The 243793-nt window shown below is 45.9% G+C and overlaps 1 protein-coding gene across 1 annotated transcript; it reads left to right on the top strand.

The window, feature by feature from the left end:
• Positions 1-1191: 1191 nt before the first annotated feature.
• On the top strand, positions 1192-206533 carry LOC122925553 (chromaffin granule amine transporter-like; the record flags this gene model as incomplete). The annotated part of the gene is made up of 13 exons (XM_044276911.1): positions 1192-1301; positions 1394-1452; positions 33710-33793; positions 62493-62585; positions 62662-62751; positions 125054-125097; positions 125181-125241; positions 125874-125969; positions 185061-185139; positions 185225-185276; positions 185516-185699; positions 200259-200392; positions 206504-206533. Coding segments are annotated over exons 1-13 (1116 nt in total), but the record flags the coding sequence as incomplete, so codon positions are not given.
• Between the last annotated feature and the right edge of the window lie 37260 nt (positions 206534-243793).

Below are 243793 nucleotides of genomic sequence, written 5' to 3'. Positions count from 1 at the left end.
GTGAGGAAATTCAGATTTGGTGCAAATCGAATTTTTCCTGAAATTTGGATCAAATTCCACTTTGTCAACTTCGATTCGCTCATCTCTAGTAATTACTCCATTGGTGACAGGGAATTGTTGGCAATCAAGTTGGCCCTTGAAGAATGGTGTTATCTGCTGGAGAGTGTCTGCCATTATTAACAGTTATTACAAATAGTGATGAGCAAAGTGAGCTCCGGATGCTAGATCTGAAATCGCTTCACTCAAAACTTCGGATTAGTGCTGTACGGAAATCTGACTCTGTACAGCATTAAAATGTATGGCCTCCTATGAGGGAAGTCAGTTACTCACAAAGTCGTGCGAGACTTAGTTGAATAACTTTGGTATTTGATTTTTAAAGTGGAAAATCACTTTAAAACTTGGACCCAAACTCGGCTTCTACTCGCAGCCTCTACCTAGGCCATGTGATGTCACTGTACATCGGTCATCAGGCCTAGTTGCAGCTTAGCCCTAAGTCAATGGGGCTGAGATACATGATCTAGAACAACCACTATATGATGTACGGCGCTCTGTTTGGTAAGCACCCGGGAGGCCTTTGCTCTCACCAGAGCTCTGGTGAGCGCTGCAGCTTCCTGAAACAGCTGATCAGCGTGGGTGCTGGGATTTGGACCCCTACTGATGTGATAATGCTGATCTATCCGGTGGATAGGATATCAATAGTATTTCCCGTATAACCCCTTTAAGTTCATTACTGTCCATACATCATATTAAAGTACAGGGGGTGTCTTAAACGTTGGGTGGCCGGAGCTTCTAGTTATGCCACCACTGGCACTTACTGTGACTGTATGGAGAACAGGTATACTTTCATTTGTCCATGGTTAATAAGAAGTCCAAGTGTTTGGGGACTCATAGGCCACATCATTCTACATAATAATTTTATGATGTTCATCTTTGCATTGACCACTCAATGTTTATTCACATATTTATTTCTAATACATTACTCATTTCTGTCTAGTTCCCATCATTCCAAGCTTACTCTATGGGATAGAACATAATAATGGAAACACATCTCTGGACCTGATGGCCTCATCTTCTTCTTCCAAAGCATCCATTTACTCTTTGTATGGCAATGCTACCATCTTAAGTGACCAATCAAATCATCAAGGGATTGATAATAAGACCCAAGGGCCCCCCCAATATTCCAGCTGCAACATGGAAACGAGTGTCCTGCAACAAGAGAATGTCCAAGGTGGCCTTCTGTTGGCATCCAAAGCAATAGTACAACTTCTAGCCAGCTCCATAGTAGGACTCATTACCAACAGGTACATGGTAGTACAAGATTCACAAAGCTCTACTATAATACATTTGCTTTCCATTTCTAGTTCATGTTCTAAATTGCTTCTTATTTTCCTAGGTTTGGATATGATATACCAATGTTCTTTGGATTTATCATCATGTTCTTGTCTACTTTACGTGAGTTATGTCTACTTCTATTCCATTTCCACAACCCTCCTAAAAATAGAAATATTATTAATCATTTTAGCACAATGATATAAACAGGACTTGCGTAATACATAATTTCACCTTTAGGAGTGCTGCAGGAAAATTGAACACTTGCTGCTGGATTCTGTTATAGTGGGAAACCTTTTAAAGGGGTTTGCCGATCTGGGACATTAATGGCATCAAATCACCTTTGTAACAAAATCTGCACCAAATATATGCCAAAAAGTGGTGCATATTTCGTCATAAATAACCCCTTATGTAGGTATTCTCCCTGGTGCTGCATGACCCCTCCTCAGACCTGCGGATCTCCTTGCCCTTAATTTACATGCACCAATTCTCACAATTTAGGGGAAGGCTCTCTAGCAATAACACCCAGTTAGCAGGCTCAGCAGTATCTCTGCACTCCTGAGGGTTAACCACTCTCCATCAACTTGTTAGTGCCATGCAGGGTGACACCCTGGTAACTCATAATAAGATGGCTTCTGCTCCATGGCAATGCTTCTCTAGCACAATGCATTGTATACAGTGAAATGCTTTTAGGTGTATGCCCAACACTTCTTCCATTGGTGAAATGGACAGTTCCTCTTAAAGGAGTTATCCCATGATTAATGTAAAAAAATGAAAATCAGACATCATATGGACATTACAACCTTTTTCTAACAACGCTAGACCCAGCCCTGTACTTTACATGGATCCAGAGATCTCCACATTGAATTGTTCTTCTAGATTTGTTTCAAGCTGGCAGCTCAGGGGACATGTCATTTTTCAAGACGCATGTTTTTTTTGCTGCAGTTCTTTCTGTAACTGTCACAGTTTGTAATTGTAGATTTGGCTGGTTGGAGAATGGAGCAGAGTAATTGTGTTCACCTCAGCGAGGTGGACAGAGAAATTGGAAAAGGAACAGGCAGCAGGTGGCACCATAGTTCTAACAGTAGGTTTGGTTGGTGGCAGTTGAAGAATGGAGCTGGAGCTGAGTAATTGCGTCCACCTCAGTGAGGCAGACAGAAAAATTTGGCACCATACCGCTGCTTCCGTGAACCCGTGCATCACTACTTCTTACTGGACAGGTAGGCTCCTGCATAGCAGACGGTCTACCCTGGGCACATTTGGCTACAGATCTCACACTGCTGCCACACTTCTGACTCAGTCACACTACCACCCTGGTGGCTCAGTCTCTGCCTCACGCACAAGCTTCAACCCTCTTCTCCTGATGATGATATAAGCCGTGTAGCGGGATGGGATCCACAGTGAAGTCACAAACGAGGAAAGCAACCCCAACTTTTGCCAAAACAGAATTTTACTTAAATGTGGCAATAAACAAAACCAAAAATGCTGGGAACATACAATCAATGTACATACACCCAGCCCGAAAGCTGAGGCCTTTGTGCTGCACAGCATGGCGCCCCCTGATGGATGCAGGGAGAAAGTGCAGTAATTTACCTACTGGCGGGCACAACTAAACTGCCACACCTTACCTGTTATTACCCTAAAAACAAAAAACACTGTATGGGTGTGTGGTATGGGCTAGCCTGCGGTGTAACACAACAGCTTACAATTAGGGTTGAGCAAACCAGAACGTAAGGATTTTTGGACCCTGGACCCGAACCCGAACATTTCAGTAAAAGTTTGGGTTCGGGTTCGGTGTTCGGCTATTTTATGGCACTTTTTAAAGTGCAGGGCAGCCAATCAACAAGCGTTTAACTCGTGTGCCCTTAGAAGCCATCACAGCCATGCCTATTAATGCTGCATGTCACTCTGCTGTGCTTAGTGTAGGGAGAGGATGATGCTGCTGTGAGGGAAAGAATAGGACAGAATCTTTAATCAGAAGTGCTTGTTAACTCAGCGATCTACATAGATTTAGTTGTGTGGGTGCAGTGCACAATCTTTTCACCCTGCCCTGAGCCAAGTGACAGAGAAAAATAACTTGTATCCGTCTGTTAGTTAGGTGGATGGCAGCCATTTTATGCAAGCTCAGTGCACCAGCACTGCATCTGTGCTTTTGTGACATTCAAATCCAAACTTGAAATACTGCAATAATCTGTTTGTTTGTTTTTAAACACCCTTTTTTGGCAATATCCTACATCTGGTGCCTTTGCAGCATTAGTAATTGTGCATTTTAAGCTAGAAAAACAGCTATAATTTTCTGGGTTTTAAAAAACACCCTTTTTGGGCAAAATAAAAAATTTTACAGCCCGTGCTGCATCTGCACGTGTGCAATTCAAGCGTTATATACAGCTGTCGTATTCTGTTAGTAAACAAACACCCTTTTTGGGCAAAATACTTAATATTGCAGCACTTGGTGCATCTGTTATTGTTAAAAACAAGTTTGAAATACTTCAATAATTTTCTGGCTTTGAAAAAACACCCATTTTTGGCAATAACCTTCCTTTTGGGCCTCTGCCGCATTAGTCAGTGTGCAATTTAAGCTAGAAATACAGCTATAATTGTCTTGGTTTTAAAAAACACCCATTTTGGGCAAAATATAACATTTTACAGCCTTTGCTGCATCTGTGAAAAAAAAAAAACATTTTGGGCCAAAAAAATAATTTTGCAGCCTTTGCTGCATCTGTGATTGTTAAAAACAATTTTGAAATACTTCAATAATTTTCGGGCTTTGATAAAACTTTAGGGCTTTAAAAATCTTTAATTGCAGCTTAATCTGCATCTGTACGTGTGAGATGCACACTTTAGATACTGTGGTTCTATTCTGCAATTAATAAAACACCCTTTTTGGGCAAAATACACACTTTTACAGCCCTTAGTGCATCTGCACTTGTGAAATTCAAGCTTTATATACTGCTCTCATATTCTGTGATTTAAAAAAAACACCCATTTAGGGCAAGATCCTAAATTTGACCTATATTTGATCCTAAATTTTGCCAGAAACACCACCATCTTGGTCACAAAGCATCTCCACAATGTCCCACGGAAGTGTTCAGCTCTCCATCTCCCAAACACTGGAGCGGAAGAGGAAGTACCCACCTACCCACCCGCGATCCCTGGCCCTGAATGCCAGCATTTCAAAATTACTGTCCTTTGAAATGCTGTCATTCCGTCTGGTGGAGACGGAAAGTTTTAAAAGCCTTATGGTGGTGGCTGTCCCACAGTATGTCGTGCCCAGTCGCCACTACTTTTCCAGGCATGCCATCCCTTCCCCGCACAACCAAGTGGGGGACAAAATCAGGTGTGCACTGCACAACGCCATCTGTGGCAAGGTGCACCTCACTACGGATACATGGACCAGTAAGCTCGGTCAGGGACGTTATATCTCCATAATAGCACACTGGGTAAATGCAGTGGCGGCTGGGCATGAGGCGGATAGCAGTTTGGTGCATGTCCTTCCACCACCGAGGACCGCAGGGCGCTTCAGTTTGCCTCCTGTTGCTTCCTCCTCCTACTCTGCTTTCTCATCCTCTACCGGCTCCTCATCCGGTCAGCGTAACACCTTCACCACCAACTTCAGCACAGCCAGGGGTAAACGACAGCAGGCAGTTTTAAAACGTATCTGTTTGGGGGAAAAACCCTACACCGCGCAGGAGCTGTGGATGGGCCTTGAACAACAGACAGATGAGTGTTTGGTGCCAGTGAGCCTCAAGCCCGGTCTGGTGGTGTGCGATAATGGGCGAAATCTCGTAGCAGCTCTGGGACTAGCCAGTTTGACGCACATCCCTTGCCTGGGGCATGTGCTGAATTTGGTGGTGCAGAGGTTCCTTAAAAATTACCCCGATATGTCAGAGCTGCTGCATAAAGTGTGGGCCGTCTGTGCGCGCTTTCAGCTATCTTACCCTGTTGCTGCTTACCCTGTTGCATAACTTCAGCCTTCCTGCTCACCGTCTCATATGCGACGTGCCCACAAGGTGGAACTCCACCTTGCAAATGCTGGCCAGACTGTGCGAGCAGCAGCAGGCAATAGTGGAGTTTCAGCTGCAGCACGCACGGGTGAGTCGCTCTGCGGAACAGCACCACTTCACCACCAATTACTGGGCCTCCATGCGAGACCTGTGTTTCGAGTACTCCACCAACATGGCCAGTGCCAATAACGCTGTTCACAGCGTTACTATTCCACTTCTATGCCTCCTTGAAAAAACTCTGCTATCAAAGATGGAAGAGGATGTGGCACAGGAGGAAGAGGGATCATTTCGTAGGGTTTTTGGCCAGTCATTCACAAGTGGCTCCGAGGGTGGGTTTCTGCACTCACAAAGGTACACAATTGTCCAGCCAAGGCACAGTTCTGGAGGATGATGAGGTGGAGGATGAGGAGGAGAAGGAACCTTGTTCACAGCTGGGTAGCACCCAGACCAGCTCATGGTCATCACTGGTGCGTGGCTGGGGGGATACAGAGGACACAGACGATACACCTCCCACAGAGGACAGCTTTTCGTTGCCTCTGGGCAGCCTGGCACACATGAGCTATTACATGCTTCAGTATCTCCGCAATGACCGCCGAGTTGCCCACATTCTAACTTGTGCTGATTACTGGGTGGCCATGCTGCTGGATCCCCGTTACAAAGACAACGTACCATCCTTAATTCCCTCACTGGAGCGTGATCGTAAGATGCACAAGTACAATCGCACGCTTGTAGATGCGCTGCTGGTGGCATTCCCACCTGGCAGCGGGGGCACAGTGAAAGCACAAAGCGAAGGCAGAGAAGGAGGAAGAGGTCGCCAACGCACTTGGGGCACAGCCAGCACCTCAGAAGGCAGGGTTAGCATGGCCGAAATGTGGAAAAGCTTTGTCAGCACGCCACAACAACCAGCACCACCAGCTGACGGAACGTCTTAGCAGGAGGCAGCATTTCAGCAACATGGCTGCCCCCTTCAACTCCAGGGTCCCCAAATTGGGCACATGGCCTGAGCTTGCCCTTTATGCCTTGGAGGTGCTCATCTGCCCTGTAGCCAGTGTATTATCTGAACGTGTGTTTAGCATGGCAGGGCGCATTATCACAGACAAGCGCATGGATCCCACAGGACTTGTCCGTACCTTGTGCAGAATAGATATGTATACATGCCTTACCCAGCCATTGTTATACTATAGTGCAATTGCTCATTGTTGTATTTTTGATATTTCCAACTCTTTTGGGGTGTACCCTAATAAAAAATAAATAAATACAAATTTAAACCAAAAACCAGTGTTGGCTACCTTATCCTCCTCCACCACTGCTTCCACCTACGGCGCTATGTCCACCGCCTCCTCAAACTCCTACTCCATATGGACCTCAACCTCATAAAACTATTTTTTTTTATTTGTACGTATTTTATTTAATTTTATGTTGTTTCACTAATTTGTCTGCTACATTTTAGGGCGAAATTCTAAATTTTTTGGGTGTGATATACCACTGCTATACCTAGTAGACAGGTTAAAAAAATTCACTAAATTGTCTGTTCCATTCTCTGGTGAAATTCAACAATTTTTGGGTGTGATATACCACTCCTATACCTAGTAGACAGGTAAAAAAAAAAAACACTAATTTGTCTGTTACATTTTCGGGTGACATTCAACAATTTTTAGCTATGATAGACCCCTGCTCTACCTAATAGACAGGTTAATAAATTTAACAAATTTTTCGGTTACATTCTTGGGTGGAGATTATACCATTTTTGACGTGAATAAACCCCTGCTCTGCAAAGGTGACAGGGACCGAATTTTTTAAAAATAATCTGTTCTATTGGTCGTGAAAGTAACCCATTTCTGGCGATGAAAAACTTCTACTCTGCATAGGTGACAGGGACTTAAATTTCTAAAATTCATCTTTAATTGACCCTTTCCTACGATCCTTCTGTTTAATAACATGTCCCATATTTCCGCTCAATTAAAATTTAGTTTCATCCAATGTCATCGCCGATAACTGTGATCAACATGGTAGGCTCAGAAAAGAACATCGAAAGTTGATAGAGAAGATATCCAAATGGATGGTGGACGTTACAGGGACGTGCGATCAGGCAGAAGTTATCTAGGGTCAACAAAGCGGCAGCAGGGCCTCTTCTGTCTAATGTTTCCTAATCCAAAATACTGCAGTGACATTCCCTGTAATTTTTAATTACTCATTCAAATAACAGGGCATCTTAAGAGTCCTGTATTGTTATTTATCGTCACTACCTCCCCGAGTCGGGAGTGGGTAATTGCAGTGCACCACTGCTATACATAGTATAGCTTTAGTACTGCTTTAATAATTTGTCCCACATTTTCGCTCGATCACAATAAAATTTCATCCATTGATCTCCCTTGGATGTGGTCTCTCTTTCTCACGCTCCCTTTCCGGCGTGGAACCCTGATTCGTCGATAACCGTGATCAACATGGTAGGCGCAGAAAAGAACATCGAAAGTTGATAGAGCAGTAGAGTTGAGCGAACCCGAACTGTAAAGTTCGGGTTCGTACCGAACTTTAGGGTTTTCGGCACCCGGACCCGAACCCGAACTTTGACGTAAAATTTCGGGTTCGGTTTTCGGCGATTTTTATGGCGCTTTTTGAAAGGCTGCAAAGCAGCCAATCAACAAGCATCATACTACTTGCCCCAAAAGGCCATCACAGCCATGCCTACTATTGGCATGGCTGTGATTGGCCAACTGCAGCATGTGACCCAGCCTCTATTTAAGCTGGAGTCACATAGCGCCGCCCGTCACTCTGCTGGGATTAGTGTAGGGAGAGGCTGCAGCTGCTGTGAGGGAGAGATCAGGGAGAAATCTTATCAAGAACTGGGTTATGTACTCAGCGATCTACAGAAAAAGTGTTTTGTGGGTGCAGTGCACAATTTTTTTAAGCCTGCCCTGAGAAACAAACTTTTTTTTTTTCAGTTAGTCAATATCAATACATGATCGCGCAGCCATTTTATGCAACGATAGTGCACCAGCATAGGCTATATCATCCGGTCAGCGATAGACCTTCACCACCAACTTCAGCACAGCCAGGGGAAAACGACAGCAGGCAGATTTAAAACGTATCTGTTTGGGGGACAAACCCCACACCGCGCAGGAGCTGTGGACAGGCAAGGAACAACAGACGGATGAGTGGTTGATGCCAGTGAGCCACAAGCCTGGCCTGGTGGTGTGCGATAATGGGCAAAATCTCGTAGCAGCTCTGGGACTAGCCAGTTTGACGCACATCCCTTGCCTGGCGCATGTGCTAAATTTTGGTGGAGCAGAGGTTCCTTAAAAATTACCCCGATATGTCAGAGCTGCTGCAGAAAGTGCGGGCCGTGCTTTCGGCGTTCTCACCCTGCTGCTGCTAGCCTGTCAGCGCTGCAGAGTAACTTCGGCCTTCCCGCTCACCACCTCATATGCGATGCGCCCACAAGGTGGAACTCTGCCTTGCACATGCTGGCCAGACTGTGCGAGCAGCTGCAGGCGATAGTGGAGTTTCAGCTGCAGCACACACGGGTGAGTCACTCAGCAGAACAGCACAAATTCACCACCAATAAGTGGGCCTCCATGCGAGATCTGTGTGCCTTGTTGCGCTGTTTTCGAGTACTCCACCAACATGGCCAGTGCCGATGACACAGCGTTACTATCCCACTTCTATGCCTCCTTGAAAAAACGCTTCGGGCGATGATGGAACAGCATGTGGCACAGGAAGAGGAGGAGGAAGAGGGATTATTTTATAGGGTTTCCAGCCAGTCATTTCCAAGTGGCTCCGAGAGTGGGTTCCTGCACCCACAAACGCCAGGTACACAATTGTCCAGCCAGAGCACATTTCTGGAGGATGACGAGATGGAGGATGAGGAGGAGGAGATGGAGGAGGCGGAACAGTGTGGCACCCAGACCAGCTCATGGCCATCAGTGGTGCATGGCTGGGGGAATACAGAGGACACAGACGATACACCTCCCACAGAGGACAGCTTGTCGTTGCCTCTGGGCAGCCTGGCACACATGAGCGATTACATGCTTTAGTGTCTCCGCAATGACCGCCGAGTTGCCCACATTCTAACTTGTGTTGATTACTGGGTGGCCACACTGCTGCATTCCTGTTACAAGGACAACGTACCGTCCTTAATTCTGTCACTGGAGTGTGATTGTAAGATGTGCGAGTACAAGCGCATGCTAGTAGATGCGCTGCTGGTGGCATTCCCACCTGACAGCAGGGGCACAGTGGAAGCACAAGGCGAAGGCAGAGGAGGAGGAAGAGGTCGCCAACACAGCTGGGACACCACCAGCTCCTCAGAAGGCAGGGTTAGCATGGCCGAAATGTGGAAAAGCTTTGTCAGCACGCCACAACAACCAGCACCACCAGCTGATATGGAACGTCTTAGCAGGAGGCAGCATTTCAGCAACATGGTGGAGCAGTATGTGTGTACACGTCTACACGTACTGAATGATGAGTCTTCCCCCTTCAACTTCTGGGTCTCCAAATTGGGCACATGGCCTGAGCTTGCCCTTTATGCCTTGGAGGTGCTGTCCTGCCCTGTAGCCAGTGTATTATCTGAATGTGTGTTTAGCACGGCAGGAGGTGTTATCACAGACAAGCACAACCGCCTGTCCACAGCCAATGTGGACAAGCTCACATTCATTAAAATGAACCAGGCATGGATCCCACAGGACTTGTCCGCACCTTGTGCAGAACAGACATGTATACCGGCCTTACCCAGCCATTGTTATACTACAGCGCAATTGCTCATTGTTGTATTTTTGATATTTCCCACTCTTTTCGGGTGTACCCTAATTTAAAAAAAATATTCAAAAATTAAAACCAAAAACTATTATTGGCTACCTCGTCCTCCTCCACCGCCGCTTCCACCTACACCGCTACGTCCACCGCCTCCTCAACCTCCTACTCCATATGGACCTCCACCTCATACATCAAGATTATTTTATTTTATTTGTACGTATTTTATTTATGTCATTTCACTAATTTGTCTGTTACATTGTCGGGTGACATTCACCAATTTTTGGCTGTGATATACCCCTGCTCTACCTAGTGGACAGGGTAATAAATTTCACTAAATTGTCTGTTACATTGTCGGATGACATTCACCAATTTTGGGCTGTGATATACCCCTGCTCTACCTAGTAGACAGGTTAATAAATTTCACTAATTTGTATGTTACATTGTCGGGTGTTATTCACCCATTTTTAACTGTGATATACCCCTGCTCTACCTAGTGGACAGGTTAATAAATTTCACAAAATTGTCTGTTACATTGTCGGATGACAATCGCCAATTTTTGGCTGTGATATACCCCTGCTCTACCTAGTGGACAGGGTAATAAATTTCACAAAATTGTCTGTTACATTGTCGGATGGCATTCACCAATTTTTGGCTGTGATATACCCCTGCTCTACCTAGTGGACAGGTTAATAAATTTCACAAAATTTTCTGTTACATTGTCTGATGACATTCACCCATTTTTGGCTGTGATACACCCCTGCTCTACCTAGTGGACAGGTTAATAAATTTCACAAAATTGTCTGTTACATTGTCGGATGGCATTCACCAATTTTTGGCTGTGATATACCCCTGCTCTACCTAGTGGACAGGTTAATAAATTTCACAAAATTTTCTGTTACATTGTCTGATGACATTCACCAATTTTTGGCTGTGATACACCCCTGCTCTACCTAGTGGACAGGTTAATAAATTTCATTAATTTTTCTGTTACATAGTTGGGTGACATTCACAAATTTTTGGCTGTGATATACCCCTGCTCTACCTAGTGGATAGGTTAATACATTTCACTAATTTTTCTGTTACATTGTCGGGTGACATTCACCAATTTTTGGCTGTGATATACCCCTGCTCTATCTAGTGGACAGGTTAATAAATTTCACTAATTTTTCTGTTATATTGTCGGGTGAAATTCACAAATTTTTGGCTGTGATATACCCCTGCTCTACCTAGTGGACAATGAAATACATTTCACTAATTTGTCTGTTACATTCTTGGGTGACATTTTACAATTTTTGCAGTAAATAAAATCCTTCTCTGCATAGGTGACAGAGACTGAAATTTTTAAAAATCGTCTGTTCCATTGATGGAAGACATTAGCCCATTTTTGGCGATACATAGGTGACAGGGAATTAAATTTCAAAAATGCGTCTTTAATTGACGTGCGCCCCCTTCTTTCATTCAATGCTTCAAATTTAACAACTTGTCCCACATTTCCGCTCGATCACATTGGAGCCATTGACCTCCCTTGGATGTGGTATCTCTTTCTCACGCTCCCTCTCCGGCGTGGAACCCTGATTCGCCGTTAACTGTGATCAATATGTTAGCCGCAGAAAAGAACATCGAAAGTTAATAGAGAAGATATACAAATGGATCGTGGACGTCACGGGGACGTGCAATCAGGCAGAAGTTATCTAGAGTCAACAAAGCGGCAGCAGGGCCTCTCCTGTCTAACCTTTCCAAATCCAAGAGTGACATTCTCTATAATTTTTTTATAATGATTCCAATAACAGGGCATCTTAAGAGTCCTGTATTGCTATTTATCGTCACTACCTCCCCCAGTCGGAAGTGGGTAATTGCCGCGCGCCCCCTCTTTTACTTGGAAGCTTCGGCTTCAATAATTTGTCCCACATTTCCGCTCGATCACATTTAATTTCATACATTGACCTCCCTTGGATGTGATCTCCCTTTCTCACGCTCCTTCTCCGATGTGGAACCCTGATTTGCCGCTAACCGTGATCAAAATGGTAGGCGCAGAAAAGAACATCGAAAGTTGATAGAGCAGATATCCAATTGGATCGTGGACATCACGGGGACGTGCGACATGGTGGAGCAGTATGTGTGCACACGCCTACACGTACTAACTGATGGGTCTGTCCCCTTCAACTTCTGGGTCTCCAAATTGGGCACATGGCCTGAGCTTGCCCTTTACGCCTTGGAGGTGCTGGTCTTCCCTTCTGTCATTGTATTGTCTGAATGTTTGTTTAGCACGGCTGGAGGGGGTTATCACAGGTTAAATTTCCCAATGTTTTGGGGGTGTACCCTAATTTAAACAAAATAATAAAATTTAAATTAAAACCAACCTCAACCTTCTACTACATATGGACCTCATCCTCCTAAATCAAGATTATTATTTTTTATTGTAATGTATTTAATGTAATTTTAAGTCATTTCTCTATCCACATTTGTTTGCAGAGCACTTGCCATGCTCTTAACTACATTATGATGCCATTTGCAGCCCTCTAGCCCTTTCCAAGACCTTTTTTAGAGCCATTTTACTGCTCCAAATTTAGGGTCCCCGTTGACTTCAATGGGGTTTGGGGTCAAGTTCGGGTCCCGAACTCAAACTTTTTTGTGAAGTTCGGCCGAACCCGTACATCCAGGTGTCCGCTCAACTCTACTCCCTATCCTTTCCCTACACTATGAATAATCTTTCCCCGAACAGCTCAATTTTTTTATTTTTTTTATAAAGTATTTTTTAAACACTGTCCCTAGTGCCTGTAACGTCTCTCCCTGCACTGTTCACTGGAAAATGGTGGAGACCAAGCAGGAGGAGGCTTTTTATAGGGCCATGACATTATAGGGGCTGGCTGGCTGCTTATTGGCTGTCTGCATGGTATTATAGGGGCTAAATCACTAAAATAAAGTGGTCTAAATGGGAGGAAATGCTAAATAACCGGGGGAGTAATGTGATCCGTTGCTAGCGGCAATCCCCAGCAAAAAATGCAATCAATGGAGGATGTCAGCAGAGGACCACATGTACCACAAGGGCATCCTACACAATATGGAGTAGTGTGTGGATGAAAATATACAAATACATAAATCAATGCAAACGGTGCACCACAATGATATGCAACTAACAACACTGGCTAATCCCTCAGGTTGATGTTAAAAACTAAGACTTTAGCCAATGTATTCCAGTCAGGAACTCAACAGAGCCTTTTTGCACGACAGTCAAGGTATCTCAGTCAGGCTACTAGAATGTTACCATCATTGTGTTCCTGACTGGAATACATTGGCTAAAGTCTTAGTTTTTAACATCAGCCTGAGGGATTAGCTAGTGTTGTTAGTTGCATATCATTGTGGTGCACCTTTTGCAGTATTATAGGGGCTCCCTCGTTCCCGGGCTTCTTACTTTCACTTGGTAACATGTGCAGCAGCCATTTTAGAAAAAAAATGGAATTCGTTGCCACAAAGCACGAGGAAATTCAACTTTGGGACAAATCAAATTTTTCCTGAAATTCGGATCGAATTCCATTTCATCAACTTCGATTCGCTCATCTCTAATAATAATGTCCCTCATTTTCCCCCAGAAGAAATAATGTCCCCATAGTGCCCATATTAGCAATCATGTTCTCCGTAGTCTCCCAGCATTAACTAATTCCACCATAGTGTTCCCAGTAGTAATAACTCTCCCTATAACAGTGGTGGCGAACCTAAGGCACGGGTGTCAGAGGCGGCACTGAGAGACCTCTCTGTGTGCACCCGCACCCTGGAAAAAGTCTATGGTGTACAAATATGCCTTAGACTTTTTTCCTGCCATTCATCAGCGCAGGGTGCAATATGAAGAGCATAGGCAGCACATGGAATGTAAGCAGGTTATTATAGCTAAATGATAAAGTACATGGAAGATATACTATATTGGACTGTAGTATTCAGGTTAAATTGTTGTGTTGCCACTTTGCGATAAATAAGTGAGTTTTGGGTTGCAGTTTGGGCACTTAGTCTCTAAAAGGTTCGACATCACTGCCCTATAATATGTGCCCCTATATAGTGTCCCCATTATATAATTTGGGCCAGTACAAAACTGCCCCTTTTTAGAGCCCCCAATTTCCCCATAGGTCTTCCCCCAAGATACAAAATAATGACCCATTGTGGCCAAACAGCATGCTGCAAAATGGAAATACTTACTGAAATACGTACCTCTATTCTATCAGCAATGCTTTGCAGGACATAGACCTCTAATGGTCTGTGCCGGAAGCTGTATGCAGCCCTAAGGCAGTGCAATGATGATGATGATGACACCGGCCCCTGATAGGCTACATGCACTAGCACTAAAGCCTATTAGAAGGAATGGTGGGGCAGGGAAACATCACTCCAATGCCCCGCCATATCATTCAGTTGTATCGCTGTCCTGAGAACAGTAATCTGGTTAAATATGCAGAGATGAGCACTTCCACAATGGAAGCGCTCATTGACCATGGTTCTTCCACTGCCTCCCACTTGGCCCTACCTGGTGCTGCCTGAGGCAATTGCCTCACCTCGCCTCATTGGTGGTGCACCTCTGGTGACGTCACAGGTCGCATGTTGCTGATGGTCAGATAGTAAGAGGTATAATAGATGCAGTGTATACAGATATATAGTATATCCAGCAGTGTACTGGTACCGTATGTGAGGTATATTAGACGTAGGGGCTACAGACATGTAGTATACAGTACAGACCAAAAGTTTGGACACACCTTCTCATTCAAAGAGTTTTCTTTATTTTCATGACTATGAAAATTGTAGATTCACACTGAAGGCATCAAAACTATGAATTAACACATGTGGAATTATATACATAACAAAAAAACTGAAAATATGTCATATTCTAGGTTCTTCAAAGTAGCCACCTTTTGCTTTGATTACTGCTTTGCACACTCTTGGCATTCTCTTGATGAGCTTCAAGAGGTAGTCACCTGAAATGGTCTTCCAACAGTCTTGAAGGAGTTCCTTTTGCCTTCACTCTGCGGTCCAGCTCACCCCAAACCATCTCGATTGGGCTCAGGTCTGGTGACTGTGGAGGCCAGGTCATCTGGTGCAGCACCCCATCACTCTCCTTCATGGTCAAATAGCCCTTACACAGCCTGGAGATGTGTTTAAGGTCATTGTCCTGTTGTAAAATAAATGATGGTCCAACTAAACGCAAACCGGATGGAACAGCATGCCGCTGCAAGATGCTGTGGTAGCCATGCTGGTTCAGTATGCCTTCAATTTTTAATAAATCCCCAACAGTGTCACCAGCAAAGCACCCCCACACCATCACACCTCCTCCTCCATGTAGAGTCCATCCGTTCACCTTTTCTGCATCGCACAAAGACACGGTGGTTGGAACCAAAAATCTCAAATTTGGACTCATCAGACCAAACCACAGATTTCCACTGGTCTAATGTCCATTCCTTGTGTTCTTTAGCCCAAACAAGTCTCTTCTGCTTGTTGCCTGTCCTTAGCAGTGGTTTCCTAGCAGATATTCTACCATGAAGGCCTGATTCACACAGTCTCCTCTTAACAGTTGTTCAAGAGATGTGTCTGCTGCTAGAACTCTGTGTGGCATTGACCTGGTCTCTAATCTGAGCTGCTGTTAACCTGTGATTTCTGAGGCTGGTGACTCGGATAAACTTATCCTCCGCAGCAGAGGTGACTCTTGGTCTTCCTTTCCTGGGGCGGTCCGCATGTGAGCCAGTTTCTTTGTAGCGCTTGATGGTTTTTGTGACTGCACTTGGGGACACTTTCAAAGTTTTCCCAATTTTTCAGACTGACTGACCTTCATTTCTTAAAGTAATGATGGCCACTTGTTTTTCTCTACTTAGCTGTTTTTTTCTTGCCATAATACAAATTCTAGCAGTTTATTCAGTAGGACTATCAGCTGTGTATCCACCTGACTTCTCCACAACGCAACTGATGGTCCCAACCCCATTTATAAGGCAAGAAATCCCACTTATTAAATCTGACAGGGCACACCTGTGAAGTCAAAACTATTTCAGGTGACTACCTCTTGAAGCACATCAAAAGAATGCCAAGAGTGTGCAAAGCAGTAATCAAAGCAAAAGGTGGCTACTTTGAAGAACCTAGAATATGACATATTTTCAGTTGTTTCACACTTTTTTGTTATGTATATAATTCCACATGTGTTAATTCATAGTTTTGATGCCTTCAGTGTGAATCTACAATTTTCATAGTCATGAAAATAAAGAAAACTCTTTGAATGAGAAGGTGTGTCCAAACTTTTGGTCTGTACTGTATATACAGCAGTGCACTGAGTACAGAGTGGTGACATCATATGTCACCGTGCACGAGATTTCGCACGGGATCTTTAATCAAAATGGCTGCTGATGAGTACTGCCGGTTTTTACCGCCATTTTAGGGATAATTGATTCGTTACCACAAAGCACGAGGAAATTCGGCTTCATAGCGAATCAAATTTTCCCTGAAATCTGCTGTACATAGGCATATTGGTGGTCACTAAGGGGTAATAAGGTGCAGACCAAGAATAATAAGATATTTTATCCAGCCATCCACAATTGTTGCTGTTCTGACTGGTGTCATTCCCTTTTTCTTTCTTCTTCACCATTTCTCCATCATGAAAAATTCTCCCAATGACTGCATTCTCTTTGACCAGTGGGGATAAGAGGTAGCAGTCACATCTGGGCCTGTGGGCCCAAAGACCTTTCTGCCATATACAGTATAATAGTACCTTGAGTAGTGTTGATCGAGCACCATAGTGCTCGGGTGCTCGGGCCAAACACATCGGGATGCTCAGGTGCTCTACCGAGCACCCGAGTATAATGGAAGTCAATGGGAGAACCTGAGCATTAAACCAGACACCCCCTGCTCTGAAGAGGGGAGGGTGTCTGGTTCATAGGAAAAGGTCAGAAATTTATCGAAACACCACTGACATGGTTTGGGAACAGCATGGGGAGGAGGTGCTGGCGCTGACACAGCTGCGTTGGAAACCTCTTACTCCTCCCCTGCCTTCGCCTATGCTCTCAGGAGCGCGTCTACCAGCGTGCGCCTGTAGTCGCGCATCTTCCGATCACGCTCCAGAGAGGGAATTAAGGACGGCACATTGTCTTTGTAACAGGGATCCAGCAGGGTGGCCACCCAGTAGTCAGCACACGTTAAAATGTGGGCAACTCTGCAGTCGTTGCGCAGGCACTGCAGCATGTAGTCGCTCATGTGTGCCAGGCTGCCCAGAGGTAAGGACAAGCTGTCCTCTCTGGAGGCGTATCGTCTGCGTCCTCCCTATCCCCCCAGCCACGCACCAGCGATGGGTCCGAGCTGCATTGGATGCCACCCCGCTGTGAACATGCTTCATCCCCATCCTCCTCCTCATCCTCCTCCTCCTTGTCCTCCAGTAGTGGGCCCTGGCTGGCCAAATTTGTACCTGGCCTCTGATGTTGCAAAAATCCTCTTTCTGAGCCACCTCTAAAAGACTGTCCTGAAAGTGTTAGAGATGACTCATCTTCCTCCTCCTCGTCCTGGGCCACATCCTCTTCCATCATCGCCCTAAGTGTTTTCTCAAGGAGACATAAAAGTGGTATTGTAATGCTGATAATGGTGTCATCACCACTGGCCATGTTGGTGGGGTACTCGAAACAGCGCAACAGGGCACACAGGTCTCGCATGGAGGCCCAGTCATTGGTGGTGAAGTGGTGCTGTTCCGTAGTGCGACTCACCCGTGCGTGCTGCAGCTGAAAATCCACTATGGCCTGCTGCTGCTCACACAGTCTCTCCAGCATGTGCAAGGTGGAGTTACACCTGGTGGGCACATCGCATATGAGGCGGTGAGCGGAAAGGCCGAAGTTACGCGGTAGAGCAGACAGCCGAGCGGCGGCAGGGTGAGAACACCGGAAGCGCGCACAGACGGCCCGCACTTTAAGCAGCAGCTCAGACATGTCGGGGTAGTTGTGAAGGAATTTCTGCACCACCAAATTAAGCACATCTGCCAGGCAAGGGATGTGCGTCAAACCAGCTAGTCCCAGAGCTGCAACGAGATTTTGCCCATTATCGCACACCACCAGGCCAGGCTTGAGGCTCACTGGCAGCATCCACTCGTCGGTCTATTGTTCTATACCCCCCCACAACTCCTGCCCGGTGTGGGGCCTGTCCCCCAAACACATTCGTTTCAGAACGGCCTGCTGACGTTTACCCCTGGCTGTGCTGAAGTTGGTGGTGAAGGTCTGTCGCTGACCGGAAGAGGAGGTGGTAGAAGAGGAGGAGGAAGCCGAGTAGGAAGAGGAGGCAACAGGAGGCAAAGAATGATGCCCTGCGATCCTTGGCGGCAGAAGGACGTGCGCCAAACAGCTCTCCGCCTGGGGCCCAGCCGCTAACTACATTTACCCAGCGTGCAGTTAGGGAGATATAGCGTCCCTGGCCGTGCTTACTGGTCCACGTATCTGTGGTTAGGTGGACCTTGCCACAGATGGCGTTGCACAGTGCAAACTTGATTTTATCCGATACTTGGTTGTGCAGGGAGGGCACAGCTCTCCTGGTGAAGTAGTGGTGGCTGGGAACGACGTACTGTGGGACAGCAAGCGACATGAGCTGTTTGAAGCTGTCCATCTCCACCAGCCTGAATGACAGCATTTCAAAGGCCAGCAGTTTAGAAATTCTGGCATTCAGGGCCAGGGATCGAGGGTGGCTAGGTGGGAATTTATGCTTTCTCTCAAAGGTTTGTGAGACGGAGAGCTGAACGCTTCCGTGTGACATGGTGGAGATGCTTGGTGATGGAGGTGGGGTTGTTGGTGGCACTATAACAAAACAATAACAAATACAGGTGCACTCTGCAGTCTCACTAAACCCTCAAACTAATTTTAAAATTGAAAGATTAGTCAACATGTCCTACGGTGTAGAACATGTCTAAGCCCGGGCACCACGTCAAGGTTTCTCAAGTAGCCCGAGACCTAACACTCTCCTACCTGAGCCGTATGGGCGATACCAGGAGCCAGTGGGCAAATTACAGGAGCATGAGGCCGACTCACAAACAGCTCACCAGTTACCTCCAGCATGTAACCATGCTTACAATGGGAGGAGGGAGGAGTCTGCGAGTCTGGCCTGTAGATGGAAAACAGGCACATTTAAATTGGAGTTTATACACCTCCAGGAATCTATATATACAAACTAAAAAGACAGGGTGGCATTAGCAGGAGATGCTCAAACCCACATGTAGTCGTGCATATATACAGGGGAGCAAATCCTGCACTTGTGGCCCGTTGCTAATTGCAGAGTGCACCTGTATTTGTTATTGTTTTGTTATATTGTTATATTGATTATGACATACGCACTTGTTACCTTGTGTGAGATGTCTATTGTGGTACTTGTGGTTCGCCGCGGGCATCCTCCACCGTATGCATTTTGCGGGGGATCGCCATTAGCAACGGGCCACAAGTGCAGGATTTGCTCCCCTGTATATATGCACGACTGCATGTGGGTTTGAGCATCTCCTGCTAATGCCACCTTGTCTTTTTAGTTTGTATATATAGATTCCTGGAGGTGTATAAACTCCAATTTAAATGTGCCTGTTTTCCATCTACAGGCCACATTTAGGTGCACCTGTGAGGCCTGGGCCATATCAGTCAGTCTTGAGTGGGACTCGCAGACTCCTCCCTCCTCCCATTGTAAGCATGGTTACATGCTGGAGGTAACTGGTGAGCTGTTTGTGAGTCGGCCTCATGCTCCTGTAATTTGCCCACTGGCTCCTGGTATCGCCCATACGGCTCAGGTAGGAGAGTGTTAGGTCTCGGGCTACTTGAGAAACCTTGACGTGGTGCCCGGGCTTAGACATGTTCTACACCGTAGGACATGTTGACTAATCTCTCAATTTTAAAATCAGTTTGAGGGTTTAGTGAGACTGCAGAGTGCACCTGTATTTGTTATTGTTTTGTTATATTGTTATATTGATTATGACATACGCACTTGTTACCTTGTGTGAGATGTCTATTGTGGTACTCTTGGTTCGCCGCGGGCATCCTCCACCGTATGCATTTTGCTGGGGATCGCCATTAGCAACGGGCCACAAGTGCAGGATTTGCTCCCCTGTATATATGCACGACTGCATGTGGGTTTGAGCATCTCCTGCTAATGCCACCCTGTCTTTTTAGGTTGTTGGTGGCACATCTTCTATTTTCTGGGCGGCAGGTGCCAACGTTCCTCCAGAGGCAGAGGCAGAGGCAGCAGCAGAAGAGGGAGCAGGAGGGGCCTGAGTCCTTTCTTGGTTTTGAAGGTGCTTACTCCACTGCAGCTCGTGTCTCGCATGTAGATGCCTGGTCATGCAGGTTGTGCTAAGGTTCAGAACGTTAATGCCTCGCTTCAGGCTCTGATGGCACAGCGTGCAAACCACTCGGGTCTTTTCGTCTGCACATTGTGTGAAGAAGTGCCATGCCAGGGAACTCCTTGAAGCTGCCTTTGGTGTGCTCGGTCCCTGGTGACGGTGGCCAGTAGCAGGCAAACTGTTTTGGCGATGGCTGCTCTGCTTTTGCACCCGGCTCCCGCTTTTGCTATGCTGTTGGCTCGGTCTCACCACTGCCTCTTCCTCCGAACTCTGAAAGTTAGTGGCACAACCTTCATTCCATGTGGGGTCTAGGACCTTATCGTCCCCTGCTTCGTCTTCCACCCAGTCTTCCTCCAGGACCTCCTTTTTGGTCTTCACACTGCAAAAAGACCCAGCAGTTGGCACCTGTGTTTCATCATCATCAGAGACGTGCTGCGGTGGTATTCCCATGTCCTCATCAGGAAACATAAGTGGTTGTGCGTTAGTGCATTCTATGTCTTCCACCCCTGGGGAAGGGCTAGGTGGATGCCCTTGGGAAACCCTGCCAGCAGAGTCTTCAAACAGCATAAGAGACTTATGCTGCATGACTTGAGGCTCAGACACGGGGGTGATGTGACAGACTGATGGGCATGGGTTTCAGGCGCCACCTGTGCGCTTTCTGCAGAAGACTGGGTGGGAGATAATGTGAACGTGCTGGATCCACTGTCGGCCACCCATCTGACTAGCGCCTGTACTTGCTCAGGCCTTACCATCCTTAGAACGGCATTAGGTCCGACCAAATATCGCTGTAGATTCTGGCGACTACTGGGACCTGAGGTAGTAGGTTCAGTAGGACGTGTAGCTGTGGCAGAACGGGCCACGTCCTCTCCCTGCACCAGAGGCTCCACCAACACCACCACCACGACCATGATCGCTTCCCTTATTAGATGTCTGCCTTAAAGTTGGCGTTCACCAAGCAAAGTAAAAAGTGGTTAAGTCTGTTAAAAATAATTAACCGCCAATAAAAACCCTGAAGTAGGGTATTGCACGCAATTGTTTTTTTTTTTACTCTATATGACAGCGGTATTTGTGGCCTAAATGTGACACCCACTTATGCACGTATAATCCCAGATGTGCAGTATATTAGAGGGTTTTTTCACCCCAGTAACCAAAAAGCCGTATTTCTGGCCTAAATGTGACACTTACTTATGCATGTGTAATCCCAGATGTGCACTATATCAGAGGCTTTTTTCACCCCAGTATGCCAAAGCCGTATTTCTGGCCTAAATGTGACAGTCACTTATGCACGTGTAATCCCAGATGTGCACTATATTTAACACATGCATTTTTTTAACCCCAGTAAGCAAAAAGCTGTATTTCTGGAATTGCAGACATGCAGATAGCCTGTGCTGGTGCACTATCGTTGCATAAAATGGCTGCCGATTATGTAATGATATTGATAACTGAAGAAAAAAAAAATTGTTTTCAGTAGTAGTTGGCTCAGGGCAGGCTTAAAAAAATTGTGCACTGCACCCACAAAACACATTTGCTGTAGATCGCTGAGTACAAAAAACAGTTCTTGATAAGATTTCTCCCTGATCTCTCCCTCACAGCAGCTGCAGCCTCCCCCTACACTGTGATGGCCTTTTGAGGCAAGTAGTATGACGCTTGTTGATTGGCTTTCTAAAAGCGCCATAAAAATCACTGAACACCGAACCCGAACTTTTACATAAATGTTCGGGTTCGGGTCCGGGTGCCGAAAACCCTAAAGTTTGGTACGAACCCGAACTTTACAGTTCGGGTTCGCTCAACTCTACTCACAGACAATTCCATTATATGTCCAGGAATAGATCAAGAGCTCCTCTGCATGCAGTCTGCTAGATCCAGGAGTAGTCATGAAATGGAGGAAATACAGTTCCAGGTTAAGGCTGGGTTCACACTTGAGCGTTGCGCAAACGCGCGTTTTACGCGCGTTTTTGACGCGCATTTTTATGCGCGTTTTTGTAATAGTAAACGCGCGTTTGACGCGCGTTTGTGTGATTCACTACAGTGTCCTATGGCCACAAACACCCCAAAAGTCGCTCATGTACTTTTTGGAGCGTCGGGCGTTTTACAGCGCGATCGTACGCGCTGTAAAACGCCCAAGTGTGAACCATTCCCATAGGGAATCATTGGTTTCTCCTTGTTGAGCGTTTTACAGCGCGTAGGAACGCGCTGTAAAACGCTCAGGTGTGAACCCAGCCTTAAGGTTACTGCCTCTGACGCTGAGAAAAATACACTTCCTGTAACGTTCTGGCAAGGTAGTAACTAACTTTAACCACTAGATGGCAGCAACGTCAAACATAACATTGCAGTATAATCATTACAGCACATTACATACATTTACTATGCATAATATGGGCAGAACACTCCCTGTCTGGCATAATTTATTATGTCAATACCTAAATAACTACTGCTATGCAGAAAAAACATATAAACAGGAAAATGGAATCCTAACTAGTCTGAGATCAAAACTGTAATATCAGTTATAGGTCTGAGATAAATTCTGGCTGTCCTTCAACAGAACAACATCACCCACTTTTACATTTGGGCAATCCTCAGTCAATTTTCTATGGCGTTGCAGATTTGACAGATACCCCCCTCTTCCTTTTTTTCCAAAAGGTGTCTGCCGAACATTTTACTTGCTTCCATTATTTGGCCTGAACTTGTGTTGTACTTATGGTTCAGAGTTCACATTTTGAGTCAACAAAATTGCTGGGGTAAGGATCATAGGTGTATCTGGGTCTGAGGACACAGGAACTATAGGCCTGGCATTCATAATAGCTGTAACCTCTGCCATAAAGGTGCTTAAAGTCTCATGGGTCAAGTGAGCAGGTTTGGTTTGTAGCAACACAGCATCCAAGATTCCCCTGGCAATACCTATAAGTCTCTGCCAGACACCACCCATGTGTGAGGAGTGTGGAGGATTAAAGACCCATGTACATCCTCTGTCTTGGAGAAAGTCTTGCAATTGTGATTCGCTGGCACAAATGGTAAGGTCCTTGCAGACTCCTACAAAGTTTGTTCCTCTGTCAGAACGGAGCAGTTTTGATGGGCCACAAATTGAAAAGAATCTCCTCAAGGCATTAATAAAGCTTGATGTTGACATGGCTTCAAGTAGCTCTATGTGTACAGCTCGGGTGGACAAACAAGTGAAAAGGACTGCCCATCGCTTACTGTCCGCGCTGCCTCTTCTAGTGTGACGGGTTAAAACAGACCACGGACCAAATACATCTAAGCCCACATTGGTGAAAGGTGGTTGAGCAATTACTCTGTCCTCTGGTAGCTCTGCCATCTTTTGACTTTGTAATCTTCCTCGCAGCTTGCGACAGATGACACATTTGTGTATAATAGCTGATACCAAGCGTTTGCCACCAAGAATCCAGAATCCTGCGAATCTAATTGCACCCTCTGTGATGTGTCGCCCTTGGTGAACTACTTGTTCATGATAGTACCTAACAAGCAGTGTCGCAATGTGGTGATCATAAGGTATAATGACAGGCTGTTTCTCTTCCTCTGAAAGTTCAGCAAGAGACAAACGTCGACCTACTCTAAACAACCCATTCTTGTCTAAAAAGGGGCTAAGCCTCCTAAGACGGCTTTGTTTTGGGAATGTCTTTTGTTTTTTGATGCAGTCAATTTCCTTCTGGAAATGTTTGTTTTGAACAGAAGAAATTATAACAGACTTTGCCTGAGCAAGTTCTTCTAGATTGACCTGTTCATGGAAACTTTCCCACCTTCTGACCTGATTACTGCTGGTTTTCCTCCAGAAGGTTTTAGAGACATGAATGAGTCTGGCTAGGGTCTTAACTAATATCTTCCAGCAAGAAAATCTATCAAGGCAATGTGAGTGAAGTGTAGCTTCAGAAGCTTTGGTACTGAAACTTGTAATTTCCGATCTGATATTGGGGTCAGTTTTGGGCTCTATGAGTGGATAAACATTAGCAGTGTCTATCTGCTCACAGTATGGTTGGTACAGAAAGGATGGGCATGAGAACCATATAGAGTCCTGATGGCAAGCTGCTTGAGTAGGCCTAGTGGCATTATCTGCAGGGTTTTGCTCTGTAGATACATAGAACCACTGATCTGGGTGTGTAGATTGTCTGATTCTATTCACTCTGTTGGAGACATACAAATAGAACCTCCTAGTGGTGTTGCAAATGTAATCTAGGACAGCCTTGCTATCAGTGAAGAATTTCACAGCATCAAAGTCAGTGTCTAGTTCAGGCATCCTCAAACTGCTGCCCTCCAGCTGTTGCAAAACTAAAACTCCCACAATGCCCTGCTGTAGGCTGTTCAGGCATGCTGGGAGCTGTAGTTTTGCAACAGCTGGAGGGCCATAGTTTGAGGATCCCTAGTCTAGTTCATCTGTGATTAGCTCAGACATTTCCACTGCAAGTACAGCAGCACACAACTCTAAACGAGGAATAGTGTGGGCTGGTTTAGGGCTTAATTTGGACTTTCCCATGACAAATCCAACATGACACACATTTTCTGCATTCATTATTTTCAAGTAAGCTACTGCACCTATAGGTGTGGTGGATGCGCCTGAGAAGATGCACAGTTCTTTTCTGCAAGCTGATGATACAGATACAGGCACATAGCATCTGTCTATCTTTTGGTGCGCTAATGGTTGCAAGGATTCTGTCCATTTAACCCACTCACTTAGTCTCACCTGTGGAAGCAATGCATCCCATTCACTTTTCCCAGATGACAGTTCACGAACTAAGGCCTTACCTCTTATAGTAACAGGTGATACAAACCCTAGGGTATCATAGAGGCTATTCACGGTGGATAGAATGCCTCTGAGTGTAAAAGCCTTTTCATCTGAGGAAACTCTGAAAACAAAACTATCATTTTCTAGATCCCAACTTAGGCCTAGGCTTTTCTGCACGGGAAAGGTGTCTGTAACTAGGCAAAGATCTTTAAGGTCCTTAGCTCTGTCTGCTACAGGGAAGGCTTCCATTACTTTTTGGCTGTTGGAAGCAATTTTATGAAGACGCAGATTGGATTCTGCCAGCACTTGCTTTGCTTTACTGAGGATGGAAATTGCCTCTTCGGGTGTTCTAGCAGAAAAGAGTCCATCATCTACATAGAAATGTCTCAATACAAAGTGTTTGGCTTCTTGTCCATAGCGTTTTTCTGGGCAGCCTTTTGCATGCAGTATATAGCGAAAGCAGGAGAGGGGCTATTGCCAAATACGTGCACTTTCATTCTCTAGTCGACAATTTCTTTGTCTATGTCATTGTCTTTGTACCAGAGAAAACGTAGAAAGTCTCTGTGGTCTTCTCTGACAAGAAAGCAATAAACCATTTGTTGCACATCTGCTGTGAAAGCAACGGGCTCTTTTCTGAAGCGCATGAGGACACCTAGCAAAGTATTGTTTAGGTCAGGGCCACTCAACAGTACGTCATTTAAAGAGACTCCTTTATACTCTGCGCTGGAATCAAAAACTATTCTGATTTGGTTAGGTTTGTGTGGATGGTAAACATCAAACATTGGTAGATACCAGTGTTCCCTGTCTGTCTCAAGTGGTCCTGCAACTTCAGCGTGATCATTGTCTAGCATCCTCTTAATGAATTCAGTGAAATCTCTTCTTACTTCTGGCTTTCTCTGCAGTGTTTTGCTGAGTGAATGCAAACTCTTCATGGCTTGCTCCCTGTTACTAGGCAAAACACGTCTGGATGTGCGAAAGGGGAGAGGGGCCACCCAACTGTGATTGTCATCTTGGTAGGCCTCTCTATCCATAATCTGCAAGAAGGTCTGATCCTCTATAGAGAGGGCCTGTTTATCATCATCTTTAGTTTTTGGAACACTGTAATCCCTAGATTGTCTGTCTCAATGTTGGAATTGACTTCTTCTTTACCATATAGTGTAGAAGAGTCACAGTGTTGTGTTGACCTGCCAAAGCTTTCCTTGACAACAAAGCTGTTGTGACAGGGACTGAGAAGGGATGTGCGTCCATTTGTTAACGCAGATGTCTTCAAAGTGTTGATGTTGTCAGGCTGGTGCACTGTCCCCAGGTAAACTTCTCCTACAATGACCCACCCCAGGTCCAGTCTTTGTGCATAGGGGGCATTATAAGGTCCATTGATTTGCTGGCGCACCTTGTGCACCTGAAGGATGTCTCTCCCAAGAAGTAGAAGGATAGAAACATCTGGCTCAACAGCTGGGATAAGGTGAGCAATTGAGCGGAGGTGAGGGTGGTGATGAGCTACTTCTGGAGAGGGAATCTCAGTTTTGTCGTCAGGTATCATGCCACACTCTATTAGGATAGGAAGTGGGAAATGCACTTTCTTATTGAAGCATTCAATGGTAAAGTCAGTAGCTCTTCACCCTGTGGTTTCAATTGTCTTTAATATTGATTGGACCCTGGGCAAAAATTTAGTTGGGCCCCCTGGATCCCGCCTTCCCACACCTTATCAGGCAATCACGCCCTCCACCACAACACACACACAAAAAATCCACACATCAGGTAGAGTACAGTGAATGACTGAAAATACTTCCAGTTCTGAAGACTCCAGCGGTTCAGGATCAGTGCTCTGGGCAGCTGGGCTCAGGCTGGAAGTGGGCACCGCTCTGCAGGAAGGAGACCAGGGCTCGACTCACCCTAGTGTTACAGTGCACCCCAGCACCCCACAGTATGCAGTATAGCACCCTATAGTATATAGCAACCCACAGTATGCAGTATAGCACCCCACACTATACAGTACCCCACAGTATATAGTAGAGCAGTATAGCAGCCCACAGTATACAGCACCCCACAGTATACAATACCTCACAGTATACAACACCTCACTGTATACAGCACCCCAAACTATATACGATACAGCCCCCCACACTATACAGTACAGCAGTATAGCACTCCACACTATACCGCACCCACAGTATACAGACCCCACAGTATACAGTACAGCAGTATAGCACTCCACAATATACAGCCCCCCACACTATACAGGCCCCCCACACTATACAGGCCCCCACACTATACAGCCCCCCACAGTATACAGGCCCCCACAGTATACAGGCCCCCACACAGTATACAGGCCCCCACACAGTATACAGCCCTCCACACAGTATACAGACCCCCACACAGTATACAGCCCCCCATGCAGTATACAGCCCACCACACAGTATAAGCCCCCCCCCCCACAGTATACAGGCCCCCACACAATATACAGCCCACCACACAGTATACAGGCCCCCACACAGTATACAGGCCCCCACACAGTATACAGCCCCCCACACAGTATACAGCCCCCCCACACAATATACAGCCCACCACACAGTATAAGGCCCCCACAGTATACAGGCCCCCACACAGTATACAGCCCACCACACAGTATACAGCCCCCACAGTATACAGGCCCCCCACAGTATACAGCCCCACACAGTATACAGCCCACCACACAGTATACAGTTCCACACAATATACAGCCCCCCACAGTATACAGGCCCCCACACAGTATACAGCACCCCACTATACAGTAGTTTACAGTATATTAACATAACAGCCCCTGTCACCTTTTTCTGATGTAATCTTCACACAAAAAATCTCCACAGTTAACGTCTGCAGCACTCCTGCTAGGACCTGTGATGACCTCATAGCCATGTGACCAGTAATTGCTAGGTTACTGGTCACATGGTGATGATGTCATTAAGGTCTTAGATCACAACTTTAACACAGTACGATGCCTGTGTAGCTGACAGCTTGACACCCGGGGCAGTAGCTAGCAGGGCTCAAGAGGCAGCTGCCTTGGGCCCCCCAGGAGCAACCGGGCCCGGGGCAGCTACCCCTTTTGCCCCTTGGTAAAGACGGCCCTGATTACAAGGAAGAGGTGGTACAATTGTTCAGGTAGTGGGACTCCTACACTCATAAAGCCTATGCACTAAGTGAAAGCGCTGCCAAAAATTCAAAGGAACCGGCACTCCAATACATCCTTTGTTACACATAAAGGAGGGCATCATACACAGCCTTATTATGATTGATGGCCTGCTGGTGACCCTAAAAAACATTTGGAGCAAGCGCCTGCTGATCTGACCATCTAAAACATTATGGACGAGGGCCTGCTTCCGCTTTGGTGACTCTAGATAACCTGGCCCCGATCACACGTCCCCATGACAGCAACGATTCATTCGGTTGTCTGCCCTATCAACTTTCAATGTTATTTTCAGAGCCAACCACGTTGACCACGGGTAAGGGGGAATCAGTGTTCGATTTCGGAGAGGGGGCCTGAGAAACGGCTATGGCTACCACATCCAATCAAGGCAGCATGTGCGCAAATTACCTATTAGGTATAACTAAGTGAGGGCCTGCTGGTGAGCTGACCCTGTAAAAGATTGTAGGTGAGGGCCTGCAGGTGATCTGACCCTCTAAAAAATTATATGCGAGAGCCTGCTGCTGAGCTGACCCTCTAAAACATTATGGTTGAGGGCCTACTACTGAGCTGACCATTTAAAAAATTATGGGAGAGTGCCTGCTGCTTAGCTGACCATTGAAAAAATTTAGTGTTCATAGCAGGCAAGGTCGCCTGAATACTTCAGCTAGGAATAATGGAATAGGACTCCGGTTCTGTTTTGTTGTTTTTAAGAACTGGGGCTATGATTAAGAGGGATGGCCAGGAGCATCCGTATTGCGCCGCTAGAGGTGAAATTCTTGGACCGGCGCAAGACGAACCAAAGCGAAAGCATTTGCCAAGAATGTTTTCATTAATCGAAAACAAAAGTCGGAGGTTCGAAGATTATCAGATACCGTCGTAGTTCCGACCATAAACGATGATGACCTGCGATCAGGCGGCGTTATCCCATAACCCGCCGAGCAGCTTCCGGGTAACCAAAGTCCTTGGGTTCCGAGGGGAGCATGGTTTGAAAGCTGACAAAGTACACTGTATCAATTCAACAAGAATGGACGGCACTGTGCTTACGTTAAGGTCCGGGTGCACGGTCAGCAGGTCGGATCCCCATCAAATATATAATAAATAGACCGGCACTCCGTGGTTTCTTTGCAAAAAAGAAGACTTCTTTATTTGTCACCCATATGTGACGCGCGTTTCGGCACAGATATGTGCCTTTATCAAACAACAGGTGATAGTAGCTCATTCCCACATGTACAACACACCTTTTAAATAACCCGCCCCCTAATCACATGACTAGTCAAATAATTGTGACTGAGGGCACCCGCCCCCTATCAACTGGTACAGCGTGATATTTCTATGCTAATCACAAAGTTTAAAAAGGGAGATTATTATATACATCATAATTTATCCGCTGAGGAGAGACAGGTAGTCAATCACTTGACAGATGATGACTCCCTGGTCTTTAAACCCGCGGATAAAGGGGGAGCCCTTGTCATATTAGACAAGGAATATTATATTAAGGAAATACTGGGGCAATTGTCTGATCATAACGTCTATGAAATTGCAGGGGGACCCGGTCTGGGCAATTAAGCGGGAGCTACAGGATTTGGTTGATAACAATTTAAAACAACATGTCATCGATAAAAAAGTTTGCTGAATTCCTAATCAACCAACACCCTGTGACACCCGTATTTTACACACTCCCCAAGGTGCATAAATCCTTGGAGCACCCACCTGGACGCCCAATTGTTGCAGCCACGGACTCAGTCCTTTCTCCCCCTGCAATATTTCTTGATAAAGTGTTGACCCCACTCACAAAAAAGGCCCCGTCATACCTTAGGGATACACAACATTTTTTAGAGACAATAAGGGAGATTGAGCTGTCACAAGATTGCATCCTAGTCACCCTAGATGTGTGCAGCTTATATACTAGCATAACTCATGAAAAAGGCCTAAAGGCAATTCAAGCATTATTAGATGAGAGCACACACACAGAGGCTGAGAAGGATATTTTTCTGTCTCTACTTTCCATTGTTCTGCAACGTAACTACTTCTTATTCCAGGATACATTCTTCCAGCAGCGGTGTGGGACCGCAATGGGGTCCAATGCCGCACCGCCGTATGCAAATTGTTATATGGCACATTTTGAGAGAGAGTTCATCTACCCAAATGTGCTATATCAAAACCACTGTATATTTTGGAAACGTTTTATCAACGATATTTTTTGCATATGGCGGTGCGGCATTGAGACCCTTATGTCCTTTATGGATTACATTAACAGCATAAGACCTGAATTAAAATTCACCCTGCACCAAGATTCACAACGTGTGTCTTTCCTAGTTACATGGGTGATCAGGGGAGTGAACAACAGGATTACAACCGACTTATATGTCAAAGAAACAGACAGAAATAGCCTGTTGTCATTCCACAGTAATCATCCTCCAGCCGTAAAAAAATCGCTACCATATTCGCAATTTAAAAGAGTGGCTAAAATTGTAATGGATTCAGACACACGTAATATTAGGATGCAGGAAATGACACAAAAATTTACTGATAGAGGTTACCCCTCCCAGCTGTTACAGGAACAGAGGAATAAGGTAGAAAATCCTACAGAACAACAAAAAAAGATAGAGAAAGGACAGAGAGTACCACTGATTGTGAAATACCATCCCTGGATGGATCGAGTAAAAGCAGTGGTTAACAAACATTGGAATATCCTACAAAGATCATATCCTACAATTCAGGAATTTAGGGAACTACCTATGATGTGCTACAAACGTAATAAGAACATTAGAGATAAGATCATCCGGGCTGACATAGGTAGTGACAGGACATCTTTACGAAAGCTCACTCTCTCTGCAGTCAGGAAGGGAACATTTCCCTGTCTGAACTGCGTCCATTGTTCAAGCGTTATTAAGGGCTCCAACATATCACACCCACACACAGGACAACAAATCCCAGTCCGGGGTCACTTTACATGTGACAGTAGTTTCGTCATTTACTTATTAAAATGTCCGTGTGGGTTGTGTTATGTTGGAGAGACCACAATGCGCATAAAAGACCGAGTGGGGAAACACAAATCCACAATTAGGAAAGAGAATACTTTGTTACCCATCCCTCAACATTTTATTGAGAAAAATCATCGCATCTCACAATTGCGTTTCCAAATTATAGAGGAAGTGACCTTACCTCGACGTGGAGGGAATCGGATCCAGATGCTCCACCAACGTGAAGCATATTGGATCCACCGGCTTGAGACGCTTGCCCCCAAGGGTCTAAACAAGGAATATACACTGAACAGATTCATCTGAAATCAACCTGTGGAACGTATGGTGATTAAATATGTATATTGTAATATATTGTGCATTTGGTTTATACAATAGATGGCTGACTTAACTACTCAGGCTCCATAGTAATGTAAAAAATTTAGATACATACTCTGCCTTGTTCTATTTCTATTTATATCGAGTTCTGTTTGTATTGGTGTCACGTAGTAATATGATGTCATAATCATGTGAGTAGTCATGTGACTAGGGGGCGGGTGCCCTCAGTCACAATTATATGACTAGTCATGTGATTAGGGGGCAGGTTATTTAAAAGGTGTTTTGTACATGTGGGAATGAGCTACTATCACCTGTTGTTTGATAAAGGCACATATCTGTGCCGAAACGCGCGTCATATATGGGTGACGAATAAAGAAGTCTTCTTTTTTGCAAAGAAACCACGGAGTACCGGTCTATTTATTATATAAAGTACACTGTATGTCACAGATACATTTTTGAAGCGCACATATTACACTGCAGATGTGGCCCTGATAATGTCACTGTCAGAAGCGGACACCGTCTATGGAAAAATTACATTGTATGTCACAGATACATTTTTGAAGCACACATATTACACTGCAGATGTGGCCCTGGTAATGTCACTTTCAGAAGCGGACACCGTCTATGGAAAAATTACATTGTATGTCACAGATACATTTTTGAAGCGCACACGTTACACTGCAGATGTGGCCCTGGTAATGTCACTGTCAGAAGCGGACATGTCTATGGAAAAACTACATTGTATGTTACAGATAAATTTTTGAAGCCCACACGTTACACTGCAGATGTTGCCCTAGTAAGGTGGTCACTGTCGGAAGTGGACAGTCTACGGAAAAAGTACAACGTATGTCACTGAATTTTTTTTGAAGCGCACACAGGAGATGTGGCACAGATAATTTAACTGTCCGCAGCGGACACCGTCTACGGAAAAAGTACACTGGATGTCACTGATATTTTAGGGATGCGCACACTTTAAACAGAAGATGTGGCGTCAATAAATTAACTGTCCGCAGCGGCCTACACGATATTTAGCGCAGGATGCGCTAAAAATATATATTGCTACTGTCACACACAATAGTCCTTAAAAGGACTTTTGGGTCTCTGAAAAGTTTTTTATATAAAAATCTTCCTATTACACTCCCTACACTCCTGTCCCTTCCTAGGCACAGCTCTCCCTAACACTGAGCAATATAGCGCAGGTTGTGCTACAAACATATATTGCTGCTGTCACACACAATAGTCCTTACAAGGACTTTGGGGTCTCTGAAACTTTTTGTACAAAAAAAAAAATATTAAATTACACTCCCTGCACTCTCAGTTTTTTCCTATGCTCAGCTCTCCCTTACTACGAATGAGCTGAACATGTGTCATCGGGTGCTATATAGCACCCGATGACGCGTTCCGGCGAGCCAATCACTGTAATGCCAGTAGCCAACATGGCTATGGCATTACAGTGAGGGCAGTCCTTACCAGCACGTTTATTGGCTGCGTAACAGCCAAGAAAGGTGAGGGGAGGAGACTTGAGCATGGCGCTCGAGCACATGCAGTACTCGGCTGAGTACCGTCATGTGCCGAGCATCGAGATGCTCGAGCCGAACAGGTGTTCAGCCGGGCATGCTCGATCATCACTAACCTTGAGGCCTGTTACAGATTACACCTCAGCTGCTGCAGAACATCATGATACACACACCTCAGCTGCTGTGGAACCTCATAATGCACACCTCAGCTGCTACCCTTATAATACACATGCCTGCCAACCAAAGTCAGTCAATTCATAGATTCTATTCCTCTTATTTTGCGACAAGTGGTGATAACTGCCAGGTCGACGAACAGCAAGCATCACACAATCATCCCACATGATGATCAAATTTTGGAGGTTTCATGTAGCTAAAAGACTTTGCTTTCAATCTGGCTTTTATGCCTCTTCCACATACAACAGATTTAAACCATGTGCTTAAAAAGGTAGATCTTAGCGAAACCTGCCACCTTTCCGATTTGCCTAATCTTACTGCTTGTCCTTCTTACTGTTGCAATTTCAATGTTGAGTATATAACCTGAAACTGCACTCATCTCATCTACCATTCATGAATATCTGTAACCTGTTTCCTCTTCTGTTTCTGACAGTTTTTGCCTTCGCTGACTCGTATTGGCTGATGCTCTTTTCTCGATCGATTCAGGGAGTTGGATCCTCATTATCCACTGTTGCAGGTGAACGTTGTGTCCTTATTGGCGATTAATAACCTCTATTCTAATGTATATCTTTTATACTGTGCTCCTCAAGGTTTTCTTTTACAGTATGGAGTATTCAGGGGGTAAATGATGAACTATCCTTTCCTAAAATGGTTCTCCAACACATAAATTGACATCACAGGCTCACATGGGAAAATCCATTTATCCATTGTAAAAGAAGAATTACTGAGCTTATTCTCTGATTGCACCTAAGTAGGGTTCCTTCTTAAGGAGAAGCACAGGCAAGAGGCCCCTATCCCTTAGGAAGAAAGGCGAACCACAACAGCTCCAGTAGCTTAGCTAGCGTGACATCACCGGCGCTCCGATTTGGAGTGCAAGCTTTTTTGAATAGGAAACGTGCTGCCGGCCGGGGCACGTTTTCCAAGTACACAGACTGACTGCTTCCACCGGACTGGAGGATCTGTTCTGGTGTTGAGCGAAGCAAGCTTCGGATGCTTTATCTGAAGTCGTTTTGTTCAAAAATTCTGAATAATACTGCACGGAGATCCGTCTCCCTACAGTATTAGAATGTATGGGCTCCGATGAGCCTAAGTTAGTTATTGACAAAGTCGCTTGTGACTTAGTTGAATAACTTTGGTAGTTGATTTTTAAAGTGGAAAACCACTTTAAAACTTGGGACCGAACTCTGAACAAAGCAAATTCATTTGTAGCATTAGAAGCCCACTTCGCTTAAGGCCTCATGCACACGGCAGTTGTTTTGGTCCACATCTGAGCTGCAGTTTTGGCGGCTAGGATGCGGACCCATTCACTTCAATAGGCCGCAAAAGATGCAGGCAGCACTCCATGTGCTGTACGCATCCAATGCTCCGTTCCGTGGTCCGCCAAAAAAATATAACCTGTCCTATTCTTGTCCGCGTTTTGCGGACAAGAATAGGCAGTTATATTAATGGCTGTCTGTGCTGTTCCGCAAATTGTGGAATGCACATAGACATCATACATGTTTTGAGGATTCGCAATAATCGTACCGCAAAACACACAACGGTTGTGTGCATGAGGCCTAACACTAATCGGGACTACATTCAAGTATTCACCACAACACATCAACATCGTGGACTTTCGTCTACCAGTACAGGAAGGCGTGACGGTGTCTCATATAGATACTACTTAGAGGACAGCAGACATGTCGGTCGGTTCGCGGCGAACTTTACGCGTTCGAGATCCGCCGAACTTGCAAACATATGGCGATGTCCGCCCCCCATTTTTTTGCATTGCACCAAACTTTGACCCATGACACATCCATTAGGTGAGACAGGACAGCCAATTGAGATGTTTCAGCACATGGACACACCCCCAACCCTATAACAGAACCCGAACTGGCAGCCATTTTACATTGTGTTTTGCCAGTGTAGGGAGAGGTTGCATTTTGGAGCATGTACAGGCTGTTAGAAACTTAGGGACACCAAATGCTAGCTAATAGGGCCACAAAAGTCCTTTTAAGGACTGGTAACGTTGTGCTATCGATAGGTGTGATACAAAGAGGGGAGTGATGTTCTAACATGGAAAGTATATTATAGTGCGATCTAGCAGCTTCCACAAAATAGTGATTGAGGTTTTCCATATACCTGCGTCTACAAAGTTACTGCTTGAGGGTTATATACCAGCTTCAACTAATAACTGATTAAAGCCTGCCATATATCAGCTTCCACAAAATAGTGATAGAGGTTTTCCATATACCTGCGTCCACAAAATTACTGCTTGAGGGTGATATACTAGCTTCAACTAATAACTAATTAAAGCCTGCCATATATCAGCTTCCACTAAATAGTGATAGAGGTTTTCCATATACCATGCTCCACAAAATTACTGCTTGAGTGTGATATACCAGCTTCAACTAACAACATATTGAGACTTGCCATATATCAGCTTCCGCAAAATAGTGATAGAGGTTTTCCATATACCTGCGTCCACAAAATTACTTCTTGTGGATGATATACTAGCTTTAACTAACAAGTGATTGAGGCCTGCCATATATCAGCTTTTACAAAATAGTGATCGAGGTTTTCTATATAACTACGTCCACAAAATTTCTGCTTAAGGGTGATATACTAGCTTTAACAACTTATTGAGGCCTGCCATATATCAGCTTCCACAAAACTATGATAAAGGTTTTCCATATATCTGCGTCCACAAAATTACTGTTTGTGGGTGATATACCTGCTTGAACTAACAACTGATTGAAGCCTTCCATATATCAGCTTCTACAAAATAATGATAGAGGTTTTACTTATACCTATGTCTACAAAATACAGATTGCGGGTTTTGATAAACCTGCTTCAACTAACAACTGATTGACGCCTGCCATATATTAGCTTCCACAAAATAGTGATAGAGGTTTTCCAGATACCTGCATCCACAAAGTTACTTCTTGAGGGTGATATACTAGCTATGACTAACAACTGATTGAGGCCTGTTATATATCAGCTTCCACAAAATAGTGATAGAGGTTTTCCATATACCTGGGTCCACAAAATTACTGCTTGAGAGTGATATACCAGCTACAACTTACAACTGATTGAGGCCTTCTATATATCAGCTTCCACAACATAGTGATAGAGGTTTTCCATATACCTGCGTCCACAAAGTACAGATTGCGGGTTTTGACATACCAGCTTCAACTAACAACTAATTGAGGCCTGCCATATATCAGCTTCCACAAAATAGTGATAGAGGTTTTTCTTATACCTGCGTCTACAAAATACAGATTGCCGGTTTTGATATACCTGCTTCAACTAAAAACTGATTGAGGCCTGTGATATATCAGCTTCCACAAAATAGTGATAAAGGTTTTACATATACCTGGGTCCACAAAATTACTGCTTGAAGGTGATATACCAGCTTCAACTAACAACTGATTTAGACCTTCTATATATCAACTTCCACAAAATAGTAATAGAGGTTTTCCATATATCTTGCTCCACAAAATTACTGTTTGAGGGTGATATACCAGCTTCAATTAAAAACTGATGGAGGCCTTCCATATATCAGCTTCCACAAAATAGTGATAGAGAATTTCCATATACCTGCATCCACAAAATTACTTCTTGAGAGTGATAAACTAGCTTCAACTAACAACTGATTGAGGCCTGCCATATATCATCTTCCACAACATAGTGATAGAGGTTTTCCATATAACTTGTGTCTACAAAATTACTGCTTCAGAGTGATATACCAGCTTCAACTAACAACGGATTAAGTACTGCCATATATCAGCTTCCACAAAATAGTGATAGAGGTTTTCCATATACCTACATCCACAAAATTAGTGCTTGAGGGTGATATGCCAGCTTCAACTAACAACTGATTGAGGCCTGCCATATATCAGCTTCCACAAAATAGTGATAGAGGTTTTCCATATACCTGCGTCCACAAAATACAGATTGCGGGTGTTGACGTACCAGCTTCAACTAACAACTAATTGAGGCCTGCCATATATCAGCTTTCACAAAATAGTGATAGAGGTTTTCTATATACCTGCGTCCACAAAATACAGATTCCGGGTTTTGATATACCTGTTTCAACTAAAATCTGATTGAGACCTGCCATATATCAGCTTCCACAAAATAATGATACAGGTTTTCTATATACCTGCATCCACAAAATTACTGCTTGAGGTTTATATACCAGCTACAACTAATAACTGATTGAAGCCCGCCATATATCAGCTTCCACAAAATAGTGATAGAGGTTTTCCATATTCCTGCGTCCACAAAATTACTGCTTGAGGGTGATATACAAGCTTCAACTAACAACTGATTGAGGCCTGCCATATATCAGCTTCCATTAAATAGCGATAGAGGTTTTCAATATACCTGCATTCACAAAATTACTGCTTGAGGGTGATATACCAGCTTCAACTAACAACTCATTAAGGCCTGCCATATATCAGCTTCCACAAAATAGTGATAGAGGTTTTCCATATACCCGCGTCCACAAAATTACTTCTTGAGGGTGATATACTAGTTTCAACTAACAACTGATTTAGGCCTACTATATTTCAGCTTCCACAAAATAGTAATAGAGGTTTTCCATATACCTGCATCCACAAAATACAGATTGCTGGTTTTGATATACCTGCTTTAACTAACAACTGATTGAGGCCTGCCATATATCATCTTCTACAAAATAATTATAAAGGTATTCCACAAAATTCCTGCGTCCACAAAATGACTGCTTGAGGGTGATATACCAGCTTCAACTAACTGATTGAAGCCTTCCATATATTAGCTTCCACAAAATAGTGATAGAGGTTTTTCTTATACCTGCATCGACAAAATACAGATTGCTTGTTTTGATATACCTGTTTTAACTAACAATTGATTGAGGCCTGCCATATATCAGCTTTTACAAAATAGTGATAGAGGTTTTCCATATACCTGCGTCCACAAAATTACTTCTTGAGGGTGATATACTAGATTGAACTAGCAACTGATTGAGGCCTTCCATATATCAGCTTCCACAAAATAATGATAGAGATTTTCCACATACACACATCCACAAAATACAGATTGTGGATTTTGACATACCTGCTTCAACTAACAACTGATTGAGACATGCCATATATCAGCTTCCACAAAATAGTGATAGAGGATTTCCATATACCTGTGTCCACAAAATTACTTTGTGAGGGTAATATACTTGCTTAAACTAACAACTGATTGAGGCCTACCATATACTAGCTTCCACAAAATAGTGATAGAGGTTTTCCATATACCTGCATCCACAAAATACAGATTGTAGGTTTTGATATACCTGCTTCAACTAACAACTGATTGAAGCCTTCCATATATTAGCATCCACAAAATAGTGATAGAGGTTTCCCTTATACCTGCGTCCACAAAATACAGATTGTGGGTTTTGATATACCTGCTTCAACTAACAACTGATTGAGGCCTGCCATATATCAGCTTCCCTTCCACAAAATAGTGATAGATAGGATTTCCATATACCTTCGTCCACAAAATTACTTCTTGAGGGTGACATACCAGCTTCAACTAACAACTGATTAAGGCCTTCTATATATCAGCTTCCACAAAATAGTGATAGAGGTTTTTCATATACCTGCATCCACAAAATACAGATTGCGGGTTTTGATATACCTGCTTCAAGTAACAACTGATTGAAGCTTGCCATATATCAGCTTGCAAAAAATTATGATAGCGGTTTACCATATACCTGCATACACAAAAATGACTGCTTGAGGGTGATATACCAGCTTTAACTAACAACTGATTGAGGCCTGCAAGAAATCAGCTTCCACAAAATAGTGACATAGGTTTTTCATATACCTGCATTTTAGAAAATTAGTGCTTGAGGGTGATATACTAGCTTCTACTAACAACTGATTGAGGCCTGCCATATATCAGCTTCCGCAAAATAGTGATAGAGGTTTTCCATATACCTGCATCCACAAAATACAGATTGCGGGTTTTGATATACCTGCTTTAACTAACAATTGATTGAGGCCTGCCTCATATCAGCTTCCATAAAACAATGATAGAGGTTTTCCATATATCTGCATCCACAAAATTACTGCTTGAGGGTGATATACCAGCTTTAACAAACTGATTGAAGCCTTCCATATATCAGTTTTCACAAAATAGTGATAGAGGTTTTTCTTATACCTGCGTCGACAAAAAACAGATTGCTTGTTTTGATATACCTGCTTCAACTAGCAACTGATTGAGGCCTGCCATACATCAGCTTCCACAACATAGTGATAGAGGTTTTCCATATACCTGTGTTCACAAAATTATTTTGTGAGGGTAATATACTAGCTTTAACTAACAACTGATAGAGGCCTTTTTATATATCAGCTTCCACAAAATAGTGATAGAGGTTTTTCATATACCTGCATCCACAAAATACAGATTGTGGGTTTTGATATACCTGCTTCAACTAACAATTGCTTAAGGTTTGCCATATATCAGCTTTCACAAAATAGTGATAGAGGTTTTCCATATACCTGCATACACAAAAATGACTGCTTAAGGGTGATATACCAGCTTTAACTAACAACTGATTGAGGCCTTCCATATATCAGCTTCCACAAAATAATGATAGAGGTTTTCCATATACCTGCGTCCACATAATTACTGCTTGAGGGTAATATACCAGCTTCAACTAACAACTGATTGAAGCCTTCCATATATCAGCTTCCACAAAATAGTGATAGAGGTTTTCCATATACCTGCGTCCACAAAATTACTTCTTGAGGGTGATATACTAGCTTTAACTAGCAACTGATTGAGGCCTTCCATATATCAGCTTCCACAAAATAGTGATAGAGGTTTTCCATATACCTGCGTCCACAAAATACAGATTGCAGATTTTGACATACATGCTTTAACTAATAACTGATTGAGGCCTGTCTTATATCAGCTTCCACACAATAGTGATAGAGGTTTTCCATATACCTGCATCCACAAAATTACTGCTTGAGGGTGATATACCAGCTTCAATTAACAACCGATTGAGGCCTGCCATCTATCAGCTTCTACAAAATAGTAATAGAGGTTTTCTATATACTAGTGTCCAGAAAATTACTTCTTGAGGGTGATATACCAGCTTCCACTAACAACTGATTGAGGCCTTCCATATATATCAGCTTCCACAAAATAGTGATAGAGGTTTTCCATATACCTGCGTCCACAAAATACAGATTGCGGGTTTTGATAAACCTGCTTCAACTAACAACTGATTGAGGCCTGCCATATATCATCTTTCAGATAATAGTGATAGAAGTTTTCCATTCACCTGCGTCCACAAAATTACTGCTTGAGGGTGATATGCCAGCTTTAACTAACAATTGATTAAGGCCTGCCATATATCATCTTCCAAAAAATAGTGATAGAGGTTTTCCATATACCTGCGTCCACAAAATACAGATTGTTGGTTTTAATATACCTGCTTTAACTAATAACTGATTGAGACCTGGCCGATTATCAGCTTCCACAAAATAGTGATAGAGGTTTTCCATATAGTACCTGCATGCACAAAGTAACTGCTTGATGTTGATATTCCTGCTTCAACTAACAACTGATTGAGGCCTTCCATATATCAGCTTCCATAAAATAGTGATAGAGGTTTTCCATATACCTGCGACCACAAATTAGTGCTTAAGGGTGATATACCAGCTTCAACTAACAGCTGATTGAGGGCTATTATATAACAGCTTTCACATATACTGCTCTACTGTAGGGACTGTGGCACAGGGCTATTTTGAAAATGACAGGCACAGGAAGAGGCAGGCCGTTCTGCAGGGGTGGTAGGGGTCGGGCAGCTGCACCATGCCAGAGCCTTATTGTTAAGTTGGAGAAGTTACGTGTGATTATGTCAAAGGACACACCAGAGTTGGTTGAGTGGCTCACTCAGCCTTCCACTTCTGCTCTCTCCTCATCCTCTGTATCTGCACCCTCCTCACTTTGTGCTGTGTGAACCCCCAAAGATACCACACCACCACCACCACCAGCATGGTCCCTCCACTCGAGTCAGAGAAATTATTTTCCCATCCATTTCCAGATCTTACCGATGAGCAGCCATTCTTGACATTGGATAAGGAAGAGGAAGTAGCAACGGACGCCACCCAGCGGTCTGACGACAATACCCAGATCAGCCTAAGGAGGGTGGTCCCCGCTGTTGCTGCCTACTCCGACATCTCTAATGTCAGTGGTGGAGAAGTTGACGATGATGACGTGTCGATGGACGTCACGTGGGTTCCTACAAGAGAGATAGAGGAGGGGAGTTCAGAGGGAAAGACAGAGCAGAGGAGATAGGTCGGAGAAGGAGGAGAAGCAGACAAAACTAGCAGTGCACAGGAGGCAAAAAGCAGACTGCAAATGTATCTGAAGCGAGCCATCCACCATGCACGGTCACATCTTGCACTCCCAGGACGCTGGCACATGGCTCCCCAGTGTGGGCTTTTTTTAACGTGTCAGCTGCTGACAATAGTGTTGCCATGTGCAGCCTGTGCTGTCAACGCATAAGTCACGGTAAGCCCAACACTCACCTAAGTCCGCCTTAAGAAGGCACCTGGCCTCCCATCATTGAGCCCAGTGGGAGCAACGTCGTCAGAAACTACAAAGCCACACTCCTGGCGCTCCATGTCCTGCCTCTTCTCCTTCTCCTCTCTCCTCCCATTTGTCCTCCACTCCACCTTCCACCGTGCAGTTTTTGCATTCATCTGGCACGAGGCTGGCTTCCATGGCCCAAATGTTTGAGCGTAAAAAAATTATGACGCCGGATAATCTCCTGTCTAGTCGGAACTGCTTGCCTGCCAACTACTGCCATATAAATTGGTGAACTTGGAGGCTTTTAGCAATGGAAGGTCCCCGGAAGGAAAATATTTCTCCCAGAAGAGCATCCCTGAACTATATGCCCACGTTCAGTGGCAAGTTAATATATCTCTGCCACACAGAGTTGGTGCCAAGATACATCTGACCACAGACACGTGGTCTAGCAAACACGGACACTGAATGTAACATAGTAACATAGTACATAAGGCCAAAAAAAGACATTTGTCCATCCAGTTCGGCCTGTTATCCTGCAAGTTGATCCAGAGGAAGCCAATTTCCCCCACTTTAGGGGAATAAAAAATTCCTTCCCGACTCCAATCAGGCAATCAGAATAACTCCCTGGATCAACGACCCCTCTCTAGAAGCTATAGCCTGTAATATTATTACACTCCAGAAATACATCCAGGCCCCTCTTGAATTCCTTTATTGTACTCACCATCACCACCTCCTCAGGCAGAGAGTTCCATAGTCTCACTGCTCTTACCGTAAAGAATCCTTTTCTATGTCTGTGTACAAAACTTCTTTCCTCCAGACGCAGAGGATGTCCCCTCGTCAGAGTCACCCGTGTAACCCGTGGCACCTGTGTGGATTTGGTGTTACCGCCACAGATTGCATGCAGGCCGGCCTCTTCTTCTCCTCCTCCTACTCCATCCTCCGTCTCCTCCTCGGCTAACTCCTCCTTTTCTACTGCTACCGCCTCTTCCACTGCACCCCCAAGCTCCCCTGAACCTATTTGACATGCCAGGTGAGACGTGGCAAACTGTGCTGCAGCTGTTGTGCCTGGAAGCAAAGAGCCACACCGGTCCTGCACTGCTTTCAGCTCTGCATTAACAGGCCGATCAGTGGCTAACCCCCTCAATTTGACAGTTGGTAAAGTGGTGTCCGACAACGGTGCCATTCTTACACGGCCATGGCTCGCCTTGCTGACGTTCAGTGGGGACACCACTTGCCCATCAGATGTCTGATTTGTGACAGCCTGACATGCTGGAACTCCACCTTGTATATGCTTGATAGGCTGCTCCAGCAGAAACGTGCCATTAACGACTACCTGTACGAACTCTGCAGTAGGACCGGTTCTGGGGATCTTGGGTTTGTTTCACCGCGCCAGTGGCTGTTCATGCGTGATGCATGCAGACTTCTGCGGCCATTTGATGAGATCACCAAACTGGTCAGTCACAGCCAGGTCGCCATTAGTGACATCGTACCTTACGCCTTCTTTCTGGAGCATGCATTCCGTTGTGTCATTGATCAAACCGTCGAGAAGCAGGAGCTGGAACATGAGGAAGTCGCAATGCTGAATAAATTCCCAGGGGGGGCTACTCCATCTGAGACAAGTCAGCAGGAATCTGAAGAGGAGTCAGAGGAGGATGGTGGCTGGGGGGAGGAGGAGATGGAGAAGAAGTGCAGGCTTTACACTTTTCAGGGATCCCTGGTGTTGTCCATGGCTGGGGGGAGGATACCGAGGGCTGACACTCTCCTGGGCGATGAGCAGGAGCCAGGACGCTCCACCGCTTCCATTTTAGTGCAAATGGGGGCCTTCGTGATCCAGTGTTTAAAGAGGGACCCCCGTATAAAAGCATACAGTCAAGAACTTGTACTGGGTGGCATCGTACTTAGACCCCCGGTAGAAACACAAAATAGCGGACATGTAACCAGCATCACAGAGGGCTGTCAGAATGCAGCATTTCCAGGCCTTGCTGCAAGAGATTCTGCATTCTGCTGTTGTGGGCACTGGCAGAAGAATTTCCACTCACAGTGAAAGAGAAACAGGTGCAGGTACCAATCCTACCGTGCCTGCAAAAAGAGGGCGGTTTGAAGATGTGTTGGTCATTTCGAATATGAGATAATTCTTGCAGCCACTCTCCGGATCCAGCCTCAGGAAACGCCTAGACCGACAGGTGTCCGACTACGTCGGGTTTACGGCCGATGTTGACGCTCTGAGAAGTGAGGAACCCCTTGACTACTGGGTGTGCAGGCTTGACCTGTGGCCAGAGCTAGCACAATTTGCGATGGAACTCTTGGCTTGCCCCTCGTCAAGTGTCCTGTCCGAAAGGACGTTCAGTGCAGTAGGGGGATCGTGACTGATAAGCACACTCGCCTAGCTCACGACAGTGTGGACTACGACACATTTTTTAAAATTAATGAGGCATGGATCTCGAAGGAATTCAACACCTGTGATGACCACGTGTAATTGAATTTCCTTATGCCAGACCACAAGTATCTGCCACCACCCAGAACATAGAATGGTCCTTTCCTTATGTATATTTAGCGGCATAAAAGGCTTTTTATGTCAGGTGAATGCCTAATTTTTTGGGCCTGTACTGGCCGACCGTTACATGTTTATCCTGTGACCGTCTAATGTACCTCCAGCCACAGAATCCAAAGTTCTTTGCTGTCAGGTGAATTCCTATTTCCTAATTTTTGGGGCCTGTACTGGCTGACATTTACATATTTATCCTGTGACCGCCTAATGTAACTCCAGCCACAAAATCCAAAGTTCTTTGCTGTCAGGTGAATGCCTATTGGCTAATTTTTGGTGCCTGTACTGGCCGACAGTTACATTTTTAATCTCTGGCCACATAATCTCACCCTTGTCTCACTCCTCTGCCTCTCATTATGGTGGCGTATGAACCGCATTCACCATAAGGACCTTCTAATGTCACAGGGTCATGTGACTGTGCCCCCTACCCCGTACTGTGCCCCTCACCACATACTGTGCCTCCTTATATCCTGCATTGTGCCCACTTACCACATCCTGTGCAGCTCCCCTAGTCAATCCCTGTACTGTGCCCTCTTATACCTTTTTATCCGGTCACGGTATGGCAGTGTTTTCCGGTCACTGTACAGAGGTGTTATGCAGTCAATGTTTGACGGTGGTATCCAATAACAGGATGGACATAACTGTATCCCTTTCCCTGCCCATGCTATCCTTATTTAGACCTGGCATGAGCGGGAAAAATATGCAGATTGCGGTGCTAAGGACCTTTGCGCCACAATCAGAAAAACGCCTAACATAGACGTATTTTTTATATAATAAATTACCTAATTGTATTATTATTCGGGGGTAGGGCTAATATGTTTATATTATATAGATTCTAGTGTATTATACTGTGCCCTGTATTTCCCAGTAGAAAATGATCCTTTGGAATCACAGTCCTCATCCCTGAATACCAGGACCAGGTAGCGCTCTGTCAGTACATGGCGGCCTCCCCTCTCCGCCACGCTGCTCTGCTGTGTACTGGTGATTATTCTGACACTAGTACTGGGTTCACATCCGATTTTTGCTATCCATTTAATGCATACCAAAAATGTATGCGTTAACAGATGCCGTACAGTGGCGTCCGTTCACCATACAGTTCCATGGTAGAAAAAAAAAATTACATTAACGTATGCATTTTTTTATGGACTCTGCAGCATAAAAATGTGGAGTGCTGCACATTTGTATACATCAAACCAATAGGAAATTAAAATATTCTAGGCTCCAGCAGGGCATATTTTTGAGAATTTCCCTTTAAGAAGCATAAAAATGGCCCCTGAGTAAAATACATATTTTTTGTGGGAATTTTTGCTAATGATCCCCCTCTGGTATATCACTGTCCATGTTGTGGGACTATTTGTATACTTCCAGTAAGTGTTTGCTGGCTGCAAATATGACCTGAAGGAACAGGAATTCTTCTTTTACTTCTTTACTTTGTCATTCCTTGCAGCATACTCACAACATTTTTAAATAAGAGCGCCAGTAAAGTTGTTCTATTTTCATTTATCCATTGTATGGACAAATTGATATTTTTTTTCTAAAAACTGTTTAAAATGTCTTTTTTGGCCACTAAAAATTGATGAAAAAGGTCTTCAAGTTCCAGGTCTTCACTAGCAGGGGTGCACCGCCAATGAGGAGAGGTGAGGCGATTGTCTCAGGTGGCACCAGGCAGGGACAAGTGGGAGGTAGCGGAAAGGCCATGGACAATGAGCGCTTCTATTGTGGAAGCGCTCATCTTTGCATATTCAACTGTATTGCTGTTCTCAGTGTGAGATGGGGAAACATTGTTTGAACACAGTTTGTGTGGATTAAATTAAATGTTCTGGACTGACATTCTGCTGTTTGGCCATAATATGCTGCTGTTTCCTAAACACAGCTATAGACTGCATGTATATCGCCATACTGAATTCATGAGAGAGGTGGGGTTTTACACAGAGAAGGAGATAGAGCAGCCATCTTAGAGGGAGGTGAGACAAAGGAACAGTATGAGCAGAGAATCTGACTGCATCCAGGTGTGAGAGCATCCCTCAGTGACCAAAGCTGCATCTATGTGAAGCTGATCGTGTCCAAGACCCTGATCCTGTCCAGAAGAAGGAAGATTGCTGTCAGGAATGCTGATGAGAGCAGAGGAACAAAGCAACATACAATGTGGTACCGCATGCTTGTTGGAGAGACATTTGTTCTGTTCAGAGTCACCAGCGGATGCAAAGCAGACCCGGGTCGGTAAGATCGTGCATGCACCTCATTACAGTATTGGCGCCTAGAGACTGAGACCAGGCCTGTAGTTAGTAACATAGCAACATACTATATAAGGCCTAAAAAAGACATTTGTCCATCCAGTACGGCCTGTTATACTGCAAGTTGATAGAGAGGAAGGCAAAAGAAAAACTTGAGGTACAAGCCAATTTTCCCACTTAAGGGGGAAAAAATTCCTTCTCGACTCCAATCAGGCAATCAGAATAACTCCCTGGATCAACGACCCCTCTCTAGTGGCTATAGCCTGTAATATTATTACACTCCAGAAATTCATCCAAGCCCCTCTTGAATAATTTTATTGTACTCACCATCACCACCTCCTCAGGCAGAGAGTTCCGCAGTCTCGCTGCTCTTACCGTAAAGAATCCTTTTCTATTTTTGTGTACAAACCTTCTTTCTTCCAGACGCAGAGGGCATCCCCTTGTCACATTCACAGTCCTGGGGATAAATAGATGATGGGAGAGATCTCTGTACTGTCCCCTGATATAATTAGATCTCTCCTCAGTCATCTATTTTCTAAAGTGAATAACCCTATTGTTGTTAAATTTTTCAGGGTACTTTAGTTGCCCCATTCCAGTAATTACTTTAGTTGCCCTCCTCTGAACCGTCTCCAGCTCTGCTATGTCTGCCTTGTTCACAGGAGCCCAGAACTGTACCCAGTATTCCATGTGTGGTTTGACTAGTGATTTGTAAAGTGGTCGGACTATGTTCTCATCACAGGCATCTATGCCCCTTTTAATGCAATCCATTATCTTATTGGCCTTGGCAGCAGCTGCCTGACACTGATTTTTATTGCTTTGTTTGCTGTTTATTAAAATCCCTAGGCCCTTTTCCATGTCAGTGTTACCAAGTGTTAGTTAGGGTTTCTGTTAGGGTTAGGTTTTCTGTTTGTGTCAGGCCACAAGGGTTACTATTGTTCATTTCAAGGACTCCAGAACTGAAAGTGACATTTTACATTGGATAGCTAATAAAATTCTCACAAACTCAAGCCAGGCTGGCGTTTTTGCTCAGGAGGAATACTCAGGCACGTGCTACAGGAGCAGTTATGGAAGGCGGAATAATGCAGAACTTGGTAAGATTGTAAGCTGTTGTGCTGCACCGCAGGCTAGCCTGTACCACCCACCCATAGAGTGGTTCTTGTTTTTGGGGTAATAACAGGTAAGCTGTGGCAGTTTAGTTGTGCCTACCAGTAGGTAATTGACTGCACTTTCTCCCTGCATCCATCAGAGGGCGCTGGCTTGTGCAGCACGGGGACCTAAACCTTCGGGCTGGGTGTACAGTACAGACCAAAGTGTCCCCAGGTGCAGTCACAAAAACCATCAAGCGCTACAAAGAAACTGACTCACATGCAGATCGCCCCAGGAAAGGAAGACCAAGAGTCACCTCTGCTGCGGAGGATAAGTTGATCCGAGTCACCAGCCTCAGAAATCGCAGGTTAACAGCAGCTCAGATTAGAGACCAGGTCAATGCCACACAGAGTTCTAGCAGCAGACACATCTCTTGAACAACTGTTAAGAGGAGACTGTGTGAATCAGGCCTTCATGGTAGAATATCTGCTAGGAAACCACTGCTAAGGACAGGCAACAAGCAGAAGAGACTTGTTTGGGCTAAAGAACACAAGGAATAGACATTAGACCAGTGGAAATCTGGGCTTTGGTCTGATGAGTCCAAATTTGAGATCTTTGGTTCCAACCACCGTGCCTTTGTGCGATGCAGAAAAGGTGAACGGATGGACTCTACATGCCTGGTTCCCACCGTGAAGCATGGAGGAGGAGTTGTGATGGTGTGGGGGTGCTTCGCTGGTGACACTGTTGGGGATTTATTCAAAATTGAAGGCATACTGAACCAGCATGGCTACCACAGCATCTTTCTTTTTTTTCTTTTTAAAATCTGTTTATTGATTTTATCACACAGAAAAGGTTACAAACAAGGGATACAATACCCCAATGGGACAGTGCAAAAAGTAAATACAATGTTGAGAAAAGGAGTCATCCAAGTAGATGAATCATACACAAGAGCAGTGCGAGTCACATCAAAGGAGAAATACTACAAGAAGCATTAGATGTTAAAAGCATTAGATGTTAAGAGTGACACTATTGGACCAATCCTGTAGCAGATCCTGTAGCAGCGCACCAATAGAGACTGAAGTCTCAGATAGGCCCTATGAAAGAAGCAGCTCTCACAATGGAGGAGTACTATGAGGTAACAAGCTCATATACAAGGTAGGTAATAGTTAATATAAATCTGCCTCATATTCCAATGGTGAGTATATTCCCATATAAAACATATAAACAAGTAACAACCAGAAACAATGAGAAACAATGACAAGGTAAGGGGAGGAGGGGAGGAGGGTAGGGGATGGAAGGGGTAAGGAAAGTAAGGAAGAGAAGGGGTATGTAGGGAAGGTTGTGTATAAAGGTTCCCCTCCTTTGGACCGATGATATTACCATTGGATAGTTAGGATTCAAATAGGGGATCGGAGGGTTACATGACCAGTGAAAGTGCCAGTTAGATCATAAGAAAGTGAGGGTGCAATTTCCGTCTTTTGAAGGATAGTATGTAAATTAAGCTGAAGTAAACTCTAACTTGAATAATCAGGGAGTCAGGGGGGGGTCTAGGTCGCTAAGCTGGTGTGGGGATATGAGATCCTTCCTGGCTTTCCATGGGAGCCAAATTTTTGTATATTTGTGGTGGAATCGGAGTTCCCAATGAGATAGTTCCTCCAATCTTGCTATAGTTTCTACTTTCCCTTTCCAATGAGAGATTGTTGGAGGGACTGTTGATTTCCAATTAGAGGCAATCAGAATCCTCGCTGCTGCCAACAAAATTCTCAAAAGAGATAATTTCGAGGCCATAATAGTGTTGGGTAGTAAAGTCAACAAAGCTATTTCAGGCTTGCCAGGAAGTATATCTTCTTTTAGTTCAAGGATATCCCTCACCAGACTAAAAATCTTATCCCAAAAGGTTTTTATCTTGGGGCATTGCCACCAGATATGTAGGAAAGAGCCTTTTTCCTTGTGACATCTCCAACAACTGTTTGGTGTGTCTCCATACATCTGACTTAACCTTACTGGGGTTAAGTACCACCTTGTGAGAACTTTATATGCATTTTCTTTAACAATTACACATCTAGAGGTAAGTTTCGGTGCACTTAGAATGATCTGAGTTTCTTTTTCCGAGAACTTCTTCTCTAAGTCTCTCTCCCATTCCTTCAAAAAGTATAGGGAGGAGGGGGCTTCTAAAGACAACAAATTACTACTCGTAATTGAAATGATCTTTGACGGATATTGAGTTTGAGAAACAAGTCTCTCAAACCAGTTAAGAGTCGAATTTGTTTGGACCTTTTTGAGAATGGAGCTGGTGGCAGACTTTAGACATGTATATTGTAACTGACTAAGATTAGTGAGGCCAAATTTACCTTTTATGGCGGTGGGGTCTAGAAAGGTACCTTCGTCGTCTAGTAGCTCCTGTATTGGTAAGGTAGAGTTACGTACTTGGGAGGGTAAAATATTAAAACTATCAGAGTTGAGGCTAATACAGTCACTGATGTTTGTGAGTAGCGATGGATATGTTAAGCAGGTTCCTCTTATATCTGGATTATTCCACAAGGACAATGTAACTGATGTCAATGGGACACCTGAGATTGAAAGAGGAGGTTTCCCAGATTCTGACAGCAACAGGGGTCTAATAGAACAGCCCATCATTCTTTCTTCCAAGGGGATCCACATTTTATGATCCGGTCTCCTTAACAAATCAATGACTCTGTTAAGATGAACGGCTCTGTGGTACCTTTTGATGGAAGGGAGACCAATTCCACCTTTTAAAAAAGGGAGAAGCAGAATCTTATTGGAAATTCTAGGTTTTATATTACCCCAGACGTACGCAGAACATAACTTTCTGAATGACTCAAAGAAACTATTTGGTAATTTTACTGGTAGAACTTGTAGTAAGTAGGTAAACTTAGGGACTATTAGAGAGTTGAAGATGTTACACCTACCTATCCACGAAATGAAAGAAGGGGACCAGGAATTCAGTATTGCAGGTATGGATTTTAGTAGAGGGAGGAAATTAGCCTCATATAATTTATTTAAGTCTGGTGTTATATTAATTCCCAAAAATTTTATGGAGGTGTTCGTCCATACAAATGGGGAGTTTTCTTTAAGTTTCTGAAGGAGTCTGGGAGGTAGAGTTAAATTCATAGCCTCTGATTTAGCCAAATTTATTTTAAAGTTTGAAATGAAGCCAAAGGTAGTAAAGGTCCTGATTATAGCAGGGAATGCTATTGATGGGTTAGAGATCATTAAGAGTAGGTCATCGGCATACGCCGCTTGTTTGATCTCCAATGTCCCACAGGTCAAGCCTTTTATTTCGTTAGATTGCCTAATGTGTTGTAAAAGAGGTTCAATCGTTAGAATAAAAAGTATCGGTGACAGGGGACATCCTTGTCTAGTTCCGTTGTTTATTTGCACCGGTTGGGAGAGAATGTCATTGACTTTAATATTAGCGTTAGGAAATATATACATAGCGAAGATGGCATTTATAAAGGGGGTAGGGAAACCCAGCTTGTTCAAGGTACCTTTAATGAAGGACCAGGCCACTCTGTCGAATGCCTTCTCAGCATCCGTCCCCAATAGCACAAAAGGAGACCCAGTCTTTTTAGCATAAGCAATCGCATTTATGACTTTATATGTATTGTCTTTTCCCTCACGTCCAGGAATGAATCCCGTCTGGTCGGGATGGATAAGATCCTTTAGTAGAGGTTTAATTCTGTTGGCCAGTATCTTAGCGTATATTTTGATATCTAAGTTCAACAAAGATATAGGTCTATAACTGGAGCATAAAGAAGGGTCCTTTTGCGCCTTGGGGATCAGAGTGATGTGAGCACCGACAGTTTGTGACGGAAAGGCTTTGCCTGCAAGTGCTTCATTAAAGGAGTTAAGTAAGTGGGGCAATAGTGTTTCTTTGAAAGACAGGTAGTACAACATGGGTAGGCCATCGGGTCCAGGGGACTTCCCTTTTGCCATCTTTTTTAATGTGTCTGATAGTTCTGAAGGCTTAATTGGAGTGCATAGATTAATGGCTTGTTCCGAGGATAACTTTGGAAGATGAATATTACTAAGGAAATCTTTCATTATGGCTGCTTTATCCTCCTTAAGGGCTTCAGTGTCAGATTTATCTATATTGTACAACTCTGAATAGAACTTGTGAAAGGCTTTTGCTATTTCTAAGTCGCTTTTGACTAATGTTTTGTCATCCACACGAATGGCTGAAATCCTAGATTTCCTCTTCCGTTGTTTTAATAGCGCCAACATAAATTTAGTGGGTTTATTACCATGTGCATAAAATTTATGATTAGTGGCTAGGTATAATTTTGCTGATTGTTTATTGAGCAGTTCTTTAAGCTCTTCCCTAGCTGAGGAGAGTTTCAGAAGTTGCTGTTTATTGTGGGAGTTTTTGTGTGAGGATTCCAGAGTGGAGATTTTTTTGTATAAATCAGCCACTTTGGCTCGTCTTTGTTTGTTAACATGGGATGCAATTGAGATCAATTCGCCTCTGATAACTGATTTATGCGCTACCCATAATATATGTGGGGACACTGTATCTGAATTATTAAGTACGAAAAATTCTTTGAGTTTATCCTCAACTTTGTCTTTAATCCGTGTATTGTCTAGCAACGTTTCGTTGAGTCTCCAGACGTATGTTTTGGGAAGTGTATCAGGCATTTTAAAGGTGAGAAATACCGGAGCGTGATCCGAATGTAGTATATTCCCAATATGAGTCTCCACACAGCAATGTATCTGGGTTGTAGGAATTAAAATATAGTCTATTCTGTGATACGTGTCATGCGGATGGGAGTAAAAGGAGAAATCTCTTCCACCTGGGTTATTCGCTCTCCATGCATCAATAAGGCTGCTATTGTGTATCAACTTTTTAATTGCATTAAGCGTTTTTAAAGGGACTGAAGACTTACCGGATGAAGTATCTAGGCTAGGATTAAGTGCTATATTGAAGTCTCCCGCTACGACGGCAATTCCCTCTCTGAATTCCTCAAAAATCTGCCAAATATTTTTGAACCAGATTTTTTGACCTACATTAGGTGCATAAAAGTTAGCAAAGGTATATGTTTGGGCGTTTATGGTTCCTTTTACTAACAAATATCTACCGTTAGGGTCGGATTTTACTCCTAACATACTAAAGTCTGTTTGTTTGTGGAAGCCAATACTCACGCCGAGTTTATTAGAGTGTTCTGAGGAACTGTGGTACCAGAGATTAAAGTAGGATCTCGTCATGTTAGGAACCTTGTTGTTTTTAAAATGAGTTTCCTGCAGAAAGATTACATTAGATTTCTCTTTGTGCAGGAAATGGAGGATCTGGCTCCTTTTTGCAGGGATTTTAAATCCTCTGACATTATATGTGGTAATATGTATATCTGTCATGGTGTAACGTAATGGTGTAAAGCACTGTACTTACATAACCCTTGGCACAAGAGTAAGTTATAGAGATTACTTGTCACAGAACAAGATGGTTGAATCGCTGGCACGTAGAGTTTTCGGGTTAGGAGGAGGGGTGGGTTGGGGCTAAAAGGTAAGAAGGATAACATTAACATCAAAAAAGGAACCAACAAAAACATTCCTCTGGGGATATTAAAGACCAGGGATACATTTATCCCTACGAGGGACCTCATTCGGTCAGAACCTCTATCTGAGGTAGAGGATGCAGAGGTGTCTAGCCTCGGATCCCGTTCCGGGCTGACGTATGTATGGAATATCGTGGATCTTAACTGAAAGATCTAGGACTGTAAAAGTGAGTGATATATGCAGCAGACAAACATCATAGACCAGTCTCACCTACTAAACATTACTTCAAAATAGATTAAGGCGAAATACTTAAATCTATTCGGGCGTATGCTGTTGGCCACACGGTCCCTCCGACCCATACTGATAAAATCGGGAATTACTCAATGGAGTTGACATACAGCACTGGAGGTAACTAGGGGGACCTTATCACCAACAGCCACCCTCTCTACCAGTTAAGACTGACGTGTAGACAAGTAATGTAAACAGTTCAGTAGATTATAGATGTAGTCAGTCCTCTTCTGTAATAATGCGTCTGGGGGTGAGTTTACCCGTTTTTTTCTTAGATTTTTGCGACCTGCCACCTCCAACGGTCTCCCAGGAGGTAGGAGGTGTGATGTCATGTGGGATCAGAATGTCATTGGTAGCCGACCAATCTGGAATGTTTACATCTTGTATATCCAAAGCAGCGAGGATATCTGGGAGATCCCTATGAGATCTCAAGACGTATTTCTTCTCCTTGCTTGTGATCAACATTCCAAATGGAAATAGCCACCTGAAAGCAATGTGTTTTTGTCTAAGGTGGTCTGTGAGAGGTTTTAGGGCACGTCTCTTATTGAGGGTGGCAGGGGCCAGATCTTGGAACAAGAGGATTAGAGAACCTTCGTATTCAATGCTCCCACTTTCTCTAGCTCTCTTCATCACCAGGTCTTTTTGAGCAAAATTTAGGAACTTGCATATAATGTCCCTTGGAGGGTCACCTGGTTTAGGTTTCGGCCGTAGGGCACGATGAGCTCTTTCTATTATGATAGGATCAGAGTAGTCTTCTCCCAGCAGGGATAAGCATATTTCTTTTGTTGCGGAGGGAACAGCTTCTAAAGCGACGGTTTCCGGTACACCTCTGATGCGGATATTGTTCCTCCTCCCTCTGTTGTCCTGGTCTTCTATATAGTCGTACAAATAGTTGATGTGCTGTTGGTAGCCGGAAAGAGCAGTAGAATTCTTGCATGTATATTCGGCAATAGCAGTCTGATTGGACTCTAAGGCTTCAACCCTATGGCCTATATGCTTCACTTCTCTTTTTATTTCAGAGAGTTCTTCCAAAACAGGTTTAAAGCCTTAGATAAAGCTAGGGAGATGAAAGATCTGGATATTGGGAGATCTGAAGCCACATCCATTTGTTCCTCATCGGCACTTTCTCTGTCTTGATGTGAAGTAGTTTGTCTTTGAGAGCTTTTGGGGGTGTTCAGACTAGCCCCCTGGTTGTCCAAGTTTTTCTTCAACATGAACCTATCTAGGTCAGATTGTGCAAGAGAAGGCGCTTTAGGCTGTCTGTAAGAGTCCTGATCCGCCCCCTTATATCTTCCAACCTTCACCATAGATGCGTGTGTTCTGGCCCCTGTAGCTAATTACTCACTTCTACATCCAGCGAATAAGTAAATTATCACTTCATTTATATATATAGCTGTATTTTATTCCATCTCTGCAACCTCTTACGAATAAAGGTTAGACATTTTCTGCCATTTGCACTTGCCGCCCAAATATGTTACTGTCTCTTTAAATGAGCATATTCAATGAAGGCAATCTTTAGACAGCAGATGATCATCTAGTTTTGGCACTGATCTTCTGGAGGATCTGTTGAGCAGTAAGCTTACTCAGGTCCAACACTTAACAAAGATCTCTGGGCTTTGAGAAACTGCTATATGTAGGAAAGACCGCAGCAGCTTGCGATCAAACAGCTATTTGCCCAGCAGCGCTTATGACAGACAGGCCTCTTCAGTAGTGATCTACACTGGCTGGCAGGTATGAGGAATATAGCTATCGCTGGCGACAGTTCATATAATCGCTATGGCCGGGTATCTAAGATGGCGCCCGCTCAGTAGGACAGCCTTCAGTATGATGTTATAATCTGTATGAAGCCGGACTGGGGTGGTACAGTATGTCTTTATGTTACCTTGCCCCAGGCGTGCATTGCTGGTTGTTCTTGTCGTTGGCGCCGCTGATGAGCTCTGTAGGAGACCACGCTTCACTACAAATCCAGGCCGAGGATTTCACTCCGCTAGGCCTCAATCCTTCCGTGTCGGTGCGGTCTTTAGATCCTAGGCAGCTCTTAAAGCGGGGTAGATGTTATCCGGCAACACCTGTGGGCATACTCCAGGCTTGCGGCGGAGTTGTTCTAGCCAACTGGAGTGGCGGAAAGCTCTGTGTGCGGCCTCACTCCACTTCAAATCTAGGCCGGGGATTCCTTCCCCGCTAGGCCTCTTACAAAGCCCCGGATCGGAGCGGTCTTTTGGCCCCAGGAAGGTCTCAAAATGGGGAAGATGTTAGGCCTAGTCTTCTGAGAACCAAGATAAGGTTCATAAACTATATATATATGACAGATGGGGTTAGATTAGTTCTGCTCTGACAGCGCTGATGAGATGGACGTCCTTCCCGGTCAGCAGCTAGCCACGCCCCCGGCTACCACAGCATCTTGCAGTGGCATGCTATTCCATCCGGTTTGCGTTTAGTTGGACCATCATTTATTTTTCAGCAGGACAATGACCCCAAACACACCTCCAGGCTGTGTAAGGGCTATTTGACCATGAAGGAGAGTGATGGGGTGCTGCGCCAGGTGACCTGGCCTCCACAGTCACAGGACCTGAACCCAATTGAGATGGTTTGGGGTGAGCTGGACCGCAGAGTGAAGGCAAAAGGGCCAACAAGTGCTAAGCATCTCTGGGAACTCCTTCAAGACTGTTGGAAGACCATTTCAGGTGACTACCTCTTGAAGCTCATCAAGAGAATGCCAAGAGTGTGCAAAGCAGTAATCAAAGCAAAAGGTGGCTACTTTGAAGAACCTAGAATATGACATATTTTCAGTTGTTTAAATTTTTTTTGTTATGTATATAATTCCACATGTGTTAATTCATAGTTTTGAATCTACAATTTTCATAGTCATGAAATTAAAAAAAACTTTTTGAATGAGAAGGTGTGTCCAAAATTTTGGTCTGTACTGTATGTAAATTTATTGTATGTTCCCAGCATTTGTGGTTGTGTCTATTGCCACATTTAAGTAAAATTCTGTTTTGGCAAAAGCTAGTGTTGGGGTTGCTGTCCTCTTTCTTGACTTCACTGTATCCTGGGGAGCCCATCCCGGTTCATGGCTTACACCTTGGTGTAGTCGGCAGGATACAGCGACCGTTATGGACGGGAACGCGGCAGGAGATCTTCCCCCGGCACCAATGGTGCCAGTCCAGGACCCAGCTCAAGGTGCACCAGTGCAATACCTACTTGCCCCAACACCGCTGATATAGCTTTCCCCCGCCATGCCCATACCAGTAGGGTACATCCCTGTGGGGGTTCTGTTGCGTCATCTGCCAAAATTTGACGGTAAAAATATAAAGTGTCAGTACTGGACTGAAATGGTGCCAAGTGCGGTTAGAATGTGTATGTGTGTGTTAGAATGTGATGGTAAGGCCTGAGTATGTGTTAGAATGTGATGGTAAGGCCTGAATCCGAGAGAGACACCCTAGAGAAAATATTCTCCCTACTGGAGAGGCATGCTAAAGTAGTGCAGCTGCGGAGCCACTTCTTCATCCAACCACAGCAAGAGGGCGAGACCCTAATGCAGTACCCTGCAGTCTGCCCTACATAAGACGCTAAATGAGATACAGTGGCGAGATCCAGAAGGCATGGGAGCTTTACCTGAGGTGGACAGGCTACTACGAGACCAGTTCATAGAGGGGCTCTCCAATAAATTCTTACAGGACAAATTGCAAGAGATGACCCGGGCGACGGCCAACATGACATTCTACAGCGTCTACCTACTGTAGCTGCCGTGGAGAGAGAGGAAGAGTACATGCATGTGGCAGCGAAAGTAATGAGTAGTACCCATGCTAAAAGTGGTCGGTCTGCATCTGAAGACTCAGAGTCCTTAAAGGATGAGGTCCAGGCCCTGCGGACAGAATTGAGAGAACTTCAGCTGGAAGTGTCCCATATAAAGGCAGAATCTCCCCGGCCTCCGGGAATGGCCCCAACACCCCGAGCCACTTCACCCAGGATAACTCAGGCGCAGAGGCACATCAAAAGGGGACCCCCTCTGTTAGGCTTGTCAACAGTATAGCTATATGGCCAGAGAGTGCCCAGAACAGATGAAGTCCGAGACAACGTTAAACTTCCGACCGCTGCAGTAGCTGGGCGTCCTGCGGCGGTACACCAGAAGCTAAGCCCGATGCGTGAGGAACACGACCTGTATGCCAGGAGCCCCATTATGGAAGCCGAGTTGAAAGGCCAGAAGGTACACTCTTATGTCTCTGGAGTTCTTCGAAAGACACTTTGGACATATGATGGAGCTGTAAGACGGGTGCATCATCAGGCTGACGGCTGCCAATAACAGACAGATGGACGCCCGAGGGATAATCTTAATGCGGGTCCGGCTGTTTGGGCAAGACGTCAGCAAGAAAGGGGTCGTGCTGGTGGACCATTTGTCCCCGAGAGGGATGGACATGATGCTAGGTATAAACGTGCTGAGAGACCTAGACCATAAATTCTATGCCAAAGAACGGCCGAAGTATTGGCAATGGGCCATCACACACTGGCCAACCCAGAAGGTTCTACAGCAGATGGTGAGGAGCTGTAGTCTGCAAAAGGGCAACATGCCCGGTCGGCCCATTGGACACATGAGGGTACCGCAGAGGACCGCGATGAAGGTCCCAACTCGACAAGAACAAATATTGATGCTGCCAGTGGGGGCTGGATGACAACTGACTGTAGGTCCTGATCGAGCCCGCTTACCAAAAGGAAACACAGACTCACCCACTGGTAGCCCGGGCCCTCGCTATTGTGAAGGATAGATGTGTGCCTGTATGCTGCCTCAATGTTGAAGACTGCGAGTTTAACCTTGCTGGCCAAAGTTTATGTGTCCGAAGGGGATATTCCTCGACGAAGGAGCTTCACACTACAGCCAGATAGGAGATCAGCCTGGACCTATGCCGTAGAGGTCCATCAAAGGGAGACCCCAACAGCGAAGTGGAGTGGTCGAGTGATTATGGCCCAGATGGGGTTGGACTACAAGACCCTGACTTCAGGACAACAGAAGTTGCTGGAAGACACCCTTTGGGAATTTCAGGAGGCATTCTAAAGACATAATGAGGACTTCGGGTGTGCTTCCTCCATTGAACACAAAATCCCCACTGGCGATGCTGCACCGATCAGGGAACGTTACCAGCAAATCCCACCTAAAATGTACCAGGAGGTGAAGGATATGGTGGCCAGCATATTGGAAAACCAGGTGATCAAGGAGAGTCAAAGTCCTTGGGCTGCTCCAGTAGTCTTGGTGCGGAAGAAAGATGGGAGTCTCCAGCTGTATGCCGATTATCGGAAGCTGAATGGCCAGACCGTCTGGGATGCCTACCCCCTTCCGCGGATTGAGGAGTCGTTGTCCACCCTGAGTCATGCAAAGTTCTTCTCCACTCTTGACCTGGACAGTGGGTATTGGCAGGTACCAGTGGCCAAGAAGGACAAAGCAAAGACAGCCTTCATCCTACCTATGGAACTCTACGAGTTCAACCAGATGCCATTTGGCCTGTCCAATGCCCCGGGAACATTCCAGAGGTTGATGGAGCACTGTCTGGGAGATCTCAACTTTGATATATCTGGACGGCATAGTAGTGTTTGGGACCTCCTTTGAGGATCACCTCCAGAAGCTGCGACAGGTCCTATAATGGCTGCGAGACCATGGGCTCAAGATCAAGCCCAAGAAGTGCCAACTGTTTAGACAGCAGAGTATTTGGGACATTTGGTCACCCAGGAGCGGGTAAAGCCAGCCCCCAGCAAGGTGGTGGCTATCCAGAAGTGGCCCCAGCCTAGTACACTACGAGAGGTGCGGGCGATCGTTGGACTGGCTGGCTACTACAGGAGGTTTATACCCAAATTTGCTCATTTGGTGGGCCCATTAAACGAGTTATTATGGGGCACTGCGGGGGGCCTGAAGAATTGTCCCATCGAGTGGGGACCCTGGAAACAAGAGGCCTTTGAAGCAGTGAAGGAGGTACTGACTAGTGCCCCAATTCTGGCTTGCCGTATGTGCAGTTTGACACGCCATTCCTGCTGTACACTGACAGAAGTTTACATGGTCTGGGGGCCGTGTTATCCCAAGTCCAGGATGGACGTGAGTCATTGCCTATGGCAGACAGTCTCTGAGGGAGTCAGAGCGCAATCCTGACAACTATAGCTCCTTGAAATTGGAACTACTGGCACTGGTCTGGGCCATGACCGAAAGGTTCGCAGAGTGCCTGACAGGTGCAGAGGTGACCGTGATGATGGATAACAACCTGTTAGCACATCTGGAGAATGCTAAGCTCGGTGCGCTTCAGCAGAGGTGGTTTGCTCGCCTTTCTAAGTACCAATACCGCACCAAGTTCCAGTCAGGTAGGGAGAACGGCAACGCCAACGCACTCTCCCGAGTCCCTGTGGGGTTGTTGGCTCAGAGTGCCGATGAGGAGCTAGAGGACACTGAAATTCCTGACCTTGGTCAATTACCAATCTTCCAGGAGGTGGCACATTCAAGTGGGGTGGCATCCGGGGTGGCAATGCTGCTGGAAAAGATGTTAGCTGATTGGGAGAGGGTCCAGAATGGCTTCCCGGACCTGTGGGAAGTAAAAGAATGGCTCCGGACCAAGAACTGGCCTTGGCCAGAAGAGCGGGCTCGTCTGACTTCAGAGGGCCAAAAGTTTTTGATGCAGTGGGATAAGCTGCCTGTTACTCAGGGCGTCCTGTGTCGGACCATATATTTACAGTCAGAGATGCAGTATCGGCAACAGATTTTCATCCCCATGTCATTGGGACCGGAGTCCGCCTAGGAAGCCCATGAGAGGGGCGCCCATTTCGGGAGTGACAAACCGTTCAAGTGGCTCCAACGGCTGGTATACTGTCCAGATCTGGCAGACATGGTGGCCGAGGCATGTCTTAAGTGTCGGCCCTGTGGGCTGAGTAATAGTACTGAACAGCGGGCTCCTGTCCAGGCCATCTGGACCTCAGCGCCCCTAGATCTCCTTATGATCAATTACATTGATTGGGTACTCTACCTCGGGACACATTAATACTGTTTAGTCATAACAGATCATTTCACAGAGACGCTGTACCCACCAGAGACCAGACGGCAGAGTGGGCCGCTGAAGCCGTCTGCAAACACTTTATACAGGTGTTTGGGTGTCCATGGAGGATACATTCGGACCAGGGGGAATATTTTCAGGGTACTCTAATGAATGAGTTGTACCAACTATATGGGATTAAACGTTTCTGCACCATCCCGCATCACCACGAGGAAAATGGGGCATGCGAGCAGTTCAACCGCACCTTGCTCCAGATGCTGCGGATTCTGGAGGACCGCCAAAAGGCTTGGTGGCCCAAGGACCTACCTGAACTTATGAGGGCCTATAACAACAGGGTACACAGTACCACCAGATACTCCCCACATATGCTCATGTTTGGGAGATTGAAGCTCTCCACATGCCCGATCCGATGGAGCCAACACTGAGAAATACCACCGCATGGGTGCAAGAGCACCGCCACTGGCTGAGAGTGATCCACAAGGTTGTGGGGGAGCGCCTGGGACAAGTGGTGCACCCTTAAACCAAGATCAGTGCAGAGGGATGGGTATGCCCCGGGTGATCGGGTGATGGTCAAAGCCAAGCGGCCTTCTGGGAAGTTGGATAGGTGGTGGGAGGTGGTCTCATACACGGTGAAGAGGAGGGTAGACCCTGCTATCCCGGTTTATGAGATAGAGCCAATAGGGACTGGGGGCCCTCACGAAACTTGTACTGTAACATGTTGAGGCGTTGTCATTTTGATGAGCCAGTGTGCATGGAGGAGATGCCTCCTCCTGCTCAGAGTACAGAGGAAATCCCCTTAGAGGAGGAGGAGAAATGACGGGTTGTCCCTGTCCCGATACCCACAGAAGCTCCAGCCGTGGCAAGTTTGCCACCTAGGGAAAGGGTTGGGTGGTTATCAGCGCCTCTCCCTTTAAATGTGCCATTTAAGTTTTTGCCTCAGGCAGCAGAAAGGCTAGGAACACCTCTATTCACTAGTAGTTTAAAATTGTCTTTCTAGTCCTCCTAAAATTTATAAAAGGTAGGTTCACCTGTGACTGATTAGCTGTAGAATTTCTGCAGCAGAAAATATGCAGCATTTCTAGATTGCAATTAGACACAGACTTCAATCTTTCCTATTGGAAAGGGTGAAATCCGCTATTAAAATCCTAGGTATAAATTGACATGTTTCAGATTTACAATCCAGCCACCCAAGCTCTCCTGATGGCCGCAGATCAGGTACATAATGATCTGATGCTCAACGGCCGAGGTTGCCCTCATGAACTCAACTGTGTTACTATGCTAAGGACCATGATACAGCTGAATACTGTGGAGAGGACTGCAGTATTATGTTCTGCACTGTAGTATTAGATTCTGCTGCTGCGGTACTTTGTGCTGGCCCTGCCTACTTGTGTTGCCCTGTCTTCTATCAATTTACTCCTGCCTACAACATGGGGCCACTTTTAGTTTTTTTTTTCCAGGGCCACTTTAAGTTCCCAATCCGCCCCTGAAGCCACCATGAACATGTGGAGCAGCTGTTATGGCCAGGGACAGTACTTGTCTTTGATGGCCCACTGGGGCCATGCCACACCACAGCAATGAGGCCAGGTCCTATTGACACCTCCAGGTTTGTGTTGGTACATACGCTTAGCCACCTCCTCCATGTCCTCCCCAATGGATAACCTCCAGTCCCCCACAGAAGTAGGGCAGAGCGTTACTTCCACTTTACTTCCCCCAAAGAATACAGTAATGTACATACTGTTCAGATTATGTTTGGATACAGCAGTGGCCTCTTCTTATGGATGAATTGTGGTTGTTCTGAAAGTTGAAGTCCTACAAGCTAAAGAGTCTGACCATTTTATTTTCAAAGTTCAGGGGCTAACTGCGACCCCTTGGACCGTCCAATAATAATGAGGAGTAGCAGCCCATTTCCTCTGATTGCACTGTGTATTTTCTGCCTTTTAATGATCTGAATGCATGTATCTACAGGTTTGGGAATGATGGCACAAGTATACCCTGACAACTATGAAAGAGGAAAGACCATGGGCATTGCACTAGGAGGCCAGGGACTGGGTGCGCTTGGTAAGTACTATGGTCATAAAGATTTATCAGTCAGTTGATAGGTTTTAGACATCTTCAAATTTCTCTCTCTTTGCAGCTGGTGCCCCCTTCGGTTCGTTCATGTTTCAATTTGTTGGGAAATCTTCTCCGTTCTTAGTGCTGGCAGCTCTCATTCTGCTAGATGGAGGTAAAATGCTATTTTGTCTGACTGTCCGCACATCAGTGGTGGGCACTTGGCAGTGCTCCACATTGTATCATATACTAGCAGAAAGACCCGGCTTTGCACGGGTATATTTCATCTATTTCATTACATGTTTGTGTATGTCATTAAAAGATATCAACAGTATCGACTATAACAGTGACATCTACAGTACCCACACCCTTAACAGTGACCTCTACAGAGCAAATTTTTATCGCGAATATTGGCACTTCGATAATTTGCGATTATCTAGAATATAGTGCTATATCTTCGTAAACGCAAATATTCTAGATTTTTTTTCCATCAGTACCCATGATCCCTCACTGCTTCTTGCTTGTGGGCAAATGAGAAGGCTGCAATATCTTTGACTTTAGGAGTAGTGTTGATTGAAAATTTTCATAACGCTAATTTTCTGGTAGCCGCTTTTTGCAATCAAGAAAATAATAACTGGAGAACCACGAATTGTCGAATTTGCGAATTTATGGCAAATATCCAGCCAAAAATTTGCGAAATATTCGAATATTGCCTAAGCCGCTCATCACCAATCCTCATCTCACACTAGGTGGTGTGAGTGGGAAATCTGAGAATTTACTTTGGTCATTTACCGGTAGTACCCGATTTCTCCTGTCTGCCAAGGTGGCGCTAGACTCCAAAACTGTGGGAATTGAGGTGTTTATTGACAGTGGGGCAGGGGTTAACCTAGTTGATGGTCAGTTTGTTCGTATACATGGTTTGACAGCAAGTGCATTAGACAAAAATATTTTGGTGTTTGCAATTGATTCCGCTCCACTCACTCAAAAATGTTTAGCACAAATTGTGCAGGACATCCGTTTAAGGCCTCTTGCACACTGCCGTGTTTCACGGCCGTATGCGGGCCGTGGAACCGCGGCCTGGATCCCTCCTGAGAGCAGGAGCGCACGGCGTCACTGGTTGCTATGACGCCGTGCGCTCCCTGCTGCCGGCACAGTACAGTAATACACTGGTATAGATCATACCAGTGTATTACTGTATTGCGGCGGCAGCAGGGAGCGCACGGCGTCATAGCAACTAGTGACGCCGTGCGCTCCTGCTCTCAGGAGGGATCCAGGCCGCGGTTCCACGGCCCGCATACGGCCGTGAAACACGGCAGTGTGCAAGAGGCCTAAAAGTGAGTGATTTTCATCAAGAATCCATCTAGTGTTTTGTGCTGGAGGGTCTGCCTGCTCTGTTGGTGCTAGGTTTACCATGGTTAAGTAAACATAATACTACCATCGATTGGCAAGCAAGACAGATTCTTGATTAGAGTGATTATTGCATAGACAACTGTCTTAGCACATAGCTTTCTGTTGTAACCACAACCAAAGTTGTACCTTCGTTTATTTCTGATTTTGCTGATGTATTCTCTGAAAGTGGAGACCAGAAGTTACCCCCACATTTTGAGTATGATTGCCCCATCAACCTTATTCCAGGAGCTAAATTGCCCAAATCGCGGTTGTATAATCTTTCTGAACACGAAAGAGCAGCCATGCGAGATTAGATCACCGAGAGTTTGGCTAAGGGACATATTAGACAGTCCAAATCCCCAGTTGAAGCAGGGTTTTTCTTTGTTAAGAAAAAAGACAGAACTCTTAGGCCATGCCTGGATTTCCATGAGCTTAGGCCCCATGCACACGGCCGTGTTTCACGGCCGTGTGCGGGCCGTGGAACCGCGGCCTGGATCCCTCCTGAGAGCAGGAGCGCACGGCGTCACTGGTTGCTATGACGCCGTGCGCTCCCTGCTGCCGGCACAGTACAGTAATACACTGGTATAGATCATACCAGTGTATTACTGTATTGCGGCGGCAGCAGGGAGCGCACGGCGTCATAGCAACCAGTGACGCCGTGCGCTCCTGCTCTCAGGAGAGATCCAGGCCGCGGTTCCACGGCACGCACACGGCCGTGAAACACGGCCGTGTGCATGGGGCCTTAATCGTATTACTGTCCGTGACCCTTACCCCCTTCCTTTGATCCCAGATTTGTTCAATCAGATTGTCTGAGCCAAGGTGTTCTCTAAGCCAGATTTGAGGGGGGCATATAATCTGTAAGGATCAAGGAGGGGGACGAATGGAAGACGGCCTGTAATACCCCTGAGGGTCATTTTGAAAATATGGTCATGCTTTTTGGGTTAACCAATGCCCCTGCGGTTTTTCAACATTTCATTAATGACATGTCACGACCATGTTTATGGCCGTGACTCCTTGGGAGCCGCATACAGTTGCCCGCGGTTTGGGTTGTAGTGTCAACCGCAGCTGGAGGCATAATGTTGTTAGCCTCAAGTGCGGTTGCCACGGACAACAGTTATGTGTGCGGTCCCCTTGGAGTTGTGTGCGTGTTTGTATACACTTTCGTATGTCTGTGTGCACTTTGTTTGATGTTTGGTGTGCACTGACATCTTCCCTTCACTGTCGCTGTCCGTGGCAACGTTTGGTTGATGTGTACATGTGGTGGCAGTGTCCCGGCCTTCGGGCTGACTCCCAGGACATGGTTGCCACCCATGTCGTTGCCTGCGGCAGCAGCCACAGTGTGTTCTGGGATTTTGACACTTGCCCTTTAAGTTGTGTTTTCCCTTCTGTGGTATTGGAAGGGTTAACTCCCTTTCTGTGTGTGTGAGTCACGGGGTGTGTCTGATTGTTGGGTGTGGCCTCTTGGCCCTATAAAGCCTCAGTTGTAGGCAGTAGTCAGAGAGGGTGCTTCAGCCATGCTTGCTGGAGACATCCTCCTGGTTACTTACCAATAGGGATGAGCGAACCCGAACTGTATAGTTCGGGTTCGTACCGAATTTTGGGGTGTCCGTGACACGGACCCGAACCCGGACATTTTCGTAAAAGTCCGGGTTCGGGTTCGGTGTTCGTCGCTTTCTTCGCGCTTTTGTGACGCTTTCTTGGCGCTTTTTGAAAGGCTGCAAAGCAGCCAATCAACAAGCGTCATACTACTTGCCCCAAGAGGCCATCACAGCCATGCCTACTATTGGCATGGCTGTGATTGGCCAGAGCACCATGTGACCCAGCCTCTATTTAAGCTGGAGTCACATAGCGCCGCCCGTCACTCTGCTCTGATTAGCGTAGGGAGAGGTTGCGGCTGCGACAGTAGGGCGAGATTAGGCAGATTAACTCCTCCAAAGGACTTGATTAACTGATCGATCTGCAGCTGTGGATCATTGAGCTGCTGATCCTCAATTGCTCACTGTTTTTAGGCTGCACAGACCGTTTGTCAGTCTCATTTTTCTGGGGTGATCGGCGGCCATTTTGTGTCTTGTGGTGCGCCAGCACAAGCTGCGACCAAGTGCATTTAACCCTCAATGGTGTGGTTGTTTTTTGGCTAAAGCCTACATCAGGGTGAAGCTGTGACACCAAGTGCATTTAACCAGCAATAGTCTGTTCATTTTTTGGCCATATACAAAATCAGGGGCAAGCTGCGCCTGTCACCAAGTGCATTTAACCCTCAATGGTGTGGTTGTTTTTTGGCTAAAGCCTACATCAGGGTGAAGCTGTCACACCAAGTGCATTTAACCAGCAATAGTCTGTTCATTTTTTGGCCATATACAAAATCAGGGGCAAGCTGCGCCTGTCACCAAGTGCATTTAACCCTCAATGGTGTGGTTGTTTTTTGGCTAAAGCCTACATCAGGGTGAAGCTGTCACACCAAGTGCATTTAACCAGCAATAGTCTGTTCATTTTTTGGCCATATACAAAATCAGGGGCAAGCTGCGCCTGTCACCAAGTGCATTTAACCCTCAATGGTGTGGTTGTTTTTTGGCTAAAGCCTACATCAGGGTGAAGCTGTCACACCAAGTGCATTTAACCAGCAATAGTCTGTTCATTTTTTGGCCATATCCCAGTCTAATTCTGTCACTAAATCCATACCGGTCACCCAGCGCCTAAATACTAGGCCTCAAATTTATATCCAGCTAAATCTGTCCCTAGTGCTGTAGCTGGGCGAGTTATTTAGTGTCCGTTCAAGCACATTTCTTGTTCTGGGTTGAAATACAATTCCCAATTTAGCAATTTCATAATTTAGTGGTTCCTGCTATATCAGAGCTCTTTGAAATCTATCCCAAAAAGGGTATATAATATTGAAGGTGCACATAGGGTCATTCAGAGTAACTTCACACACACCCGCTACTGTGTATTTCCAAGTCTAATTCTGTCACTAAATCCATACCGGTGACCCAGCGCCTAAATACTAGGCCTCAAATTTAATTCCCTCTAAATCTCTCGTTACCCACCGCTGTACTGTTGTTGCTGGGCAAGATATTTAGTGTCCGTCAAAGCACATTTTTTGTTCTGGGTTGAAGTACAATTCCCAATTTAGCAATTTCATAATTTAGTGGTTTCTGCTATATCAGAGCTATTTGAAATCTATCCCTAAAAGGGTATATAATATTGAAGGTGCACATAGGGTCATTCAGAATAACTTCACACACACCCGCTACTGTGTATTTCCAAGTCTAATTCTGTCACTAAACCCATACCTGTCACCCAGCGCCTAAATACTAGGCCTCAAATTTAAATCCCTCTAAATCTCTCGTTACCGTTGTCCTGTTGTAGCTGGGAAAGTTATTTAGTGCCCGTCAAAGCACATTTTTTGTTCTGGGTTGAAGTACAATTCCCAATTTAGCAATTTCATAATTTAGTGGTTCCTGCTATATCAGAGCTATTTGAAATCTATCCCAAAAAGGGTATATAATATTGAAGGTGCACATAGGGTCATTCAGAATAACTTCACACACACCCGCTACTGTGTATTTCCAAGTCTAATTCTGTCACTAAATCCATACCGGTGACCCAGCGCCTAAATACTAGGCCTCAAATTTAATTCCCTCTAAATCTCTCGTTACCCACCGCTGTACTGTTGTTGCTGGGCAAGATATTTAGTGTCCGTCAAAGCACATTTTTTGTTCTGGGTTGAAGTACAATTCCCAATTTAGCAATTTCATAATTTAGTGGTTTCTGCTATATCAGAGCTATTTGAAATCTATCCCAAAAAGGGTATATAATATTGAAGGTGCACATAGGGTCATTCAGAATAACTTCACACACACCCGCTACTGTGTATTTCCAAGTCTAATTCTGTCACTAAACCCATACCTGTCACCCAGCGCCTAAATACTAGGCCTCAAATTTAAATCCCTCTAAATCTCTCGTTACCGTTGTCCTGTTGTAGCTGGGAAAGTTATTTAGTGCCCGTCAAAGCACATTTTTTGTTCTGGGTTGAAGTACAATTCCCAATTTAGCAATTTCATAATTTAGTGGTTCCTGCTATATCAGAGCTATTTGAAATCTATCCCAAAAAGGGTATATAATATTGAAGGTGCACATAGGGTCATTCAGAATAACTTCACACACACCCGCTACTGTGTATTTCCAAGTCTAATTCTGTCACTAAATCCATACCGGTGACCCAGCGCCTAAATACTAGGCCTCAAATTTAATTCCCTCTAAATCTCTCGTTACCCACCGCTGTACTGTTGTTGCTGGGCAAGATATTTAGTGTCCGTCAAAGCACATTTTTTGTTCTGGGTTGAAGTACAATTCCCAATTTAGCAATTTCATAATTTAGTGGTTTCTGCTATATCAGAGCTATTTGAAATCTATCCCTAAAAGGGTATATAATATTGAAGGTGCACATAGGGTCATTCAGAATAACTTCACACACACCCGCTACTGTGTATTTCCAAGTCTAATTCTGTCACTAAACCCATACCTGTCACCCAGCGCCTAAATACTAGGCCTCAAATTTATATCCAGCTAAATCTGTCCCTAGTGCTGTAGCTGGGCGAGTTATTTAGTGTCCGTTCAAGCACATTTCTTGTTCTGGGTTGAAATACAATTCCCAATTTAGCAATTTCATAATTTAGTGGTTCCTGCTATATCAGAGCTCTTTGAAATCTATCCCAAAAAGGGTATATAATATTGAAGGTGCACATAGGGTCATTCAGAGTAACTTCACACACACCCGCTACTGTGTATTTCCAAGTCTAATTCTGTCACTAAATCCATACCGGTGACCCAGCGCCTAAATACTAGGCCTCAAATTTAATTCCCTCTAAATCTCTCGTTACCCACCGCTGTACTGTTGTTGCTGGGCAAGATATTTAGTGTCCGTCAAAGCACATTTTTTGTTCTGGGTTGAAGTACAATTCCCAATTTAGCAATTTCATAATTTAGTGGTTTCTGCTATATCAGAGCTATTTGAAATCTATCCCAAAAAGGGTATATAATATTGAAGGTGCACATAGGGTCATTCAGAATAACTTCACACACACCCGCTACTGTGTATTTCCAAGTCTAATTCTGTCACTAAACCCATACCTGTCACCCAGCGCCTAAATACTAGGCCTCAAATTTAAATCCCTCTAAATCTCTCGTTACCGTTGTCCTGTTGTAGCTGGGAAAGTTATTTAGTGCCCGTCAAAGCACATTTTTGTTCTGGGTTGAAGTACAATTCCCAATTTAGCAATTTCATAATTTAGTGGTTCCTGCTATATCAGAGCTATTTGAAATCTATCCCAAAAAGGGTATATAATATTGAAGGTGCACATAGGGTCATTCAGAATAACTTCACACACACCCGCTACTGTGTATTTCCAAGTCTAATTCTGTCACTAAATCCATACCGGTGACCCAGCGCCTAAATACTAGGCCTCAAATTTAATTCCCTCTAAATCTCTCGTTACCCACCGCTGTACTGTTGTTGCTGGGCAAGATATTTAGTGTCCGTCAAAGCACATTTTTTGTTCTGGGTTGAAGTACAATTCCCAATTTAGCAATTTCATAATTTAGTGGTTTCTGCTATATCAGAGCTATTTGAAATCTATCCCAAAAAGGGTATATAATATTGAAGGTGCACATAGGGTCATTCAGAATAACTTCACACACACCCGCTACTGTGTATTTCCAAGTCTAATTCTGTCACTAAACCCATACCTGTCACCCAGCGCCTAAATACTAGGCCTCAAATTTAAATCCCTCTAAATCTCTCGTTACCGTTGTCCTGTTGTAGCTGGGAAAGTTATTTAGTGCCCGTCAAAGCACATTTTTTGTTCTGGGTTGAAGTACAATTCCCAATTTAGCAATTTCATAATTTAGTGGTTCCTGCTATATCAGAGCTATTTGAAATCTATCCCAAAAAGGGTATATAATATTGAAGGTGCACATAGGGTCATTCAGAATAACTTCACACACACCCGCTACTGTGTATTTCCAAGTCTAATTCTGTCACTAAATCCATACCGGTGACCCAGCGCCTAAATACTAGGCCTCAAATTTAATTCCCTCTAAATCTCTCGTTACCCACCGCTGTACTGTTGTTGCTGGGCAAGATATTTAGTGTCCGTCAAAGCACATTTTTTGTTCTGGGTTGAAGTACAATTCCCAATTTAGCAATTTCATAATTTAGTGGTTTCTGCTATATCAGAGCTATTTGAAATCTATCCCTAAAAGGGTATATAATATTGAAGGTGCACATAGGGTCATTCAGAATAACTTCACACACACCCGCTACTGTGTATTTCCAAGTCTAATTCTGTCACTAAATCCATACCGGTGACCCAGCGCCTAAATACTAGGCCTCAAATTTAATTCCCTCTAAATCTCTCGTTACCCACCGTTGTACTGTTGTTGCTGGGCAAGATATTTAGTGTCCGTCAAAGCACATTTTTTGTTCTGGGTTGAAGTACAATTCCCAATTTAGCAATTTCATAATTTAGTGGTTTCTGCTATATCAGAGCTATTTGAAATCTATCCCTAAAAGGGTATATAATATTCAAGGTGCACATTGGGTCATTCAGAATAACTTCACACACACACGCTTCTGTGCATTTCCAAGTCTAATTCTGTCACTAAATCCATACCGGTCACCCAGCGCCTAAATACTAGGCCTCAAATTTATATCCCGCTGAATTTGAATACAATACATTGGGCCAAATAATATATTTGTTGTTGTGGTGAACCATAACAATGAGAAAAACATCTAGTAAGGGACGCGGACGTGGACATGGTCGTGGTGGTGTTAGTGGACCCTCTGGTGCTGGGAGAGGACGTGGCCGTTCTGCCACATCCACACGTCCTAGTGTACCAACTACCTCAGGTCCCAGTAGCCGCCAGAATTTACAGCGATATATGGTGGGGCCCAATGCCGTTCTAAGGATGGTAAGGCCTGAGCAGGTACAGGCATTAGTCAATTGGGTGGCCGACAGTGGATCCAGCACGTTCACATTATCTCCCACCCAGTCTTCTGCAGAAAGCGCACAGATGGCGCCTGAAAACCAACCCCATCAGTCTGTCACATCACCCCCATGCATACCAGGGAAACTGTCTCAGCCTCAAGTTATGCAGCAGTCTCTTATGCTGTTTGAAGACTCCGCTGGCAGGGTTTCCCAAGGGCATCCACCTAGCCCTTCCCCAGCGGTGAAAGACATAGAATGCACTGACGCACAACCACTTATGTTTCCTGATGATGAGGACATGGGAATACCACCTCAGCATGTCTCTGATGATGACGAAACACAGGTGCCAACTGCTGCGTCTTTCTGCAGTGTGCAGACTGAACAGGAGGTCAGGGATCAAGACTGGGTGGAAGACGATGCAGGGGACGATGAGGTCCTAGACCCCACATGGAATGAAGGTCGTGCCACTGACTTTCACAGTTCGGAGGAAGAGGCAGTGGTGAGACCGAGCCAACAGCGTAGCAAAAGAGGGAGCAGTGGGCAAAAGCAGAACACCCGCCGCCAAGAGACTCCGCCTGCTACTGACCGCCGCCATCTGGGACCGAGCACCCCAAAGGCAGCTTCAAGGAGTTCCCTGGCATGGCACTTCTTCAAACAATGTGCTGACGACAAGACCCGAGTGGTTTGCACGCTGTGCCATCAGAGCCTGAAGCGAGGCATTAACGTTCTGAACCTGAGCACAACCTGCATGACCAGGCACCTGCATGCAAAGCATGAACTGCAGTGGAGTAAACACCTTAAAACCAAGGAAGTCACTCAGGCTCCCCCTGCTACCTCTTCTGCTGCTGCCGCCTCGGCCTATTCTGCTGCTGCCGCCTCGGCCTCTTCCTCCGCCTCTGGAGGAACGTTGGCACCTGCCGCCCAGCAAACAGGGGATGTACCACCAACACCACCACCACCACCTCCGTCACCAAGCGTCTCAACCATGTCACACGCCAGCGTTCAGCTCTCCATCTCACAAACATTTGATAGAAAGCGTAAATTCCCACCTAGCCACCCTCGATCCCTGGCCCTGAATGCCAGCATTTCTAAACTACTGGCCTATGAAATGCTGTCATTTAGGCTGGTGGACACAGACAGCTTCAAACAGCTCATGTCGCTTGCTGTCCCACAGTATGTTGTTCCCAGCCGGCACTACTTCTCCAAGAGAGCCGTGCCTTCCCTGCACAACCAAGTATCCGATAAAATCAAGTGTGCACTGCGCAACGCCATCTGTAGCAAGGTCCACCTAACCACAGATACGTGGACCAGTAAGCACGGCCAGGGACGCTATATCTCCCTAACTGCACACTGGGTAAATGTAGTGGCAGCTGGGCCCCAGGCGGAGAGCTGTTTGGCGCACGTCCTTCCGCCGCCAAGGATCGCAGGGCAACATTCTTTGCCTCCTGTTGCCACCTCCTCCTTCTCGGCTTCCTCCTCCTCTTCTTCCACCTGCTCATCCAGTCAGCCACACACCTTCACCACCAACTTCAGCACAGCCCGGGGTAAACGTCAGCAGGCCATTCTGAAACTCATATGTTTGGGGGACAGGCCCCACACCGCACAGGAGTTGTGGCGGGGTATAGAACAACAGACCGACGAGTGGTTGCTGCCGGTGAGCCTCAAGCCCGGCCTGGTGGTGTGTGATAATGGGCGAAATCTCGTTGCAGCTCTGGGACTAGCCAATTTGACGCACATCCCTTGCTTGGCGCATGTGCTGAATTTGGTGGTGCAGAAGTTCATTCACAACTACCCCGACATGTCAGAGCTGCTGCATAAAGTGCGGGCCGTCTGTTCGCGCTTCCGGCGTTCACATCCTGCTGCTGCTCGCCTGTCTGCGCTACAGCGTAACTTCGGCCTTCCCGCTCACCGCCTCATATGCGACGTGCCCACCAGGTGGAACTCCACCTTGCACATGCTGGACAGACTGTGCGAGCAGCAGCAGGCCATAGTGGAGTTTCAGCTGCAGCACGCACGGGTCAGTCGCACTACAGAACAGCACCACTTCACCACCAATGACTGGGCCTCCATGCGAGACCTGTGTGCCCTGTTGCGCTGTTTCGAGTACTCCACCAACATGGCCAGTGGCGATGACACCGTTATCAGCGTTACAATACCACTTCTATGTCTCCTTGAGAAAACACTTAGGGCGATGATGGAAGAGGAGGTGGCCCAGGAGGAGGAGGAGGAGGAGGAGGAAGAGGGGTCATTTTTAGCACTTTCAGGCCAGTCTCTTCGAAGTGACTCAGAGGGAGGTTTTTGGCAACAGCAGAGGCCAGGTACAAATGTGGCCAGCCAGGGCCCACTACTGGAGGACGAGGAGGACGAGGATGAGGAGGAGGTGGAGGAGGATGAGGATGAAGCATGGTCACAGCGGGGTGGCACCCAACGCAGCTCGGGTCCATCACTGGTGCGTGGCTGGGGGGAAAGGCAGGACGATGACGATACGCCTCCCACAGAGGACAGCTTGTCCTTATCCCTGGGCAGCCTGGCACACATGAGCGACTACATGCTGCAGTGCCTGCGCAACGACAGCAGAGTTGCCCACATTTTAACCTGTGCGGACTACTGGGTTGCCACCCTGCTGGATCCACGCTACAAAGACAATGTGCCCACCTTACTTCCTGCACTGGAGCGTGATAGGAAGATGCGCGAGTACAAGCGCACGTTGGTAGACACGCTACTGAGAGCATTCCCAAATGTCACAGGGGAACAAGTGGAAGCCCAAGGCCAAGGCAGAGGAGGAGCAAGAGGTCGCCAAGGCAGCTGTGTCACGGCCAGCTCCTCTGAGGGCAGGGTTAGCATGGCAGAGATGTGGAAAACTTTTGTCAACACGCCACAGCTAACTGCACCACCACCTGATACGCAACGTGTTAGCAGGAGGCAACATTTCACTAACATGGTGGAACAGTACGTGTGCACACCCCTCCACGTACTGACTGATGGTTCGGCCCCATTCAACTTCTGGGTCTCTAAATTGTCCACGTGGCCAGAGCTAGCCTTTTATGCCTTGGAGGTGCTGGCCTGCCCGGCAGCCAGCGTTTTGTCTGAACGTGTATTCAGCACGGCAGGGGGCGTCATTACAGACAAACGCAGCCGCCTGTCTACAGCCAATGTGGACAAGCTGACGTTCATAAAAATGAACCAGGCATGGATCCCACAGGACCTGTCCGTCCCTTGTCCAGATTAGACATTAACTACCTCCCCATAACCATATATTATTGGACTCCAGGGCACTTCCTCATTCAATCCTATTTTTATTTTCATTTTACCATTATATTGCGAGGCTACCCAAAGTTGAATGAACCTCTCCTCTGCCTGTGTGCTAGGCCTAAATATATGCCAATGGACTGTTGCAGTGGTGGGTGACGTGAAGCCTGATTCTCTGCTATGATATGAAGACTGATTCTCTGCTGACATGAAGCCAGATTGTCTGTTACGGGACCTTTCTCCTCTGCCTGGGTTCTGGGCCTAAATTTATGAAAATTGACTCTTACAGTGGTGGGTGACGTGAAGCCTGATTCTCTGCTATGATATGAAGACTGATTCTCTGCTGACATGAAGCCAGATTCTCTGTTACGGGACCTCTCTCCTCTGCCTGGGTGCTGGGCCTAAATTTATGACAATGGACTGTTGCAGTGGTGGCTGACGTGAAGCCTGATTCTCTGCTATGACATGCAGACTGATTCTCTGCTGTCATGAAGCCAGATTGTCTGTTACGGGACCTCTCTGCTCTGCCTGTGTGCTAGGCCTAAATATATGCCAATGGACTGTTGCAGTGGTGGCTGACGTGAAGCCTCATTCTCTGCTATGACATGCAGACTGATTCTCTGCTGTCATGAAGCCAGATTGTCTGTTACGGGACCTCTCTGCTCTGCCTGTGTGCTAGGCCTAAATATATGCCAATGGACTGTTGCAGTGGTGGGTGACGTGAAGCCTCATTCTCTGCTATGACATGCAGACTGATTCTCTGCTGACATGAAGCCAGATTGTCTGTTACGGGACCTCTCTGCTCTGCCTGTGTGCTAGGCCTAAATATATGCCAATGGACTGTTGCAGTGGTGGGTGACGTGAAGCCTCATTCTCTGCTATGACATGCAGACTGATTCTCTGCTGACATGAAGCCAGATTGTCTGTTACGGGACCTCTCTGCTCTGCCTGTGTGCTAGGCCTAAATATATGCCAATGGACTGTTGCAGTGGTGGGTGACGTGAAGCCTCATTCTCTGCTATGACATGCAGACTGATTCTCTGCTGACATGAAGCCAGATTGTCTGTTACGGGACCTCTCTGCTCTGCCTGTGTGCTAGGCCTAAATATATGCCAATGGACTGTTGCAGTGGTGGGTGACGTGAAGCCTCATTCTCTGCTATGACATGCAGACTGATTCTCTGCTGACATGAAGCCAGATTGTCTGTTACGGGACCTCTCTGCTCTGCCTGTGTGCTAGGCCTAAATATATGCCAATGGACTGTTGCAGTGGTGGGTGACGTGAAGCCTCATTCTCTGCTATGACATGCAGACTGATTCTCTGCTGACATGAAGCCAGATCCTCTGTTACGGGAGCTCTCTCCTCTGCCTGGGTGCTGGGCCTAAATTTATGACAATTGACTGTTGCAGTGGTGGGTGACGTGAAGCCTGATTCTCTGCTATGATATGAAGACTGATTCTCTGCTGACATGAAGCCAGATTGTCTGTTACGGGACCTTTCTCCTCTGCCTGGGTTCTGGGCCTAAATTTATGAAAATTGACTCTTACAGTGGTGGGTGACGTGAAGCCTGATTCTCTGCTATGATATGAAGACTGATTCTCTGCTGACATGAAGCCAGATTCTCTGTTACGGGACCTCTCTCCTCTGCCTGGGTGCTGGGTAGTGTTGAGCGCGAATATTCGAAAAGCAAATTTTTTCGCGAATATCGCAACTTCGCGATTTCGCGAATATTTCGAATATAGTGCTATATATTCGTAAAAACGAATATTCGTTTTTTGTTTCCCCCCCCCCCCCACAAAATTACAGTACACATATAATTGATTGTTTCCCAAAGGTCCAACAGCTCAGATCTTACTCACATTGCCTAGAAAGTGATTGAGGCGCGAATCTTCGTAAGGCGATTTTATTAGCGCACATGCGAATATCGGCACGTCCCAGAACAGAGGCAAAGGGCTTTGCATTCATACATTAGTGAATTGAGTTGCGAATCTTCGTAAGGCGATTTTATTAGCGCACATGCGAATATCTACACTTGTCCCAGAACAGAGGCAAAGGGCTTTGCATTCATACATTAGTGATTGAATTGAGCTGCGAATCTTCGTAAGGCGATTTTATTAACGCAAATGCAAATATCTACACTTGTCCCCAGAACAGAGAGGCAAAGGCCTGTGCATTCATATAGTATAGCACCATATTCGCGAATACGTAGAACTTCGTAAAAGTCGATTTACGAATATTCGTATTTTTTATTTTACTTTCCACCTTACAGATTACATTGATCTGTACTCTGTCAACTACTGTCATCACCCCCCACTGTATCTCGATTGATTCCCAAAAGTCTCACATTCCCTAGAAAGTGATTGAGGTGCGAATCTTCGTAAGGCGATTTTATTAGCGCACATGCGAATATCTACACTTGTCCCAGAACAGAGGCAAAGGGCATTGCATTCATACATTAGTGATTGAATTGAGTTGCGAATCTTCGTAAGGCGATTTCATTAGCGCACATGTGAATTTTGCATAGCATATGTATTATGCGATAATTCGAATTATCGCATATGCGAAATAATAACGAATTTGAATAATCGCGAATATTTTACGAATATTCTTTCGAATATTCACAAAATTTCGCGAATTCGAATATGGGACATGCCGCTCAACACTAGTGCTGGGCCTAAATTTATGACAATGGACTGTTGCAGTGGTGGGTGACGTGAAGCCTGATTCTCTGCTATGACATGCAGACTGATTCTCTGCTGACATGAAGCCAGATTGTCTGTTACGGGACCTCTCTCCTCTGCCTGGGTGCTGGGCCTAAATATATGCCAATGGACTGTTGCAGTGGTGGCTGACGTGAAGCCTCATTCTCTGCTATGACATGCAGACTAATTCTCTGCTGACATGAAGACAGATTCTCTGTTACGGGACCTCTCTCCTCTGCCTGGGTGCCGGGGCCTAAATATCTGAGAATGGACTGTTCCAGTGGTGGCTGACGTGAAGCCTCATTCTCTGCTATGACATGCAGACTAATTCTCTGCTGACATGAAGACAGATTCTCTGTTACGGGACCTCCCTCCTCTGCCTGGGTGCTGGGCCTAAATATATGCCAATGGACTGTTGCAGTGGTGGCTGACGTGAAGCCTCATTCTCTGCTATGACATGCAGACTAATTCTCTGCTGACATGAAGACAGATTCTCTGTTACGGGACCTCCCTCCTCTGCCTGGGTGCTGGGCCTAAATATATGCCAATGGACTGTTGCAGTGGTGGCTGACGTGAAGCCTCATTCTCTGCTATGACATGCAGACTGATTCTCTGCTGACATGAAGCCAGATTCTCTGTTACGGGACCTCTCTCCTCTGCCTGTGTGTGTGCTGGGCCTAAATATATGCCAATGGACTGTTGCAGTGGTGGCTGACGTGAAGCCTCATTCTCTGCTATGACATGCAGACTGATTCTCTGCTGACATGAAGCCAGATTCTCTGTTACGGGACCTCTCTCCTCTGCCTGTGTGTGTGCTGGGCCTAAATATATGCCAATGGACTGTTGCAGTGGTGGCTGACGTGAAGCCTCATTCTCTGCTATGACATGCAGACTAATTCTCTGCTGACATGAAGACAGATTCTCTGTTACGGGACCTCCCTCCTCTGCCTGGGTGCTGGGCCTAAATATATGCCAATGGACTGTTGCAGTGGTGGCTGACGTGAAGCCTCATTCTCTGCTATGACATGCAGACTGATTCTCTGCTGACATGAAGCCAGATTCTCTGTTACGGGACCTCTCTCCTCTGCCTGTGTGTGTGCTGGGCCTAAATATATGCCAATGGACTGTTGCAGTGGTGGCTGACGTGAAGCCTCATTCTCTGCTATGACATGCAGACTGATTCTCTGCTGACATGAAGCCAGATTCTCTGTTACGGGACCTCTCTCCTCTGCCTGTGTGTGTGCTGGGCCTAAATATATGCCAATGGACTGTTGCAGTGGTGGCTGACGTGAAGCCTCATTCTCTGCTATGACATGCAGACTAATTCTCTGCTGACATGAAGACAGATTCTCTGTTACGGGACCTCCCTCCTCTGCCTGGGTGCTGGGCCTAAATATATGCCAATGGACTGTTGCAGTGGTGGCTGACGTGAAGCCTCATTCTCTGCTATGACATGCAGACTAATTCTCTGCTGACATGAAGACAGATTCTCTGTTACGGGACCTCTCTCCTCTGCCTGGGTGCCGGGGCCTAAATATCTGAGAATGGACTGTTCCAGTGGTGGGTGACGGGAAGCCAGATTCTCTGCTATGGAACCTCTCTCCAATTGATTTTGGTTAATTTTTATTTATTTAATTTTTATTTTAATTCATTTCCCTATCCACATTTGTTTGCAGGGGATTTACCTACATGTTGCTGCCTTTTGCAGCCCTCTAGCTCTTTCCTGGGCTGTTTTACAGCCTTTTTAGTGCCGAAAAGTTCGGGTCCCCATTGACTTCAATGGGGTTCGGGTTCGGGACGAAGTTCGGATCGGGTTCGGATCCCGAACCCGAACATTTCCGGGATGTTCGGCCGAACTTCTCGAACCCGAACATCCAGGTGTTCGCTCAACTCTACTTACCAACTGCCAGTGGGGGCCATCCTTCTGGTCATAGCAAATATAATGTCGTTTGGTGTCTAGAAGATGTGTTTGATTTTATGCTTCTTTATTGCACCTATGGTCCTGGGTTCCCGTGTGATGTGTGTTGTGTGCTGAGTCCTTTTGTTTGTGGATAGCAGTACTTCCACATGGGTTCCAGGCTTTGTGTCTGTGGCAGGTGAGTGTTATGTTTGTGGCAAGTACCTGCCATTGCCATAGGTTGTATTTGTTTCTCCCTTCCTTGCAGCTTGGCCAGTGAGACTCCTGTTCCTCCGTATCCAGAAGGAACAGGGTGTCTTACCCTGACTCCTAGTCCAGGGACCGGTCGGAGGGTGAGTTAGGGCTCCGAGGTTCCTGAGCATGGGTCCACCTACCTTAAAGGTCAGCCCATGCAGCTAGGAGTTAGGGTCAGGTTAGGGACACGATAGGAGGTGACCTGCTCCCTAATCCTGTAGTCCTGGTCGAGCAGCGACCATCTTCCTCAACGCACGGCTGAGGATTTTCCCCATCCTCAGCTGTGACATGACATCTTTCATCATCTGGTGGGCAGGTTTGTTGTGGTGTATCTGGATGATATACTAATTTATTCTCCAGACATGGAAACTCATAAGGATCATGTGAGACAAGTCTTACAGATCCTAAGAGAGAATAAATTGTATGCTAAGATGGAGAAGTGTGTATTTGGAGTTCCGGAAGTACAATTCCAGGGTTACCTACTCTCATCTTCAGGTTTTCGTATGGATCTTAAAAGGGACGGTGCGGTGTTGAACTGGGATCGACCCGAAAATCTGAAAGCACTTATGTGATTTTTGGGGTTTACCAACTACTACCGTAAATTTATTTTGAACAACTCGACTGTGGGTAAACCTTTAATAGACATGACTAGGGAAGGTTTGGATGTCTCAGTTTGGTTTGCAAGCCTTTTCAGCAGTGAAGAAGTGTTTTTGCTTCTGCTCCTATTCTGGTGCAGCTGGATGTGTCACAACTAGGGATGAGCGAACCCGAACTGTATAGTTCGGGTTCGTACCGAATTTTGGGGTGTCCGTGACACGGACCCGAACCCGGACATTTTCGTAAAAGTCTGGGTTCGGGTTCGGTGTTCGTCGCTTTCTTGGCGCTTTTTGAAAGGCTGCAAAGCAGCCAATCAACAAGCGTCATACTACTTGCCCCAAGAGGCCGTCACAGCCATGCCTACTATTGGCATGGCTGTGATTGGCCAGAGCACCATGTGACCCAGCCTCTATTTAAGCTGGAGTCACATAGCGCCGCCCGTCACTCTGCTCTGATCAGCATAGGGAGAGGTTGCAGCTGCGACGTTAGGGCGAGATTAGGCAGTGATTAACTCCTCCAAAAGACTTCATTCAGAGATCGATCTGCAGCTGTGGATGATTGAACTGCTGCTATTGAATTGCTCACTGTTTTTAGGCTGCCCAGAGCGTTTTTCAGTCACTTTTTTCTGGGGTGATCGGTGGCCATTTTGTGTCTTGTGGTGTGCCAGCACAAGCTGCCACCAAGTGCATTTAACCCTCAATGGTGTGGTTGTTTTTTGGCTAAATCCTACATCAGGGTCAAGCTGTCACACCAAGTGCATTTAACCAGAAATAGTGTGGTTATTTTTTGGCCATATACTACATCAGGGGCAAGCTGTCACCAAGTGCATTTAACCCTCAATGGTGTGGTTGTTTTTTGGCTAAATCCTACATCAGGGTCAAGCTGTCACACCAAGTGCATTTAACCATCAATAGTCTGGTTATTTTTTGGTCATATACTACATCAGGGGCAAGCTGTCACCAAGTGCATTTAACCCTCAATGGTGTGGTTGTTTTTTGGCTAAATCCTACAGTACAGACCAAAAGTTTGGACACACCTTCTCATTCAAAGAGTTTTCTTTATTTTCATGACTATGAAAATTGTAGATTCACACTGAAGGCATCAAAACTATGAATTAACACATGTGGAATTATATACATAACAAAAAAGTGTGAAACAACTGAAAATATGTCATATTCTAGGTTCTTCAAAGTAGCTACCTTTTGCTTTGTTTAGCATTCTCTTGATGAGCTTCAAGAGGTATTCGCCTGAAATGGTCTTACAACAGTCTTGAAGGAGTTCCCAGAGATACTTAGCACTTGTTGGCCCTTTTGCCTTCACTCTGCGGTCGAGCTCACCACAAACCATCTCGATTGGGTTCAGGTCCGGTGACTGTGGAGGCCAGGTTATCTGGCGCAGCACCCCATCACTCTCCTTCATGGTCAAATAGCCCTTACACAGCCTGGAGATGTGTTTGGGGTCATTGTCCTGTTGAAAAATAAATGATGGTCCAAATAAACGCAAACCGGATGGAATAGCATGCCGCTGCAAGATGCTGTGGTAGCCATGCTGGTTCAGTATGCCTTCAATTTTGAATAAATCCCCAACAGTGTCACCAGGAAAGCACCCCCACACCATCACACCTCCTCCTCCATGCTTCACAGTGGGAACCAGGCATGTAGAATCCATCCGTTCACCTTTTCTGCGTCGCACAAAGATCTTAAATTTGGACTCATCAGACCAAAGCACAGATTTCCACTGGTCTAATGTCTATTCCGTTCTTTAGCCCAAACAAGTCTCTTCTGCTTGTTGCCTGTCCTTAGCAGTGGTTTCCTAGCAGATATTCTACCATGAGGGCCTGATTCACACAATCTCCTCTTAACCGATGTTCTAGAGATGTGTCTGCTGCTAGAACTCTGTGTGGCATTGACCTGGTCTCTAATCTGAGCTGCTGTTAACCTGCGATTTCTGAGGCTGGTGACTCGGATGAACTTATCCTCCGCAGCAGAGGTGACTCTTGGTCTTCCTTTCCTGGGGTGGTCCGCATGTGAGCCAGTTTCTTTGTAGTGCTTGATGGTTTTTGTGACTGCACTTGGGGACACTTTCAAAGTTTTCCCAATTTTTCGGACTGACTGACCTTCATTTCTTAAAGTAATGATGGCCACTAGTTTTTCTTTACTTAGCTGCTTTTTTCTTGCCATAATACAAATTCTAACAGTCTATTCAGTAGGACTATCAGCTGTGTATCCACCTGACTTCTCCACAACGCAACTGATGGTCCCAACCCCATTTATAAGGCAAAAAATACCACTTATTAAACCTGACAGGGCATACCTGTGAAGTGAAAACCATTTCAGGTGACTAACTCTTGAGGCTCATCAAGAGAATGCCAAGAGTGTGCAAAGCAGTAATCAAAGCAAAAGGTGGCTACGTTGAAGAACCTAGAATATGACATATTTTCAGTTGTTTCACACTTTTTTGTTATGTATATAATTCCACATGTGTTAATTCATAGTTTTGATGCCTTCAGTGTAAATCTACAATTTTCATAGTCATGAAAATAATGAAAACTCTTTGAATGAGAAAGTGTGTCCAAACTTTTGGTCTGTACTGTACATCAGGGTCAAGCTGTCACACCAAGTGAATTTAACCAGCAAAAGTGTGGTTATTTTTTGGCCATATACTACATCAGGGGCAAGCTGAGCCTGTCACCAAGTGCATTTAACCCTCAATGGTGTAGTTGTTTTTTGGCTAAATCCTACATCAGGGTCAAGCTGTCACACCAAGTGCATTTAACCAGAAATAGTGTGGTTATTTTTTGGCCATATACTACATCAGGGGCAAGCTGTCACCAAGTGCATTTAACCCTCAATGGTGTGGTTGTTTTTTGGCTAAATCCTACATCAGGGTCAAGCTGTCACACCAAGTGGATTTAACCATCAATAGTCTGGTTATTTTTTGGCCATATACTACATCAGGGGCAAGCTGTCACCAAGTGCATTTATCCCTCAATGGTGTGGTTGTTTTTTGGCTAGATCCTACATCAGGGTCAAGCTGTCACACCAAGTGCATTTAACCATCAATAGTCTGGTTATTTTTTGGTCATATACTACATCAGGGGCAAGCTGTCACCAAGTGCATTTAACCCTCAATGGTGTGGTTGTTTTTTGGCTAAATCCTACATCAGGGTCAAGCTATCACACCAAGTGCATTTAACCATCAATAGTCTGGTTATTTTTTGGCCATATACTATATCAGGGGCAAGCTGAGCCTGTCACCAAGTGCATTTAACCCTCAATAGTGTGGTTGGTCAAGCTGTCACACCAAGTGCATTTAACCATCAATAGTGTGGTTATTTTTTGGCCATATCCCAGTCTAATTCCTTTAAGTAAACGTATACCTGTCACCCAGCGCCTAAATAATAGGCCTCAAATTTATATCCAGCTAAATCTGTTGTTACTGCTGTGGCTGGTCAAGTTATTTAGTGTCCATCAAAGCACAGTTTTTGTTCTGGGTTGAAATACAATTCCCAATTTAGCAATTTCCTAATTTAGTGGTTTCTGCTGTATCAGAGCTATTTTAAATCTATCCCTAAAAGGGTATATAAGATTCAAGGTGCACATAGGGTCATTCTGAATAACTTCACACACACGCTACTGTGCATTTCCAAGTCTAATTCTGTCAGTAAACCTATACCTGTCACTCAGCGCCTAAATACTAGGCCTCAAATTTATATCCAGCTAAATCTGTCGTTACTGCTGTGGCTGGTCAAGTTATTTAGTGTCCGTCAAAGCACATTTTTTGTTCTGGGTTGAAATACAATTCCCAATTTAGCAATTTCCTAATTTAGTGGTTTCTGCTGTATCAGAGCTATTTTAAATCTATCCCTAAAAGGGTATATTAGATTCAAGGTGCACATAGTGTGATTCTGAATAACTTCACACACACGCTACTGTGCATTTCCAAGTCTAATTCTGTCAGTAAACCTATAACTATCACCCAGCGCCTAAATACTAGGCCTCAAATTTATATCCAGCTAAATCTGTCGTTACGGCTGTGGCTGGTCAAGTTATTTAGTGTCCGTCAAAGCACAGTTTTTGTTCTGGGTTGAAATACAATTCCCAATTTAGCAATTCTCTAAATTAGTGGTTTCTGCTGTATCAGGCCTACTTTAAATTTATCCCTAAAAGGGTATATTAGATTCAAGGTGCAGATAGGGTCATTCTCAATAACTTCACACACACGCTACTGTGCATATCCCAGTCTAATTCTTTCTGTAAACGTATACCTGTCATCCAGCGCCTAAATAATAGGCCTCAAATTTATAGTCAGCTAAATCTGTGGTTACTGCTGTGCCTGTATTAGTGTAATACGGTACCTAAATAGATAGCCAGATAGTGTTAGTTGTCTTTAAAAAAAGGCCTGAATTTGAATTCAATACATTGGGTCAAATAATATTTTTGTTGTTGTGGTGAACGATAACAATGAGGAAAACATCTAGTAAAAGACGCGGACGCGGACATGGTCGTGGTGGTGTTAGTGGACCCTCTGGTGCTGGGAGAGGACGTGGCCGTTCTGCCACAGCCACATGTCCTAGTGTACCAACTACCTCAGGTCCCAGTAGCCGCCAGAATTTACAGCGATATTTGGTGGGGCCCAATGCCGTTCTAAGGATGGTAAGGCCTGAGCAGGTACAGGCATTAGTCAATTGGGTGGCCGACAGTGGATCCAGCACGTTCACATTATCTCCCACCCAGTCTTCTGCAGAAAGCGCACAGATGGCGCCTGAAAACCAAACCCATCAGTCTGTCACATCACCCCCATGCATACCAGGGAAACTGTCTGAGCCTCAAGTTATGCAGCAGTCTCTTATGCTGTTTGAAGACTCCGCTGGCAGGGTTTCCCAAGGGCATCCACCTAGCCCTTCCCCAGCGGTGGAAGACATAGAATGCACTGACGCACAACCACTTATGTTTCCTGATGATGAGGACATGGGAATACCACCTCAGCATGTCTCTGATGACGAAACACAGCGCCAACTGCTGCGTCTTTCTGCAGTGTGCAGACTGAAGAGGAGGTCAGGGATCAAGACTGGGTGGAAGACGATGCAGGGGACGATGAGGTCCTAGACCCCACATGGAAGGAAGGTCGTGCCACTGACTTTCACAGTTCGGAGGAAGAGGCAGTGGTGAGACCGAGCCAACAGCGTAGCAAAAGAGGGAGCAGTGGGCAAAAGCAGAACACCCGCCGCCAAGAGACTCCGCCTGCTACTGACCGCCGCCATCTGGGACCGAGCACCCCAAAGGCAGCTTCAAGGAGTTCCCTGGCATGGCACTTCTTCAAACAATGTGCTGACGACAAGACTCGAGTGGTTTGCACGCTGTGCCATCAGAGCCTGAAGCGAGGCATTAACGTTCTGAATCTTAGCACAACCTGCATGACCAGGCACCTGCATGCAAAGCATGAACTGCAGTGGAGTAAACACCTTAAAACCAAAGAAGTCACTCAGGCTCCCCCGCACATCCCTTGCTTGGCGCATGTGCTGAATTTGGTGGTGCAGAAGTTCATTCACAACTACCCCGACATGTCAGAGCTGCTGCATAAAGTGCGGGCCGTCTGTTTGCGCTTCCGGCGTTCACATCCTGCCGCTGCTCGCCTGTCTGCGCTACAGTGTAACTTCGGCCTTCCCGCTCACCGCCTCATATGCGACGTGCTCACCAGGTGGAACTCCACCTTGCACATGCTGGACAGACTGTGCGAGCAGCAGCAGCCATAGTGGAGTTTCAGCTGCAGCACGCACGGGTCAGTCGCACTACGGAACAGCACCACTTCACCACCAATGACTGGGCCTCCATGCGAGACCTGTGTGCCCTGTTGCGCTGTTTCGAGTACTCCACCAACATGGCCAGTGGCGATGACGCCGTTATCAGCGTCACAATACCACTTCTATGTCTCCTTGAGAAAACACTTAGGGCGATGATGGAAGAGGAGGTGGCCCAGGAGGAGGAGGAGGAGGAGGAAGAGGGGTCATTTTTAGCACTTTCAGGCCAGTCTCTTCGAAGTGACTCAGAGGGAGGTTTTTTGCAACAGCAGAGGCCAGGTACAAATGTGGCCAGCCAGGGCCCACTACTGGAGGACGAGGAGGACGAGGATGAGGAGGAGGTGGAGGAGGATGAGGATGAAGCATGGTCACAGCGGGGTGGCACCCAACGCAGCTCGGGCCCATCACTGGTGCGTGGCTGAGGGGAAAGGCAGGACGATGATGATACGCCTCCCACAGAGGACAGCTTGTCCTTACCTCTGGGCAGCCTGGCACACATGAGCGACTACTTGCTGCAGTGCAACGACAGCAGAGTTGCCCACATTTTAACGTGTGCGGACTACTGGGTTGCCACCCTGCTGGATCCACGCTACAAAGACAATGTGCCCACCTTACTTCCTGCACTGGAGCGTGATAGGAAGATGCGCGAGTACAAGCGCACGTTGGTAGACGCGCTACTGAGAGCATTCCCAAATGTCACAGGGGAACAAGTGGAAGCCCAAGGGCAAGGCAGAGGAGGAGCAAGAGGTCGCCAAGGCAGCTGTGTCACGGCCAGCTCCACTGAGGGCAGGGTTAGCATGGCAGAGATGTGGAAAAGTTTTGTCAACACGCCACAGCTAACTGCACCACCACCTGATACGCAACGTGTTAGCAGGAGGCAACATTTCACTAACATGGTGGAACAGTACGTGTGCACACCCCTCCACGTACTGACTGATGGTTCGGCCCCATTCAACTTCTGGGTCTCTAAATTGTCCACGTGGCCAGAGCTAGCCTTTTATGCCTTGGAGGTGCTGGCCTGCCCGGCGGCCAGCGTTTTGTCTGAACGTGTATTCAGCACGGCAGGAGGCGTCATTACAGACAAACGCAACCGCCTGTCTACAGCCAATGTGGACAAGCTGACGTTCATAAAAATGAACCAGGCATGGATTCCACAGGACCTGTCCATCCCTTGTGCAGATTAGACATTAACTACCCCCCCTTAACCATATATTATTGTACTCCAGGGCACTTCCTCATTCAATCCTCTTTTTATTTTCATTTTACCATTATATTGCGGGGCAACCCAAAGTTGAATGAACATCTCCTCTGTCTGGGTGCCGGGGCCTAAATATATGACAATGGACTGTTCCAATGTTGGGTGACGTGAAGCCTGATTCTCTGCTATGACATGCAGACTGATTCTCTGCTGACATGAAGCCAGATTCTCTGTTACGGGACCTCTCTCCTCTGCCTGGGTGCCTGGGCCTAAATATCTGACAATGGACTGTTACAGTGGTGGCTGACGTGAAGCCTGATTCTCTTCTATGACATGCAGACTGATTCTCTGCTGACATGAAGCCAGATTCTCTGTTACGGGACCTCTCTCCTCTGCCTGGGTGCCTGGGCCTAAATATATGCTAATAGACTGTTGCAGTGGTGGCTGACGTGAAGCCTGATTCTCTGCTATGACATGCAGACTGATTCTCTGCTGACATGAAGCCAGATTCTCTGTTACGGGACCTCTCTCCTCTGCCTGGGTGCCTGGGCCTAAATATCTGACAATGGACTGTTACAGTGGTGGCTGAGGTGAAGCCTGATTCTCTTCTATGACATGCAGACTGATTCTCTGCTGACATGAAGCCAGATTCTCTGTTACGGGACCTCTCTCCTCTGGCTGGGTACCTGGGCCTAAATATATGACAATGGACTGTTACAGTGGTGGCTGACGTGAAGCCTGATTCTCTGCTATGACATGCAGACTGATTCTCTGCTGACATGAAGCCAGATTCTCTGTTACGGGACCTCTCTCCTCTGCCTGGCTGCCTGGGCCTAAATATATGACAATGGACTGTTGCAGTGGTGGGTAACGTGAAGCCTGATTCTCTTCTATGACATGCAGACTGATTCTCTGCTGACATGAAGCCAGATTCTCTGTTACGGGACCACTCTCCTCTGCCTGGGTGCCGGGCCTAAATATATGCCAATGGACTGTTGCAGTGGTGGCTGACGTGAAGCCTGATTCTCTTCTATGACATGCAGACTGATTCTCTGCTGACATGAAGCCAGATTCTCTGTTACGGGACCTCTCTCCTCTGCCTGGGTGCCTTGGCCTAAATATATGACAATGGACTGTTCCAATGTTGGGTGACGTGAAGCCTGATTCTCTGCTATGACATGCAGACTGATTCTCTGCTGACATGAAGCCAGATTCTCTGTTACGGGACCTCTCTCCTCTGGCTGGGTGCCTGGGCCTAAATATATGACAATGGACTGTTGCAGTGGTGGCTGACGTGAAGCCTGATACTCTTCTATGACATGCAGACTGATTCTCTGCTGACATGAAGCCAGATTCTCTGTTACGGGACCTCTCTCTTCTGCCTGGGTGCCTGGGCCTAAATATATGACAATGGAATGTTACAGTGGTGGCTGACGTGAAGCCTGATTCTCTTCTATGACATGCAGACTGATTCTCTGCTGACATGAAGCCAGATTCTCTGTTACGGGACCTCTCTCCTCTGCCTGGGTGCCTGGGCCTAAATATCTGACAATGGACTGTTACAGTGGTGGGTGACGTGAAGCCAGATTCTCTGCTATGGGACCTCTCTCCAATTGATATTGGTTCATTTTTATTTATTTTATTTTTATTTTTATTCATTTCCCTATCCACATTTGTTTGCAGGGGGTTTACCTACATGTTGCTGCCTTTTGCAGCCTTCTAGCTCTTTCCTGGGCTGTTTTACAGCCTTTTTAGTGCCGAAAAGTTCGGGTCCCCATTGACTTCAATGGGGTTCAGGACGAAGTTGGGGTCGGGTTCGGATCCCGAACCCGAACATTTCCGGGAAGTTCGGCCGAACTACTCGAACCCGAACATCCAGGTGTCCGCTCAACTCTAGTCACAACCATTTTTGTGGAGGTTGACACATCCGAGGTAGGGGTAGGAGCAGTCTTGTTACAAGGTCCTTAATCTAGTAAATGGCGCCTATGTGCTTTCTTCTCTAAGAAACTCTTGGATGCTGAAAGAAATTATGATGTAGGCAATAGAGAATTGCTGGCCATTAAGTTGGCTTTTGAGGAATGGAGTCATTGGTTGGAAGGACCAATTCATCCTATTACAGTAATTAGCGATCACAAAAATCTGGCTTGCCTGGAGTCGACTAAACGTCTGGACCCTAGGCAGGCCAGATGGTCATTGTTTTTTAGCAGATTTAATTTCTTTGTCACCTATCGTCCTGGGATTAAGAACGTCAAGGTGGATGCCTTGTCGTGTAGCTTTCCTGGGTGGGGGTGGGGGGATTCGAAAGATCCTGGTCCTATCTTGTCTGAAGGGTTAGTAATTTTAGCCCTATATCCCGACCTTGAGGCAGAGGTGTTGGAGGCCCAGGGAGATGCACCGGATTCTTGTCCTCCAGGGAAGTTGTTTGGAACAATTACAGCACAATTACGGCACAAAATGTACGAGGAACGTCACTGTACAGTTCTTACAGGACACCCTGGGAGCAGATCCACGGTCAGTCTCATCTCTCGTAGATTCTAGTGGCCAGGGTTGCGTAAATGTGTGGAGGGCTATGTGTCAGCCTGTAGTACCTGTGCACGTGCTAAGGTGACACATACTCAGCCTTCAGGATCTATACTTCCGCTGTCCAGACCTTGGACTCATTTGTCCATGGACTTTACCACAGATTTGCCGAATTCCTCAGGGAAAACTGTGATTCTGATGGTTGTTGATCGCTTAAGTAAAATGTTGCACTTTATAGCATCACCAGGGCTACCTAATGCTAAAACTCTCGCACAATGATTTGTTGACAACATCGTTAAACTACATAGTATTCCCTCTGATGTGGTGTCTGATAGGGGGACTCAGTTTGTTTCCAGATTCTGGAAGGTGTTTTGCACTCGCTTGGGGGTACAATTGTCTTTCTCTTCGGCCTTTCACCCTCAGTCAAACGGACAGACTGAGCTCACTAACCAGAATCTGGAGACTTATCTTAGATGTTTTGTCTCAGAGAATCAGGAGGAGTGGTCTTCTTTTTTTGTCTTTGTCCGAGTTCGCCATAAATAACCGCAGGCAGGAGTCCACTGATAAGTCACTGTTTTTTGGGGCATATGGGTTCCATCCGCAGTTTGGCACATTTTCTGGTTCTGAGACTTCTGGTATACCTGAAGAGGAAAGATTTTCCTCTTCTTTGTCATCTATTTGCTGGAAAATTCAAAATAATCTGAAAAAGATGGGCAAAAAGTATAAACAAATGACTGACAAGAGACATATGAAAGGTCCGGACCTGAGAGTGGGTGATTCTGTGTGGCTGTCCACAAGAAACATTAAGTTGAAAGTACCTTCTTGGAAGTTGAGCCCAAGGTTTATTGGTCCATATAAGATCTTTGCCATTATTAACCCAGTAGCCTTTCGTCTTGACCTTCCGCAAGCTTTAAAGATTCATAATGTTTTCCAAAAATCATTACTGAAGAGATATGTCGAACCTGCTGAACCGTCCTCCCTGCCACACCCTCCTGTCACGTTGGACGGTAATCTAGAATTTCAGATCGCCAGGATAGTGGACTCCCGAATTCTACGTAGATCCCTCCAGTATCTTGTTCACTGGAGGGGTTACGGTCCAAAGGAGAGAATGTGGTTTCCAGCGGCCAGCGTTAATGCCAGTCACCTTGTGAAAGCCTTTCACAGGGTTAATCCGGAAAAGGTCGATCCTGGGTGTCCGGAGGTCACCAGTAGAAGGGGGGTACTGTATTTTCCCATCTTCAGGGTCTATACATACTGACAGGAGTCAGGGCCAGGTTTAGTGGTTTCCTAGGAGGTGACCGTACCCCTCTCCCTAGCCTTGAGGCCTAGTTCTTTGTCTTTCCCCTTCTGTTGTTATTCTGGTGTCCCCCCACCCCTTCCCATTATTCATGACATTCTCTGACGGAGTCATCCACACCATGATTAAGGCCAGGAAGGCTACATCGGCCAAGATATACCATAGGAATTGGAAGTCTTTCTGTGCAGACTGTCGTCTCCCTCCTCTCCGGTTTTCCCTTGCCACGGTCCTTTCCTTCTTACAAATGGGTCTGGATTTGTGAATCGGTCTCAGTTCCCTGAAAGATCAGGTTTTAGCACTGTCAATATTTTTCCAGTGACCTCTGGTGCAAAAGGCTCCGGTAAAGACCTTTCTCCATGGGGTGGCCCATACTGTTCCTCCTTATCATCCCCCATTCCCATCTTGGGATTTGAATTTTGTGCTTGGCTCTCTTCCGCCAGCACCCTTCGAGCAGCTTGGGGATATTTCTCTCTGCCTTCTTTCCTGGAAGGTGGCCTTCCTGGTGGTGATCACTTCCATTAGATGCATCTCAGAAATGGCGATGCTTTCCTGCAGTGATCCTTTCCTTATCCTGCACCGAGATAATGCAGTGCTTCGTCCTGTACCTTCGTTCCTTCCGAAGGTGGTCTCAGTCTTTCAAATCAATGAGGACATCATCCTCAGGAACGGGCTCCCCACCAGTTAGACATGGTTCGTGCCCTGTGAATTTACTTGACCTTTTCTGAGTCATTTTGCTGCACTAACTCACTTTTTGTCATTTTTGAGGGTCACCGTAAGGGTCTGGCAGCTTTCAAGGTTACGATTGTCAGCTGGATTCGCTTGGCCATCGCTGAGGCTTACCGCTTCCAGGGCAAGACACCACCCCTACGTGTCACGGCTCACTCAACCAGGGAGGTGGGCACCTCTAGGGCTTGTTATCGGCAGGCTTCCACTTTTCAGTTGTGCCAGGACGCTACCTGGTCTTCATTGCACACTTTTACCCAATTCTACCGTGTGATTACTTTTGCATTGTCTGACGCCTCTCTGGGTCGCAAGGTTTTGTGGGCCACGGTGTATTAGGCTATAACTTCCATGAGTGTGTGATATTTTTTTCCCTCCCCATGGACTGCTTTGGAATGTCCCACGGTCCTGTGTCCCCCAATCACCTGTAAAATCTCTTTCTCACAGAGTTCATTAGAGAACACAGCTCCCATCCAGAGTTTTTTCTCCTTGTTTACCCATTGGGGCTGTGGTTGTTGTTGTTCGGGTCCTCAGTTCTGGGTTTGGACCTCCTGATTTGTTGATATGTTGTGTCATTCTTTGTTTTTTCTCCTCCTACTGCTAGTGCATAAACTGATCAGCTCTCTCCAGGCTGGAGGGGGTATAGCTGGCAGGAGGAGCTAACCCTTTTTCTAGCTTAGTGTTGCCTCCTTGTGGCAGCAGCTATACGGTACCTATGTTCCAATGAACTCTGCGAGAAAGAGATTTTACAGGCGAGTCCACAAAAATCTTGTTTTAGTGCACCTAAAAGCAGGGAAATCCACAAGGGACAAAGAAAAAGGATTCTCAAATGAACGTAAGAGGAAGTGGGGGGTGGTCTTGACCTGATTGGCTAACAGGTCGACAGACACCTGGATGAGCCAATCAGTGGGGCAGCAGGCAGGGCGGTGCCCTTGCAGAATGACTAGAACATCATTCTGTGTTGGGCTGTAAATTAGGGTGGATGGGTGTTGCAGTCTGTGGCAGAAAATGATCTTAGGGACAGTGTACAGTCACAATCAAGCTTCTCTTCTAGTGTTCGGGAAAGACTAGAAAGAAGAATAATTGTGTAGAATAGGGAAGGGAAGGTGAAGCTTTCAGCCAGGGAGTAAGGATTGAAACTGAGGCTAGTTCTGACAGGCAAAGCATTCTAGCTGCAGTTACTGTCCTGTAATACAGTTGCAGCTGCTGCAGAACCTCAAAAGCAGCCAACTTTTTTTTTCTCATGTGATTAGAAAGACATATCCCCCCCCCCCCCCACACACACACCTGAAGTTTCTGTTATTGCTAACTCATTCCCAGTACAATTAGCATTATGTCGCAGTGCTAACTGCTGAGCAACTAGTGTATATTTTTTATTCGGTGCAACATATCCATCTGTGCTAAATAAGTTGCATTTAGCAGAAACTATTGATGGCAATAACCCCATTTGCTGCTGAGCAATTTTTTTTCCACAGTATCATATTTATAGTGTTTCAAAACATGTTGCAGCATAGCAAAAGCAATAATGCCATTTTTCTACCAGCAAAACTGAACATAAATTACACCATACACAGAAATGAAACAGCCTAACATAAAGTCAGCCATGTGTGCCAGAATCCCTGCACAGTTCAAGAGTTGCTGTGGGGGGAATAACCTCATTACACATGTACAATGTGTGTTTTACAATCCAGAGGCTATTGTTTTAAATAACAGTGAAAACATCAGAAATATTAGGCCAAAATCTGGGGCAGGGCATCTTCAGACAATTCAAGTGTTTTTGTGGGATGTTTGGTGCAAAACTTACAATACAAGTGTGCAACGCGTGTTCTATACTGTTGGTCGAGCACCAAAGTGCTCGAATAGAACACCTCGGGATGCTCGGGTGTTCTACCGAGCACCCAAGCACAATAAAAGTCAATGCGAGAACCCGAGCATTAAACCAGGCACCTCCTGCTGTTATGAAGAGGGAAGGGTTTTATGGTTCGCATAAAAAGCTCAGAAATTGATGGCAACACCACTGAAATGGTTTGGGAACAGCATGGGGAGGATGTCTGGATGCATCTTGGACTCCCAGGTCACTGCTGGTAAAGATGTTGTCCGAGTAGTAATCCCCTTTTACAGACTGACAATAATACGCACAAGACGTAATATAAAATAGATTTTAGAGGAAAAATTGTTATGATTTTTTTCCCCTGTATATTTACTTGTATATAACGTGCAAGTGCTGCCAAAAATTACAAGGAAGAGGCACTCCGATACAAGCTGTATATCACATAAAGGAGGGCCTCATTCACATTGTGGTACAATTGTTCAGGTAGTGGGACTCCTACACATAAAGCCTATGCACTAAGTGAAAGGGCTGCCAAAAATTGCAAGGAACCGGCACTCCAATACACCCTTTATTAAACATAAAGGAGGGCATCATACACAGCCTTGAAAAATTATGATTGATGGCCTGCTGGTGACCCTCAAACATTAGGAGCAAGGGTCTGCTAATCTGACCATTTAAAACATTAGGGGTGAGGGTCTTCTGCTGAGCTGACCATCTAAAACATTAGGGGCAAGGGCCTGCTGCTGAGCTGACCATCTAAAACATTAGGGGCAAGGGCCTGCTGCTGAGCTGACCATCTAAAACATTAGGTGTGAGGGTCTGCTGCTGAGCTGACCATCTAAAACATTAGGGGTGAGGGTCTGCTGCTGAGCTGACCCTCTAAAACATTAGGGGTGAGGGTCTACTGCTGAGCTGACCCTCTAAAACATTAGAGGTGAGTGCCTGTTGCTAATCTGACCCTCTACAACATTATGGGCGAGTGCCTGCTGGTGACCCTGAAAATCACTAGGAGAAAGGGCCTGCTGGTGACCCTCTAAAACATTAAGAACAAGGGCCTGCTGGTGACCCTCTAAATCATTATGGGCGAGGGCCTGCTGGTGACCCTCTAAAACATTATGGGTGAGGGCCTGCTGCTAAGCTGACCCTCTAAAACATTAGGAGCGAGATATAAGCATGTTGATATGATGGAGGAGGATGAGAAAAGGGAGATTGAACTATATACCCTTTATAGTGGTGGAAGGGGTGCATGGGAATGCAGTGTAATCAATACACCATAGAAGCCACATTTAGAGTGCCTTTACGTTAAGCTTTCCTCTGGTGGAGTAGAGAAGTCGGGGGCAATCCAGGCCTTGTTCATTTTTATAAGAGTCAACCAGTCAGCATTTTCAGTTGAATGGCAGATGCTCTTATCAGTTATTATGCCCCCAGCAGCACTAAATACACGTTCTGACAAAACACTGGTGGTGGGGCAGGCCATCACCTCCAAGGTGTAGAGCGCCAGTTTGTGCCTCGTGTCCAGCTTGGACATCCAATAGTTGTGTAATGGGGGTTTCAGGGCGCCCCCTAGTGTCTTTGGGGTCCCTAAACCTAGTTAACTCACTATGCCTGACAGGCGGATCCTGAGCCTCCTCTATCTGGGAGCTGGGGTACATGTCTGCGGCAGTGCCTCCACCCAGTGGAGCATCCGGGGTAGGGATGTGGGGTCCCACTGGGAACATACTTGGTGCAATGAGACTGACACAGCCTAACTGGAATTGACTTTATATAGTAAGTACAAATGAACCAACATACATAGGAAAATACAATAGAGCAACACAGATAACAATGCAATGTGGATTTTCCTCACCCACCCACCAGCACACCTGCATCCCACCCCCTTATCTTCGCCCTAGTGGCCGTTGGTGCACATAGGAGAGTTGGGGCCCTTATAAGTCCTGCTCCGCAGGGTCACTGAAGCAGCCTTTACTGTGAGTGAGGAGACAGGTGCCCTGTGGTGATACAGGGAGAGGTTTGGCTTACCCTCACAACACGATTAACCAGGTCAGTCAGCAGCAGTCTCCTCTCAGTGGATTCACCAGACGTCTGGACTCAGTGCTTGTCTTTGCCAGCAGGTCCCTCTCTCAGCAGGTGTGATCTTGGGTGAAGCAAGTTCTCTCAGCAAGGTTCTATCTCTGTGCTGCAGTCTCTCACAACTAGACACATGTCCTTTCTCTTGCTGAGCATGTAGTAACTTCTAGAAATCTTCCAGGACCTGCGATGATGTCACAATCATGTGACCAATGCTCAATGTTTTATTAACAGCATACTGAGTCCATCTGCCATCTACTGGGCATTTCAGATAATGCAGCCTGTGTAACTTCACAGGGTTACAGTTGTAAGGCACAGAGGGATTACTGAGGACGCTGACACGGTCTGCTATGTACTCCTTCACCATATTCCAAAATCTTTCCCTCCTTGTGACAATAGGCCACACATCAGGTTCAAGGTGTGGCGGGTGTCATAAAACTGTCCCAGGCCTTGGAGAGTGTTGCCCTGCCTCTGTTAGAACTGCTGTGTGTTCCCCTCCCCTCCTCGGTTGGCCAAGGAACTAGGTACTCTGCAGCCAGCGCTGTCAGGTGGAAATTTTTGGAGCAATTTTTCCACAAGGACCTTCTGGTATTGCACTGTTTTGCTCGTCCTCTCCACCAGAGGAATGAGAGATGAGAAGTTCTCTTTGTAGTGGGGGTCGAGAAGGGTGAACATCCAGTAATCCGTGTTGTCCAACATGTGTAAAACGCAAGGGTCACTCGAAAGGCAACCTAACATAAAGTCTTCCCCCATTTCCACCTCTTCCACATGCAAAGCGTCCGCCTTAATTGTGAGCAGCGAGCGTTTCAGTAGAAACAGAGGTGGGATTGTTACGCTGACAATATTGTTATCGCCGCTCACCATCTGTGTTAATTCCTCAAAGTTACGTAAAACCTCACAGAGGTCAGACATACATGCCCACTTGTTGCTAGTGAAGAGCGGAAGCTGACTGGAAAGGCGACGGCCATGTTGCAGCTGGTATTCCACTACTGCCCTCTGCTGCTCACAAAGCCTAGCCAACATGTGGAATGTCGAGTTCCAGCGTGTGCTCACATAGCACAACAGTCGGTGAGCTGGCAATTGCAAGCGCTGCTGCAGTGTTGCCAGACCAGCGGAAGCTGTCGATGACTTGCGGAAATGGGCACACACGCGGAACACCTTCTCCAGTAGTTAAGGCAAATTGGGGTAGGTTTTGAGAAACAGCGGAACCACTAGGTTGAACACATGGGCTAGGCATGGTATGTGTGTGAGCTTGCCAAGCTCCAATGCCGCCACTAAGTTACGGCCATTATCAGACACAACCACGCCTGGTTGTAGGTTGAGTGGCAAGAGCCACAGCTCAGTCTGGTCCCTTAACCTCTGCCACAGCTCTGCAACGGTGTGCTGTTTGTCACCTAAGCAGGTCACTTTAAGCACGGCCTGTTGCCGCTTCCCCACTGCAGTGCTACACTGCTTTCAGCTACTGATTGATGTCTGCAAGATGATAATTCAGAGGTGGAAGTGGAAGAGGAGGTGGAGGAGGAGAAGGGGCAGTTGCAGCCACTAATGTAGATGGTGGTGGAAATCTGATGGAAGTAGGGCCCGCAATGCTTGGCGTCGGTAGCATCTGTGCCCTCCCAGGGTACGACTCGCTCCCGGCCTCCACATTGTTTACCCAGTGTGCCGTAAGAGAAATGTAGCTTCCCTGGCCAAAAGCACTTGTCCATGTGTAAGTCGTTAAGTGGACCTTCCCAATAACTGCATTGGTCTGTGCACGGGTGATTAGTGTTGAGTGCGAATATTCGAATAGCGAATATTAATCGGGAATATCGCAACTTCGCTAATAATATCTCGAATATAGTGCTATATATTCGCTAAATCGAATATTTGTAATTTTTGAACATCTGAAAACATGATTCCTCCCTGCTTCTTTCTTGTGGGTCAATGAGTCATTGGCCCACAAGCAACTTAAGCAGAAAGGAATCATGTTTTCTTATGAAAAAAAAAAGACAAATATTCAAAAAAAAAAAACTAATATATAGCAATATAGGGAATATATTCGTTATTTAGAATATTCACCTTTTTTTTTTCTAACTGTGCAGTTGTTCGCATACTCCTCCTCGACAAGCATCTCCATCACCATGGGAACGCCTGTGGGTTAGAAAATACCATCGGATCTGAGTTTTCCCTGTGATCGTGAAAACTCAGATCCGATGGTATATTCTAACCCACAGGCATTCCCATGGTGACGGGGACGCTTGTTGGGGAGGAGTATGCCAAAGTGGAATAACAGTACAGATAAAAAAAAAATACAAAAAAAAAAAGAACAATATTCTAAATAACGAATATATTCGCTATATTGCTATAACTTTGTTTTTTAGAATATTCATAATATTCTACAAATCGAAGTTATAGCAATAGAGTGAATATTTGTCAAATACACATATAGACTGCAATTTAGCTAATATAGTGCTCTAGTATTAATTTTTTTATAGTGTAAATTTTTTTCAAATCTGAAGTTCAGAAGAGACAAAAAAAATTTGAGTATAAAAAAAAGATTATAGCACTATATTAGCTAAATTGCAGTCTATGTGTGTATTTTACGAATATTCGCTATATTGCTATAACTTCGTTTTTTAGAATATTCGTCATATTCTAAAACAAGAATATATAGTAATATAGCGAATATTAGTCGCAATACGCAAATAATTGAATCGCATATTATTTGCGATAAATAGAATAATGACGAATATTCGATTTCAACGAATATAAGACAAATATTCAATCTAATATTCGCTAAATATTGCAAAATCGAATATGGCACCTCCCGGTCATCACTACGGGTGATGTTACGGAACACATGCTGGTTTAAAGTTGAGACGGCACATCGTGAAAAATATTGGCGGCTGGGGACAGAGTAACGCAGGACGGCCACCGTCATCAGGCTGCGGAAAGCCTCAGTGTCCACAAGCCTAAATGGCAACATTTCCAGGGCCAGCAATTTGGAAAGGTGCACATTTAGTGCTATGGCCTGTGGGTGGGTGGCTGTGTATTTACACTTTCATTTAAAGGCCTGGGGTATAGACATCTGTACGCTGCGCTGGGACACAGAAGTGGATGTGCTAGATGATGGTGCTTGCGAAGGTCCAGGTGCAGGGCGGGAGGCATCCAGTTCTGCGTCTTGGACAGGGGATTGGCCAACATGTAACACAGGGGAAGAGGAGGCAGTGGTGTGACCCGCAGACACTGATTGTGGACCCAGGCGTTCGGCCCACCTATTAGGGTGCTTTGATGTCATGTGGTGAATCATGCTGGTGGGGGTGAGGTTGCTAGTGTTCATGCCCCTGCTCATTTTGGTACGGCCCAGGTTGCAAATGACAATTCTTTTATCATCTAACCGACCACCTGGTGGCACTAGTGTGACGTCAAGAGTGGTGTCCTGCGCTGCCCTGTAATCTGGGACATGAAGCTAGGTATCGTGTATGAGTGTGTTTCTTGTGTTTTTGCTGCAGGCAAAGTTTCACCCCCCCCAGGCCACAGCCTCTGTGTACACCATCAGCAGCACTGCCACTTCCTCACCCATTACTGCTCGCCTTGCGCATATTAAATGGTATATATGCTTGCAAGTATGTCACACGTACAGTGGCGCAGGTTTTGTAAGTGTATGCACAAAGTACACAGAATGTCACAGATATTTTTAGGATGCGCACACGTTCAACAGGAGATGTAGCACAGATCATTTTGCTGTCCGCAGCGCCTCGGAAAAAAGTACACTAAATGTCACAGATAATTTTAGGATACGCAAGCGTTATACAGGAGGTATAGCGCAAGTAATGTCACTGTCACCACCGGCTAATAAAAAATTACACTGAATGAATGTCACTGATATTTAGGTTGCACAAAATGTTAAACAGGAGATGTAGCGCAGGTAATGTCGCTGCCACCAGCAGGAAAAACATTTGACTGGATGTCACTGATATTTCGGATTAGCAAACGTTATACAGGAGATGTAGCGCAGGTAATGTAACTGTCCACAGCGGACACCGTCTACATAAAACGTACACTGGATGTCACAGATATTTTTAGGCGGTGCATACGTTACACAGGAGATATAGCGCAGATAATGTCGCTGTCACCAGCGGTGAAAAAAATTACACTGAATGTCATTGATATTTCGGATGCGCTAACGTTATACTGGAGATGTAGCGCAGGTAATGTTGCTGCCATCAGCAGCAAAAAAATTAGACTGAATATAACTGATATTTCGGATACGCAAACGTTATACAGGAGATGTAGCTCAGGTAATGTAACTGTCTGCAGCGGACACCGTCTATTTCAAAACTACACTGGATGTCACAGATATTTTTAGGCTGCACACACGCTAGACAGGAGATGTAGCGCAGATAATGTTGCTGTCTGCAGTAGCCAAACAATTGCAAGCTATTTAGCGCAAGTTGTGTTAAAAATATACCGTATATTGCTGTTAGATACAACTATAGTCCTTAAAAGGACTCTCTTTGGGTCTCTCCACGCAATGTAGCGCAGGTTGCGCTAATAGTTATATTGCTGCCAGATACAATAGTCCTTAAAATGACTTTTGGGTCTCTCTAACAATTCCACGCAATTTAGCGCAGGTTGCGCTAATAATTATATTGCTGCCAGATACAACTATAGTCCTTAAAAGGACTTTTGGGTCTCTAACAATTCCACGCAATTTAGCGCAGGTTGCGCTAATAATTATATTGCTGCCAGATACAACTATAGTCCTTGAAAGGACTTTTGGGTCTCTAACAATTCCACGCAATTTAGCGCAGGTTGCGCTAATAATTATATTGCTGCCATATACAATAGTCCTTAAAAGGACTTTTGGGTCTCTCTAACAATTCCACGCAATTTAGCACAGGTTACGCTAATAATAATATTGCAGCCAGCTACAATAGTCTTTAAAAGGAGTTTGGGGTCTCTAACAAGTTTTTTCAATAAAAATATTAGTATTTCACTCCCTACACTATCTGGCCCTTCTTCAGCACAGCTCTCCCTGACTAAGATTGAGCCAAACACGTGTCATTGGGTGCTATGGCAGTACTTAATGGCTGAAGAAGGGCCAGATAGTGGCTACGGCATTAAGGTGCATGGCAGTACTTACCCGCACGTTTATTGGCTGCATAGCAGCCAGCAAACGCGCGGGGAGGAGACTCGAGCATCACGCTCAAGCACACGCGGAGTTCGGCCAAACATTGCAATGTAGCGATGCTAGAGTAAAATTAGTGTTTGGCCGAGCATGCTCTCCCAACACTAGTGTTCTACAATCCAGAGGGTATCGTTTTAATTATCTGAGTGAAAACCCTTGAAATAGTAGACCAAATTCTGGGACAGGGCATCTCCAGACAGTTCAAGTGTTGTTGTGGGTTGCACAAGTAGCAATACAAGTCTACAAAGCATGTTTTACAATACAGAGGGTACTGTTTTAAATCTCTGAGTCAAAACACCTAAATTAAATAGGTCAAAATCTTTTACAGGGCATTTCCAGGCAGTGTAAGTATTGACGTGGGGTGCAAACATAGCAATACAAGTGTACAACGCCTGTTCTACAATCCAGAGGGTACAGTTATACATCTCTGAGTGAAAACACCTGAAGTAGTAGGCCGAAAAAAGTTTTAACACCTAAATCTGTTAGAGGTAATATCAGGAAGTATTACTTTACTGAGAGAGTAGTGTATGCATGGAATAGCCTTAATGCAGAAGTGGTAGCTGCAAATACAGTTTAAGCATGCATGGGATAGGCATCCTTCATATAAGATAGGGCCAGGGGCTATTCATAGTATTCAGTATATTGGGCAGACTAGATGGGCCAAATGGTTCTTAACTGCCGGTACATTCTATGTTTCTATTATTCCCAAAGTATACTGTCAATAGCAGTGTCTTTCTTCAGTGTGTTTGTAAAAAGGGGAGAAAATTTAATTGTGCCTCTTTGTCAGAAAACAGACTTTCAAACAGTTCTATACTTTGACTGTACATTCGGCAAAATGTCTGGAATATAGAAGGATTCCAATAATAAATCCAAGGGCCAGGCCTTGTTCTCCCAGAGCCAGATTGTGAGTAGTAGCAGCACTAGCTATCCGGCCATAAGTAGTAGTAGTAGTAGTAGTAGTAGGCCACAGTTCTCCTTGGCTTCGGAAAGGCACAACATTATCATTTAGAAAAAAGGGGTTGAGACCATGTCTGACACCATGCCTTGGAGCCAGGGGTTACAGCATTCTTCCTACTCCTCTTTGCATCCTCAATGTTAGGATTAAGTGATATACACAACACTCAGTTAGGGATAGTGAAGCCCTAAACTTCCCAGTGACAGCAAGGAAGCCGATGTAGATTTAATATTTTCACATTTCCTACTGGAGGAAGCACCAAAGTTATGTAGAGGCCTGCGGTGGTTCCTTCAGCAGTGCAAAGACAATTAAGACCAGTGTGTAAATTGCCAGTCTTAATAAATGAGCTGTATCATAAGGCTTGGAAGAACAGCTTATTAAAGATATTTCCCAAATTATCCTTTTATGTCCGCAAGTAGTCCTACCACCTTTTCTTCTCTGGATGTTCTCAGCAAAGGCTTAGCTTGAAGCACTTGGGCCCAAATGCAAATGCTGTAATAGGTTTCCTTATCATATGACATCTATAATACTGGTGTCTTCAGCCCCTTCAGACGCTACTTCTACACCTGCACCTATTATAGTTACCAGCATAGGCTACAAGATAGCTACAATTATAGCAGCCGGGTTTGGCGCCAATGCTACGCTGGCTCCCCCAATCACTGTCGAGGTGTCACCACGTGTTGCTGCTCTCCGGAAGGGATGGTAAGACATGGTTCACCCCAATGCAAAATAAGTCCAGAGAGTCAGGGTCTGCAGTAAACCAGTTTGGTTCTTTACTGGAGGAATTCAGGTGCAAAATAATACTGGCAAGGCATAGGGCTGGCTTCTCCAGTCTCCACCCTAGCAGAAGAAGGGTTTGATGCTGAGGAAAGGCCTTAGTTAGCTGTCCCTCTCTCTCTCAGAAGGCTGGTACCCTGGCCAAAGGCTGAAGGCCCACAGTCTGTAGCTCAGTAGTCCAGGTGGCTCCTTGGTCACAGGGCTCGTGACCCATGGTCTGTGGCTCAGCGTCCCCATCTCAGCATCCTCTTCCAGTCGCTCATGCATATTGGCATGAGTCTCCTCCTCCAAGCACTGGTCCCTAACTACAGAACACTAGTGGCTCTGACTGCTCTCCTTATATACTGTTCTACCCAGCTAGGTTAGGGAAAATTATATTTCACGTCTGCTTTAGTTTGCTATTTCTGTGGTGATTACTGTGGTAATAGCACCATCTATGGTGTTAAATTGTATCGCACCTTGTTTTTCTTGTTGCTAAGACTGCTGTATTGTGGGTGGTGCAAAGCATTGTAGAGTGCAAAGAGGTCTCCAGAGTAAAGTCTCCATGACACAGTCCAGAGCTGTCCTATGCATATCTCCTTCTCAAACTCCACCATCCTTGTAAAATCATATTTGGTGAGAGATCTACCTTTGTTTCAGGGACATTATGTTATGCAGACCTGTTTAGCTAGTTATAACTGTTACTCAGGGAAGCTGTTATTTCTGTTAGCTAGCCATGCAATCTTATGTACAGGCAGTCATCACTGATTACTGTTAATGTTATACTACATGCAATTCTATGCTATCTATACTTATACTTGCTATTTGTATTCTTATAGTTTTACCATCACATACTCCTGTTTTGCCAATCAATCAAATAATCCTGTTCTGCCAATCAAACAACCCATTTACAAATAAACAAGTTAGATTACAAAGAACAATCCTCTTATTTGGAAGCCAGGAATGGTTTATGCTGAATGTCAAACTGCACACTGTGTGAATGTGTATGAAGACAGAACAGTAAAACAGATGCTAGTCACCAGCAATAGTGGATCTGACTATACGGAGCCGCCATCACACACGCGGTCCTGCGTACAAGATTGCAGCAGCTGACATACAGTCACAAGAAGTGAGAGTACAGACCCCAGCAAGTGCAGCACGATCCAGACCAAGCTGAAGTCCATTCCTACCTAGACTGAGTACGCACAGAGACATTAAGCAGCCAGCAAAACGCAAACAATGTCTGCTAGCCAGGCATCATCATACAGGACCAGGTCATGAGCAAGCTGCTCTAGCAAGTCCTCAATAAAAGAAAAGGCTGCTATCGCCTGTGCAGATGCTGAGGCTGCAAAAGTAAGATCTTCCATTGCTGCACAAGAGATGCCACTAAAGAAAGAGAGAGCATTAAGGGAAAAAGAGTGAGAATGGCTGCAAGCATCAAATGAAAAAGAGAGAGCGTTATTGGAGGAAGAAAGAGCATGCCTGCAAGCGTCAAAGGAAAAAGAGAGAGCGTTACTTGAAGAGGAGAGAGCATGCCTGCAAGCGTAAAAGGAAAAAAATAGAGCGTTACTGGAAGAAGAGAGAGTACGCCTGTAAGTGGCACTGGAAGAAGAGACAGCATGCCTGCAAACGTCACTAGAGAAACTCACCGCAGAGAAAGAAGCGGCAGCTGCAAAAGCCAAAGCAGAGTTCCTAGAAGCCATGGACTTCCCCGGATCCGAGAAACACAGCAAAGTACTTGGGCCAGACCTAGAGCAACCAGATCCAGCACAGCGTGTCTCATAATATGTCCATCAGCAGCCCAAGACAGATGACAACTATGATCCAGTATACCTGCCAGGTTATACAGAGTGTCAAAGATCCTTCTTTGAACCACAGAACCTCTAGCAGGACGGTATGCGACAATACGATGCTGACCAAAACTACCGCCCTGAAGAATGAAAGCTACAACCTTCGCTTCACCTTAAAAGGACACCCTTTGCGTCAGAACGGCATTATGCAGACTTCCTTAAGCCAGAAACCCCTAAAAGGTCTGGTGATTCACCATACACGCAGCATAACAACAACACACCGGGTAGTATTGGCGCTAACCAGGCCGCCATGGACTTCGCTAAGTTCTTTGCTAAACAGGAGCTGGTTACCAAAGGACTTATAAAGTTAACCGATCTCCCCGAGAACTACAGGGCATTGTGAGTCTCTTTCCAGAACGCCATAAGGGACTTAGATCTTTCCTGTAGTGAGGAATTAGATCTCTTGGTAAAGTGGCTTGGAAGTGAGTCCGCTGAACACGCCAAAAGAATCAGACATTAACATAAAACTATCCGAGCAAAGGCCTAAAGATGGTGTAGGAAAGATTTGATGAGTGATATGGGTCAATTTATGGGTCAATAGAAGCTATAGAAAATGCTTTACAGTTGTGTTCAAAATAATAACAGTGTGTTTAAAAAAGTGAATAAAGCTCAAAATCCTTCTAATAGCTTTTATTTCCATACAGGCAAATGCATTAGGAACACTACACATTCTATACCAAATCAAAACATGAAGAAAAACATCAAATGTGTAATGTTCCTCTAAATTTTTTTGTTAGAAAAGTGAATATTAGACTGTTCAAAAAAAAAAAAGTAGTGTTTGTATTATATAAACTGAAAAATAGTACAAAACAGACTGTTGAGGTGGCTCACCTAACTAGTGTACTGGATGAGAAGCTACTGTCCAACTGGTTCACCCAAACCAGGATAAATGGAGTTGGAAGGACAAAGAAAGTTTGATGGACTGGCACTCAAACAACTGGATATTAAAAACACTGAGATGTGGACAGACTCGGATGTAGTTGGGTGTGCAATGTGCACCTTTATTTAGTATAACTAATAATATATAGATAAAAAAATGATAAAATATATAGCATGGTATATAAAATGTAAAAAAGATGGGTAGAAGGTGATATGCACAAAATTTTGATGATATAAAATATATAAAATTGAGAAAATGTAAAAATACAAAATACGATCAGTCCTGAGATAGTAAAAAAGAGTCTTCGAAGTAAAAAGAGCCAGAAAGATATCCAGACGTCAGTCTAAGTGATAAGTGAAATCTTCATAGGCTGTCCATTTTCACAACTATAAAATTCTCTGATTGCCCGGAGGGGAGGGGGGGTTATGTCCGTTAGTAGGGGTTATAGTGATGTAGTTAGGTCAGAGAAGGGGGAAAATAAGTCCCTTCAGAATGATCTGCCCCTTGAAATGTTCAGGAGAAAACACCCTCTATATTAGGGTGACACGGACCTCTCCTTTATGATAGACATAACTTGATACAGAGGTATTGAATAATTCTGGACATGTATTACCAACGTGTGGTGTCCCACACTGAACCGGTGTAGTGCCCTAATACGCTTGATACCTTTGATTCCCCCGCAGTCTGTCGATGATGGTCCTGTGTTCAGCGTGTGACGGCGGCTCCTAAGCGGCTCGCGGGTAGTGCGCGCGTCTCCTCTGCCGGCATCCCACGTGGCGGTGACGTCACCAGATGTATTGATGTCCTCGTCAGCAGGGGGTGTAAACAATAGGCGGTATAATAATGGTCTGTTCGTTATCTAGAGATCAAGATCTCCTGTAACTGAATCATTGTGTGAGATCAACCGGTGCTAATCTAGGATATGCAGGGTTCTTAGAACGGTTACAAAAGTGTCCTTCCCCTTCATCAGTGGTACCTGCATACTCTTACTATGGGCTTTAAATACCTTCTAGTTGCATGTAATTATCTAGTCATGCAATTATCCAATAAAAGTTGTTTAAGAACATAAAAAAGGTCATGAATGATGTTATGAATAAACAAATAAGTTCCACTCTAGATGTTGGTAATTATAATGATAGTAATAAAAAAAAATAAAAAAAATACCAAAAATGATGAAATGGGATAAAAGATAGTAAAAAATTATAAAAATGAAGGATATGTAAGTAATATTATAGGTGAAACAGGAATGAAAGAACAATAAAACATACGGTAGGAGAATAAAGTAATGGCAGTATTTATATCTGAAGATATATATACAGTGGGATGCAAAAGTTTGGGCAACCTTGTTAATCGTCATGATTTTCCTGTATAAATCGTTGGTTGTTACGATAAAAAATGTCAGTTAAATATATCATATAGGAGACACACACAGTGATATTTGAGAAGTGAAATGAAGTTTATTGGATTTACAGAAAGTGTGCTATAATTGTTTAAACAAAATAAGGCAGGTGCATAAATTTGGGCACCACAAAAAAGAAATGAAATCAATATTTAGAAGATCCTCCTTTTGCAGAAATTACAGCCTCTAAACGCTTCCTGTAGGCTCCAACGAGAGTCTGGATTCTGGTTGAAGGTATTTTGGACCATTCCTCTTTACAAAACATCTTTAGTTCATTCAGGTTTGATGGCTTCCGAGCATGGACAGCTCTCTTTAAGTCACACCACAGATTTTCAATTATATTCAGGTCTGGGGACTGAGATGGCCATTCCAGAACATTGTACTTGTTCCTCTGTAAAAAAGCCTTAGTGGATTTTGAGCAGTGTTTAGGGTCGTTGTCTTGTTGAAAGATCCAGCCCCGGCGCAGCTTCAGCTTTGTCACTGATTCCTGGACATTGGTCTCCAGAATCTGCTGGTACTGAGTGGAATCCATGCGTCCCTCAACTTTGACAAGATTCCCAGTCCCTGCACTGGCCACACAGCCCCACAGCATGATGGAACCACCACCATATTTTACTGTAGGTAGCAGGTGTTTTTCTTGGAATGCTGTGTTCTTTATCCTCCATGCATAAAGCCCCTTGTTATGGCCAAATAACTCAATTTTAGTTTTATCAGTCCACAGCACCTTATTCCAAAATTAAGCTGGCTTGTCCAAATGTGCTTTAGCCCACCTCAAGTGGCACTTTTTGTGCTGTGGGCGGAGAAAAGGCTTCCTCTGCATCACTCTCACATACAGCATCTCCTTGTGTAAAGTGCGACGAATGGTTGAACGATGCACAGTGACTCCATCTGCAGCAAGATGATGTTGTAGGTCTTTAGTGCTGGTCTGTGGGTTGACTCTGACTGTTCTCACCATTCGTTGTTTCTGTCTATCTGAGATTTTTCTTGGTCTGCCACTTCGAGCCTTAACTTGAACTGAGCCTGTGGTCTTCAATTTCCTCAATATGTTCCTAACTGTGGAAACAGACAGCTGAAATCTCTGAGACCGCTTTCTGTAGCCTTCCCCTAAACCATGATGGTGAACAATCTTTGTCTTCAGGTCATTTGAGAGTTGTTTTGAGACCCCCATGTTGCTATTCTTCAGAGAAAATTAAAAGAGGAGGGAAACTTACAATTGACCCCCTTAAATACTCTTTCTCATATTTGGATTCACCTGTGTATGTAGGTCAGGGGTCACTGAGCTTACCAAGCCAATTTGAGTTCCAATAATTAGTTCTAAAGGTTTTGGAATCAATAAAATTACAACAGTGCCCAAATTTATGCACCTGCCTAATTTTGTTTAAACAATTATAGCACACTTTCTGTAAATCCAATAAACTTCATTTCACTTCTCAAATATCACTGTGTGTGTCTCCTATATGATATATTTAACGGACATTTTTTTATCATAACAACCAACGATTTATACAGGAAAATCATGACGATTAACAAGGTTGCCCAAACGTTCGTATCCCACTGTATGTATATATAGGCCTCATAATGTTAAATGCTGATGCGTCAGGAATAATATAATTGATATACACTCACCTAAAGAAATATTAGGAACACCATACTAATACGGTGTTGGACCCCCTTTTGCCTTCAGAACTGCCTTAATTCTACGTAGCATTGATTCAACAAGGTGCTGATAGCATTCTTTAGAAATGTTGGCCCATATTGATAGGATAGCATCTTGCAGTTGATGGAGATTTGAGGGATGCACATCCAGGGCACGAAGCTCCCGTTCCACCACATCCCAAAGATGCTCTATTGGGTTGAGATCTGGTGACTGTGGGGGCCATTTTAGTATAGTAAACTCATTGTCATGTTCAAGAAACCAATTTGAAATGATTCGAGCTTTGTGAAACGGTGCATTATCCTGCTGGAAGTAGCCATCAGAGGATGGGTACATGGTGGTCATGAAGGGATGGACATGGTCAGAAACAATGCTCAGGTAGCCCGTGGCATTTTAACGATGGCCATTTGGCACTAAGGGGCCTAAAGTGTGCCCAGAAAACATCCCCCACACCATTACACCACCACCACCAGCCTGCACAGTGGTAACAAGGCATGATGGATACATGTTCTCATTCTGTTTACGCCAAATTCAGACTCTACCATTTGAATGTCTCAACAGAAATCGAGATTCATCAGACCAGGCAACAATTTTGGTGAGCTTGTGCAAATTGTAGCCTCTTTTTCCTATTTGTAGTGGAGATGAGTGGTACCCGGTGGGGTCTTCTGCTGTTGTAGCCCACCTTTCTTTCCCATTCTGACATTCAGTTTGGAGTTCAGGAGATTGTCTTGACCAGAACCACAACCCTACATGCATTGAAGCAACTGCCATGTGATTGGTTGACTAGATAATCGCATTAATGAGAAATAGAACAGGTGTTCCTAATAATTCTTTAGGTGAGTGTATGTGTTATATGATATCTTTCGCATTAAGTCTAGCTGGATGGAACTAGTAGTCCTATACTGATAAAAGGTCTGTGTGGGTAATTTTAGATGAATTTAATGTTATTGATATGATTGGTTGTCTGCTGTGTGATGATTATGATCTTCTTTGAAGTAGGTAGTCTTAGTCTATAATGATGTGAGTCTGTTTGAGAGTAGAAATGTGGGTCTAAACAGGGGGAATCAAAGGTATCAAGGGTATTAGGGCACTATACCGGTTCAGTGTGGGACACCACACATTGCTAATACATGCCCAGCATTCAATACCTCTGTTTCAAGTTATGTCTATCATAAAGGAGAGGTCCGTGTCACCCTAATATAGAGGGTGTTTTCTCCTGAACATTTCAAGGGGCAGATCATTCTGAAGGGACTTATTTTCCCCCTTCTCTGACCTAACTACATCACTATACCCCCTACTAACGGGTATAACCCTCCCCCTCCGGGGCAATCAGAGACTTTTATAGTTGTGAAAATGGACACATCTTGGACACAGTTGTCAAAATCTTAGACTGACGTCTGGATATCTTTCTGGCTGTTTTTACTTCAAAGACTCTTTTTTACTACATCAGGACTGATCGTATTTTGTATTTTTAAATTTTCTCAATGTTATATATATAGTGTTTTGCATATCACCTTCTACCCATCTTTTTTACATTTTATATACCATTCTATATATTTTATCAATTTTGTATCTATATATTATTAGTTATACTAAATAAAGGTGCACATTGCACACCCAACTACATCAAAGTCTGTCAGCATCTCAGTGTTTTTAATGTCCAGTTGTTTGAGTGCCTGTCCATCAAACTTTCTATAAACTGAAAAATGTTTGAAGATTTTGCTTTCCTTTGAATCACTTAACTAATATTTAGTTGTATAACCACTGTTTCTGAGAACTGCTGTACATCTGGGTTGCATGGAGTCAACCAACTTCTGGCCCCTGTGAACAGTTATTCCAGCTCAGGATGATTGGACTACATTCCACAGTTCTTCTCTATTTCTTGGTTTTGCCTCAGAAACTGCATATTTGATGTCACCCCACAAGTTTTCTATTGGATTAAGATCCAAGAATTGGGCTGGCCACTCCATAACGTCAATCTTGTTGGTCTGGAACCAAGATGTTGCACGTTTACTAGTGTGTTTGGGGTCGTTGTCTTGTTGGAACACCCATTTTAAGGGCATTTACTCTTCAGCATAAGGCAGCATGACCTTTTCAAGTATTCTGATGTATTCAAACTGATCCATGATCCCTGGTATGCGATAAATAGGCCCAACACCTTAGTATGAGAAACATCCCCATATCATGATGTCTTCACAGTGTACTATGGCTTGAATTCAGTGTTTGGGGGTCATCTGACAAACTGTCTCCGGCCACTAGACGCAAAAAGAACAATCTTTCTTTCATCAGTCCACAAAATGTTGCGCCATTTCTCTTTAGGCCAGTCAATGTGCTCTTTGGCAAATTGTAGCCTCATTAGCACATGTCCTTTTTTTCAACAGTGGGACTTTGCGGGAGCTTCTTGCAGATAGTTTGGCTTCACAAAGGCCTCTTCTAATTCTAACTCAGGTCCTTGCCATTTTGGCTATTCTTCTATCCATTTGAATGGTAGTTTTTCGCTTTTTTCCACGTCTTTCAGGTTTTGGTTGCCATTTTAAAGCATTTGTGATCATTTTAGCTGAGCAGCCTATCATTTTTGCACTTCTTTATATGTTTTCCCCTCTCCAATCACCTTTTTAATCAAGGTATGCTGTTATTCTGAACAATGTCTGGAACAACCCATTTTCAGAGATAAATGCACTGTAACCAGCATGTACAAAATTTGATGCCTTCCTTCCTTAAATAAGGGCAATAATTGCCACATGTTTTTCAAAGAATGAATGACCTCACTCATTGAACTCCACACTGCTATTATTTTGAACATGCCCCTTTCAATTAGTGATTCAATTACACAGAATCAGCAGCATGCATGTCATGACTGTTGGGTCTGTTGGGTTTCTATTACTCTACTACACCTGCTAGTAAATTATTTGCCATGTAGAAATATCATTTCTACCAAAAACAGTGATTGATCAGGTTAATGATGTCTGACTGCTATTATTTTGGGCTAGCATTCCTGGACACCACCAGAGGTGTCATTCCGATTGTCCAAAAACTCCCTTATAATCTACAAAAGAAGTGGATCACGCATGGTTACCATTATAAACGGTTTCATATTCTACCATCCCCCCCCCCCTCGTGGTGTTTTTAGACTTTGTCGCCGAACAGGCGAGGATTGACTTTACATTGTCATGTCCCACTACCCCTGGTGTCAAACCTCATAAAACACCAGTGGAAGTCCACAAAACTAATGCTGCCTCCACAGGTTCTCCTTACAGGCCCTTTAAGTCTTCTCAAGAAGAGAATAAACTCAAAGATCTTACCAAAAAAATGTCCCCTGCACAAGAAACCACATCCTCTACTAAAATGCAGAGCCTTCAGGGAGAAGTCTTTAGAGGACCGCAAAGAATTCCTCAAAGAAAACAACATCTGCTTCAGGTGCTGCGCTACAACATCGCACTTCGCCAGGAACTGTAAATTCAGTGTGACATGCACAGAATGCGGTAGCACAGAACACAACATGGCTTTACAACCTGGACCACCCTCTCAGGTATCATCCCAAGCAGAGGAACATAACGGGAAGCAGATAGACACTGACAAAGACACCAAAGTAGTCACTTCTCACTGTACAGAGATCTGTAAAGGACTCGCAGGAGGGAAGTTCTGCTCAAAAATCTGCCTTGTCAGAGTTTATCCGGTCGCCCACCGAGATAAGGCGATCAAGGTATATGCAATCTTAGATGATCAAAGCAACAGGTCTTTAGCTAAATCCACCTTCGTTGACACCTTCAACATTGTAGGGCCCTGTTCTCCCTACTCCTTAAGGACATGTGCAGGTACCATTGAGATAGTGGGGAGGAAAGCAAGTGAGTACAAGGTGGAGGCCATAGATGGTCAGACCTGCTTGTTACTGCCAACCATAGTGGAGTGCAATCACATACCTGACAACCGGTCTGAGATACCTACACCAGAGGTAGCGGCATACCACCCCCACCTGAGGCACATAGGTCACCTGATACCAGAACTGGACCCAAAATCCCCAATAGTCTTGCTCTTTGGAAGAGACCTACTATGAGTTCACAAGGCAAGAGCACAGATTAATGGTCCCCAGAATGTTCCATACACCCAGAGACTTGACCTAGGATGGGTCGTCATAGGAGATGTCTGTCTAAGAGGATCACACAAGCAGACCTCAGTCAACAGTATGCTCACCAGCACACTTAAAAATGGACGTCTTTCCTTATTCCAGCCATGTCAAAGCAGTTTCCTGATAAAAGAATTGCCACACAGCGCTCCTGTGCCTTGTCCTTTCGCAGATACCTCCTTTGAAGACCACGCCTGCGATGGTGAGCAAGATCAATTCGGGCGCACAAATTTCCACACGACAAGAGAAGACAACAGGGTCGCAATGTCTATAGAAGACAGGCTGTTCTTGGAGATCATGGATCAAGGAATAGTAAAAGACAAGTCAAAAAGCTGGCTCGCACCGTTACCGTTTAAACCCTGGAGTCAACGCTTACCTAACAACAAAGAACTTGTCTACAGTCAATTTATCTCACTCAAGCACAAACTTCAGGGGACACCAGAGATGAGAGAACATTTCTTTACCTTCATGGAAATAATATTTCAGAACAACCATGCAGAAATGGCACCCATGCTCCAAGACTCCGAGGAGTGTTGGTACTTACCCAAATTCAGCATGTATCATCCTAAAAAACCAGGGCAGATACGAGTAGTATTCCACTAGAGCGCCAGGTGCGAAGGTGTCTCGCTAAATGATGTCTTACTGTGTAGTCCAGACCTCAACAACAGACTTCTGGAGGCACTTCTACGCTTCCACAGAGATTCCGTGGCATTTATGGCCGACATACAACATATCTTCCAATGCTTCCTCGTCAAGGAATAACATAGAAACGACTTGAGGTTCTTCTGGTACCGCAACAACGACCCCAATGAAGACATTGTAGAGTACCGAATGAGAGTGCACATCTTCGGAAACAGTCCTTCCCCTACAGTCGCTATCTACGGTCTCAGACATTCAGCCGGAGAGGGTGAAGCAAAGTATGGGTCAGATGTCAGATCCTTTGTGGAAAAAGATTTGTACGTGGATGACTGCTTGAAATCTACATCCACGAACAAGACCGCAATCAGTCTCCTGAAAAGGGCTCAAGAAATGCTCGATCTATTTAATTTGAGGTTGCACAAAATTGCCTCCAACAGCCGTGCGTTAATGGATGCCTTCTCACCCGAAGATCATTTAAGCGATCTAAAGGACTTGGATCTTTGCACCGACTCCCTTCCCATGCAGCGGAGCCTCAGTTTTCTCTGGGATTTAAAGGCAGACACATTCACCTTCCAAATCAGCAAGGAAGAAAAGCCCTTCCCACGTAGAGGAGTTCTGTCCACCATAGACAGCTTGTATGATCCTCTGGGATTCATAGCACCTGTTACCATCCAAGGTAAAATGATGTTAAGAGACCACAAAGATGTCTGATTGGGATGGTCTGCTTCCCACTGAAAAAAAGGACCTGTGGACAGGTTGGAAGAAGTCTCTCGAAGCTTTGACGTAGCACGACCCTATGATTCCATGCCATCAACTGAAGATGCAAAGACTGTATATCTTCTGCGATGTTTTAGTCAAGGCGATTACTGCCATAGCATACCTAAAGACCATTGATGTTAAAGAACAATGCCATATAGGATTTGTCATCAGCCGGACCAAACTAGCACCACTCTGCGAACACATGATACTGATACCCAGACTGGAACTCTACCCTGCTGTGCTTGCAGTTGAGTTGGCTGAACCTATAACATCAGGAATGAACCTGGAAATCCATAAATTCAAGTTTTATATGAACAGCAAGGTAGTCCTAGGATATATTTGCAATGAAACCAGACGCTTTTACGTCTACGTCTGCAATCGGGTGCTAAGGATCAGGAGATCCACTTGTCCTAAACAGTGGCACTATGTGCCTACACAGCATAATCCTGCGGACCATGTGACTAGATCTGTCGCAGCGAACCACCTTAAGGACACAACATGGTTTACGGGTCCTGCAATCCTGTACCGTTCAACGTCTTGCAGCATCGGATCCGACATGTTCGAATTGGTAGACCCAGATGCCGATGAATAAATCCGACCTGAAGTATCGGTTCTACGTACAGTGACTTCGGACCACCAGTTCAAGTCCCATCGTTTCAACAGGTTCTCCACCTGGATGTCGCTCGTTCGTGCTATAGCCTGTCTAGTTCATATAGCCCAGTCTTACAAGTCGACATTACCTGTGATCCAGAAGTCCTGCAAAGGTTGGCATCACTGCAGACATGCCTTTACTGCTGCTAATCTAGAAAAGGCCAAAAACATAATAATTTGCACGATAAAACGTGAATGTTATGCTAACGAAATAGACTACCTCAGCAAAGGTCAAACAGTTTCCAAGGAAGAAGCTTGATTCCATCATTGACCAAAATGTGTTGATAATAATAGGAGGCCGTCTTAAAGAAGCCAAAGTGAAATTCGTGCAGAAACATCCTGTAATAATTCCCAGACATCACCTCACGACCCTGCTCGTGCGACATCACCGCGTTCAAGTGAAACACCAGGGACAATTGTTTACCGAAGAGAATATACAAACTGCCGGACTATAGATAGTTGGAGCAAAGAGGTGTGTGAGAAAGCTCATCTTCAACTGCGTTACCTGTCGCAAACTTCGTGGCATGTTCCAGAACCCAAAGATGGCCAGTCTCCCAACTGAGAAACTCAGTACAAATCCTCCTTTCACCAACGTTGGTCTGGATGTATTCGATCCTTGGTTAGTGGCTACATGGCACACTAGAGGTATTCACGCCAGTGCAAAGTGCTGGGTGGTCATGTTTACTTGTATGTCCAGCAGAGCTGTCCATATGGAAGTGATCAAATCCATGGTCACTTCAAGTTTCATAAATGCACTTTAACGGTTTATTGCTATTAGAGGGCCCGTGAAGCATATTAGTTCAGACAGAGGTACAAATTTTTTGGGAGCAGTAAAAGAACTTCAAATTCCTCCTAACTTAGACACTGCCAACGTGGAAAGATACTTAAATGAGCAAGGATGCACCTGGACCTTTAATCTGCTTAATTCTTCTCATATGGGCGGAGTCTGGGAAAGGATGATAGGGGTAGCAAGGAAAATCTTGGATTCAATCTTATTGTAAGTGGGGAGTATGAGACTCACACATGAAAGTTTGACCACATTCTTGGCGGAAGTCTCAGCCATCATGAATGCAAGACCGTTGACTACCCTTTCCAGTGACCCTGAAGATTTTACTATCCTCACCCCTGCCATGTTACTCACACAGAAGACCAGCACCCTGAATGCTCCTCTGGGAGAATATAATGACAAAGATCTCTATAGACAACAATGGAGGCAGGTGCAAAGTCTTTCTAATGTCTTCTGGGACAGGTGCAGGAAGCAATATATCTCCACCTTACAATCTAGAGTGAAGTGGCAAACTAACAAGCCAAACATCAGACCTGGGGATGTCATGCTCGTGAAAGACAGCCAGTCGCACCAGAATGAGTGGCCACTGGGCCTCATTACTAACACATTCCCAAGAAAGGATGGGAGCGTTCGCAAGGCCAAAGTCAGGATATGGAAGTTTGGCTAGTGTATGCTATTCCTCAGGCCAGTAACTGAGCTTGTTTTATTGTTTTCACCTGAGGGACCTAGTGGTGGCGTCTGTTGACACCAGCTGGGGAGTGTTCTGCCCAGCTGGGTTAGGGAAAATTCTATTTCACGTCTGCTTTAGTTTGCTATTTCTGTGGTGATTACTGTGGTAATAGCACCATCTAGCGGTGTTAAATTGTATTGCACCTTGTTTTTCTTGCTGCTAAGACTGCTGTATTGTGGGTGGTGCAAAGCATTGTGGAGTGCAAAGCATCCTGGGAAAGAAGTCTCCAGAGTCCAGTCTCCATGATACAGTGCAGAGCTGTCCTATGCATATATCCTTCTCAAACTCCGCCATCCTTGTAAAAGCATACAGTCAGGTCATTAATATTGGGACATCGACACAATTCTAACTTTTTTGGCTCTATACACCACCACAATGGATTTAAAATGAAACAAACAAGATGTGCTTTAACTGCAGACTGTCAGCTTTAATTTGAGAGTATTTACATCCAAATCAGGTGCACGGTGTAGAAATTACAACAGTTTTCATATGTGCCTCCCACTTGTTAAGGGACCAAAAGTAATGGGACAATTGGCTTCTCAACTGTTCCAGGGCCAGGTGTGTGTTATTCCCTCGTTATTCCAATTACAATGAGCAGATAAAAGGTCCAGAGTTCATTTCAAGTGTGCTATTTGCATTTGGAATCTGTTGCTGTCAACTCTCAGAATAAGATCCAAAGAGCTGTCACTATCACTGAAGCAAGCCATCATTAGGCTGAAAAAACAAAACAAACCCATCAGAGAGATAGCAAAAACATTAGGCGTGGCCAAAACAACTGTTTGGAACATTCTTAAAAAGAGGGAATGAACCGCTGAGCTCAGCAACACCAAAAGACCCGGAAGACCACGGAAAACAATTGTGGTGGATGACCGAAGAATTCTTTCCCTGGTGAAGAAAACACCCTTCACAACAGTTGGCCAGATTAGGAACACTCTCCAGGAGGTAGGTGTATGTGTGTCAAAGTCAACAATCAAGAGAAGACTTCACCAGAGTAAATACAGAGGGTTCACCACAAGATGTAAACCATTGGTTAGCCTCAAAAACAGGAAGGTCAGATTAGAGTTTGCCAAACGACATCTAAAAAATCCTTCACAGTTCTGGAACAACATCCTATGGACAGATGAGACCAAGATCAACTTGTACCAGAGTGACGGGAAGAGAAGAGTATGGAGAAGGAAAGGAACTGCTCATGATCCTAAGCATACCACCTCATTAGTGAAGCATGTATGGCTGCCAATGGAACTGGTTCTCTTGTATTTATTGATGATGTGACTGCTGACAAAAGCAGCAGGATGAATTCTGAAGTGTTTCGGGCAATATTATCTGCTCATATTCAGCCAAATGCTTCAGAACTCATTGGACGGCGCTTCACAGTGCATATGGACAATGATTCAAAGCATACTGCAAAAGAAACCAAAGAGTTTTTAAAGGAAAGTAGTGGAATGTTATGCAATGGCCAAGTCAATCACCTGACCTGAATCCGATTGAGCATGCATTTCACTTGCTGAAGACAAAACTGAAGGGAAAATGCCCCAAGAACAAGCAGGAACTGAAGACAGTTGCAGTAGAGGCCTGGCAGAGCATCACCAGGGATGAAACCCAGCATCTGGTGATGTCTATGTGTTCCAGACTTCATGCTGTAATTGACTGCAAAGGGTTTGCAACCAAGTATTAAAAAGTGAAAGTTTGATTTGTGGTCGTGGCAACCAAGTACGTGTCTGTCCTACCTGGGCTACCCTACCCCTAAGCGGTCAGAGTTGTGCCGTGACCGTGTCGTGGAGGGACGCCTGAAAGAGGGCAAAAGACATACTGGTAGGCAGAAGCGATTTATTGCAAAGTCGTTACAAAGCTAAAGTTTGAAATGCTGCCGACATTTCGGTTTCGGGGCGCGGTATGTAACGGTTGAAACAAGACGAGTGCCAACGCCCCAGTTTCTGAATGACATGCGCCGGCACTCGGTTCTTGGAGGCCGCGGATGCCGCACCTATGCGGAACGAATGACCCGAAATGGTGGCAGGGTCACCGCCCGCGCTGGCCACTAGTGACCTTACATGGGATATGAACTGGTGGGTGGTGAGCGGAACCACCCCGAAGGGTAACAAAGGACTGTTCGGTCCGGCCTCGGACAAGGCAGACCGTAACTGACGAAGCACCGTGACGGGACACCATTGATGTGCTGTGGGAAAGAAGGATACCTGGACAGGGGGGCCCAACTGGGAGGTCTTAGATGTCTTGAGCAGTAATATGAACCCGTCGGAGTTCTGGACCAGTTGGCTGACGGTGAGGAACCTGCTGCTGCCTGGCGAACAGGTAAACTCCCCAGGTCTCAGGAAGCCGTAAAAGGTTAAATAGATGGCGGATTTAAGTACCAAGATGGGCAAAACCCCGAAAGGATTACCGTCCAAGGCGTCGGACAGTTTGCGGAAAAGAGGGCCGGTGACCGGTTGCCTGCGTACTTGGCTTTGAGGCCCGCACTTGCTCAAACCCTTGAGGGCGGCTTTGACAGCATGCATGGTGAACACTGATGCTAATTCGGGATGGCTAACAGAGAGGAAGTGTTGCACTCCCGCCAGGTACGACCTCACTGTAGCGTGGGAGAGCTTGCGCACTGAGTGGCAGTAACCAATGAACGCCAGGATGTACAATGGAAAACTGGAGTCCCCCTGAGGACATTCCCCTCGAAACCTGCAGAACGTCTTCCACCCGGTGTTGTACGCCCTGGTCGTGTTAGGCGAGAGGGAATGGCGTATTAGAGCGTGGGCCGTCTCAAGGTGGTCGGTTACACTAGCCTTAAGGACTCGAGAGGAGGGATGGTGGCGCCTGTCGCATCTGGCATAATCTGAAAAAAACGGGAGAAGTTAGCCCTCGACAAGGCGTCAGCAGCCCCGTTTTGCGCACCTGGCACATGCGCACTAAAAACATGAAAGTGGTGTTGCAGGGAGAGCTGCACTAACCGTCTGAGGAAACACATGACTGGGCTGGATTTTGACAGCCCACTGTTGAGAATGTCTACTACGGCTGTGTTGTCAGTTACGAACAGAACAGACTGACGCGCCCAAAGATTGCCCCAGATGTGGGCGGCCACCACGATGGGGTACAGCTCGAACAGCGCCGAGGTCTGGAGGAACCCCGGGATTTGTCCCACCTCGGCAGGCTATGCTTCTGCCACCCAGTGGGTGCCGAAAATGGCGGCAAACCCAGAGCCCGCAGCTGCATCTGAAAAGACTGTAGGCGACTGACACGACAGCTCGGGTACAAATAAGGAGACCCCGTTCCACTGGCTCAGGAAATGGTCCCACATGTGGAGGTCCGCTAGGGCTTGACTGTCCAAGCACACTGGGCTGTCCTGTTCCGGGGCGGAACTTAAGAGCGCCAGTAGGCGGGATATGAACGCTCTGCCCTGCGGGATGATGCGCATGGCAAAGTTCAACATGCCCAGTAGAGACTGAAGGTCAGCCTTAGTGACCACGGTCGTGACTGTGAACCTGTGAATGACTCCTCTAATCCTTGTTAACTTGTCCGCCGGCAATCTAGCTAGCATGCGCTGGGAGTCTAACTCGATGCCCAGAAAGGTGATGACTGTGGCCGGGCCTTCTACTTTCTTGGGGGACACCGGGATACCTAACTGGGAAAAGCACCTTAGCAACTTGCCCAGCCCTAGGGGGAGTGCCCCTGGCCTCTCAATCAGCAGGAAGTCATCCAAGTAGTGGATGACAAACTCACAGAGGACTTTATGTGCCAAGATCCAGTGGAGTGCCTGAGCCAACTGATCGAAGAGCCAGGGGCTACTCTTGGAACCGAAGGTGAGCTTAGTGGAGAAATAATACAGGCCTTTCCACTTGATGCCGTGCCACTGCCAGAGGGCTGGCATGATGGGAAGCAACTTGAAGGCATCCGATATGTCGGCTTTGGACAACCAGGACCCTGGGCCCGTTTTCATGATGATAGCGATGGCCTGGTCGATCGAAGCATACCTCATGCCCACTTCCTCCGAAGGAATGAGGGAGTTGAGGCTGGGGACCTGGGAGCCGTGTGGGGCCGACAAGTCGATAATGAGTCTCTCCTTTCCGCTGAACTTGCCTGTGACTACCCCCACGGGACTGACTCTCCAGCGTTGAAAAGGGGGCACCCCAAAGGGACCGATTAGGAACCCCTTGCTTAACTCGGCCTCTATTAGTGCGTCTACCGAGGCGGGATTTCTTCCGGCTGACTGAAGGTTTTTGCACTCATGTGTGGACTCTGGAGTCGTGATCAGTCCCGTATGGAAGCCCTCGTGAAATCCTGACACCAGGAACTGTACAAACCCAGGGTTGTGGTGACCTTGCAAGTATTCTTGTAGACGGCTGATATTGACCACACTCATGTAGTTTTTAACCGATTTTAATGAGCATGCTACTCGGGGGTGGGCCCTAAAACAATTGGTACAGATATGCAACAACCGGCACTGCCCAAAATTACAAGAGGTGTAATTAAAGTTGTTGCATATCTGTGCCCTCCCTAGCTGAATGATGGGCCGGCCCAGCTTGTCTACTGAGTTGGGGGGCCTGAAGACCTCAAGAGGACCAGCTGCAGAGCTGGAGGGGTAGGACGCCGTGCTGACGGTGGACTTATCGCACCACTCGACAGAGTGGAAGATAGACTGACAGGCGGAACAGGAGGGAGCCTTCAGACCTGCAAAGTGTCTGCAGAAAAGCTCAGTGTCCAGGTTGGACCAGTCAGTAACGTGTTGGAACTGGGAGAGAGCCGCTGCCGCCTTAGCTGCAAACGAACAGTGGTAGTCATAGAACGCGGTTCCTCCATACCTATGACCCAACTCTGTGACCCTGAAGAGATATAGGTCTAGTTCCTCCCTCCTGTCCGGCCTGGCAGTGCAAATGACATCCCTAAAAAGGCTAAACGCCATGACGAATTCCGGGATTGACAATTTGCGGTTGAGCCGGTGGTCGCGGCTCCTTAGTACCACTGACACTTCCCCACAAGCTATGACCTTATTGTCAGAAAGGTCCCTGGAGGCTATGAGTAGAGACGCAAGATTGACATCCCTACCCTCTAGGATGTCTTTCCTGATGTTGAGCGGAACATAGTGGGAGGGAGTCACGTTGGGGACGGACTGGACAGAACGAATGTCTGCTATGGCAGAGGTGGAGGCGACCGGAACCTCGAGGGAGGAAACTGGTGCGACTGCGCTGCGAGCCTCGATAGACTCCAATCTCGCCTGCATGGATGTGACGGCCGACGTCAGACTGTTTAGCATGACGTGTATCTGAGTCAGCGATGTTTGCATCGTAGTAGCAGGGGGATCATTGGCACTGGGTACCAGGGAGTCTCTCCACAGCCGATATAGCTCCGCTTTTCTGGCGGTTGCCGGGAAAGGAACGCCCCGCTTTGTCAACTCCGCCATAAGCCTAGGAATTGTCCAAGCACGTAGGGACGGTGTACTGCCCCTCTCGGATGTCTGTGCTACGACCTCGTCCACCGACGCCTCGACAATGTCTGACGCACGTGACATTGTAGCTGTGAAAACAGTAACGTAATATGACCGACTAGCCTGGATGACCACTGGTACCCGTGCAGCTGTCTAACCACGTAATGAAAGGGTGAACAATTCCCGTGAGGTATGCACACTAATGCCAGAAGAGCCGTGAAGGAATGGCCAGGAACCGCCACCCGGAAGTCCATGCAAGGAGACCTGACGTACTTACCAACTGAGAATCCCTATGCACTGACTTCCACGGAAGTATTTAATGAAAATGAAACAACCTGTACGTAAAAAAAAAACATGAGACACCAGCCTGAAGACAGCCACTTCCCGTCCCCCGACTCGTACCCCACTACCTTGGTAGACAAGGAAAATCAATTGATCCAACCAACTTTTCTCTGACTAACCACTGTTAGAACCTGGAAAACAACAACGGAACAACACAAAAGAACCAGTCAATGCGTGAGGCTCAATTACCAGGACGTGTTCGCGAGGGGAGGTACGGTGACTGGTGGGAGAGGGTGTTTTTTTTTTTTTTTTTTTTTTGATTGACGTTAACCAGTACCTAACGTTGGTGACGAAACCCCTACCTATCTAGGCGGCACGGCGGCCCGTGCCAGACTTTAATGTGGGCGAGGAGCGAGCCGTTGCGCGCCCCGCCGTGCTCCACGGAAACCGCGTGGGGAACGCGGAGTTCCCTGGCATCCTGGACCAAGTGGGGATGGATCTTAGGCAACGGCTGACACTCCCCGCAAACATGAAACGGGTGCCACGTGGAGAGCTAACGCGTGTCCCTGACAGGGTGCTCAGTGCGGGCGTCCCCTCTGTCCCAGGGTGGCGCCGTCCGCCGGCTGAGCACTTCTGCCGCGTGGGGAGCAGCGCAGCCCTCTGGCATGAGGTCGACACAGGGGGGCCCCCGGCGACGAGGGCCCTATCTTGCCGAAACTAAAAAATGCCGCGTGGGGGGCCTCACCGGTCCCTGATGGAGTGCTCAGTGCGGGGGTGCCCCCCTACTCCACGAGGGGCCGACCCACCGCCGGCTGGGCATCTCCACCACGTGGGGAAACGGCGCTGCCCCCTGGCATAGGGGGAGGCCTAATCAGACATGCCGCGTGGGGAGAAAGTGTAACCCCCTGGCAATTGGGGAAGTTATGTTGCTGACCCACAGCTGACTGCGCTGCCCACCAGGTGAGGGAGCGGGGTAGCGCAGGCTGTGTGCGGGTGGGGAGGCGGGCGGGGGGTTGGGTCCTCACGTGACCGCTGGCCCCGCCTCCCGCCGGAGAGCGGTGCCGAGCACGAGCCTGGGCGGCGGAGGAGGGGAGTGCCGTATGCGTGGCTCCATCCCCCCCCCCTCTGGCTGACGAGGTGCCGTTGTTGAACGGGCAGGAGGGGTCCCCGTGCTGTGGGGCCCCGTCCCCTGCTGTCGGTTGGTGAAGCGGACCCAGCGTATGGCGGCCCCTACTCACCAAAGGGCCGACCACCGCACGCACGCATGTGCACTTACCCAATCCGCCGAAGGGACAGCCAGGTACGAGCGCACGCTTCCAAAGGACTCTGCACTACGTACGCTTGTGGGAGGGCGCCGGCCGTTGAAGTAGGTGGCCAAGCCCCTCCCACAAATACAGGCCAATGAATCGGCCTTTGCACTTATGGTTATTATTCTGTGGGAGGCACATATGCAAACTGTTGTAATTCCTACACTGTTCAACTGATTTGGATGTAAATACCCTCAAATGCAGTTAAAGCACATCTTGTTTGTTTCATTTTAAATCCATTGTGGTGGTGTATAGAGCCAAAAAAGTTAGAATTGTGTCGATGTCCCAATATTAATGACCTGACTGTATGCTTTTACAAGGATGGCGGAGTTTGAGAAGGATATATGCATAGGACAGCTCTGCACTGTATCATGGAGACTGGACTCTGGAGACTTTTCAAATCCATTATGGTGGGGTGGTGTATGGAGTCAAAAATGTTAGAATTGTGTTGATGTCCCAATATTTATGGACCTGACTGTATGTGATGAGAGATCTACCTTTGTTTCAGGGACATTATTTTATGCAGAGCTGTTTATCTAGTTATAACTGTTACTCAGGGAAGCTGTTATTTCTGTTAGCTAGCCTTGCAATCTTATGTACAGGCAGCCATTTTACCATGTGCTTTTACTGATTACTGTTAATGTTATAGTACATGCAATTCTGTGCTATCTATACTTATACTTGCTATTTGCATTCTTATAGTTTTACCAATACATACTCCTGTTTTACCAATCAATCAAATAATCCTGTTCTGCCAATCAAACAACCTGCTCACCAATAAACAAGTTAGATTACAAAGAACAGTCCTCTTATTTGGAAGACAGGAAGTTTATGCTGAATGTCAGACTGCACACTGTGTGAACGTGTATGAAGACAGAACATATACCGTTTCTAGATTGACTGGTACCTTCTAGTGAGAAGGGTGGAGTGGAGAAACTCAGCACAAACAATTACAAAGTTACCGATCCCGTCTGGCATAGGCTTACATTAGAGCTTTAGTGGTACTCATTAGCAATGACACAGCAGTTATTAAAGACAATAAACAAGTTTCCAGACATAATTAACCTGGTTTTAGTGGTAAACAAGTGACTTATTACCCCCAAAACATGCTTTTCTTTAAACCCTATGGCAGTTGTGGAAAATTACAAGCTTCTTATTCAAAGTCCCAAAAGTCTCTCAGTATTCATTAACCCTTTCCACAGAGCCTTACAAGTACAGTGCAAATGAACAGAATATATATCACAGCATACATATAAAATGCTGCAGTATTAAACAGTGCAAGTGAAATAAAGTATAAAGTTTTGTACCGTAACTTTGGATAGGGGAAATAGGCAAATGTCCACAAATGTCCAGACTTTAAAATACCTCTGCTCCATGATACTACCCAATATACTATATGTAATGTGCCATATGAGGGTGATGCCTTTACTGAATCTATCCATTGGATACAATAGTTTGTGTGATATTGGTAATGGTTCATATGGAAGCCCCCTTTACAGGGGTTCTCTGGGAATGATTTAAAATGGCTTTCAGCAACATGTCCTAAAATGTGATCACAACTGGTTGCAATTGCAGAGCCTCCTGGGATGGTGATGGGGCAGGTTCTCAATACACACTATGCTCTGGCACTTGCATATTCAGCATGTTGATGAGTTTTCCTGTGAGGTTGCTCACCCCCGTCCCCCTTCACCAGGCAGCTCTGAAAGTGGTGGCAACCAGTCCCCCTCACATTCTAGGACAGGTTGCTAATGGCCATTTTATATCATTCTTTAAGAACCCCATTAATTTGTTTTATTGATACATTTGGACCCTTTTACACAGGTCTGTTTAGTGGGTAATGATCAGAAGGAGAAATGTTCATTCCCAATTATTTACATGCAGCAATGATCACTGCTGCATGGGGATGAATGATTATTACTATGATCATTCTGTCCCATACAGCAGCGATCATTGCAGCATATAAATGATTAAGAATGAACATTCTCTCCCTACGATGATTTCAAGTGCTGCATGAAAGATATAATGACAAACAAGCAGCTGTACATTTACATGCATCTATTATTGTGAACGAACTTTACTTTTGTTCATTTTAATTGGCCCAATCCTTGGCCTGTGTTAAAGACTTTTTCTGGACTTACCCATTGATGACCTATTCGTTACCAGTACAGTGTCAGTGCTGTTAGTTCTGATCCCTGGTTCTGACAATGAAACTAGTGAAACCAGCCAATTGGTGGAGGTGGCAGAAATCGGTCCCCCTGCTGAATCATATTGATGAACTATTCTAAATCCTGAAAAACTTTAAAGGGGTATTTCCAGATTTTTTTCTAAATGTCATCTGCCCAGCAGGACCTGTGAACAGAGCGACAGCAAACTTACCTGCTCCAAAACCTCTCCATTCAGTCTCCATAGCATCTGGACTTCTGGTCCTCGCATATAAAGTTCATGCATGGCCATTGTCATGTGCGCCACTGCAGATCATGTCCCCTAGCAGCACATGATCCAAATGTGACCTGCTGCATGGGGTTACTTTTGACACCATCCATACAGAAAAACAACCTGGACAACCCCTTTAAGAGTTCATCACACTTCTCTTTGTTATCCACAGCTCTACAGCTATGTTTGCTGCGATTTGACAAGTTTGTTCCGGGGGTGAGTATATAGAAATCTTATTATAAAAAAAGCTGCAAAACTGCTAGACCCGGCACTAAGCAATTTCTCCAATTCTTTCATAGAACATTCCACCGACATCCTACTTGACACTTCTCAAGGACCCTTACATTTTAGTGGCTGCAGGTAAGTTACATTACCGGCCATTCCATATTCAGTGTATAGTAAAGATAAACAGCTGACAGGGGCGGACTGGGGACTAAAAGTTGCCCTGGAAATAAAGGTAAAAGTGGCCCCATGTTTCAGACGGGTCCAAATTCACAGAAAGCGGGGCAACATAATTAGACAGGGACAACAGAAGTAGTCAGGGACACCAATACCATAAAGTGGAGAACAATATACCGCCCCAGCTGGACCAAATACCACAGTGCAGCACAAAATACTGCCACCTGCGCCACAGTATTCTACTGTATAGCTGTTCTGAGGATGTTGATACAGTTGAATTCAGGAGGGCACCAGCGGCTGCTGGCCAGGTGTCTAAGAGAGAAATAGATCATTATAAACCTGGCTGGCGGCCGTGAGGAAGACTTGGCTGGCCCTCCTAGGCATCGGCCCACTGGGAAATTTCCCTGTAGGGTCTATGGCCAATCCGCTCCTGACAGCCGACAACTGTATTACAAAATCTGTTGGTACACTGGGGTATGTATATCAGAGGATGGAAACCCTGTGCTTACATATTGATTGAATTTGATAGACTTATATATTTTTTCAATCGCATTAACTGTTTTACTATTAACTATTCTACTGTTTTTTCCTAGGGTCTCTTTCCATTACTTCCATGTCTTTTGGAGTTGTGGAACCCACCCTTCCCATATGGATGATACAAACTATGTGCTCGCCCACCTGGCAATTAGGTACATGGGATGCCAAACTGATTCCTTGCACATCATAACACTGTATAAAACTACAAAGACACTTTATAAGTTGGCAACCTGTAGAATCTACTGGTATATCTCTGACAGGTCCTGAGTAGATCTCAATGCCTTAAAGGCATCCGCTTTTTCACACAGCTCTGAGATGAGCTCCGATGCTCTCCCTGTATCGCGTAGTCTACATGATACAGGCAGAGCATCGGCGCTCATCTCAGAGCTGTGTGAAAAAGGGCGTAGAGCAAGGGCTTTTTTTTATATTTTTCATTGCTAGTTGGAGGCTTCTGCCTTGCAGTGTTGCCTGTGATGTCACCGGCACTAATGGACGGGCTTTAGCGCTGCCCTGTTTTACAGGCTAGGGCAGCGCTAAAGGCCGCCCATCAGTTCCAGTGACGTCACCGACTCACTGCTAGACGGAAGCCTCCAACTAGCAGAGACTCGATATGTCACCAAATCTAATGAAAAACCTGTTGCCCTGTGTGATTTAGCGCAGGGCAAGGGAGAGCATAGGAACATTTTATGTCATCTCATAGGGACTGCCTGGGTGAAAAAGAGGATATGTCTGGGTTCAGCTCTGAATCCATACAACCCCTTTATGTTGGCCATATACTAGAGATGTTATTATTCAGTTTTCTAAATTGATGACTTTCACCATTGGTGTTTAAGAGGGGGTTGCCTGTCATGGGATGCAGGTGGTGGGGCACACTCTTAGGGGTTGTATTGAATGGTATAGGAATAAGTAAGAGGGAGGCAGAGATATTATTTTGGAACAAAACAACTTTTCTGTAACTTACAGTACTATTTACATATTTTTCTTCACCAGAGGTTTCATCATTTGAATTATAACAAAGGTTTAATCTCTTATAGCACAATCTTCTTGACGAGTTCACTCTATAAGATTAATCACATGCTTTTTAGTTGTCATGGAAAGACACCATGAGGTCATTTATTATACTGAAATACACCTAAATTAAGCATATTTCAGATGAAGATGGTGGCGCAATGGTTAATTGCGCCACTATCTGTGACTTCGCCCCTCTCACGGCAGGTCTACCATTTTCTACTTCTGTTTTAGGCATAGAAAAAGATCTAAATGTAAGACAGCTCGGAAGCTTACAATTACATTTAGAACTAGTGCTTGATGCGCAGAGTTATGGAGAGGCCGGCACCTCTTCATAACTTCCGCGGATCCTCCGCCAGCTACGGGGCTTTATTAAGACTGGCATCTAAAACACCGGTCTTAATAATTGTGCCCCCATCTATTTAACTAACTTTAGGTTTCTACTCTTTGGAAACATCACACTCTACCTCCATGGACTTGATGGCAAAATGTCCTTCTTGCCCCCCTTCCCAATACTCCCCATTAGGGACTGTACAGCTCATGGCACCTCTGGCGGCACTTTAGTACAAGAGTGTCTCATATGCACTGTTGACATGGTACAGCAGCCAGCTTTAGCAGGCATTTCTAGTGCTTATCCCCATCAAGGGGATGAGTGTACACTAGTGGTAGGCGAACATGCTCGGCCGAACACTTTTTTACTCGAGCATCACGATGCTCGGCACATCACGGTGTTCGGCCGAACACTGCATGTGCTCAACCGCGATGCTCGAGTCTCCTCCCCGCACATTAGACTAGATGGGCCAAATGGTTCTTATCTGCCGACACATTCTATGTTTCTATGTTTGTTGGCTGCTACGCAGCCAATAAATGTGCGCAGAGGTGCTGGCACTCACTATAATGCCGTAGCCATGTTGGTTACTGGCATTACAGTGATTGGCTGGCCGGAATGCGTCATCGGGTCCTATATAGCACCTGATGACACGTGGTTCGGCTTAGTCTTATTCAGGGAGAGCTGCAGCAGAAGGGGCAGATAATGTAGGTACAGGAATAGTTTTTTTTTTTTAGGCAGGGTTTACTGGTGAAAGGTGTTAGAGACCCAAAAGTCCTTTTAAGGACTATTGTTTTATCTGGCTGCCATATATATGATTAGCGCAACCTGCGCTAAATTGCGTGCAAGTATTTGGCCGCTGGTGACAGCGACGTTACCTGCGCTACATTTCCTGTATAATGTTAGCGTGTCCGAAATCAGTGACATTCAGTGTCACATTTTCGCCGCTGGTGACAGCGACATTACCTGCACTACATCTCCTGTATAACGTTTGTCCATCCTAAATATCAGTGACATTCAGTCTAATTTTTTCGCTGCTGGCGACAGCGACATTACCTGCTTTACATCTCCTGTATAACGTTTGCACATCCTAAATATCTGTGACATTCAGTCTAATTTATTTGCGCATACACTTACGAAACCTGCGCTACTGTACATGTGACATACTTGCAAGCATATATACCATTTAATATGCTCAAGGCGAGCAGTAAGGGATGGGAAGTGGCCGTGCTGCTGATGGTGCACGCAAAGGCCGTGGCCCTGGGCGCGGTGAAACTGTGCCTGCTGCCAGAGCACAAGAAACACACTCATCCACGATACCTAGCTTCATGTCCCAGTTTGCAGGGCGGAGCAGGACACCACTCTCGAAGTCACACCAGTGCGACCAGGTGGTCGGATGGATTGCAGCAGATAATGCTTCCAGTTGGTTAAAGGGAACCTGCCATTAACTTTATCCTGCCCATACTATCGGCAGAATAATGTAGAGACAGGTAAGTTGATTTCAGCTGTATGTCATTTAAAAGTTAAAAATAAGTGGTTGCCGAGAACCAACATCACAATCATTGCAGACTGGGCCTGGAAAAAAAGTCACGGCCACCTAAGAAGAGTCATGGTTAATCATGAATTCCTGCTCTCCCGCCCACCTGCTGATGACTGACAGTCTTCTACCTAGTTTTCTCCCTTTCTCTCTGGGAGAGAACTGCCAGTCATGACCAGATGGGCGGGGAGAGCAGGAGATTATGAATAACCATGATTTTTCTCAGGTAGATGTGACTTTTTCCAAGGTCTGTTCTGCAATGATTATGATGATTGTTCTCGGCAACCACTTACTTTTAGCTCATAAGTGACACACAACTGAAATCAGCATTTCTGTCACTAATTTATGCTGCCCTCAGTGAGGTCAGCATAAAGTTGATGACAGGTTCCCTTTAAGCACCACCCTGTCTTCCACAAAGTCCAGTCTCAGTAGCAAAGAGTCTGGTCAACAGAATCCTCACCCTGATCCTCCTTCCTCCCACCATGGAGAGTCTTGGCAAACAAGTGATCCCACACTCTGATATTCCAAGGAGCTCTTTTCATCGCCATTCCTTGATTTGGGCCTCTCGCCAAGCTCGCTTGAAGAGGGACATGAGGAGATCTTCTGCACTGATTCCCAAACTCTTGAGCATCCACAGTCAGAAGAAGATGACGGTGGGGAACGGAAAGTAGTGTTTCACGAGGTGGATGATGATGATGAGACACAGTTGCCAATAAGTCAACAGCAATTAGTGTCTCAAGAGGTTGATGATGAGGATGAGACACAGTTAATAAAAAAATAATGGCTGCACACACATATAAGCAGTAAAGCTGAGAAATGGGGATCATTCTAAATTCAAGTGGTATTATACCTACTATAAATGGATCAATGGAAGCTCTTAGCGCACATTTTGATCAAACTTGTGTCGGGCCCATCTACCAAGTGTCAAGGTGACTTCTGCAGACGGGTCCCTATCACTAATATACCGCCTCTCTTGGACTTATCCAAGTCCACATTATCAGGGCAGTGAAGAAACCAGCTACATTTGTACTTTGCTCAGAAGTCCCAGGCAGATGGGTGTGTGCTCAGTCTAAAAGAGGCGCTGAGGATGAGACACAATTGTCAATAAGTGAGGTTCTTGTTAGGTCAACAAGTCAGGAGGATGACCAGAGTGAGGAAGTGGAAGAGGAGGTGGTGGACGATTAAATCACTGACCCAACTTGCGAAGGTGGCAAGCCGATCAAGGACAGCAGAACAGAGCGAGAGGGATCTGCAGAACCGCAATAGGCTGTAAGAGGCAGTGGGGTGGCAAAAGGGAGAAGGTGGGCTATACCAAACAGGCCCACAACTGTTCACTGGAGCACCCCTTGCGGCAATCTCCCTTGCCAAGGGCTAGGTGTTCTGCAGTTTGGTGCTTTTTAGAGGAAAGTGCGGGCATTGTCATTTGCAACCTGTGCAGTACCAAAATGAGCAGGGGCATGACCACTAGCAACCTCACCACCACCAGCATGATCCGCCACATGGCTTCAAAGCACCATAATAGGTAATATGTGTAATAAAGGGTGTATTGGAGTCCTGGTTCCTTGTAATTTTTGGCAGCCCTTTCACTTAGTGCATAGGCATTATGGGTGTAGGAGTCGCGCTACCTGAACAATTGTACCACAATGTGAATGAGGCCCTCCTTTATGTGATATACAGGTTGTATTGGAGTGCCTCTTCCTTGTAATTTTTGGTAAACTCTTGCACTTTATATACCAGTAAATATACAGGAAAGAATGTTTTCTAAAAAAAATTCCTCTAAAATCGATTTTATCTTCGGTTTTGTGCGTATTATTGTCAGTCTGGAAAAGTGCCGTACTTCTCGGACAACATCGGTCCCAGCAGCGACCTGGGAGTCCAAGATGCATCCAGACATTCTCCCCATGCCTTTCCCGAACCATTTTAGTGGTGTTTCCTTCAATTTCTGAATGTTTCCTGTGAACCAGACACCCTCCCCTCTTCAGAGCAGGGGGTGTCTGGTTTAATGCTAGGGTTCTCGCATTGACTTCCATTGTGCTCGAGTGCTTGGTAGAGGCACTTTGGTGCTCGATCAACACTAGTGCACACCATTTGGGCTTTTACCCAAACGTCTCTAAGATAGATGCTCTGATCCATCTATGGAGGATCCTTCTCCCTGACATTTGCACTGGCATCCGAGAGGGTCCGACATACTACCCTGTTCTGCTTTTTCTATAGAGCACTGGATTTGTTGTGGAAAGGTACCACTACAGTTCATGTACATTATAATGAGAACGTCCGGCAACTCCCGCCCCTGTCGATGTGATACTGGCTTGGCTGTGTCCTAACAAGAGTGACACTATTTAGGCCTGTCTCACAACTGCTGTTAATGTATCCGTAACTACCGTAATGATTATTATAGAGAATGGGGCCAGACGGAACAGCCTGCAGGAACGATTAACACCAGTGTGAAACAGGCCTTAGGTGGGTGTGCTTCCATATAGGTCTCTACATACAATCATCTTACAAGTCTGTAAAGGTTGTCTTTGTGGATGACAATATCATAAATTAAAATGACAAATTGAAGACCTGGGCTTCTGTTGATATAGCACAAATCTATTCTTTGCCAATCAGAATTCCGATGTCATACCACATTTTTCACAGATCTGGCTCTAATGTGGACTTGGATAATTTCAAGAGAGGCAGTAGATTAGTGATAGGGACCCATCTGCGGAAGCCATCTTGTCGCTTGGTACAGTTGTGTATAAAGGGTGACAACAGGAAGAGAACAAAATCAGTAATTATAGATGACAAATCACTGTATGGCCTGCTGTAATTTAACCATGAGAATTCACTGGGGCCTCAGTTTTTGCTTCTGATCAGCTGCAATCTGTGTATGAACCCAGAAGCAAGCGCCTAGTTTTCCTACAGCACCACCACAGGAGAAATTAAGTATTACATCAGTGGGATGTTCATCTAAGGCCTCATGCACACGGCTGTTGTTTTGGTCCGCATCTGAGCCGCAGTTTTTGCGGCTTGGGTGTGGACCGATTCACTTCAATGGGCCGCAAAAGATGCGGACCGCAAAACACACAACGGTCGTGTGCATGAGGCCTAATGCAAAGATTTGTGCTCCAGAGCAGAGATATGCTATTTGTAGCTGCTCTCAATTCTGGCAATAATTTTCAGGTTTTATTTTTACAGTACATACTGTCTGCTAACACTGGCATGGCTGCTTATTCTGTGGTTCAGTATGATTTTGGCAATATCAAATTTATATATTTTTGTTCATGTTTTACAACTTTTAAAACACAGGAACCTTTGAAATAATCAAAGATCGTTTATTTGTGCCACCATAGTCTGACACCCATAACTTTTTTATACTTCAATTCCCAAAGATATGTTAACTTTGATTTATGTAAGGTGAGCTGTTGTTATTATTGGTATCGATATGGGGTAAATACAAATTTTTGATACTTAATTTTATACTAGCTAAAGGACTCAGCTTTACACGGGTATATTTCATCTATTTTCTTTAATGTTTGTGTGTGTCGTTAAAAGATATTGACGCTATCCCCCATAACAGTGACCTCTACAGCACTCCTTTAACAGTGAACTCCATAGTCTCCCCCCTTTAACACTGCCCCCCCACAGTGCCCCGCCACTTTAAAATGGGACCTCCACAGCAGCCCATCCCCTGAACTTTGACCTTCACAGCAGCCCGCCCCTTTAACAGCGAGTTTCACAGCACCCCGCTGCCTTAACAGTTACCTCACAGTATCCTGCTGTCTTAACGGTGACCTCCACAGTGTCCGCCCCTTTAACAGTGACCTCCACAGCAGCCTGCCCCCTTAACAGTAACATCCACAGTGAACGCCTCTTTAACAGTGACCTCCACAGGGCCCGCCCCTTTAAGAGTGACCTCCACAGTGCCCTGCCCCTTTAATGCTAGGGCTACACATTTTGTCTCAACAATTTTTATAATGATAGGCCAAGATGGATTTTTCTGCGACTGTCTCGTCGCAGTAGCAGCATGTCACATGTCGCAGTGCAACACCATATCATTATAAAAATTGTCATGTGACATTGGTGCAACCTGTAGCAGTGTAGTTGTGCCCTATGTGTCGTGTGACTTATTGTCGCGCGACACATGTCGTCGTGTAGCCCTAGCCTAAAGCTGACCTACAGCAGTGAAGAAAAATGACTGGATTGTTATGGAAACATGGAGTAAAACTGTGTGTATGTGGAGACTAAGGGCCTGCAAGCTTCTATTGGCTGATAAGGGACATGTGACCGTGTATGGCAGTTGGGATATGAAGAGAAAGACTCGCAGGCTTGTATTGGCTAATGCAGGTAATTTTTTGGGAATATCTCAGGAACGGTACGTCCTAGAGAGCTGTGACCCCCACAAGATTTCTTTCCAGGTAGCGAGGGATGTGTATACCAAGTTTTGTTGAAATAGATGGTTGCATACCTTGGAACCAAACCCGAGTTCGAGAAATGTTTTTTCACAGTACAAATTCATTTATAAAGTTATTACGCAAAGTCTCGCGAGACTTCACGAAGCAATAATTTCGGCTCACTGGAGCCAATACATTCTAATACTGTACGGAGCTCCTGCTCCGTAAAGTATTATAATTAAGTTTTATGCAAATCGACTTCAGATGTTTCATCCGAATTTGATTCGCTCATTCCTATTCACTACCCACTAAAAAATGGAATAAAAAGTGATAAAAAAGTAATACACACCAAAATGGTATCAATGAAAAGTACAGATTGCCCCGAACAAAAATTAGCTGAAAATAACAGAAAATCGGTTGTGCCTATAATTATCCAGTGTGAGGCAATGACAGTCCTCATATATGAAGGAAGGTATGTGTCTCCGAGAATGGTGCAGGAAACATATTAGAGGGGAGGCATATTGTAGTTTGCTGTCATGCACCTGAGACGTGCCACCAAGGTACCTGGTCTTTGTGGAGTGGAAGCCACTAAGATAGATAGTGGACACTGTTGCTACCTAGTATGGCTGGTATCAGCTAATCCAGGCCTGGCTTTTACTGGGAGTAAGCAAAGAGCTGGGTGGGTGCTTTCTCCCCATGATCCACTCCGGGTTTTATACGTGGCCCATGTCCATGATTGTTTTTTAAAATTCAGCATATGGAAGCAGGGTGTGTCTGTTGTGTGAGAGGCTAAAGATCACAGGCTGCAAGGCATGTATGAAGCAAACACTGGCCTGTGGGCGGATCTAGAGGAGATCAGAGCCTGCATGACGTTATTGTGGACGACATGGACCGATTGCCCGACCCGGCTATGATCCAGCTGTACTGAAGTGTAAGTTTGCTGGAACAAGCAATAAACTGAATTGAAGTGACTTTGTGTTGTCGCTGCCTTTCTTCAATGCTGGTCATAGGAGCCCATGTCATTACAGCAGCTAGCTAAAAGGATTACACAGAGACTGGAATATTTAGCCCTTCAGTGACGGTCGAAGCTTAAAGGGAACCTGTCACCTCCAACAAACATCCCAAGCCACCAGCAGTACCTGACAGTAGCCAGCAGCATGTTTGTAACAATAATTTTCTTCCTGCTGGCAGATGAAGCAAAATCTGTAAAAACATTCTTTAATCTCTTGCCGGCGCGCAGCGGCCTCCTTGCTTCAAGTCACGCCCCCTTCCCTGCCCTTTCGCTGTGACTGACGGCGCTTATGCACGACAGTTCGGCTGGCTTTGCCGAACAGCCGGCTGTAGTCACAGTGAAGGGGCAGGGAAGGGGGAACGGTTAACGTGACTTGAAGCAAGGAGGCCGCTGCGCGCCGGCAGGGAATTAGAGAACGTTTTTACAGCTTTTGCTTTATCTGCCTGCAGGAAGAAAATGATCGTTACAAACATGCTGCTGGCTACTCTAAAGTATTGCTGCCGGCTTGGGAAGTTTGTTGGAGGTGACAGGTTCCCTTTAAGTAGTAAAGCTGGACCCTATACTATAATTTTTAGATGGCTGAAAAAGGCCATTTATTTTTTCTGCCAACTACAGGAAACTTTTCATAACACAAACTAGATGACAGACAATAAACAAAGGAACATATTTATGGAAATAATCTGCCATGCCAATATCCATAGGCAGTACAACCCATTTGAATATATTTTTCATGTTAACCCCTTAGCAACTGCCCTCTATCTTTTGACTGTAAATGGTGCAAATGCATAGATTTTGGTATCACTGCAGAAACTATCCTGCTCCTGAAATCTAGCAAGTCTCTGAGGACAAGCTAAAAGTGGTTTATAACATGGCCAAACATCACCTGCAGCTTAATATCTGATCCGGGCAAACGGAGCAAGAGAGCTTTTATTCATGGCTACCATCCCTCCTGTCATTTATTTTATGCGAATTTAGACCACATCTTTGGTCAAATTCCATCCATTTCTTTGAGCACACTGATGTGTGGATTACACATTAATATTCACAGGGTGGCTCACTTGTACCTATCCGTGTACCTTTTTATTTATGCCCGGTACCTATATGTTTTCCCCTGATGAGTTTTTTTTTTCTCATCTAAAAAAGCGAAACGTGCATGTAGGGAAAGGTTAGGACCAAATATGGTCAGTTTATCTAGGGAAAGGTTCCGGACGGGGTCGCCCTTGTCAGGGCGGGAGCTCTGTGGTTAGGACATCAGGGCCAGAATAGCACCCATCTTGCAGGGCAATTGTAGGAATAATTTATGCCATACTCCGTCATCTTTTCAGCATTATCATCTAATACAGGGACAATACTTCTGCTATCTTCCTGGGATTTTGATGCTCCACGGAACCCACCAAGGAACCGGTAGGACAAACGGTTTTATTGGATGCCACCGTGGTCCTACCATTATATGTATTTGTGCTATGATATGTTTATTACTTTATTTTCAATTTTAGATTTATCTTAAGGGCTATCTATTTTAGAGAATACATTATTAAAAGTTATGTTTTAGCTTTATATTAATTTTGGATCACTCCTTATAGTATAGTGTTGGTCAAATTATTGGTGATCCCTTAGCCAGTTTATCACTCTGGTCAACTCACCACCAGAGATAATGGACGAGTCACTGGTCTACCTGTGCAGGAAACAATATTCCGAATTGGAAACAGACACTTGCGTGACAATTCTGCAGCACTCCTCGAAATGTGATATTCTTTATTTCATCTTCTTTAAAAAAAACATCTCCAACGTGGTTAAAAAAGACGCTAATGTTTTTAGAATAGGGTGTGACATGTTCTTAATCCTGGCTTATGTCTAAGGCTAGGGCTACATGGCAACATGTGTCGCACAACAAAAAGTCGCACATTCATGTCGCACCAATGTCGAGTAACATTTTTTATAACTAGTGTCAATGTTGTCGCACTGTGACATGCTGTGACTGCGACGTGACAGTCGCACAAAAATACAACATGGATGAGGCACCATTAGCTCTCATAAAAAAATGTTGCGCGGCTTTTCTGTGAGAAGAAGAAATCGTGTAGCCCTAGCCTGATTGTGGTAAAACAACTCTTAAAGCCACAGCGAATAACTATTAGACAAGATTAACCATTTCTCAACCAAAACACATTTCATTAGTAGCTTACACAGACTTACAGTACAGACCAAAGGTTTGGACACAACTTCTCATTCAAAGAGTTTTCTTTATTTTCATGACTATGAAAATTGTAGATTCACACTGAAGGCATCAAAACTATGAATTAACACATGTGGAATTATATACATAATAAAAAAGTGTGAAACAACTGAAAATATTCTAGGTTCTTCAAAGTAGCCACCTTTTGCTTTGAGTACTGCTTTGCACACTCTTGGCATTCTCTTGATGAGCTTCAAGAGGTAGTCACCTAAAATGGTCTTTCAACAGTCTTGAAGGAGTTCCCAGAGATGCTTAGCACTTGTTGGCCCTTTTGCCTTCACTCTGCGGTCCAGCTCACCCCAAACCATCTCGATTGGGTTCAGGTCCGGTGACTGTGGAGGCCAGGTCATCTGGCGCAGCACCCCATCAATCTCCTTCATGGTCAAATAGCCCTTACACAGCCTGGAGGTGTTTGGGGTCATTGTCCTGTTGAAAAATAAATGATGGTCCAACTAAACGCAAACCGGATGGAATAGCATGCCGCTGCAAGATGCTGTGGTAGCCATGCTGGTTCAGTATGCCTTCAATTTTGAATAAATCCCCAACAGTGTCACTAGAAAAGCACCCCCACACCATCACACCTCCTCCTCCATGCTTCACAGTGGGAACCAGGCATGTAGAGTCCATCCGTTCACCTTTTCTACGTCACACAAAGACACGGCGGTTGGAACAAAAGATCTCAAATTTGGACTCATCAGACCAAAGCACAAATTTCCACTGGTCTAATGTCCATTCCTTGTGATCTTTAGCCCAAATAAGTCTCTATTGCTTGTTGCCTGTCCTTAACAGTGGTTTCCTAGCAGATATTCTACCATGAAGGCCTGATTCACACAGTCTCCTCTTAACAGTTGTTCTAGAGATGTGTCTGCTGCTAGAACTCTGTGTGGCATTGACCTGGTCTCTAATCTGAGCTGCTGTTAACCTGCGATTTCTGAGGCTGGTGACTCGGATAAACTTATCTTCCGCAGCAGAGGTGACTCTTGGTCTTCCTTTCCTGGGGAGGTCCGCATGTGAGCCAGTTTCTTTGTAGCGCTTGATGGTTTTTGTGACTGCACTTGGGGACACTTTTAAAGTTTTCCCAATTTTTCGGACTGACTGACCTTCATTTCTTAAAGTAATGATGGCCACTCATTTTTCTTTAATTAGCTGCTTTTTTCTTGCCATAATACAAATTCTAACAGTCTATTCAGTAGGACTATCAGCTGTGTATCCACCTGACTTCTCCACAACGCAACTGATGGTTCCAACCCCATTTATAAGGCAAGAAATCCCACTTATTAAACCTGACAGGGCACACCTGTGAAGTGAAAACCATTTCAGGTGACTACCTCTTGAAGCTCATCAAGAGAATGCCAAGAGTGTGCAAAGCAGTAATCAAAGCAAAAGGTGGCTACTTTGAAGAACCTAGAATATGACATATTTTCAGTTGTTTCACACTTTTTTGTTATGTATATAATTCCACATGTGTTAATTCATAGTTTTGATGCCTTCATTGTGAATGTACAATTCTCATAGTCATGAAAATAAAGAAAACTCTTTGAATGAGAAGGTGTGTCCAAACTTTTGGTCTGTACTGTATGTGATAGTAAAGTGCACTCATTCATAGAAAATTAATAACACATATAATGCATAAATAATATTAATAAAACTTTGTGAGATCTGTTCTCATATTCATGCTAGATAGAAACCTTGTATCGAGATTTAAAATCCAGAAAACTTCTCAGGCCCGCATTTTGTGTTCCCAGTTACCTGCTAGCTCGTATAAATTCCTGTGTTGGTAAACTGCACAAAACATGACAGGGATGACAGCTTGAAGCATGCAACATCAACTTTCCTACAGCTGGCTTTCTGTAAATAGATGTATGTACAATACTAGTGTCCTGATACTGTGCAATCCCGTACTCCACCCACACCACTGTCCATACCTACTTGCAGTGGCATGCCTGGGGTGTTTGGCACCCGGGGTGGGTACTTCCTCTGGCACCCCCTCCAATACTTTAAAAAATTGTGCCATCTCACAATAGCATTGCCCTCAACCTTCTCAGTAGTTATGTCCAGATATGTGCCCCTAATAATATCCACATTGTGAAGTACTTATCCATTCAATGTAAGTAGGGATGAGCGAACCCGGACTGTATAGTTCGGGTTCGTACCGAATTTTGGGGTGTCCGTGACACGGACACGAACCCGGACATTTTCGTAAAAGTCCGGGTTCGGTGTTCGTCGCTTTCTTGGCGCTTTTTGAAAGGCTGCAAAGCAGCCAATCAACAAGGGTCATAATACTTGCCCCAAGAGGCCATCACAGCCATGCCTACTATTGGCATGGCTGTGATTGGCCAGAGCACCATGTGACCCAGCCTCTATTTAAGCTGGAGTCACATAGCGCCGCCCGTCACTCTGCTCTGATTAGCGTAGGGAGAAGTTGGAGCTGCGACAGTAGGGCGAGATTAGGCAGATTAACTCCTCCAAAGGACTTGATTAATTGATCGATCTGCAGCTGTGGATCACTGAGCTGCTGATACTCAATTGCTCACTGTTTTTAGGCTGCCCAGACCGTTTGTCAGTCACTTTTTTCTGGGGTGATCGGTGGCCATTTTGTGTCTTGTGGTGTGCCAGCACATGCTGTGACCAAGTGCATTTAACCCTTAATGGTGTGGTTGTTTTTTGGCTAATTCCTACATCAGTGTGAAGCTGTCACACCAAGTGCATTTAACCAGCAATAGTCTGGTTATTTTTTGGCAATATACTACATCAGGGACAAGCTGCGCCTGTCACCAAGTGCATTTAACCCTCAATGGTGTGGTTGTTTTTTGGCTAAATCCTACATCAGGGTGAAGCTGTCACACCAAGTGCATTTAACCAGCAATAGTCTGTTTATTTTTTGGCCATATACTACATCAGGGGCAAGCTGTCACCAAGTGCATTTAACCCTCAATGGTGTGGTTGTTTTTTGGCTAAATCCTACATCAGGGTGAAGCTGTCACACCAAGTGCATTTAACCAGCAATAGTCTGTTTATTTTTTGGCCATATACTACATCAGGGGCAAGCTGCGCCTGTCACCAAGTGCATTTAACCCTCAGTAGTGTGGTTTGTCAAGCTGTCACACCAAGTGCATTTAACCATCAATAGTGTGGTTATTTTTTGGCCATATCCCAGTCTAATTCTGTCAGTAAACCTATACCTGTCACCCAGCGCCTAAATACTGGGCCTCAAATTTATATCCAGCTAAATCTGTCGTTACTGCTGTACTGTTGTGGCTGGTCAAGTTATTTAGTTCCGTCCAAGCACATTTTTTGTTCTGGGTTGAAATACAATTCCCAATTTAGCAATTTCAAAATTTAGTGGTTTCTGCTGTATCAGAGCTATTTGAAATCTATCCCTAAAAGGGTATATCATATTGAAGGTGCACATAGGGTCATTCAGAATAACTTCACACACCCGCTACTGTGCATTTCCAAGTCTAATTCTGTCAGTAAACCCATACCTGTCACCCAGTGCCTAAATACTAGGCCTCAAATTTATATCCAGCTAAATCTGTCGTTACTGCTGTAGCTGGGCGAGTTATTTAGTGTCCGTTCAAGCACATTTTTTGTTCTGGGTTGAAATACAATTCCCAATTCAGCAATTTCATAATTTAGTGGTTTCTGCTGTATCAGAGCTATTTGAAATCTATCCCTAAAAGGGTATATCATATTGAAGGTGCACATAGGGTCATTCAGAATAACTTCACACACCCACTACTGTGCATTTCCAAGTCTAATTCTGTCAGTAAACCCATACCTGTCACCCAGCGCCTAAATACTAGGCCTCAAATTTATATCCAGCTAAATCTGTCGTTACTGCTGTAGCTGGGCAAGTTATTTAGTGTCCGTTCAAGCACATTTTTTGTTCTGGGTTGAAATACAATTCCCAATTTAGCAATTTCAAAATTTAGTGGTTTCTGCTGTATCAGAGCTATTTGAAATCTATCCCTAAAAGGGTATATCATATTGAAGGTGCACATAGGGTCATTCAGAATAACTTCACACACCCGCTACTGTGCATTTCCAAGTCTAATTCTGTCAGTAAACCCATACCTGTCACCCAGTGCCTAAATACTAGGCCTCAAATTTATATCCAGCTAAATCTGTCGTTACTGCTGTAGCTGGGCGAGTTATTTAGTGTCCGTTCAAGCACATTTTTTGTTCTGGGTTGAAATACAATTCCCAATTCAGCAATTTCATAATTTAGTGGTTTCTGCTGTATCAGAGCTATTGAAATCTATCCCTAAATGGGTATATCATATTGAAGGTGCACATAGGGTCATTTAGAATAACTTCACACACCCGCTACTGTGAATTTCCAAGTCTAATTCTGTCAGTAAACCCATATCTGTCACCCAGCGCCTAAATACTAGGCCTCAAATTTATATTCAGCTGAATTTGAATACAATACATTGGGCCAAATAATATTTTTGTTGTTGTGGTGAACCATAACAATGAGGAAAACATCTAGTAAGGGACGCGGACTTGGTCGTGGTCGTGTTAGTGGACCCTCTGGTGCTGGGAGAGGACGTGGCCATTCTGCCACATCCACACGTCCTAGTGTACCAACTACCTCAGGTCCCAGTAGCCGCCAGAATTTACAGCGATATATGGTGGGGCCCAATGCCGTTCTAAGGATGGTAAGGCCTGAGCAGGTACAGGCATTAGTCAATTGGGTGGCCGACAGTGGATCCAGCACGTTCACATTATCTCCCACCCAGTCTTCTGCAGAAAGCGCACAGATGGCACCTGAAAACCAACCCCATCAGTCTGTCACATCACCCCCATGCATACCAGGGAAACTGTCTCAGCCTCAAGTTATGCAGCAGTCTCTTATGCTGTTTGAAGACTCTGCTGGCAGGGTTTCCCAAGGGCATCCACCTAGCCCTTCCCCAGCGGTGAAAGACATAGAATGCACTGACGCACAACCACTTATGTTTCCTGATGACGAGGACATGGGAATACCACCTCAGCATGTCTCTGATGATGACGAAACACAGGTGCCAACTCCTGCGTCTTTCTGCAGTGTGCAGACTAAACAGGAGGTCAGGGATCAAGACTGGGTGGAAGACGATGCAGGGGACGATGAGGTCCTAGACCCCACATGGAATGAAGGTCGTGCCAATGACTTTCACAGTTCGGAGGAAGAGGCAGTGGTGAGACCGAGCCAACAGCGTAGCAAAAGAGGGAGCAGTGGGCAAAAGCAGAACACCCGCCGCCAAGAGACTCCACCTGCTACTGACCGCCGCCATCTGGGACCGAGCACCCCAAAGGCAGCTTCAAGGAGTTCCCTGGCATGGCACTTCTTCAAACAATGTGCTGACGACAAGACCTGAGTGGTTTGCACGCTGTGCCATCAGAGCCTGAAGAGAGGCATTAACGTTCTGAACCTTAGCACAACCTGCATGACCAGGCACCTGCATGCAAAGCATGAACTGCAGTGGAGTAAACACCTTAAAAACAAGGAAGTCGCTCAGGCTCCCCCTGCTACCTCTTCTGCTGCTGCCGCCTCGGCCTCTTCTGCTGCTGCCGCCTCGGCCTCTTCTGCTGCTGCCGCCTCGGCCTCTTCTGCTGCTGCCGCCTCTGCCTCTTCCTCCGCCTCTGGAGGAACGTTGGCACCTGCCGCCCAGCAAACAGGGGATGTACCACCAACACCACCACCACCTCCGTCACCAAGCATCTCAACCATGTCACACGGCAGCGTTCAGCTCTCCATCTCACAAACATTTGAGAGAAAACGTAAATTCCCACCTAGCCACCCTCGATCCCTGGCCCTGAATGCCAGCATTTCTAAACTACTGGCCTATGAAATGCTGTCATTTAGGCTGGTGGACACAGACAGCTTCAAACAGCTCATGTCGCTTGCTGTCCCACAGTATGTTGTTCCCAGCCGCCACTACTTCTCCAAGAGAGCCGTGCCTTCCCTGCACAACCAAGTATCCGATAAAATCAAGTGTGCACTGCGCAACGCCATCTGTAGCAAGGTCCACCTCACCACAGATACGTGGACCAGTAAGCACGGCCAGGGACGCTATATCTCCCTAACTGCACACTGGGTAAATGTAGTGGCAGCTGGGCCCCAGGCGGAGAGCTGTTTGGCGCACGTCCTTCCGCCGCCAAGGATCGCAGGGCAACATTCTTTGCCTCCTGTTGCCACCTCCTCCTTCTCGGCTTCCTCCTCCTCTTCTTCCACCTGCTCATCCAGTCAGCCACACACCTTCACCACCAACTTCAGCACAGCCCGGGGTAAACGTCAGCAGGCCATTCTGAAACTCATATGTTTGGGGGACAGGCCCCACACCGCACATGAGTTGTGGCGTGGTATAGAACAACAGACCGACGAGTGGTTGCTGCCGGTGAGCCTTAAGCCCGGCCTGGTGGTGTGCGATAATGGGCGAAATCTCGTTGCAGCTCTGGGACTAGCCGGTTTGACGCACGTCCCTTGCCTGGCGCATGTGCTGAATTTGGTGGTGCAGAAGTTCATTCACAACTACCCTGACATGTCAGAGCTGCTGCATAAAGTGCGGGCCGTCTGTTCGCTCTTCCGGCGTTCACATCCTGCCGCTGCTCGCCTGTCTGTGCTACAGCGTAACTTCGGCCTTCCCGCTCACCGCCTCATATGCGACGTGCCCACCAGGTGGAACTCCACCTTGCACATTCTGGACAGACTGTGCGAGCAGCAGCAGGCCATAGTGGAGTTTCAGCTGCAGCACGCACGGGTCAGTCGCACTGCGGAACACCACCACTTCACCATCAATGACTGGGCCTCCATGCGAGACCTGTGTGCCCTGTTGTGCTGTTTCGAGTACTCCATCAACATGGCCAGTGGCGATGACGCCGTTATCAGCGTTACAATACCACTTCTATGTCTCCTTGAGAAAACACTTAGGGCGATGATGGAAGAGGAGGTGGCCCAGGAGGAGGAGGAAGAGGGGTCATTTTTAGCACTTTCAGGCCAGTCTCTTCGAAGTGACTCAGAGGGAGGTTTTTTGCAACAGCAGAGGCCAGGTACAAATGTGGCCAGCCAGGGCCCACTACTGGAGGACGAGGAGGACGAGGATGAGGAGGAGGTGGAGGAGGATGAGGATGAAGCATGGTCACAGCGGGGTGGCACCCAACGCAGCTCGGGCCCATCACTGGTGTGTGGCTGGGGGGAAATGCAGGACGATGACGATACGCCTCCCACAGAGGACAGCTTGTCCTTACCCATGGGCAGCCTGGCACACATGAGCGACTACATGCTGCAGTGCCTGCGCAACGACAGCAGAGTTGCCCACATTTTAACTTGTGCGGACTACTGGGTTGCCACCCTGCTGGATCCACGCTACAAAGACAATGTGCCCACCTTACTTCCTGCACTGGAGCGTGATAGGAAGATGCGCGAGTACAAGCGCACGTTGGTAGACGCGCTACTGAGAGCATTCCCAAATGTCACAGGGGAACAAGTGGAAGCCCAAGGCCAAGGCAGAGGTGGAGCAAGAGGTCGCCAAGGCAGCTGTGTCACGGCCAGCTACTCTGAGGGCACGGTTAGCATGGCAGAGATGTGGAAAAGTTTTTTCAACACGCCACAGCTAACTGCACCACCACCTGATACGCAACGTGTTAGCAGGAGGCAACATTTCACTAACATGGTGGAACAGTACGTGTGCACACCCCTCCACGTACTGACTGATGGTTCGGCCCCATTCAACTTCTGGGTCTCTAAATTGTCCACGTGGCCAGAGCTAGCCTTTTATGCCTTGGAGGTGCTGGCCTGCCGGCGGCCAGCGTTTTGTCTGAACGTGTATTCAGCACGGCAGGGGGCGTCATTACAGACAAACGCAGCCGCCTGTCTACAGCCAATGTGGACAAGCTGACGTTCATAAAAATGAACCAGGCATGGATCCCACAGGACCTGTCCGTCCCTTGTGCAGATTAGACATTAACTACCTCCCCTTAATCATATATTATTGTACTCCAGGGTACTTCCTCATTCAATCCTATTTTTATTTTCATTTTACCATTATATTGCGAGGCTACCCAAAGTTGAATGAACCTCTCCTCTGTCTGGGTGCCGGGGCCTAAATATATGCCAATGGACTGTTCCAATGTTGGGTGAAGTGAAGCCTGATTCTCTGCTATGACATGCAGACTGATTCTCTGCTGACATGAAGACAGATTCTCTGTTACGGGACCTCTCTCCTCTGCCTGTGTGCTGGGCCTAAATATATGCCAATGGACTGTTCCATTGTTGGGTGATGTGAAGCCTGATTCTCTGCTATGACATGCAGACTAATTCTCTGCTGACATGAAGCCAGATTCTCTGTTACGGGACCTCCCTCCTCTGCCTGGGTGCTGGGCCTAAATATCTGACAATGGACTGTTGCAGTGGTGGCTGACATGAAGCCTGATTCTCTGCTATGACATGCAGACTGATTCTCTGCTGACATGAAGCCAGATCCTCTGTTACGGGACCTCTCTCCTCTGCCTGGGTGCTGGGCCTAAATATATGACAATGGACTGTTCCAATGTTGGGTGACGTGAAGCCTGATTCTCTGCTATGACATGCAGACTAATTCTCTGCTGACATGAAGCCAGATTCTCTGTTACGGGACCTCCCTCCTCTGCGTGGGTGCTGGGCATAAATATCTGACAATGGACTGTTGCAGTGGTGGCTGACATGAAGCCTGATTCTCTGCTATGACATGCAGACTAATTCTCTGCTGACATGAAGACAGATTCTCTGTTACGGGACCTCTCTCCTCTGCCTGTGTGCTGGGCCTAAATATAAGCCAATGGACTGTTGCAGTAGTGGCTGACGTGAAGCCTGATTCTCTGCTATGACATGCAGACTGATTCTCTGCTGACATGAAGCCAGATCCTCTGTTACGGGACCTCTCTCCTCTGCCTGGGTGCTGGGCCTAAATATATGCCAATGGACTGTTGCAGTGGTGGCTGACGTGAAGCCTGATTCTCTGCTATGACATGCAAACTGATTCTCTGCTGACATGAAGACAGATTCTCTGTTACGGGACCTCTCTCCTCTGCCTGGGTGCCTGGGCCTAAATATATGCCAATGGACTGTTCCAATGTTGGGTGACGTGAAGCCTGATTCTCTGCTATGACATGCAGACTGATTCTCTGCTGACATGAAGACAGATTCTCTGTTACGGGACCTCTCTCCTCTGCCTGGGTGCCTGGGCCTAAATATATGCCAATGGACTGTTCCAATGTTGGGTGACGTGAAGCCTGATTCTCTGCTATGACATGCAGACTGATTCTCTGCTGACATGAAGATAAATTCTCTGTTACGGGACCTCTTTCCTCTGCCTGGGTGCTGGGCCTAAATATCTGACAATGGACTGTTGCAGTGTTGGCTGACGTGAAGCCTGATTCTCTGCTATGACATGCAGACTGATTCTCTGCTGACATGAAGCCAGATCCTCTGTTACGGGACCTCTCTCCTCTGCCTGGGTGCTGGGCCTAAATATATGCCAATGGACTGTTCCAATGTTGGGTGACGTGAAGCCTGATTCTCTGCTATGACATGCAGACTGATTCTCTGCTGACATGAAGACAGATTCTCTGTTACGGGACCTCTCTCCTCTGCCTGGGTGCCTGGGCCTAAATATATGCCAATGGACTGTTCCAATGTTGGGTGACGTGAAGCCTGATTCTCTGCTATGACATGCAGAATGATTCTCTGCTGACATGAAGACAAATTCTCTGTTACGGGACCTCTTTCCTCTGCCTGGGTGCTGAGCCTAAATATCTGACAATGGACTGTTGCACTGGTGGCTGACGGGAAGCCTGATTCTCTGCTATGACATGCAGACTGATTCTCTGCTGACATGAAGACAGATTCTCTGTTACGGGACCTCTCTCCTCTGCCTGTGTGCTGGGCCTAAATATCTGACAATGGACTGTTGCAGTGGTGGCTGACGTGAAGCCTGATTCTCTGCTATCACATGCAGACTGATTCTCTGCTGACATGAAGCCAGATCCTCTGTTACGGGACCTCTCTCCTCTGCCTGGGTGCTGGGCCTAAATATATGCCAATGGACTGTTGCAGTGGTGGCTGACGTGAAGCCTGATTCTCTGCTATGACATGCAGACTGATTCTCTGCTGACATGAAGCCAGATCCTCTGTTACGGGACCTCTCTCCTCTGCCTGGGTGCTGGGCCTAAATTTATGAAAATGGACTGTTACAGTGGTGGGTGACGTGAAGCCTGATTCTCTGCTATGACATGCAGACTGATTCTCTGCTGACATGAAGCCTGATTGTCTTTTACGGGACCTCTCTCCTCTGCCTGGGTGCTGGGCCTAAATTTATGAAAATGGACTGTTACAGTGGTGGGTGACGTGAAGCCTGATTCTCTGCTATGACATGAAGACTGATTCTCTGCTGACATGAAGCCAGATTGTCTGTTACGGGACCTCTCTCCTTTGCCTGGGTGCTTGGCCTAAATATCTGACAATGGACTGTTGCAGTGGTGGCTGACGTGAAGCCTGATTCTCTGCTATGACATGAAGACTGATTCTCTGGTGACATGAAGCCAGATTCTGTGTTACAGAACCTCTCTCCTCTGCCTGGGTGCTTGGCCTAAATTTATGAAAATGGACTGTTGCAGTGGTGGCTTACGTGAAGCTTGATTCTCTGCTATGACATGCAGACTGATTCTCTGCTGACATGAAGACAGATTCTCTGTTACGGGACCTCTCTCCTCTGCCTGGGTGCCGGGGCCTAAATATCTGAGAATGGACTGTTCCAGTGGTGGGTGACGTGAAGCCAGATTCTCTGCTATGGGACCTCTCTCCAATTGATTTTGGTTAATTTTTATTTATTTAATTTTTATTTTAATTAATTTCCCTATCCACATTTGTTTGCAGGGGATTTACCTACATGTTGCTGCCTTTTGCAGCCCTCTAGCCCTTTTCTGGGCTGTTTTACAGCCTTTTTAGTGCCGAAAGGTTCGGGTCCCCATTGACTTCAATGGGGTTCGGGTTCGGGACGAAGTTCGGATCGGGATCCGAACCCGAACATTTTCGGGAAGTTCGGCCGAACTTCTCGAACCCGAACATCCAGGTGTCCGCTCAACTCTAATTGTAAGCCCTTCAAAGTAGTAATGCCCATTGTGCTCCCTTCATAGTAATAATGCCCATTGTACCCCTGTCACAGTAGTAATGCACACTGTGCCCCTTCAAAGTAGTAAAGCCCTCTATGCCCCCTTCATAGTAGTAAAGCCCTCTATGCCCATTTACAGTAGTAATGCCCTCTGTGCCCCATTATAGTAGTAAAGCTCTCTGTGCCCCTTTATAGTAGCAATGCCCTCTGTTCCCCCTTTATAGTAGTAATGCCCTATGTGCCCCCTTTGTAGTAGTAATGCCCTCTGTGCCCCCTTTGTAGTAGTAATGCCCTCTGTGCCCCCTTCACAGTAGTATTGCCCTCTGTGCCCCCTTCACAATAGTAAAGCCCTCTGTGTCTTCTCTGTGTTAAAAAAAAACACAGTACCTACTCCCCTTGACACATTCCTGAAGCTCACTGTCCTCTCTCCCCTGCAGACACAGATTGCTCTGCAGTATTGTGTGGGAGGAACTTAGGAAGACAAGCAGAGTCAAATATCAGTAGGAAATATCAGAGGCAAAATCAGAATACAGTGACAAAGTCATAGAAACAGCCAGAAGGTCAGTGATCCAGAGTAACAGGAATAACAATCACAGTCAACTGTGGCCAACAGTTGCCTGTTTACATAGCCTGTCCTCAGGAAGAAAATGACACCAGTGCCAAGCCTAATTAGTTCAGCCTAAATATTCATTAAACAGGGGCTGGGGCTAAATGTACAGGTACTGAAATAGTTGGGTCACCATTTCTCCAGCTCATCAGAAGTCCAGTTAAAAACAGGATTATGTAGCTGGAGCCAGGGCATACCCAAAATTACATTAGCAAGCAAATTACTAGCAGAAAACATAGCAACATTGAGCATAGAGATATTAGAGGTACAATACTCAATTAAACCCTTGACCAACGGTGGGGTATCTAATGTGGTGACCCAGATTAGATAGGGTATAGGGTAACTGAGTAAGTTACAGAACACCCATAGAAACAGCAAAATTCAACTCAATAAAATTAGCAGTGGATCCAGAATTAACAAAAGCAAATGCAGATTGTCTACACAGGAATTATAGGAAATATATACTAGTAACAGGAACTTTACCCCTCACCCACGACAGCACCAAGAGAGAGGATGGATCCTCCCCCAAATAAAACCCCTCTCCTTCTTGACCCTCTGGTACTGGTGCTAAAACTTCCTTTTCTATTAAGGACAGAACTTCTGATACTATAGTCCTTCCTTCCTTTTGAGTTGATCTTGTAATTACGAATCTTGAAGGGGGAGTTGAACAAAATTCCATTTTTTTTAACCATAATAAATTTAAAGAGACTAAATCAGTTCCTTTTGCAGAAAAAGTTCAGAATGGAAACTATCAGGTTGACAATAAACTTATTATTTCCAGGATTTTTCATGGCAGTGCTAGACTTGAAGGATGCTTACCTTCATGTTCCAATCCATCAGGAACAACAGAAATACCTAAAGATAGTGATAGAGATAGGAGGGGTAATGAATCACTGTCAGTTCCAAGCCCTTCCTTTTGGTCTAGCGATGGCTCCCAGAGTGTTCACCAAGGTGGTGGCGGAGATGTCAGCACATATTCGGGAGAAAGATATTTTGTTCATTCCCTTTCTCAACAATTTTCTAATTGTAGCAGGAACGGAGATGGCCTGCATAATAGCAGTTCAAGAGGTAATTCAGATCCTGAAGAAATTGGGATGGATCTTGAACAAAAGAAAATCAAAGCCAGAACCTCTTCAACGCCAGCAGTTCCTAGGGCTAATCTTGGACTTGAGAGACCAGAAATGTTTTTTTGTCAGAAGAGAAGATAGTCAACATAATGCGGAAAATACGGAATTTAATAGATCATCCACAAATTACGTTAAGAAAAGGTATGTCGATCCTGGGGAGTTTAACTTCCTGCATCCCAGCGGTCACATGGTCCCAGTTTCACTCAAGAGATCTTCAGTAGGAGATTCTAGAGGCCTGGCAGATGGGGAAGCAACCCCCTAGAAATGAAAATAAAGATCTCTACCCAGACCTTGCTCAATCTGAGATGGTGGTTGGAAGCAGACAATCTAAACCAGGGACTTCCGTGGTTAAAGAAGAACTTGGTTTGTTTAACAACAGATGCAAGTCCCTGGGGCTGGGGAGCCCACATTCAGGATTGTTCCTTGCAGGGGCGTTGGGAGGAAACTCTAAAGAGAGCTTCTTCTAATATGAAAGAATTAATGGCGGTGAAATATGTGATTCTAGGAGCTCTGCCATTGTGCATAGACAAATATTTGAGGATAATATCAGACAATACAACGGTAGTGTCGTACATAAACAAGCGGGGGGGGGGGGGGGGCCCCACCAAGAGTCAGGTTTTGATGCTAATGCTCAGTTCCATTTTCCAGATAGTAGAACAGAAATGCAAGTCAATTTCAGCAGTCCACATCAAGGGGAAAGAAAATATTCAAGCAGACTTTTTGAGCCGTCATCTAATTTCCCAGGGAAAAATCCTGGTATCCTGGGATTTCCAATCAGATAGTAGACTTCTGGGGTCTTCCCTGTATAGATCTTTTTGCCACAGTACAGAACAGGAAGGTGAAAAGTTTTTTTTTCCCTGTCTCTGGAGGGATCCCCCTGTGGGTTGGAAGCCTTTCTCCACAGGTGGGATTTTTGTCTGGCCTATGCCTTTCCTCCATTTCCTCTGATTCCTCGAGTACTAAATAAGGTCAGGGAGGATCAGTCGAGAATTATATTAATCACCCCATTTTTCCCAAGAAGGCCGTGGTTCACGTGGCTGAGAAGATTGTTGATTTCAGATCCTTGGGTGCTCCCAGCAACTCGCGGTCTTCTCTTTCAGGGTCCGGTATTCCATTCTAAGGGGGACACCTGACGGCTTGGAACTCGAAAGGCAGCTTCTAAAGAACAGGGTTTTTTTCTACTAATCTGACTAACACCCTTTTAAAAAGTAGGAAGGTAGTCACTATGTCAATTTATGCTACAACCTGGCGAAAATCTTTGTCCTCTGCAGATCTGCAGTTTAATAACCTTCCGGTCCCCCCCCTTTAATAAAGTACTAGAATTCCTTCAGAAACGGTTGGAGTTGGGGCTTTCTCCTAGCACTTTAAAAGTACAGGTTTCAGCTTTATTGGCCCTCTTTAATGATCGTTTAGCTTCCAATCCCTGGATTATGCGATTTTTTTAAAGCTCTTTCCAGATCTTCTCTTAATATTTCCCCAAAGGTAGCTCCTTGGGATTTAAATCTGAACCTTCAGGCTCTTACAGTTTCCCCCTTTGAGCCCATTCATCAGATCCCTATAAAAAATCTTGTCGCTTAAATTATGTCTGTTGGTGGCCTTAACATCTGCCCTTAGAATTAGTGAGCTTCAGTCGATCTCCATCAATCAACCTTACACTTCCATTCTACTTGATAGAGTCATTGTTAAACCTGACCCTGCATTCATTCCAAAAGTGGCCATAAAATGTCATAATTCCCAGGAGATTATTCTTCCCTCCTTTTATGATAATCCGTCTTCAGAAAAGTAACAGGTCTTCCACTGTTTGGTTGTCAGAAGATGTCTCATTCAATATTTAAGTGAGACTAAAGATTGGAGGAGGTCCTCCTCATTGTTTGTTCTTTTTCAGGGGAGAAATAAAGGACATCAAGCTTCCAAAAAGACTCTGGTGCGATGGATTACTTCTGCTATATTCCTGGCATACTCCTCTTCGGGGAAGGAGCCTCCTGAAAATCTCCATGCACACTCTACCAGGGCTATCTCTACGTCTTGGGCTGAGAAAGCGTCAGTTTCTATTGAAGATATCTGTAGAGCAGCGGTTTAGTCTTCTCCTTCTATTTTCTTTAGTCACTATCGGTTGCAGTTAAATTCTCCATCTGATTTGTCTTTTGGATCTAAGGTGCTTTCTGCGGTTATCCTACCCTAAGTTTCCTTGTCTCTCTCTCTCGTGGTGCTGTTGTGGGTGAGGGGTAAAATGAAGATTACTTACGGGTAAATGGATTTTCCTGAACCCACGACAGCACCTTTATTTTTCCCTTTCCACTTTTTTGGGTGTTAGTGGTTTATTTGCTGGTGTTGCAAAAAAATAAATAAAAATTATACATATATATATATATATATATATATATATATAAAACTAACTTACGCGGCGGAGTTCCTCAAATCCTTGGAAACGTCATACTGGAGGCAGAGAGGAGTCTCCGCCTTTTTGTACCTCAGGTTTCCTGTCTTTGGGGGCGGATCCATCCTCTCTTCTGGTGCTGTCGTGGGTTCAGGAAAATCCAATTGCCCGTAAGTAATCTTAATTTTTTAGAGACTTAGGCAAATATCTTCTTGCCTAGGTGGGCTTCCTGAGATTAACCTAGGTGATGAAGGCTTTCTGGCAGCAGCTGTTTCGGACAGGTCTTGAGTAGATGGTCAGTGTTGCCACATGATCCCTTTTTCTTTCTGAAGCTTTCTTTGTCTTGAGAAGACATAGTAATGCCCAGCTGCATAGGTTCATCAGTGGCAGTAGATACGCTGGAAAAGTTAGATGGAAAATCTGGATTGGAATATGGAACAGCTGTGGCTGCATGTTCTGTTCTGCATTCTTCTCTTAGTCATCTGTCTAAATGCACAGATAATGTCAGGGTCTTGTCGAGAGAATCAGGCGAAGGATAACTTATTAACACCTTTGGGGGCATTTTTTTTTATTATTGTATTGTACTCATTATGAGGTGAAAATATTTTTTTCATTTGGTCTTTATTAAAAATTTGGAGTAATTTTCTCTGTACAGAGCTGAGATAATCTATTAACAGGATCTTAATTTTCTCTCTTTTTTATCAGGCAGGGAGCTGGCGGTCTCTTCATTTCTGCTCTCTGAACTTATAAATACTCATTAAAGCTCAATCCTAATCAATAAGAATGTGGCTTAAAGGAATGTGTCACCAAAATTTGTATCTGTCAGTTGAAACCAGATAGTGACACATATTCTTTTTATTGTAATCTAATCTGTTTTTATTTTCTGATTGCAGATTTTTTTTATTCTCTTCCCTGCACATGATTATGGGGCTGCCATCTTTCTTGCGCCTCTTCATTACTTTGGTGGATCCATCACCAGCTATAGGGCTTTATTAAGACCGGTGTCTAAAATGCCGGTCTTAATAAATGTGCCCCAAAATTTTCTAAGAAATTGAATTGAGATTTGGAGTGAGAGAGTGAAGCAACATGGTGCGGTGAGGAAGCGTTTTCCCCTCACTGCTGCAGGAGCTTTAGGAAAGTAGCTCAGAGAGCATCTGTATCATACCAAACCAAAGGGGAAAACACGTGAGGCTCATGGTGGGCCAATGGGTGCAATAGTTCATGTACTCATGGTTAGCAGATGCCTTCCTGCGTTGGCGTACAGTGGATAGGAAGACAGCACAAAATGCCCCTGGGGGACTCTTGGTTGCAGGGAACACCAGCCAGATGGAAGTTGAGGTGCCCATGATGGTAATTGGTGTTAAGTGCTTTTGTGGCTGGCCCCCTGGTTAGTGACGCCAGCACCGTAAGGTGCAAATATTGAGAGTAGCAGTAGTAAGAATGAGGAGTCATTTGTTGTAAACCAGTTGAACATTTACTGCAAATCAATAGTCTCTGGACAGTTGGTATGGTTCATCAATGGAAAGCTTTTTGTATAGCATAAGTAATAATAAATTAACTTGTAATCCTATGATCAGGTAGTGGCAGTTATCAATGAAGGAGTTGTCCCTTGTAGACACTTTACAGGCAAGGATCCTGGTGGTAATCCCAAGTTCACTCTTTAGCACTCTGGTACTAAAGTATGCTGATATACAGTCAGGTCCATAAATATTGGGACATCAACACAATTCTAACATTTTTGGCTCTATACACCACCGCAATGGATTTGAAATGAAATCAACAAGATGTGCTGTAACTGCAGACTGTCAGCTTTAATTTGAGGGTATTTACATTCAAATCAGGTGAATGGTGTAAGAATTACAACAGTTTGCATATGTGCCTCCCACTTGTTAAGGAACCAAAAGTAATGGGACAGAATAATAATCATAAATCAAACTTTCACTTTTTAATACTTGGTTGCAAATCCTTTGAAGTCAATTACAGCCTGAAGTCTGGAATGCATATACATCACCAGACACTGGGTTTCATCCCTGGTGATGCTCTTCCAGGCCCCTACTGCAACTGTCTTCAGTTTCTGCTTGTTCTTGGGGCATTTTCCCTTCAGTTTTGTCTTCAGCAAGTGAAATGCAGCTCAATCGGATTCAGGTCAGGTGATTGACTTGGCCATTACATAACATTCCACTTATTTCCCTTAAAAAACTCTTTGGTTGCTTTTGCAGTATGCTTTGGGTCATTGTCCATGTGCACTGTGAAGCGCCGTCCAATGAGCTCTGAAGCATTTGGCTGAATATGAGCAGATAATATTGCCTGAAACACTTCAGAATTCATCCTGCTGCTTTTGTCAGCAGTCACATCATCAATAAATACAAGAGAACCAGTTCCATTGGCAGCCATACATGCTCACGCCATGACACTACCACCAACATGCTTCACTAATGAGGTGGTATGCTTAGAATCATGAGCAGTTCCTTTCCTTCTCTATACTCTTCTCTTCCCATCACTCTGGTACAAGTTGATCTTGGTCTCATCTGTCCATAGGATGTTGTTCCAGAACTGTGAAGGCTTTTTTAGATGTCGTTTGGCAAACTCTAATCTGGCCTTCCTGTTTTTGAGGCTCACCAATGGTTTACATCTTGTGGTGAACCCTCTGTATTCACTCTGGTCAGGGCCGTTTGAAGGAATTTGGAGGCCCCAAGCAAAATAGACATGGAGGCCCCCCCTCCACTAAGTGAGCACTTCCTGTCAGTCCGGCCAGGTACAGGAAACAAAAGCTCCTGTACCGCGGACCGAACAGAGCTCGGCCACGCTACATTAACAACAGCATAGAGCGAACACAGCTCGGGAGGTAACCAGGAGTGCTGCAGCCGCCTGAGGCTCTCTATAGAGCGCTAAGGCGGCTGCAGCCTTAAAGGAAGCAAAACAAGCACCAGCTCGGGGCCCCAAGCAATTGCTTGTTTTGCCTGTCTGTTAGCAACGGGCCTGACTCTGGTGAAGTCTTCTCTTGATTGTCGACTTTGACACACATACTCCTACCTCCTGGAGAGTGGGAGGCAATGAAACCCAGTGTCTGGTGATGTATATGCATTCCAGACTTCAGGCTGTAATTGACTTTAAAGGATTTGCAACCAAGTATTAAAAAGTGAAAGTTTGATTTATGATTAGAGTTGAGCGAACACCTGGATGTTCGGGTTCGAGAAGTTCGGCCGAACATCCCGGAAATGTTCGGGTTCGGGATCCGAACCCGATCCGAACTTCGTCCCGAACCCGAACCCCATTGAAGTCAATGGGGACCCGAACTTTTCGGCACTAAAAAGGCTGTAAAACAGCCCAGGAAAGAGCTAGAGGGCTGCAAAAGGCAGCAACATGTAGGTAAATCCCCTGCAAACAAATGTGGATAGGGAAATGAATTAAAATAAAAATTAAATAAATAAAAATTAACCAAAATCAATTGGAGAGAGGTTCCATAGCAGAGAATCTGGCTTCCCGTCACCCACCACTGGAACAGTCCATTCTCAGATATTTAGGCCCCGGCACCCAGGCAGAGGAGAGAGGTCCCGTAACAGAGAATCTGTCTTCATGTCAGCAGAGAATTAGTCTGCATGTCATAGCAGAGAATGAGGCTTCACGTCAGCCACCACTGCAACAGTCCATTGGCATATATTTAGGCCCAGCACCCAGGCAGAGGAGGGAGGTCCCGTAACAGAGAATCTGTCTTCATGTCAGCAGAGAATTAGTCTGCATGTCATAGCAGAGAATGAGGCTTCACGTCAGCCACCACTGCAACAGTCCATTGGCATATATTTAGGCCCAGCACACACACAGGCAGAGGAGAGAGGTCCCGTAACAGAGAATCTGGCTTCATGTCAGCAGAGAATCAGTCTGCATGTCATAGCAGAGAATGAGGCTTCACGTCAGCCACCACTGCAACAGTCCATTGGCATATATTTAGGCCCAGCACACACACAGGCAGAGGAGAGAGGTCCCGTAACAGAGGATCTGGCTTCATGTCAGCAGAGAATCAGTCTGCATGTCATAGCAGAGAATCAGGCTTCACGTCAGCCACCACTGCAACAGTCCATTGTCATAAATTTAGGCCCAGCACCCAGGCAGAGGAGAGAGGTCCCGTAACAGACAATCTGGCTTCATGTCAGCAGAGAATTAGTCTGCATGTCATAGCAGAGAATGAGGCTTCACGTCAGCCACCACTGCAACAGTCCATTGGCATATATTTAGGCCTAGCACACAGGCAGAGGAGAGAGGTCCCGTAACAGACAATCTGGCTTCATGTCAGCAGAGAATCAGTCTGCATGTCATAGCAGAGAATGAGGCTTCACGTCACCCACCACTGCAACAGTCCATTGGCATATATTTAGGCCTAGCACACAGGCAGAGCAGAGAGGTCCCGTAACAGACAATCTGGCTTCATGACAGCAGAGAATCAGTCTGCATGTCATAGCAGAGAATGAGGCTTCACGTCACCCACCACTGCAACAGTCCATTGGCATATATTTAGGCCTAGCACACAGGCAGAGCAGAGAGGTCCCGTAACAGACAATCTGGCTTCATGACAGCAGAGAATCAGTCTGCATGTCATAGCAGAGAATGAGGCTTCACGTCACCCACCACTGCAACAGTCCATTGGCATATATTTAGGCCTAGCACACAGGCAGAGCAGAGAGGTCCCGTAACAGACGATCTGGCTTCATGTCAGCAGAGAATCAGTCTGCATGTCATAGCAGAGAATGAGGCTTCACGTCAGCCACCACTGCAACAGTCCATTGGCATATATTTAGGCCCAGCACCCAGGCAGAGGAGGGAGGTCCCGTAACAGAGAATCTGTCTTCATGTCAGCAGAGAATTAGTCTGCATGTCATAGCAGAGAATGAGGCTTCACGTCAGCCACCACTGCAACAGTCCATTGGCATATATTTAGGCCCAGCACACACACAGGCAGAGGAGAGAGGTCCCGTAACAGAGAATCTGTCTTCATGTCAGCAGAGAATTAGTCTGCATGTCATAGCAGAGAATCAGGCTTCACGTCACCCACCACTGCAACAGTCCATTGGCATATATTTAGGCCCAGCACCCAGGCAGAGGAGGGAGGTCCCGTAACAGAGAATCTGTCTTCATGTCAGCAGAGAATTAGTCTGCATGTCATAGCAGAGAATGAGGCTTCACGTCAGCCACCACTGCAACAGTCCATTGGCATATATTTAGGCCCAGCACACACACAGGCAGAGGAGAGAGGTCCCGTAACAGAGAATCTGTCTTCATGTCAGCAGAGAATTAGTCTGCATGTCATAGCAGAGAATGAGGCTTCACGTCAGCCACCACTGCAACAGTCCATTGGCATATATTTAGGCCCAGCACACACACAGGCAGAGGAGAGAGGTCCCGTAACAGAGAATCTGTCTTCATGTCAGCAGAGAATTAGTCTGCATGTCATAGCAGAGAATGAGGCTTCACGTCAGCCACCACTGCAACAGTCCATTGGCATATATTTAGGCCCAGCACACACACAGGCAGAGGAGAGAGGTCCCGTAACAGACAATCTGGCTTCATGTCAGCAGAGAATTAGTCTGCATGTCATAGCAGAGAATGAGGCTTCACGTCACCCACCACTGCAACAGTCCATTGGCATATATTTAGGCCCAGCACCCAGGCAGAGGAGGGAGGTCCCGTAACAGAGAATCTGTCTTCATGTCAGCAGAGAATTAGTCTGCATGTCATAGCAGAGAATGAGGCTTCACGTCAGCCACCACTGCAACAGTCCATTGGCATATATTTAGGCCCAGCACACACACAGGCAGAGGAGAGAGGTCCCGTAACAGAGGATCTGGCTTCATGTCAGCAGAGAATCAGTCTGCATGTCATAGCAGAGAATCAGGCTTCACGTCAGCCACCACTGCAACAGTCCATTGGCATATATTTAGGCCTAGCACACAGGCAGAGGAGAGAGGTCCCGTAACAGACAATCTGGCTTCATGTCAGCAGAGAATCAGTCTGCATGTCATAGCAGAGAATGAGGCTTCACGTCAGCCACCACTGCAACAGTCCATTGTCATAAATTTAGGCCCAGCACCCAGGCAGAGGAGAGAGGTCCCGTAACAGACAATCTGGCTTCATGTCAGCAGAGAATTAGTCTGCATGTCATAGCAGAGAATCAGGCTTCATGTCAGCCACCACTGCAACAGTCCATTGGCATATATTTAGGCCTAGCACACAGGCAGAGGAGAGGTTCATTCAACTTTGGGTAGCATCGCAATATAATGGTAAAATGAAAATAAAAATAGGATTGAATGAGGAAGTGCCCTGGAGTCCAATAATATATGGTTATGGGGAGGTAGTTAATGTCTAATCTGGACAAGGGACGGACAGGTCCTGTGGGAGCCATGCCTGGTTCATTTTTATGAACGTCAGCTTGTCCACATTGGCTGTAGACAGGCGGCTGCGTTTGTCTGTAATGACGCCCCCTGCCGTGCTGAATACACGTTCAGACAAAACGCTGGCTGCCGGGCAGGCCAGCACCTCCAAGGCATAAAAGGCTAGCTCTGGCCACGTGGACAATTTAGAGACCCAGAAGTTGAATGGGGCCGAACCATCAGTCAGTACGTGGAGGGGTGTGCACACGTACTGTTCCACCATGTTAGTGAAATGTTGCCTCCTGCTAACACGTTGCGTATCAGGTGGTGGTGCAGTTAGCTGTGGCGTGTTGACAAAAGTTTTCCACATCTCTGCCATGCTAACCCTGCCCTCAGAGGAGCTGGCCGTGACACAGCTGCCTTGGCGACCTCTTGCTCCTCCTCTGCCTTGGCCTTGGGCTTCCACTTGTTCCCCTGTGACATTTGGGAATGCTCTCAGTAGCGCGTCTACCAACGTGCGCTTGTACTCGCGCATCTTCCTATCACGCTCCAGTGCAGGAAGTAAGGTGGGCACATTGTCTTTGTAGCGTGGATCCAGCAGGGTGGCAACCCAGTAGTCCGCACAGGTTAAAATGTGGGCAACTCTGCTGTCGTTGCGCAGGCACTGCAGCATGTAGTCGCTCATGTGTGCCAGGCTGCCCAGGGATAAGGACAAGCTGTCCTCTGTGGGAGGCGTATCGTCATCGTCCTGCCTTTCCCCCCAGCCACGCACCAGTGATGGACCCGAGCTGCGTTGGGTGCCACCCCGCTGTGACCATGCTTCATCCTCATCCTCCTCCACCTCCTCCTCATCCTCGTCCTCCTCGTCCTCCAGTAGTGGGCCCTGGCTGGCCACATTTGTACCTGGCCTCTGCTGTTGCCAAAAACCTCCCTCTGAGTCACTTCGAAGAGACTGGCCTGAAAGTGCTAAAAATGACCCCTCTTCCTCCTCCTCCTCCTCCTCCTCCTGGGCCACCTCCTCTTCCATCATCGCCCTAAGTGTTTTCTCAAGGAGACATAGAAGTGGTATTGTAACGCTGATAACGGTGTCATCGCCACTGGCCATGTTGGTGGAGTACTCGAAACAGCGCAACAGGGCACACAGGTCTCGCATGGAGGCCCAGTCATTGGTGGTGAAGTGGTGCTGTTCTGTAGTGCGACTGACCCGTGCGTGCTGCAGCTGAAACTCCACTATGGCCTGCTGCTGCTCGCACAGTCTGTCCAGCATGTGCAAGGTGGAGTTCCACCTGGTGGGCACGTCGCATATGAGGCGGTGAGCGGGAAGGCCGAAGTTACGCTGTAGCGCAGACAGGCGAGCAGCAGCAGGATGTGAACGCCGGAAGCGCGAACAGACGGCCCGCACTTTATGCAGCAGCTCTGAGATGTCGGGGTAGTTGTGAATGAACTTCTGCACCACCAAATTCAGCACATGCGCCAAGCAAGGGATGTGCGTCAAATTGGCTAGTCCCAGAGCTGCAACGAGATTTCGCCCATTATCACACACCACCAGGCCGGGCTTGAGGCTCACCGGCAGCAACCACTCGTCGGTCTGTTGTTCTATACCCCGCCACAACTCCTGTGCGGTGTGGGGCCTGTCCCCCAAACATATGAGTTTCAGAATGGCCTGCTGACGTTTACCCCGGGCTGTGCTGAAGTTGGTGGTGAAGGTGTGTGGCTGACTGGATGAGCAGGTGGAAGAAGAGGAGGAGGAAGCCGAGAAGGAGGAGGTGGCAACAGGAGGCAAAGAATGTTGCCCTGCGATCCTTGGCGGCGGAAGGACGTGCGCCAAACAGCTCTCCGCCTGGGGCCCAGCTGCCACTACATTTACCCAGTGTGCAGTTAGGGAGATATAGCGTCCCTGGCCGTGCTTACTGGTCCACGTATCTGTGGTTAGGTGGACCTTGCCACAGATGGCGTTGCGCAGTGCACACTTGATTTTATCGGATACTTGGTTGTGCAGGGAAGGCACGGCTCTCTTGGAGAAGTAGTGCCGGCTGGGAACAACATACTGTGGGACAGCAAGCGACATGAGCTGTTTGAAGCTGTCTGTGTCCACCAGCCTAAATGACAGCATTTCATAGGCCAGTAGTTTAGAAATGCTGGCATTCAGGGCCAGGGATCGAGGGTGGCTAGGTGGGAATTTACGCTTTCTATCAAATGTTTGTGAGATGGAGAGCTGAACGCTGGCGTGTGACATGGTTGAGACGCTTGGTGACGGAGGTGGTGGTGGTGGTGTTGGTGGTACATCCCCTGTTTGCTGGGCGGCAGGTGCCAACGTTCCTCCAGAGGCGGAGGAAGAGGCCGAGGCGGCAGCAGCAGAATAGGCCGAGGCGGCAGCAGCAGAAGAGGTAGCAGGGGGAGCCTGAGTGACTTCCTTGGTTTTAAGGTGTTTACTCCACTGCAGTTCATGCTTTGCATGCAGGTGCCTGGTCATGCAGGTTGTGCTCAGGTTCAGAACGTTAATGCCTCGCTTCAGGCTCTGATGGCACAGCGTGCAAACCACTCGGGTCTTGTCGTCAGCACATTGTTTGAAGAAGTGCCATGCCAGGGAACTCCTTGAAGCTGCCTTTGGGGTGCTCGGTCCCAGATGGCGGCGGTCAGTAGCAGGCGGAGTCTCTTGGCGGCGGGTGTTCTGCTTTTGCCCACTGCTCCCTCTTTTGCTACGCTGTTGGCTCGGTCTCACCACTGCCTCTTCCTCCGAACTGTGAAAGTCAGTGGCACGACCTTCATTCCATGTGGGGTCTAGGACCTCATCGTCCCCTGCATCGTCTTCCACCCAGTCTTGATCCCTGACCTCCTGTTCAGTCTGCACACTGCAGAAAGACGCAGCAGTTGGCACCTGTGTTTCGTCATCATCAGAGACATGCTGAGGTGGTATTCCCATGTCCTCATCATCAGGAAACATAAGTGGTTGTGCGTCAGTGCATTCTATGTCTTTCACCGCTGGGGAAGGGCTAGGTGGATGCCCTTGGGAAACCCTGCCAGCGGAGTCTTCAAACAGCATAAGAGACTGCTGCATAACTTGAGGCTGAGACAGTTTCCCTGGTATGCATGGGGGTGATGTGACAGACTGATGGGGTTGGTTTTCAGGCGCCATCTGTGCGCTTTCTGCAGAAGACTGGGTGGGAGATAATGTGAACGTGCTGGATCCACTGTCGGCCACCCAATTGACTAATGCCTGTACCTGCTCAGGCCTTACCATCCTTAGAACGGCATTGGGCCCCACCATATATCGCTGTAAATTCTGGCGGCTACTGGGACCTGAGGTAGTTGGTACACTAGGACGTGTGGATGTGGCAGAACGGCCACGTCCTCTCCCAGCACCAGAGGGTCCACTAACACCACCACGACCATGTCCACGTCCGCGTCCCTTACTAGATGTTTTTCTCATTGTTATGGTTCACCACAACAACAAATATATTATTTGGCCCAATGTATTGTATTCAAATTCAGCGGGATATAAATTTGAGGCCTAGTATTTAGGCGCTGGGTGACCGGTATGGATTTAGTGACAGAATTAGACTTGGAAATGCACAGAAGCGTGTGTGTGAAGTTATTCTGAATGACCCTATGTGCACCTTCAATATTATATACCCTTTTAGGGATAGATTTCAAATAGCTCTGATATAGCAGAAACCACTAAATTATGAAATTGCTAAATTGGGAATTGTACTTCAACCCAGAACAAAAAATGTGCTTTGACGGACACTAAATATCTTGCCCAGCAACAACAGTACAGCGGTGGGTAACGAGAGATTTAGAGGGATTTAAATTTGAGGCCTAGTATTTAGGCGCTGGGTCACCGGTATGGATTTAGTGACAGAATTAGACTTGGAAATGCACAGAAGCGTGTGTGTGAAGTTATTCTGAATGACCCTATGTGCACCTTCAATATTATATACCCTTTTAGGGATAGATTTCAAATAGCTCTGATATAGCAGAAACCACTAAATTATGAAATTGCTAAATTGGGAATTGTACTTCAACCCAGAACAAAAAATGTGCTTTGACGGACACTAAATATCTTGCCCAGCAACAACAGTACAGCGGTGGGTAACGAGAGATTTAGAGGGAATTAAATTTGAGGCCTAGTATTTAGGCGCTGGGTCACCGGTATGGATTTAGTGACAGAATTAGACTTGGAAATACACAGTAGCGGGTGTGTGTGAAGTTATGCTGAATGACCCTATGTGCACCTTCAATATTATATACCCTTTTAGGGATAGATTTCAAATAGCTCTGATATAGCAGAAACCACTAAATTATGAAATTGCTAAATTGGGAATTGTACTTCAACCCAGAACAAAAAATGTGCTTTGACGGACACTAAATATCTTGCCCAGCAACAACAGTACAGCGGTGGGTAACGAGAGATTTAGAGGGATTTAAATTTGAGGCCTAGTATTTAGGCGCTGGGTCACCGGTATGGATTTAGTGACAGAATTAGACTTGGAAATGCACAGAAGCGGTGTGTGTGAAGTTATTCTGAATGACCCTATGTGCACCTTCAATATTATATACCCTTTTAGGGATAGATTTCAAATAGCTCTGATATAGCAGAAACCACTAAATTATGAAATTGCTAAATTGGGAATTGTACTTCAACCCAGAACAAAAAATGTGCTTTGACGGACACTAAATATCTTGCCCAGCAACAACAGTACACCGGTGGGTAACGAGAGATTTAGAGGGAATTAAATTTGAGGCCTAGTATTTAGGCGCTGGGTCACCGGTATGGATTTAGTGACAGAATTAGACTTGGAAATACACAGTAGCGGGTGTGTGTGAAGTTATTCTGAATGACCCTATGTGCACCTTCAATATTATATACCCTTTTTGGGATAGATTTCAAATAGCTCTGATATAGCAGGAACCACTAAATTATGAAATTGCTAAATTGGGAATTGTACTTCAACCCAGAACAAAAAATGTGCTTTGACGGGCACTAAATAACTTTCCCAGCTACAACAGGACAACGGTAACGAGAGATTTAGAGGGATTTAAATTTGAGGCCTAGTATTTAGGCGCTGGGTGACAGGTATGGGTTTAGTGACAGAATTAGACTTGGAAATACACAGTAGCGGGTGTGTGTGAAGTTATTCTGAATGACCCTATGTGCACCTTCAATATTATATACCCTTTTGGGATAGATTTCAAATAGCTCTGATATAGCAGAAACCACTAAATTATGAAATTGCTAAATTGGGAATTGTACTTCAACCCAGAACAAAAAATGTGCTTTGACGGACACTAAATATCTTGCCCAGCAACAACAGTACAGCGGTGGGTAACGAGAGATTTAGAGGGAATTAAATTTGAGGCCTAGTATTTAGGCGCTGGGTCACCGGTATGGATTTAGTGACAGAATTAGACTTGGAAATACACAGTAGCGGGTGTGTGTGAAGTTACTCTGAATGACCCTATGTGCACCTTCAATATTATATACCCTTTTTGGGATAGATTTCAAAGAGCTCTGATATAGCAGGAACCACTAAATTATGAAATTGCTAAATTGAGAATTGTATTTCAACCCAGAACAAGAAATGTGCTTGAACGGACACTAAATAACTCGCCCAGCTACAGCACTAGGGACAGATTTAGCTGGATATAAATTTGAGGCCTAGTATTTAGGCGCTGGGTGACCGGTATGGATTTAGTGACAGAATTAGACTGGGATATGGCCAAAAAATGAACAGACTATTGCTGGTTAAATGCACTTGGTGTGACAGCTTCACCCTGATGTAGGCTTTAGCCAAAAAACAACCACACCATTGAGGGTTAAATGCACTTGGTGACAGGCGCAGCTTGCCCCTGATTTTGTATATGGCCAAAAAATGAACAGACTATTGCTGGTTAAATGCACTTGGTGTGACAGCTTCACCCTGATGTAGGCTTTAGCCAAAAAACAACCACACCATTGAGGGTTAAATGCACTTGGTGACAGGCGCAGCTTGCCCCTGATTTTGTATATGGCCAAAAAATGAACAGACTATTGCTGGTTAAATGCACTTGGTGTGACAGCTTCACCCTGATGTAGGCTTTAGCCAAAAAACAACCACACCATTGAGGGTTAAATGCACTTGGTGACAGGCGCAGCTTGCCCCTGATTTTGTATATGGCCAAAAAATGAACAGACTATTGCTGGTTAAATGCACTTGGTGTGACAGCTTCACCCTGATGTAGGCTTTAGCCAAAAAACAACCACACCATTGAGGGTTAAATGCACTTGGTCGCAGCTTGTGCTGGCGCACCACAAGACACAAAATGGCCGCCGATCACCCCAGAAAAATGAGACTGACAAACGGTCTGTGCAGCCTAAAAACAGTGAGCAATTGAGGATCAGCAGCTCAATGATCCACAGCTGCAGATCGATCAGTTAATCAAGTCCTTTGGAGGAGTTAATCTGCCTAATCTCGCCCTACTGTCGCAGCCGCAACCTCTCCCTACGCTAATCAGAGCAGAGTGACGGGCGGCGCTATGTGACTCCAGCTTAAATAGAGGCTGGGTCACATGGTGCTCTGGCCAATCACAGCCATGCCAATAGTAGGCATGGCTGTGATGGCCTCTTGGGGCAAGTAGTATGACGCTTGTTGATTGGCTGCTTTGCAGCCTTTCAAAAAGCGCCAAGAAAGCGTCACAAAAGCGCGAAGAAAGCGACGAACACCGAACCCGAACCCGGACTTTTACGAAAATGTCCGGGTTCGGGTCCGTGTCACGGACACCCCAAAATTCGGTACGAACCCGAACTATACAGTTCGAGTTCGCTCATCCCTATTTATGATTATTATTCTGTCCCATTACTTTTGGTTCCTTAACAAGTGGGAGGCACATAAGCAAACTGTTGTAATTCCTACACCGTTCACCTGATTTGGATGTAAATACCCTCAAATTAAAGCTGACAGTCTGCAGTTATAGCACATCTTGTTCGTTTCATTTCCAATCCATTGTGGTGGTATATAGAGCCAAAAATGTTAGAATTGTGTCAATGTCCCAATATTTATGGACCTCACTGTATATAGTTACTATAAGCTATCCTTTAAGGGTGATCTCCCTTGTGGTAGGCAAACACATCTGCTTCATTATTTGCAGGATAATCTTCTGAAAAGGTTTAGTTTTTTCCACTATGACCCGGAAGGCTTGTGTAGTGGAAAAGGATAATTCTGCGCACTAACTGTCCATTTGTGTTCAGGCACTCAGAAAGCTACTCCTGGTCACTTGTGCTAATGAGGTCCATGAGCTAAGTTTAGCTGTTACCCTCGCTAGGCTCTCTGCATCTTTGTACATAGACTCACTGTCTGGTGCTTGGTTGCTGTGGTAGTCTTCTCCAGGCTTGATCAGGGCCCAGAGGAAAGTAAAACAGCAACATGATGACTTCCGCCTGTCTCTCTCCTCCATGAACTTGCTTCTCCTTCTCTCACACTCCAACTTCAACTAACTAACTTCCTGTCTAGACACACCCAAGCTACATATATTATGTGGTGCCAGCACCACCTAGGGGCAAGTGTGTGTAAAGGACATTGCCAGTCTGATAAAAGGAAATACCATACAATGCAAATGCAGAAATATTTAGATGTTTAAAGTGTCCCATTTGCACACATATGTGGGACTCTGCACATCCCACTCCTCATATGTAAAAAGACTTAGTACCTCTGTGAAGGAAAACTGAAGCTGTAAGAAACCAGACTTACAGAGAATAACACAGCAGCAGAGAGAGAAAGCAAAGTATTCAAGATTACCTGCAAGTTTACCCTTAGCTTGTTGGAGCGAAGAGAAAGATAAAGTATTGTTTGGATGACACAAGTTTATTGCAAGTTTATTCAATTAAAAACCATTGTACTTTACCAAGTCTACTCTCTACTTTCTCCACCAACTACAACTCCTTTGTTGATACGGAGCTTAACCCTGGTGAGCAACAGTATCCAGGTAGGAGCACCATGACACAAACTATTAGGGCCACAACATACCACTCGGCATTCCTAAACCCTGGGACTACATCGCCCCTGTGGTCAGCCAGCCACAAGTGGCATCACGAACAGGCTATTTACTTTTGTGCCTTACTACTGAAGCTGCACAACACCTGTAAAACCCCTCTACAAGTGACCTATTGCATTTATTTGCCGCTGGAAAGTGTGACTCTGCATCAGTTGCAGCACTGTGGGAAAAGATGGATTAATCAGCCATCTTGGATTTGTGCCTCATGTACTGAGGGAAAAGAATGTTCCACCCAGCAGAGGTGCGGGAAACAAACAGCCCGCCTCCACAGAGGAACCATCCTTTAAGCAGGAAGAATGAAAGTGCTGAGTGCAAGTTCCCAGGGGGACAAAGAAACTAGCTGTACCACTACAAGAAGTAAAGGCAATAAGGGTCCACCAGACACTGAGATTCAACATCCAAAATGGTCTGAGTGAGTACTGATGGGGAAACTAACCTTAATGAGGAATGTTTAAAACTATAATCTGCCTTACAGAGTACAATACTCCCCAATATTGGGCTGTCGCTGCAACACTTAAAGGAATCACGCACCTATTCTACTGCTGTTGCGCATAGCAACATGCTCCCAAATTGCAACATTGCCATCCTCTGACCTAACTAGTTGGAAGGAGCCTCAGCGAGATGGCGGAAAAGATGCACAACCCGGATTGGAGAGCCGTGATATGGGGTGACAAACCCGAAGTGATCCTTATAGTGAGAGAAATACGGACTGCCAGGGAGAAATCACAGCCCCAAGTGACTTCATCGTGCTCCAGACCGGCCAGTGCAGCAGATGCAGCTGGAGCTCCAGCACTGCAACCTGGAGCAGAGCCGATGGAGGTAGGCAAGGATCTGAGAATCCCTGCATGGGTGTTGGTCTACACTACTGACCTCAGGCACCACAAGACCTAACTGCCATCATCTTTGGAGCCAGAGATACCACATCCTTAATCTCCAGCAGAAATCTCTGGGTCACGTAGGCCCTCCTCATTAGCTCTAGCAGAAATGAATCCTGCAGTTCCAAGTTCCACCACTTGGTCACAAGAGGATCACAGATGAAAACTCTACTGGAATTACCTTAATGGGGCGGGGGGAACCATCTTTAGTTGATTCCCTACCTCATTTAAACAGTTAGGCCCAAAACTTTACTTGGTAGTAGGAAAGTACGTCATCACCATATACAGCAATAATCCTTGGATCATGGATTTCTTTTAGGATTATTTTCTTCCATTGTAAATAATTTAATCACTGAATGAAGCTCCGAATGCCTCACTTTCTTTGCAGACCTGCACTGTCCTGCATGTGCCATCCTGTCACTTCCAGTGCTTTAATAAGACTGAACTGCTACTATGTGTGTTTTATGTCCAGACATGCCTTAACCTGCACAGACAAGCTCAGCTCTCTAACACTGCCAGAATATGCTGGGGTAGATCATTTATTAAACACCCCTCACATTCCACATGGCCACTGCAGTATGTTGACATGACGCTTCCAATCTTGCTCTGGAATGGGATTGCCAGCCAAGTGCACAGGAATTGAGAAGAATGAATGCATAATAACACAGGATTCTTTGAATGTGAACATGAACATAACATTATTGATGTATGTATTTTTCAACTTTTTTTCTATTTAAATGCTGTTTGCACAAAGGAAACTCATAAATAAAGTGGAGGTAATAAATATTGTGACAGATCCATCTGTATAGACCTATATTGCTGGTTCGTCTGTTTGCCTTCATTTCGCTGGATTTCCTGTCCATATGCCCCTGTTCGTGTGTTTCCCCACCTACCGATTGGAACTACTGAACGGACGGCCACCCAGGAGAGGAGTGTGCTGCTAGTTAACCTTAATGGCCTCATTGTTCACAAAGGACTTGAACCAACTTGAACTCCTGGTCTAATTCGTGCCATTGTGGAATGCTAAATGTCTGTGTATTGAAAAGGGTTGTGACATTGTATGTTTAAATGGTGATGTCTGTTCTGTTGTCCCCACATGTGTATTGGTGATTTCCCTCTGTCTTGAGAGATAATTGGATTATTCCTCGGGTGTCGCCAGGGCAGAGAGGAGAAAACCATAATGCATTGTGGGGATGTATTGTCTCTGTAGTGCTGCATGTCTGTCCTGTGTCACAGTCTCCATTCTGGTCCCCTAGAGGCGTGTCCACCAGATGGGGACCTGCATAAAAATGGACGGGTAGCCCTCAATAAAACATTCCCTGTTTGACTTTCAAGACGGAGCTTGGTCTCGTTTATGGAGGGATTTATTATAGGCACAGCGCTTTCGTATATTGCTAGCTGTGGAAGGAGTTCGACTGAATTGCTGATCGGGAGTTGCCACGTTCGTATGCTCCATTCGGGGGTTTGATGATCGGCTGGATTAAAAACTGCATTCCTGGAGAAAGGGGCTTATTCACTAACCAGCGGCGTCATCTACCTGGCGGTGAGTGTCGTAACAATTGGTGGCAAGCAACGGGATGAATCCTACCGCCCAGGAGGCCAGCTACAAATCCCAGTATGGAAATGCAGTATGAGGAATTAAGGCGTGCTACCCTTAAAGATATATTGGAACGCAGAGGACGATCAGCGAGTAATCTCAAGAAGAGAGAGATTATTTCTATATTATTGGAGATGGATGCAGCACAGGGAACGGAGAGAGCTAATGTGCCTGGCATACTGGATTTAACACCCGAGGAGGTACAATTTAACCGGGCAGTCCAGATAAGGCTGGCACACTTTGGCCCCAACCCTGCAGCAGATATTGTGGTCCAGGTGCAAGCAGCAGTAGCAGCACAACAGGCGCTCCAGGGAAGAGGAGCTGCAGCAGCAGAGGTACCCCATAATAACAATGGAAGGAGAAAGGTACCTTTTGCTGCATTTAGACATTTTGTGGAAGCGGAGGGAGAGATTGACGGGTTCCTGGCCGATTTTGAAAGGCAGTGTGCCTTACACCAGGTACCCGCAGAGGAATGGGTCACTATCCTCTCTGGGAAATTATCCGGCCGGGCCAGTGAGGCTTTTCGGGCCATCCCGGAGGAGGAAATTACAAGTTACCGGGCAGTAAAAGATGCCCTTTTGGCCAGATACGCTGTCACCCCTGAGGCGTACCGGCGGCGATTCCGGGACACTAACAAGCAGGCTGGCGATTCTTATGTGGAGTGGGCATGCAGGGTACACCGCACCGCAGCCCACTGGATGGCAGGGTGCCAAGCGGTAACTGGGGAAGAGGTGCTGCAAGTATTTTTGTTGGAGCACTGCTTTGATTGGTTACCTGCAGGAGTCAGAGAGTGGGTTAGGGACCGCAAACCCGCTACCTTACCTGAAGCTGCTCGTCTGGCCGATGAATACACAGATGCACGAAGGCTAGACCAGACAGCAGCCAAGGTCCCTACCCGAGTGGAGTACAAACCGGCAGCACCTCCAACCACTACTGTGTATCACCCCCCAGCGCAACGCACCCCCACGATACCACCAGCGAACAATTATGTTCATCCAGCTTGGTTCAACGCCCGGATTACTCTCAGCCTATCCGGTGCTATGGGTGCAAACAGTTGGGGCACAAGAGACCGGAGTGCCCATTGAACAATACCAACCCAGCGCAGTCGTGGAGAAAACCAGCCGGCGGAAATCAGCAGCCACCCCAGCCTTCCGCTCACTGTCTTGAGCAGGAGGAATTTTGGGGTATACTACATGAGGCGGATCCAGTACAAGCAGCCCAGCAGGATAACCGGCAGCAGCACAGGCAGACCGTTAGACTAAATGGCAAAGATGTCACTGGTCTGAGAGACACCGGGGCCACTATGACCCTGCTCCAAAAGAACCTTGTTTCGGAACACCAACACACTGGAAATACTGTGGCAGTGAGGGTAGCAGGAGGCGCCGTGTTCCGTCTACCTGTTGCCCGGGTTCATTTGGATTGGGGAGTGGGCTCTGGACATGTGAATGTGGGGGTTATGAAAGACTTGCCTGCTGATGTCTTGCTCGGGAATGACCTGGCCCCTTTGGTTTCTGCTTATGCTCCAATGGGACCTGCTGATGTCCACCCAGTGACTACCCGGGCCCAGACCCGTGTTGCTGGAACCAGCCCACCTGCCGCCGAGACCCAGGTAAGACCCGATTCCCTGACTGATACCCTAGGACAGACCTTTGCTAGCTGGGATTCCCCAGAGGAGTTTGGGAGGGAAACTCAGGCAGATCCGACTCTCCAGAAGTATAGAGACAGAGCAGATACTGGAGAGGAAGGAGTAGATGGGGAGCGGTATGAATGGGTGGGGGACAGGTTATATAGGATCCCTAAACCGTCCCAGAAAAGTGTTGCCCATCCGTCGAATCGACAGCTGGTGGTGCCCGCAAAATACCGGCAGGAGATTCTGCGGATAGGGCATAACGTTCCATTAGCCGGACATCTAGGGTACCGCCGCACAGCCTATAGGATCATGCAGAACTTCTTTTGGCCAAATTTTAATCAGGCTTTGCGGATACATTGTAGTACGTGTGACACTTGTCAACGGGTAGGAAAGCGGGGGGACCACCCAAGAGCTAGGCTTATGTCTATGCCTATCATTGGGGAGCCCTTTGCCCGCATAGCCGTTGACATTGTGGGTCCACTGGCCAGGGCTAGTCCATCCGGTAAGAAGTATATTCTCACCGTGGTGGACTATGCCACTCGCTATCCAGAGGCAGTAGCGCTATATAATATAGAGGCAGAGACAGTTGCTGATGCCCTGTTTAGGATTTTTACTAGGGTCGGGTTCCCTAAGGAGATTCTCTCTGACCAGGGAACCCAATTTACCGCTGTGCTCACCCAGCAACTGTGGAGGGTGTGCGGCATTAAACCGATACTTAGTTCCCGTACCATCCACAGACTAAGAGCCTCTGCGAGCGATTTAATGGCACCCTCAAACAGATGTTGAGGACCTTTTCTGACACTTGCAGAGACTGGGAGCGATTCCTGCCTCATCTGTTGTTTTCTTACAGAGAGGTGCCCCAGGAATCTACTGGGTTCTCCCCCTTTGAGTTGCTCTATGGGAGGAGGGTCCGCGGACCCCTAGATCTCATTAGAGGCCACTGGGAGGGGGAGACAGAGCAGGAAGGGACCCCCATAGTACCATATGTCCTGGAACTCCGGGACCGCATGGAGAAACTGTCCCTGATGGTAAGAGAGAATCTCCAGGTGGCCCAGGGGAGACAGAAGAGATAGTACGATCGGGGTGCCCGGCAGCGAGTCTTCCAGGTTGGGCAGAAAGTGCTAGTGCTCAAACCTGTGAAGGCGAACAAGATGCAAGCATCTTGGCAGGGCCCGTATAAGGTGGTAGCTCAGGTGTGTGATACCACCTACCTTATAGCCAGCTGTTCAGATGAAAGGATACAGCGATCCTTTCATGTGAACATGCTAAAGGAGTATCAGGAGAGACCGGAGGATGTTGCTGCAGTATGTGCCCCTGCTGCAGACGATACAGAGAGTTTACCCTTACCCGATTTGTTAGAGAGGGACTCCCAGACTGACCTTACTAGTCTTGTACAGCTAGGGGATAGATTAAGCCCCACAGAGAAGGGACAGGCAAGACAGCTTCTGTGGGAGAAGCAGGCGACGTTCTCCCAAGAGCCTGGCTACACTACCCTAGCTGTACATAAGGTAGAGACCCCTGGACAGAACCCTCTACGACAGCCCCCGTACCGTATCCCTGAAGCAGTCCGAGAAGGAATGCGGAAGGAGATACAGGAGATGACCCAGCTTGGGGTCATCGAACACTCCGATAGCCCTTGGGCTTCGCCTGTAGTCCTGGTGCCTAAGAAAGATGGGACCACCCGGTTCTGTGTAGACTACAGGCGGCTCAACGAGCGGACCACCACTGACGCCTACCCGATGCCCCGGGTAGACTAATTATTAGATCGTATTGCCAGGGGACGCTACCTGACCACCATAGACCTGTGTAAAGGTTATTGGCAGATCCCCCTGGCCGAGGATGCTATCCCCAAGTCGGCCTTCATCACCCCATTTGGCTTGTACCAATTTAAAGTCATGCCATTTGGGATGAAGAATGCCCCGGCTACCTTTCAGCGTATGGTGGATAAACTTCTCGATGGATTCCAGGAATTTGCTTGTGCATACCTGGATGACATTGCGATCTACAGTGGGTCCTGGGAGGAACACCTAGTACATGTAGGGGTAGTTTTGGACAAAATTCGGGCTGCTGGCCTGACATTGAAGCCAGAGAAGTGCCATCTAGGCATGGCTGAAGTGCAATACCTGGGTCACAGAGTGGGGTGTGGGAGCCAGAGACCGGAGCCGGCTAAGATAGAGGCAGTAGCTAACTGGCCCACACCTATCACTAAGACCCAGGTGTTAGCCTTCCTAGGGACAGCAGGGTATTACAGACGCTTTGTCCCAGACTACAGCACTATTGCTAAGCCCCTGACTGACCTGACCAAGAAAAATCTCCCTAAGCAGGTCCTGTGGTCTCCGGCTTGTGAAGCTGCGTTTCAAGCACTCAAACAGGCTCTTGTAAATGCCCCTGTCCTGGCTGCCCCAGTCCCTAACAAACGTTTTCTCGTCCATACAGATGCTTCCATGTATGGACTGGGGGCTGTGCTGAGCCAGGTCGGGGAAGATGGAGGAGAGCACCCTGTCGCATATCTCAGTAGAAAGCTGTTACCCCGAGAAGTGAGTTATGCGGCAGTGGAGAAGGAATGCTTGGCCCTGGTCTGGGCATTGAAAAAGTTAAGCCCTTATTTGTATGGACAGGAATTTTCCCTTGTGACGGACCACAATCCCCTTGTCTGGCTTAACCGGGTCTCAGGAGACAATGGGAGACTGCTGCGGTGGAGTTTAGCTTTACAACCGTATAACTTCACCATCACCGACCCGGTAAGCAGAATGGGAATGCAGATGGATTGTCCCGGCAAACTGACGTTCTTGCTACCTCCTAGTCCGGTCATCCCCAAGTTGACCCGCTAAAGGGTCAAGCCGGGTCTGCCGGAGTGTCCCACAAGGGGGGAGCCGTGTGACAGATCCATCTGTATAGACCTATATTGCTGGTTCGTCTGTTTGCCTTCATTTCGCTGGATTTCCCGTCCATATGCCCCTGTTCGTGTGTTTCCCCACATACCGATTGGAACTACTGAACGGACGGCCACCCAGGAGAGGAGTGTGCTGCTAGTTAACCTTAATGGCCTCATTGTTCACAAAGGACTTGAACCAACTTGAACTCCTGGTCTAATTCGTGCCATTGTGGAATGCTAAATGTCTGTGTATTGAAAAGGGTTGTGACATTGTATGTTTAAATGGTGATGTCTGTTCTGTTGTCCCCACATGTGTATTGGTGATTTCCCTCTGTCTTGAGAGATAATTGGATTATTCCTCGGGTGTCGCCAGGGCAGAGAGGAGAAAACCATAATGCATTGTGGGGATGTATTGTCTCTGTAGTGCTGCATGTCTGTCCTGTGTCACAGTCTCCATTCTGGGCCCCTAGGGGCGTGTCCACCAGATGGGGACCTGCATAAAAATGGGCAGGTAACCCTCAATAAAACATTCCCTGTTTGACTTTCAAGACGGAGCTTGGTCTCGTTTATGGAGGGATTTATTATAGGCACAGCGCTTTCGTATATTGCTAGCTGTGGAAGGAGTTCGACTGAATTGCTGATCGGGAGTTGCCACGTTCGTATGCTCCATTCGGGGGTTTGATGATCGGCTGGATTAAAAACTGCATTCCTGGAGAAAGGGGCTTATTCACTAACCAGCGGCGTCATCTACCTGGCGGTGAGTGTCGTAACAAATATTTACTGCCTTGTGGACTGAATATAGATTGAATCATGATTGTGCTGAGGAGCAATGGAGCTCTGTGCTGTATTCTGTATTGTGTAACACCAAAATATTGACTGTGATAAGATGATAAGACCCTGTTCAAAACTTTTTTTTTTACCATGTTGGTATTTTTTTTTAAAGAAGATAACATTTTAAGGAATGTTGTAGAAATTTTAATTTGGAGTATAACTGCTTATGTTGTCTCTTTCAGGCCACATAGCAGTTAATGAGGGCTATGTAGTGAATGCTGCTAGTGTTGAGGGAACCCAAACTTTGCGAGTTCGGAGACCTGAGCTTTGCAGCAAAAGTTTGGGTTCGAGTTTGGTGTTCGGGCATTTAATAAAGCTTGTTGAAAGGCAGCAGGGCAGCCAATCAACAAGCTTTTAAGCTGTGGGCACTTAGAAGCCATCACAGCCATGCCTACTAATGGCATGGCTGTGATTGGCCAGTGCATCATGTGACCCAGGCTCTATACAAGCTGGATCACGTGTAGCACCACACATCAGCTGTGAGTAGTGCAGGGACAGGAAGCAGGCAGCTGAAGTGAGGGAAAGTGTTACAAATCTCATCTGGCTATTTATTCTGTGGGTGACCTATATAGATTTTTTTTGTGAGTGCAATACACCAGCTTTGTACCCCTGACACAAAAATATAATAGTTAATCTGTCTGTTAGTTCAATGGGTGACATAAATCCATTTTTTTGTGTGAGGTACACCTGCACTGCATCCGTGACAGGAAAATTAATATACTTAATCTGCCTGTTAGTTCAGTGGGTGACCTCAAATAATGAGGAGAGCGTCAAATAAGGGACGTGGCCCTGGTCGTGGTGCTGCTGGTGGAGCTCCTGTTGCAGGGAGAGGACGTGGTCGATTTGTGCCAGCTACAAATGAAACACCTTCCTCAGTTGCACATAGGCGACAGAACATTCAGCTTTATTTTGTAGGCCTGAATACCGGTGTACTAATGGTGAGGCCAGAATAAGTAGAGGTGGTAGTAGATTGGGTGGCTGACAGTGCCTACAGTTCCTTCACATTGTCTCCAACCCAGTCTCCTGCTGAAAGCAAAGAGTTGGCACCTGCAGCCTATGGGCATCTGTCTTTCACCTCACCCCCTTGCAAATCATCCAAGCAGTCGGAGCCCCAAGTCATGCAGCAGTCTCCTATGCTTTTTGATGACTCTGCTGGCAGGGTTTCCATGGGCCATCCACCTAGCCCTGCCCCAGAAGTGGAAGAGATTGTGTGCACTGATGCCCAACCACTTATGTTTCAGGATGTGGACATGGCAGGACCACCGCAGCACATCTCTGATAATGACAAAACAAAGGTGCCAACTGCTGCGGCTTTCTTCAGTGTGCAGACCGGCAAGGAGGGCAGGGGTGAAGTGTGGGTGGAACATGAGGTGGAGGATGATGAGGTCCTAGACCCCACATGGAATCAAGGTCATGAGAGTGACATGTGCAGTTCGGAGGAAGAGGTGGTGGTCACACAGAGCCAGACGCACAGCAAAAGAGGGAGCAGGGTGCAAAAGCAGAGTGGCCGTCCCCTAGCCAGTACTCCTGCTACTGCCCACTGCACCCATGGACTAAGCACACCAAAGCCACCTCCAAGGATTCCTCTGGCGTGGCAGTGCTTCAGACAATGTGCTGACGACAAGACGTGAGTGGTGTGCATGGAGTGCAATCGGAGCCTGAAGCGAGGCATAAATGTTCTAAACCTGAGCACCACCTGCATGACCAGGCATCTAAATGCAAAGCACAAGCTGCAGTGGAGTACACACATCAAAAACCACAAAAGATCTCAGGCTCCTCCTGCTCCCTCTTCTGCTGCGTTCTCAGACTCTTCCTCCCCCTCTGGAGTGACAGTGGAACACCTCTCCACCCCTGTCACCAAGCATCTCCACACTGTCCCATGGAAGCATTCAGCAATCCATCCGTGAAACATCGGAGAGAAAGAGGAGGTACTTCCCTACCCACCAGCGATCCCTGGCTCTGAATGCCAGCATTTAAAAATTTCTGGCCTTTGAAATGCTGTCATTCTGTCTGGTGGAGACGGAGATTTTTAAAAACCTTATGGCTGTGGCTGACCCACAGTATGTGGTTCCCAGCCGCCACTACTTTTCCAGACGAGCCATCCCTGCTCTGCACAACCAAGTGGCGGACAAAATCAGGTGTGCACTGCGCAACGCCATCTGTGGGAAGTTCCACATAACCACCGATACGTGGACCAGTAAGCACGGGCAGGGACATTATATCTCCCTAACAGCACACCGGGTAAATGCAGTCGTGGCTGGGCCTGAGGCAGATAGCAGTTTGGCGCATGTCCTTCCTCCACCGAGGATTTCAGGACGTTTCTCGTTGCCTCCTGTTGTCTCCTACTCTGCTTCCTCCTCTACCGCCTCATCATCCGGTCATCGTAACACCTTTACCACCAACTTCAGCACAGTCAGGGGAAAAACATCAGCAGGCTGTTTTCAAACTCATCTGTTTGGGGGAAAAAACGCACACCGCGCAGGAGCTGTGGACGGGCATGGAACAACAGACCGATGAATGGTTGGTGCCACTGAGCCTCAAGCGTGGCCTGGTGGTGTGCGATAACGGGCAAAATCTCGTAGCAGCTCTGGGCCTAGCCGGTTTGACTCTCATCCCTTGCCTGGTGCATGTGCTGAATTTGGTGGTGCAGAGATTCCTTAAAAATTACCCCGATATGTCAGAGTGGCTGCAGAAAGTGCGGACCGTCTGTGTGCGCTTTCGCCGTTCTCACCCTGCTGCTGCTCGCCTGTCTGCGCTGCAGTGTAACTTCAGTCATCCCACTCACCGCCTCATATGTGATGTACCCACAAGGTATAACTCCACCTTGCACATGCTGGAGAGACTGTGTGAGCAGCAGCAGGCTATAGTGGAGTTTCAGCTGCAGCACACACGGGTGAATCGCTCTGCGGAACAGCACCACTTCACCACCAACGAGTGGGCCTCCATGCAGGACGTATGTGCAGTGTTGCACTGTTTCGAGTACTCCACCAATATGGCTAGTGCCGATGACGCCGTCCTCAGTGTTACTATATCACTTCTATGTCTCCTTTAAAAAAAGCTTTGGGCGATGATGGAAGGGAATGTGGCACAGGAGGTAGAGGGATAATTTCCACAGTTATCAGGCCAGTCATTCAAAAGTGGCTAGGAGGGTGGGTCCCTGCACCAACACAGGCCTGGTACACAACTGTCCAGCCAGGACACAGTTCTGAAGGATGAGGAGAAACTGTGTCCACAGCAGGATGGCACCCAAAGCAGCTTATGGGCATCAATGGAGCATAGCTGGGGGGATACAGAGGACACAGAAGATACACCTCCCACAGAGGACAGCTTGTCGTTGCCTCTGGGCAGCCTGGCACACATGAGCAACTACATGCTGCAGTGCTTGCACAACGACCGCCGAGTTGCCCACATTCTAACTAGTGCTGATTACTGGGTGGCCACCCTGCTGGATCCCCGTTACAAGGACAATGTGCCGTCCTGAATTCCGTCACTGGAGCATGATCGGAAGATGTGCGAGTACAAGCGCACGCTGGTAGACGCACTGCTGATGGCATTCCCACCTGACAGCAGGGGCACAGTGGAAGCACAAGGCGAAGGCAGAGGAGGAGTAAGAAGTCGCCAATGCAGCTAGGGCAGCGCCAGCACCTCAGAAAGGAGGGTTAACATGGCCGAAATGTGGAAAAGCTTTGTCAGCACGCCACAACCAGCACCACCAGCTAATACGGAACGTCTTAGCAGGAGGCAGCATTAAAGCAACATGGTGGAGCAGTATGTGTGCACACGCCTACACGTACTGACTGATGGGTCTGCCCCATTCAACTTCTGGGTCACCAAATTGGGCACATGGCCTGAGCTTGCCCTTTAACCCTTGGAGGTGCTGGCCTTCTCTGCGGCCAGTGTATTGTCTGAACGTGTGTTTAGCACGACTGGAGGGGGCAATCACAGACAAGCGCAGCCGCCTGTCAACAGCCAATGTGGACAAGCTCATGTTCATTAAAATGAACCAGGCATGGATCCCCAGGACTTGTCCGTACCTTGTGCTGAATAGACAAGTTTAACAGCTGCACCCAGCCATTGTTATACTCCAGCGTACTTTCTCTTTGCTTTCTCTTTTCTATTTCCCAATGTTTTGGGGCCTTCCCAAATTTATAAAAAAATAAAATAATATCTCTATTATCCTCCACCGCCACTTCCACCTACACCGCCACGTCTACCGCCTCCTCAACCTCCTACTCCACTTTGACCTCCGCCTCCTAGTTCAAGATTAGTATTTTTTATGTTTTTCTATTTTATGTTATTTTAAGTCATTTTCCTATCCATATTTGTTTGCAGGGCAATTGTCCTGCTCTTACCCCCATTTTGCTTCCTTTGCAGCCCTCTAGTCTAGCCCTTACTATTTTACAACCATTTTAGTGCACAAAAGTTTGGGTTCCCTTTTGACTTCAATGGGGTTCGGATTTGAGTTCGGGTCAAGTTCGGGACCCAAACCCGAACTTTGACCCGAAGTTTGGTCGAACCCGGCGATCTCGAATATCCACGGGTCCGCTCATCCCTAAATGCTGCTGCTGCTTTTCTTACCCAGCAATCACATGATTGCCGGGTGTCTAACAAAATAGCAGAGCTGCTGGGTCTTAGCAAACTCAGATCAGCTTTGCTGGTTATGATAGAGGGCTACTTTCCCCTGTAAAAGGTGATCCTATGCATACCTCAGTTACAGTGAAAACCAGAATAAAATAAGATTAAAATGTTTTATTTCCCCAGCGATCGTTTATGACCTCCTGGGGGACATATAATGAAACAGAAATAATATAGATAAATGGAAGAAAAAAAATGTAATAAAAAAAAAATCCCCCAACTACACAGTGGTAATAACCTGAAGACAGTGTGAAACAATGTAAAAAAATCTCTTTTTTCTACATTTGTGTCTCAATTTTTTTTAATATAAATTGCACAGTAATTTACGTGTACCCTCAAACAGCACCAAAATGAACTTCTCATACAGGTGATAAGGTCTGTGACACAGTGAAGGGTCTCCTAGTGGAAGGGAGATATTTTCCTCCCAGCATGTGCTGCTGAGACTGATTGCAGCAAGGTGAGGTCAACCACCGGACTGGATCTCACATGCCGGTCCGGGCTTTGTGGGCGCCTAACTGTCTTAAAAAAAAGCCAGCTAGAGTGTCTGTGTTAAGGTTCTTCTGGCTGGTTGCATGTTTGCAATCTGTCTGGGATATCCAGGACGTGAACTCTATATGTGGATCTGCTGCAAGGTGGAAACACAGTAGGACTTGAACTCTATATGTGGTACTCACGGCAAGGTGTGAACTGAACACCAGGACTTAAAACGAAGGTGACTTTGTTTCTGTTAACCTGCAAAGTGTGAATAAACACTGGATTCTGTTTAAGAACAGTTTTTTGTGCCTCTGTACTGCATCCGCTCACCCTTCCTACCACAGCAAACCCCACAGATCCTATAGAGCCACGTCTGTAAAAAGTTACAGCTGCTGAAATACAAAGAGGCAAACATTAAAATAATGAAAAAAACTGCTCAGGATCCACCAATCACAAAAAATGATGGTCACAACAGCCCCTTTAATATCCTTCTACATTATTCTACCATTCAGAACCATGGTTCCTTATGCCCCTTTCCTTTAACAATTACACACTAGAGATGTCACGAACATAAAATTTTCAGTTCGCGAACGGGCGAACCGCCATTGACTTCAATAGGCAGGCGAATTTTAAGACCCACATGGACTCTTTCTGGCCACAATAGTGATGGAAAAGTTGTTTCAAGGGGACTAACACCTGGACTGTGGCATGCCGGAGGGGATCCATGGCAAAACTTCCATGGAAAATTACATAGTTGACGCAGAGTCAGGTTTTAATCCATAAAGGGCATAAATCAACTAACATTCCTAAACTGTTTGGAATAACGTACTTTAAAACATCAGGTATGATGTTGTATCGATCAGGTAGTGTAACGGTTACGCCCGCTTCACAGTGACAGACCAAACTATGACAGACCAAACTCCCTGTTTAACGCACCGCAAACAACCGCAAACAGTCAATTTGCACAACCGCAAACTCCCCATTTGCACAAGGTTGGATACCAAGCTAGCCATGTCCCGTTCCTTGTCCTCACTGATGTCATGGAAGGTCTCTTCCTCCACCCAGCCACGTACAACACCAAGGGTCCCCGAAAGGTGACAACAAGCCCCCTGGGACGCCTGCTGTGTTTGGTCTTCCACCTCCTCAAAGCCACCTTCCTCCTCTGACTCCTCTTCTTCAGACTCCTCCCTCTGCGTTGCCTCTCTCTGCGTTATTATAAGGTGTGTTAAGTAGTACTATTCCTATCAGTTTAATCCCTGTTACGTCCACTAGTATTATTATTATTATTATTATAAGGTGTGTTAAGTAGTACTATTCCTATCAGTTTAATCCTTGTTACGTCCCCTATCAGGGGACGTGTATATGGAATCGATTTTAGGAACCGGGAGATGGAAAAAAATGCTTGGTCGGTCCTCCTACTTCCAATTTGGGGCACTGCGCGTGCAATCTAATGTGCCACCAGATATGAGTGGTGTGTTAAGTAGTACTATTCTTATCAGTTTAATCCCTGTTACGTCCCCTATCAGGGGACGTGTATATGGAATCGATTTTAGGAACCGGGAGATGGAAAAAGATGCTTGGTCGGTCCTCTTAATTCCAATTTGGGGCACTGCGTGTGCGCTGTGTAATGTACTGTGCAATCTCAATATGTGTGGTGTGTTAAGTAGTACTATTCCTATCAGTTTAATCCCTTTTGCGTTCACTAGTATTATTATTATTATTATAAGGTGTGTTAAGTAGTACTATTCCTATCAGGGGACGTGTATGGAATAGATTTTAGACAATCGCAAAGAGTTGTCAATAGTTAACATAGATTTTATTCCTCTATGCGTCAATCTTGGTGTAGTGATGACTGTGCTCGTGCGCACGTTTGGGAGATTGCAGGCAATGGGGTTTTTTCAAAGCCTATGGTCGTGCTGAGGTAGTTCAGTGACAGTTAAGTGACCCAGAAAACAATGATTCTGCAGTGTGGGCCCATTGTTGGCCTAGTAGGCTTTAATGATCACTTTAGATGATCACAAAGAAAATGAATGTTTTTTCTATGCAAAATTATCCAGCCGATCGCTGTTTCCCAGCCAGAAAGTGCCCTAAAGCATTGCGGCTTGAACCCTAGTTGGTGGCGGATAAGTCACGCAATTCATCCGGCATTCAGAGATAAAATACAGCAGCGTGTGGACCATTTTTAGCCCAAGGCAGCTCATCTCAGTCATCAGGCCTTTTTTAGTCTAATGTATCGCCCACGTCAGTCCCTTCGGGATCCATCCCTCATTCATCTTAATAAAGGTGAGGTAATCTAGACTTTTTTTTACCTAGGCGACTTCCCAGTGACAATACCTCCTGCTGCACTGAAGGTCCTTTCTGACAGGACACTTGAAGCGGGGCAGGCCAGAAGTTCTATCGTAAATTGGGATAGCTCAGGCCACAGGTCAAGCCTGCACACCCAGTAGTCAAGGGGTTCATCGCTCCTCAGAGTGTCGATATCTGCAGTTAAGGCGAGGTAGTCTGCTACCTGTCGGTCGAGTCGTTCTCTGAGGGTGGACCCCGAAGGGCTGTGGCGATGCGTAGGACTTAAAAATCTCCTCATGTCCTCCATCAACAACACGTCTGTAAAACGTCCTGTCCTTGCCGGTGTGGTCGTGGTAGGAGGAGGATTACTTTCACCTCTTCCCCTGTTAGATTCCCGTTGTGCTGTGACATTACCCTTATACGCTGTATAAAGCATACTTTTTAATTTATTTTGGAACTGCTGCATCCTTTCCGACTTCCGGTAATTCGGTAACATTTCAGGCACTTTCTGCTTATACCGGGGGTCTAGTAGCATGGCCACCCAGTACAGGTCGTTCTCCTTCAGCCTTTTTATACGAGGGTCCCTCAACAGGCACGACAGCATGAAAGACCCCATTTGCACAAGGTTGGATGCTGAGCTTCTCATGTCCCGTTCCTCGTCCTCACTGATCTCACTGAAGGTATGTTCTTCCCCCCAGCCACATACAACACCGTGGGTACCAGATAGGTGACAACGAGCACCCTGGGATGCCTGCTGTGGTTGGTCTTCCTCCTCCTCAAAGCCACATTCCTCCTCAGACTCCTCCTCCAGCATTGCCGCAGGTCCAGCAAGCGATGCTGATAAGGCTGTTTCTGGTGATGATGATGGTGACCACAACTCTTCCTCTTCCTCTTCATGCTGATCTACAGCCTGATCCAGCACTCTTCGCAGGGCATGCTCCAGGAAGAAAACAAATGGGATGATGTCGCTGATGGTGCCTTCGGTGTGACTGACTAGGTTTGTCACCTCCTCAAAAGGACGCGTGAGCCTACAGGCATTGCGCATGAGCATCCAGTAGCATGGCAAAAAAATTCTCAGCTCCACAGAGGCTGTCCTAGCACCCCAGTCATACAAATACTCGTTGACGGCTTTTTCTTGTTGGAGCAGGTGGTCGAACATTAGGAGTGTTGAATTCCAACGTGACGGGCTGTCGCAAATCAAGCGCCTCATTGGCATGTTGTTTCGGCGCTGAATGTCTGAAAAGTGCGCCATGGCCGTGTAGGAACGCCTGAAATGGCCACACACCTTCCTGGCCTGCTTGAGGACATCCTGTAAGCCTGGGTACTTATGCACAAAGCGTTGTACGATCAGATTACACACATGTGCCATGCATGGCACATGTGTCAACTTGCCCAAATTCAATGCCGCCAACAAATTGCTTCCGTTGTCACACACCACTTTGCCGATCTCCAGTTGGTGTGGAGTCAGCCACTGATCCACCTGTGCGTTTAGGGCGGACAGGAGTGCTGGTCCGGTGTGACTCTCTGCTTTCAGGCAAGTCAACCCCAAGACGGCGTGACACTGTCGTGTCCGGGATGTGGAATAGCCCCTGGGGAGCTGGGGGGTGCCGTTGATATGGAGCAAGACGCAGCAGCAGAAGAGTACTCAGCCGAGGAGGTTATGGAAGAGGATGGAGTAGGAGGAGTAGAGGAGGTGGCAGTGGGCCTGCCTGCAAGTCTTGGCGGTGTCACCAACTCCTCTGCAGAGCCACGCATTCCATGCTTGGCAGCTGTGAGCAGGTTTGCCAAATGCACAGTGTAGGTGATATACCTGCCCTGACCGTGCTTTGCAGACCAGGTATCAGTGGTCAGATGGACCCTTGCCCCAACACTGTGTGCCAGACATGCCATGACTTCCTTTTGCACAATCGAGTACAGGTTGGGGATTGCCTTTTGTGCAAAGAAATTTCGGCCGGGTACCTTCCACTGCGGTGTCCCAATAGCTAAAATTATTTGAAGGCCTCAGACTCCACCAGCTTGTATGGTAAAAGCTGGCGGGCTAAGAGTTAGGACAAGCCAGCTGTCAGACGCCGGGCAAGGGGGTGACTTTGTGACATTGGCTTCTTACACTCAAACATGTCCTTGACAGACACCTGACTATGGGCAGATGAGCAGGAACTGCTAAAGGCGAGAGGCGGAGTGGCGGGTGGTTGAGAGGGGGCAAGGAGGACAGCAGTGGTTGACGTGGCTGCAGATGCTGGACCAGGAGGAGGATGGTGGCTATGAGTTTGTGTGCTGCTTGTACTCATGTGTTGATCCCATAGGCGTTTGTGATGTGAGATCATGTGCCTTCACAAAGCAGTTGTACCTAGGTGGGTGTTGGACTTCCCACGACTCAGTTTCTTTTGGCACAGGTTGCAAATGGCATCGCTGTTATCAGAGGCAGACACACAAAAAAAATGCCACACTGCTGAGCTTTGCAATGACGGCATTCTGGTGGTGGCAACAGCATGCGTTGATTGGCATGCTGTCTGGCTGACCCGGGTGCTGATACATGCTGTCTGACTGTGCCACTAGCTCCTTGCGACGACCTCCCCCTGCTTCCAACTCGTCTCCTCCTCCTCTCTGTCTCCCCATCTGAACTTTCCCCCTCTTCTTCTTCTCTTTGAGCGGGCACCCACGTGACATCCACCGACACATCGTCATCATCAACCGCTTCACTTGTATCTGACAACTCAGCAAAGGAAGCAGCAGCGGGTACAACATCATCATCATCACACCGTACGTCCATCTGTGTAATGCTGCCTGACTGAGACATATCCCTGTTATCTACATCCTCTTGCAATAATGGTTGCGCATCACTCATTTCTTCCAACTGATGTGTAAATAACTCCTCTGACAGATCAAGTGAAGCGGCTGTGGTGCTAGAGTTGGTGGTGGCGGCAGGAGGGCGAGTGGTAACTTGAGAGGTGCCCGAAGCTGAGCTGGAGGAGGATAGTGCGTGTGTTAGCCAGTCAGCTATGTCCTCAGAACTTTTCGAGTTCAGGGTACGTGGCCTCTGAACACTGGGCATTATTCTAGGGCCAAAGGGATTTACAGCACCACTACAATGACAGCCCCTACGGGGTGGCCTGCCTCTGCCTGTCATTTTTTTTAGATTAGTTAAACTGACTGCTAGCTATTCACAGTCAAAATTGTTGTTTTTCTTTAAATATAATCGAATGTGACACCAGATATGAGTGGCGCTGAAGTGACACTATGCACTGGCACTGGGCCTTAAACACACAAACACGTGTGTGCAACTGACTGCTAGTCATTCACAGTTAAAATTGTTGTTTTTCTTTAAATGTAATTGAATGTGACACCAGATATGAGTTGCACTGGTGACACTATGCACTTGCAGGGCTGTGAGCCTGACACACACGTTGGCAGGCAGGCAACTGCAATTTGATTACACTGGGAAAAAAAAATAAAGCAGACTGATGTTCTAGCCCTAAAAAGGGCTTTTTGGGGTACTGTCTTTACAGCAGAGATCAGATGAGTCTTTCAGGACTATAGTGGACACTGAATACACTAGCCTTACTATCGATTTCCCTATTAAATCAGCAGCAGCTACACTGTCCCTCCTCTCACTAAGAATGCAGCTTCCGAATGAATCTAAAATGGGTGCTGTCCAGGAGGTGGGAGGGTCTGGGAGGGAGGGTCTGCTGCTGATTGACTGGAATGTGTCTGCTGACTGTGAGGTTCAAGGTCAAAGTTTATTCAATGATGATGAATAGGGGGCGGACCGAACATCGCATATGTTCGCCCCCGGCGCGGCAAACGCAAACAAGCTATGTTCGCCGGGAACTGTTTGCCGGCAAATAGTTCGGGACATCTCTATTAGACACTGACCATAACCCCTCGTATAATCCGCACATGTTTATTTTTACAGGTTTGGCTTTCCTACCTGCCAGTGTTTCATTCCTCCTATGTACCAACCTGTTTGGCACTCTGGCATACAAGATGAGGAGGTCAGTCTATTCCTATTCTATTGTTACATATTCAATGTCATGAATTCACTGAACACTGAATCAACCAGCGTCTTTTTTCTTTCAGGTGGCTGTGTGGACTTGTCGGGATGATAATCATGGGAGTTGGTCTCTTATTGGTCAGTATAGATAGCTCAGTGCATGGTAGAAAAGCCTCTGCTTCATGGGTGCACCTGATTTTGCCTCGTCTTATGTCAACCTGGTTACACCTATGAGTATTGGATCCCCATCTACTGATGCCTCTGATGTACATGGTCAAACACTTAGCATGAAAAAATGTTCAATAAAATTAAATTAAAATCAAATTTAAAATTTTTAATCTGCATATTGTGTATCTTCATGCTCCTTTCCCATCTAGGTTCCACTAGCTTCCAATATATATGGTCTTATTGGTCCTATGGCTGCCCTTGGTGTTGGCTTTGGAATGGTTGATACATCAATCATGCCTATCATGGGACAACTGGTAGATCTACGTCATACATCTGTGTACGGTGGGATATATGCTGTTTCAAACATTGCTCTATGCTTGGGATTTGCTTTAGGTATGATTTTATTTTACATTGTCTACTTTATGTATGTTATGTCTAATAAGTGGTGTATAAAACTAGGATCTATATGACAGTGTATAGGACAAAGTTGTTGGTTATGCTTCAATGGAGGTGGATTGTCAATGAAATTAAGAGCCTATTTTCACAGGCCTATACTCAGGGGAATGATCAGTAGTGTTGGGCAAGCACCAAAGTGCTAGTGTGCTCGGGTAGAACACTTAGCATCAGTATATCAGAAGTATTATATATATATATATATATATATATATATAAATATATAATTTTTATATGGATGTCAATGGGAGAACCCCAGGAACCCCCTGCTCTGAAGAGGGGAGGGTGTCAGGACTCTAGTTTGGCTTAGGAGTCCCGGCTCTGACTCCATATATAGCTATATCGATATATGGAGTCAGAGCTTGTGGACACCCCAGTGTATTTAACCCATTAAGGACTCGGCCCTATTTCACCTTAAGGACTTGGCCATTTTTTGCAAATCTGACCAGTGTCACTTTCAGTGCTGATAACTTTAAAACGCTTTGACTTATCCAGGCCATTCTGAAATAGTTTTTTCGTCACATATTTTACTTCATGACACTGGTAAAATGAAGTAAAAAATTTTATATTATACCAAATTTACCTTTTTTTTTTAAAAATTGCAAATTTCCAAGTTTCAATTTCTTTACTTCTGTAATACATAGTAATTACTTTACATTCCCCATATGTCTACCTCATGTTTGGATCATTTAGGGAATGATATTTTATTTTTTGAGGATGTTACAAGGCTTAGAAGTTTAGAAGCAAATCTTGAAATTTTTCAGAAATTTTCAAAAACCAAATTTTTAGGGACCAGTTCAGGTCTGAAGTCACTTTGCAAGGCTTACATAATAGAAACTACCCAAAAATGACCCCATTCTATAAACTACACCCCTTAAGGTATTCAAAACTGATTTTACAAAATTTTACAAACAAGAATTAATGGAAAATAGAGATACAATTTCAAAATTTCACTTTTTTTGGCAGATTTTCCAATTTTATATTTTTTTTTCCCGTTACAAAGCAAGGGTTAACAGCCAAACAAAACTCAATATTTATGGCCCTGATTCTGTAGTTTACAGAAACACCCCATATGTGGTCGTAAACTACTGTACGGACACACGGCAGAGCGCAGAAGGAAAGGAATGCCATCTGGTTTTTGGAAGGCAGATTTTGCTGGACTGTTTTTTTTGACACCATGTCCTATTTGAAGCCCCCCTGATGCACCCCTAGAGTCGAAACTCCATAAAAGTGACCCCATCTAAGAAACTACACCCCTCAAGGTATTTAAAACTGATTTAAAAAATGTTGTTAACACTTTAGGTGTTCCACAAGAATTAATAGAAAATAGAGATACAATTTCAAAATTTCACTTTTTTGACAGATTTTCCATTTTAATAATTTTTTTCCAGTTACAAAGCAAGGGTTAACAGTCAAACCAAACTCAATATTTATGGCCCTGATTCTGTAATTTACAGAAACACCCCATATATGGTCGTGAACTACTGTACTGGCACATGGCAGGGGGCACAGAAGGAAAGGAATGCCATACGGTTTTTGGAAGGCAGATTTTGCTGGACTGTTTTTTTTTGCACCATGTCCCATTTGAAGCCCCCCTGATGCAACCCTAGAGTAGAAACTCCATAAAAGTGACCCCATCTAAGAAACTACACCCCTCAAAGTATTCAAAACGGATTTTACAAACATCGTTAACCCTTTAGGTGTTCCACAAGAGTTATTGGCAAATGGAGATGAAATTTCAGAATTTAAATTTTTGGGCAAATTTTCCATTTTTCCCAGTAACAAAGCAAGGGTTTACAGCCAAACAAAACTCAATATTTATGGCCCTGATTCTGTAGTTTACAGAAACACCCCAAATGTGGTAGTAAACAGCTGTACAGGCACATGGCAGGGCGCAGAAGGAAAGGAATGCCATACGGTTTTTGGAAGGCAGATTTTGCTGGACTGTTTTTTTTGACACCATATCCCATTTGAAGCCCCCCTGATGCACCCCTAGAGTAGAAACTCCATAAAAGTGGCCCATTTTAGAAACTACGGGACAGGGTGGCAGTATTGTTCGTACTAGTTTAGGGTACATATGATTTTTGTTTGCTCTATATTACACTTAGATCATGGTTATATCATGTGATATTTTTATAGACCAGGTTGTCATGGATGCGGCGATACCTAATATGTATACTTTTTTTTTATTTATGTAAGTTTTACACAATGATTTCATTTTTGAAGCAAACAAAATCATGTTTTAGTGTTTCCATAGTCTGAGAGCCATAATTTTTTCGGTTTTTGGGCGATTATCTTAGGTAGGGTATGATTTTTGCTGGATGAGACGAGAGTTTTATTGGCACTATTTTGAGGTGCATATGACTTTTTGATCGCTTGCTATTACACTTTTTGTGATGTAAGGTGACAAAAAATGGTTTATTTAGCACAGTTTTTAATTTTACGGTGTTCATCTGAGGGGTTAGGTCATGTGATATTTTTATAGAGCCGGTCGATACGAACGCGGCCATACCAAATATGTATACTTTTTTCTTATTTATGTAAGTTTTACACAATAACAGCTTTTTTAAAACAAAAAAAATGATGTTTTAGTGTCTCCATATTCTGAGCCATAGTTTTTTTTTTTTTTTTTTGGGCGATTATCTCAGGTAGGGGCTCATTTTTTGCGGGATGAGGTGACATAGAAACATAGAATGTATCGGCAGATAAGAACCATTTGGCCCATCTAGTTTGCCCAATATACTGAATACTATAGGTCCTATCTTATATGAAGGATGGCCTTATGCCTATCCCATGCATGCTTAAACTCCTTCACTGTATTTGCAGCTACCACTTCTGCAGGAAGGCTATTCCATGCATCCACTACTCTCTCAGTAATGTAATACTTCCTGATATTACTTTTAAACCTTTGCCCCTCTAATTTAAAACTATGTCCTCTTGTAGCAGTTTTTCATCTTTTAAATATTCTCTCCTCTTTTACCTTGTTGATTCCCTTTATGCATTTGAAAGTTTCTATCATATCCCCTCTGTCTCGTCTTTCTTTCAAGCTATACATGTTAAGGTCCTTTAATCTTTCCTGGTAAGTTTTATCCTGCAATCCATGTACCAGTTTAGTAGCTCTTCTCTGAACTCTCTCCAAAGTATCAATATCCTTCTGGAGATATGGTCTCCAGTACTGAGCACAATACTCCAAATGAGGTCTCACTAGTGCTCTGTAGAGCGGCATGAGCACCTCCCTCTTTCTACTAGTAATTCCTCTCCCTATGCACCCAAGCATTCTGCTAGCTTTTACTGCTGCTCTATGACATTGTCTGCCTACCTTAAAGTCTTCTGAAATAATGACCCCCTAAATCCATTTCCTCTGAGGTTAGGACTGTATCACTGATTTTATATTCTGCTCTTGGGTTTTTACGCCCCAGGTGCATTATCTTGCACTTATCAACATTCCATTTTAGTTGCCATATTTTTGACCATTCCTCTAGTATTCCTAAATCCTTTTCCCTTTGGTGTATCCCTCCAGGAACATCAACCCTGTTACAAATCTTTGTATCATCAGCAAAAGGACACACCTTACCATCGAGGCCTTCTGCAATTTTCGCTGATAAAGATATTAAACAATATGGGTCCCAGAACAGATCCCTGAGGTACCCCACTGGTAACAATACCATGCTCTGAATATACTCCATTGACTACAACCCTCTGTTGTCTGTCCCTCAGCCACTGCCTAATCCATTCAACAATATGGGAGTCCAAGCCCAAAGACTGCAATTTATTGATAAGCCTTCTATGTGGGACAGTATCAAAAGCCTTACTAAAGTCTAGATAAGCGATGTCTACTGCACCTCCTCCATCTATTATTTTAGTCACCCAATCAAAAAAATCAATAAGATTAGTTTGACATGATCTCCCTGAAGGAAACCCATGTTGTTTTTTATCTTTCAATCCATGGCATTTTAGATGTTCCACAATCCTCTCCTTAAGTATGGTTTCCATTAATTTCCCCACTATTGATGTCAGGCTTACTGGCCTATAGTTGCCCGATTCCTCCTTACTAACTTTCTTGTAAATGGGCACAACATTTGCTAATTTCCAATCTTCTGGGACGACTCCTGTTGCCAGTGATTAGTTAAATAAATCTGTTAATGGTTTTTCTAGTTCACCGCTGAGCTCTTTTAATAGTTTTGGGTGTATCCCATCAGGCCCCTGTGACTTATTTGTAATAATTTTAGACAGCTGACTTAGAACCTCTTCCTCTGTAAAGACAAATGCATCAAAAGAATCATTAGTCTTCTTTCTTAACTGAGGTCCTTTTCCTTAATTTTCCTTTCTAAAAACTGAACAGAAGTATTCATTGAGGCAGTCAGCTTTTCATTTGGTAATTCCTTGCAATAGTTTCCTTTTTTCATTTATGTATCTGAAGAATGCCTTATCGCATTTTTTCCCTGACTGAGCTAATTTCTCTTTTGCCTGTGCTTTAGAAGCTCTCATAACTTGTTTGGCCTCTCTCTGCCTAATCTTATAAATTTGCCTGTGATCCTCGTTTTTTTTTTTTTTTATAATTCCTAAATGCTATCTTTTTGTTTTTAATGATTTTGGCCACTTCTGCTGAGTACCACAGTGGTCTCTTCCTTTTTTTTGCTTTTACTGACAAGCCTAATGCAATTTCTGTTGCCTTCAATAGTGCAACTTTTAAGTAGTCCCATTTCTCCTGGACTCCAATGAAACTGTTCCAATCTGATACGGACTTGTATACCACTAATCTAATTTTAGAAAAGTCAGTTTTTCTAAAATCTAAAACTTTTGTTTTTGTGTGGTGTGACTCAGTCACTGTACTTATAGTAAACCACACTGACTGGTGATCACTAGATCCCAAGCTTTCCCCTACAGTAATAACAGATACCAAATTCCCATTGTGAATACTAAATCTAAAATGGCCTCCTTCCGGGTTGGCTCCTCAACTACTTGTTGTAGATATAATCCCAGTAGGGAATTTAGAATATCTGTACTCCTGGCAGAACTAGCTATTTTGGTTTTCCAGTTTACATCAGGAAGATTGAAGTCTCCCATAATGATAAATTCCCCCTTCAAGGTCATTTTAGCTATTTCCTCAATTAGTAGATCATCTAATTCTTTGATTTGGCTAGGTGGTCTATATAATCACACCTACACGAGTTACCTTATGATTATCAAGCTGCAAGGTAACCCAAACTGACTCTAAATTGTTCTCGCTAACTTTATCAAATTAGATTTTATGCTATCTTTCACATACAGGGCCACCCCTCCCCCTTCTTGCCTTCTCTGTCTTTCCTGTACAGAGAGAACCCTGGTATTGTTATATCCCAGTCATTACTCCCATTGAACCACTTCTCAGTAACAGCCACTACATTTATATTCTCAGATGCCATTATAGCCTCAAGTTCATTGATCTTATTGCCTAAAATGCAAGCATTTGTAGACAAGAATCTGAGCTTGTCATTTCTTAACCATTGTTCCGGGGGGCAGTTGGACTGCTGGATTATCACTCTTTTGCCCCCCTTTCCTAGTTTAAATTCTCCTTAGCAAATACTTGGAACTGTTCACCGAGGACATTCGTTCCCTTGAGAGAAAGATGCAAACCATCTTTCTTGTACAGTTCTTTTCAATTACAACAAGAGCTAACATAAGACACAAAGTCAAACCCTTGGTTCAGACACCATTCACCAAGCCATACATTGAATTCCTTAATGCATTAGATTGGTACTATTTTGGTGGGCAAATGCCTTTTTGATCACTTGCTGTTGTACTATTTATGATGTAAGGTGACAAAAAAATTGTTTATTTAGCACAGTTTTTATTTTTTATTTTTTATGGTGTTTATCTGAGGGGTTAGGTAATGTGATATGTTTATAGAGCCGGTCAATACGGACGCGGCGATACCTAATATGTATAATTTTTTTGACCCCCCTATTTTTACCAATTTTTTTGTAACTTTATTTGGGGAAAACAACATTTTTGTTTATTTTTACTTGAAACTTTTAATTTTTTGGGGGGAAAACTTTATTTTTTCATCTTTTTCTTTCACTTTATTTTTTGTTCCACTTTGGGACTTGAACTTTTGGGAGTCTAATCCTTTACAATGCATTCCAATACTTTTGTATTGGAATGCATTGGCTGTATGAGTAATACTGTGTGTATTACTCATACAGCTTTCGGCCTGTGAGATCCAGGGGGCTAGATCTCAAAGGCTCGTCACCGGAAGGCAGCGCGATGCCTCAGGAAGGCATTGCGCTGCCTTCCATGCCATCGGGTCCCCCCCACAGCCCCATGGGGACCCGATGGCACCACAGCCACTGCACTAAGTAAAAGCCGCAAACCGCAGGTCTGAATTGACCACGTGACCCCCCCGCACATTTAGCCGAGGTGCCTGCTCAATGATTTGAGCAAGCACTGGGTTCCAATCACCGCCCGCCGGGCGGCGTTGATCGGAACTGTACATGACGTACCTGTACATCATGGGTTCTTAAGGACTCGGGAACCATGCTGTACCGGTACGTCATGTGTCCCTACGGGGGTAAATCTAATATTCTGAAAAGTTTCTGCTGGGATTTGAACTCCCAACATTGTACATTAGAGACAAGGACCTTAAATGGAAAAAAAAACCTTAAAGTAGTTTCTGATTTAGTGAGTATTCCTATTCAGCAGAAGACCTATTTTATATTTCTGTGCAGGTTAACATGTAGCTGAATAGTGTAGTGGTTAACATCCTTGCCTCTAATGTTCAAATCCTGGCAGAAACATTTCAGAAATCGAGATTCCATTTATATATATATATATATATATATATATATATATTTTTTGTAATTGCAAAAAATGTACGGCACAAAATAAATGTGTAATTACTAGGAAAAAAAAAAATATAATTATAAATATATATACAGGTCCTTCTCAAAAAATTAGCATATTGTGATAAAGTTCATTATTTTCTGTAATGTACTGATAAACATTAGACTTTCATATATTTTAGATTCATTACACACCAACTGAAGTAGTTCAAGCCTTTTATTGTTTTAATATTGATGATTTTGGCATACAGCTCATGAAAACCCAAATTTCCTATCTAAAAAAATTAGCATATTTCATCCGACCAATAAAAGAAAAGTGTTTTTAATACAAAAAAAATCAACCTTCAAATAATTATGTTCAGTTATGCACTCAATACTTGGTCGGGAATCCTTTTGCAGAAATGACTGCTTCAATGCGGCGTGGCATGGAGGCAATCAGCCTGTGGCACTGCTGAGGTGTTATGGAGGCCCAGGATGCTTCGATAGCGGCCTTAAGCTCATCCAGAGTGTTGGGTCTTGCGTCTCTCAACTTTCTCTTCCCAATATCCCACAGATTCTCTATGGGGTTCAGGTCAGGAGAGTTGGCAGGCCAATTGAGCACAGTAATACCATGGTCAGTACATTTACCAGTGGTTTTGGCACTGTGAGCAGGTGCCAGGTTGTGCTGAAAAATGAAATATTCATCTCCATAAAGCTTTTCAGCAGATGGAAGCATGAAGTGCTCCAAAATCTCCTGATAGCTAGCTGCATTGACCCTGCCCTTGATAAAACACAGTGGACCAACACCAGCAGCTGACATGGCACCCCAGACCATCACTGACTGTGGGTACTTGACACTGGACTTCAGGCATTTTGGCATTTCCCTCTCCCCAGTCTTCCTCCAGACTCTGGCACCTTGATTTCCGAATGACATGCAACAGTCCAGTGCTGCTTCTCTGTAGCCCAGGTCAGGCGCTTCTGCCGCTGTTTCTGGTTCAAAAGTGGCTTGACCTGGGGAATGCGGCACCTGTAGCCCATTTCCTGCACACGCCTGTACACGGTGGCTCTGGATGTTTCTACTCCAGACTCAGTCCACTGCTTCCGCAGGTCCCCCAAGGTCTGGAATCGGTCCTTCTCCACAATCTTCCTCAGGGTCCGGTCACCTCTTCTCGTTGTGCAGCGTTTTCTGCCACACTTTTTCCTTCCCACAGACTTCCCACTGAGGTGCCTTGATACAGCACTCTGGGAACAGCCTATTCGTTCAGAAATTTCTTTCTGTGTCTTACCCTCTTGCTTGAGGGTGTCAATGATGGCCTTCTGGACAGCAGTCAGGTCGGCAGTCTTACCCATGATTGCGGTTTTCAGTAATGAACCAGGCTGGGAGTTTTTAAAAGCCTCAGGAATCTTTTGCAGGTGTTTAGAGTTAATTAGTTGATTCAGATGATTAGGTTAATAGCTCGTTTAGAGAACCTTTTCATGATATGCTAATTTTTTGAGATAGGAATTTTGGGTTTTCATGAGCTGTATGCCAAAATCATCAATATTAAAACAATAAAAGGCTTGAACTACTTCAGTTGGTGTGTAATGAATAAAAAAATATATGAAAGTCTAATGTTTATCAGTACATTACAGAAAATAATGAACTTTATCACAATATGCTAATTTTTTGAGAAGGACCTGTATATATATATATATATAAAAAATACTTCTGATATATATGAATGCATGATATGTGGGAAACTACTACTGATGTTTTTAGCCATAATATATTTACATATATTATAATATATTATATACTCTAAAAACGTATATATATATATATATATATATATATATATATATATTCAGAAAAGCGGAACAGCATCTCCAGAGACAATCGCAAGTGCAAGCTACCAAGCAACAATGTAGAAAAACAAAAGAAGTAGCAGCACACTACTAAATGCACTAAGAATGGGTGAACAGGGTCACACAATTATATGCGCTAAGAGCTTCTTCCCTGCTTAATAGTATTGGCGTCATGTATTTGACCCTGTTAACACATTCACCTGTTCACCGATTCTTAGTGCATTTAGTAGTGTGCTGCTACTTTTTTGTTTTTCTACATTGTTGCTTGGTAGCTTGCACCTGCGATTGTCTCTGGAGGTGCTTTTCTGCATGTATATATAATAGAGGAATAGGCATCCTCTTTGGAACTTAGCACCCACCCCCTGGTGCTTTTAATCAGAGTAACAATGGAGCTGGACACTCCATGTTAGAGTAGGTCCCATCTGATGAGAAGCTACATTGATGTCTGGTAGACAGGCCTGACATATTTTTGATCAATTATATGCGCTAAGAGCTTCTTCCCTGCTTAATAGCAAGTATTGGCATCATGTATTTGACCCTGTTCACACATTCACCCATTCTTAGTGCATTTAGAAGTGCTGCTCCGTTTTTGTTTTTCTTTATATATACAGTACAGACCAAAAGTTTGGACATACCTTCTCATTCAAAGAGTTTTCTTTATTTTCATGACTATGAAAATTGTAGATTCACACTGAAGGCATCAAAACTATGAATTAACACATGTGGAATTATATACATAACAGAAAAGTGTGAAACAACTGAAAATATGTCATATTCTAAGTTCTTCAAAGTAGCCACCTTTTGCTTTGATTACTGCTTTGCACACTCTTGGCATTCTCTTGATGAGCTTCAAGAGGTAGTCACCTGAAATGGTTTTTACTTCACAGGTGTGCCCTGCCAGGTTTAATAAGTGGTATTTCTTGCCATATAAATGGGGTTGGGACCATCAGTTGCGTTGTGGAGAAGACAGGTGGATACACAGCTGATAGTCCTACTGAATAGACTGTTAGAATTTGTATTATGGCAAGAAAAAAGCAGCTAAGTAAAGAAAAACTAGTGGCCATCATTACTTTAAGAAATGAAGGTCAGTCAGTCCGAAAAATTGGGAAAACTTTGAAAGTGTCCCCAAGTGCAATCACAAAACCATCAAGCGCTACAAAGAAACTGGCTCACATGCGGACCGCCCCAGGAAAGGAAGACCAAGAGTCACCTTTGCTGCGGAGGATAAGTTCATCCGAGTCACCAGCCTCAGAAATCGCAGGTTAACAGCAGCTCAGATTAGAGACCAGGTCAATGCCACACAGAGTTCTAGCAGCAGACACATCTCTAGAACAACTGTTAAGAGGAGACTGTGTGAATCAGGCCTTCATGGTAGAATATCTGCTAGTAAATCTGCCAGTAGATACTGCTAGTAGATATCTGCTAGTAGATACTGTACTTCCCAATTGGGAAAACCATAAAAAAAATCATACAATTGGGGGAACTGAAACCTATATTATCTAGATTCTTCCGATTAGGGGAACTCAAATATTACATAATTTAGATTCTTCCAATCAGGGAATTCAATCTTAATAACTTCCAATCGATTTGGTGTTAATCCTACTCATCAATCTCTGTAGGGATACACAATCTTAATAACTTCCAATGGAATTGGTGTTAACCCTATCCTCAAGACTCTCGTCAATGCTTGGTTGGGTTACAATTCTATGTCATGGATATCTGACTCAGCTGCCTAACAACTTCCGTTCTGCTCAGCACGTCAATACAGCATGAAAAGCCACACAAAGAAGGAATACTCAAATGGGTTATTTTGTTCTAAAGGACAGATCAGCTATAATTTGAACCCTTCTATCGCGATAACACCAATTCAACTCTTGAGAACCCACAAAAGCAGAGGTTTCAGAGGAGACTCGTAAGAAAATTAAGTTTTTTTTACATTGCTAGCATGTGATCTAGTCTGATGGTTCCGTTTAAGTCGCTCTCGTGGCGTTTAAATCCGTAGTTACGCAAGCTCTCTGCCCACCCAGGGGACGCCAAATTGTTATTGCAATTCATGCGATTCTCCCATCTTCTTTGTGTGGTACCAAATTAATTTGAAGTATAAGTATGTGTACACCATATTGCTTTCATAATGAGACCAGACACACAGTTGGTTTCATTAAAGTATTCAAGTTACATTGACTTAAATAGCAAACATAACGTCACAAAAGGGGTGTTCATTAAGAAGAGACTATTGGCTCCTTAACCTGATAGGAGTGGTTTCAGCAACTTCAACTCTGAGTTCGTAGGTAGATTTGAAAACTGTAACCTAACTCCCCCCTTTCCCCTCCCCTATTGACCATAAGACAAAAATAATGCACATATGGCTCATACATCTGGTTTGCACCCATCTAGTGGGCAAAAATTTGTAATACAGAATGTTCACATTATATATAGAGAGAAATAAAATCTCTCTCTCAGTGGTTGCTTGTCCCCTCCTGGGCTTGAATTGCCTAATTCCAAGCTAAAGCTAAAGCTTGAGGTACTCAAAGCCAGGACAAGAAGTTCCTAGGATTGACTACAGTAAGAGACAGACTACTATTAACATAGCAGGACTGAGAGAGCTACACTAAGGATACAGCAGAGAGGAGTTTGTTTGCAGAGAAAGTATTTGCCTGTCATTTGCTTGCTGAAGCCTATTGGAAACCAAGATAAAGTCTGGAAACTGTGTGGATTACCGTTTATGCAAAGTAAAGCAACTGTTCAGCCATTTACCAAGTCTGGACTCAACTTTGTTCTACCCCATCCAAGTTATCAACCCCTTTTGCACTGCTTTGGATGGCCACTTCTGGGATCCATCCGTATTCAGGTAGGAGCACCGTGACAAAGTTCTACAAAACATCTCCAGGGATATTGTGGCCTATTTAGCACCACTCTGGCATTCCTACACTTGGTACCAACACTACCATCTACAAAAGGGACTCCATGTCCTCGCTGCTTAGCTGCAACTGGCGCCACGATTACTTGCTCTATATGAGGGACATATTTTGTAGAAACTTCCCAAGGGGCAAGGGATCCCCCAGATGCTGTACCCGGCTGTTGCATAACCATTTCAGTCTCCTCAACACGATGAAACAATTTTACCATGTGTCGCACCAGGCTGAGGCCAGTCAGCCTCAACCTGGTGCGACACATGGTAAAATTGTTTCATCGTGTTGAGGAGACTTAAGCCGACAGCTGCTGCCTCAATGCCCAGGTTCAGGCCTCTATAAATTCTGGCCAGTCTCTGGTGCATGCCCTGTTCTCTGAACCCATGGATTTCTGGGCAGGAAGACTGGAACAGTGGCCCAAACTGGCACAGCATGCTCTCTTTCTTCTTGCTTGCCCAGACTCCAGTGTCATCTTAGATAGAGTCTTCAGTGTGGTAGTGGGCGTGATGACACCCAAACAGACCAAGTTGTCCTCTGCCTGTGTCCAAAACATCCCTTTTGTCAAAATAAAACAAGCCTAGATTAGGGTGGTACATATAGGTGTGTGTGCTCCTCCTCTCATTGGCTGCTGATACACCCAGTGGTAGCTAGGAGCAACACACTATATGTGCAGGGTCTGCGCTCCTGAACATAAATGCATAACGGCATAGGTAGGTTTAGTGTAGGAGCTGTCTGAACTGAGACCAGTGCGCTGGGTAGGTGGGCACAGATGTATTTTGATCAAAATGTATTGGCTAGGAGTCTCAGATTAAATCATTAGAGTGAGGGCTTAGTCCATATGTTATGTTTGCATCTATTATTAAAGTTCATTATTTTCTGTGACTTTTTCATTCCTGGATTGGGCAGGATTTTCACACTCCTCCTGTTGAGGTCTGGTCTTGCTGGCAGTACCACATAGTGCCACTGTTGCAGCTTACCTGCCTGTCTCCATCATACCACCACCGCCGCCATCATGCCACTGCTGCGGTCAGCCGACCATTATGTTCTATATGGCTGCTGCCTCCATCATGCCACCGCGGCCCCCCTTTTCCAGTCTGTATATCAGTGTACAGGACGCAGTCACCGGTGTATATACAGGTCCTTCTCGAAAAATTAGCATATTGTGATAAAGTTCATTATTTTCTGTAATGTACTGATAAACATTAGACTTTCATATATTTTAGATTCATTACACACCAACTGAAGTAGTTCAAGCCTTTTATTGTTTTAATATTGATGATTTTGGCATACAGCTCATGAAAACCCAAATTTCCTATCTCAAAAATTTAGCATATTTCATCCGACCAATAAAAGAAAAGTGTTTTTAATACAAAAAAAGTCAACCTTCAAATAATTATGTTCAGTTATGTACTCAATACTTGGTCGGGAATCCTTTTGCAGAAATGACTGCTTCAATGCGGCGTGGCATGGAGGCAATCAGCCTGTGGCACTGCTGAGGTGTTATGGAGGCCCAGGATGCTTCGATAGCGGCCTTAAGCTCATCCAGAGTGTTGGGTCTTGCGTCTCTCAACTTTCTCTTCCCAATATCTCACAGATTCTCTATGGGGTTCAGGTCAGGAGAGTTGGCAGGCCAATTGAGCACAGTAATACCATGGTCAGTAAACCATTTACCAGTGGTTTTGGCACTGTGAGCAGGTGCCAGGACGTGCTGAAAAATGAAATCTTCATCTCCATAAAGCTTTTCAGCAGATGGAAGCATGAAGTGCTCCAAAATCTCCTAATAGCTAGCTGCATTGACCCTGCCCTTGATAAAACACAGTGGACCAACACCAGCAGCTGTCATGGCACCCCAGACCATCACTGACTGTGGGTACTTGACACTGGACTTCAGGAATTTTGGCATTTCTCTCTCCCCAGTCTTCCTCCAGACTCTGGCACCTTGATTTCCGAATGACATGCAACAGTCCAGTGCTGCTTCTCTGTAGCCCAGGTCAGGCGCTTCTGCCGCTGTTTCTGGTTCAAAAGTGGCTTGACCTGGGGAATGCGGCACCTGTAGCCCATTTCCTGCACACGCCTGTACACGGTGGCTCTGAATGTTTCTACTCCAGACTCAGTCCACTGCTTCCGCAGGTCCCCCAAGGTCTGGAATCGGTCCTTCTCCATAATCTTCCTCAGGGTCCGGTCACCTCTTCTCGTTGTGCAGCGTTTTCTGCCACACTTTTTCCTTCCCACAGACTTCCCACTGAGGTGCCTTGATACAGCACTCTGGGAACAGCCTATTCGTTCAGAAATTTCTTTCTGTGTCTTACCCTCTTGCTTGAGGGTGTCAATGATGGCCTTCTGGACAGCAGTCAGGTCGGCAGTCTTACCCATGATTGCGGTTTTGAGTAATGAACCAGGCTGGGAGTTTTTAAAAGCCTCAGGAATCTTTTGCAGGTGTTTAGAGTTAATTAGTTGATTCAGATGATTAGGTTAATAGCTTGTTTAGAGAACATTTTAATGATATGCTAATTTTTTGAGATAGGAATTCGGGGTTTTCATGAGCTGTATGCCAAAATCATCAATATTAAAACAATAAAAGGCTTGAACTACTTCAGTTGGTGTGTAATGAATCTAAAATATATGAAAGTCTAATGTTTATCAGTACATTACAGAAAATAATGAACTTTATCACAATATGCTAATTTTTTGAGAAGGACCTGTATATAATTTATATAATAGTACTCTTCTCCGGTCTGTATATCGGTGTATAGGACGCAGTCTCAGATGTATATATGTATCATTTATATTATAAGAATGTTCTCTGGTCTGTATATCAGTGTATAGGACACATTCTCTGGTGTATATATATATATATGTATAATTTATATAATAGGACTGTTCTTTGTAAATTAGTATGTACGACACAGTCTCTGCTCTACAGTAAATGTAATCTGTCATTTCAGGACCTCTGTGTGGTGGCATTATTGCAGAAGCTATTGGATTCCCCTGGTTAATGAGGATCACTGGATTAGTGAACATTATCTACTGTCCTCTTTGTCTCTTGCTAAGAAACCCACCAGCCAAAGAAGAGAAAATGGTCAGCAATTTTTATTTTTATAATAAACCATACAAAGAAAATATTGTATTTAAAATTAAACCAAAAGCCTGAAATTGTTTTTTTCTGGTCCTGCTTGTCTCTGCTTCCTAGTCCCTTTCGGCATATAGGACATGGCTGCTTGGCCATTCACTGGCACAGATGTGACCTGCCGCAGCCTCTTACTCGTCCAGAGGACTGAAAGTAGAGACAAAGAGACAAGCAGGAACCTGATAAACATATGAACAGAAGTGTGTGTGTAGGGGTTGGGAGTAGGGATGAGCGAACTCGAACTGTATAGTTCGGGTTCGTACCGAATTTTGGGGTGTCCGTGACACGGACCCGAACCCGGACATTTTCGTAAAAGTCCGGGTTCGGGTTCGGTGTTCGTCGCTTTCTTCGCGCTTTTGTGACGCTTTCTTGGCGCTTTTTGAAAGGCTGCAAAGCAGCCAATCAACAAGCGTCATACTACTTGCCCCAAGAGGCCATCACAGCCATGCCTACTATTAGCATGGCTGTGATTGGCCAGAGCACCATGTGACCCAGCCTCTATTTAAGCTGGAGTCACATAGCGCCGCCCGTCACTCTGCTCTGATTAGCGTAGGGAGAGGTTGCGGCTGCGACAGTAGGGCGAGATTAGGCAGATTAACTCCTCCAAAGGACTTGATTAACTGATCGATCTGCAGCTGTGGATCATTGAGCTGCTGATCCTCAATTGCTCACTGTTTTTAGGCTGCCCAGACCGTTTGTCAGTCACATTTTTCTGGGGTGATCGGCGGCCATTTTGTGTCTTGTGGTGCGCCAGCACAAGCTGCGACCAAGTGCATTTAACCCTCAATGGTGTGGTTGTTTTTTGGCTAAAGCCTACATCAGGGTGAAGCTGTCACACCAAGTGCATTTAACCCTCAGTAGTGTGGTTGGTCAAGCTATCACACCAAGTGCATTTAACCAGCAATAGTCTGTTCATTTTTTGGCCATATACTAAATCAGGGGCAAGCTGCGCCCGTCACCAAGTGCATTTAACCCTCAGTAGTGTGGTTGGTCAAGCTGTGACACCAAGTGCATTTAACCAGCAATAGTCTGTTCATTTTTTGGCCATATACTACATCAGGGGCAAGCTGCGCCCATCACCAAGTGCATTTAACCAGCAATAGTGTGGTTATTTTTTGGCCATATCCCAGTCTAATTCTGTCACTAAATCCATACCGGTCACCCAGCGCCTAAATACTAGGCCTCAAATTTATATCCCGCTAAATCTCTCGTTACCGCTGTCCTGTTGTGGCTGGGAAAGTTATTTAGTGTCCGTCAAAGCACATTTTTTGTTCTGGGTTGAAATACAATTCCCAATTTAGCAATTTAAAAATTTAGTGGTTTCTGCTGTATCAGAGCTATTTGAAATCTATCCCTAAAAGGGTATATAATATTCAAGGTGCACATAGGGTCATTCAGAATAACTTCACACACCCGCTACTGTGCATTTCCAAGTCTAATTCTGTCACTAAACCCATACCTGTCACCCAGCGCCTAAATACTAGGCCTCAAATTTATATCCTGACAAATCTGTCCTTAGTGCTGTAGCTGGGCGAGTTATTTAGTGTCCGTTCAAGCACATTTCTTGTTCTGGGTTGAAATACAATTCCCAATTTAGCAATTTCATAATTTAGTGGTTTCTGCTATATCAGAGCTATTTGAAATCTATCCCTAAAAGGGTATATAATATTCAAGGTGCACATTGGGTCATTCAGAATAACTTCACACACACCCGCTACTGTGTATTTCCAAGTCTAATTCTGTCACTAAACCCATACCTGTCACCCAGCGCCTAAATACTAGGCCTCAAATTTATATCCTGCTAAATCTCTCGTTAGTGCTGTAGCTGGGCGAGTTATTTAGTGTCCGTTCAAGCACATTTCTTGTTCTGGGTTGAAATACAATTCCCAATTTAGCAATTTCATAATTTAGTGGTTTCTGCTATATCAGAGCTATTTGAAATCTATCCCTAAAAGGGTATATAATATTCAAGGTGCACATTGGGTCATTCAGAATAACTTCACACACACCCGCTACTGTTTATTTCCAAGTCTAATTCTGTCACTAAACCCATACCTGTCACCCAGCGCCTAAATACTAGGCCTCAAATTTATATCCTGCTAAATCTCTCGTTAGTGCTGTAGCTGGGCGAGTTATTTAGTGTCCGTTCAAGCACATTTCTTGTTCTGGGTTGAAATACAATTCCCAATTTAGCAATTTCATAATTTAGTGGTTTCTGCTATATCAGAGCTATTTGAAATCTATCCCTAAAAGGGTATATAATATTCAAGGTGCACATTGGGTCATTCAGAATAACTTCACACACACCCGCTACTGTGTATTTCCAAGTCTAATTCTGTCACTAAACCCATACCTGTCACCCAGCGCCTAAATACTAGGCCTCAAATTTATATCCTGCTAAATCTCTCGTTAGTGCTGTAGCTGGGCGAGTTATTTAGTGTCCGTTCAAGCACATTTCTTGTTCTGGGTTGAAATACAATTCCCAATTTAGCAATTTCATAATTTAGTGGTTTCTGCTATATCAGAGCTATTTGAAATCTATCCCTAAAAGGGTATATAATATTCAAGGTGCACATTGGGTCATTCAGAATAACTTCACACACACCCGCTACTGTGTATTTCCAAGTCTAATTCTGTCACTAAACCCATACCTGTCACCCAGCGCCTAAATACTAGGCCTCAAATTTATATCCTGACAAATCTCTCGTTAGTGCTGTAGCTGGGCGAGTTATTTAGTGTCCGTTCAAGCACATTTCTTGTTCTGGGTTGAAATACAATTCCCAATTTAGCAATTTCATAATTTAGTGGTTTCTGCTATATCAGAGCTATTTGAAATCTATCCCTAAAAGGGTATATAATATTCAAGGTGCACATTGGGTCATTCAGAATAACTTCACACACACCCGCTACTGTGTATTTCCAAGTCTAATTCTGTCACTAAACCCATACCTGTCACCCAGCGCCTAAATACTAGGCCTCAAATTTATATCCTGCTAAATCTCTCGTTAGTGCTGTAGCTGGGCGAGTTATTTAGTGTCCGTTCAAGCACATTTCTTGTTCTGGGTTGAAATACAATTCCCAATTTAGCAATTTCATAATTTAGTGGTTTCTGCTATATCAGAGCTATTTGAAATCTATCCCTAAAAGGGTATATAATATTCAAGGTGCACATTGGGTCATTCAGAATAACTTCACACACACCCGCTACTGTGTATTTCCAAGTCTAATTCTGTCACTAAACCCATACCTGTCACCCAGCGCCTAAATACTAGGCCTCAAATTTATATCCTGCTAAATCTCTCGTTAGTGCTGTAGCTGGGCGAGTTATTTAGTGTCCGTTCAAGCACATTTCTTGTTCTGGGTTGAAATACAATTCCCAATTTAGCAATTTCATAATTTAGTGGTTTCTGCTATATCAGAGCTATTTGAAATCTATCCCTAAAAGGGTATATAATATTCAAGGTGCACATTGGGTCATTCAGAATAACTTCACACACACACGCTTCTGTGCATTTCCAAGTCTAATTCTGTCACTAAATCCATACCGGTCACCCAGCGCCTAAATACTAGGCCTCAAATTTATATCCCGCTGAATTTGAATACAATACATTGGGCCAAATAATATATTTGTTGTTGTGGTGAACCATAACAATGAGAAAAACATCTAGTAAGGGACGCGGACGTGGACATGGTCGTGGTGGTGTTAGTGGACCCTCTGGTGCTGGGAGAGGACATGGCCGTTCTGCCACATCCACACGTCCTAGTGTACCAACTACCTCAGGTCCCAGTAGCCGCCAGAATTTACAGCGATATATGGTGGGGCCCAATGCCGTTCTAAGGATGGTAAGGCCTGAGCAGGTACAGGCATTAGTCAATTGGGTGGCCGACAGTGGATCCAGCACGTTCACATTATCTCCCACCCAGTCTTCTGCAGAAAGCGCACAGATGGCGCCTGAAAACCAACCCCATCAGTCTGTCACATCACCCCCATGCATACCAGGGAAACTGTCTCAGCCTCAAGTTATGCAGCAGTCTCTTATGCTGTTTGAAGACTCCGCTGGCAGGGTTTCCCAAGGGCATCCACCTAGCCCTTCCCCAGCGGTGAAAGACATAGAATGCACTGACGCACAACCACTTATGTTTCCTGATGATGAGGACATGGGAATACCACCTCAGCATGTCTCTGATGATGACGAAACACAGGTGCCAACTGCTGCGTCTTTCTGCAGTGTGCAGACTGAACAGGAGGTCAGGGATCAAGACTGGGTGGAAGACGATGCAGGGGACGATGAGGTCCTAGACCCCACATGGAATGAAGGTCGTGCCACTGACTTTCACAGTTCGGAGGAAGAGGCAGTGGTGAGACCGAGCCAACAGCGTAGCAAAAGAGGGAGCAGTGGGCAAAAGCAGAACACCCGCCGCCAAGAGACTCCGCCTGCTACTGACCGCAGCCATCTGGGACCGAGCACCCCAAAGGCAGCTTCAAGGAGTTCCCTGGCATGGCACTTCTTCAAACAATGTGCTGACGACAAGACCCGAGTGGTTTGCACGCTGTGCCATCAGAGCCTGAAGCGAGGCATTAACGTTCTGAACCTGAGCACAACCTGCATGACCAGGCACCTGCATGCAAAGCATGAACTGCAGTGGAGTAAACACCTTAAAACCAAGGAAGTCACTCAGGCTCCCCCTGCTACCTCTTCTGCTGCTGCCGCCTCGGCCTATTCTGCTGCTGCCGCCTCGGCCTCTTCCTCCGCCTCTGGAGGAACGTTGGCACCTGCCGCCCAGCAAACAGGGGATGTACCACCAACACCACCACCACCACCTCCGTCACCAAGCGTCTCAACCATGTCACACGCCAGCGTTCAGCTCTCCATCTCACAAACATTTGATAGAAAGCGTAAATTCCCACCTAGCCACCCTCGATCCCTGGCCCTGAATGCCAGCATTTCTAAACTACTGGCCTATGAAATGCTGTCATTTAGGCTGGTGGACACAGACATCTTCAAACAGCTCATGTCGCTTGCTGTCCCACAGTATGTTGTTCCCAGCCGGCACTACTTCTCCAAGAGAGCCGTGCCTTCCCTGCACAACCAAGTATCCGATAAAATCAAGTGTGCACTGCGCAACGCCATCTGTAGCAAGGTCCACCTCACCACAGATACGTGGACCAGTAAGCACGGCCAGGGACGCTATATCTCCCTAACTGCACACTGGGTAAATGTAGTGGCAGCTGGGCCCCAGGCGGAGAGCTGTTTGGCGCACGTCCTTCCGCCGCCAAGGATCGCAGGGCAACATTCTTTGCCTCCTGTTGCCACCTCCTCCTTCTCGGCTTCCTCCTCCTCTTCTTCCACCTGCTCATCCAGTCAGCCACACACCTTCACCACCAACTTCAGCACAGCCCGGGGTAAACGTCAGCAGGCCATTCTGAAACTCATATGTTTGGGGGACAGGCCCCACACCGCACAGGAGTTGTGGCGGGGTATTGAACAACAGACCGACGAGTGGTTGCTGCCGGTGAGCCTCAAGCCCGGCCTGGTGGTGTGTGATAATGGGCGAAATCTCGTTGCAGCTCTGGGACTAGCCAATTTGACGCACATCCCTTGCTTGGCGCATGTGCTGAATTTGGTGGTGCAGAAGTTCATTCACAACTACCCCGACATGTCAGAGCTGCTGCATAAAGTGCGGGCCGTCTGTTCGCGCTTCCGGCGTTCACATCCTGCTGCTGCTCGCCTGTCTGCGCTACAGCGTAACTTCGGCCTTCCCGCTCACCGCCTCATATGCGACGTGCCCACCAGGTGGAACTCCACCTTGCACATGCTGGACAGACTGTGCGAGCAGCAGCAGGCCATAGTGGAGTTTCAGCTGCAGCACGCACGGGTCAGTCGCACTACAGAACAGCACCACTTCACCACCAATGACTGGGCCTCCATGCGAGACCTGTGTGCCCTGTTGCGCTGTTTCGAGTACTCCACCAACATGGCCAGTGGCGATGACACCGTTATCAGCGTTACAATACCACTTCTATGTCTCCTTGAGAAAACACTTAGGGCGATGATGGAAGAGGAGGTGGCCCAGGAGGAGGAGGAGGAGGAGGAAGAGGGGTCATTTTTAGCACTTTCAGGCCAGTCTCTTCGAAGTGACTCAGAGGGAGGTTTTTGGCAACAGCAGAGGCCAGGTACAAATGTGGCCAGCCAGGGCCCACTACTGGAGGACGAGGAGGACGAGGATGAGGAGGAGGTGGAGGAGGATGAGGATGAAGCATGGTCACAGCGGGGTGGCACCCAACGCAGCTCGGGTCCATCACTGGTGCGTGGCTGGGGGGAAAGGCAGGACGATGACGATACGCCTCCCACAGAGGACAGCTTGTCCTTACCCCTGGGCAGCCTGGCACACATGAGCGACTACATGCTGCAGTGCCTGCGCAACGACAGCAGAGTTGCCCACATTTTAACCTGTGCGGACTACTGGGTTGCCACCCTGCTGGATCCACGCTACAAAGACAATGTGCCCACCTTACTTCCTGCACTGGAGCGTGATAGGAAGATGCGCGAGTACAAGCGCACGTTGGTAGACGCGCTACTGAGAGCATTCCCAAATGTCACAGGGGAACAAGTGGAAGCCCAAGGCCAAGGCAGAGGAGGAGCAAGAGGTCGCCAAGGCAGCTGTGTCACGGCCAGCTCCTCTGAGGGCAGGGTTAGCATGGCAGAGATGTGGAAAACTTTTGTCAACACGCCACAGCTAACTGCACCACCACCTGATACGCAACGTGTTAGCAGGAGGCAACATTTCACTAACATGGTGGAACAGTACGTGTGCACACCCCTCCACGTACTGACTGATGGTTCGGCCCCATTCAACTTCTGGGTCTCTAAATTGTCCACGTGGCCAGAGCTAGCCTTTTATGCCTTGGAGGTGCTGGCCTGCCCGGCAGCCAGCGTTTTGTCTGAACGTGTATTCAGCACGGCAGGGGGCGTCATTACAGACAAACGCAGCCGCCTGTCTACAGCCAATGTGGACAAGCTGACGTTCATAAAAATGAACCAGGCATGGATCCCACAGGACCTGTCCGTCCCTTGTCCAGATTAGACATTAACTACCTCCCCATAACCATATATTATTGGACTCCAGGGCACTTCCTCATTCAATCCTATTTTTATTTTCATTTTACCATTATATTGCGAGGCTACCCAAAGTTGAATGAACCTCTCCTCTGCCTGTGTGCTAGGCCTAAATATATGCCAATGGACTGTTGCAGTGGTGGGTGACGTGAAGCCTCATTCTCTGCTATGACATGCAGACTGATTCTCTGCTGACATGAAGCCAGATTCTCTGTTACGGGACCTCTCTCCTCTGCCTGTGTGCTAGGCCAAAATATATGCCAATGGACTGTTGCAGTGGTGGCTGACGTGAAGCCTCATTCTCTGCTATGACATGCAGACTAATTCTCTGCTGACATGAAGCCAGATTGTCTGTTACGGGACCTCTCTCCTCTGCCTGGGTGCTGGGCCTAAATTTATGACAATGGACTGTTGCAGTGGTGGCTGACGTGAAGCCTGATTCTCTGCTATGACATGCAGACTGATTCTCTGCTGACATGAAGCCAGATCCTCTGTTACGGGACCTCTCTCCTCTGCCTGTGTGTGTGCTGGGCCTAAATATATGCCAATGGACTGTTGCAGTGGTGGCTGACGTGAAGCCTCATTCTCTGCTATGACATGCAGACTAATTCTCTGCTGACATGAAGACAGATTCTCTGTTACGGGACCTCCCTCCTCTGCCTGGGTGCTGGGCCTAAATATATGCCAATGGACTGTTGCAGTGGTGGCTGACGTGAAGCCTCATTCTCTGCTATGACATGCAGACTAATTCTCTGCTGACATGAAGACAGATTCTCTGTTACGGGACCTCCATCCTCTGCCTGGGTGCTGGGCCTAAATATATGCCAATGGACTGTTGCAGTGGTGGGTGACGTGAAGCCTCATTCTCTGCTATGACATGCAGACTGATTCTCTGCTGACATGAAGCCAGATTGTCTGTTACGGGACCTCTCTCCTCTGCCTGTGTGCTAGGCCTAAATATATGCCAATGGACTGTTGCAGTGGTGGCTGACGTGAAGCCTCATTCTCTGCTATGACATGCAGACTGATTCTCTGCTGACATGAAGCCAGATCGTCTGTTACGGGACCTCTCTGCTCTGCCTGTGTGCTAGGCCTAAATATATGCCAATGGACTGTTGCAGTGGTGGGTGACGTGAAGCCTCATTCTCTGCTATGACATGCAGACTAATTCTCTGCTGAGATGAAGACAGATTCTCTGTTACGGGACCTCCCTCCTCTGCCTGGGTGCTGGGCCTAAATATATGCCAATGGACTGTTGCAGTGGTGGGTGACGTGAAGCCTCATTCTCTGCTATGACATGCAGACTGATTCTCTGCTGACATGAAGCCAGATTGTCTGTTACGGGACCTCTCTCCTCTGCCTGTGTGCTAGGCCTAAATATATGCCAATGGACTGTTGCAGTGGTGGCTGACGTGAAGCCTCATTCTCTGCTATGACATGCAGACTGATTCTCTGCTGACATGAAGCCAGATCGTCTGTTACGGGACCTCTCTGCTCTGCCTGTGTGCTAGGCCTAAATATATGCCAATGGACTGTTGCAGTGGTGGGTGACGTGAAGCCTCATTCTCTGCTATGACATGCAGACTGATTCTCTGCTGTCATGAAGCCAGATTGTCTGTTACGGGACCTCTCTGCTCTGCCTGTGTGCTAGGCCTAAATATATGCCAATGGACTGTTGCAGTGGTGGGTGACGTGAAGCCTCATTCTCTGCTATGACATGCAGACTGATTCTCTGCTGACATGAAGCCAGATTGTCTGTTACGGGACCTCTCTCCTCTGCCTGTGTGCTAGGCCTAAATATATGCCAATGGACTGTTGCAGTGGTGGCTGACGTGAAGCCTGATTCTCTGCTATGACATGCAGACTGATTCTCTGCTGACATGAAGCCAGATCCTCTGTTACGGGACCTCTCTCCTCTGCCTGTGTGTGTGCTGGGCCTAAATATATGCCAATGGACTGTTGCAGTGGTGGCTGACGTGAAGCCTCATTCTCTGCTATGACATGCAGACTGATTCTCTGCTGACATGAAGCCAGATTCTCTGTTACGGGACCTCTCTCCTCTGCCTGTGTGTGTGCTGGGCCTAAATATATGCCAATGGACTGTTGCAGTGGTGGCTGACGTGAAGCCTCATTCTCTGCTATGACATGCAGACTAATTCTCTGCTGACATGAAGACAGATTCTCTGTTACGGGACCTCCCTCCTCTGCCTGGGTGCTGGGCCTAAATATATGCCAATGGACTGTTGCAGTGGTGGCTGACGTGAAGCCTCATTCTCTGCTATGACATGCAGACTAATTCTCTGCTGACATGAAGACAGATTCTCTGTTACGGGACCTCCCTCCTCTGCCTGGGTGCTGGGCCTAAATATCTGCCAATGGACTGTTGCAGTGGTGGCTGACGTGAAGCCTCATTCTCTGCTATGACATGCAGACTAATTCTCTGCTGACATGAAGACAGATTCTCTGTTACGGGACCTCTCTCCTCTGCCTGGGTGCCGGGGCCTAAATATCTGAGAATGGACTGTTCCAGTGGTGGGTGACGGGAAGCCAGATTCTCTGCTATGGAACCTCTCTCCAATTGATTTTGGTTAATTTTTATTTATTTAATTTTATTTTAATTCATTTCCCTATCCACATTTGTTTGCAGGGGATTTACCTACATGTTGCTGCCTTTTGCAGCCCTCTAGCTCTTTCCTGGGCTGTTTTACAGCCTTTTTAGTGCCGAAAAGTTCGGGTCCCCATTGACTTCAATGGGGTTCGGGTTCGGGACGAAGTTCGGATCGGGTTCGGATCCCGAACCCGAACATTTCCGGGATGTTCGGCCGAACTTCTCGAACCCGAACATCCAGGTGTTCGCTCAACTCTAGTTGGGAGGTATGTTGGTGGAGGTCATAGAGCAGTATATCTTTTTTTTTTTTTTTTAAGCCCTTAGTGACCACCCATACGTGTTTTTACGGCGGTCACTAAGGGGCCTTGGGCTGGAGCGCCACCTTTTTATGGCGGCACTTCAGCCCAAGTTAGCGATAAAATCAATCGCTGTAGCTCCGTTCCCGCAGCTACCAGTAGCTACCGGTAGCTGAGGGCTCGGGGCAGTGATCAGAGACCGTGACAAGTGGTCTCTGATCACGTGATCGCTGTGATACACTTTATCACGGCGATCACAGAAAATGCCGGCATGTAAGAGAGGAGGGAGAAAGTCTCCGGTGCTAGGATCGGGCCCCCCAGCGCTTCAGGTCCTAAGCTGGGTCCCAATCCTCACCCCCCCACCCCCCCTTACCCTCAAGGAAGATGGTGGCGGAGGCCCGGCACATGCTCAAACTGAAAGCCGGCCGCCGCTTACTGTAAGGTAGAGAAGTTCAAATTATGCCCCGATCGGGTCCCCCAGCACCCAGATCGGGGCAATATGGTCCTCAGATATATTTAAATAAAGTTATTAGGGGGCCCCCCCATCTAATAAAAAAAAAATGGCACAGACATGCGCACTGGTTACTGTGCTGAAGGTCTGCCTTCAGCAAAGTAACCATCAGGGACCAATAATAATGGTCCATGATCATGTGGTCTCCATGATAAACCTATCATGGAGATCACATCCATTATATTTACAAAACAGAGCCAGGACAGGGGCTGTGCTTCTCTCTCCCCTCAGTGCAGTTGTTCTGTGAGGAGAGAGAGAGATCAGACTTCTGTCCTGGCTCTCCGATTACATCCTGTGAAAAAAAAAGTAAAAAAATCAAATTATAAACTGTCCGTCAGTAACTGGCGGTCAGTGGGTGTCTGTCATTAGACGTCTATTAGTCAATTATCTTTATTAGGGACCCTGTGTCCGTCTGTTACTGGCGGTCAGTGGGTGTCAGTCAGTTGGTGGGTGTCACTCCATCAGTCGGTGGGTGTCACCCAGTCAGTGGGTATCAGTCAGTCTGTGGGTGTCAGTCATTTTTAGGGACGGTCAGTTATTTTAATTTCTTTCTGAGCTGTACAGAAAAAAATAAATAAAAATGGCTCAGAGATTATTCAGTGCGGAGCAGGCATACAAATTTCTCTGCTCTGACCACTCTGAATCTGACACTGCTTCAGAGGCGGAAATATTTTCAGATAGCGGGTAGGGATGAGCGAACCCGAACTGTATAGTTCGGGTTCGTACCGAATTTTGGGGTGTCCGTGACACGGACCCGAACCCGGACATTTTCGTAAAAGTCTGGGTTCGGGTTCGGTGTTCGTCGCATTCTTGGCGCTTTTTGAAAGGCTGCAAAGCAGCCAATCAACAAGCGTCATACTACTTGCCCCAAGAGGCCGTCACAGCCATGCCTACTATTGGCATGGCTGTGATTGGCCAGTGCAGCATGTGACCCAGCCTCTATTTAAGCTGGAGTCACATAGCGCCGCCCGTCACTCTGCTCTGATTAGCGTAGGGAGAGGTTGCAGCTGCGACAGTAGGGCGAGATTAGGCAGTGATTAACTCCTCCAAAAGACTTCATTCAGAGATCGATCTGCAGCTGTGGATGATTGAACTGCTGCTATTGAATTGCTCACAGTTTTTAGGCTGCCCAGAGCGTTTTTCAGTCACTTTTTTCTGGGGTGATCGGCGGCCATTTTGTGTCTTGTGGTGCGCCAGCACAAGCTGCCACCAAGTGCATTTAACCCTCAATGGTGTGGTTGTTTTTTGGCTAAATCCTACATCAGGGTGAAGCTGTCACACCAAGTGCATTTAACCAGCAATAGTCTGGTTATTTTTTGGCCATATACTACATCAGGGGCAAGCTGAGCCTGTCACCAAGTGCATTTAACCCTCAATGGTGTGGTTGTTTTTTGGCTAAATCCTACATCAATAGGGTGTAACTATAGACTGGATTTTGCGTATATATGTGAAAATATGTTTAACTGCCTGAATATACGCTTAAAAGAAATTTTATTATTCATAGATTAAAATCGTGGCGAGCTTGCCACATGTAGAATTCGTCAGGCTAAGCCTGGATGGGTGGCTCACTCCACAATTGTATGGGTATAGCCACTCAGACCAGGCTTGTAAGAAGTGCAGAGCTGGAATATCAGTATGGTCTGCTATGGATGCCTCTTCTGATAAATTCACAGATGCACTCCCATATGCTCACTAGAGGTGCTTGGATTCCTAATGATGTATCAGGGGTACCAGCAATAACATTAGTGGCAGCTTCAGTAGCCAGCTGCAACAATGTATCCACGTAGTGAGTATGGGTAGATAGAAGAAGGGATAGGTGAACTGTGGGTGAGAGCTTTATGTGCGAGCTCTACTTACAACCCAGCTGATTTGCATCCCTATTGTCCGATCACTATCTAATAAAAGGACCGTCTCTGCAAGTATATGCGTCTGCTCGACGCGTTTCTATGTCACTCTATGTGTGGTGACATTTCCTCAGGAGCAGAGTAGCAGTGGCATAAGTTCAAATTCTTATAGTCTTAGACAATTTGAACTGTGCACACTGATGAAGAACGCTGCACGCTGCTATTTGCGCGCGTGCAGCTTCAAGAGATACAGCCTCCGGCGATGTGTTAGCAGCCGTCTCGCGGCCGCTCAGCCGCCGATCTCATATTGAAGTCGCCACTCCCACTGGGCGGAGCTTCATCGGCAGGCGGTGACGTCACCCAGGAGGGGTAAGACGTTCTGTTTATCCGCTCTGCCTGATTTCATATGCTGACCGCTGTTGTGGGTATTAGTTTATTATGGGCAAAAATTGCCTACCATCGTAGGGGGACACTGGGGGTTGGTATCTTTATCATCGGTGATACTTAGACAGTAGTTACCAGCACATAGGAACTTATACTTATAAGTCCCATATGACAATTGATGCATGGGATATATGCAACATGTCTTACACATACAGAGCGCAGAGATAGGATCCCGTATATATATACAGAGCTAGAGGCCGCTCATGAGGTATTATAGGGTATCTCATATATCTCGCTCTCTGTATCGTATATTGACCGGTGCGTGATTCATTGATACATGGGATGGATATAAATCACCATGTCTTACACATACAGAGCGTAGGAATAACACCCTGTATACACATCCAGAGCTAGACACTGCTCATAAGATGTTATGGGGTAACTCATATATCTCATTTTTGTATGATATGATGACTGATGTGTTACTCATATGTGTTGTTCATGACACATGACACATTATGTAAGTGGAGAGAATACACATCAGATGAAGCAAGTGTATGATATATGATCATTAAGACCAAATGGTTTCACTGTACGTAATGTAAAGGTCCATTGGGCCTCTTTTTTAAGTAATAAATTATCTATATCTCCACCTCTTGGAGATGCTCTGACATGTTCTATGCCCTGGAAAGAGATGCACTGTTGTATTCCTGGGTGGCACTCCGCAACATGCTGGGCAATGGGTGTATCATCCTCATTCGCAATATTTAACAGATGTTCCCCAATGCGTCTCCTAAACTCCCTCTTCGTCTTGCCTACATATTGTTTAAGGCAGATACATGTGGCCACATATATCACTCCTATTGTTTTACAATTTATGAATGATCTGATGGTGAACTCACGTCCTGTGGTTGTGCACTTGACCACATTGCCCTTTTTGATGGATTTACAGGCAATGCACTTCCCACATTTGAAAGTGCCGGGTGGTCTATTTGGGAGCCATGTAGTTTGTATTGAGGGGCTGTATAGGCTGTGCACCAGTTGATCTCGTAGGTTACTTCCTCTTCTATAAGTGATTAATGGGGCATCACTTATGAGGTGTCCGACTATTGGGTCAGATTTGAGGATACTCCAGTTTTCCTTGAGAATGTTTCTTACCTCCTTGTTGGCCAGATCATAAGTGCCTATAATTCTTATTTTGTTATCTGTGGCTCTTGTTTTGGGGACCAGGAGGTCGTCTCTATTGCTGGCTGAGGCGTGTTGATATGCCTTGGCGAGACAGGGGCCAGGGTATCCTCTCTGGCTGAACCGTTGTTGTAGATCAGAAGATGCTCTCTTAAAGTCAATCCATTCGGAGCAGTTCCGACGGGCCCTCAAATATTGTCCCTTGGGTATCCCAGATTTTAGATTGGTGGGGTGTGCACTCTCCCATCTGAGTAAGGTGTTAGTGGATGTCGGTTTCCGAAACATTTTTGTGTTGATCTTTCTAGATTTATCAATGCTAATGCATAAGTCCAGGAATGTCAGTTGCATATTATTGATCTCGCTTGTGAAGAAAAGTCCCAGATCATTTTGGTTGAGTTCCTTAACGAAATTGTTAAAGGCCGTGCTTGTACCATTCCACAGAATGAACACGTCATCTATGTATCTTAGCCATAAGACAATAGATGACGTCCATTGTTCCATTGTCTCACTAAAAACGCATTCCCTCTCCCACCAGCCCAGGTAGAGGTTGGCATAAGTCGGGGCACATGGACTTCCCATGGCCACTCCCCTGAGCTGGTGGTAGAATTTGCGGTCAAAGGTGAATACGTTGTGGTTCAAAATGAACTCAAGTAGCTCGATCACAAAGCCGTTGTGGTTGGTCAGATGTGATCCTCTTTCAGTGAGGAAAGCACCCACTGCCTGGCAGCCCCTGTCGTGGGGTATAGAGCTGTATAATGCCTCTACGTCGAGGCTCGCCAGTAGGGTGCCTGGATCACAGTAGATGTCATTCAAGCGTCTCAGGACATCCATAGAGTCTCTAACGTACGATGGAAGGTTTAACACAAAGGTTCTCAGTACCTCATCTACATATAGGCTGATTTTTTCAGTTAGGCTATTAATGCCAGACACAATGGGCCTGCCCTTCAGCGGGCTCAGCCCCTTGTGGACCTTAGGCAAGCTGTAGAATGCTGCTGTCACCGGATGTTCTGGTAGCAAGAAAGCAAATTCGTTCTTGTCGATAAGGTGTTTCTGCATGCCTTTATTGAGGACGCCTCTGAGTTCATTTTTGAACACTTCCATAGGGTTATGCTCTAAACGCCTGTAGCAGGATTTATCATCAAGGATCCGAGTGCACATCTCCACATATTTACAGTCATCTAGAACCACCACATTGCCCCCTTTATCCGAGGGCTTGATCACTATGGTAGTGTCCTTTTTTAGAGTATCTAATGCATTTTTTTCTTCTATTGTCACATTAGATATGTGAGATCTGTGCATACTGAGTGTTCTTAATTTTTCTGTGGTTATGGTAAGGAATGCATCCAGGGGGGAGTATTCATTTATGGGTGGAGGCTTCCGTGAGGGTAGGCGAAGGTTAGTGAATGGGCCCTCACCAATATCTCTTTCACCCTCCTCAAAGAGGCCCGCTAAGAGTCTTACATCCTGCAATTCTTCAGGATCAATGCCTAGCTTGTGGCATTGTTCTTTATCATTGGTGAGGAAGAATTTCCGCCATTTCAGCTTACGTATAAATAGATTTAAGTCCTTCACCCAGTTAAAGGGGTTGTAGTGGCAGTCAGGGACGAATGATAGGCCTTTACAGAGAACGTCCATTTCCACGTCAGATATATGGCGTTTGGAGATGTTGATGACTTGTAATTTATCGGTATCTTTTTCTTCTAGTTGCCCCTTCTGTTCCTCAGTGGATACTCTGAGGTCATTGGCATCGATCCTAAAAAACCCCCTCTGTTTCCCCTTTCACTGCCGCCACGGCCACGATTTCTATAGCCACCTCTTTTTCTCCCTCTATTTCCGGAGTTACCCGATTCTACCAAATGGGAGAATTAGATCAGAATCATTTATGAAGAAATGGGAGAAAGAGTCCATTGAGTCATCTCTGAGACTTATGAAATTACTTTTAGAGGAAGAAAGGGAGCTATTAACCAAAAATACATCTGAGCTTCAGGAATGTATTGAGTCAGCAAAGAAATTGGCTGCTGTTACGGACTTCGAAAAAAGAGAACTGGTACTTCAGCAATCTGTTGAAAGATTCACTGGGTTCCTGAAAGAAAAGAAACATTTCCAATTCATAAGGGACACTAAGGACTTTAAAGAAGGAAAAATATTTGACTTCATTAAAACAGATAAAAAAGCTGTAAGTGATAGTGAAGCTGAACAGTCATCCTCGGACTGTGATTTTGAATCTGACAGTCAATCTAAGAATAACTCCGGAAATAGAGGGAGAAAAAGAGGTGGCTATAGAAATCGTGGCCGTGGCCGTGGCGGCAGTGAAAGGGGAAACAGAGGGGGTTTTTTAGGATCGATGCCAATGACCTCAGAGTATCCACTGAGGAACAGAAGGGGCAACTAGAAGAAAAAGATACCGATAAATTACAAGTCATCAACAGGCGTTTAGAGCATAACCCTATGGAAGTGTTCAAAAATGAACTCAGAGGCGTCCTCAATAAAGGCATGCAGAAACACCTTATCGACAAGAACGAATTTGCTTTCTTGCTACCAGAACATCCGGTGACAGCAGCATTCTACAGCTTGCCTAAGGTCCACAAGGGGCTGAGCCCGCTGAAGGGCAGGCCCATTGTGTCTGGCATTAATAGCCTAACTGAAAAAATCAGCCTATATGTAGATGAGGTACTGAGAACCTTTGTGTTAAACCTTCCATCGTACGTTAGAGACTCTATGGATGTCCTGAGACGCTTGAATGACATCTACTGTGATCCAGGCACCCTACTGGCGAGCCTCGACGTAGAGGCATTATACAGCTCTATACCCCACGACAGGGGCTGCCAGGCAGTGGGTGCTTTCCTCACTGAAAGAGGATCACATCTGACCAACCACAACGGCTTTGTGATCGAGCTACTTGAGTTCATTTTGAACCACAACGTATTCACCTTTGACCGCAAATTCTACCACCAGTTCAGGGGAGTGGCCATGGGAAGTCCATGTGCCCCGACTTATGCCAACCTCTACCTGGGCTGGTGGGAGAGGGAATGCGTTTTTAGTGAGACAATGGAACAATGGACGTCATCTATTGTCTTATGGCTAAGATACATAGATGACGTGTTCATTCTGTGGAATGGTACAAGCACGGCCTTTAACAATTTCGTTAAGGAACTCAACCAAAATGATCTGGGACTTTTCTTCACAAGCGAGATCAATAATATGCAACTGACATTCCTGGACTTATGCATTAGCATTGATAAATCTAGAAAGATCAACACAAAAATGTTTCGGAAACCGACATCCACTAACACCTTACTCAGATGGGAGAGTGCACACCCCACCAATCTAAAATCTGGGATACCCAAGGGACAATATTTGAGGGCCCGTCGGAACTGCTCCGAATGGATTGACTTTAAGAGAGCATCTTCTGATCTACAACAACGGTTCAGCCAGAGAGGATACCCTGGCCCCTGTCTCGCCAAGGCATATCAACACGCCTCAGCCAGCAATAGAGACGACCTCCTGGTCCCCAAAACAAGAGCCACAGATAACAAAATAAGAATTATAGGCACTTATGATCTGGCCAACAAGGAGGTAAGAAACATTCTCAAGGAAAACTGGAGTATCCTCAAATCTGACCCAATAGTCGGACACCTCATAAGTGATGCCCCATTAATCACTTATAGAAGAGGAAGTAACCTACGAGATCAACTGGTGCACAGCCTATACAGCCCCTCAATACAAACTACATGGCTCCCAAATAGACCACCCGGCACTTTCAAATGTGGGAAGTGCATTGCCTGTAAATCCATCAAAAAGGGCAATGTGGTCAAGTGCACAACCACAGGACGTGAGTTCACCATCAGATCATTCATAAATTGTAAAACAATAGGAGTGATATATGTGGCCACATGTATCTGCCTTAAACAATATGTAGGCAAGACGAAGAGGGAGTTTAGGAGACGCATTGGGGAACATCTGTTAAATATTGCGAATGAGGATGATACACCCATTGCCCAGCATGTTGCGGAGTGCCACCCAGGAATACAACAGTGCATCTCTTTCCAGGGCATAGAACATGTCAGAGCATCTCCAAGAGGTGGAGATATAGATAATTTATTACTTAAAAAAGAGGCCCAATGGACCTTTACATTACGTACAGTGAAACCATTTGGTCTTAATGATCATATATCATACACTTGCTTCATCTGATGTGTATTCTCTCCACTTACATAATGTGTCATGTGTCATGAACAACACATATGAGTAACACATCAGTCATCATATCATACAAAAATGAGATATATGAGTTACCCCATAACATCTTATGAGCAGTGTCTAGCTCTGGATGTGTATACAGGGTGTTATTCCTACGCTCTGTATGTGTAAGACATGGTGATTTATATCCATCCCATGTATCAATGAATCACGCACCGGTCAATATACGATACAGAGAGCGAGATATATGAGATACCCTATAATACCTCATGAGCGGCCTCTAGCTCTGTATATATATACGGGATCCTATCTCTGCGCTCTGTATGTGTAAGACATGTTGCATATATCCCATGCATCAATTGTCATATGGGACTTATAAGTATAAGTTCCTATGTGCTGGTAACTACTGTCTAAGTATCACCGATGATAAAGATACCAACCCCCAGTGTCCCCCTACGATGGTAGGCAATTTTTGCCCATAATAAACTAATACCCACAACAGCGGTCAGCATATGAAATCAGGCAGAGCGGATAAACAGAACGTCTTACCCCTCCTGGGTGACGTCACCGCCTGCCGATGAAGCTCCGCCCAGTGGGAGTGGCGACTTCAATATGAGATCGGCGGCTGAGCGGCCGCGAGACGGCTGCTAACACATCGCCGGAGGCTGTATCTCTTGAAGCTGCACGCGCGCAAATAGCAGCGTGCAGCGTTCTTCATCAGTGTGCACAGTTCAAATTGTCTAAGACTATAAGAATTTGAACTTATGCCACTGCTACTCTGCTCCTGAGGAAATGTCACCACACATAGAGTGACATAGAAACGCGTCGAGCAGACGCATATACTTGCAGAGACGGTCCTTTTATTAGATAGTGATCGGACAATAGGGATGCAAATCAGCTGGGTTGTAAGTAGAGCTCGCACATAAAGCTCTCACCCACAGTTCACCTATCCCTTCTTCTATCTACCCATACTCACTACGTGGATACATTGTTGCAGCTGGCTACTGAAGCTGCCACTAATGTTATTGCTGGTACCCCTGATACATCATTAGGAATCCAAGCACCTCCAGTGAGCATAGGGTCATTCTGAATAACTTCACACACACTCTACTGTGCATTTCCAAGTCTAATTCTGTCAGTAATTGTATACCTGTCACCCAGCGCCTAAATACTAGGCCTCAAATTTACATCCATCTAAATCTGTGGTTATTGCTGTGGCTGGGCAAGTTATTTAGTGTCCGTCAAAGCACAGTTTTTGTTCTGGGTTGAAATACAATTCCCAATTTAGCAATTTCCTAATTTAGTGGTTTCTGCTGTATCAGGCCTACTTTAAATTTATCCCTAAAAGGGTATATCAGATTCAAGGTGCACATAGGGTCATTCTGAATAACTTCACACACACGCTACTGTGCATTTCCAAGTCTAATTCTGTCTGTAAACGTATACCTGTCACCCAGCACCTAAATAATAGCCCTCAAATTTATAGTCAGCTAAATCTGTGGTTACTGCTGTGCCTGTATTAGTGTAATACGGTACCTAAATAGATAGCCAGATAGTGTTAGTTGTCTTTAACCGCTTGCCGCCACGCTAACGCCGAAAGGCGTCATCGCGGCGGCTCTCCCAGGTCACACTAACGCCAATAGGCGTCATCTCGCGAGACGCGAGATTTCCTGTGAACGCGCGCACACAGGCGCGCGCGCTCACAGGAACGGAAGGTAAGCGAGTGGATCTCCAGCATGCCAGCGGCGATCGCTCGCTGGCAGGCTGGAGATCCGAATTTTTTAACCCCTAACAGGTATATTAGACGCTGTTTTCATAACAGCGTCTAATATACCTCCTACCTGGTCCTCTGGTGGTCCCTTTTGTTAGGATCGACCACCAGAGGACTCAGGTAGGTCAGTACAGTCGCACCAAACACTACACTACACCCCCCCCCCCCGTCACTTATTAACCCCTTATAAACCCCTGATCACCCCATATAAACTCCCTGATCACCCCCCTGTCATTGATCACCGCCCTGTCATTGATCACCCCCCCTGTCAGGCTCCGTTCAGACGTCCGCATGATTTTTACGGATCCACGGATACATGGATCGGATCCGCAAAAAGCATACGGACGTCTGAATGGAGCCTTACAGGGGGGTGATCAATGACAGGCGGGTGATCACCCATATACACTCCCTGATCACCCCCTGTCATTGATCACTCCCCTGTAAGGCTCCATTCAGACGTCCGCATGATTTTTACGGATCCATGGATACATGGATCGGATCCGCAAAACACATGCGGACGTCTGAATGGAGCCTTACAGGGGGTGATCAATGACAGGCGGGTGATCACCCATATACACTCCCTGATCACCCCCCTGTCATTGATAACCCCCCTGTAAGGCTCCATTCAGACGTCCGCATGCGTTTTGTGGATCCGATCCATGGATCCGTAAAAAATCATGCGGATGTCTGAATGGAGCCTTACAGGGGGGGTGATCAGTGACAGGGGGGTGATTACCCTGATCACCCCCTGTCATTGATAACCCCCCTGTAAGGCTCCATTCAGACGTCAGCATGTGTTTTGTGGATCCGATCCATGTATCCATGGATCCGTAAAAAATCATGCGGATGTCTGAATGGAGCCTTACAGGGGGGGTGATCAGTGACAGGGGGGTGATCACCCTGATTACCCTGATCACCCCCTGTCATTGATAACCCCCCTGTAAGGCTCCATTCAGACGTCCGCATGCGTTTTGTGGATCCGATCCATGTATCCATGGATCCGTAAAAAATCATGCGGATGTCTGAATGGAGCCTTACAGGGGGGGTGATCAGTGACAGGGGGGTGATCACCCTGATTACCCTGATCACCCCCTGTCATTGATAACCCCCCTGTAAGGCTCCATTCAGACGTCCGCATGCGTTTTGTGGATCCGATCCATGTATCCATGGATCCGTAAAAAATCATGCGGATGTCTCAATGGAGCGTTACAGGGGGGGTGATCAATGACAGGGGGGTGATCACCCTGATTACCCCCTGTCATTGATAACCCCCCTGTAAGGCTCCATTCAGACGTCCGCATGCGTTTTGTGGATCCGATCCATGTATCCATGGATCCGTAAAAAATCATGCGGATGTCTGAATGGAGCCTTACAGGGGGGGTGATCAATGACAGGGGGGTGATCACCCTGATTACCCTGATCACCCCCTGTCATTGATAACCCCCCTGTAAGGCTCCATTCAGACGTCCGCATGCGTTTTGTGGATCCGATACATGTATCCATGGATCCGTAAAAAATCATGCGGATGTCTGAATGGAGCCTTACAGGGGGGGTGATCAGTGACAGGGGGGTGATTACCCTGATCACCCCCTGTCATTGATAACCCCCCTGTAAGGCTCCATTCAGACGTCCGCATGCGTTTTGTGGATCCGATACATGTATCCATGGATCCGTAAAAAATCATGCGGATGTCTGAATAGAGCCTTACAGGGGGGGTGATCAGTGACAGGGGGGTGATCACCCTGATTACCCTGATCACCCCCTGTCATTGATAACCCCCCTGTAAGGCTCCATTCAGACGTCCGCATGCGTTCTGTGGATCCGATACATGTATCCATGGATCCGTAAAAAATCATGCGGATGTCTGAATGGAGCCTTACAGGGGGGTGATCAATGACAGGGGGGTGATCAGGGAGTCTATATGGGTGATCACCCCCCTGTCATTGATCACCCCCCTGTCATTGATCACCCCCCCCCCCCTGGTAAGGCTCCATTCAGACATTTTTTTTGGCACAAGTTAGCGGAAATTTTTTGTTTGTTTTTGTTTTTTCTTACTAAGTCTCATATTCCACTAACTTGTGTCAAAAAATAAAATCTCACATGGACGCACCATACCCCTCACGGAATCCAAATGCGTAAACATTTTTAGACATTTATATTCCAGACTTCTTCTCACGCTTTAGGGCCCCTAAAAAGCCAGGGCAGTATAAATACCCTACATGTGACCCCATTTCGGAAAGAAGACACCCCAAGGTATTCCGTGAGGGGCATATTGAGTCCATGAAAGATTGAAATTTTTGTCCTAAGTTAGCGGAAAGTGAGACTTTGTGAGAAAAAAACAAAAAAAAAATCAATATCCGCTAACTTATGCAAAAAAAAAAAAATTCTAGGAACTCGCCAGGCCCCTCATTGAATACCTTGGGGTGTCTTCTTTCCAAAGTGGGGTCACATGTGGGGTATTTATACTGCCCTGGCTTTTTAGGGGCCCAAAAGTGTGAGAAGAAGTCTGGGATCCAAATGTCTAAAAATGCCCTCCTAAAAGGAATTTGGGCCCCTTTGCGCATCTAGGCTGCAAAAAAGTGTCACACATGTGGTATCGCCGTACTCAGGAGAAGTTGGGGAATGTGTTTTGGGGTGTCATTTTACATATACCCATGCTGGGTGAGAAAAATATCTTGGTCAAATGCCAACTTTGTATAAAAAAATGGGAAAAGTTGTCTTTTGCCAAGATATTTCTCTCACCCAGCATGGGTATATGTAAAATGACACCCCAAAACACATTCCCCAACTTCTCCTGAGTACGGCGATACCAGATGTGTCACACTTTTTTGATGCCAAGGTGGGCAAAGGGGCGCATATTCCAAAGTGCACCTTTCGGATTTCACCGGCCATTTTTTACACATTTTGATTGCAAGGTACTTCTTACACATTTGGGCCCCTAAATTGCCAGGGCAGTATAACTACGCCACAAGTGACCCCATTTTGGAAAGAAGACACCCCAAGGTATTCCGTGAGGGGCACGGCGACTTCCTAGAATTTTTTATTTTTTGTCACAAGTTAGCGGAAAATGATGATTTTTCTTTTTTTTTCTTTTTTCCTTACAAAGTCTCATATTCCACTAACTTGCGACAAAAAATAAAAAATTCTAGGAACTCGCCATGCCCCTCACGGAATACCTTGGGGTGTCTTCTTTCCAAAATGGGGTCACTTGTGGCGTAGTTATACTGCCCTGGCAATTTAGGGGCCCAAATGTGTGAGAAGAACTTTGCAATCAAAATGTGTAAAAAATGCCCTGCAAAATCCGAAAGGTGCACTTTGGAATATGTGCCCCTTTGCCCACCTTGGCAGCAAAAAAGTGTGACACATCTGGTATCGCCGTACTCAGGAGAAGTTGGGGAATGTGTTTTGGGGTGTCATTTTACATATACCCATGCTGGGTGACAAAAATATCTTGGTCAAATGCCAACTTTGTATAAAAAAATGGGAAAAGTTGTCTTTTGACAAGATATTTCTCTCACCCAGCATGGGTATATGTAAAATGATACCCCAAAACACATTCCCCAACTTCTCCTGAGTACGGCGATACCAGATGTGTGACACTTTTTTGATGCCAAGGTGGGCAAAGGGGCACATATTCCAAAGTGCACCTTTCGGATTTCACCGGCCATTTTTTACACATTTTGATTGCAAAGTACTTCTCACACATTTGGGCCCCTAAATTGCCAGGGCAGTATAACTACGCCACAAGTGACCCCATTTTGGAAAGAAGACACCCCAAGGTATTCCGTGAGGGGCATGGCGAGTTCCTAGAATTTTTTATTTTTTGTCGCAAGTTAGTGGAATATGAGACTTTGTAAGGAAAAAAGATAAAAAATAAAAAATCATCATTTTCCGCTAACTTGTGACAAAAAATAAAAAATTCTAGGAACTCGCCGTGCCCCTCACGGAATACCTTGGGGTGTCTTCTTTCCAAAATGGGGTCACTTGTGGCGTAGTTATACTGCCCTGGCAATTTAGGGGCCCAAATGTGTAAGAAGTACCTTGCAATCAAAATGTGTAAAAAATGGCCTGCAAAATCTGAAAGGTGCACTTTGGAATATGTGCCCCTTTGCCCACCTTGGCAGCAAAAAAGTGTCACACATGTGGTATCGCCGTACTCAGGAGAAGTTGGGGAATGTGTTTTGGGGTGTCATTTTACATATACCCATGCTGGGTGAGAGAAATATCTTGGCAAAAGACAACTTTTCCCATTTTTTTATACAAAGTTGGCATTTGACCAAGATATTTTTCTCACCCAGCATGGGTATATGTAAAATGACACCCCAAAACACATTCCCCAACTTCTCCTGAGTACGGCGATACCAGATGTGTCACACTTTTTTGCTGCCAAGGTGGGCAAAGGGGCACATATTCCAAAGTGCACCTTTCGGATTTTGCAGGGCATTTTTTACACATTTTGATTGCAAAGTTCTTCTCACACATTTGGGCCCCTAAATTGCCAGGGCAGTATAACTACGCCACAAGTGACCCCATTTTGGAAAGAAGACACCCCAAGGTATTCCGTGAGGGGCATGGCGAGTTCCTAGAATTTTTTATTTTTTGTCGCAAGTTAGTGGAATATGAGACTTTGTAAGAAAAAAAGAAAAAAAAAGAAAAATCATCATTTTCCGCTAACTTGTGACAAAAAATAAAAAATTCTAGGAAGTCGCCGTGCCCCTCACGGAATACCTTGGGGTGTCTTCTTTCCAAAATGGGGTCACTTGTGGCGTAGTTATACTGCCCTGGCAATTTAGGGGCCCAAATGTGTAAGAAGTACCTTGCAATCAAAATGTGTAAAAAATGGCCGGTGAAATCCGAAAGGTGCACTTTGGAATATGCGCCCCTTTGCCCACCTTGGCATCAAAAAAGTGTGACACATCTGGTATCGCCGTACTCAGGAGAAGTTGGGGAATGTGTTTTGGGGTGTCATTTTACATATACCCATGCTGGGTGAGAGAAATATCTTGGCAAAAGACAACTTTTCCCATTTTTTTATACAAAGTTGGCATTTGACCAAGATATTTTTCTCACCCAGCATGGGTATATGTAAAATGACACCCCAAAACACATTCCCCAACTTCTCCTGAGTACGGCGATACCAGATGTGTGACACTTTTTTGCAGCCAAGGTGGGCAAAGGGGCACATATTCCAAAGTGCACCTTTTGGATTTCACCGGTCATTTTTTACACATTTTGATTGCAAAGTTCTTCTCACACATTTGGGCCCCTAAATTGCCAGGGCAGTATAACTACCCCACAAGTGACCCCATTTTGGAAAGAAGACACCCCAAGGTATTCCGTGAGGGGCATGGCAAGTTTTTAGAATTTTTTATTTTTTGTCGCAAGTTAGTGGAATATGAGACTTTGTAAGAAAAAAATAAAATAAAAAAATCATCATCATTTTCCGCTAACTTGTGACAAAAAATAAAAAGTTCTATGAACTCACTATGCCCATCAGCGAATACCTTAGGGTGTCTACTTTCCGAAATGGGGTCATTTGTGGGGGTTTTCTACTGTTTGGGCATTGTAGAACCTCAGGAATTATGACAGGTGCTCAGAAAGTCAGAGCTGTTTCAAAAAGCGGAAATTCACATTTTTGTACCATAGTTTGCAAATGCTATAACTTTTACCCAAACCTTTTTTTTTTTGCCCAAACATTTTTTTTTTATCAAAGACATGTAGAACAATAAATTTGGCGAAAAATGTATATATGGATGTCGTTTTTTTTGCAAAATTTTACAGCTGAAAGTGAAAAATGTCATTTTTTTGCAAAAAAATCGTTAAATTTCGATTAATAACAAAAAAGTAAAAATGTCAGCGGCAATGAAATACCACCAAATGAAAGCTCTGTTAGTGAGAAGAAAAGGAGGTAAAATTCATTTGGGTGGTAAGTTGCATGACCGAGCAATAAACCGCTAAAGTTGTGGAGTGCCGATTTGTAAAAAAGGGCCTGGTCACTAGGGGGGTATAAACCTGTGGTCCTTAAGTGGTTAAAAAAAGGCCTGAATTTGAATTCAATACATTGGGTCAAATAATAATTTTGTTGTTGTGGTGAATGATAACAATGAGGAAAACATCTAGTAAAGGACGTGGACGCGGACATGGTCGTGGTGGTGTTAGTGGACCCTCTGGTGCTGGGAGAGGACGTGGCCGTTCTGCCACAGCCACACGTCCTAGTGTACCAACTACCTCAGGTCCCAGTAGCCGCCATAATTTACAGCGATATTTGGTGGGGCCCAATGCCGTTCTAAGGATGGTAAGGCCTGAGCAGGTACAGGCATTAGTCAATTGGGTGGCCGACAGTGGATCCAGCACGTTCACATTATCTCCCACCCAGTCTTCTGCAGAAAGCGCACAGATGGCGCCTGAAAACCAAGCCCATCAGTCTGTCACATCACCCCCATGCATACCAGGGAAACTGTCTGAGCCTCAAGTTATGCAGCAGTCTCTTATGCTGTTTGAAGACTCCGCTGGCAGGGTTTCCCAAGGGCATCCACCCAGCCCTTCCCCAGCGGTGGAAGACATAGAATGCACTGACGCACAACCACTTATGTTTCCTGATGATGATGACATGGGAATACCGCCTCAGCATGTCTCTGATGATGACGAAACACAGGTGCCAACTGCTGCGTCTTTCTGGAGTGTGCAGACTGAACAGGAGGTCAGGGATTAAGACTGGGTGGAAGACGATGCAGGGGACGATGAGGTCCTAGACCCCACATGGAATGAAGGTCGTGCCACTGACTTTCACAGTTCGGAGGAAGAGGCAGTGGTGAGACCGAGCCAACAGCGTAGCAAAAGAGGGAGCAGTGGGCAAAAGCAGAACACCCGCCGCCAAGAGACTCCGCCTGCTACTGACCGCCGCCATCTGGGACGAGCACCCCAAAGGCAGCTTCAAGGAGTTCCCTGGTATGGCACTTCTTCAAACAATGTGCTGACGACAAGACCCGAGTGGTTTGCACGCTGTGCCATCAGAGCCTGAAGCAAGGCATTAACGTTCTGAACCTTAGCACAACCTGCATGACCAGGCACCTGCATGCAAAGCATGAACTGCAGTGGAGTAAACACCTTAAAACCAAGGAAGTCACTCAGGCTCCCCCTGCTACCTCTTCTGCTGCTGCCGCCTCGGCCTCTTCTGCTGCTGCCGCCTCGGCCTCTTCTGCTGCTGCCGCCTCGGCCTCTTCCTCCGCCTCTGGAGGAACGTTGGCACCTGCCGCCCAGCAAACAGGGGATGTACCACCAACACCACCACCACCTCCGTTACCAAGCATCTCAACCATGTCACACGGCAGCGTTCAGCTCTCCATCTCACAAACATTTGAGAGAAAACGTAAATTCCCACCTAGCCACCCTCGATCCCTGGCCCTAAATGCCAGCATTTCTAAACTACTGGCCTATGAAATGCTGTCATTTAGGCTGGTGGACACAGACATCTTCAAACAGCTCATGTCGCTTGCTGTCCCACAGTATGTTGTTCCCAGCCGGCACTACTTCTCCAAGAGAGCCGTGCCTTCCCTGCACAACCAAGTATCCGATAAAATCAAGTGTGCACTGCACAACGCCATCTGTGGCAAGGTCCACCTAACCACAGATACGTGGACCAGTAAGCACGGCCAGGGACGCTATATCTCCCTAACTGCACACTGGGTAAATGTAGTGGCAGCTGGGCCCCAGGCGGAGAGCTGTTTGGCGCACGTCCTTCCGCCGCCAAGGATCGCAGGGCAACATTCTTTGCCTCCTGTTGCCACCTCCTCCTACTCGGCTTCCTCCTCCTCTTCTTCCACCTGCTCATCCAGTCAGCCACACACCTTCACCACCAACTTCAGCACAGCCCGGGGTAAACGTCAGCAGGCCATTCTGAAACTCATATGTTTGGGGGACAGGCCCCACACCGCACTGGGGGTATAGAACAACAGACCGACGAGTGGTTGCTGCCGGTGAGCCTCAAGCCCGGCCTGGTGGTGTGCGATAATGGGCGAAATCTCGTTGCAGCTCTGGGACTAGCCGGTTTGACGCACATCCCTTGCTTGGAGCATGTGCTGAATTTGGTGGTGCAGAAGTTCATTCACAACTACCCCGACATGTCAGAGCTGCTGCATAAAGTGCGGGCCGTCTGTACGCGCTTCCGGCGTTCACATCCTGCCGCTGCTCGCCTGTCTGCGCTACAGCGTAACTTCGGCCTTCCCGCTCACCGCCTCATATGCGACGTGCCCACCAGGTGAAACTCCACCTTGCACATGCTGGACAGACTGTGCGAGCAGCAGCAGGCCATAGTGGAGTTTCAGCTGCAGCACGCACGGGTCAGTCGCACTACGGAACAGCACCACTTCACCACCAATGACTGGGCCTCCATGCGAGACCTGTGTGCCCTGTTGCGCTGTTTCGAGTACTCCACCAACATGGCCAGTGGCGGTGATGCCGTTATCAGCGTTACAATACCACTTCTATGTCTCCTTGAGAAAACACTTAGGGCGATGATGGAAGAGGAGGTGGCCCAGGAGGAGGAGGAGGAGGAAGAGGGGTCATTTTTAGCACTTTCAGGCCAGTCTCTTCGAAGTGACTCAGAGGGAGGTTTTTTGCAACAGCAGAGGCCAGGTACAAATGTGGCCAGCCAGGGCCCACTACTGGAGGACGAGGAGGACGAGGATGAGGAGGAGGTGGAGGAGGATGAGGATGAAACATGGTCACAGCGGGGTGGCACCCAACGCACCTCGGGCCCATCACTGGTGCGTGGCTGGGGGAAAAGGCAAGACGATGACGATACGCCTCCCACAGAGGACAGCTTGTCCTTACCCCTGGGCAGCCTGGCACACATGAGCGACTACATGCTGCAGTGCCTGCGCAACGACAGCAGAGTTGCCCACATTTTAACGTGTGCGGACTACTGGGTTGCCATCCTGCTGGATCCACGGTACAAAGACAATGTGCCCACCTTACTTCCTGCACTGGAGCGTGATAGGAAGATGCGCGAGTACAAGTGCACGTTGGTAGACGCACTACTGAGAGCATTCCCAAATGTCACAGGGGAACAAGTGGAAGCCCAAGGCCAAGGCAGAGGAGGAACAAGAGGTCGCCAAGGCAGCTGTGTCACGACCAGCTCCTCTGAGGGCAGGGTTAGCATGGCAGAGATGTGGAAAAGTTTTGTCAACATGCCACAGCTAACTGCACCACCACCTGATACGCAACGTGTTAGCAGGAGGCAACATTTCACTAACATGGTGGAACAGTACGTGTGCACACCCCTCCACGTACTGACTGATGGTTCGGCCACATTCAACTTCTGGGTCTTTAAATTGTCCACGTGGCCAGAGCTAGCCTTTTATGCCTTGGAGGTGCTGGCCTGCCCGGCGGCCAGCGTTTTGTCTGAACTTGTATTCAGCCACGGCAGGGGGCGTCATTACAGACAAACGCAGCCGCCTGTCTACAGCCAATGTGGACAAGCTGACGTTCATAAAAATGAACCAGGCATGGATTCCACAGGACCTGTCCATCCCTTGTGCAGATTAGACATTAACTACCTCCCCTTAAACATATATTATTGTGCTCCAGGGCACTTCCTCATTCAATCCTATTTTTATTTTCATTTTACCATTATATTGCGAGGCTACCCAAAGTTGAATGAACCTCTCCTCTGTCTGGGTGCCGGGGCCTAAATATATGCCAATGGACTGTTCCAATGTTGGGTGACATGAAGCCTGATTCTCTGCTATGACATGCAGACTGATTCTCTGCTGACATGAAGCCAGATTCTCTGTTACGGGACCTCTCTCCTCTGTCTGGGTGCTGGGCCTAAATATCTGACAATGGACTGTTGCAGTGGTGGCTGACGTGAAGCCTGATTCTCTGCTATGACATGCAGACTGATTCTCTTCTGACATGAAGCCAGATTGTCTGTTACGGGACCTCTCTCCTCTGCCTGGGTGCTGGGCCTAAATATATGACAATGGACTGTTGCACTGGTGGCTGACGTGAAGCCTGATTCTCTGCTATAACATGCAGACTGATTCTCTGCTGACATGAAGACAGATTCTGTTACGGGACCTCTCTCCTCTGCCTGGGTGCCTGGGCCTAAATATATGCCAATGGACTGTTCCAATGTTGGGTGACGTGAAGCCTGATTCTCTGCTATGACATGCAGACTGATTCTCTGCTGACATGAAGCCAGATTCTCTGTTACGGGACCTCTCTCCTCTGCCTGGGTGCTGGGCCTAAATATATGACAATGGACTGTTGCACTGGTGGCTGACGTGAAGCCTGATTCTCTGCTATGACATGCAGACTGATTCTCTGCTGACATGAAGACAGATTCTCTGTTACGGGACCTCTCTCCTCTGCCTGTGTGCTGGGCCTAAATATATGACAATGGACTGTTGCACTGGTGGCTGACGTGAAGCCTGATTCTCTGCTATGACATGCAGACTGATTCTCTGCTGACATGAAGACAGATTCTTTGTTACGGGACCTCTCTCCTCTGCCTGGGTGCAGGGCCTAAATATATGACAATGGACTGTTGCAGTGGTGGCTGACGTGAAGCCTGATTCTCTGCTATGACATGCAGACTGATTCTCTGCTGACATGAAGCCAGATTCTCTGTTACGGGACCTCTCTCCTCTGCCTGGGTGCTGGGCCTAAATATATGAAAATGGACTGTTGCACTGGTGGCTGACGTGAAGCCTGATTCTCTGCTATGACATGCAGACTGATTCTCTGCTGACATGAAGACAGATTCTCTGTTACGGGACCTCTCTCCTCTGCCTGTGTGCTGGGCCTAAATATCTGACTTTAGACTGTTGCAGTGGTGGCTGACGTGAAGCCTGATTCTCTGCTATGACATGCAGACTGATTCTCTGCTGACATGAAGCCAGATTCTCTGTTACGGGACTTCTCTCCTCTGCCTGGGTGCTGGGCCTAAATATATGACAATGGACTGTTGCACTGGTGGCTGACGTGAAGCCTGATTCTCTGCTATGACATGCAGACTGATTCTCTGCTGACATGAAGCCAGATTCTCTGTTACGGGACCTCTCTCCTCTGCCTGGGTGCTGGGCCTAAATATATGACAATGGACTGTTGCAGTGGTGGCTGACGTGAAGCCTGATTCTCTGCTATGACATGCAGACTGATTCTCTGCTGACATGAAGCCAGATATTCTGTTACGGGACCTCTCTCCTCTGCATGGGTGCTGGGCCTAAATATATGCCAATGGACTGTTGCAGTGGTGGCTGACGTGAAGCCTGATTCTCTGCTATGACATGCAGACTAATTCTCTGCTGACATGAAGACAGATTCTCTGTTACGGGACCTCTCTCCTCTGCCTGTGTGCTGGGCCTAAATATATGCCAATGGACTGTTGCAGTGGTGGCTGACGTGAAGCCTGATTCTCTGCTATGACATGCAGACTAATTCTCTGCTGACATGAAGACAGATTCTCTGTTACGGGACCTCTCTCCTCTGCCTGTGTGCTGGGCCTAAATATATGCCAATGGACTGTTGCAGTGGTAGCTGACGTGATGCCTGATTCTCTGCTATGACATGCAGACTGATTCTCTGCTGACATGAAGCCAGATTCTCTGTTACGGGACCTCTCTCGTCTGCCTGGGTGCTGGGCCTAAATATATGCCAATAGACTGTTGCAGTGGTGGCTGACGTGAAGCCTGATTCTCTGCTATGACATGCAGACTGATTCTCTGCTGACATGAAGACAGATTCTCTGTTACGTGACCTCTCCCCTCTGCCTGGGTGCTGGGCCTAAATATATGACAATGGACTGTTGCACTGGTGGCTGACGTGAAGCCTGATTTTCTGCTATGACATGCAGACTGATTCTCTGCTGACATGAAGACAGATTCTGTGTTATGGGACCTCTCTCCTCTGCCTGGGTGCTGGGTCTAAATATATGACAATGGACTGTTGCACTGGTGGCTGACGTGAAGCCTGATTCTCTGCTATGACATGCAGACTGATTCTCTGCTGACATGAAGACAGATTCTCTGTTACGGGACCTCTCTCCTTTGCCTGTGTTCTCGGCCTAAATATATGACAATGGACTGTTGCAGTGGTGGCTGACGTGAAGCCTGATTCTCTGCTATGACATGCAGACTGATTCTCTGCTGACATGAAGCCAGATTGTCTGTTACGGGACCTCTCTCCTCTGCCTGGGTGCTGGGCCTAAATATATGACAATGGACTGTTGCAGTGGTGGCTGACGTGAAGCCTGATTCTCTGCTTTGACATGCAGACTGATTCTCTGCTGACATGAAGCCAGATTCTCTGTTACGGGACCTCTCTCCTCTGCCTGGGTGCTGGGCCTAAATATATGCCAATGGACTGTTGCAGTGGTGGCTGACGTGAAGCCTGATTCTCTGCTATGACATGCAGACTGATTCTCTGCTGACATGAAGACAGATTCTCTGTTACGGGACCTCTCTCTTCTGCCTGCGTGCTGGGCCTAAATATATGTCAATGGACTGTTGCAGTGGTGGCTGACGTGAAGCCTGATTCTCTGCTATGACATCCACATTTGTTTGCATGGGATTTACCTACATGTTGCTGCCTTTTGCAGCCCTCTAGCCCTTTCCTGGGCTGTTTTACAGCCTTTTTAGTGCCTGAAAAGTTCGAGTCCCCATTGACTTCAATGGGGTTCGGGTTCGGGACGAAGTTCGGATTGGGTTCGGATCCCGAACCCGAACATTTCCGGGAAGTTCGGCCGAACTTCTCGAACCCCAACATCCAGGTGTCCGCTCAACTCTAATAGCGGGGACTCCGATTCCATCCCCAGACCCCATAGCCCTATGATGGTAGAAGTCGCCACCTCCTCTCATTCTCCACCCAGCAGTCCCATCCCTTCTGCTACATGGGTTCCTGCCACTTCATTTTTCCCCAAGTACCCCAATTTTTATCCACTCCCCAAATTAGTGTGGATGTCGTCAATTTTACCCCTTATGATTTTTTTCATTTATTTGTGGATGATAACTTCCTTGAGTTAATTGTGCAGCAAACTAATTTGTACGCCACACAGTTTGCTGTACAAAAGCCCATGTCTATTTATGTAAGACGATGGAACCCCACAAGTGTCATAGTAACATAGTAGTAACATAGTACATAAGGCCGAAAAAATACATTTGCCCACCCAGTTCGGCCTGTTATCCTGCAAGTTGATCCAGAGGAAGGCAAAAAAAAACTGAGGTAGAAGCCAATTTTCATCACTTTAGGGGAATAAAAAATTCCTTCCCGACTCCAGTCAGGCAATCAGAATAACTCCCTGGATCAACGACCCCTCTCTAGTAGCTATAGCCTGTAATATTATTACACTCCAGAAATACATCCAGGCCCCTCTTGAATTCCATTATTGTACTCACCATCACCACCTCCTCAGGCAGAGAGTTCCATAGTCTCACTGCTCTTACCGCAAAGAATCCTCTTCTATGTTTGTGTACAAACCTTCTTTCCTCCAGACGCAGAGGATGTCCCCTCGTCACAGTCACAGTCCTGGGGATAAACAGATGATGGGAGAGATCTCTGTACTGACCCCTGATATATTTATACATAGTAATTAGATCTCCCCTCAGTCGTCTTTTTTCTAAAGTGAATAACCCTAATTTTGACAATCTTTCTGGGATCTGTAGTCTACCCATTCCAGTTATTACTTTAGTTGCCCTCCTCTGGACCCTCTCCAGCTCTGCTATGTCTGCCTTGTTTACATGAGCCCAGAACTGTACACAGTACTCCATGTGTGGTCTGTAAATTTGTAAAGTGGTAGGACTATGTTCTCATCACGGGCATCTATGCCCCTTTTGATGCAACCCATTATCTTATTGGCCTTGGCAGCAGCTGCCGGACACTGGTTTTTGCAGCTTAGTTTGCTGTTTATTAAAATCCCTACATCCTTTTCCATGTCAGTGTTACCTAGTGTTTTACCATTTAGTATGTACGGATGACTTGCATTATTCCTTCCCATGTGCATAACTTTACATTTGTCAGTGTTAAACCTCATCTGCCACTTCTCTGCCCAAGCCTGCAATCTATCCAGATCCCTCTTCAGTGTTAATTACTTTACACAGTTTAGTGTCATCTGCGAAAATTGATATTTTACTATGCAAGCCTTCTACAAGATCATTAATAAATATATTGAAGAGAATAGGGCCCAATACTGACCCCTGAGGTACTCCACTAGTGACAGTGACCTAATCTGAGTATGTACCGTTAATAACCACCCTCAGTTTTTTATCATTGAGCCAGTTACTTACCCACTTACAGACGTTTTCTCCCAGTCCGAGCATTCTCATTTTATATACTAACCTTTTATGTGGTACCGTGTCAAATGCTTTGGAGAAATCCAGATACACGGCATCTATTGATTCACCGCTGTCAAGTCTAGAACTTACCTCCTCATAGAAACTGATTAAATTAGTTTGGCATGACTGATCCCTCACAAAGCCATGCTGATATGGCGTTATTTGCTTATTTCCGTTAAGATGCTCTAACATAGCATCTCTCAGAAAACCTTCAAACAGTTTACCCACAACAGATGTTAAACTTACCGGCCTATAGTTTCCAGGCTCTGAAATAAATAAAAAAAATCGCAAAAATTGAGTTGGATACCCACAACCGCTGGTCTCCAAACGTTTGGAGAAAGGAACATCCTTTGCCCTCGCAAGTGACCAGCTGCTTGCTGTGAAGTGGATGGACAGGAAGGATGTCTACATGCTGACCACCTTGCATGCAGACACCACAGTGGCAGTTAGGGAGAGGGGGGCTACGGCGGACAAGCACAAACCATTCTGTGTGACAGACTACAATAAATTTATGGGAGGTGTAGACCTCTAGGACCAGGCACTTCATCCCTACCTGGTGAAGTGAAAAAACAGGGCCTGGTATAAAAACCACCTCATCCAGATTGCTACCTACAATAGTTTTATTTTATTTAAAAAGTCCCAGGGAAACCTCAACTTCCTCGAGTACCAGGAAAAGGTGGTTGAGAGTCTCCTGTTTGAGTCCCCTGAAACTGGGCAAGCCTTCGAACATCCTCCCATTTCCCTCACCCCGTCCCTGCCACTACTAGCAAAACTTATCCACAGAAAAGATGCCGGGTGTGTAGCAAACATGGAAGGAGGAGGGACTTACTGCTCCAGTTGCCCATCACAACCAGGCCTCTGTAATTACCGCTGCTTTGAAACGTACCATACGGTTGTGAATTATTAATTTAATTTAATACCAAAAAGAATGGGGGGGTTCAGGAATTCAATTTATTCTCATTTTATGTTTAGTTTGTGGGCTTTCCAGGGAGGGAGGGATCCCTTTGGGATGGGTGGTGGAGCTAATTTTTTTTCCAGACATCGGAACTAATTTTACTTTTTCTGATTTGTTTCCTTACATTTTGAAGTGTAGATCTTCATTTTCATGTGCTCTGTAGAAAAAAAATCTGTCTTTAAATTGACACTTTTGTGTAAAAAATGAAAAATATTTTTTTTCTGCCTGCTTTGCATTAATTTCTACAAAAAAATTCTACAAAAAACTAAATGCTCACTACACCCCTAGATGAATACTTTAGGGGGTCTAGTTTTCAAAATGGGGTCCATTATGGGGGTTTTCTATTGTTTTGGCAGCTCAACGCCATTACAAGTGTGCAATGGGGCCTGAACCATTTTCAAGCAAATTTTGTGTTCTGAAAACAACTGGGTGCTCCTTTATGTTTGGGCCCTGCCGTTTGTCAAGACATAAGAATAGGGCCACAATGGGGATATTTCTGAAGACAGGAGAAACAGGGTGATACATTTTGGAATGTACATCTTCATTTTCATTTGCTCTGTAGAAAAAAATCTATTTTTAATTTGACACTTTAGTGTAAAAAATGAAAATTACATTTTTTTTCACCTTCTTAGCATTAATTTCTTTAAAAAACTAGTGGGTCAAGGTAAATACGTTAAGGGGCCTAGTTTTTAAAATGGGTTCACTTTTGGGGGGTTCTATTATTCTGACACTTATATAAGCCTCTGCAAACTTGGCTTGTTGCAGGAAAAAATATGTACTTCAAAAATGTGTGCAGCCAAAATAAAGTTAAGATGTGGAAATATATTTCTGATAAAAAATATTGAATAGTATTTATGTATGTACTGTATATGAAATATTGCAGTTGAAAATAGGAAAATGTGGCAATTTTTAAAAATGTTCATAAATTTTCACTTTTTTAATAAAGATACGCAAATTTTATCGGTAGAATTTTACCACCTTAGTAAAGTACAATATATGACGAGAAAACAAATGTCAGAATTACTTTGATGGCAAAACCATTACAAAGTTATTCTAAGCTAAAATGACACGTCAGATTTCCAAAATTTGGCTTGGTTATTAAGGCCCAAACAGGCTTGGTCACTAAGGGGTTAATTTTAATTTTGTTATGCTGTTTTGACCCTTATGAAGAAAAATATCAGTTGGCATTTCCTTTAAGACGACCCAGTTTCATGGCTTATTTTTAAGTAGCATGCAAGATGTAGTGCAGATATTCTCAATATAGCCCTGCCGTCCCCTTGACTAATCATAGAATCGAAGGTTTTTGGCTATAGAGTAATTTGCACAAAATTTACAGACATGGAAAGAACAAAGGGTTGAAGAATAGGAAACACATTTTCTTCTTTTGCCTCCAAAATGGATTAAACCTGTGAAGCACAATATGCATAGTTGTCAATTTTCAAAAATTTGCTGTGACCGTCCCTAATTTTCAGAGACAGTCCCAACAAATTACAGTCCCAGGAAAGTCTCTGCCCTCTATGATAAGGGGTGGGTTGTCAAGTGCAGAGCATCAAGCTGCTTACTGTATCTTCCTGTGGCTGCACAGCATAAGGTTTGGCTCTGCCCAATCTTCTCCCATCCTATCCACACTGTGAAAGCTCCTTGATAACTGAATGGTAGTTGTGCAGCTGCAGGAGCCGAGAGTCTTCTGTCAGTAGCAAATGGATAGAGAGAAGGCAGGGACAATTTATCTCCAGCCCTGCCTTTCCCAAAGCTGCAAACTTAGCACTGTACATAGCCATCGGGAAGTGGCAATGCTGCTTTATCCTCCTGTCCTGGCAATTATATCATCACTGGGGGCAGCAAATAAATGAGCTGCTGGGTTTTAGTAGACCCATATCAGCTCTTCGGTGAGGCTGTACAGCCTTGTACAATGTCTATGTAGCTGTGTATCCCCTGTAACTGGGTGTAATATGTAAGAAGTAAAAATAAATGAAACGGTAAATTTCTCCAAAGGTCTTGTATGAAAAAAATGTAAAATAAAAAAGACAAAATTGGAAAAAAAAATGCCACTACACTACAGCATCCACTCCCAGCAACCATAACCTATACATTTCTTATATCAAAACAAGTAATACAAAAAGGAGACATAACGTAGAAAATATACATTGTGCTACTAACAATAAGAAATGGAAAAAAAAAAAATATTGTTTTTTCTCTCACATATTTGGGGGGTTATAAAATTTAAATTTAAATACTAAAATAAAAATAAGGCTTCCTGGAAAAAAAGGTGTAAAAATTATTTGCATAACCGAACAGAAAAAAAATAAAAGTTTTTGCTTTCAAAGTCATTTTTTGCTTTAAGGCTAGGTTAAGGCTAAAGCTAGATTAAGGCTAAGGTTTAGGGTTGAGCAAACCTGAACTGTAAAGTTCGGCTTCGTACCGAACTTTAGGATTTTTGGACCTCGGACCCGAACCCGAACATTTCCGTAAAAGTTCGGGTTCGGTGTTCGGCGCTTTCTTGGCGCTTTTTGAAAGGCTGCACGGCAGCCAATCAACAAGCGTCATACTACTTGCTCCAAGAGGCCATCACAGCCATGCCTACTAATGGCATGGCTGTGATTGGCCAGTGCAGCACGTGACCCAGGCTCTATATAAGCTTGAGTCACGTAGCGCTGCACCTCACTCTGCTGTTACAAGTGTAGGGAGAGGATGCTGCTGGACTGGCGATTTCAGGGAGAGAATAGGAGGGAATCTAACTCAATGATCTGCCTAGAAATAGTTGTGTGGGTGCAGAACACAATCGTTTTACCCTGCCATTAGGCCATTGACCAAAAAAAAATATAACTTTTAAAATTCAGTTAGTTAGGTGGGTGGCGGGGGCGGCCATTTTATTCATGCTCAGTGCACCAGCATTGCATCCAAGCTTTTGGGACACTGCAAATCACCATTTTTTGGGAGCAAACTACAACATCTGGATTAGTCAGTGTGCAATTTAAGGTAGAAATACACCCATCATTTTCTGGGGTTTTAAAAACACTCGTTTGGGTACAATAAATTTAGTTGGCAGCCTTTGATGTAGATGTCATTGTGAGATACATCCTTAATACATTTGGGTTACATTCAGAGATTTTAATTACTGCCATATGGTGCACCAATATTCAGGCCTACACTGGTTCAGGCCCTGTGAGATACCCCCTCTACATACAGGGGTTTGAATCAGGGATTTGAAATACAGCCATTTGAAATACAGCCATTTTGGCCAAAGAAATATTTACTTCAGGCCTACACTGGTTCAGGCCCTGTGAGATACTCCCTCTACATACAGGGGTTTGAATCAGGGATTTGAAATACAGCCATTTGAAATTCAGCCATTTTGGCCAAAGAAATATTTACTCCAGGCCTACACTGGTTCAGACCGTGTGAGATACCCTCTCTACATACAGGGGTTTGAATCAGGGATGTGAAATACAGCCATTTTGTGCAGAGATATATTTACTTCAGGCCTACACTGGTTCAGACCGTGTGAGATACCCCCTCTACATGCAGGGGTTTGAATCAGGGATTTGAAATACAGACATTTGAAATACAGCCATTTTGGGCAAAGAAATATTTACTTCAGGCCTTAACTGGTTCAGGTCCTGTGAGATACTCCCTCTACATACAGGGGTTTGAATCAGGGATTTGAAATACAGCCATTTTGGACAAATAAATATTTACTTCAGGCCTACACTGGTTCAGGTCCTGTGAGATACTCCCTCTACATACAGGGGTTTGAACCAGGGATTTGAAATACAGCCATTTGAAATACAGCCATTTTGTGCAAAGATATATTTACTTCAGGGCTACACTCGTTCAGACCGTGTGAGATACCCCCTACATACAGGGGTTTGAATCAGGCATAAGAAATATAGCCTTTAGAAATACAGCCATTTTGTGCAAAGATATATTTACTTAAGACCTACACTGGTTCAGGCCCTGTGAGATACCCCCTCTATATACAGGGGTTTGATTCAGGGATTTGAAATACAGCCATTTTAAATACAGCCATTTTGGGCAAAGATATATTTACTTCAGGCCTACACTGGTTCAGGCCGTGTGAGATACTCCCTCTACATACAGAGGTTTGAATCAGGCATTTGAAATACAGCCATTTTGGGCAAAGATATATTTACTTCAGGCCTACACTGGTTCAGGCCCTGTGAGATACTCCCTTTACATACTGTGTTTCTATTATACTATTAATTAAACACCCATTTAGGGCAAGATCCTAAATTCGAAAAATATGAGGAGAGCGTCAAATAAGGGACGTGGCCCAGGTCGTGGTGCTGCTGGTGGAGCTCCTGTTGCAGGGAGAGGACGTGGTCGATCTGTGCCAGCTACATGCACAGTGAAACCCCTTTCTCAGGTGCGAGTAGGCGACAAAACCTGCAGCGGTATTTGGTCGGGCCTAATGCTGCTCTACGAATGGTGAGGCCGAAATAAGTACAGGCGATAGTAGATTGGGTTGCTGACAGTGGATCCAGTTCCTTCACATTGTCGCCCACCCAGTCTCCTGCTGAAATACCACATTTGGCACCTGCTGCCGATGTCCATCAGTCTTTCACCTCACCCCCTTGCAAATCAGCCAAGCAGTCTGAGCCCCAAGTCACGCAGCAGTCTGTTCTGCTTTTTGATGACTCTGTTAGCAGGGTTTCCCAGGACCATCCACCTAGCCCTGCCCCAGAAATGGAAGAGATTGAGTGCACCGATGCCCAACCACTTATTTTTCAAAATGAGTACATGGGAGGACCATCGCAGCACGTCTCGGATGATGACAAAACATAGATGCCAACTGCTGGGGCTTTCGAAAGTGTGCAGACCGACAAGGAAGGCAGGGGTAAAGACTGGGTGGAAGGTCATGCGAGTGACCTATGTAGTTCGGAGGAAGAGGCATTGGTTGCACAGAGCCACTAGCACAGCAGAAGAGTGAGCAGGGTACAAAAGCAGAGTGGCCGTCCTCTAGACAGTACGCCTCCTACTGCCCACCGCAGCAAGGTACCAAGCACACCAAAGCCAGCTCCAAGGAGTTCCCTGGCATTGCAGTTCTTCAGACAATGTGCTGACGACAAGACACGAGTGGTTTGCACGATGTGCAATCAGAGCCTGAAGCGAGGCATAAAGGTTCTCAACCTGAGCACAACCTGCATGACCAGGCATTTAAGTGCAAAGCACGAGCTGCAGTGGAGTAGACACCTCAAATACCAAGAAAGGTCTCTGGCTATTCCTGCTTCCTCTTCTGCTGCAGTCGTGGCCTCTTCATCCACTTCTGGGGTGACAGTGCCACCTGGAATCCTGCAAACAGAGGATCTGCCAGCAACACCAACACCTGGGTCACCAAGCATCTCCACAATGTCCCACGGAAGCATTCAGCTCTCCATATCCCAAATGCTGGAGAGGAAGAGGAAGTACTCCCCTACCCACCTGCGATCCCTAGCCCTGAATGCCTGCATTTCTAAATTACTTGCCTTTGAAATGCTGTCATTCTGTCTGGTGGAGACGGATAGTTTTAAAGGCCTTATGGCATTGGCTGTCCCACAGTACGTCGTGCCCAGCCGCCACTACTTTTCAAGGCGAGCCATCCCTTCCCTTCACAACCAAGTAGGGCACAAAATCTGTGGCAAGGTGCACCTGACTACGGATACGTGGACCAGTAAGCACGGTCAGGGCCGTTATATCTCCATAACAGCACACTGGGTAAATGCAGTGGCGGCTGGGCTGGGCCTGAGGCGGATAGCAGTTTGGCACATGTTCTTCCACCATCGAGGATTGCAGGGCGCTTCAGTTTGTCTCCTGTTGCTTCCTTCTCCTACTCTGCTTCCTCATCCTCTACCAGCTCCTCATCCGGTCAGCATAACACCTTCACCACCAACTTCAGCACAGCCAGGGGTTAATGACAGCAGGCAGTTTTAAAACTTGTGTAAGGCCGATTCATTGGCCTGTATTTGTGGGAGGGGCTTGGTTGCCTACTTCAACGGCCAGTGCCCTCCCACAAATCGTACGACGTGCAGAGTTTCGCAGGAAGCGTGCGCTCGTACCTGGCATCTTTGTCTTCAGCAGGCAGGTGAGTGGAGTCCGGTCGGCTGGCCCCTAGGTGAGTGGGGCTATGCTCCGGACCGCATCGCTTCTTTTCCTCCAGGCTGGGGGCGGACCGCACGGAGGCCAGGCTCCCTCATGCACGATGTCTGGCCGTCATTCAGGGGGAAGGGGGGCGGCGGCGTCTGCGCTCCGCTCCTCCCCCCGTCCACACAGGGCTCCCGAACACTGCCCTCCTCCGGCGGGGGAGGGGGGGGGCGGAGCCACGACGGTGACGAGCTCCCCTCCTCCCGTCCACACAGGGTTCCCGAACACTGCCCTCCTCCGGCGGGGGGCGGAGCCACGACGGTGGCGGCACTCCCCTCCTTCCCCGCTTACAGGTCCACCACGTCCCACTTCACCAGCGGGGGGCGGGGCACTCGATGGAGCAGAGGCCTTCCCCCTTACCCCTCCGATCTGGCCAGCTTCGCACTACCTCCCCACGTGGTGGGCGGGCTCAGCCGGCGGTGGGTCGGCCCCCAGATGAGCACCCTGCCAGGGAGCGAGTGCGGCGCCACGGGGCCACAGTTTATCCGGCAAAGGGGGGCGGCTGGGTCACATGAGGCCTCCCCCCTGTCCCGGCTCCTAGATGCCAGGGGGCTGCGCCATTTCCCCACGTGGTGGGTGTGCCCAGCCGGCGGCGGGTCGGCCCCTCGAGCAAGGGGGGCACCCCTGCACTGGGCACCCTGCCAGGGAGCGGCGTGACCCCCCACGTGGCTCGTCTCAACCGGTGAAGGGTGGGGGCCGGCTCATATAAGGCCCCCCCTGTCCCGGCTCCTAAATGCCAGGGGGCTGCGCCGTTTCCCCACGTGGTGGGTGTGCCCAGCCGGCGGCGGGTCGGCCCCTCGAGCAAGGGGGGCACCCCTGCACTGGGCACCCTGCCAGGGAACGGCGTGACCCCCCACGCGGCAACATCCATTGACCGATGTGGCGGGGCCCGCGTTGATTCAGGGCCCCTCCGCACCGGTTTAGGCCAGAGGGCTACGCTACTCCCCACGCGGTAGAAGTGCTCAGCCGGCAGGTGGGTAGGCCCTGAGCGACGGAGGGCACCCCCCGCACTGGGCACTCTACCAGGGAGCCGCGCAGCCCTCCACGTGGCTCACGTTCTGTGTTGGCGTGGGGCAGGGGCCAGTGCGCTAGAGGGTCCCCCCATTCGGGCCACGGTGCCAGGGAGCTCCGCGCTCCCCACGCGGTTATCGTGGTGGAATGCGGGGGGCGCATTGGCCATGCTCTGCGTTTTCACCAAAGTCTGGCACGGGCCGCCGTGCCACCTAGATAGGCAGGGATCCGTGACAACGCCGGAACGGTCGAGGGGGGTACATCTTAGCCAGTGACTAACCCCTTCTACCGGTCGCCTGCAGCTTACAGCTCATGTCCAATCATTCCATGTTTTACCTGCACGTTTCCGTATGGCAGGCACGATCCACAGTTGACACCTTCATTGTTGCTTCCAGGGTCCAAGTTGTCTTGATCTCATTACGTGATTGTGGCTTATCGGTAAGGTAGTAGGGGTTCACGTGGGGGAGGGGAAAGGAAGTGCCCATCAGTGGGTTATGTGTCTCACGCATTGTCTCACGTCCAGGTTGTGCTGTTTCACGAACTTTCTGTGGTGGTCAGTGTAGATTTCTGGGGCAGTACACCTTTCCTTGCTTTGCGTGCAGTTTCACGGATACTGGTGGTCGTCCAGTTTAGCCGGTCACTTATGTTACTGTTTCCACAGCTGTGATGTCACACGCATCAGACATCATCGAGGCGTCCGTGGACGAAAACGCAGCAGGAATGTCTGAGGGGGGCAGTATTCCGTCCCTACGTGCATGGACCATTCCCAAGCTCATGTCGGAGCTAACGAAGAAGGGCGTCCCTTTCCCGGCTTCCGCCAGGAAGGCAGAGTTGTATCGACTGTGGAAAGACTCTTTAGTGCCCAGTAGTGACGATCCCCCTATGACCACGGTGCAGACGTCACTCACGCAGTTGCACGTCATGTTGAACAGTCTGACCTCGACGGTCACCTCGATACAGGCAAGGTTGGAATTAATCGAGTCTCACGGCTCGGTC

The sequence above is a fragment of the Bufo gargarizans genome, chromosome 2, assembly GCF_014858855.1.
Source record: "Bufo gargarizans isolate SCDJY-AF-19 chromosome 2, ASM1485885v1, whole genome shotgun sequence".
Lineage (NCBI taxonomy): Eukaryota > Metazoa > Chordata > Amphibia > Anura > Bufonidae > Bufo > Bufo gargarizans.
This window is presented reverse-complemented; position numbering and strand designations above follow the sequence as displayed.